At 35.9% G+C, this 266,237-nt stretch overlaps 1 protein-coding gene and 1 pseudogene across 1 annotated transcript; one reads left to right on the top strand and one right to left on the bottom strand.

Moving 5' to 3' along the window:
* Nucleotides 1-23,546: 23,546 nt before the first annotated feature.
* On the top strand, nt 23,547-131,677 carry Slc26a7 (solute carrier family 26 member 7). Its single transcript, XM_027952229.2, has 19 exons — nt 23,547-23,616; nt 23,787-24,095; nt 50,016-50,126; nt 54,958-55,130; nt 67,265-67,429; nt 82,307-82,459; nt 86,117-86,199; nt 88,295-88,442; nt 90,606-90,719; nt 98,847-98,924; nt 100,115-100,210; nt 109,215-109,321; nt 111,040-111,106; nt 113,870-114,007; nt 117,686-117,734; nt 125,383-125,483; nt 130,167-130,221; nt 130,304-130,407; nt 131,438-131,677. Exons 2-19 carry the CDS (start codon nt 23,903-23,905, stop codon nt 131,471-131,473), a joined length of 1,971 nt encoding a protein of 656 aa, XP_027808030.1. The 5' UTR covers nt 23,547-23,616; nt 23,787-23,902; the 3' UTR covers nt 131,474-131,677.
* On the bottom strand, nt 93,449-93,524 carry LOC114106442 (small nucleolar RNA U3; annotated as a pseudogene).
* Nucleotides 131,678-266,237: the final 134,560 nt, after the last annotated feature.

Below are 266,237 nucleotides of genomic sequence, written 5' to 3'. Positions count from 1 at the left end.
GCGATTGAAAGATTGCAATTGAAAGATCGCTTTTTATTGCTGGATACTTGTATTATGTTAGTATGATTTCATTCGAGGTGCTAACATCTATTGACTTAAGTTCAAACTTTCATTCTGCCCTAAAATGGGCGAAAGGCTGGATCTCAAATAAGCTAATTCCTAACACCACTTCATTACTGTTTATAAAGTTTCAATTTTTAAAATTTTTTTTTCAACAAGAAAAACTTAAGAAAGCCAGGGAAGTAGTGCTTTCTTTGAGGGGCAACATAGAACTAAGAAAAGAAGTTATACAAATGCATGGTATATTTTGCATAGACCAGTGGTTCTTGGGAGTGAGTTTTTTTTTCTAGCACCATACACAACACTTGGGAAATTGTTACAAATGCAAATTATTTGGCTCCACCCCAGAAATATTGAATCAGAAACTTTGGGAGTGTGGCCCAGCAATCTCTGTTTCAACAGCCCTCTGGGTGATTTCTTTGTGTGCTCTAGTTTGAGAACCACAGTTTAGTCTGCTTTGCTGTGTATTCAGAAAAGCAAGAAATTTAATCATAATTTTCTATTTAAACATCACTGGAAATATATTTCTCCATGTAATTATTTTTTGGTTCTTCTAGCGGAAAGCACAGTCTCTTCTTCCATGCATTTATTATCATGTTACCTTCACAGCTAGGCCTTTGTGAGTTCAGTTTAGGGCATGCTCCTTTACGCATTAGAGTTGCCTCTGGCATAACTGGGAAGCTAAATCCATTGTGTACAGCAGAGAGGCTCCCCATTCCAAAGAGCAAGGTTCAGGCCCCACTCCATTACCCAAGAATGCATTTTAAATAAAAATAAAAAATTAGAATAAAAATGAAAGGCTTAGGAGCTCATTAATAATAAGTTGTAGAAATACACTCTGTGCTTATTGAGGAAAAGCTGCTCAGTAGATTGATTTTGATTAGGGAAATATCTTAATACAACCTGTGCTGTTAAAAAAATGTTTTGTTTACCATATTAATTCCTTGACTTCAGTCACAAGTTATGTGCTATTTGGGTTCTGAAGAGAAAATTCTATCTATTTATCTATCTATGTATATACACTAATTTATTCAACAAATATTTCCTTGAAGCTCCAGTGATGTGAGAGAGGATCTTGGCTTGCTCCCTTTCTATCCTGATTTTCTTTATCTCTGAAAGTACAGTAACCTGGATTCTGATTCAGCATTCCACTCCAACTGGCCTTTCATAGGTCATCATGTGTTCCTTCCTAGCTACCTGCTCTTATATAGCTGATACTCATTGCAGGTTTGGGCACCATTGACCAGTGGCCTCCTTAAAACTGTGTGCCTAACAAAAAAACACAAAAAAGAAACTGTGTGCCTAAGTTTCATTCCTCCTCCTCCTCACTTCTCTTTTGTACCTTACTTTTAAAAACTGGCGTTCTGTGAGATTCTCTACTCATTTTCTTCTCACTGTTTCTTTAGTGAATGAATTCATCTACCCCCACCATTTTTATTCAGTATCGTTGATCATCTGAGTTGGCATCTCTTCAATATCCTCCTCTGTTTTTTACCCATGTTTCCAAGCTTCTCCTTCTAAACTATCTAAAATAGAACAGAGTCTCTTCTACTAAATTGTTATTTTTCCGCTTATTCATTTATTAGTCAATATTTATTGAGGGGCTATCTATCAGGCACCATTCTTTGTTGTAAAGATATAACAATGAAGAAGACCAAGGGGCCCAGCTCTCATAGAGTTTGCTTTGCTAATGGAGGGAGGTGAATGATAAACAATAGACAAATAATAGGGTGATAAATATTTTGAAGAGAAATAAAATAAGATTCAAGAGATAGAGAATGATGGGAATATTTTTTTATGTAGGGTGGCCTAGGTCTGATAGGGCAATATTTGATCAGAGATCTTGAGTTTCTGTAATAAAGCCAGTTGGGTAATTGAAAGGCTAAAAGGTTAGGATGATATCAGAAAGCATCAAATAACCAAAAGTGTGCTAAAGAAAAACCATGATTCTGATGTCAGGAAATTTAGTGTTGCTGGCTGCATGGTCAGTATCAAGTGTTGCCATAGGAACCACACTAAAGAAGTATGCATCTGCCTTTGCCCTATAGGGACACCCCATGTCCTGAATCATTGATAAATTAAATCAGAAAGTTAATCTCTTACTCCATGTGAACGTGAAACCACAATCCATTTGAAATGCTGCTGTCGCATCTGAAACAAAATATTTTTATTATCCAACAATTACAACCAACCTTTATTTAGAGGAAATCGAAGCAACTGGGGCATTAACTTTTTGTGAATTATCTACATTCAATTCTTTTCTCCTTGTTTGTCACCCCCATGAGTACTCTTGGGAATTTTCATTTTCACTCACGTTTGCCTCATAAGGAGAATAAAAAATGAGAAACTCGTGTCTCTTACTGTTTGTTATAAACTCTTATCACCGATGAGAAAGTAGTTTCAAATATTTAAGACTCTTATTTTAGAATCATTAATGAATTCTGTTTATGTCCCCAGTATTCATAATTCAAACGTGGCTTCTAAATCTCTATGTTTATGTATCTCCTTTGTATACATAATCCAAGACATTTTTTTCCAGCTAGTTGCTCAAAATTTCTAGCACTCTTTCAGAATGTTATTAATTGAATCCAGATGGTAACGATTCAATTGACATGGCTAAAGAACTGATACAACTTTTCTATAATCTAAGCAATAAGTAAATAAGGATATTTGCTTTTTTTGTCTTTTATATTAAAAAACTTTTAATGCACATTTTATATTCATATTAACTTATCAATATTTATTAATGTATACTTCACTCAAAATTGTAAAAGTTTTAAATGAAGGTAGTAGACTCTTTTTTTTTTCCACTTGATAAAACATCTAAAAATACCAAAGTTTTGTTGTTTGGGTTGTTTTCTGGCCTCAGTAGTAAAAAATACAAATGGCTGGAAGTCAGCACTTGCTGTTGCTGAAGAATTGTTTTGTCTCCTGGCACAGAAAGTTCTAGGGCAGCTTAGTTTGCAAATCCATTATTGTAACTTTGGGAGCCTTCTGCAGGCAACAGGTTTCCAAATTGCATGAAAGCTCTTAACCAGAAGTTCAAAGGTAACCTTGAGACTCAGAGAGTGGCCAGGCACACTGGGATTATGAGGGGACATCTGAATAGTCCTTTTCCCACTAAAGTGGTGTCCTGAGAAACCTGAGTAGTCACCTGAGGGGAAGGAAGTCCAGGGTGTCCAGTGTGCAGGGCTGGAGTAAGTGAAGGTGGTTTATCGCATGTAAACTTAGAAGCCAGTGGTAGGTGAGTGAATGAGCTGTAAATATTAAAAGAGTAAGGCTACCTAGAATATATGTAAGTGAGAAAGCAAAAGGATCTATAATCTCATAGAGTCAGACTATCGAAGGGAAATGAGAGATCTCAAAGACAAGGCTGGGAGTCTCCAGAGGACAGAAAGGGGCCAGGCAAGTCAGCATCACTGTGGACCCATGCTGAAGGTTAGCCTGGGTCATGAGTTGCAGGCATAAAGCACCAGACATGGGCTCCATGGAGCAGAAGTTTCGCAAGGGCCACCTAATGGGAAATCACAATCTTTTATTCCCTTAAGTTGGTTGATAATTCTTGGAGAGGGGAAGAAGGTGAGTGTATTGGTGAGAGGGGGACCTAGATGGTGGCCATCACTCTCCTAGTCACTTCAATGATAACAAAAGCCTGCAGTTTCTTTGTTGTAACTGAAGAAATCAGGGGCTACACGTGGCTTATTATTTTATTTTTCCATTAAGAGGACCAAAAAGTGCATTTACCACATTTTCAAAATGCTCAATTAAAATGCCTCTGTCAAGTAAGTGATTCTGGTTTGAAAAAGAAAGCACATACAAGAATATCTATATTCCACTGTAAGACTTTCATTTTATGCTTATAATTGCTCATCCAACAAATATTTATTGATACCTACCACAAGGAAGACATTATCTGAACTTAGAATGGATGAGCTATCATCTTCCCTAGACCCTGACGAGAGAAGGATTCCTTTAAGATCAGTCAGATCAAGCTCTTTTCTGCTCAAAACCTGACATCTCCCAACAACCTTTTTCTTTCTTATTTTAAATTTTAGTTGACACATGCTAATTGTACAAATGCAGGGGGTGCAATGTGATGTTGTGATATTCTCACATCTCCTTTCCTCCCCTGGATCACTCTTCCCCTGGGCTGCAGGCTACTTTCCCCACCTTCTTCAGGAAGTCCCCCATGACACCCTATTTAAAATGGTGAGTCCCACCCAACATGCACCGATGTCCCTTTGGTTTCTTCCAACCCTCATCATCTTCTATTTCAATCTATAATTTACTTAATAGTTTTATTTGCTGTTGATTATCCTCTGTTACAATATATAACTCTAAGAGGACAGGGAAGGTGTTTTTCCTTTCCTTTTATTATAAAATTTCTCAAATCTACAGAAAAGTTGGAAAACTTTTGTATCATGTGCTTCCCCCTTATTGTGTGTCACTCCATTCCTCTATTCAGTCATCAATCCATCTTCCTTTTGATGTTGAAGTAACTTTCAGCACATCAGTGCATTTCCCTTCTAATGTTTCAATAGGAATATCACTAAATAGAGTCTAATAGTTGTTTGATTTCTTTATTTTTCTTACATGTTTCCATGCACAAACTTACATAGCTCTGGTAAATGTATTTCTAACCCCTTATGAAGACGTGGAGCATTACCACTACCCTAGAAAATTTGCTCATATCCCTTTCCCATATAATTTATAGATTTCACAAGTAACAATGCATGGGACATATTTAGACTAAAAAAATTTTTGTTGTTGATCCTAAATTCAAATTTAACTGAGAATCCTATATTTTATCTGGAAACCCTTACTGTATAGTAAACTTCTACCCCACCATACCTCTGATTTTCTACCTTAGATTTTTGCCTGTTTTAGAATATCATATAAAGGGATAACACTTTTTTCCACACTTCCCAATGTTTTCAAGATTTATCTATATCACTGCACATATCACAAGTTTGTTTTTTTTTATTGCTGAGTAGTATTCCACAAGATAGCCATAATACAGTTTGTCCATTCTTTCTCCATCTTGGGTTTTTATATGTTATGAATAAGCTGTTGTGAATCAAAGCGTATTTTGAAACATATGATGGCTGTCAGTTAAGTTCTAGACAAAGTCCATATTTCTTAATATTCTTTGTAGGCACTTTGGAACTTAGCTTTTCTTACCTCTTCCCAGGTCTCATCTCTTGTCACTCTTTTCTTGAGCTTCCTTTTCTCTGTCATTTTCCCTTTTGGAACCTGAAGCTTCTGTGCTATTCAGACATTGCACCTGCCATATGCAAGTCCTCCTAACTGGAACACCATTCCTCATTCCTAACTGGAACTGCTGGTTTCTGCTCATGCTTCTCTAGATAGGGAAGTGTGGCTGGAGGCACATTTCCTAGCTTCTCTGGGCTTCTGTCTGTAACTGCTCTATGTGTTACATTGAATAATAGTTCCCTTCTAGGGGTTATTATGGAGAATAAATGGGTTAGTACATGGAAAGCATTTAACCTGGCACCACAGTAAGAGTCCAGGCAAGGCTTGTAAATGATGTATGGAGAAACTTGAACTTCTAGAAGTCTATTCAAATTGACATATACTAAAGAACAGAGAGTGATTGAGGATAACGGTAACAGGGTGGGAGATAAATTAAAGGAGAGCAAGCAAAGAGGAAAAAAAGCAGATCAGGGTTCATAGCATTAGTCTACATGCATGCACCAAACGAGAGTTGAGTCAATGGCAGTAGGAATTGAACTTGGGAGAGAGATTCAGAGATTATCTTAGAGAGACAACTGATTAAACAAAGTGTAAAGAATGTGGGGATCATAGATGTTTGTCAGCTTTGTGTTCTGGGGATCTGGAGGGATGTGAGTGCCAAGAGCAAGGTAAGGAAGTCAAGATGAGGGTCTGGATATGGAAGGAAATGATGAGATTGGTTAGAAACGTGGGAAATAAGGCTGCTAACTGGGCATTGGTGAAAAAGTCCAGCAGGCCTTTGGAAAGGAAATATAATCAAAGGCATGGATTCTGATAAGGAATGAATTATTTTGTTCCATCATCCTCTGACTATGTTTCCAAGATGGGGGGTAGGGTGGGAAAATGCAGTGCTTTTCTTACTGTAGTTTAGATAATGCTATGCTTAGATTTCTCCTACAATCCTAAATGCTCTTTTGGACTAGTCCTGAATGTGATTCTAATGGAAAAAACTTAACTCTTTTCCTCATAGGCTGTAGCCTCAGACAGTGGACATACAGGTGGAGAGAGATCCAAAGACACATGAGGAGCTTGTTTAAAAGTCAGAAGTAGCATTGTCTGCAGGGGACCACTTCATAAGGTCGGACTGGGTCTGCCATGAAAAGCCTTTCTTTTCCGTTTCTTTCTTCTTTTCTGAAGGCTTAAGACTCTGGCACTTTGAATCATGGTGTTCTGATTTGCACCTTAGAATAAATTATTTTAAATCCTAAAACTGTAAGGGAAAACCTGGAACCAGTCGGTAGCCATTAGGTTCCTGATTTCCAGTCAAGAAGCAAGTATGTATGATGCAGGGAAATTGTGTGTGTGTGTGTGTGTGTGCGCACACACACACACACTGTCTTCTTTCCATGTTTTGATTCATTTCTTCCAACATGTAGGAAATAAAGATCAGAGAAATGCCTGGCTTGACTATCAAGGGCTACCTCTACTCTAATGAAAACTTGCCAGGGGCTTTATGTCATCTTTTAGAAAATTAGGTATATGTAATCTTCATCTATTGTTGAATAACTTTGTTAGAGTAAAATGTAACATAAATGATCCCACATTTTCAAGCTGACAAGTTCTTTGAGAAATCAAGTTGCTTATTAAGAAAAAATGAAATTGATCTGAGGTTCATTTGTTTTCTCCAAATGCATTTTAAACTACGTGGTCAATAAATAAAGTATCACCTCTCTGATACAGATATATATGGAATGAAATGTTTTTCAAGGGCTATTTATTTCTAACCAAATAATCTGTACACAATAGGTCATTTGTATTTTCCTTTGTATGAGGGTCAGTGTCATGAACCCAAGTTCTGACACATTATGTTCTAAGAGAGATATTTAAAGAAACCGAGAGAATATGCTACGGAAGAGACACAAGGTATTTGACTGTTGTTTCTAAACTTCTCTTTTCATTAAAGGGGTTATTTGTTTTTAGAAAAGTACTTTTTCACTAAGCTACGTCTCTTACAATACTAAAGACATTCCCAGTTGCCCTGTACTAATGAATTTTCCAGGACACATGTTCCATAATTAGTTCTTTAAAATTTTTTTCTCTTTTCCTTTGTTGATGGTGCATTGTAGTAATGCATAGTAGTGAAATTCATTGTTACATATTTGTACGTGCACAAATTATAACAATATACTATAGTTAGTTCTTTTGAGCCTATTTTGCTAGATTTCAGGAGCATCTAAGGAAGTCAAAGTGACTTGATTTGAAAATCAGAGTTCCAGAATGCCTGAGTAGGTGACAAGGAGGGGGGTGCCTAGTGACGGAACGATGTTGCCAAACATCCTAAAGGGGCCTATTTTGTGGGGCTAGTGTTTGTTCCCAGAATATCCCCAAGGCTCTAAGTATTGTATAAAGGAATCAGGTCCCGCCTATGCCTAGAAGACTTATAATATATATCTATGAAGCTTCAATCTAAACAAAACGTTGATTTTTTCTAGGAAAAAAATCATTTAGAGAATATATTGATGACTGAAGGAAGTGATCTCTTGGGGCTCCTTTTCGTCCTGTGATTCCAAGAAAGGCTATGCATTTCTGAAAGCCAGTGATTACCAACAGATTAAGGCTTGACAGTTGTAGCCAAGAAAGCTGCTTAATGTTCATCAGGAGAACTGAAGTAGAATGGGAATATTTCCAAGCTGGTGAATACCAAGGGTTTGCAAGATGCTTCTATCAGCTTGCCTGATTATATTTAAACTGTGCTTTTTTTGGTATCCTTGTGGGACCCTGATGACAAAGAAACCTTCCAACAGTAATTTATTTTAGCCTAGTTAAGATTCATTAGTTCAATTTTTTGCAATAATCCAAAGCAGGCTGAGCCCAGAGGGGAAAAGAGAAAACAGGAAGGAAAAAAGTAGGGAAGGAGTTGGCCAGGGCAGGGGCTGTGTGAAAGGACGGTAGGCAGCCCTTCCTCAGAATATGTGGCAGAGGGGCTTGTAACTTGACCTCATCTCACTTTTCAGTAAATGTGTACTTGAAACCCGAAGGGGTGAAGCAGCTTGTTCAAAATCATACTGCATCGATTGTAAAGCACAGACTCTGAGTCCCGTGCTGAGTTTGGTGTGTTTTATCTCAAGTGGGCCTGTGCCTTCTTCCTCATGAGTTCTCAGAGCCTGAATTGTAAAGTATCTCTATTTAGCTTCATTGTTGCTACCCAAGCGGTGGTGGTGGGGACTGAGGATAACCACTGAGACACATTCCTAGCCCGTTGTTTATATTTTATTTTAAGACAGGGTCTTGTGGAGTTGCTTAGGGCCTCACTAAATTGCTGAGGTTGGCCTTGAACTTGAGATCCTCCTGCCTCAGCCTCCTGAGCCCCTGGGATTACAGGCATGTGCCACCGTGCCTGTCACAAGTGCTACTCTTCAGACACTTTACGTTAACTGCCCTGGACTCTGTCAAAGAATGGAGTGTCTGCTCCTCTGTCCTTGAGCGTTTCTCTTCTCCAACACTCTGTTTAAAATCTGTAATTCAACATTTTTAAAAAATTAGTGCATTATATTAATAGTTGGATCCATTTTGCATCTTCATAAATGAATACAACATTGTTTTCTCCATTTCAATCCCCAGTACTATCCCTCTTCCTCCTCTTCTCCCTTCTTTTGATCCCCTTCCTGTACTCAATGGGTCTTCCTTCTGTTTATTTATTTATTTTTAATTGCTGCATCATATTTACACATAATTTGGAATGCATTGTGATACAGTCACACGTGCACACAGCTTAATCTGGTCAACTCGATTCTCCACTTCTTCCCCTGTGCCTCCTTCTCTCTTACCCTTGGTCTCCTGCCTCTTCTTTGCTGATCTCCCTCCTATTTTCATGAGATCCTTTTTTTCATTCATGTTTCTCTTTAGTTTCCACATGTCTTCTCCAACACTCCTAAGGATCAAATTCTAAATTCGAGTTTTCAGGAACACCTGCTTATCTAGAATAGACCAGCTGGCAGATACAAGAGACTGGGACAATAAGAGTGGATTTATTGCTGGTTGTGGTGACTCATATTCATTTTCATACTTACCTTCTTTCCAACCAGTATTATCCTCAATTCTCCGAAAGTTCTCATGCCTGTTCTTCTCTTGCAAAGCAGGACTACTATCCCTCTGGGTGAGGAGCATTGGTTAGGGATATATTTTGAAGTCATTAACTCTATAACTTAATTGGGTTTAATCAAATCCGTTGGTTATATTACAAACTTTTCTTTTTGATTTTTGCTCACAGGGTCAAATTCATTATTTTCTAGATTGGTCCCTGCAAGGCTTCAGTAACTGGTTTGTTTGTGGTTTTTGAAACCCTTTGAGTCCTCTTAGGAAACAGAGTGGTTGCTTACCACCAATTATGAAAGTTTGCATGTATTAAAATTTTGAAATTGGCAACTGAGAAAGCCATATATTGCATGTGTTAATATTGGGTTGCACTTCTGTTACATTTTATGAAGATGTTGCAGAGAGACTTGGAAGTGAAGGGCACCTGTCTGTACCTCCTTTTCAGATTCACAAAACACCCGGTCCATTTTTTTTAAAGTCTTATGAGATAATTGAGAAATTAAATGTTGAGTATTTAATGCTCTTAAATGAAACAGTAAAATCTGAATCCTAGATCTTTAGTTTTCAGATGGAAAATGATCATGGCTGCAAATAGTCTTCCCATTCAGTGAGCTGACATGTCGTTTCCGCTAAGCTCTCATTGCGTTGCTGCATGGTTTTCTCAGATATGCTCAGCTAAGTAGTACAACCAAGGACAAGGGTGTTGTTCTTCTCCTCATCTGACTCATAAATGAGTTCTAGAGGACTGTGCAGAGCCTCCTGTTACTACGCTTACAGCTTTCCTTGCCATAGTGGCCACTGATGCCCTGCAGACAGATTTGAGCTGAACTAGCGAGCTGGTTTCCCAGGTGTGCATTATGTAGTTGGAGCTCTTTGGGGGATTAAGTGCTCTGGCTCCATTGTGAGGCCTGAGGTTTCTGCAGGGCAGGATGGCATCCGAGCTATCTACCTCTGGTCATTAAGTGCTGAGTCCCTAGAGCCTAAAATATGAGCACCCCAAAGAAAAGACTTAGAGGAGATGTAAAGAAGTATCACAGGAGATGTACTCTTGCTCATGTTTAGAATGGGCTTTAGAAGTTCCAGCATGCCCTTTCTAATAAATTATTCATGTTCATATCTTCACTCACTCCTATCAAGAGAAGAAGAGAAGATCAGAATTCCCACCAGTCTAGGGACATTGTGAAACAGTGTCAGCTGTAAAATATTTATGAAAGATTTTGGGTGAAGGGGAGTTTGGGGGAGGAAAGAACTCTGAAAGGTCTGAGAGTCACAGAAATACTGGGTAATTGAAAATCGTTGTCTGGGGATTTGAAAAATATATTTAAAAAAGAGTGGTTCTTTAAAAGGACTCATTCCTAATTTATGTTTAAAATATATATATTTCTCACAAACAAACTCAGGAAGTGCTTTAACAGTCACTGATTCATAACTCTCAAGCCATATCTGAGTTGATATATTACTATTTTTAATGCCAAGTTTACTCAATTTAACTATCTGCTGCCCACTAAGCCCTGCAGTTCTAGCTTGGGACTTCCATAATATTCTCATGTAAGAAGGCCATTAGATAGGGCCAGAGTCAAACCTCCCACAGAGGCTACTTGGGATTCTGAATTTCTCTTGACATTTCTGGAAGGGAACAAGAACTGACTTATTCATTATTTTTTTTTTAAATTTTACTTACATGCATAACTCTATAAGTTACAAAGCTCTCCTCTCTTTGAGAGACTCTCAGGAAAAATGCTGCTGGGGAAAATAAAACTATCTGGAATAGACACTGGTCCCCAATTGATATAGAAACAAAATTGACAATAGATTATTTAAATCTTAATTTAGGTTTTAGGAAAGTTTGCTTTCTTTTTTTCAAAAGAAAATCTTACATCCTTTTGACTATTTGAGAAAGAAAATAGAAACCTCTAACCTAAACAGAAGGAAAGCCGTAAGCTTCATATTCCCAGTTTTGCCCACTTCCCTTACCCCTTCTGCCAAAGTTTTCAGGGAGTAAGAGAGTTGGAAGAAGCTACCAGAAGTCAAAAATCCATCTGAATAATTTCATAATCAAAACTCCTGGACAGCAGGAGTAGGTTTCTTTCTTAGTCAGTTAGATTGCCACAGAAGGGGAGGGAAGGGCAGCAGGTACCAGGCCCTGGTGTTGGTGGAATCTGAGTAATTTTAATAAGGCAAAAGGAAATGAGTTGATCTAAAGTGATGGAGACTATTATCTACCATCAGTATTCATCACTAACACAGTTTTGCACAGATGTAGCGGAGCAAACTTTATCCAGGTGATCTTACTGTTTGTTATTGACTTCATGACCACTAGGTGACACTGTTGCTTCAAGAGTTAGTGTAGGAAGCACCACTACCCTTACAAAACTCACACAGGAAGCACTATTGTTCCTATTTGTTACAAATATATTGTTTAGTTTCAATGTGAATCTGGTTTGCCAGTCTGAAACCAAACTATTACTTATTGTCACTATTATTACAAATAGTTCTGACAACATTATCTACTATGTAAAATGTGCAGGTGCTTAGAGTAAAACAAACTGTTGCTGCTTCTACTCCTAGCACCATTCACCACTGCACTGATGTCTGATACTTATCAACAACTTGCTCTGTAACAACCCTGGTTCTTTTTACTTAGGCAAATTTTTCCATTTAATTCTTCGATTAGCCAAATTTGCTGATAATGACAAAGCCAAGAAGTGGTGAAACAAGGAGCATAACCCTGCCTACTGCTACTGTGGCTCTTTCATTGTGAGGGAGAGAACAAGACCTGGACTCTGCAATGGTGTTCCAAATCCAGTTCATGCTGCAATGATACATAAGATGTACAATTAAATTTGTGTTTCTGATAAGTGACTTTTTCAAACCCCATATGCCATGCAAAATTTTGAATTTCAGATAAGCCAGCAATGCCATTAGTTTTTATATAAGTAATTTTTATATAAGTAATCCCATAATTTCATGGGACATTCCTAAACTAAGTGGATGTGTGTGTGTTTGTGTGTGTGTTTGCGTGTGTGTATATTCTTGATTGATCTAAAATTTTAACTTAATACCTGTAAATACCAGATTAACTCTAATTTGAGACAGTTTAAGAAAATTCACATAATTTATTTTCTCTCTGACTCAGGACTTTTCCCTTCTCTATATTTTCCCTTCCACTCCTGTCTGAGGAATATATATTTGTCCTCTTAACGATGTTCCTGAAATTATACCCTTTGTAACAACTTGTTCCTTCTGGTACTGTCACGTTTGCCTCATTTTTACTCTTTTTGTCTCCACCACATCTTTTTCACATCTATGAAAGTGATTAGAAATTTCTGCCTTAAAAGCCCTCCAGCTTCCTCCGCGTCCTGTTTGGTTATACTCCTTGAAGAGTGGACTCTATTTTCCTACCATGTGTTCCCTCTTCAGCTAACTGCAGTCTGATTCCTTTACTCTTTACTATAATAGAGCTTCTTTCCCATAGGTCACTCAGCAACTTTCTAACTGCTAAATCTATACTTTTTCCAAGCCCTCATCTTTCTGTTTTTTTTTTTTTTTTCCTATTTGATGTGTTCCATCTCTAATCCCTTATTTCACTCTTGGTATTATTTCCCATGACTTAATCTTTTTGTGGGAGATTCCAAGGTTCCCAATCTTGACCTCTATTGTAATAATATTATCATCACATACCAAATCACATGAAAACATTCCTCTTTGATATGTTGGTCTCAAGGACTTTGCTCTATGACATGGCTTTACGTCTATTCTTGAATCTCTGTCTATTTATAATCCAAATGCATTATTGACCAAAGGAAGAGAATTCTACAAAAGAATTTAAGATAAACAGAGAATGAATTGTATTCACTTCTCTATCTCAGTCTCCTTATCTGATGATCATAGTAGGTCTTGCAGAAATAAGTCATATTCTTGTGATAGAATTCTTTATTCTTCTAGTCTTAGGAAAACGTTAATAACTCTCGCCTTCAACTGGTTGCTCTTTCATGGTACCTGTGAATGTGGAGGTGGGGTAGAGCAATGCTTTTCTTATCCTAATGCTCAAAGTGGGTCAATAAGTTCAGAAACTGTTTTACTGGTAAATATGGTTTAACCAGTCTCATTACATTCACTTATTTGGAGCATTATCTGCTCAAGATGTTGATTAGTATGTGGGAAAGATCATATGTCAAATCTGCCTTATTCCTAATTTCAATGACTAGTTGCAGAAGAGCAGTCCAGACCTTGAACTCTTAAGTATGTGGTCCTTGGTTTAAAAGACTCTTACAATTCCAGTCATGCTAAAACTCTTGAACTATAAATCACCCTCATTCTTAAGACTTCCTTGAAGTAAGAGGGTAATCCATAGAGAAAATATCAGAAAGCATTTTGATCATCTTGCCTAAGTGTTGAAGCAACCTATTGTAACAATGAATTCAAGTGTTAAGAATGTTTATAGGATAGAAGACCTCAGAAATATATGTATTTAATTAGATGAAATTTTTCACTTAATTACAGGTTGGTAGATAGCCCATAAAATAATTCCTTCTCTATAGACAGCTAAAATGATTGACAGGTGTAAGGAACTATGTGTCACTGAGCATGTTCATTACTTTACTCTTTGGCAGTAGTTTAAAGTTTCTAAGTGTGTAATAAAACCTTGTTTTTACTGATTGAATTGAGACTCACTGTCAATTTGTTAAAAGTGATCTATGATGAAAATATGGGAGAATATTTATGTTAAGGAAATTTCATAAGGAATTGTCTTAGATTAAAAGCCCCTAGAGCAGTCATGGTAAATCCACACTGTTTTTGTGGTCATTCCCACTAATACCCATGGCAGATGTTACTAAAAGGTCTATGCAGATTTTCCTACTGAACACGATGTACTGCTTCAGATTATTCCTCTCCATGTCATATATTTTGGTGTTTCAACACAAGAACTAATTCATCTGGATAGACACAGGATTGACATAGATAGAAACAGTTTTGGGTCATTATTCATTTTACAGACTGAATTAAATAGATAAGTTTGCAGAAAATTACAAACTAGGTAAGATTGTCCATCCCAGGAGAAAAAAATATTTCATTCAAATTGGATAATGAGGAAGAAGTGAGGCTTATAGTGTTATTTCTTTATGCTTTTAATGTATAAAGGTATATTTAAAGCTCAGTTTAAAACTCTCAAGAGACTCAAACATTATCCAAATTTTCTTAGCAACTAATGGAAGCAATTTATGGGAGCTAACAGCTAATATTTATTAGTGCCTCTCTCAAATGCCAAGCAATGTCCTTGGTACTCCACTTATCTAAATCCTCCCCTCAAAGACCTTGACAACTTGTTGTTAAGTTTTAGCTTTGCTTGCCAATGTGCTGGTGGCTTGTCTGTCTCCATAGTATAACACTTCAAATATTTCTTTTCTGCTAGGCTCCTTCTGATGTGAATACAAATAATGTTCCTGGGGTTGATTTATCTAGTATATGTATTTTTTTTTTTGCTACCAGTAATATAGTGAATATAGTTCTAAATATCATTGTTATCTGTGTGCAATGTAACTCTTGAAACTTTTAGAGTAAATTTCAGTTATGCCACTAATTAATGAGGAGAATGGAAACCCTGGTGCTATTTTCTATATGCTACTTCTTGGAGTGAAAGAAATATTTTGTATAAAAAGTCCCTTAAGACATTGAACTTCCAATAAACGAAAATGGCTTGAGAACTTCTCTACATCTTCCAATAAATGATAGATCAGTAATTATTCACTGTTTCTTTTCCCACTGCTTTGATTCCACTGTCTTGAGTTATACTTAGTCACCCAATTTGATTTCCCAAGACAAATAAGCTGGAGCACTGAGAAATTCTGGGTGGTGTTGTGTGTTGTGGGGGTCAAGACATTAGCAGAAGTTCATATTTGAATTACATGTCAGTTGTAGAATGTGAATCAGCAAGTAAAAACAACCTCAAAATAAAAATACATATTCCATGACTTTATGGTCCCAGGAAAGTCTAAGCATGAGTGCTGCAAGATTTTACTGGAAGGTCAATTAATCCATAAAACTAGGAATCATGACGCTGTGGAAGCCAGCACGTGACAGTGTTGAGTGAGACCACTCAAATGTGAGTTTATTATAGATCTGGGCTCCTGTCAGATGTTGATCCAAAAAACTCTCATGGAAGTATGGGAAAAACATCTACCAATAATATAGCATAATTAGGAATCATTATTTGACACTGGAACTCTAAAGATTTTACATCTAAAGAAATAGTCATAAATCTATATGAAGATTTATTCCAAGACTTTCCCTTAGTGTTATCTGTAATAATAAAAGAATTGAAAGCAACCAAAGTCTCTACTTCTTGGGAAATGGATATATATTCAGGTACTTCTTTATCAAGGAATTGAGTATAATCATAGTGTTCTCTAAGGGTTTTGGGTGATTTGGCAAAGGCTTTTTTGATATAGTTGGTAAAAAAAATTATGTATATAGTAATGCTTAAATAGTAGAGAAAAAAATCTCATAGAAAAAAACTAGAACATCAATAGTGATTATGAGACATATTTTTCTTTTTCTTCAATATGTTCCTATACTCTTCAAAATCTTCTATTTTATAATAGTAATATAATTACTTAATAACTAGAAATTAAGAAAATATTGACAAAAATAAATCACATCTGAATTCTTATTAAAATGTGAGCACTGCATTTGGCCTTGTTCATACTGGTATAATACAAAGCTAGGAATCTTCTAAAGTAAAAGCAATGTATAAGCAAAAACTTCTATTTTTTTGAAAATTTAAATGACATATATGAGAGCAGTTCGGTATTCTTCAGTTTTGTGAGTTTATCTTTCTATGTATATCATAGCTGTCTCTTGATAAAAATACTTTTGTTTTAGGTAAGTAAGAACCCTAAAAGTAATCACAAATTCTGGATGTTATAATAGTCTTCTACTTTGTACATAAAAATCCAAATGACCATCTCACAGAAATGCTATTTAAACGGTTTTCACATTGCTTGAGTCTTTGCAATTAGGGGTAACCTCTAGACACAAATCTCTATTCTAAATGAGAATGAGGCCAACACACAAGATACACATTAGCTCCAAATTTCCCTAACAGTAATTTCATAAGTTCATTTCCAACAATGTTGGAAAATTTGCTTTTGGGGGCTGATTCTTATAGAAACAAAGGCTGTATGAAGGATTTTAGCCATTTTTCTTCTAACTCAATGGGTATATATAGTCTAGTGTTTTGCTATTATTCTTTCTAGATGAGGACTCAGTGTCTAGGAAGAGAATCTAATGAAGTTATTAAACAACTCGAATATCCTTTAAAAATAGAAACACTATATCAAAAAAATTATATGCCTCATAATTTATACAACTTATTTCTGACTTCAGAAATCAGTTTGTTATAAAGTCTTATGATAACTTTTGGACACAATGAAAAAAAAGTTCTAAATACCTGCCTGTTCTCAAATAATTTGTTCTAAAGAATAAATTTCAATCTCAAGTATAGACTAGTAGGTATGTCTGTTTTTCTTCTTTATTAATGATTTGAATAGCAGCTATATAGGCATACTTAATAAATTTTGGGGTAATCCTATGAACTGATGGTGTTTCTTCAAAATTCGTATGTTGAGGCTGTAACCCCCAATTACAAGGTATCCGAAGAGGTTGAGTACAAAATACCGTACTCAGATTTGTATAAAAATCTCCAGAAAGAAGAATGGGAGGGGAAATATTGGGAAATGATTTTGGCCAAATTATATTGTTATATTGTATGCATATGTAAATATGTTACAACAAATCCCACCATTATGTATAAATATAACGCACCAATAAAAAATGAAGAAAAAAAGATTAGAGAATATATCACTTAACAGAATTGTATTTGGGAAAAGTTAGAATTTAACCATGTAGTGTTATTTACATTTTTAAAAGTCCAGAATACAGCTAAGTGTTTTGTTAAATATTAGTGTCAAAATATGAAAGGAAAGTTGACAAGCTGAAGCAAGTCATGGGCAAGGTGATCATAAGGGTAGACTCTTTGAAAGCCATATTATAAAAGGGATAACTGTCACATCCAGTCATTTTTGAGTAGTATGGACTATGGATATGTCTTTGTGCCTCAAACTAATAAAATCACCTGAAGCAATGTATGAAACAATGTTGTCAAGATTTTCAACATTAGCCAATGGTGGACAGAGATCGTAGAGAGATGGGAAGTAAACAAAACAAGCCTTACAATTATCTTGGCTTCTGGTAGGCAGTTTCCCAGGTCATGTAGAGCAGAACATGGAGGTGCCAGAGGACCCTGGAAGTTTGGCCGTCTTCCTAAATTGAAGAGAAGGAGCTGAGATCTGGAGAGGACAAAGCAGCCAGATTTCACAGAGAAGAAATAAGGGGAGCTGTGGGAACGGGGGAGGGGGCAAAAAGATACACTGAGTGAGAATCTCACAAATCTGCATATGCAGAATGTTTTATTAAGTAATGATCAGCACTGAGTGTGAGGATGCTACAGACACTGGGGAAATAATTAGAAGAAGTGATCCTAGAAGCTCACAGAGTTTCCATTAGCCAGAGTAGAAAATCCCATTAGCAAGATGTTAGATTTAAACTCAATCATATTAATAATCATATTAAATGTAAGTGGCCTAAATAAGGCAGAGTTTGTCATGTTGGATTAAAAAAGGAAGACCCAACCACATGAAGTTTACAAAAAAACTGCTTTAACTAAAAAGATACAAATAGGTTAAAAGTAAAAAGATGAAAAAATATATATGGTTTGACTGAAGGAGCAAAGGATGTGTATCTGCAAAAATGAGAATACACAAAAGAACAATCACAATCTTCCATTATACACATATTTCCTTTAGCATGAGGGTTAATGTTCCTAAATATAGGACTGCTAAAGCAACAGTTTCAATTGTGCATTTGTTAGGGAAGTAAATTTCCAACATTATACTGGAAAAATACCTCTTAAAATCTTCTTCAGTTGTGATGGGTTCCCAGCTGTAGTTTATTTTATTTGCTGTTTATAATTTTTGGTCAGAAATGAGAAAGGCTTTTTTTCTAATCCTCAATGAAATGCTATCTTTTTTTTTATTGCTCTCTTTTTCTTTTTAATGCCTCCTTTTCTCCCTTCTCTTTCTTACTCCCTCTTTTTTTTTTAGTCTGTGTAATCTCTGAAAATCTTATGTCCATTTTAAAATGTGCATTTGAATGTATGAGTAATTCTTTTGCTAGGCTTTTTAAAATTACTTTAATAGTGGTATTTCCCTTTGGTCCCTATTATGAGTCAAAAAGTACAGAATATAAAACAATGGAAGAAAGATTAAAAAAACATGGTAGGGCTGGGGATGTGGCTCAAGCGGGAACACACTCCCCTGGCATGCGCAGGGCGCTGGGTTCGATCCTCAGCACCACATTAAAAAAAAAAAAAAAAGATGTTGTGTCCACCGAAAACTGAAAAATAAATATTAAAAAATTCTCTCTTCTCTCTCTCTCTCTTAAAAAAAACATGATAGAGAAACAGACTGGAAAGTTCTATTTAGTCTAAAGAAAAACAAAATAAACTTCATTAATAATTAGTTCTGACAGCACAGAATTTTTTCTCAATGTATAGTACTGATTGGCCTGTCATAAGAAAAATATTAACTGTACCATTCTGGACTGAAATTGATTTGTAAGTGTGCATCTGTACTTAAATCTGATAGTGTTTGTGAAGTTAACAATACTAGTATAAAATTAATCATTTTGGTTTTTTGGTATCCCTGAACTAATCAGACCTGGAGCTGAAGAGTTTGTAATAAAACATAGAAATTAGGATAAAGACATCTGAATAGCAGATCTTGGTTCAATGATTAGGAAAAAAATGTTCTAAAAATCAGAATTTCTGAAAATTGGAAGGGACTGTTTTTCTAAGCCTGTTAATTTCAGTCATTGGAAACATTAAAACAGAGGTTGGATTCAGGGCTATGCTAACCTATAGGAAACTTTGGGTAAATTAGGAGAAGGTATCCTGTCTGGCAGACTTAATGATAAAGCTGGTCTTTCTGTATGGGTCCACCCTGGCTTAGTGAATAGAGTGGCTTTCAGTTTCCACTTACCCTGTTAGATGAGAGCATTTTGTACTGTCCTCTTATTAGGTGTGCCACAGATCAAGGTGCTGAAGTAATAGATATGAATTAAAAATTGATGCCATCCAAGGTTTATTAACCTTTATTTCCAAGTAACTTGGATATAAATCAATGCTCTAAATGTTCCAGTCTCTGCACAGGTAAAGCATTGTGCTAAAATCAGAAGAATGTTAATCTGTTTTTTTGGTGGGGGGGTACCAGGAATTGAACTCAGGGGCACTTGACCACTGAGCCACAGTCCTATTTTGTATTTTAATTACATACTGGGTCTCACTGAGTTGCTCAGTGCCTCACTTTTGCTGAGGCTGGCTTTGAACTTGCAATCCTCCTGACTCAGCCTTCTGAGCCACTAGAATTATAAGCATGTACCACTGTGCCAGGTAAGAATTTTAATCTTTATCTGTGGCTCTCAAAACCATTAAATGTCATCCAATTTATAATTTGCACAAATTTTCTCTAAAGACTCTTAACTCACTCAGGCCTGGCCTGATCCCTTACACTTCACAATTGCTCCAGGAGCTCTCACGGGCCAATTCCCCAAAACTCTGTAGCTCCAATTCAGGAGATTTTCTATCTCTCTTGTGCTTCTTCCCTCTTTCCTGCTCTTCCCATTTACTTTTCCCTCTCTCCAGATTCTATAAGATAAGGAGACAGACCCCAGTTGAAAGAACTTTCTTCAGACTGGGAAAGAACAGGGAGAAGTTAAGCCACCAAAGATAAATTCTCTCTCTACTTCCCCCGCTACTGTTTCTAATTCTTGTTCTTTCTCCACCTATTTTCCTGATAGCTTAACAGCACAGCCTGGAAATCAGACTGAGACAGACTGAGTGATTCTCGGGTATTTCAGCAGTAGAAACGTTGTATATTCATACTTACTGAGTAGATCCTAGGTTGTAGCTCCTTCTAGTAGATCCTAAGAGACAAAGCAAAGTATGTGACTAATCCCTACTCATAAGAATTTACAATCTTATGAGCCAGACTGAACAAAATCACATGAAATAGATTTAAAGGAAGAAAACCAATGAATTGTGAAAATGTCGACAGCACTACACTCTGAATAGCCTGAGATTCTATAATCAACCTGAATGTTGATTATACAGCATGGGTAGAACTCTGGGGAACCTGGGAAAGTTTCATGGAAGAAGTAAATATTGAATAAACATTTAGAAAATGTAAAAGACCATGTAACTAGGGAAATTAGTATAGAGATAGACTGAAGAGTTAAGGTAATGTGCTACAGAGTGACTCTATTTACCTGTTAGAATGAAGGGTCAAGGTCATGGGGAATGCTAGTCTTTCTCTTCTGAGTTTCCCTACCATTCATTATGTGACTTAATTATCACTTTATCCCATTCTGCCTTGAGTTAGTCATTCATTTTCCTGTTTTCTTCATTAAATGAGAGCTCATCAAATACAGAAACAGTATCTCCTCTCTGTCCTCCTCTATAGCTCTTCACACAGAGGCTAGCAAATCATGATTGGTTCCAAAAACCAAAAACCAAAACAAAACAAAAAAACTCCAAAACATGCCATGTTAAGTAGGATTGATCAGAAACTTGCCAGTGGGTAAGGGAACAGAGAAGGGTCACTTGACTTTTGCTAATGGGTTTGATTTTGAAGATAACAGAAATTAAAATGATGTTTTCAGAACTTTTCCATTGGTCCATGGGTGAAGTGGAAGACAGTAAGTCCGTCTTTTTGTGTAGGTGTTATCCTGGACATTTAGGGAGGTGTGCCCCCTACAGATGGTACATAATTTTGAAATTTAAACTGCCTCAAGTCCCAAAAACTTCTTAATAATATATTTAGCCTTTTTGAATTGTATAGGTCAGACAAATCATTTATTTCATGTGCATGAAGAAATTCCTTCATAAGATTTTCTTTATTTGGTATCGCTGATTCTAAGTAGAAATGATACCATATTCTGGAGTGAGATTTGGGCATGTTTTAAATAATGCATCTACATATGGAATTGGAGAAAGATCTGGAGCTGGAATTCTAGACTTGAACTTTAGAAAAAGATTTTTAGGAATGATTTATTCTATTTTTTTAAGGAATTTTTTAATTGAGAGACTTCAGAACTATTTTATTACACTAATTTCTCCTCTCTCCTAGTCTTGAAATGTTTTAGAACAGTCACTAACCCTGATGTGATCTAGAGTACATCTGCACAGATTCACCTTCAATTCTGGAAATACTTTTCATGTGTACTCTTTTTTTCTCTTTTTGGTATCAGGGATTGAACTCAGCGGCACTCAACTGAGCCACATCCCCAGCCCTATTTTATATTTTATTTAGAGACAGGGTCTCCCTGAGTTGCTTAGCACCTTGCTTTTGCTGAGGTTGGCTTTGAACTTGTGATCCTCCTGCCTCAGCCTCCTGAGCTGCTGGGATTACAGGCGTGCGCCATCATGCCCAGCTTCATGTGAACTCTTTGTTATAAAGACTTAACTCAAATGTTAAAGTGATTGAAATTCTATAAATAGTGAAAATAAGAACTGTCCACTGGTCATTTCCGTCAAGCTTCCAATTATTTTTCTCATTTCGTAGCACAGATTTGAATTTATGACCCAGGTATTTTTTGGAAAAAAAAATCTTCAGTGTTCATTTTGGTTATGAAAATCTTATAATTAGTACATATATAGCTCCTAAACCTCTTTTTGTATATACTGAATGGATATAAAGTTAAAGATAGCATTTGTAAAGGAAAAGCAATATTGCCTCCCTATTAAAGAGTAGATTTACATTTATCTGGTGAGTCCACTCTTTATGCCAAGAGAATAGGGTTAGAATGCTACAACTTAGTCACTAAATGAGGCTCACTATAGTCCTCAAACCCGAACTATGGAATAGTTTGAAAATCTAATGTAATATAAATAATTAGAAAAATACAAATCAAATTCTTCTGCAGATGGAAATAAAATTTCTCTCTCCTCTCTCTCTCTCTCTCTCTCTCTCTCCATTTAGAATTCATTGAATTGGGAAAAAAGTATTATTGCACAAGATACAAAGCAAGAGGTGTCATCTTTTAGAAGGCTGAGAAAGTAGCTCTTCATATTCATTTTAAAAACAATGGGGAGAGGTTCTGCAGGGATCCTTAGAAGCAGCCAACAAATCCAAGTACTTTGTTATTCTAAAAGCTTCCAGAAATCAGATTTGTATTCTCTGGACAAATGGGCATTAAAAGGCACTGCAGCAAACTATATATATGGTATTCTTTATCTTGGCTTCACAATTTTAGCTAGTATATTGGCTTTTCGGTTTAATTCCAATGACACAACTCATAAATGCAGGCTTTTTTTTTTTTCCTCCCCTGGGGGCTGAGGGAAGCCATCATAAAATAAAAATTGACAGTCTGTCTGTTGTATTATAAAGTGTAACGACCCCCACACCCAAAGTTATGTGAACACAGGGAAATACTGCACACAAAAAAAGTTAGGGACACTTCAAACAATAGTATAAACACCATGTTATTCCTCAATAAATTTCACTTACAATGCATAAGTGTGTGAATTATAGGACTTAGAGAAACTGTCAGAGGAAACTGAAGGAACAGCTTCAGAGACAGGGAAGAACTCAAGCCACAATTATTTGTTCACCGTTAACTTATTTTCTAAGCCCATGAGATGAAATTTCAGTTGTTCATGAGAACTAGCCAGTCTTTTCCCAGGCTGTGCAGTGACTAAATGTGTCTGTATGAATGAAAACCTCACCTACCAGGGAATCAAACATGCTAAGGACCTTTAGAGGGCCCTGTCACATTTCTGAATTTTGTGGAACTGGCAATCATAGGATATGTTGAAAATATGTACCTCCCACCAAAGTATGGGGTATTCTCTGAATGTAACTTGCACAACACCCTTCTGGTAGATTTATGATTTTGCGTAGCTTAAAGGGAGAAACTGGACGAGCAGGATGTTTTCTGGTTTCATTAGCATAGCCCAGCCTACTTCCAACACACGCCCAGAACTACCTCATTAACCATTGGGATTGCAGCCAAACACATAAGACTACAGTGAATATAAAGGGAATTACTGGCAAGAGAGCTGTAGACTAACTTACCACCGAACCCATTACTTTTCCAAGATCAGAAATATATTACACTAACAGGAACCACTCCTCATTCAGATAAGAATTCAAGGTTTTCATCTACAGTTTTTATCTACAGTAATTAGCTGCATCATAATAAGACAGATAGCTCAGCTGCATCTATTTAAGTGCTTTTAATCTTCCTCTCCCCTCCCTCTCTCCCTCTCCCCCCCCCTTTCCCTTTCTTTCTCCCTCCCTCTCTCTTATTTATTTTCTGGGTAGCTTTGACATTGTAAACCACAGACGAATTGGAGCCTGGCATTGAAAAGAGGTGTTCTGCAACTGTTTTTCCCCCCCTTGTCTAAAGAAGTTGACTTCTACAACAGGGGATCTGAAAAATGACAGGGGCGAAGAGGAAAAAGAAAAGCATGTTCTGGAGCAAGATGCATCCCCCCCATTATGAGGACATTAAACAGTGGTGCAGAAGGCGGCTACCTATTTTGGAATGGGCACCACATTACAATCTGAAAGAAAACCTGCTTCCAGACACTGTGTCTGGGATAATGTTGGCAGTTCAACAGGTGACACAAGGTAATGTACTGCATTTGGTTTTCCTGTTTTCTGCAGAGTGGATGTCGCTTTGCTTCTTGGAAGGTATTATGAATGAACTGGGCTGGACAATTTAGATAACAAAATGAATATTTAATGAAACTGTTATTAACTTTGGGAAGCAGTGTGGATATCTTTGTGTAAGAGTTTTCCTAATTGTCCTTTAGTTTTTGTGCTATCTTTTGCTAACAATTACGTACTGACCCAATTTTTGAATGGCATTACACAGTTATGATGTTAAATTTCATACAATGTTAGAGTAAAAGATCAGTTATTATGGGAAAGTGCACTTTTAAAACTTGATTTTGCAGATATAATTTCTTGCCTTCACTGAAACAAGCTATAAAATATATCCTGATTAGAATACAATTGTCTTTCAACCTAATTAGTAGTACACAATTACCTGTTGTTGACTTGAGAGCTGTTATAAGCAAGGAACAGAGCTGTCTGCACAAAAGGAGGCTCTTTGCCAAGATCATTATTTGCAAAGAGAATACTGTATGTCCTTAGAGCTTATGTTTTATTCTGATTTATTTTTGTATCCCATTACCTACTGCATCTATATCTCAATAAGAAATTTAAACTGGTGAGAAGTATGATTTTAACTGCCCCAAAGCAGATTCTAAATGATATTCTGGATTTAGATAGGTGTTTGTATCCATGAAAGCTAGTTAACTAGTATGCACACACACACACACGTGTGTGTGTGTGTTTTCCCTAAAGGTACATCAATCACAGTTTTTGGCTAATTCAGGTAGTAATTTTCTACCTGTAGCAAGGAAAGAAATGGCTTTCTCAGCCTTGAGAATTTGGAACAGTTTTCTTGGCATAGACTCTGTAGGTTTATATTTCCTTGCTATTCCACTACCTCCCTGGCTCTAACTGTTATTTATATTGTTAAATTATAAGCACTCTTTTAATTAAATTATTCTGTAGCTGGAACAAACTGGTTTGTGTATTTGTGTTTTTAGTATGATTAGGAACATCTGCACTGGTGGCTTTACTTTAAGATCCATAACACTATCATACTTTATGGGATTCCATTTCATTACATAGGCTTGTGTTACATTTTTAATAACCATTTTGCCAATAGCAAAGCATAGTAATCTTTTAGAAAAATGCAAAGGCAAACAACAGGATAGGGTATTTTCAGCCTTGCTTTTATTCAATTTAAAATTCAAAATGAAACACTACCACCATGGACTTTGAAAACTTAGGTGATGAACTAAAAAAGGGCTTTTTCATCAGATAGTTTCAGTATATGTTATAAACTTATCTTGCTTTAATGCAAAATGAAAGAGAATTATGTTTTTACTAATAATTTGTCTTTCATGTTTGGGAAATATCAGATTAATTAGAGCATTTTGAGATATGATTAAGTTGTCTGATGCAAATCCTAAATGCTGAGGTTTGTTTGTAAGTCTTTAGTAGTCAATTGTATGGCTTTTATTTGGGTATAGATTTTGAGGGATTTTATTTTATGAGTCATATATTTCATTGAGTATGAAGAAACACATTGGTTAGTCCCCAACAGATGAATAGCACAAAACCTACTCTGCTCTTGTGCCATGGGAAAGTACAGATCTGGCTGCTGGTTCTCTTGGAAGTTTACCAGTGAAGGGACAAGTCACACCGCTAAGAAGAATTTAAAGGTTTTTGCTGGCATACGAAAAGATTAATCCTTCTAAACGTACCTATTCTTTTAAATACAATTTTCTCTCAAATTTTTTCATGGTCATCTACAATGGACAGTTAAAAAACAAAATATCATAAAGCTATCATTTGTTTTAAGTGGCACTGTGCTGTCCTCTCATGTACATCACCACTCTCATTCTCAGTGACAACAGTCTTCTCTCCATTTTACATATGAGGGAATGTAGGTTTAGAAGAGTAAGGAATTTTCCTTGGACTTCATACCTGATAAGTGGTAGAGTCAGGATATGATTCCAAAGCTAACACTCTTAACATTTCACTTTGTATTCTACACTGCCAAAACAACCAGACTTTTTATAATATCAATGTTATTAGTAACAGGAGACTTTTTGGAAAGGTATGAATATCCTTCCCTTCAAATTACTGTTACATTCAGTTTTCATCCCTGTAGTTTTTAGACCCCAAAGGCAAAATGACAAGAAAAATAACTACAGTAGGATACAGAGAAAGGAAGGCATTTAGATATCATCATCTCCTATTTGTGTTAATATGATACTGGCAATTATTATCAGCTTCATTTCTTTAGGAAAATCAGAAGAGGTAGTTTTAGTCCCTGCATCATAATGGAAACAAAAAACAAATATCCTTTTACAGAATTTCAAAGCAGATTTTTATTGACTCAGCATAGTAGAATTATATGAAATTTTTGAATTCAGTTTTTCATTATAAATATGGAAAGTTTATGATTCCATCTAATTATTGTTTTTCATTTTGCTATCTCTAGAAATGAATTTAAAGTTAAGAAGTATAATGGAAACTAGCATTTGAGTGTTTTCTATAGGTCAATGACAAGAAGTCATTTTTGAATTACTTTATTAAAGATTTCCTAATTGTGGAATAAAGGTGCTTTTCAGTTATCAGTATACCCGACTCCTTTATAATATTTTCTGTATTTGCTGTACTCTTTCTAGACTCCTTTATTCTCTTGGTTTCAAGAGACTAATCTTTCATTTTTCCCCACTACTTGTTTGGATTTCTCTTCTAAAGTGCCTCTACAAATTTTGCTCTTTCCATTCTACTCTTTCGATTCAATACCAGTGTCTTAGAGACTCAAACCCTGACCTTCTTCTCAAAAACCACCTCAGATGATCTGCATAAAAGACTCTCACTGTTATTACCATACTAGGATCTCAATCTGAGATCCACATCTACTATGCAAACCTAGAGTGTTCTAAAAGCACATCAGTTGCAACATTTAGTATTCTAAAATAAATGGAATGATACTGCTATCCTAACCAAATTTATAATAGTTAATAATGAAATTAAAAATGATAAATGTAAGTACTGTTTTAAAAGCACTTGATATGTGTGTGTGTGTGTGTGTGTGTGTGAAAAATATATATCCATAGAAGATAAATAACTTGCCTAAAGTCACACAGCAAATGGAAAGAAGTCATATTTGGACTCAGGTCATCTGTCTTCAGAATTATGCTCATAGTTTTTGCTAGACTTTCTCTTGTAGAAAGTCCTGTGAGTCATTCTCAATTCTTCCCTCCTTTTTTGCCACCCTGGCCACTAGCATACAAGCAGACACAAAGTTCTTTCATTTCTATCCTTTAAGTATCTTTTCCACCAGTTTGCCTTGGTTCATGCCTCTGCTGCTGCCCTGATACATCCTTTGAGTCTTCATTCTCTGTTCTGTCTCCACCTGAAGACAGCATTCCATACTGCAGCCAGAATTCTTTAAGATTTGAACATACTGCTTCCCTGTTCAGAATTCTTAAATAGCCCTCTATTTCCTCTCAGATAAAAGCCCAGTTCTTCAGCATATCCTCTCAGATGCTGAACAATCTGAGCCTCTTTATATAAAGCTCTGCTCAAAGAGATCTCTCCTCTGAAAACCCCTCTCCAGCTCCTAGGAAGACTCATGTTTTCTTTCCTTCTATGCTCTTTGTACTTTTGACATATCTCTATCATAGTCTTTATTTAACACATTGTATTATATATTTTTGGTGCAACTCTTTCTAGACTGATCTGCAAATACTGTAAACCAAGACAATGCCTTCACCTTTATATTCTTATCAACTTGTATTGCCCAGCACAAAGAAGTAGGTTTTCAATAAACATTGGAAGAGCTAAGCCTTTCCTTAGCTTAATCCACTGAGTGTTCTATTGCACAGGGTGCCGCGATAGGAAGGAAGGTGAATTTAAATTAATTCTTTTTTAAAAAAATATTTATTTTTTAGCTGTAGTTGGACACAATACCTTTATTTTATTTATTTATTTTTAATGTGGTGCTGAGGATCGAACCCAGGGCCTCGCTCTTGCTAGGTGAACACTCTACCGCTGAGCCACAACCCCAGCCCTAAATTAATTCTTATGTTTTAAAAATAACTGTCCTAAGGATACCTATAGTGAAAAATATACATTAAATTATGAGTATTTGGTTTCTTCCAATTTCTCTTACTTTCTTGAAGTCATACACTTGTAGCTCTCTAGACAAATCTGGTAAAAGGTACATCTTCTTTTTTCCAAATAATGTTAATCTTTTTTCTTCAGCCAACGTTGACAAATAGGATATTTTATGTAAAAACCCAAATACTTTGCTTCTCTTGAAAAAGAGAAAGACATGGCTGTACAGGGCCCACATTCCCGTGTGGCAGAAATCTGTTGATCTCCTTAGAGGCTTCCTGCTTTAGGCAGGGCACGCACTGTACATTCTGCCACAGTCCCCACCCCTCCCTTGTCTACTGCCACTTTCTTGTTAGTGTTCCCATTACAAGTTTAACCTCAGCTAATGTGTTTATTGATATGCTTTGAACTCACTTAAATAAAACATTTATGGAGAGATTACATATGACTATATTCTTAAACTGGATCAGCAGAATCTTCAGTTCTATGAACTTGGACTAATGTATTATTTCAATATTCATAATTTCTCCATAATCCTATGAATTTTTTATTACCTGTTTTTAAAAACAGTATTCTTGGGAAGGGGTCAATAGGACTTTACCAGACTTCCAGAATTGTGATTGTCCCTCCCCAAAGTAAATAAATGCAGAAAGAAGTATGAAAGAAACCTTAGGCTCATGTGGGAGATAATAGAAATCATTTTCTTTAAAAAATATTTTAAACACTGAAGAGCCTTCATTACCATCACCAGGTAAGAACCACTCTCTATAGGTACCTTCTGCCAAAATGCTCTTTAGCTGATGTCTTGAAGGTCCTCACTACTGAATGTATTTTGAAAAATTTATAGAGAATGTCATCCACACAAGATATGTTACCAACATGGTTGGCAAGTTAACCAGCATCAGACTGGTCTTTAGACTGCTTAGTTCACATTTTAGCCAACACAACCACTTGGGAGTTACTGTGTTTCAACCTGAAAACTCAAGCACTGAGACAGGGTGGAAAATTAAAATGCATGACTTGCTGTAAAAGAACCAAATCTCCTGGGGAGGAAAATGAGAGTGTTGCCTTGCATTCCAAGGGATCACCTAGAATTTTTGTTCCAGAACCATGAAAAATTTAAGCTGCCATAGGGTTGCCTGATGTTCAAACCACAAAGTTTTGGGCCACAGACAGACGATGGATGTTCCTTATAATTATGCAGAATGTGTGGCATTACTGGCACCAAAACATATGTGTTGGAAGCTGAGCTTCATTGCACTCCTGAGGGCAGCTTAGTGACATGTGGAACAATAAGTGGAAATTCCTGAAGCATACTGCATTGAGAAGATTAAAGGCTTGTCTGGGAATTCTTCCCTGCATGCTCTCAGCCTTGGGGATACGGAATACTAATACTGGCTATGTATCTCTAATCCAACCCCCTAAATCACTGTATCTTCCTGCTAGTGACTTTTCTCTTCTCTAGGAACAAAGGCAGCTAAATATTCCTAAGTAAGTCTAATATATACTTTCCATGACCTTCATGAAAATACACAGAGGCGCTAGTGACATTTGCTGGTTTTCCCCTTTGGCTCCATTTCCCCTCACTCCATGACCCATCCCCTCCCTACAGCTCCAGCATCCATTCAGCACTTCTGATTTTCTTTTCTTTTCAATGTAGAAGCATAATGATTCAGAATTAAAGGTACATTTATTAGGATAAGGTTCCCTATAATATTTAGAGTTGTCCACATGGAAAAGCCATGACCTTCCTTTTTTAGGGTGTGGAGAACTTGAAGGTTTGTTATAATAGCAGTGAGGATGAGGTGTGTGGCCTGTGGATTAGTAGCCTTTTGTGTTGGCCCCCTAAAATCCATCTCTGTTGTCTTTAGTAGCCATGCCTCAGATTTGTTTTGGGGAATACTATGGTTTAGACTTGAGGTGTCCCCAACAAGCTCATGTGGGAGCTAATGCAAGAACACGTAGAGGTGAAATGATTGATGATGAGAGGTGTGACTTAGTGGATTAATACATTGATGGATTAACTGGGTGGTAATTGTAGACATCCAGTTGGGTGTGGTTAAAGAAAACAAGTCACTGGGGTTTATATTTTGTCACTGGAGCGTGGTGCTGTCTGTGCTTTCTGGTGGTCATGACTTGAGCTGCTTTCCTCCACATCTCTTCCGCCGTGGAATTATGCTACAGAGACCTCTGAAACTATAAGCCTCAAATAAACTTTTCCTCCTCTACATTGCTCTTGTCAGGCCTTTTGGTCACAGTGATGAAGAAGCTGACTAAAACAAAGACTAATGCCTTTTCCACTTATAGTACATGGTTTAAGTGTGGTTCTACTTCTGGCTCTAGTGATGAAGTCCATCCAGGCTGATCAGTGGACTGAATGCTTCTAAACCAGGACTCTTAACTTTGAGAGCCCTTTGGAACCATTAGGGGCTTACAAAACATTGGTACCCAGGTCCCATCTTGAATAACTAAATCAGAATTTTCTAGAGGGGTTGATCAGGCCTAGACACCTTTTTTTTCCTTCTTTTTCACAACTTGTAGTATTTCCTGATTCTAATGTGCATTGGTGTTGAGAGCTGATTCCAGACAATTATTGGTCCAGGTGAAGACTTGGAGCCTGAAGCTTGATAACTGGCACAATTCCATACCTCTGGCCAGTGACTGATTCTGTAATAAGATCTGTATTCCAGGCACAAGGATTGGGTTAATTATATGACAGACCAGTAATTTATTATTTTAAAATGGTAATGAAAATAAAAATGATCCATGTGGTCCAGTCAGTGTGGATTCCAACATGTGTATTGAAACTTTAAGGAGGAGACAGCTTTCTCCTTTGTGCTGGAGTTGATGAGATTACAGATTATGCACCTCTACGGCTTCCCAGGACCTCCAAGATATGTTGCAGCAGAGAAAAACAGTCCTGATAACAGCTAGAACACCCATGACTTGACGTGTAAGCACACATAGCTTTTTTCTTTGCTTATGCAAGTTTAAGTTGGGTTTCTGCTAATCATCTTAATAACATATAAAAGTGTTATTACTCCCTAAATATGCTGCACATCTTATGAAATTCAGTAAGATAAATATTATTGTATTTTATATTTTCATGAGGATAAGACTTTAAGGTTCAGAACATTAGGTGAATTGCCCCCAATTCTAGTCCTGCTAAGATAGATTCAAACATTGACCTGCCAAGCCTCAGTCTTTCTCTCTGGCTGCCTTCTGTTTCCCTGAATGTTTCTAGTATGGCAGACTTTACCTGGGTGGGACTGGGGTGGCTCCTTGATAAAATAAAGCTAAGGTTGAATCCAGAAGAGATCTCAGATGGTGGGAAGAACACTTAACATGGAACAGTTGCTCTTTTCCTTTAGGGTTGATCATGGCCCCCTGCCAGAGTTGGTTAGGATGAGAGAGGGAGAGGAGATGTGCATTAATACTGGTTTGAGCCTCAGTGAACAATATTTTACCATGTAACAGAGATGACATAGGATGAAATGTTTGAATAAGAATTTACTAGAGACAAGGGGACAATAAAAAGGACAGAGAATCATGGAATCTGTAATCAGTACCAGGAAATTTTAGTGCTCTGGAACCTATAACGAATGCCATGAATCTGAAACTTCAACTGGTTTGGTCCTTTTTGTCTCATTTTTGCTCTCCTCTATCCATATAGATGCCACCTCTTACCCTGACCATGTGCAGCCCAGGGCACAACTGCAGAAATTTATTGTCTCCCATTCTGAGTACAAGAGAGCAAGCTTGAGCCCTTCTCATCTTTCTAACACTGGAGATGTCTGCCCACCAGGAATGACTCTATCCCCACCCACTAGAGCTTCAATAGCAAGTTACAGCTCATCTTACACCATTTCTTTCAATGAAAAAAACACAATGGTGTTTTTTTTCTCATTTCAGTGTATATGCTTGATCATCTTTTCTTTTTTCTCTATAAATTTTGCTTTTCATTAGCTAATCCATTTCTATGGCTTCAACTGCCAATTTTCTACTGCTGAATTGCAGAAATACATTTCCAGCCTGATTTTTCTCTTTCCAGCTCTAGATGGTAATATTCAGCTAACTATTGGACACCATCATAATATCTCCCAAGGATGCATTTAAAAGTGAACACATCTTTTTCCCTCCTCAAATATGTCCTTGTCCTCCATCTTTATTAACATGAAAGTTATCCCCCTATCTACCCAGTTGTTCATGCTAGAAATCTGGAAATGATCCTTTTTGCCCTTTTCTCTTAAAAGCCATATTCTATTAATCAGGTTCTATAAATCCTTCCCTTTGAACATCTCTCAGAGACAGTCTGATGCCCATTGTCTTTGTTGCAACTTCCCAGACAGTAATAAACATAACTACTTTCGCTAAAGGCCTAAATGTGCTAAATGTGCCATACATCATGATAAGCATTCATTGTGTATTATATTAGTCTTTATAAAAACCTTAAGAGTTTTATGCTGTTATTACCCATGTTTTATAGATAAGGCAGACTGATTGATTTTTCTAGGCAATACATTTCAACATGACAGAGGGAATGTTTAAATGCAAGTTTTTCTTACTTCAAAACCCATGCCTTTATCTTAAAATTAAGACACATCAAAATTCATTGCTAATCAGTTAAGGTCATTTGTAGTCTTGTTTCTCTGTTATCTATGTAAAACTTCAATAAAAATAAATTTGAGTCAGGTAGGAAAGAAAGTTCCTATCATTACTGTTTCTAAGACTCAATCTCGTAGATCTCTTCTGGATCATGATAATTCTTTATGCTTGTGAGATCTCCATGTATAGCCATTGACAGCATGAAAACTTGGGGTAATTTACCTTACTCCTTCTAGTGATTAGAATCACTGTCTTTTGATTAATAGTTGCCTGTGAACCAAAAGAACATGTGCTGATAGGAGTTTTGTTTTCACACAATGGTGGTTCTTGAATATATGTAAATTTACCCTGGGAGACCCACTTGTAATGTTGCTTAACCCTGAGCCTGCTGATAGTGTGAACCAGACAGCTGGCTATACTGTGGTTTGCTAATAACAATGCTAAGACCACCACAAACCAGTTACCAGATGGAAATAACTTTCATCATTACCCACACAGTTTGGGTTTGATTTGGTATGTGTAATTCTTGGAAGTGCCTACCACTACCTAATTATTTTGTTTTCAAGAATATTGAAATCTGTCTTGCTAGGGTCTTTGTTCATTTCTATTGAAAAATATTTGACAGAATATACAGTCTTTTGCTATATTCTTAGAAAGAGACAGAAAAGTATAAGATAACAATCTAGCCCACAAGGGGCTTATTATTTTTCCTTTCCTCAGAAATGCGTACAAGAGAATATGATCTTGTTATTTCAACCTTGAAGATATCACTCTGGTGAGGGTATGTAAGGGTGGGAACATTTTCTTAATGAAAGTTTATAGAGTATTGGTTTCAGCCACTTTTTGCCTTGAGTAGATTGCATAACCCAAGGAACTGCCAAAGAATTGTGCTTTTATTTAGGAACATGAAGACTAATACAGTCCCATCTGTATAGCAAACATGAAATGAGTGTTTGGTGGTAAAAATTGGATAGATATAGAGAACAGAGTAGGGGTCTTAAAAAAGCTAGCAAAATTTGATTAGCTATAGGTATTGATATTATATAAAATGTCATTTTAAGAAATCAAATCCCACTCATTTCTCTTTCCCGAGAGGGGATCTCTAGGGAACTATATATACAGGTAACATTTAGGAAATGGCAACCAGTGTCCACTGTAATAGCTGTAGTAGTGGGCAAAGTTAGCTCCAGCAAAATTAGAGTGCAGAAAAACAGTGTAGAATTGATATCTAAGGTTTTTAAAGCTAAGGTTTGAATATGCTTGTGGAAAGAGAAAGAGAAACACATCAGAGCTTACTTTGAGGCAGGCCCTGGTCCTTTTATCATGCCAATAGCATGAATTAAGAAATAGTAGACGCGAGAAAAACATACACTCTTGGACATGGCCTTCTTCCACCAGGAAATGTGTCCTCTCTGGAGTGTTCAAATTTGACCCTTACCACTAGCAGCCCTTCTCTTGGGTAGGAAGGTAGAAGGTAGTGGAGAGAAAGGGGTTGGAGAACTTCTGCTCCACAGATTGTGTTGAGTTGCGACACTGTGTATGGAGAGACATAGAATCCTGACCTAGGACTGGGGGTCAGGTTCAGGAAGGCTGAACATGCGAACAGCCTGGTGAGTGAAAGTTTAGTCTCTGAATGTCAACCTGTGGGACCAAGACAAGAAAGGTAAAACTAGGGAATAAAGTGTTGAAATCTTAGGTAAAGTGTAGGAGCAAATCAGAATTAGAGTGTGGGTCCAAGATTCTTGGTAGAAAGATCTCTGAGTTACAATCTAGCAAGCCAGCAGCATTGATAGCTCTGAGTCTTCTCTAAGTTTCTACCCAGTATATGAGCAGGCCTCAAATTTTTGTGGGTGAGCCTGAGCCCATGGAAGGCAGTGACAGGATAAATCTGGTTGGTTAGAGGAAAGAAAAAAGTATCAACCAGCAGCTGTTATTGAAGGTGATGTGTTGGTGTCCCTATCCTTACATTAAAACATTAGGGTGGTCTCCTGACCTATCTGTGGATTATCCTAGGACCATTGTTGGAGTTATTTGATTTTTTTTTTTCAACTAAATGTAGAGGAACAGGTGGTTATCAAAATCTTAGTCCATTAGGGCCTCTCAATTTTGAAGAGGATGGGGAGTTTTGCTGACATTGACTTCAAATATGACCTCATTATTAAACATTTATGGACTGTAAGACGTAATGCAATCATGAGTTTTGCAGGGTATTGAAAATACTGCCTAATCTGATTACTATTTTAGCATAATTATTAGTGATATAATTAATATTTTAGCATTTGATAAGTAAACCATTAACTTTGAGATGAATTTAAATAATTTAAGTATTATTGAAGAATGTGTCTACCAATATATGGAAACTTACATTAAGTGCTAAGAATCTAATTTATAAATGTTATTTGCATCCAAACGAACTATTTTTTGAGTGCTCATAAAGTGATCAATGATAAATATAGAATTCCATGTGACAGAGAGGAAAACTGACTCTTAAGAAATTAAATTAAGAAATCAAATCCCACTCATTTCTCTTTCCCGAGAGGGGATCTCTAGGGAACTATATACACAGGTAACATTTAGGAAATGGCAACAAGTGTCCACTGTAATAGCTGTAGTAGTGGGCAAAGTTATCTCCAGCAAAATTAGAGTGCAGAAAACCAGTGTAGAACTGATATCTAAGGTTTAAAGCTAAGGTTTGAATATGCTTGTGGAAAGAGAAAGAGAAACACATCTCTTTGGTAATTGTCTGGTCTTAAAAAAAATCTATACTATAGGCCTACTGACAAAAAAAGGTATTATAGCAGTTATACTGTTAACTTTGAGTAAAAATTAAATTGTAAGATAATAATCATCAGGCAGAGATGAGAAATCTCTGATGATGGCTCCTTCTCTGTATCAACTTTTCTGCTGCCCTGGCCACTGGATTTTGCCATGACTTTGGCCTTGATTCTTTACGTTCATCATAGATACAAGTACTTCCAATGTTGTACTGGGGCTATCTTTTCACACACAAAAAATATACTTGAATGGAGGGTTTCATTTCTCTCTTACTGTGAAATAAAAGCTCTTCTTGACCAAAATCAACTACAAGTATTAATATGGCATTGAAGCCTTGAGGACACCTTCTAGAGAGGATATTGTTGACATCTATGGGCTACAAAAATGCCAGTCACCTATTTAAGTCCTTTGTATCAGCACCATGTGGGATTATGAAGTCTCTTTCTTTAGGACTTTTCCTGGAATATTCTTTTCCTTCTCTCCTTTCCTTCCTATAACCTTTATAGGGTTCTCTCCTCCTCAAATCTTAGGAGTAAACAACACCAGCACTTCTGTTATCTTACCGCAATATAGTACCCATTGATCAACATTTCCCCATCCTTCTATTCTCCTTCACCCCCATCAACCCCAGCCACTAATAACCACAATTCTACTCTCAATTTCTGAGATCAACCTCTTTACATTCCACAAATGAGTGAGATCACGCGGGTACTTGTCTTTCCTTGCTTGGCTGACTTACTTCACCTAACATAATGATCTCCAGCTCCATCCATGCTGTTGAACATGACAGGATTCCATTTTCTCTTTGGCTGAATAGCACTCCACTGCATATATATGCCATGTTTTCTTTATCTATTCATTGGTAATGGATACTTAGGTTGTTTCCACTTCTTTATATCTCCCATGGGGATAGAAAGTACTGTGTATTGGTGTACATAGTAAGTGCTTTATAAATACTTGTGGAATAGCTGTTAGAAAGACCTCAGTTTTGAACTCTGACTACATCACTTAGGCAAGTTCTTTAGTTTCTCCAAGATTTAGTATTCCAATATCTAAAATAGGGAAAATAATACGTAGCATACAGAGTTGCTTTGAGGAAAAATGAGAGAATATAAAGTACTCAAGGCAGAATCTAGTATAATTGAGGTGTGTGATAAATGCTATGATTATTGTCATCTTTTCCTTATGAGAGCACAAACCAATAAGTGCAGATTATAAAAAGAGACTCCACAAAGGCATGGATTTTTATCTGGGTTGTTAATTGATATATCACCTTTCTGATACATAGTAGGTGCTTAATTCTAAGCAGATGTTTTTCTACCTGTAGGTGTCCGTTCTGCTACTTGAAGGTAAGAAGTTGGAGATCTTCAGCTTTGCAAGAAATCTTTCAAAATAAGTTTGAGAATTTCTAGGCATCATACAAACTTTTAAGGACCACCCATTTACCAGCAATGGGTACTTCAAACTTATTTCTATTAATCACTGATATCAAGTGCTAAAAAGAGATCCTTTAACATCTGCAGGTACTCTGTGTATGAATGTACACATTTTCTCTCTCTCCTACTTCTTTCTCTCCATGCCCCCCTCATCATCCTACCCAGTTAAAAAACAGAATCAGAAACAAACTAATCCAAGAGAGAATAGAAAGAGATGGCAAATCACCTTATTAGCATTTTAGGCCCATTTTGTCATTGTATTTGGGTTGCTAGGAGTGCAAGTCAGCGCTTATGTCCAAGACTGGATAAAAGAACCTTTTAACAATTCTTTGTGTCCCATGGGTCCAATATCATTTTCATTTACTTTATCTGGGAATATTGTCTCGGATATTGCTAGATAATGGCAGTGTACAGACAGAAACATCATTATTGCTTTCTTCTGCTCTTAGACTGAATTGTGTAAGAAAGGAGTGCTGATCTGGGTGCCAGCTGTATTCCCTGGTCTGACCAGACAATTGCTGCTCAGTCTTGTTCAGAGTAAGAGATTAGCAAAGTGTACCTTCCCCCCAGTTTGGTATTTCCTCATTTTCATGTGAGCATTAGTGTTTGGTATTGCACTCTTATCCACTTGAAGCCCATGAGCTAACTAATCCTTGCTGGTAGTAGCCTGATTATCTTCAAGCAGTAATTTAACCTTTTCAGAGCAATTTGGCTTTTAAAATACAGTTTCAAAGAGAGTTAAGTCATCATCTTTTGAAAAGTGTTACCATCTCACACATATTCTTTAATGTTTACTTACATAATATTATCACTATAAGGCTAAGAGACTACTTCATTTCCCCCCTAAAATTACAATTTTTAATATTGTTATATAATACCCTTTTTCTAAAAATACTAAAGGTAAATGTGACAAGAAGAAAGTCTTGCCATTTCTATTACCGATCTTGAAAAAAATCATTCGTGAAGTTTCAAAGTCCAGTTTGAGGAAACAAATTCACTACTAACTTGCATTTGTGCATTTTATTACTGTTAGCTTGCATTCATATGACATTTTTTACTTTTCAGAGAATCAGTTAATCCTTAATATGGTGCTCTGGGCCCAATTCATAAAGCCTGGATTCTGTAACTACAGCAGAGATTAGGAGCAGGGAGCAGCGCTCATCAACATTCTCCCCCCACATCAGGCCCTCTCATAGTCAAGATGACTTCTTTCTTCTGGATTTACCAGTCGTTCTGACTGACCATTTCTCTTCCCTCCAAGAGCTGTGCTTCCTGGATTAGAAGTCATGCTAGAATTCTTATTAGGACTCACAGTTGTCTGTCCCTGTTTCCACTTGAATTAAACTTTATTGAAGCAGAAACAGTTCTTTTACCAACAATCTATTTAAGGCTCTCAGCCAAGGCCTTGAATTGCTGATGTTTTTAATGCACTCTATCTTATCATCCACTTCCTTTTATACACCACAGACTTGTGGTTTTCTTCCATGTCATATCCAGACTTGGAAAATCAAGAGGCTGCCATTGTAGTTTCTTTCTTTTCCTAGTCAGGTGGATTCAGATTCCAAAGTAAAAATGGTCAGTAAAAGCAAAGAAATGGCATTTTTTTTCATGCATATTTGAGTTTTTACCTGCATACATGTCTCTGGTTCCTGTCATCCTTGGTCGCCATGTGAAATTACACCCTTTCTCAATCATCTTTCCCTTCCCTTACTGTCTTCTCATTTGTGACATGTTTACTCCTCTCTTGAACTTTGAGTAATATCTGCATGGCCAGTTTTCCCAAGCACCCTCAGCAATCGCTCTTTCTTAGGAAATAAACTCTATACTTTCAAAAATGTTCACAAAACATTCTACTTGTTTGTCTGTCTTAGAAGCTGATTCTCTCATATTGGGTATTAGCTCCTGAAGACCCTCTCAATGGAAAGTAATCATTCTCCCACCATTCCGGTAATTCATGTAAAAAACTCGTACTTGCATATACCTGCTTAATATTGATCTTGTTCAATATTATATCCCCATTTACATCTTCGCTTTCCAAGTCCAATTTTTTTCACATGGTCATAAATGTCTGAAGATAAAATATTCTAATAGAAATTGATTAAGAACACTATTTCTTCCCAGCCCAACTTCCCTTGGGTCATGCTTCTATGCACAGTGATGCTGGAGGGGCTGGAGAGTCTTTGTGAGACCTGGTTAAGGGGAAGTTCCCACAAAATATGGGCATTAACAGAGATAAAAATAAAACTCCTCATTTGGATCTATAACAAAGACATCATCAAGGCACTGGCTAGTTAATGTTTGCAATTTAAATATCTAAGTTTCTACACAAGAAAACTTGAAATGTCCTGAAATCCTAGAAATATCAAGAGTTAATAGGGACTTTCTCAATTCGACACTTTAAACTTAATGTGATATTATTAGCTGGGTATAAACAAAACAAAATAAAACTTTATAGTGTATTTAGAGAGTGCCAAATAATGTTAATTAGCACATGTATTACATTTTGGGTGGTGAGAACACTTGATATCTACTGTCTTAGAAATTTCAAGTATATAATATGTTATTATTTACTATAATTATTATGATTCACAGTAGAGCTCTTGAATTTATTTCTCTTGTCTAACTGAAATTGTGGATCCTTTGACCAACATCTATAATTCTGCCACCTCTAGTCTCTGTTAAACTTTATGAGTTTGACATTTTTAGATTCCACATAATAGATCAGATCATGTGGTATTTATCTTTCTGTGCTTGGCTTATTTCATTTAGCACAATGTCTTCCAGGTTAATCCATGTAGTTGCCAATGACAGTATTTCCTTCTCTCTTAAGGCTGCATTGTGTTTGTGTGTGTATGTGTGCATTGTGTTTATGTGTGTATGTGTGTGTGCTACACACACCTACACATTTATAACACATTTTTTAAAAGTCTATTCATTTATCAGTGGACACTCAGGTTAATTCCATACTTTGGCTATTGTAAATAATGTTCCATGAACATGGGAGGGCATATATGCTTTTGATATACTGATTTCATTTCCTTTGGATATATACTCAGTACTTGGGTTGGTGGATTTTATGTTAGTTCTATTTCTAGGTTTTTTTTTTTTTTTTTTGTACCAGGGATTGAACCTTAGGGGTGTTTTACCTCAAGCCACATCCCCAGCCCTTTTATATATTTTATTTTGAGTCAGAGTCTCACTGGGTTGCTCAGTGCCTCTCTAAGTTCCTGAGTCTGGCTTTGAATTCACAATCCTCCTGCCTCAGCCTCCAGAGCACCTGGGATTACAGGCATGTGCCATCATGCTCTATTTCTAGTTTTTGGAGGAACTTCACAAATTTCCATAATGGCTGTGCTTGTTTACATTTTCACCAACAATGCACAAGATTGTAAGATAGTTCCCAAGGTGTGTATATGGTGATATTTTTTTGCCTACCTATTTTTCCTCCTTTTCTGGCTCCTTGGAGAATAATCATCCTCTCACTCTTAGTCCATTGATTCCTATAAGCCAAGATTCTCTGCCTTCAGGGATAGGAAGAATCCCAGGCTTAACTGGTTAGAGATTTTTACCTCTCTGATCAAAATAATAATTTGTTCTCAGGACATTAGGCATACTTTTCAACAGCTTTTTATTGATGTTTTATGTTAGAAAGTTGTACAACTTTTGTTATTTTTCTAACTTTTCTTTGAGAGATCTTGCTGCTTTTTTAAAAAAAAGTCACTTTTATTGAGATAAAATTTACACTTCATTACTTTTTTCAGCCTCTCATGGTCTCTGAGGCCATCATTTTTTTTTTTCTTTCTGCAGGTAGAGTTAGCTCCTATGTTCAGTTTGGCCTTCCTCCCTTGGGTCAGTTTGAGAATCTTTAAGTTCATGATGATTAGGGTCTACATTTTCTTGCCACCTACACAGATCTGGTTGCTAGGATCTCTCAAGCAGGGATCAATAAGAAGCTGTACAAGACACAGCAGATTCTCTCTTTCAGGGCAGGACTGAGCAAACAGTTTTTCCTGGTCATGAAAGAGTTCTATGCCCTGCACTGGTTCCTCTCCAGAGCCACAGTATTCAGGCCTCCCCAGAACTCCAGCAGGTCAATGGGCCTGCCATTCTCTGAGGAACCTCATGTTTATGATCCCATCCTTTTTCTCCTCAATGGTGAAATCCCAGTTTTCCCTCCAGCTCTTGAGGAGAGATGAGCTGATTCCTCTCTTGTTTGGTGTGTTCCATCTCTTGTTTGGTGTATTTGGCATTAAAGCATGCAGTTGAGTACCTAAGTTGTAGCATGAACTTTTACTGGAATTTCCCCTTCCTGGCCCAGCCATGTCTTTTCTAATCTGATGGGTTATCAGAACCGAGAAGAAGCTGGGCGAGAGGATGTCCTAAAATTTCAAAACTTCCACCATCTTGAATCCCAGGTAAATTTTTAACCACTTATCTTAATACATAAAATCCTTTACTATTTAATGTATGTTGTTAACCTCTCTTGGCACTGTCTCAAGTGAATCTCTTTAGTTGAGCATACCAAATGACTCTGCATTCCAGAACTAAGCAAGCTCTTGTAGAACTCTGTGCCATTGAATAGATCCTGCAATCTAAAATAGTCTCCTCACCTTCACTCCTCAAACATCCACTCCTCATTCATTTTTTTTTTTGCCCATGTATTATTCACCATTTCCTCCTCTTAGAAGTCTTCTTTGGGATTCCATCATTCATTCCCCATCTTAACATTTTGGTTATATTTAAATTTATATTATATTTATATTTTCATAAGACCATAAAAGTGAGGCAAAAACATTGTAGAAATTTTGTGTAGGACAAACTCAAGTTTTAGAAGGTTGTCATTTGGAAATGTCTCATTGTATGTGATAGAAAACACAATCTGATGTAGCACAACTAAGAAGCAAATTAATCGGTTTTATAAATGAAAAGTCCTGAGGTAAGATTGGAATGTCAGGGAGGAAATGAAATGTGTAGCTGATGGGCCATTTGGAGTGACTCAAGATTCCTATCTTCCCACTGCCAAATGTTAAGGGATTCCAGACATTTCCACCAACTCTTTTTTAATGAGAGCATATGTGAGATAAGCTGAAAAATAAAGCGAGAAAGACAAGTTTTGGAGGGAAAAGTGAGAGAAAGAAGAAGAAGAAGAGGAGGAGGAGGAGAAGGAGAAGGGGGTTGGGGGAAGGAAGAGGGAGAACATATTGTGGGACACTTTCATATTTGACTCAATAGCTATCCCTACTTTCTAATTGCTAACCTAGAACAATACCTCTAGTTCTCCTTTTCTTCCAGACCTGAAGTTGTTGATTAAAGAAGTAGCACAGTATTGCATCTTAATTTCCTTTCATTGGGTTTTATTGTTAGTATTTTCTCCAAATTCCAAGCTCTTTTTCTCTTATGGAATTACTGGTAGTTGGCCCTTTTTTCTTAGAATGAGAAGTATTTTTGTTTTAGCAACTCTAGGCTAAATACGGTACTTTTTAAAAAGTTAAACCAAAATGTGAAGAGGTAGGGTATAGTCATCCTTCTAGTGCTAACTTAGTTCCAAGACCTGCCTTAAATGCCAGCACTTACAAACCAGATTGCTGACTCTCATCATGTTTATATGACATTCTAGAGCAGCCTCTGCCACCGACTCCACTGCAGTCACTTTTATTGCATTCAGACTAAGAAATATGGACATAATTACCCTAAGTACATGTATGAAGACACAACTGGTGTGACTCTACTTTGTGTACAGAGACATGAAAAATTGTGCTCTGTATGTGTACTATGAATTGAAATGCATTCTGCTGTCATGTATAACAAATTATAATAAATAAACAAACAAACAACAACAACAAAAAGAAATACACTACCAATAAACAAGCAATCCAGATGGTTTTTGAAGAAGGTCCTTGGTAGAATTCTCACCTATTTTAATCATGGCTAAAATGTGTCTTGTACTACTTGAGAAATATTTTATGTATGATTACAAAGGTCATTTTAAAAATAAATTTAATTTAATTTAAAATGTAAAAGTTCAACAGTAAAAATGAGTGATATTGGAACTAGACTGTTAGGCCCCATAATGTGAATAATGATCTATCCTCAAGTATAGGCATTTCTACTGCCACCTCTTTCCTGTTTGTAACTTGTATAGTACTTTACACCAAATCAGATGTCCAACATTAAATTGATAGACTCAAATGGATTTGTCAGAACCTAACATAGTAGTTGCTTAATGCCAGGGACCAACTACAGACAAGATCACGTTAACGAACCTGTTCCAATTCATGTTTTGTTCATATTTAAATCACCAGTGGTCCTTTAGAAAGGTCTATAAAAATTTTCTATGTGCATGTAACATACAAACTATATAGACAGAAATATCTATGAGGAATTAATAATTTTTTTTTTTAATTTTTTATTGTTGGCTGTTCAAAACATTACATAGTTCCTGATATATCATATTTCACAATTTGATTCAAGTGGGTTATGAGCTCCCATTTTTACCCCATATACAGATTGCAGAATCACATCAGTTACACATCCATTGATTTACATATTGCCATACTAGTGTCTGTTGTATTCTGCTGCCTTTCCTATCCTCTACTATCACCCCTCCCCTCCCCTCCCCTCCCCTCTTCTCTCTCTGCCCCCTCTACTGACATTCGTTTGTCCCCCTTGTATTATTTTTCCCCTTCCCCTCACTTCCTCTTGTATGTACTTTTGTATAACTCTGAGGGTCTCCTTCCGTTTCCATGCTTTTTCCCTTCTCTCTCCCTTCCCCTCCCACCTCTCATCCCTGTTTAATGTTAATCTTCTTCTCATGCTCTTCGACCCTACTCTGTTCTTAGTTACTCTCCTTATATCAAAGAAGACATTTGGCATTTGTTTTTTAGGGATTGGCTAGCTTCACTTAGCATAATCTGCTCTAATGCCATCCATTTCCCTGCAAATTCTATGATTTTGTCATTTTTTAATGCAGAGTAATACTCCATTGTGTATAAATGCCACATTTTTTTTATCCATTCATCCATTGAAGGGCATCTAGGTTGGTTCCACAGTCTAGCTATTGTGAATTGTGCTGCTATGAACATCGATGTAGCAGTGTCCCTGTAGCATGCTCTTTTTAGGTCTTTAGGGAATAGACTGAGAAGGGGAATAGCTGGGTCAAATGGTGGCTCCATTCCCAGCTTTCCAAGAAATCTCCATACTGCCTTCCAAATTGGCTGCACCAATTTGCAGTCCCACCAGCAATGTACAAGTGTACCCTTTTCCCCACATCCTCGCCAGCACTTGTTGTTGTTTGACTTCATAATGGCTGCCAATCTAACTGGAGTGAGATGGTATCTTAGGGTGGTTTTGATTTGCATTTCTCTGACTGCTAGAGATGGTGAGCATTTTTTCATGTACTTGTTGATTGATTGTATGTCCTCCTCTGAGAAGTGTCTGTTCAGGTCCTTGGCCCATTTGTTGATTGGGTTGTTTGTTCTCTTATTGTCTAATTTTTTAAGTTCTTTGGATACTCTGGATATTAGGGCTCTATCTGAAGTGTGAGGAGTAAAGATTTGTTCCCAGGATGTAGGCTCTCTATTTACCTCTCTTATTGTATCTTTTGCTGAGAAAAAACTTTTTAGTTTGAGTAAGTCCCATTTGTTGATTCTAGTTATTAACTTTTGTGCTATGGGTGTCCTATTGAGGAATTTGGAGCCCGACCCCACAGTATGTAGATCGTAGCCAACTATTTCTTCTATCAGACGGCGTGTCTCTGATTTGATATCAAGCTCCTTGATCCATTTTGAATTCACTTTTGTGCATGGCGAGAGAAAGGGATTCAGTTTCATTTTGTTGCATATGGATTTCCAGTTTTCCCAGCACCATTTGTTGAAGATGCTATCCTTCCTCCATTGCATGCTTTTAGACCCTTTATCAAATATAAGATAGTTGTAGTTTTGTGGATTGGTTTCTGTGTCCTCTATTCTGTACCATTGGTCCACCCGCCTGTTTTGGTACCAGTACCATGCTGTTTTTGTTACTATTGCTCTGTAATATAGTTTGAAGTCTGGTATCGCTATACCGCCTGATTCACATTTCCTGCTTAGCATTGTTTTTGCTATTCTGGGTCTTTTATTTTTCCATATGAATTTCATGATTGCTTTCTCTATTTCTACAAGAAATGCCGTTGGGATTTTGATTGGCATTGCATTAAACCTATAGAGAACTTTTGGTAATATCGCCATTTTGATGATGTTAGTTCTGCCTATCCATGAACAGGGTATATTTTTCCATCTTCTAAGATCTTCTTCTATTTCTCTCTTTAGGGTTCTGTAGTTTTCATTGTATAAGTCTTTCACCTCTTTTGTTAGGTTGATTCCCAAGTATTTTATTTTTTTTGAAGATATTGTGAATGGAGTGGTTGTCCTCATTTCCATTTCAGAGGATTTGTCGCTGATATACAGGAATGCCTTTGATTTATGCGTGTTGATTTTATATCCTGCCACTTTGCTGAATTCATTTATTAGCTCTAATAGTTTCTTTGTAGAGCCTTTTGGGTCTGCTAGGTATAGAATCATATCATCTGCAAATAGTGATAATTTAAGTTCTTCTTTTCCTATTTTGATGCCTTTAATTTCTTTCGTCTGTCTAATTGCTCTGGCCAGTGTTTTGAGAACTATGTTGAACAGAAGTGGTGAGAGAGGGCATCCCTGTCTTGTTCCAGATTTTAGAGGGAATGCCTTCGATTTTTCTCCATTCAGAATGATGCTAGCCTGAGGCTTAGCATAGATTGCTTTTACAATATTGAGGTATGTTCCTGTTATCCCTAGTTTTTCTAGAGTTTTGAACATAAAGGGATGCTGTACTTTGTCGAATGCTTTTTCCACATCTATCGAGATGATCATATGGTTCTTATTTTTAAGTCTATTGATGTGGTGAATAACATTTATTGATTTCCGTATATTGAACCAGCCTTGCATCCCAGGGATGAATCCTACTTGATCATGGTGCACAATTTTTTTGATATGTTTTTGTATCCGATTCGCCAGAATTTTATTGAGGATTTTTGCATCTAGGTTCATTAGAGATATTGGTCTGTAGTTTTCTTTCTTTGAAGTGTCTTTGTCTGGTTTAGGTATCAGGGTGATGTTGGCCTCGTAGAATGAATTTGGAAGTTCTCCCTCTTTTTCTATTTCCCGAAGTAGCTTGAAAAGTATTGGTATTAGTTCCTCTTTAAAGGTTTTGTAAAACTCTGCTGTATACCCATCCGGTCCTGGGCTTTTCTTAGTTGGTAGTCTTTTGATGGTTTCTTCTATTTCCTCAATTGATATTGGTCTGTTTAGGTTGTCTATATCCTCCTGACTCAATCTGGGCAGATCATATGACTTAAGAAATTTATCTATGCCTTCACTATCTTCTAATTTATTGGAGTATAAGGATTCAAAATAATTTTGGATTATCTTCTGTATTTCTGAAGTGTCTGTTGTGATATTGCCTCTTTCATCCCGTATGTTAGTGATTTGAGTTCTCTCTCTTCTTCTCTTCGCTAGCATGGCTAAGGGTCTGTCGATTTTGTTTATTTTTTCAAAGAACCAACTTTTAGTTTTGTCAATTTTTTCAATTGTTTCTTTTGTTTCGATTTCATTAATTTCAGCTCTGATTTTAATTATTTCTTGCCTTCTACTTCTTTTGCTGTTGTTTTGCTCTTCTTTTTCTAGGATTTTGAGATGAAGTATGAGATCATTTATTTGTTGGTTTTTTCTTTTTTTAAGGATTGAACTCCAAGCAATGAATTTTCCTCTTAGAACTGCTTTCAATGTGTCCCATAGATTCCGATATGTTGTGTCTGTGTTTTCATTAATCTCTAAGAATTTTTTAATTTCCTCCTTGATGTCTTCTATAACCCATTGATCATTCAGTAACCTATTGTTCATTCTCCAAGTGATGTATTCTTTTTCCTTCCTTCTTTTATCGTTGATTTTCAGTTCCATTCCATTATGATCAGATAGGATGCATGGTATTATCTCTACTCCTTTGTATTGTCTAAGAGTTTCCCTGTGACATAATATATGATCTATTTTTGAGAAGGATCCATGTGCTGCTGAGAAAAAAGTGTAACTGCTTGATGTTGGGTGGTATATTCTATATTTGTCAATTAAGTCTAGGTTATTAATTGTGTTATTGAGTTCTATAGTTTCCTTATTCAACTTTTGTTTGGAAGATCTGTCCAGTGGTGATAGAGGTGTGTTGAAGTCTCCCATGATTATTGTATGGTGGTCTATTAGACTCTTGAACTTGAGAAGAGTTTGTTTGATGAACATAGCTGCACCATTGTTTGGGGCATATATATTTATGATTGTTATGTCTTGTTGGTGTATGGTTCCCTTGAGCAGTATGTAGTGTCCCTCTTTATCCCTTTTGATTAACTTTGGCTTAAAATCTATTTTATTTGATATGAGTATGGATACTCCTGCTTGTTTCCGAAGTCCATATGAGTGATATGATTTTTCCCAACCTTTCACCTTCAGCCTATGTATGTCTTTTCCTATCAAATGCGTCTCCTGTAGGCAGCATATTGTTGGGTCTTGTTTTGTGATCCATTCTACTAGCCTGTGTCTCTTGATTGGTGAGTTTAAGCCATTAACATTTAGGGTTATTATTGAGATATGGGTTGTTCTTCCAGCCATATTTGTTTATTTATGTTACTAAACATGGTTTGTTTTCCACTTTGATTATTTTCCCCCCTTTAGTGTCCTACCTCCCACTGTTGGTTTTCATTGTTATTTTCCATTTCCTCTTCCTGTAATGTTTTGCCAAGGATGTTTTGAAGAGATGGTTTTCTAGCTGCAAATTCTTTTAACTTTTGTTTATCGTGGAAGGTTTTAATTTCATCTTCCATCCTGAAGCTTAATTTCGCTGGAAACACAATTCTTGGTTGGAACCCATTTTCTTTCAGTGTTTGAAATATGTTATTCCAGGATCTTCTAGTTTTCAGAGTCTGTGTTGAAAGATCAGCTGTTATCCTGATTGGCTTACCCCTAAATGTGATCTGCTTCCTTTCTCTTGTAGCTTTTAAAATTCTCTCCTTATTCTGTATGTTGGGCATCTTCATTATAATGTGTCTAGGTGTGGGTCTCTTATGATTTTGCACATTCGGCGTCCTGTAGGCTTCTAGGATTTGGGGTTCTGTCTCATTCTTCAAGTCTGGGAAGTTTTCTCGTATTATTTCATTGAATAGATTGCTCATTCCTTTGGTTTGAAACTCTGTTCCTTCCTGTATCCCAATGACTCTTAAATTTGGTCTCTTGATGTTATCCCATATTTCTTGGATGTTCTGCTCATGGTTTCTTAACAGTCTTGCTGAGCTGTCTATGTTCTTTTCAAGTTGAAATACTTTATCTTCATTGTCTGATGTTCTGTCTTCTAAGTGTTCTACTCTGCTGGTAGTATTCTCAATTGAGTTTTTAAGTTGGCTTATTGCTTCCTGCATTTCTAGGATTTCTGTTTGTTTGTTTTTTATAACCTCTATTTCCCTGTATAGTTGATCTTTTGCTTCTTGGATTTGTTTATGTAATTCATTGTTGAAGTGATCTTTCATTGTCTGATTTTTTTGTCTGATGTCTTCCTTGAGACTCCAGATCATCTGAAGCATGTATATCCTGAATTCTTTATCTGACATTCCATCAGCTGCAGCTATTACCTCTTCTAACGTTGAGTTGACCTGCAATGCTTGTGGTCCTTTCTTTCCTTGTCTCTTCATACTGTTCGCGTTCCTTTCTTCTTGGTGAAACTGTTGTGCTATTGAATTTTCCCCCTATATATTTATATTGGTCTTGTATAGTTGCAAAGTCTCCCTCGCAGGCGCGGGCAGCGGCTCTGCCCCTCCTCCAATTGGGGCAATGTGCCTACCACACCGGCAGGCCGCTGGGCCTGCTCTGCCAGTCGGTAGCAGGTCCGCTGACCTTGCAGGCGCGTGCGGCGGCTCTGTCCCTCTGCGGGCCGCTAGGCTTGTTCTGTCGGTGGTCGCAGTTCTACCTACTTTGCAGGCGCAGGCAGCGGCACTGCCCCTCTGCAGGCCTCTGGGGCTGTAGTGCCAGTAGGTCGCAGGTCCGCCTACTTGGCAGGCATGGGGGGGGGCGGCTCTACCCTTCCTCAGGCCACTGGGCCTGTTCTGTCTCTCGGTTGCAGGTCTGACCTGTTCTGATGGTGGTCTCAGTTCCGACTACCTTGCAGGCGCGGGGGGGAGGGGGCGGCTCAGCCTCTCAGCAGGCGGCTGCTCCTCTTCTGCCGGTGGGTCGCAGGCCCGCCTACCTTGCAGGAGTGATTGGAAGCTCTGTCCCGCCGCGGGCCACTGGGCCTTTTCTGTCGGTGGTCACCCTTCCCCTACCTGGCAGGCGAGGGGGGTGGGGGGCGGCTCTGCCCCTCAGCAGGCCGCTGGGCCTGCTCTGTGTTTGGTCCCAGTTCCCTCTACTATGCCGGCGCAGGGGGAGGGGGCGGCTCAGCCTCTCAGCAGGCGGCTGCTCCTCTTCTGCCGGTGGGTCGCAGGCCCGCCTACCTTGCAGGAGTGATTGGAAGCTCTGTCCTGCCGCGGGCCACTGGGCCTTTTCTGTCGGTGGTCACCCTTCCCCTACCTGGCAGGCGAGGGGGGTGGGGGGCGGCTCTGCCCCTCAGTAGGCCGCTGGGCCTGCTCTGTGTTTGGTCCCAGTTCCCTCTACTATCAGGAATTAATAATTAAAAATTATTTCTTACTTGATCATCGAAGGAGCACACTTGATTTTTTTTTCCACTCTAAGAAATTATACCTGAGAGATAGACTAGGGTCCAGTTAATGGGAAATGGATAGGTTCATGAATTAGCCAAGTCACTGTACCATTAATTGAACATACATTTGAACTAATGAGTAATTTTCTCCCATTTAGGAAAAAAATGCCAGATTTTTTGGTTGAATAAATAGAACTATTAAATTATTTCATTTGGCCTCAATCGTGGATTATATCTTGATGTTATAAGATGGTCCTAATCATTCTGGTCTTCTTCACAGGGTTGGCCTTTGCTATTCTCTCATCTGTGCACCCAGTGTTTGGTTTATATGGGTCTCTGTTTCCTGCCATCATCTATGCCATATTTGGAATGGGACGACATGTTGCCACAGGTAATAATTCCTGCCTATGCTTATGCTTCTCATGTTAGTGATAAAGGAGACTCAGAGTGATTGTTCCATACTGATTACATTTCCAAAACAATTCTAACTTCACTGTTGGAAAATATCAGCAAATATTGCTTCTATATATTTCTGTGTTTTGGATAGTCAGTGCACACTGTGATTTATTGCTATCTTACTGTGTAACCAAGGTTATTGCGAAGGATTCTTTGCATTTTTAAGTTGTAAAAAGACCATGAAAAATCTGGGCACAGTGGTGCACACCTGTAATTCCAGTGGCTTGGGAGGTTGAGGCAAAAGGATTGCAAGTTAAAAACCAGCCTCAACAATTTAGTGAGGAACTTAGTGAGACCCTGTCTCAAAAAATAAGGAAAAGGGCTGAGGATGCAGTTCAGTGGTTAAGGGCCTCTGGGTTCAATCCCCAGTACCAATTAAAAAATAAAGACCATGAAAGAGGGGGAGGGTTTACAATGAGATAAGAGGAAGTAAGAACTTGAAGGAAAACACAAAGACTATAAAATTTAGTAATTCAAATACTGAAAAAATGTCTTACACATGTGTTTGATATTTGGGCTAAATGATCTTCTAGGTTTCTTCCAGGCTAGATTCTGTAATACCCTTTAATTGGTATGTATCTTGCCTTAAAACATGAGCAGTCATGATTATTCTGCTACTACAGAAGGCTGGTTTGGTGTTAAACTTGGGCATAGGTCTCCTTTTTTGTTTGCTATCTATGTGATCTGGACAAAATTTTAAAGCTAGCTCTATTTGCTTCTTCCTTAATAGTAAGATGCCCTCCTGCTGAATTTCATATAATCATACTGAGAACTAGATAATTGATGAACAGTGTCTAATTTAGTACTTGCTTCATAAAGTTTAATAAAGTTAGCTGTTATTAAAAATGACACTTTAATCTTAAATACTAATAAAGTACTTTAAAATGGAAATATATACACATTTCTATATATTTTCTGTGTGTCAGATCTTAGCCTCTAATCATTTTGCAACCATATCTTCAGGGATCACTTTGTGTTATCGATTGTAGTAGTTTCCTAATGCTGATGTAACAAATTAGCATGAGTTTAGTGGCTTAAAACAAAACAAAGTTATTGTTCAGTTCTGGAAATCAGTAATCTGAAATGAGTATCACAGGACTAAAATTGAGTCAGCAGGGCTTCATTCCTTTCTGGAAGCTCTTAGGAGGGAATGCATATTCTTGACTTGCCTGTCTTCTAGATGTTTCCTACATCTTCAAGGCAGCATTGTGGCATCTTCAAATCTCTCTCTGACTCTCATCTTTTTCCTCCATCTTCCATATTTAAAGAACCTTGTGATTACATTGGATATACATAGACAATCCAGGGTAATCCTCTTAAATTAAGATCAACTGATTATCAAACTTTAATTCATCTGTAACATGAATTATTCCTTGCCAAGGAACATAGCATGTTCACAGGTTCTAGGGATTAGCATGTAGACATATTTGGGGGACATAGTTTTGCTTACCATATTGACACATAAAATTTTTCATAAAATATTTTGTGTGTAATGTTTGGTTTTTTATATCCATAACTTTGTTATGGGGAAGGATTGACAGCAAACCATCATTTAAAGTATTGCTACCTAAACTCTTCTCTGTGAATCTGCATTGCATGGGAGTTTGTTAGAAACACAAAACCTTGGTTTCTACCTCAGACCTACTGAAATACAATCAGCATTTTCACAAAATCTCCAAGTTTTACATACACGCATATGCATAGTCAAGAGCCACATAATGAAATTTTAGTCAACAATAAATGACATAGAAGAACATGATCCCATAATAAGAACCTAGTGACACCATAGCTATCTTAGTTTGAGTAAGTACAATTATGAATGATGGTATTTGCCCGAGAGAAATTGCTTACAATGCATTTCTTATAATGAATCCCTGTTATATATATACCTGTATATAAAATATCAACATTATATATATATATATATATATATATATATATATGTATATATATAATATATACATATATATATATATATGTATGCATATGCATGCATCTTTATGTATACATAAGTTTCAAAACCATTCATATACTATTCATTAGGTACTTTATTAAGAGCATTACATGTTACTTTGTCCTATTTCTTACCTATTAAGTGGGCATTATTATCTGCATATTTCAGATTAAAAAGAAAATAAAAACAACCACAAACTCTGAAATTCAGAAAACTTCCTGGGAGGGCACAAATTAAAGTCAGAGGTGCATGGTTTACAATTTAGAGGTGGCCAAATATAAAGCCTAAGTTTTTTTCTTTTTTCATTTCTTGACAATGTGGTATTTTAGAATGAACTTTTCTTTTATATTAATGCAAAAGAAGAACACAATAATGAATTAGACATTCGTAAAGCTTATTAGTTAATTATCCTGCTTTTTCATTTCTGAATAGTTTATTTTCATTTTTGAAAGATTTTAATATGTTCTTAGAAAAAACTGACTGGCTTATAGATTCAGAATGGACCTCACAGAATTCCCTCTGTTTAACACAAGAAAAGGCAAAACAAAGTTTACCAATAGGCCATAATTACATTACGAAGTAAAAAATGTACAGTTTGATAATATGTACATGTACCTTTACATAAACCATTTTATTACCTAGGTAATCACTGAAGACATTTGTTGGTTGAGTAGTTTTGAAATTACCATTTATATAAGACCTCAACTAACAAATTATTTAATAAATTATTAACAGCTGTAGGAAACTTATGGTCTATAAGGTAAAAAATAGATATAATTTCTGTGACAAGAAATAATCAATTAACTTATTCCTTTGGCTATAAAAGGAAAAGATGGAAACATGGGTAAGAATCCAATGGAAACAGAACTAAGGAAGACAACCAATATGTGACAATTCAGATTTACTTGTCTTTAAATTGGACAATTTTTTGGTACATGAGGAAGGGCCATCTAAATGGCTTTTCTGGGAGAAGAAAAATGAACAACTTAGAGAAAACTTAGGAAGATAATATAAGAAATAAAAATAAACAATCATTTTGCTTTGTGGTCCAGGAGATTTAAAGATTTAAAGCAACATCTGATTCACTTTCAGGACAATCCTGCTGTAACACATCCTGAAAAATATATCTTATCAAGATAAGATTCTATAGTGAATGTTCCTTCCTTAATAGTCCCTATCCTGGGTGCTAGAATCTTATCTCTCATCATCAGATATATTCATTCCCGGATGCATTCTTAATTTAGTTTTTTTTTTTTTTGTTGAGGACAATAATCAAGATGATTTATTTATGATTTATTGAGGATGACTTTGCTCACTAAAAGAACTCTTCAATTTTCCGTATATGTTTATGGACCATCAACTCTAAGAGTAAAGAATAACAGACCATAAGAGAGCAATTTGATCTTAATCTTACTAAGAATTGTCTGCCTAACATTTATTAGGAGCTAACCACATGCGATTAGATGTTTGCTATTTGATATGTGCTGTATTTTATTATCCCATTTTTAGCTTCATAACAACCCCATTGGGTGAGAAATGCCATCTGTTTACAGATAAGGAGGTTGAAGGGTGACAGTTCTGGGACTTAAGGCCACCTTCATTAGAATCTATAATCACCACATTGTTCTAAATCCACAGCACATCCTGCCCTTCTTATTTAAAGCCTCTTATCCATTGAGACAAGAAGATTGTGTGTGTGTGTGTGTGTGTGTGTGTGTGTGTGTGTGTGTGTAGGGAGGTATGTTCCATTGAGACTCATATCTGTTGGAGTCCTGTTTTGCTTGCCCTGTGCTACTCCATGCTTTGTGTTCTATGGACATCTTGCCAAGTCCATTTTTTGCAGTCTCCGTTATAACCTGGAGCAAAATAAGACTGTAAGTAGTGATTTTGGGGGGGATGTTTGCACAGTGCAGCAGTGTTTGTTTGTTTTTTAACCCAAGTTTTCTGAGCCTTTCTGTGGGAATGAGCATTTCCCCATCCAAGCGGCAGCATTTCAGGCAGTCTTTACCAAGATGACAGGCATAGGAACTCTTGACAGGAAAAGGGCACTCACTGAACATGGTCCCACACATGTAGAAGGCAAGGCTGATTCTTGGTAAATATTGCCAGCCTTATCTAGCAGCAGTAGATGTATATTTAATCATTTTATGAGTCACAGGACATTGTTATACTATAGTAAAGCTACACTTGGTTATGAGATCACAGTAGGGAGAAAGATTTAAGCCTGGTCAGGAGTAACTAGAATAGATCCTTGTGAATATCGAATATCAGCCAGCATTGAAAGACAAGTAGCATCTGCATAGGAGCATTTCAGTCAAAGAGTTCATATGTAACCACTGAGTTTACTGAGGTCTTTGAACTTACCTCCTTTAACTTCTCCCCTAACCCTGAAATATAGGTATTATTAATTGCCCCAGTTAATGGATGAGCTAACTTAGACCCAGAGTAAGGCACTATAGGTCACATTATTGATAAATTGAGGTACTGGATTTAAATGCAGGCCACAATCTTAACCACTGCCCCTAGGACATTTTCCATGCCAGTATGCAGAGAGGAAGGGAAATACATGGCCCAGGAGTCATAGCAGATAGATGAGTATGTTTGCCTGTTAACGAATGTATGTATACAGAGAACGCATGTATCTACTTCTTTCATAGAGAGGGGTGAAAGGTGAAGTGGGGATACAGATATTGTTTCTCATAGATCTGTTTGGCTTTGCAATATGGCATCAACTTTAATGGTAGAATTCAACAATTTTGATTATATCTTTTTCTTGAGTTACTAATTGAAGGTTCTCTGCATCTCCTTTTAGGCACCTTTGCCTTGACATCCTTAATATCAGCCAATGCTGTGGAACGGCTAGTCCCTCAAAGCAGCCAGAACCTCACCACGCAGAGCAACTCCAGTGTACTAGGCTTATCTGACTTTGAGGTACAAAGGATTGGAGTTGCTGCAGCTGTTTCCTTCCTGGGAGGTGTGATTCAGGTAAGTAATACTGAGGCTTGAGAAGGCACAAAGGGACCCAGTAGCAAGGGAAGCTCTTGTTCATGGGCTTTTCGAGGTGGATAAAGGGCAGATGTATTTTATCTTCTATATTGTCTACTACCAAGAATAATTACTCTATAAGTGCTGGTTAAGTGAAAGAGCTAGAATCAAGAAATTGAAGTTACAGAGTAGCTGTTGCTGGCTTTTTAATAATGAGCCTTCTAAAAAATGTTTATTAAAAGTGGAATAGGCTTCCTTGGAAGGTAGCCAGACCATCCTTGTTTTCACACAGTGACCAGATTGTCCCTGGAAGGGAATGTCATGATTAAAGTTCCTATAATGGGAAGGAGATGAGATAAGACTCTGAGAATCCTTCCCAACATTTTATACTGCCTATGCTAGTTACAAATGGTACTTAGCTTGTGTTACAGGTTTGCTAGTCTAGGTCATCGGACTCAGATCTGGATTAGTTCTTGCCCCTTTCCAAATTAGGTGTGTATGTTAATGCCAAGTTCGCTACAGTCTATTTTTTTCAAAATATTTGACTATGTAATTTGCTGTTTTTAATCAGTGTTCAAAATTAGATAACTCAGACATGACTATTAAATAAGTATAGACAAGGCATTGGATATTATATAGGGAATTGTCTATTTCATAGACACTTTTGCTTACTCCCTCACTGTAAACTGAATTCTATGTACACAAACTTCCCAAATGACTGTTTTCTGGGTTGGTAGGAGCTCTTATTTTACAGTGCCATAATTACAAGGTCAAAGATTATGTAAAGGTCAAGAAGGGAGACAAATAGTTGATTATTGCTTGGAATTGGATGGAAAGAAGAAAGGAGGTGACCTAGAAGAAAGAAAAATAAAACTCTAAGAGTTACATTGCCTTCTAAATGTGTCAAAAAGACTGAAGAATTACGGATGTGAGATGAAATGAGAATAAGAATTCAGGTCTTCACAGTTATGAGAAAAACACACCATCTGAGTAGCATCTTTTTCAAAGAGATGGACCAGTTGGTATTTTCCAAGGCATAGGTCTGGTTGCCTGGGGGTTCTGTAATCTTTGTTTTTCCAAACATGGATGACGTCAAGTGTGTTCCAAGACTTCACAGGCTGGCTGGCTAAGTGTCCCTTTCCTCCTCATTTGGTCTGTGTGAGGCGGTGAAATACCTGTCATCTGTCTTCATTTTATTTATTTATTTATTTTTTTAATCTTAGAAATATATTTGAAACATTTTACAAAGTGCTATGATTTTTAAAAATATAAAAAGTCTGTAAAATTTATAAGACAAATATTTCAACAGAAAATTGTTCAAAGCACAAAAGAAAAAATGATCAAAATATACATAAAAGAATGTCAAGCTACCAGTATGTAGATATCAATAGATGAATGGATTAAAAAAAGGTCTTCATTTTAGAAATAATCAGCCATGTGAGCTGGTGATTAAACATGGATGTGCTGCATTGGATTGGATATAGGTTTCCCTTAATTTCTGTACATGCAAAATAAAAATGTTTGTACTAAGATGGCAAAGACAATATATTTTCTCCTTGTTCTGTTGCTTTCCATTCATGTTTCTCATTGAATTTATGAGTTATAATAAGTTTCAACTTTCTTTTATTCTATACATCATGGAACAAATAGTTTTAGGTGCGTATTACTATATTAAATGTCTATAAGAATACATAATCAGCAAGAAGACCAGGAATGATCTGCTTAGTCTCATTTTAACCATTTTCCTAAGTCCAAAGCAATAATCAGGTGTTTTATTATTTTCTAAGCATATTTGGGGAAGGATTTAAATGATAAAACAGAAAAGTAGAAGCCAGGATTCTAACATAAAAAGTAAATCTCATTTTCCAGACTGAAACTCCCTAGAATTATACGAGTAATACAGGATATTATTAAAGATAATAAAAATAATTTCATTTTCATGGCCTTTTACTACATGTCAAACCAGATCCAGATAGTTGCATGCTTTCTCTTATAACTTCATCAAACATCTGCTTTTCTTCCCCCGTTAGCTCTGGTCCTGGATATGTGACCTGTGTTTTAGCCAATTTTCTAACAGATGGCTGGACTTTATTTGACCTCCAAACTTATCTGTCCATTGTCATCCAGATCCTTAGAGTCTTTTAGATCTCTTGGATCCAGCTCCTTCGTCAATTTTTCTTTTCCTGCTTATTTGAAATTCACTGACTAGGAGGGAAGTGACTTTGTATCTGAGTTCTATAAACACTGGTGTTGTTTGCTTGTTTGCCTCCTGTTACACTGATTTGTGTGGTATTGTTCTTAAACATCATTTGTTCTCAGGTGTTCCCCACCCCCCAAGACCCAATAGATGAGATAATTTAGGTGAATAAAAATATATGGTTAAGGTGTCTCTAACAATCACATCTGATCTAATCCCTAGAGTGTGTAGGTTAGAAATGCTCTCAAGTAACATATAGCATACTCTCAGGACATTATGCCATACAGACATGAATTGCATTTGGTATTCCAGGAAGTCACAGAAGCAGGGTCTTGAGGGGCTTCAACATCTGGCAACACACCAAAGTGATGAACTTATCTTCTTTTACTGATAATAAGAGTTCTGTGATATATCAGTGCATTTCCTTTTTGGCCTTCTTTTCTTTTGATTCACAAGACCCTCCCCTGATTGTGCTTTCATTTATCCATTTTTCCCTCACACAACTCTGTACTTTTTCACTTTGATGATATCCTTTAATATCATTTTAATGATTTGAGTATGTCTACCTGTTTAATTTTAGCTAGCCTTGTACAGTTTTAGAAGAAAATAATGGCATTCTACTATCTTTCCTATCCCCACATCCAAATTATTTCCCCCCTATGCGTAATTTTTTTTTCTCTCACAGCCTTTAAGATTTCATCTTTATTCTCTGTCATTGTTTTTATAATGTGTCTTGGTGTGAGTCTGCTGTAATTTTGTACATTTGGTGTCCTGTAAGCCTCTTGTATTTGATTTTTATTCCATTCTTTAGGTTTGGGAAATTTTCTGCTATTATATCATTTAAAAGATGGTGTATTCCTTTGGTTTGTATATCCGCTCCTTCCTCTATTCCGATACCTCTTATGTTTGGTCTTTTCATGTTATTCCATAATTCTTGGATGCTCTGTTCATGGTTTCTTACCATCTTCTCTGCATGGTCAACTCTACCTTCAAGATTATTTATTATATATTTGTCTTCATTGTCTGAGGTTCTGTACTCCAAGTGGTCTAGTTGGTTGGTGAGGCTTTCTATTGAATTTATAATTTGGTTTATTGATTCCTTCATTTTGATTAGTTCTGCTTGGGTTTTTTTTTCATGATCTCTTTATTGAAGTAGTCTTTCACTTCCTGTATTTTTTCTTTGATTTCACTCCTTATACTATCCTTTATTTCACATATCAATTTAACTATGTACAATCTGAACTCTTTCTTAGACATTTCTTCTACTGTGTTATCAGTGGCTTCTGTTGTTGAAGTATCTTGGTTGGTTTGGGGCTCTTTATTCCCTTTTTTTTTCATGTTGTAAGTGTGTTTTCCCATCTAAAAATATGGATCTAAGGCAGCATAAATTCTACCCTCTAGACCTACAGTGTTCCTGAAGGTTTCTAGCTCTTTGCCTTTAATGGTGAGGCCAATATCAACAGCATCCAGTGAACACAATATATAGCCTTAAATCTAATAACTCTCACTAAGGCATCTACTGCTTTCTCGCATTAAACCAAAATGATGAGAAAATTTGTTAAAATGGTTTACAACTTCAAATGGTGGATTGAGAGAACAGAGGTAGTGTAATATGCAATATTCGTGAGGGAGGAAGAGAGAAGCTAGAAGTAAAAATTCACAGGAAGAATGAAAGAGGAGCTAACAGAGATTGGCTGTTGGTTAGAGAAAAGTTGGAAAGAAAATCCAAGAAAACAGACAAGAGAGAGGAAGAATATGAACAAAGAGAAAAAATTAAAGACATAAGAATACAACAAAAATGCAAAACAACATTCATGTATCGTTCTCCTCCACCCACTGATGCATAAAAACCATCCTGTTCCAAATATGGTAGAGAGATTAGCAAATCAAAAAGTAAAATAAAATAAAATAATAAATCTTCCTGGAAAGTTGAACAGTCTCTGTCAGTTTTCAACAGTTTCTCAGCCTGTCTTTGACATTTCTGGGGATCACCAAACCCAGATCAGCCCTCGAAAACCCAGTCTCTATCCCACCAATCTGAGCTTCACATACCTCAGGCTACGCTGCAGTCCCAAGATCTCAATGTTGCTCCTACTTGCAGTAAGACCACTAGGGATATACTAATGCAAAGGAGCAACCCCGAGATGCAACAGCAAGACAAGGGCCACCAGCACTCTTAGCAGGAAGATCCCAGTCTCCTCCAGGAGGGAGTCCCCAGATAGAGGTTCTTGTGGTGGTAAACCTGCTGGCATCCGGGCCCCAGGCCCTGGGTGGTGTCCCAAAATGGGTGCAGCCTCATGCACTCAAACTTGGAGTCTCCCCTGAAGCAGTCCTCTAGGCCGTGGTAGACGTAGTAGTGGCAGTGGTTGTTAGCTGCAGGCAGCAGGTCAGCAGTAGTGGCGGCTGCAGCGGTGGCTGCAACTGCAGCTGTGGGGGCAGCATCACCAGGCTGGGGATCAGCTTCAGTTGCATCCAGGGCAGTGGTGTCTTCTTTGGCAGCATAACCCAGAAAGAAGACCTCCAGGCGACCTCAGGCAGCAGCATGGAATCAGAGGCAGCAGCAATGGTGGTATTGGTGCAGGTGGCAGTTGATTGGCAGGAGACTTACGGTTCAGCGGCAGTGACTATGAAGATAGTAGGAAGTAGCAAGGTAACCGAGGTGGTGCCCAGAGAAGAGACCTCTAGTTCTCTTTCCACAGCAGCAACGTCAGCACCAAAAGTCTTTTAAGAAAAGAGTTTTTAATTTTTATGTGGTTGTGCCTTTCCCTTTTTCAGTTTTGTCAATAATTTCTAGTGCTATAGCACATGATCAGGGAGTGTTATTTGGAATATTTCCTTATTACCTAATTTTCTAATATTTTCATTATGATCAATTTTTGTGAAAGAAATTTCATGAACACCTGGGGAAAATAAGGCATAGACAGTCTTATGTTAAAGATCAAGATATAGCTAAAAGTTTTACTTTATTGATTATGATAATTTGATGCTTGAAAATCTGATCTTTTTTGCACTGAGAATGGTGCATTACTGTAAACTCCCTTCACCAGAATAATGGTTTTGTAGGTGTTTGATGACCATTTAGGTAAGATGTATATGTGGGTGTCCTAAACATAAATGCATCCAAATGTCTCTCACTCATTGTCATTCAGGTACAATAAATTATCCCCATCTCTATTCTCCCTCAACACTGTATTTACATTACTAGTATAAATAAAGGGCACTTATACAACCACAGCAATGTAATGTGATGTGTATCTGTATTGTGCATTAGATATGGGCCTTTAAAAAATAGTCGTAATGAGGTATAATTGCCATTTAATAAGTTCCACATCTAGAAATTGTATGATTTGATAAATGTTGACATATGTATAAGGCCATGGAATCATCAAGATAGTGATATTTATCATTTCTCAGCCCCATTTTTTCCTGGAACATCTGTAATCGTTTCCTGTCATTCCTATTGATTACACCCCCATTCCTTGGCAACCACGTTTACTTTCTGTCACTATAGATTAGTTTGCGTTTTCTAGAATTTTATAAAAATGAATTCACTCCCTCCTTTTTTTAAAAATTAGGTCTATTTTTTCTTCTTTCCACTCAGCATTACTTTATTGTTGTTGATCTCTGTTTTAGTCAACATTTTTGTTGCTGTGATCAAAAGACCTGATAAGAACAATGTAGAGGAGGCAAAGTTTATTTGGGCTCACAGTTTCAGTGGTCTCAGTCCATAGATGGTGAACTCTATTGTTCTGGGCCCAATAGGAAAACATGGTGGAAGGGTGTGGCAGAGAGAAGCAGCTCAGGACCTTGCACCAGGAAGCAGAGAGAGAGCTCCACTTACCAGGAATATACCCCAAAGGCTCCTCCCTTCTGCAGTCGCACCCTACCTGCCTAAGGTTACCACCCAGATAATCCACATTGGTGGATTAATCCACTGATTAGGTCATGCTTCTCATAATCTAATCCTTTCACCTCTGAATGTTCTTGCATTGTCTTACACATGAGCTTTTGGGGACACTTCATATCTAATCCATAACAATTGTCTAGGTTTTTTTTTTTTTTTTCCAGTGGTTTCACAACATAGTAGAAATTTCTGTGGTCAGAACTTGTGTAATTTCTGATTGGATTATACAGTGACTAAATGGCCTATGATGTAATTATTTTGGTTCCCATTCCTACCATCCATTTGTAAGACACATTAAATATCTCATTTGCCAAGATAGTCTTTTGGTGTAACTGATGCAATTTTGTGTTATTGGTATTACTTTAGAAGGAAAAAAAATGAATAAAAGACAAGTTTTCTAGCCAAAAGACAGTAGCGGCCAAGAGAGAGAGAGAGAGAGAGATTGCTTGCACACTCACAGCAATGAGGTGTTAACATCAAGGCAAGGTAGAGCCTTTTGAAATTCCAGTATCAATAAACATTTCTGGTGGGGAAACAAACACTTAATAAAAGTCAGTGCACTTTTAAAAACATTGTTTCTTCTCCCTGTAGCTTTTACTATTCTCTCTACAATGGGCACTTTGCCCATTTCTTTTTCCAAGAACTGAGAGAGGTCTGGAATTGTCCTCTGCCCATTTACTTCTGGAAATTTCCCCAAGCTCTACTTTTCTGAAGCAACCAAAGGACAGATTTCTGCCCTGGAGGATAAGGGATACACGGCTTCCTTTGTTTGAAAGTTGCATCAGCATTGGGTGACACAAGGTGGGGTGTTCAGTGTAAGGGTCTTGGATTATTGTACCACTGCATTTTGGAAAAACATGATCTTCTGCCTCTAGGGATGATAAAGAAACTACAGACCTAAATAGGAGATTATCCAATTATTTTTGGTTTCATACTAAACTTTTATTTTTTGTATTAAATAAGAAGATCAGATCAAGAGTACAGGAAGAAACAATGATGCTCAAACTTAACCTGCCCATCATACCTATATATGTCATACTTTATTTTTTTTCCAGAAAAATTGTCAATATCATTCTTTTGTAATGCAAGAGGAGGACAACTTCAAAAATAATAATGTTTCATTATTTCACAACCATTTTAGTCAGGAAGTCATTAATCTGTTTAATCTAAATCTTTCCACCTGGGTTTGTACCTGGCAAAACTAAGAAATAAAAAGCTTCGTAAAATTAGAATTATAACATTCTTCAAAATTCATAAAAATAAAAATGTCTCATGTTCAAAAATAATATTTATTATCCTACCATATTCCCAGCTCTGTTCTAAGCCTATTGCATGTATTCATATAGTCAGTCTTCACTGACATGTTTTCACCACTAGGCATATGAAGATATTGAAAGGTAAAGTGGATTATTTAGAATCTTATAATTAGGAATTGGCGAGTAGGAGTCAGATTCCAGTACATACTCTCAAAACTGCTATGCTGTGCAGATTTCTATACCAGTACTAAGAAAGGAAGCAAAGTAACTTAATCTGCCATCTTGTAGAGCCAGGCATTGGGCCAGCTCTTTCCCACATTTTACCTTCTTAACATTAGGGCAGGTGTGTGCCAGGTGGTGGATGGCTTCAAGGCTCCTTTTGAGTCCACTTGTGTGACTATTTCTTGTCATTCAAGTTTCAGCTTAAATATACTCATCTCGAAGGAGCTTCCGGGGATATATCCAAACTTCCATATGTCTTACATTTTAGGACTTCTCAACCTACCAGAATTTTTTTTTTTTTTTTTTTTACATATTTGCCTCCCTTTCTACATTGTGAGTCTCTATGGAACAGAGACTGTTTATAATTCTAGCAGCTGGTGCTTAATAAATGTGAGTTGAAGAAATTAGAAGGGAAAAAGGTCAATTAAATGTTAGTGGTGCACTATGTTAAATACCAAATTAAGATTTTTTTTCCCTACTTTTTCAGATTTACCACTCTCTCCCTCCATTCTTCATCTGAAGATAGGAAATGTATATGTCTATTTTTTTTAAATTATAACACAGCTCTTAATGAAAATGGAGTAATAAAATTTCTAAATTTCCAGTTGGTGGTGTATCCTGTTAGCTCCACCTTCCTCAAATGTAGCGATCTAGTCAATGAAATCTCCCCCCTCTTCTCAGTTACTTCTAATACTGATGGAAGGTAAAAATACAGCTACACTACTCCTTCAGCTGTCTGTTCTCCTGTGTCTTTCCACATCACACTTCGACCATCCCACTTTACAACCACACAGCTGTTTTCTTCAGCTGGGGCAGGAAGGCAGGCAGAAGAGTGAAGTCATGCATTTCTGGTACTTCAGAGCCTAGTAATGTCTTGAAAAGTCCAAGAACAGAAAAGATCATGGTGCCCCCTTCAATCATGTAGACAATTCAAATAAGGACAATTCTTAAGCCTAGTGAATTTTGGATATATTTTACAATAACCAAAAATAAAAAATCATGCTTGTTTCTAAAACACATCCTCGGTTTTACCAGGTGATCTTGGTTCACCTCTGCTCTCCTTTCCTGCTGTCTGGTTTCAGTGTCCTTGTCCTTTTGGCTCTAGCTATTCTTATGCTAGCCTTTTAAATGGCCATTCATTCCACTTTCTGTCATCACACCAATCCTACCAAAGCACCCCTCTGATGTGTGAGCCAGTGTGCAGCATATTTCTTGGCACAATTAGGTGTTTAATAAATGTATGGGAGAGTGATGTCACTCACTCCTGCAAAACTCCCTTTTTACTACTTTTACATCGCTCTGTATTCTGACTTCAATGTTCTTGTCTTATTTTCTATTGCTCCCTATTGGCTAGTTTTGCTCCTTCTAAACTAGCAGCTCTGTGTGCTATGGACACGTCCCATGCTGAGCTGTTTTACATGCATTCTCTCCTGTCTTTCTGGAGTGCTTTCTAATACTTTCTCTGTTGAATTTTGCCTTAAGTATCAAGGCACAGAGCTAACCCTTTCCTGCAGTGTTCCCTTCTTGCTGGGAAATCCAGTGACTCACCCCTCCCTCCCTTCCTCCCTCCCTCCCTTCCTTTGCAAAGATAATATATAAAGTTGCCATATACCCCCCTAAGTTTCCCTGTTGTTAACATCTTACTAATGCAACAATAAGCATGGATGTATAAATATTTCTTCAAGATCCTGCTTTCAATTCTTTGGGGTTCATACCCAGAAATAAAATGCTAGATGACATAGTAATTCTATTTTTAACTTTTCAAGGAATTCCCATACTCTTTTTCATAGTCGTACCATTTTTCTTTCTACCAACATTGCATGAAAATTCCAATTTGCCTATATCCTTATGCAAACTAGCTATTGTCTGTGTGTGTGTGTGTGTGTGTGTGTGTGTGTGAGTTTGATAGCAGTCCTCTTAATGAACATGAGGTGGCATCTCATTGTAGCTTTGATTTGCATTTCCCTAATTATTAGTGATGTTGAATGTTTTCTATGTAGTTCTTAGCCATTTATATATATTTTTGGAGAAAGATCTGTTCAAGTCCTTTACCCCATTTTAAAATCAATTTTTTTTTATATATTGTCACGTTTTAGGGTCAGTTTACACATTCTGGATATTAATCCCCTGTCAGATATATCAATTGAAAACATTTTTTTATTCATTCTGTGGAGTGCCTTTTTATATTGCTCATAGTGTCTTTTGATAAACAATTTTTAAAACTTTCCATGAAGTCCAGTTTGTCTATTTTTTTTTCTTTTGCTACCTGTGCCTTTGGTGTCATATCTAAGAAATAAATGCCAAATTCAAATTCCTGATGCTTCTATCCTGTATTTTCTTCTAAGAGTTTTACTGTTTAGGTTTTATGTTTAGATCCTCTCTTGGTTTTCTGTTAGCTTTTATATATGGTGTTAGGTGAAGGCCAACTTCATTTTTTTTGCATTCGTAGCTTTTCTATTTCTCTATGTGTATATGTTAATGTCAGTGCCACACTCTTTTGATTGTTATTGCTTTGTAGTAAGTTTTAAAATGAGGAATCAGGAGTCCTCTACATTTGTTCTTTTCTTTCCCCCTCTTTTTCATATCTTTATTGGTGTATTATATTTGTACAGAATGGTGGGAATCATTGTTATATATTCATACATGCACCTGATATAGCAATATAATTTGGCCAATATTATTCCCCAGTTTTTCCCCTGTCCTTAACCTCCTCCCTCCCTTTCCTCTAGCCTACTGATCTCCATTTAATTTTCCTCCACCCTACTGATCTCTCTTAACCTTTCTTTTCTTTTTTCCTCTTTAGCTTCCACATATGAGAAAAAAAATACAGTCTTTGACTTTCTGAGTTTGGATTATTTCACTTAACATAATTTTCTCGAGTCCCATTTGTTTTCCTGCAAATGACGTAATTTTATTTTTCTTTATGGTTGAATAAAACATCATTGGGTATATATACCACATTTTCTTTATCCATTTATCCTTCTGATAGACACCTAGGCTACTTTCACAGTTTGGCTATTGTGAATTGTACTGCTATAAATATGGTATGCATTTGTTCTTTTTTCCTAAGGTAGTTTTGTCTCTTCAAGGTCACTTGAGAATCCCTCCAAAGTAATTTATTTAAAATTTGTGCATGTCATAGTTTTCTAGATAGAATCATGCAGTAGCCTTTTCTGAAAATCTGATTTTTCTTACAATATGAATTCAAGACTCATCCATATCTTTGCCCTTTTTGTCATTGCTCATTAGTTTTTTAACTAATAATAGTATGGAGGAGGACTTTCTATTCCAAATTTTACAACCCATACCTTCATAGTATCATCTGATACTATTTTCTCTCAGGTTGTCTGGTCACCCAGAGCTTTTTTCTGCTCTTCCTACACAGCATTCAGTTGTTTTCTTAGTGTCATGAGCGATTTAGTCCTCTCCCCTAACTTGTGTATGCTGAGCAACAACACAACAGGGCTTTTATTAGCATTTCAGGTTCCACCCGTCATTTTTTAGACTTTACCTTCCACATTTTTTAGACTTTATCTTCCACAGTACTCATTGAATTGACAAATAGTCAATATGGTGTTATGTAAGAGCTAGATTGCATACAAACCAACATAACTTGAAGTTCACACTATATTCAATGCTATATTCCATCCACTTGCATGTATATTTGTTTTCTATGCTCTTATGTTTAAAAAAAATATATTTGAAGGTCACTTCTAAAAAACGACCTGAAATCTGCGATGCATTCAATTTATGAAGAACACATGGTGTTTATACAAGCATTTCCAAATAGTACTATGCTAGTGAACCTTGATAATGTATGTCAGAGGTTTTTGGCACTAGCCCAGAACATCAGCATTACTATAAACAGTTGAAATATATTGTATGAAATTTATTTTCTCATAAAGTGTTGCATGGTCAGAATCATGGAGTTGGCTAGCCAGAGTAGAATCATTATCATGCATATTATTGGTAAAAGGAGCTGATATGTTCGTATATTAAGGGATTCACTTAAAAATTCTTAATATTAGTATAAAATTTAAATACTGAGATCTAAGAAAATAAAATCACTTTCTCCCTTTAATGCTTTTGAAGTTTTAAGTCCAGTGGGCATCAACCAGTATCATGCATGTTCCTTTGATTTTTTTAAAAAAGTATAGATATGGTAATGCAAATTTTATTTTTCTTCCATAGCAATCCACATCCAAACTGATTTGAGCATATCACCCTCCCTCCCCACAACACACACACTTTTTAAACATGTAGGATTAGAAAAAGACAAAAAAGGAAAAAGTCAATATTCAGAAAACAATATTGTGTTGATTTTAATTTAACATCTGCCCAGTTTAAATGCACACTGTACCCAATAACATTTGGAAAGTCTTGAAACCTAGTAATGTTCTCAAGAGAACCCAACATATTGAATTAAAATTTAAGAAACCCATTACACGTCAATTCTATGTAAAATGAAAATGAAAATGTGTCAGATATTCATTCCTTTAGGTGCCTTGAGAACTTTCACCTGAACTATCCTCTGATTCTTTCTTTGTCCTCTTAGGTGGCCATGTTTGTCTTACAGCTGGGCAGTGCCACATTCCTGCTTACAGAGCCTGTGATCAGTGCAATGACAACTGGGGCTGCCACCCATGTTGTGACTTCGCAAGTCAAGTATCTTTTGGGAATAAAAATGCCATATATATCTGGACCACTTGGATTCTTTTATGTGAGTTTTCCAAATGTCTGTGTTCATATATATGGACTGTGTATTTTTTTCACGAAGAAGAATTTAGTTAATTACAGTACCGAAAATTTTCTATTTTATAGTAACTCGGGTTTAAATAGAATCTTGCCGAATATTTTAAATATGATTTATTGTGTGAAAGTACTTTAATCTGTAATATTTACCAGTTCTGGAAACAATTGAATGTGATATAATTTGGGGGCTCAATGAGAAAAAATAGCTTGGACGTTTTTACATGTGTGTGTGAAGCAGATATGCTGCCAACTTCTAATGGAAGCCATCTACTGAGTTGTGGCCCAGTTTAACACCAGTGCACTGTACCACAGTCTCTCAGGATTGTGAACCCCAGAAGGGATCAAAACAGAGGCTTGCTCAAAACTAGTGACTGTAGACCCAATAGCCAACAACCAGCTGTTCAAAGCCATCTGAACCCGAGAGAACATCTGCCCAGTTTCAAGACATTTCCATAATATAACATTCTCCTTTGCTCTTGATTTCTTTTTAAAGTTGACCTAAAATCTGTGACTCCTTGCATTCAATTGGAGCTTTATAAAAAGAAAAAATGTCCTGATGATTAACTTAATAGTGAGCAACTTTCATTTTCCTTAACTTTATACGTTCCTGTAAACTTAATGACATTAATGTTTTATAACAAGAATATTGCCGTCCTTAAACTTTTTAAATCTGTATGGTTGAATAGTAGCTTGATACATGGAAGTACAATTACTTACTGATATAATTAGTGTTATTGAGGTGTTTTTTGGTGTTACCCTATTATACATGGTTCTAGGAGGATTCTATTTATTTGTATATTCTTTCTGTGTCACTGATTATGAGGATAAGTTCCTCTTAATGGAGTTAACCGACCAAAAGGATATAATATCTTTTTTTTTGTCAAATTTCAATCTGAAAAGTTGCACAGATTATTAATTTACTCTGACTTTATTATTGTCAACTCTGGCGACTTCTATTTAAAAAAAATCTCCAGTTTTAATAAGTGAAAAAATGATGTCAACTGATTAGGTGGTTAAATAGTTAAGAATGATAGTAATTGGCAACACAGAAATGGAAACCAATTATAAAATTTTGTGACTTAGGTAATATCTGGATCAATGATTCATTCATAATAAGAAAGCTTAAAACCAAAACAAGGAAACTGGAACTGGGCCTGGAAGCAGCATAATTTCAAGCTTCAGCTCAAACAAAAACAGACCAAAGTAGCTGTAAGCTGTCAGATGACTGGCTGAGAGTTAAGACTTTCACTGGCACCATTTCTATGAGACAGAAGAAAATCAGTGAAGGTTCTCTCTTGACCTATCTGGAAAAAATGTATTTGCCTGTGCATATGCATTATAGAAAATGCCTGCAGGTTATAGCTTGGTCTCTTTAGTCATATATACAGATAGTGATCTTTCTTTTCACAAATAGTGTTAAAGAAGCAGGGTAGCCTGATATGGGAATGACGTCTTTTTTTTTTTAGCTTGTTTCTATTATGACACTGTATATGACTGTTATATGAAAATGTTTTATGTTAGTTTTTTTTTTCATTTTGTTTTCCAGTGAAGTAGACTGGAAGTTATTTTACTTTGATATTATAGGTCCAATATCATATGACTTTGGGAAATCTTTTGTGTGACTTCACACTCAAACTAAATCAAATTTAAGAATAATTTTATACTCCTGACTTTAAATTCACATTGCTATTCGTATAAGTGACTGTGTTTTGTGCTGATGAAAAAAAATGCAAAAACGTTGTTCTTTCTTTTCAGTTGCAGATCCCTGCACTGTTCAGCTCTTAGGAATGAGGCTTTGTTTTTCACCACTGTGTCAGTAGATGCTGGTTTTGCAATGTCAAAAATTGTGGTGAACTTTAGATTGAAAAAAAATTTTACATCATACATAATTTACACTGGGATATAAAATGAGCTCTGGTATAGTTACATTATCAGTAAATCAAAACTTTCTCCTGAACAGTTTAGGTGGTACCTGAAGGAGTAGTGCTGAACTCAGCATGTAGATAAAGGGCAGAGGACATCATAGAGGTCTTGATCATCAAGTCCAAGGCTCTAGAGAAGAGTAACACAGTTGGGGGAATTTTCACCTTTTTTATATATTGACTATGCATCTTGCTTCTGCAGTTTGACCACTATTATATCCCCTCTGAAAGCTATTCAGGCCAATGAGAGATTAAGAACATATAACTGATATTTCTTGGAGCAGAAGTTACTATCTAGACTTGCACAACGAGTCCATCACAAATCTTAGTAACCTCGGTAGGACAGACCTCTTTTGTCAAAAGAATTCAGGTTCTGTCAACCAAAGTGTTCATTAACTAATTCTGGTAGCAGCCATCATTCTGTCAACATAGAGAAAACATGACTTTCTACATTCTTTCTGTTGCCAGATTGGGACCTGCAGGTTGGGATTGCTTCCTTGCTACTGTGATGATTTCTACAGTGTCTTCTTTCTGGGGGATCCTTAATTCTAGGCTATTCTAGGTTCTCTGCTTTGAATATGTCAAGTTTCCATCCATTTGGTTGCTCTGGGCTGACAGATGTGCTTGTCTTGGTGGAACATTTTTAGGGAGCAATTGAAGTCAGATATAGGAAGTTGTGTAGTCTCAGTTCCACCCTCTTAGGTGCAGATTAAGTATCTAATAGCTTGAGGGATTGACATGGCATATCTCTCCCTACATTCTACCATTTGAATCTGGAGTGTCCCCCAGGGGCCCATGTGTTAAAGGCCTGGTCACCAGTCCATGGTGCTCTAGGAGGTGGTAAAACCTTTAGCAAGTGGGTCTGAGTGGGAGGTCTTCTGGTCATTGGGGCTACATCTTCAAAGGGTATCATGGGGCCCCAGTCTTTTCATATCTCTCCTATGACCCTCCTATGTCCCTAAAGAATGGATGTGTAATTAGACCTAATAGACATTTTTTTCATTTCAGCTTTTCCTGCTTCCTTTAGCCTTAGTTCTACTTTTCCCTCTGTTCTTCAAGATATTTTTTTCCCTCAATTCTTAGAAATTTGGAAACTCTCTTTTAAAAAAAAATGTTTTCTTCCTAGTGACTTTGAAGAATATTTCAATACATTCTTCTTCTGTTTTGAGTAAAAATCAACTTTTTTTTCTGAGTTAAATTTTAGCTCTGATGATTTGTGTAGGGTGTATACAATCAGACTCTAACTGATTGGTAATTTTTCTCCCTGTAAGGTGGGTACAGGAGAAAGAACTTCACAACAAGAGAAGCCCAGATTCAGATCACAGCTCAAGTCATGACCACAGCAAATGACTGAGTGTCTTTAACTTCCTTTGCCTGTTCTGTAAATTGATGATAATTACACCTGATGGTGTTCATTCTCAAAATGAAATGTCTGGAATGTTAAATGGAAGCCATTAGATTTTTACTAGCAGTGAAGGTTTGGATATAACAAATTGCAGATTTTAAATGTGTCACTTAAGCGATAAATACTAATGCTTATCCTCTACAAATGACTCTTAATTAGATAAACAAAATAAGACAACAAAAAATGAGATTATATGATCTTTGAAACTTAAATGTCAAGGTGACCTGAAAATTTATAACACTTAGAAATAGTTCTGCTCTTAATGAGGGGTGCTTATCAGAATTGAAGAAATGCTATTATTTTCATTTGCAAATATTTCCATTGATTCAGCTCAAAATTCCCTCAGCATTTATAATGTCATATAATAACACATAAACAATTCTATAATATATTTAAGAATAAGCAGAAACAATAATATTATAGGGTCACAGTGTCTTGGAATCTTTGCTCACTGTTTAAATCATTCTATTTTTATTGTCCTGAAGATTCAAATATTTGACTGACAACTTGTTTGTCCACACAAATAAGAGGGAAAAGTTTAATTCTTTAGAATTAAAGGATCTAATCAAGAGATGTAAAGTATCTGTTTATTAGAAAGGATGCTTTCCCCAAGAGGCACAATAAAAGTTACAAAAATTCCTAGCTCATATTAACACATGTGGATTTCTTTGAGATGGCGCCAGTGTCTCAGCCTGCAGCAGCCTATGATAAATTTGGCAGAACTAGCCACTGGCATGGCTTTATATGAGTATCCTTCTAAGTAATTATGCACAGTTCTGTGCATTAAAACTAAGAGCAAAAGGCAAGCTTGGCAATATATTCAACTACCCTTCTTGGAAGTTTTATTTCCCTCCTTAAAAATGGGAAGTTTCAGAACTGGGAAACAACTGCATTTCCACTCACACCCCTGCCGCATAAGCAAAGTACTTTTTGAGTTTGGACTGCAAAGACTGCAAAGCAAGAATCAAGAATGTTAATAAAGTGGAATCGAAACATCAGAAGGAAATCAGAGCCTGTGAAGCAGTTTCTTTTATAGAGAATGAGATCACAATTAAATATGTACAAATGAGATTTCTATGTGCAGAACAAATCTTCTTTGAGGATATAGGCCCCGTGGGATTTCTGAGTCAATAACACACTTTGGTGCTTTATGAAATCCCATATTTTCTTTGCAGATATTGTGATGTTTCTACTGTGACTTGCAAGGATGTGCAATCTACCTTGAAAAATGGACACAACAATTTGAAAGACAGAAAAAGAAAAGATTCATTTGAAGCTTGACTCAATCAGTGATTCAGGGGATACAAAATGGGACAGGTTTCATTTGGATGTGGAACCATTATATGGAAATTTATGGCAAAGGTTACTTTCAAATTAGAAAGGAAATATTTTTGCAACTTGACCATTTGGACTCTTTCTATCCCCCCACTCTTCCCTGAAAAAATGCATCACCACAAAACCCAATGCTCAAGTAGTTCAAATTGAACTCATTTTTCTAAACAAGGGTTGGCTGGATGCCACCTGGGCCTTGGCATGCTTGATTGTATGTTTGTGTACCCATGTTGTCTTTAGCTGTTTAATATACCATGCTTCCCCCCAGACCACATTCTGGCCTGAGACCTAATTTATCCCTTGAAGCAATAGCAAATGAATTTATTTCCAGTATAAGATATAGTTATTGAGCAGAAATTTGGATATAATGATGTAAAAACTTATAGAATGTTGTTTTTTCCCCCCTTCCTGTTAGGATTTGGTTTGTGCTGATGGAAATTCTGCTTGAGATTGATATTTTATTGAATATTTCTCTATTTGTGTTTACTAACTTGGGAGGGGGAGGTATTTTGAAAGCTTCATCTTATCAATGTCCATCCTAAAATATCTGCTGTTGTAATGATAGGTAGACCAAGTTCATAGGGGATATCAAAATCTTATGCACAGGGACAACTTGTGCAAACATCTATTTGGGAAAGATCAGAGATAGCTTTAGGGATCTAGAGGCAGGTTTGTAAAGTTCAGATTGAAATATAATCAACTTGAAAGGGATTAGGAGAAGTCATACATGGGCAATTGTGGCTCAGGTTTAAAGGCACCAAGCAGGTAGAAACTACCTTAAATATTCAACAAGATAATGGGGGAGATTTAATAAACTATACAAATAGGAAGAGATTGGCATGCATTCTAGATTAAATAATCACTAAAAAATATTCAATAAATATTCATTGACCATTCATGGTCACTGGGGATGCAGTGAGAAATAATATTCTTATGAAATTTTATTGAAATACTGAAGAGAGATACAGACTAAGGTAGGAAGAGACAAATTGGTAAGCAAGATGCTCACATAAATGATGCTGTGATTGAAAGGGGGGGGCTGTGTGATAGGGCAAAAAGGGTGGGATTGCTTAGATAAGGTGGTGAGAGAAGTTCATTTGGAGAGTGAGAGTTTGACTGAAGGCCAGAAAGGTGATAGACCCAGCAGTGAAAGGAATTTGGGTTGAGTGTTCTAGGTGGCGGGAAAAGCAGATGTAAAGGCTCTGAGAAGATACAAGCTTCATAGGTTGGATGGACAGATAGAATAATTTTAGTCTGAAAATTCTTTCTCATGGAATTTCATCAACTCTGTTATTCATCAAGTCCTGCATTCTGGCTATGAGAGCAGACTTTATTCTTGTTTTACTTAGGTAGCCAGCAGAACCAAGTGTTGATAGGGAGACTGACCAAAAACTACACTCCAGGTTCACTGTCTTAATTTTTGTGTGTCTGTAAGAAATTTATGTAAGCTCTGAGCCTTATTTCCCTCACATTAAATGGAGGTAATAATGCTCATCTTGAGAAATTAAATGAGTCATTGCATATCAGATGATCAACACAGTGCCTAGATATAGTAATTTTCCCATTGCTTCTTCCACAATCTGCCCCTCCCAACCACACTCTGTAGATAGAAATTGACTTTCACCACATATTATAATATGCAACTAGGTGGATTATGTAATAAAATTTATTCATCATAGGATGTGATAGCAGTTACAATGAGTAAAATGATTTATTTAGTGTTACTACCTTTGTCTCATTTAAAAAGATAATCTTTCTAAAACAAAAAAAATCCCAATTGTAATGAATTTAACAAAATCATGTTACATGCGTATATGAACATGCCACAGGGAATTTTGCCCTTATATATATATATAGAAAGTACCAATAAATAATGAATAAATAAATAAGGGAAAGGAAAATTAATAGAGTAGAAGCAGGAGAATAGGAAGAGTGAGGAGGGGAAGGAAAATAGGAAACAGGGATTGAAATCAAGACTATATGTATGTATGGTTTTATCAAAATGAACCCAGCTACTATGTATAATTACAATGCTATAATTAAAAAGTCCATATTTTTAGAAACGTATCTGTCATGAATTGTGCCAAATACACTTTTACACTGAAGTTTGCAGGTATGGTAGCAAGGATATATGGATGTTACCATTTTTGTTTAGAAATAAACAAAATTTTTTGGTTGATGACTGACTCAAAGCCATACATTGAGAACTAAGAGTAGTAGATTGAGGATTAGCAATCTAGTACAGTAGCATACTGACATTGTGACAGTTTTCTGATTTTACTAACACTCTGTTGTTTCTCTAGTAAAACAAAACTTATTGAGACATGTTATGGTTTAGACATGAGGGTTCCCCAAAAGCTCATGGGTAAGAAATGATAGAAAGTTTAGAGTTGAAATGACTGCATTATGAGAGTTTTAACCTAATCCATGCGTTAATCCCCTGATAGGGTCTGAAAGGGTGGGTAACAGTGGCTGGAGGAGGTGGGTCATTGAGGTTGTACCTTGGGGTTTATATTTTGTCTGTGGTGAGGAGAACTCTCTTTCTACTTCCTGATGCAATGTTTTAAGCTGCTTTACTCTACCATGCTCTTCCGACATGATGGTCTTTCTCACCTCTACCCCAGAGCAACAGAACCGGCCATCTATGGACTGAGACTTTCTGAAACTTCAAGCCCCCAAATAAACTTCTCCTCCTTTAATTATTCTTGTCAAGTCTTTGGTCACAACAGTGATAAAACTGACGAAAACATGACAGATCCTTAATAGAAAAATAACAAAGGACTAATAATTAATAATGTCAAAGGATTTGATGTTTTTATTTGGCATATAAATAATACATTTCAATAGTCTTTGTGGTTCCTTTAGAGTGAGTTCATCATTATTATTAAAGAATTATTATCAATGATGTCATTAGACTTTGAAATGTTAAAATATTTTTTTCCTTATAAAAATTTTATTGCAGCAACCAGAATGCTGGGAAAAGAGATATTTTGGTTTATGGAAATTTGGGGGTTAGTTGAGTATTGAGCAGAAAGTCCATTAAGTTTTTATTTTCTAAAAATATAAAATCTTTCTCTTTGCATTGTGTAATTTAACACAGTGGACACACTTTAGATTTTCCTTCCTCCACAGGTGTTTCTATACTGGACCTTATTTAGAACTCAGTAATAGTTATGCAATGAAGAAATATTGAATACAGGTGACCCCAGGAAGGGCTTTATTTTTTCTTAAGCAAATGTTGCCTGTGAGATTTTTCAGTGTTCAATTTGTTCAATTCTTATGAAATTTCAGTTTTTAAACATTGAACTTACTAGACTATTGAGCATTGAAATTATTTGGATCAGATAAACTATATCAAATACATGGATTACTTGAAATTTACTATAATGTTATCTTTAGTGTTTAGCTCAATGTCTTGCACAAAATAGAACCTCAATAAACGTGAAATAAATGAGTACATGATAAATACAAATTCCCCTAATATGATATAGTTGAGGTATTGATAGTTGGAAAATAAGCTCAGTCCTTTCTCTACTAGTCATTTTGCTTATTCAAAGTAAAATCTACCCTATTGATAGATTTATTTTTACTATTGCCATCTTATGCCAGAACACTCATTCATTCAACAATATTTATTGGATCTTGTTTTGAATATCCAATACTCAACATTTATAGACTTTCTTTTAGACATTGTTCTAGAAATTGAGACTTGATGGGAAAAAAAAACTTATAAAGGATTTCCAAATCAGATAAAAATACTTTATGTAAATATAATGTGTATACATATGTATGTGTCCATGTATGTGTGCAATTCCCCACTAAATGCTGCAGAAAAGTTTCACCTCTAAAGAAAATAACAATAATAAATACTAAGATAATAAAAAATAAGGGGAGGGGCATAAAAATTAATAGAAGAAAAAATAGTGGAGTAGAAAAAGCAGAATATAGGGAAAGGTTGAGATAGGAAAAGACAATGGAATGAATCTGACCTAACTTTCCTATGTATGTATATGAATATACACAGTGAATCTCACCATCATGTACATCCATCCACGAGACACTAATTTTTTTAAAAAACTATAAGCTAATAGAATGATCAGTAGAGCATAGGGAAGGGAGTAGGGGAGGGAGAGGGGAGTGAAAGGTGAAATACTGGGGACTGAATTAGAACAAATTACATTCCATGCTTTTATAATTATGTCAAAATGAATCCTATTGTTATATATAACTAAAAAGAACCAATTAAAAATCAATCAATACCTGTACTATGGGTATTTTTTAAAAATCTCAAAATGGATTTCTTTCTGAATACTAATATTTTTCCATTTTATTTCATTATAATAAATGGTCAATTTAATGAACTAGTGCGATAGTCTCAAAATGATCTGAACTCCAGATAGAGCCCTAATATCCAGAATATACAAAGAACTCAAAAAATTAAACAATAAGATAACAAATAACCCTATCAACAAATGGGCCAAGGACCTGAACAGACACTTCTCAGAGGAGGACATACAATCAATCAATAAGTACATGAAAAAATGCTCACCATCTCTAGCAGTCAGAGAAATGCAAATCAAAACCACCCTAAGATACCATCTCACTCCAGTAAGATTGGCAGCCATTATGAAGTCAAGCAACAACAAGTGCTGGCGAGGATGTGGGGAAAAGGGTACACTTGTACATTGCTGGTGGGACTGCAAATTGGTGCGGCCAATATAGAAAGCAGTATGGAGATTCCTGGGAAAGCTGGGAATGGAACCACCATTTGACCCTTCTCGGTCTATTCCCTGAGGACCTTAAAAGAGCATACTATAGGGATACTGCCACATCAATGATCATAGCAGCACAATTAAAATAGCTAAACTCTGGAATCAACCTAGATGCCCTTTAATAGATGAATGGATTAAAAAAATGTGGCATTTATACACAATGGAGTATTACGCATCACTAAAAAATGACAAAATCATGGATTTTGCAGGGAAATGGATGGCATTAGAGCAGATTATGCTAAGTGAAGCTAGCCAATCCTTAAAAAACAAATGCCAAATGTCTTCTTTGATATAAAGAGAGCAACTAAGAACAGAACAGGGAAGAAGAGCATGAGGAAAAGATTAACATTAAACAGAGACGAGTGGGGGGAGAGAAAGGGAGAGAGAAGGGAAACTGTATGGAAATGGAAGGAGACCCTCATTGTTACACAAAATTACATATAAGAGTTTGTGAGGGGAAAGGGAAAAAAAACAAGGGAGAGAATTAAACAACAGCAGATGGGGTAGAGAGGGAAGATGAGAGGGAAGGGGAGGGGGGATAGTAGGGGATAGGAAAGGTAGCAGAATACAGCAGTCATTAATATGGTATTATGTAAAAATGTGGATGTGTAACTGATGTGATTCTGCAACTTGTATTTGGGGCAAAAATGGGAGTTCATAACCCACTTGAATCAAATGTATGAAAGATGATATGTCATGAGCTTTGTAATGTTTTGAACAACCAATAAAAAAATGATCTGAACTCCTATTTTATTAAATAGATCAGTCAGGTTTGACATAATAGCTTTCTTATTTATCCAAACAGATATACACGTTACCTTTGCTTCTCAGAGATCTGGAAAGCAAATAAAGATCCTCAATAAGAAGTTTTATGTACTGGGGCTTAGTGCATAATAGCATACTTGGATGAGTGGATTTATACCAGAAATGAGAAGTTTATTGTGTGCTTAGGATGCCTCAAACTATATTAAGTGAGGGTATATAAGTGTGTGCATGTGTGTCTGTCCTGGCTCTATCTCTGTAGGCCACCCATCTCTTGTGAGCCAGTTTGCTTGTGACTTCTCTCTGTGGGTCCACATGACAGTCGTTAGAACAATACTCCTCATCAGCCTGCTTTTCTTTCGTGTTCTTCACGCTGATTGCAATGAGCCTTTGCCCACCCCCCTCACGTTCTTCTGGAGCATATCATGTAAAACATGCTTTGTTGGATGAACTATAGTTTACTCCAGTCCGACAATTAAAACTCTGTATTTTTTTTTTCATTCCTTTCATTCTGGGGTGGCCATTTTTATTACTGCAAACACATGTTCTTGAAATGCACATTACAGCAAATTTGGTATGGCTTGGGAGTTTTGCCTATTTCCCAAATTTCTTACACAGGCACTTTCATGGCATACTTTTAATACCATGGGGAAACAAAAAACATAAAGAAGAGTTCTTTAAATGCTCTGCAACATTTAAATGTTTGGCTTTTTCCTGACAAGTCATTTGAATAACTGTCTCAATTTTATCCTCAGATCATGATAAACCGTCAGAAAGCCATATATTTTGACATAATTGTTTTGACATCACCCTTAACCCCACAACCTGTGGGATATATTTCATTGAGTAGAATTTTGGATGGGCTATGAGTAACTAGGAGAAATGGATCTTGATACTTCAATTGTAGGAATGCTGCAAATAATTATCATCCACAATGTAGATCAATAGGCAAAATATTATCTGCATCTCAGATAACTTTGATATTGTAGTATCAAATTTTCTTTCTAAGTGGTGTAGAATAAAGTAGTATATTTTGAAAACAATAAGTATAACTACTTGGCCTCTGGTTCATTTCTTAATGTATGGTTATGGGACTGATGGTTTGCTGTTAATGGTATGGCTAAGACCATTACTCTGGTCCTTTTCACCCAGTAAGACTTCATTTTTAACAGAGTACATTTTCTTTGTTTGAAGTTTTAGAAAGTTAATAAGCATGTTCAATAGATAGAATTCATCTTGGATAGCCTGATGCACCCACTTTACAGAAGGTGTTCCTCTCATCCCTGGACCAGATAGGCTTAGTTCTTGAATTAGGAAACCTACTGAGCAAATTTTAAGAGATACTAATGAATGTAGTCTAGATTATTTTACCTATATTCTACATAATATTTTGACCCAATATTTTGGGTGTAGTCAACTTATATTTGAGATGTTAAGCATAAAGAACAAAGAACACCAGTAAGTTGTACTACTGTAAGAATAACTTACATATTGAAATGAAAAACTAGTTTTTTATCTTCTGAAAGGAGACTTGAGCAATCTGTGGACAAATAGAAATGAAGTTATGAGAACTGCATTCAGGATTTCCAAGAGAAAGAAGAGGGGAGAAAAGGGTGAAAATAAGCATTTAAGGCTTATTTAACACCTTTAGAATTATAGGTGATCAATCCTCATAAGAGAGAATATGCAAGATACAGACAGGCACAGACATCTTATGCAGACCCTAGAATTTCTAGAATATTACTATTATAGAAATATCCATATGTAGATATTTAAAGCATAAATTTTATGTTACAAAAGATATGATTAGTTTGTAGAGCTACCATAACAAGTATCTCCTACTGGGTGGCTTAAACAAGAGCAACAAAACATTTTTTACAGACTTAGAGGCTTGAAGTCCAAAGTAAAGCTTTTGGGAGATTGATTTCTTCTGAAACCTCTTGTTGCCTTGCAGATTGCTGCCTTTAAGTTGCATTCTCACATTTTTTCCTTTAAAAATTATTTTTGTCAGTACATTATAATTGTTCATAATGATGGGATTCATTATACCATACTCATGCATGCATATAATTTTATTACTCTTATTCCTCTCCCTTCTTCACTCCCCCTGATTGGCTTGCTGTACTCTACTGATCTCTCTTATATTATTATTTTAATTAGTGCATTATAATTACATATACAAGTGGGATTCATTGTGGTATGTTTGTACATCATATGATTTTTGTGTGTGTGCATGCACATCTGCATCCTGATCTCTTCTTATAATAATACCAGTTATATTGAATGAACACCCACCCATATGACCTCATTTTATCTTAATTACTGCTTTAAAGCTACTCTCTCCAAATACAGTCACATTATGAGCTACTGTGGGACCTCAAAATATGAACTTGACATTAATTTGGGGAAGAACTCAGTTCAGCCCATAACACTATCAACTCATACACACTTACCTGCAAGTTGTTTTTTCTACTCATCATCAGATCAGGAAGGCCTTTCCATGACAATAAAAATGAGTTTTGTCTAAAGGAATGTCTTTAGTGAATGTAGACTATTGTATATATGAAAGTGACCAAAATACTTCCCTTTTGCTCTACTGTTTAAATGAGTTTAATTTCCTCTCTCCCTGCCTCCCTCTTTCCTTCCTTTCTTTCTTTCTGCTATTTAAACACTGGTTCCATGTAATAAGTTCTTCCTTGCAATAAGGTCTTTTCACACAAGTCTAATTATGTCAATAGGCTAATTTTCTTAAAGTGGGGCTGCTGGGGCAAAAAATAGAATATTTCAAGTTTTTGATGTTTTATCAGGATCACTTAAAGAGTATACCAGTATACCAGTCATATGGGTAGTGTAGAAGATTTCTCATTTCTTCCTCCAAATTTTACCAGCATCAAGTATTATTACTTAAAAATCACTAATAATTTGATAGAAGAAAAATATGATTTTTACTGTTTGAATTTATATTTCTCAATGACTACTGTGTTTTAGCTCTTTGTTTATATGTTTATTGGTCCTTTCTTTTGTTGGTTATGTCTTCTGCCCATTTTAATGCCTACTTTTTCTGTGACTTCAATTTTTATATTTAACCCTTTTAATCTAGAATTTATTTCATGTCACTTAATTTTGTTTCAAACATGGGTTATTGGATAATCTTTTCTATAATGCAATTAATATCTTTCTGGGCTTTCATATGTTTTCTCTTTTTTCTTTCAGATTTTAATACTAGTATCATATTATCAATTACTCTGCTTTTATGTTTTATAGTATAAGCTCACAAATATTCTCCTTCAAAGTTTTCTTATTCTTATTCTTATGCATTTAATACTCTATATTAAATAGCACTGACATGATATGAATTTGAGAATTGTTGTTATTTTTCTAATTAGAAAAAATTGGTTGGGTTTCTTTATATCAAATGTTCAGGTAGAGATAGGATTGGATTTAGGTTAGTTATTTTTTTTTCCCCTTTAGTACTCAATTTAGAATTTTTAAAAATCTTGCCCCATCTTTTTTATGCTGCTAGATAAGATGCTTATATAATTATCAATAGGACCCTAAGTTGTTGAAAAAAATATATTTGACACTTAGTTGAATAAACATAAACTTTTAATTTTAGAAACAGCTTTAATTTTTTTTTCTTTTCCATGATTAATTCTTACATTTATTTCATTATCCTAACTTACCAAAATCAAGTGTCTGATGTTAGTAGATTGTATCTTCTTTCTAATAGAAAGCTCATTCTTTAATGTCAGCATGATTTCACATAGGCCTGCTTTTAAAGACAAACAATTGTATTGGTTTCTGACCGTATTTTTCGGGAAATCTTATACTCTTCTCTCCACATTCTATGCCGGAGTTATATTGCCTTTTGACAAAACATTTTGTTCAGATTCCTTCTCACTCACCTATCTCCTTCCTATCTTTAACCTGGTTAATTCCCACTTATCTTACTTGGCAAGGGTTCATCTCTAAGTTATACATTTCAGATACCCCTTCCATATCTATAGCATCATATTGTGCTAGTTAACATTTTAATTAGCAATTCCTACACTAGACCATATACTCTGTGGATACTAAGGCTGCACATAAGTTGTTCCTCATTGTAAATGTAGCACTGACATAGTGCTTGGCATAAATATGTTGCAATAGACAAATAAATAAATGCTGAGTGACTAAGAACATGGTAATATTTTACATGAAGCCAAACATCTGATGTCCATTAAATACCAGTTCTTAACTCCTTTATGTGTGACTTATGTGTGTGTTTGGTTCTGGCTTTGAGGAGAAGTGGTGGGGTCAAAGGTAAAGGGTCTATAGGCCTCTTGCTGCTCTTAATGCTGAATCTACATATAACTAATGAGTCGTAGAACTTCTACCTTTTAAGTGCTAGGGAAAAAGCCAGAAGAGTCATTCTTTCCAGTAGTGTCCTTGTGTAGGTGGGAGCAAACTCTGAGTCTGATGGAATAATCAAAAGCAATTTTGTACATGCACATGAACATGTAGCTTTGCTCTACTTCTCCTTCTACATTCTCACCTCCCAGTCATTAAGACCTTTTTATAAAACAGCATTGAATTTAATTTGGGCCAGATTTCCATACTGGTATATTGTGGGAGACCCTGGATTTTTTTTTTTTTTTTTCTCATTCCTGTAGATTTATGCATACGTCTTTGAAAACATCAAGTCTGTCCGACTGGAAGCACTGCTCTTGTCTTTGCTGAGCATCGTGGTCCTTGTTCTTGTTAAGGAGCTGAATGAACAATTTAAAAGGAAAATTAAAGTTGTTCTTCCTGTCGATTTAGTTTTGGTAAGTATGAAATCAACATTTAGCTTTCTGCTATCCAGAGCCTGTCCTTGGTTGGGGTAATCGGCAGATGCTTACTATATTGTCTACAGTAACCCATAACTACTCCTGGGTCTCATTAAAGTAGAGCTAATTTGCGTGGCTATACATTAATGTAAGAACAGGAAACATTTTGAGTCAATAATTTTAAAAAGGAGGCACACATGTTCTCAATTTATACAGCATTTCTCATATGCCTTTAATTTTTTACATAAATAAGAGAACATATAATCTAGGATCTCAAAGAGATATTTCTAAGGGTGAGACTCAAAAGATGTCTGTCATGATCCTATGTAAAGCAATAAAATATGATACCACCTCCTACCAATACAACATCTGTATGATATATAGAGAAATATTATCAACTAAAATTTTTCTGCTAATGATTATTAGTTTGTTTATACTTGTTACCGACATAATTTTGTCTTACTGAAAGGATGCTCATGATTTTCATTGGTAGGGCAGGCTCTTTAAAAAATTAGTTTGTTGTTGTTGTACCTGGCAAAGCAGTACAATATAATTTGCTCCCAAGGCTTGTGGCATGAAAATATATGTTTTGAAAATTTAAGCACCTTTAATGGGAACCTTAACTAAACAAAGTGTCAAATTGAAATATTAACACAACCACTTCTAATAAATCTACTAATTTATTCATAGCTTTATGGCATTTGTGTTATATACACACACATATCTTACAAATACTGTCTAAATAATTTCAATTATTTTTAAAATATCCTTTTATAATGTTGAATATTGTAGGTTTAGGACTATAAAAGACAAGAACATTGGAAGCTGCCTCTGTAGGGCACAATTCATTTCTACAGAACTGAGATGGAGGCCAAGTATGATGCTATACTCTTGACAGTTCAGTGAGATACACATTAATAAATGTGAGCTACATATGTGTGTGTATATTTCAAATGAGCCATAGATCTCAGAGTGCCACAATCATTAGCTTTCACAGTAATAATTCTGAAACATACCATCATTTCTCAAAGTCCTACAGATATTGAGAAATGCCTATGTTGGGAAGCTATACAATATAAGTTTCCATAAAATAAAAAATTGAAAATAACGCTGGGGGAAGGCTCTTAAGCTCATAATAAGTTGAAATTTTCTGAAAAAATAGTAAGAACTATTCTTAAAATAAAAGATATTCCATATACAGTGTGACAGTTATAAGACCCATGGCAAATTCTGAAAGGCTAATTCAATGATTTAAAATATTACTATCATACCAAAAGTACTGGTAAAAGCTCAACTATTTAAAAATCACAGATCAAAATGTTAAGTAAAACAGGAGTGGTTTTCTATCTTGACTAATGTACCCTAGTAATGACCTTGAAAACCAGGGTAGGGTGGAGAATTCTCCCACTTCTTTGAGCTGTGCTAGAATGTGGTGGCCTGAGGAGAGAGCCTCTTGGCTTGCTCCTTATCTTGCCACTCCTGCTTTATGCCAACCATGAGGGGATTCACCTGAATATGTGTGAATATTCCTGCTCTCGTGTCTAAACTCCAAACAGTTCCCCAAGACATAACAAGTGTGTCTTGGCTTTCCTTGGGCTACCCTAGTAAGATAGTCCTAGGGAAATGGACACATGGACAGAGGGCCATTTGGGCATGAAATAATATATTCCTCAGTTCCATACTGTAGATCAAAAAGAGAGGTACAGTACGAGTTGGGCACATCTTCCTGTCTCAATAGAACTCCCATTTATGGAGTAGGCTAGAGATGGAGGAGGGCAAGATTGGAATCATTAAAACACTGCCCCCCCCCCCCAGCAGGATCTCCTAATGACTGAGTGTAAGGGTGGCACTGGCCTTATACACACATATGATATTAAATAACACCGAAGAAGGACCAAAGACTCAACTGATAAAGAAATACAGTGAGGAAGTAAGACACTGTCTGAAAGGCTAATTCTATGATTTAAAATATTACTATCATATTAAAATATTTATAAAATTTAACAATATAATCTGTTAGCAGTTTTATAGATTTTTCTGTTTATTAAAATATTCAAAAGGTGGTTCTTTTCCCAGTTTTACAAGGAATCTCCATACTGCTTTCCATATTGACTGCACCATTTTGCAGTCCCACCAGCAATGTATGAGTGTGCCTTTTCCCCCACATCCTCACCAACACTTATTGTTGTTTGTATTCTTAATAGCTGCCATTCTGACTGGAGTGAGATGAAATCTTTAAAAAAAATTCTCAAGACATATGTATACCTAATTAAAATAAATAAACAAATACATTTATAAAAATATCCTCAATACGTTTGGCTTTTTAAGCCCACTTAATAATTAGAAACGTATTCAGTTAAATATCAACAGACATGTACAGATAGGGGGAAAAACATACAAAATGGTTTCATTGGGCATTAATTGTTGGATGTTCCTTATTTCATTAGTGTAACTATGTTATACTTTGTTTCTGCCCATGTGTACGGTAACTTGTACTCTAAGTATATAATTGGTTTATCTCTTTTAACGAGATAACCATTCCAAACTGATAACATAACCATGTGAAATTCTCAGTGTCTATTAAAATTATCCTAAACAGAGAGTGTGAAAATGGATGGAAAATAGTCACTTGGCATGGCTATAAAACACAGGCAGACTGGCTTGGAATGTGGGTTAAACATGATGATAGGTATAAGCAGAGAACAGGTGACCCTGCTTGGCATGTATCAGTAACAGCATGATAGGGTGTCCAAAGCTCCACAGGGGTCATTTAAAAAGCATGGATCCAATGGGCAGTGAACCAATGTTTTACTTCAAGATACAGTAAAAGTTCAAAATTCACAAATTATTTACAGAATTGTAAATCATCATTTGTTACTAACATAGATTAGAGATATTAATCCACACTTCAAACTCCTGAGAGGTTGTCTTCATGGAGGGAAAATATGCTGTTTTACAAAGCATCCCTTTGTGTCATGACAGACAGGTATTTAGGTTGGACTGATGTGTCTGTGTGCATGCACATGCATACATCACACACACACACGCATATACACACACACACACACACACACACACACACACACACTCACTCATCCCTGTATTCTCTGTGTTACTTCCCTTCCAAATTGGACACACTGGGTTGATATAAAAATTTTAGAAAAGCCATAATACTGAGATATCATCTAATTTTGAGACTACATATGTACTTTCAAAATTCAGAGTGACCTTTTGAGCTTTCTAAATATATTTTTAATTGTCCATATTTGTAGAATACAGTGTGACATTTCAACACTTGCATACAATGTGTCATGACCAGATCAGGGCAATTGGTATATCCAACATCTCAGACATTTATCATTTCTTTGTATTGGGAACATTCAAACATCTTTATCCTCCTGAGCTATAAACCAACAGAATTTAGGCCTCCTGTCCAACTTCTCCTGTTCACCTATTACCTACTAACCATCATCTTTCCAGTATCCCTGACCTTTGGACTTCCAATATTTTTCTAATTTAAAAAAATATGTGTAATTGTTGCTTTACTCTTGGTAATCATGGGACATGCAGTGTTCACTTCAAAAAATGGTTTTAAGGGTTTTAAAAGGCCAGTAATATATTTTTCTTTTTTTCCCCCCGCATGGAACCACACAGATTATTGCTGCATCTTTTGCTTGTTATTGTACCAATATGGAAAACACATATGGATTAGAAGTAGTTGGTCGTATCCCAAAAGGGTAATGTAGTCTTCTAAAAATATAATGTCTGTCTGCTTCTTGTTTGTTGATAGGGGAAGGGACTTGGGGGGTGGGTGGGTAAGCATTTCTTTTCTTTTTGTATACCTTAAGGGGCAAACTTCTAATTAATGTCCATTACAAAATGATAGAAACAAATACTACATGTGAAGGGAAACAGTCAGTACTCCTAGACTATAAGTTCATACATTACTAAGTACATTGGTACTTACATAGCATTATTTCAGGTAGAAGATTCACATAATATTTATAAAGGTATTACTCAAAAAAGTGGAAGGTATTGAATTTGCCAATTAGAGTTATGCACTGGGGTTTAGTTAACCCTATTACCCCCATCTACATATTCTTATGAATATTTTTATTTTACCTAAATCATTGATACAGGTGGAAAAGTATCTATCTGAAATACCAATCCCACAGGCCTGGGTAGACTTGAATAGTGAGGGAGGCTAGAAGAATAAAAGGGGGATTCCCACCTACCTATAGCCTTCCTCTGGACCCTAAGAGAACTTTTAACAACAGAGGAGGTGGTACACCCCAGAAGGCAGAAGGTCACTCCAAAAATAGGCTGAAAGAAGAGAAGGCATAATGGAGAAAAGGTCTTATGGATTGTTTGCTTTTAATGGGCTGAATATACAAATAAGGGACAAAGTTAGAGTTGTTGGGTCCTCTAAGTTTTTATCTTCCACCCCTCAATTTTGCTTTCTAACTATACTATAATTGAGGAACAGTAGAACAATTCTCAGTGATTAAAAAGACAATTTTAAATATCTCTCTACTTGTCTAGGTGGATAAAGGTTAAGGGTGATTAATTGAATTTATTTCAATTTTCCAAAGTTCTCTTTGCCTTTCTACCCTTGAAAATCAATTTATTCTTTCTTTTTAGGTCAGTTTGTTTATTGGGTATACTAAATTTTCATGAGATAAAAATTCTCATACTTTGGCATAGTAGTAGTTTTTTATGGTACATATATTGATTGGGACAATAATCATACAAATTAATTTGTCTTGAAGGTAAACATTAGTACATTGGGAAGTAAGACACATGTCTCCTCCGTCCCCTCTCATTTTCTTATTTTAAGTGACCTTTCTGGAACCATCTTAAATAATCATAGATTGAACAAGAAAATAGGTGAAGCTAAGATCCAATCCCAACTCAGCCATTCTCTTTATGACTTTAGATGAGTTATCTAATCTTTCTTGAAACGTTCTCTCTTCCATAAAGTGGTTATGATGGTACTTGGTTTGGGGACTTTTGGGAGAATTAAATGAATTAGCTAATAAGAAAGGACCAAAACTCTACTTACATACTAATAATTAAATCAACATGAATTCACTTCCCTTTTTCTTCTGCTTTTACCATAGGGATTTTTTGGATAAGTCTTATAAACGATGATACTTTGATTTAAGTGGTTTTCAAAGTATTATCTGAAAACATTTTCAAATACCCAAGCTGGGTATTATTTGAGAAACATTTTAAGCAATTCTTTGAAACAGAGAACAATTAAGTGTGGCCCTATATTTGGCAGAGTAGATAGAATCTTTCTACATATTTTCTTAACATATGTAAGCTATAGTGAAGTGTTTTGTGAAAGGATTGAGTTAAAAATATAATTAAGATAATTAACTCAATGGCAAATTCAAGAATTAACCCAAGAACTGTAGTTGGCAATAAACTAGTGTTTGCATATAGCTTTGTAGTATCCTTTAAGGGAGGAAATACAATCTCCAATGCCGGTCAAATAAATATTTGGAAAGGTTTGGATGAAAGAACATTCCAGAATTGCTTTTGTTTCTGATACAGGAAATTTTTGTTGAGTCAGTTTCGGTGTAACCTGAATTCCCATGGTGTAAGTGCCAGTTAGATGCATGGAACTGAGCGTGTGGTCTTCCTTACAATTTTGCTTTTTTTGCTAAATAATGTTGAAAATAAAGGACTTTTAAGGGCAAGACTGCTTGGTTTTCTCATGGGTATTTCACGTAAACTTTAGAGTCATTACTATAGTTCCATTCATGGCAAGTTGTTACAGAAATTACATGAAGGTTGGCAACTTCAATTTGCTCTTTCTTTTCACAGAATTCCTCCACCTAGAGCTCCCCCAATGAACATCCTCTCTGCAGTAATCACTGAAGCTTTCGGAGTGGCACTCGTAGGCTACGTGGCCTCACTGGCTCTGGCTCAAGGATCTGCCAAAAAATTCAAATATTCAGTCGATGACAATCAGGTGGAGTGTGTCCTCAGACCATTTTCACCCCATTGTCCTAGTGTTCTATGTACTCTCAGATCCTGAAAATGTTGAACTTAGAAAAACTATAACTTCCCTAAATGTATAACATGAATGGTAGAAAAGAAAACAACAGAAGAAAAATCTCCATCAATCACAGAAAGCTGAAATCTGGCTTTCATTGTTAAGAATATGTAATATATATATTTTTAATACTAGGGATTGAACCCAGGGGTTCTTTTTGAGACAGGGTCTCAGTAAGTTGCTGAGAACCTTGCTAAACTTGTTATCCTCCAGCTTTAACTTCCCCGGTTGCTGGAATTATAGGTATATACTTAAAAATTACAGGTGCCTGACTCAAAAATACTTTTTGTAAAGAGAGAAATACACCTTGATATTCTCTATCATTTGATTTTAGCCAAGAATCCAAACGTATTTATAACTGTGTATTAACTTTTAAAAATTATGGATTTCAAAGTCCGATACTGGTATTGTTCTTAGTAAGACAGTGAAGGATGTGAAGGTCTTTTCTAAGAATACCAAAGAATAAAGATTGGTTATATTTCTGAATATATTTCTGACAGTGAATTGCTTCAAGTTTTGTAGCCCTACAGAGCTGCACAGATCAGAAAAGAAGCTGTGGTGTAGCGGTTATGAATGCTAGACCTGTATATAAATCCCACTTCTGATATTATGTGACCTTACTCCTGTGTCCCAGTTTTTTAATCTTCAGAAAAGAAGATTTATTCATTCTATAGTTGTAAATTGATTTAACTGTGTACCAGATACTGACCTAGGTATGAGGGATACAATGGCTGACAACATAGACCTTGTCTTTCTTCCACTTTTCCCCATGGCTTCCCAGGATCCTTGGGTAGAAGCCTCATTATCATGGCTAACCATCCATATTTTCCTTGAATCCTCTAGCTAATGCTGTTCCTCTGGATATCTGACACAACTGCTTTATTTCAGTGCTTCTCTCTTAGGGAAGGCACCTTTGGTCATCTAAGCTCTTAAACTCCAGATTTCCCTTGGTCTCCACTGCTTTAATTTCCATATTTATCTTTTTTTTTTTTTTTGGTCAATATTCCCTCATTAGAACCACATCTTCTTGAAGGCAGGAATGTTTGTCTGTGTTTGCTGACAACAACAAATGCAGACAAACTGTTAGGAGGCTTTTGCAATAATCCAGGAGAGATGTGATGACTTGGACCAGGATGTAGTGATGAAGGAAATGAGAGTGTCAGGATTCCCGATGACATCCACATGCCAGCTGGTGAAAGAAATGGTGTGGAGAGTCTAGAATAACTCCAAAGCTTTTGGACTAAGCATTTCAAATTTAAGATGGGGAAATCTTAAACCCAATGGTTAGATTTTACCTTACCTGACCTAAAACTGGGAGGACCCAGTTGAGGTGGTAGAAATCTGTCACTCTAGATAGTAAGGTTGATGTACTTGTTAGTCATTAAATGGCAATACTGAACAGCAAGTTGTCTGTAGAGATCTGAAGTTCAAAGAGTGGTTGAAGCTGGAGATCTAAATTTGGGAATTGTCATTGGATAGTTTTGTTTTGGTTTTGGTAGCTAGATATAGCTGAAGAGAAATAAAGAAGTGAAATGATCTAGTATTTGCAATTGGTTAGATAGGAGAAACCACGGTGGAAATTGAGAAGGAAGGATCAGAGAGGCAGGAAGAAACCAGAAAGTATAAGGTCCTAAAAGCCAAGTGAAAGAGGCTTTAAGGAGGAAAAAGCTAGTAACTATGTCAAATGCTCAAGTTTTCGGTCAAGTAAGGTAAAATCTAACCATTGGGTTTAGCATTGTGGAGGTCATTGGTGAACTGATAGGAATAAAAGCCCCATTGTAATGACTTAAAAGAGGAGAAGCTGGCAACAGAGAGAATAAATAAATAGTGTGTCCTTATAAGGTTGTTATGGGATTGAATGAGTAAAGTGCTTAGAACAGTTTCTGGCTCATTGTAAGCACTCAATAAATGTTAGCTATTTTTATTATAATTGTTAAATCCCTCACAACTTGTGGGGGAAAAGAGAAATTGAATACTAACAGGCTTTTGCAATAATTTGTCTCTGACAATTGTACCTGTGGTCTTTAAGAATCCATTGCGATTAAGAACTTATACATTCTCCCATTTTCAATCTTGCAGGAAGTTTTGGCTCATGGCCTCAGCAATGTGATTCCTTCATTTTTCTTCTGCATACCAAGTGCTGCAGCCATGGGGAGAACGGCTGGCCTATATAGCACAGGGGCAAAGACACAGGTAAGGTGATCATTCAGCAGGGACAAAAGAACAAAAGAAGAGTAATAAGGAAACTACTGGGTCTCCACTTCCATTATGAAAGTGTGGGAGTGATAGTGTCTGTAAAGTCCTGAAAGTATTTCCACTTCTTCAAATTTTTTGGAAGTCTCTCCCTTTCCTCCCTCTCTCCCTTTCTCCCTCTTTTCTTATGAACAGCCCTTCTCCAGGCTAAGTGATTCAATAAACAAACTGGAAAATTCTGTACAAATGGAAGCTTTGTTGTTAGCAACCTTTGAAACCAAAGCTCCCTCTAGTGGTCACTCTGATTTTTTTCTATTCATCTAAAAAGTCAAGGTGACTTTTTTTTTTTAATAATTTTGTTCACTTCCTTTAAATAAAATAAAAAAATAAAATCCATTATATGCAAAACCAATCCTGACACTGGTATTCCTGTATATAGAGATGCACAGTGAATGAATGTGGCACAGAAGTATGTGAATATTTTAAGAGAATAATCAATTGCTACTTTTTTTTTTTTTTAAACTCAAAGCAGTTTGGTGTTTATCAGAGGCCTACCAAATACCAAGAATTTGCTGGGTGCTAGCAAGAGGATGATGATGATAGGGAAGATGATGTGTTGTCATTGATAATGGTATTGGTGGAAACAGTAATAGTATATGCCAGGAATTGCATGTCATGTTTTTATATAAGTGAACTCATTTTAATCCTTTAGGCAATTCTAAGAAGGAGGTATAATTTATTGTTCTCAGTTTCTAAATGAGAATGTTGAGAAAAAGAGGATTGGAGTAATTTACCCTGCTCACAGAGTTAGTGAGTAGCAGAGCTGGGATTGGAACACAGATAAATGCACTTCAAACCTTGCTGTCTTAACCACTGTTTCGTGCAAGAGAATCCATGTGTATCTTAATATAAGACATTAGTAATAGCTAATCATTAATAAAACACTTCATGTTTAAAATAGGAATTGAATGAGAATTTATAAATAACTTGTTGCTAATTCAAAGAGGTTTTGGAGGTCTGTCCTACATTAAATGTTTTCTTTGGACTGTAGAAAAACAATTTGAAAAGTATATGGTTTTTGACCTTGAAGGAAAGTGTCAAGAAAAATACACATAAATACATATTAAAACATGACATAAAACTAATAAAACATTTTTTGGAGCACAGGGGAAGCAGCAACCAATTCCAAATGCATTAATTCAGCTTACAAATAATTACCAAAATTCATGAGTTAAGAAGTATACTCCATGGGCTGGGGTTGTGGCTCAGTGGTAGAGTGCTTGCCTAACACATGAGAGGCCCTGGGTTTGATCCTCAGCACCACATAAAAAAATAAATAAATAAATAAATAAATATAAAGGTATTGTGTCCAACTACAACTAAAAAATAAATATTAAAAAAAAGTGCACTCCTCATGCAAACTTTGTTTGCTTGATATCAAGTCATTTGATTGATTTTTTTGGGGGGGAGGTGTGGAGGATGGTTACTGGTGATTGAACTCAGAGGCACTCAACCACTAAACCACATCTGCAGCCCTATTTTGCATTTTTTATTTAGAGACAGGGTCTCACTGAGTTGCTTAGTGCCTTGTTATGTTGCTGAGGCTGGCTTTGTACTCATGATCCTCCTGCCTCAGCTTCCTGAGCCACTGGGATTACAGGCATGTGCCACTGTGCCTGGCTGTTTGATGGATTTTTACATAGTGATTTCAAGTATAATTTCATTGTGTGTTGGCACTAATATTTTTGCAAACTGTACTCTCAAATATTTGTGATCTAAGTTTAGACACTTAAATTTGTAGCATATGTAAAAGTCATCCTTAACTCTGAGAACTGAATGTGAGTATATTAAGTTTCTTCTTTTCATATTCAGGATCAATAAACATAAAGAGTGGTTAAGACATGAGTTCCAGAGCCTGGGCTTGTGACCTGGCTCCACCACATATAGCTGGGTGACTTTGTACAAGTAACTTCACTTCTCTTGTTTAAATGGACTCATCTGTTGAAATAAAATTACAATATCATAAAGATTAAATGTGTTAGCATATGCTTTAATTCAATACCTAACCACCAAATAAATGCTCTTTAAAATGTTAGTGATTATCGCTGATTTTATTATTTTTATTTTTAAAGTAATGAGATATTTCTAGAACCTTTTAAAAAAACACATAATATTAAAACATCCTAGTTTGATTGGGATGCAACAAGATGGTTTTCTGGCCCTGGCTCCCCCTTCAGCTTGCTGAGGGACCTTGACCAAGGTAGCATTCTCATTTGTCACATGGACAGAAAAGGTTAAAACAGAATCCCAGAGGTGTTTCCACTTTGAATATGTGCCTTCTCTGGGGTCTCCTTAGGTATTTACCATACTTTTCTAATTACTATTTTAGTAACCAGAAAACCCTCTGATTAATCTTTGTAACTTTCAACCTCAAATGTCTAAGAGGAAGAATATTTTGAGAAAGCTTGTACTTATTTTAAAATCTGAGTTGGGCATAAATTTGATTAATAGGGCAGGGATAGAAGAATGCCCTTTCTCTTCTCTGTTCTTGAGGCCACATATTTGAATGATTAGAAAACAGAACTTTTCTAAGGAATTTTTATTTAATAGAGATCCCCCCCCACATGGTATCCATCCAACTTCAAAAGAAATGAAAAAAAAAAAAAAAAAAAAACCCTAACAAAACACCAGTTCAGGGAAACAAAGCTTACTAGTAGAATATTTTTATGATTCTCTGCTTTATTGAGATTGTCACAGATCTTTCTAGTAACATACTATAGAAATGATCCCTGAAAGTATAGTCTTGTCACCGATCTTTCTAATAATTTCCATTAAATTGCATAGGGAAAGAATATGATTTAATGTGTATACTAAATTGAGAATGCTTTCCCATGGTAGTCATTTCAGACCTTTAACATTACAACTGTTAAGTTTATGTGGGTATAACTGATAACTGACATGGTTTTAAGGAAGCTCTAGACAAGCCAAATATTAAAAGTTTAGTTCAAAATAGGCTATTTGTGGAAACATTTTTTCTTTGTGACATGATCTCACAAAACAGCCCCTTATATGTCTGTGACTCTCTTCGGAACTAGATTTATAAACAGTAAACTATCCTAGAAGACTTTGATGCCTTTCAATTTTTAGCCTAATGATAACTAGTGATAACTATGTTATATTTGTTAATTGATTTACTAACCGCTTTTATTCTGAAACATTTTCAGTTATCTTTTTAAAATGCAAATATGATCATAATGCTTCTTGCTTGGAACCCATAAAAGGCTTTGCATAAGTTTTTAAATGCAAGTCATATATTTTAGAGAAGCACTCTTCATTAGAAACAGGAGGTTTTTCAGGTAATTTAAATACCTAGCAGCCACACATTAAAAAGTAGAGGAAACTGATAAAATTAATGTTAATACTATAACTTAATTTAGCCGGTATAGTAAAAATATAATTTAACCTGGACTCTATAATAATAATCTATAATAATAATAATAATAATAATAATAATCTAGAACTTATTAACAATATTGTTATATTATTTTCCTTCTGTACTAAGACTTAGAAGCTTGGCATGTATTTTACACTTGCAGCTCATCTTAATATGGATGACCACATTTCAAATGCTCAAGAGCCACATAGAGATGTATTGGTTAGGGAATTTAGGCTCTTCAGTACAAGTAAGCAGAGGGGAAAGCTTTTTAATGTTTTATTCCTATTTAGATTAAAATGTTTGAATAGGAGTAACAAAAGATGGGGTCATTTAATATCAACTGCTGTGGTTAAAGGCCTGGATACATTTCTATTCCCCAGGTATAGAAGAAACCCTTTTTAAAGTGACCCCCTTTAGATGTGACATCCAAAGCACGTGCCTCTAAGAAAGGCCTTTAGCAGAATAAGAAAATCTTGGTGCCGCCTGGACTCATAGCACAAATGAATGCTACATTTCTCCCCCGCTTCCTTCTGATGAATGCTAACTATGGGAGGGGGCTCAGAGTCCCCTGGCTCTCTCCACTGCATGCTTCTCTTCACTTCCAACGGAAGAGATACACGAGTGCTCTTCTGGGACTTGGGGAGGCATCACGGAACCACGAGGGATGCCAGACAGCATCTGCTGCAGAGGCAGCGCAGCCACAACTGAAAACAACAGCTGGTGTGTTGTTCTGCAACACTAGGATTGCCTCTGGGTTCTAATTTGCCAAACGATATTCCCTTAGTCTTTCAAAAAATTTGGCTCATTGCTTGCATCTTCTTGAACACCTTCTTACTCTAGCCTTAGATACCCAGTGTCCTGCCTTTTCTTTCTTTCTACCGTCCATTTCCCCCCACCATCTCTTTCACCATCCTGTTATTTTCCACAAGATTGTGCATGCAGTGAGGTCTCCACCTATCTGCATTGTTTAACTACTACTGAAGAAGGAAATGTCTGGACTGTCCCCTTTCTCCAGTCAAATATATGTATAGTTAAGGATAATGCTAATGCCTGTTTTCTTTGTAAGTAACATGTAACATATATCTTACTTAAGAATGACATAAGAAGAAAATAGAGATTTTATTTCACTAACTTCTATGCAGAATTAAATATGACTGGTGATAATTTTAAAATAAAAAAATCTCTGGGCATTTAATATGACATGGAGAGTCGAACAGTATACCTGGGCACTGGTTGCCCTGTGGATAATTAAGGGTGTGAATGCATATCATTACTAATTACAGTCTAGGTCTGAAACTTATTAAGAAGGAACTACTTCGGTTTTGTTTCTTTTTGAAGATTAAAAACCAAAAAGAAAGTTAATATTATTTAGAGAAGAGCTTAAATGTAGTTGTGTTTCATTCTTTTCAAGTAGAATTATTTAGGTTGCAAGTTCTATAAAAATTTTTACTATATTGTTATGTGTATAATATAATATATATATATATTATATTATACACATAACTATATAGTTATGTGTATAATTTTATATAGTTTTTTGTATATATATTGTATATATATGTGTATAATTTTATATAGATATATATTTTATATAATTTTATATAGTTATGTGTATAATATATATATTATACACATAACAATATAGTAAAAATTCATATATATATGAATCTTAAAATACATTTGGGTTTTTACTCAACAGTAATTTTTAGCATATTGTTATATATATACAAAACATTTTATATATATTTTTATATATAATAATTTTTTGTTATATATAACAAATTTTTAGTATATTGTTATATAATACACACACACACACACACACATATATATATATATATACATATATATATATATCTTAAAATACATTTGAATTTTTACTTAACAGTGTGGCTTTGCAAATCTTAGCTTGTTTTTTAAAGCAAAAACTTGAGAGAACTGCCTCACTTTGAACACTACTGCACACAGCTGCAGGCCACTGTGTGTTTGCAAACTCTCCATTACTAAATCAAATGCTCCACTTTACAATCAGAGCCAATGTTTAATATTAGAACTATGATGCATGTCCTACTTTGACTCAAGGAGAAAAGACAAGTTATTAATATAGGAAAACAAAACACAAAAGTAAACAAATCTTTAGAAATCACTTGACACATGTATGTATTTATATTAAGATTATTATCAACATTTAAAACTCTTAAAAATAAGATTGTCACCTCATCTTCTCTTCTTTTAACTGCCATTTTATTCTTTTAAGGAGAGAGAGAGAAAAAAAAATTATCTTGCCCATTTTCTAAAGTTTCTTAATCTCAATCTCATTTTGTGCTCTGCAGTGTCCCCACCTTCCCACTGAACACACAGAGTCCAATCATCAACTCTTATTGGCAGGAGGCAGAAAAACTATCAATATATAGAGTTGTGCCAAAATGTACTTGGCTTTTAGGGATCCCAATTCAGTACATATTTATATTGCCTGTGGGCTTTTTTAACTCCCTGTGTCTATGACCTTGGAGACGTCTTGTTGCCCCTCTGACTCAGATCCTTTCAAGCAATTTGTCCAAATTAAGTTCATTCCAGCCCCTAAGAAGGAAGGTTTTGGTTTCAGGTATGCGGTAAGCATAGGAGTAAAAAGTCCTACAAAAAGGATACATGTCGTTGTTTTGTGTCTTGAAACAAACCTTAGCAGTTAGTGTTGTTTCCTTTCCACAAGAACGTAGATTTACTCAGTCACTGAGCTGCTTTCTGAATGGATCTGTGGTCTGCACTTCAACACCTAGATCTTTCTAGGCCAAAGGAATTACAGGTATCATATTTTATTGTTTAAGAAATTCTTACCACATAAAACCACCAATTACTCCTAAATGGTCAGTTTGATGTACTATTTAATCTCTTTTATGGACAATCATTTAAAGCCTAATGACTCATTTCCATGTAAGAATTATTTTTCCCCTTTATACCCACTGTGATGTGTTAGTGAGTAGTTCTATTAAATATGAGAGGACAAACTTCCTCAGCTTCTGCCAACATGGAAAGGCCTGTTCTAAGTTCTGTTTGAGAGGTTGTTTAGCTGAATAATTGACGGGGCACTTGCCCACAACCACCGTCCCTCTATGTCCCACCATATATCCCCTTTAATAGCACCAGGTTCAGGCCAGAAATGAGGCTATACTAAATCTGGGTGTGCACACATGTGTGCAAAGAGTTATGACAGATTCCTTCTTCAAATCATGTTTATAGGTACATTTAGCCATAATAAAATTCATCCTTTTTAGTTGTATAGCTCATTTAATTTAGACAAGTATGTTGTATAACCACAAATACAATCAAGATATATAATATTTTCATCACAACAAACAGTTTCTCCTATTCTTTTATAGTTAATTCTCTGCTTCCACCCATCCTTGGAATCCTATAATTTTTCTTTTTTTTCAGAATGTCTGAGATAAAGGATCTTCTAGAATTTTTATTATTTACTTAACATTAAATTTTTATTATTATAATTATTAGAACAAATTTCACCGTGGCATTACCATACATGCATGTATCTTATCATCTTTATGTCCAACTTCTTTTTCCCGCTTAATGATTTGAATTTCATCTATGTTCTTTTTATTGCTGAGGAGTACTCCATCATATAGCTATGCCACAATTTATTCAACGAAGGTGGACATTGCAGTTATTTACATATTATATGGTGTTTATGAGCAAAGTTTCTAACAAATATTTATATATAGACATCACATAGGCACATTCTTTCATTTCTCTTAGGCAGCCTTAAGTCTATGGTTATGCTTATGCATAAAGTCATAAGGAACTGTCAAACTGTTTTCAAAGTGACTGTATCATTGCACTCCCACCAGCAATGCCAGAGACCTCCAATGGTTGTATGTCGCTGCCAGCCCTTGAAATCAATTATTTTTAATTTAAGCCATTCTGATAAGTCGAAATTTCCTCAATGGCTCCATAATGATATTCCGGGCATCTCTGTGGTCTGTGAGAGTTGATTTGCTCCTATTAGCACAACAGTATGGCCAAGTGTTTATATGAAATCATGTGAAGTCAGGTTCTCCCTCCAGCAGAGCTCAGCTCCAGGGGTCAGGTGCTTTGAATTGCCTTTTGCCAGGCTCAGTGGGTTAGAACACTATACATTTCAGGATTATTCAGTCTGTTTCATTGCTCCTATAATCTCATAGAACCATTTCATATAGAGACCCTACTAACAAGAACTCCAGAGAGAAAGTGTTTCAGTGGAGATTTGTCATCAGCACAGAAGAACCCTAAGCTGCGTTTCAGTGATTATCTACACAACCCTGTATGAATAAGGAGGGGGGAGTCGGGCTAAACCACAACAGGCTAAAGGTCTTTTCCTGGAATGTCACTTTTCCTATTCCACAGCAGCAAACCACGGCTGTGATGTGCCGTAAACATTGATGGTGTCCTATTTCTTTGTGTGGAATTGCTTTTCTCTCATCACTGACTTAATTTGATTGCACCAGTTTGTCACCTGTCATGTTTAGCTTCTTCTGACTGCAAAACATAATGACAGTCTATGCAATTTAACAATGATGGACCTACATTTTGCGTCTTCTAATCAAGATGAACTAAGAATTTGTCACTCTCATCCACAAATTTGGAATAAAAAAAAAAAGTTCAAGAATTTCTTCTTTTCTTTCCTGTCTTGTGTTTTACAGGTGGCCTGTCTAATATCTTGCATTTTCGTCCTTATAGTCATCTATGCAATCGGACCTTTGCTGTACTGGCTGCCCATGGTACCGTAATGTTTTTCTCTCTCTACCGTTTACTTTTAATGACAATCATTGTGAATACATTTCTAGGAAGTCAAATCAATAATCCTAAATCTGAAAATCGTCTCACATAAGTAAAGATAAATGGAGGGGAGGGGTGCAAAGATACTACATTTGATGAGGTAAGGATAGCACCAAGGGAGAGTACCATGTCTGTTTTCTTTTTATACACACACACACACACACACACTTAGTTGTAGATGAACACGATACCGATACCTTTATTTACTTATTTATGTGGTGCTGGGGATCAAACCCAGTGCCTCACACGTGCTAGGCAAGCACTCTACCATTGAGCCACAGCCCCACTGTGACTGTCTTCTAATTCTTCAGCTCACATATAAAAATGGCACTCTGGAACTAGTTCTTTTGTGCTCATCTGGAAGGTGGAACAAGAAATACTCTGCTGTACAAAAAGTAGAGTTTGGAAGAATTTTATAAGAAATTTGTTTAAAAAAAAATTGTGCTGGGGCAAGGAAGAAGGATCTAGAATACATGGTCCCACCCTTGATACATCCTTTATACTAAGTGGCTCAGAACATTAGAACCAGTAGTTCCTCTTGCTCTTTATAAGCCTGAGGTACCAAAGTGACTCAAGTTAAGATGCTGGGCTAAAAAGAGCCAGTCTCCACCCTTTGTTGCTCTAATTCTTCTCTTGTGCAGTGAAGATAAATATTTCCATGGAATGATCTTCCAATAATCGAGTTCCCTTTTCAAGAGAGTTATAAACATCCTCTGGCAAAATCAAATAATTGAGATTCAATACAATTATAAAGAAATGAATAATATAAATAATAATATAAAAATAATATAGTTTTGCAACCAGCACATTTCAAACAAGTTACACTGTGTAATTATGAAGGGACATACTATTCATCCTTATCATTCACTGCTTTTCCTTCCTTTTTTTCTACCTTGGGATGTGGATTTGCAGAAGTTTTTGTCCTGTGATTTTCCTAGAATTGATATTATATTTCTAAAGTACAAAAATAAATTAGTTCTAAACAAAACAAGTATTACTTTAGTCTTCTAATTGGTGACGGCTTCTCCATAGTAATTTCTTTTAAAAACAAAAAAATAAAAAATACGGTGGTCCTTTTAATTTCTGACTAAAATCTTTATCTTGATTTTTACTGGCTTATTTTTGTTTGCAGTGTGTTCTTGCAAGTATTATTGTTGTGGGGCTGAAGGGAATGCTAATACAATTCCGGGACTTAAAAAAATATTGGAATGTGGATAAGATCGATTGGGTAAGTAGAAATTTTACCCTAAATTTTCTTCTTTGGTTTAAGCACATTACTAAATAAGCTTTAATAGTTTTATTTGCAGAAAACAGATTTAGGCTTTTAAGACTTGTGTACTTTATGAACTACCAGTTATTGTTTTAAAAATCTTAATAAAAGCATTAAAATAGAAATTGTTTTCATAAGAGACAGAAATGGAATTTTGTCAGATCTGTGTATAGTTTGAGAACTTTTAAAGAAATGCTAACTAGCCAAGCATGGTGTCACATGACTCTAATCCTAGAGGCTCAGGAGGCTGAGACAGGAGGATCATGAGTTCAAGGGTAGCCTCAGCAATGATGAGATGCTAAGCAATTCAGTAAGACCCTGCCTCTAAATAAAATACAATAGGGCTGGGGATGTAGCTCATTGGTTGAGTGCCCCTGAGTTCCATCCCGGGTACCAAAAAAAAAAATGCTAACTAATTTGAGTGTATTGGGGATGTCCAGTTTACATTATGAACTGATTCTGGAAACTAGGCTCATCAGGAAGGTACACACCAATAGAGATATGATGATTTATAATGTGCATGTAAAACTAGCATTAATTACTCTGAATGTATGCTATGTGGAGATAGGGTGAATGGCTTTATGGTGATCACATTCATTCTAAATACATGAATATCTTGAATGAATTACACTGACAAGAGTGTTATGTTAATAGGCTATTGCTGAGAACAGATTAAAGTATACTGAACAATGATGAAGTGTGGTTTCAATGAACAGAAATGTTTAGCATACTTACATTTTAGAGAAACCTGTCTGTATATGGGCATCCAAATCCTCTCCATATAGGAGAAGTAATTCATGAATACCCTTCTCTTTATATGGTATTGATCATATTGAAATGTCATGATCTATGTATTTCTACTCCTTCAGATTCATTGTTCTGTGAGCCTTAGGGGATTGTTTTTTCTAATACCTACTTATACCTACTTTCATAATAACGAGGTGCAGTATTACTGAGTTTCTACCAAAGTATGATGCTGAGTGCCATGAGCAATGTAGAGATGAGCTACCAGTCTTTCCCAGATGCTTATGGTTCAGGAAGCAAACACAGAAACACCTGGAAATACAAGTGAAAGCTTGGTGCAGGGGAAAAGTGGAGGCAGAAGCACTCATTTGTACTGGTTAATACGAAGGGCTCTCACAGCAGAGCTGAAATATGAATGGAGATTACAGGCCAAGAGGACAATTAACGAGGCTGAGTGAGGATCATGACTTTTTTTTTATTAGTTGTTGATGGACCTTTATTTATTTATAAGTGGTCCTGAGAATGGAACCCAGTGCCTCACATATGCTAGGCAAGCGCTCTACCACTGAGCCACAACCACAGCCCAACATTTTTTTAAATTTTAAAGGTGGTTTATATGAAATCACTCATGGGGAAAAATAAATAAGAAGATGCAAACTTATTCAACAAGCTACTGGATAACCCTGTGAGAAAGGTATTTCTAAGGAGCTTATTAATCATATTGGAAGGAAACATGTTTCCATATTGCAGGGGACAGGAGATATCAGAGAAGGCTTCTTTTCAGAAGTGATTTCTAGGTGGAGATTTGAAGAATGAGTCCATTTTATCTGGGGAAGAGAGAAAGAGACCAATCTGTGCAAAGATACAGGAATGAGCGTGAGCATGTTTGAATCTCCATATCAAGGTGTTCAGCGTGGATGGGACATGCAGTGTGAATCTGCATGTAATGAAAAATGAGGCTGTAAAGTTAAGAATGTATTGGATTGTGAAAGACCACTTTTAGATTTCATTCTGGAGACAGTGAAGTATCACAGAATGGTGAAGTAGATACAAGATTAATAAGTTTTATGTATTAAAAAGATCATTTGAGTAATTTTAGGGAAATGAATCATACTGAAAGAGAATAACACAATTAGAGCACTGCCCTAGTAATTCAGGCAAATGAGGAAGGCCTAGACCAAGGCTGAGATCATGAAGTTCAAGACAAGATAGATTTGAAAAATACTTAAAAGACTGAAATAGTTAGTCTTTACCACCAGTTCATCCTATAAAGTAGATCCGTCTAGAATGACGTCTAAGACTCTAGATAGGAACATCAATGGAAGAAGACACTATCATTCATGGAGTTATAGAAAATATAGAATTTTATTGTTTAAAAACATGTAAATTGGTTACCTTTTATCTTTAAATAATATAGGTTCTCATTTCTGAGTTATTCATTTCACCTCTTTGTTTTCTGTATGTCATCACTAAATAGTTTTCCTAAAAGGGTTCATGTGTTTTGTATTCGAAGTTATTACATTTTAAAAATATTGACCTGTTCAGGTCCTTGGCCCATTTGTTGATTGGGTTGTTTGTTCTCTTATTGTCTAATTTTTTGAGTTCTGGATATTAGGGCTCTATCTGAAGTGTGAGGAGTAAAGATTTGTTCCCAGGATGTAGGCTCTCTATTTACCTCTCTTATTGTTTCTTTTGCTGAGAAAAAACTTTTTAGTTTGAGTAAGTCCCATTTGTTGATTCTAGTATTAACTTTTGTGCTATGGGTGTCCTATTGAGGAATTTGGAGCCCGACCCCACAGTATGTAGATCGTAGCCAACTTTTTCTTCTGTCAGACGGCGCGTCTCTGATTTGATATCAAGCTCCTTGATCCATTTTGAATTCACTTTTGTGCATGGCGAGAGAAAGGGATTCAGTTTCATTTTGTTGCATATGGATTTCCAGTTTTCCCAGCACCATTTGTTGAAGATGCTATCCTTCCTCCATTGCATGCTTTTAGCCCCTTTATCAAATATAAGATAGTTGTAGTTTTGTGGATTGGTTTCTGTGTCCTCTATTCTGTACCATTGGTCCACCCGCCTGTTTTGGTACCAGTACCATGCTGTTTTTGTTACTATTGCTCTGTAGTATAGTTTGAAGTCTGGTATCGCTATACCGCCTGATTCACACTTCCTGCTTAGCATTGTTTTTGCTATTCTGGGTCGTTTATTTTTCCATATGAATTTCATGATTGCTTTCTCTATTTCTACAAGAAATGTCGTTGGGATTTTGATTGGCATTGCATTAAACCTATAGAGAACTTTTGGTAATATTGCCATTTTGATGATGTTAGTTCTGCCTATCCATGAACAGGGTATATTTTTCCATCTTCTAAGATCTTCTTCTATTTCTCTCTTTAGGGTTCTGTAGTTTTCATTGTATAAGTCTTTCACCTCTTTTGTTAGGTTGATTCCCAAGTATTTTATTTTTTTTGAAGATATTGTGAATAGAGTCGTTGTCCTCATTTCCATTTCAGAGGATTTGTCACTGATATACAGGAATGCCTTTGATTTATGCGTGTTGATTTTATATCCTGCCACTTTGCTGAATTCATTTATTAGCTCTAATAGTTTCTTTGTTGACCCTTTTGGGTCTGCTAGGTATAGAATCATGTCATCTGCAAATAGTGATAATTTAAGTTCTTCTTTTCCTATTTTGATGCCTTTAATTTCTTTCATCTGTCTAATTGCTCTGGCCAGTGTTTCGAGAACTATGTTGAACAGAAGTGGTGAGAGAGGGCATCCCTAAGATACCATCTCACTCCAGTTAGATTGGCAGCCATTATGAAGTCAAACAACAACAAGTGCTGGCGAGGATGTGGGGAAAAGGGTACACTTGTACATTGCTGGTGGGACTGCAAATTGGTGCAGCCAATTTGGAAAGCAGTATGGAGATTTCTTGGAAAGCTGGGAATGGAGCCACCATTTGACCCAGCTATTCCCCTTCTCGGTCTATTCCCTAAAGACCTAAAAAGAGCATGCTACAGGGACACTGCTACATCGATGTTCATAGCAGCACAAGCTAGCCAATCCCTAAAAAACAAATGGCAAATGTCTTCTTTGATATAAGGAGAGTAACTAAGAACAGAGTAGGGTCGAAGAGCATGAGAAGAAGATTAACATTAAACAGGGATGAGAGGTGGGAGGGAAAGGGAGAGAGAAGGGAAATTGCATGGAAATGGAAGGAGACCCTCAGAGTTATACAAAAGTACATACAAGAGGAAGTGAGGGGAAAGGGAAAAATAATACAAGGGGGACAAATGAATGTCAGTAGAGGGGGCAGAGAGAGAAGAGGGGAGGGGAGGGGAGGGAAGGGGGGATAGTAGAGGATAGGAAAGGCAGCAGAACACAACAGACACTAGTATGGCAATATGTAAATCAATGGATGTGTAACTGATGTGATTCTGCAATCTGTATATGGGGTAAAAATGGGAGTTCATAACCCACTTGAATCAAAGTGTGAAATATGATATATCAAGAAATATGTAATGTTTTGAACAGCCAACAATAAAAAATTTAAAAAAAATAAATAAATAAAAATATTGACCTTTTTCACAAATACTAAAATGTAGTTTTGGGCTGAGTTTAAAATGCTTTCTTTTAGAACTTTTTAGACTTGGCATTATCTTTAGACATTGAATAATAACATAGAGAAATAGAAGTAAACATAATAGTTGTTATTTTATGCAACTTTGTTTTTTTCTAAATTAATACACAATGAAGGTCATTCTTTCTGCTCACAAAATTTGGTGATGTTATCAGAATATTTCTGTGGTTAATGCTCCAGTATCAAATTTCTATGAGCACCACATATCCTTTTGATCTCAGAAACAAAAAGAAATCTCAAATTTCTATGAGCATTATGTATATTTTGATCTCAGAATCAATAATTATTTATAAAATTTTTCTTCTAATGTATCTTTGGAGATTTTTTTCAAATTTATTTGTTCTGTCTTCCTAAAAAATATTGTATTTGTTGATTTTGCTTTTTCTTTTTTCATGTCTCTGTATTTTCCCATGACTCCTTCCCCACCCCCTGGTGTGGTTTCTTTATTTATTGCATTTATTATAATTCTGATTATGAATTTCTAGTTGTGATTATTCTGTTTTCTACTTTTAAATATTTTTTTATATCGCCAATATTTTATTTCTACTCAACTTCTTTCCTAAATTCTTCCAGCATGTTTTTTTATCTCCTTTAACAAAGTTTTTCTCTTTGTTAAATAAAGTATTTCTTTCATATTTCATATCTTTTCAAAATTTTTTTTCCTGAGATTCTGATTACATATTCAGACCTATCCTTTGTCTTTGCTTCATGTTTTCATTTTCTCTTTTCTATGAGTAGTTACCTTGATGATTAGGAATATGCATTTTTTAAGTGAACTTAAATATTTACTAAAAAAATTACATGGGAATTGCAGGAGATAGGAATGGTTTTAGGCATATCATTTTAATACACGTCCCCAGTTAAAGCAAAATCTCAGAAATCACAGGTTCTCTTGCAACCTGACACTTGTCTCCTTTTCATACTTCAGGTTGCTTCATCTCTAAGTCTTCTTTGGTCAGGAATCTAGGTTGTGATACAAATGGCTAGGTTGTGACACTGCCAATGCAGTCATACTGTATCATGTAAAACTCCATGGGTACATTCCTTGCTTCTCTGGTGGCTCAACCTTCCCTGTAGAACTTAGAAGCTCTTGCCTCTTGAAGTTTTTATCAAGATTATCACACAGGATTCCCAGGATTCCAGTGGTTAGGCAAACATTTAAAATTGATTGAACTCTGAGAAAAATAAATGTGTTGCCTTCTAGTATCCTCATTGATTATTATCCAGATTTCACAGTATTTGACAGATTTGTATCTTATTTTGTAGTTAACGATTGTGAACATGTTTTTTTTAGATTGAAGTTGATTTTTTTCCCTTTATAGGTTGTATTTGATTTATTTTAATATAAAGGAGTAGAGTACAGAAATATTTAATATACTATCTACATATGATATCCAAATGTATACTTAGGTAATTCTGGCAGCTGTATGATAAATAGTTTATAATGCAGATAACAAAAATCGTTGTCAGATAATTGGAGTTGTCAGAACAGTCTAGGGAAGGGACAGTAAGGTGTAAACTAGGCATCATTAATAAATTGAAAAAGGGTGTGGTTATAGATATTTTTGATTAATAATTGATAAGGCTTGGGAAATGATTTGACAAGTAGATGAAAGAAGAGAGAGTAAAATGTTTCTAATTATAGTGTGTTGAAGAATATTACTATTCTAACTGAAGGATAACATTGGAGGAAGGGGAGATTTGGGTATGAAGTTAATGCATTTGCATTAATGAATTGTTGACTTTGAAGGTGTTTTATAATAATTTGTAAAATGGCTTAAGAGCTTAAAATTGGTAATATACTGCTTGGACATGATTATTGAAAAGTTAGAGTGAGAACATGTGGTATAGGCAAGGAGTGAGATTGAGAAACTTGACATGGGTATACCGGATGGATGCATGATGATTCAATGGGACATTAGATTAGCTTGATAATAGATGAATATTTCTTATCTGCTAAGGAATTCAACAGCAAAAAGCCATGGATTATTGGGGTATAATGTTGATACAACATTTGGAGCAACAAAATATTGCCTAGACTTTTGTGGATCTAAGCTATATTACTCAGTAAACATAACATATCTAGATTATTCAATAGATAGAATATGCCTACAGTATAGTGGAAGAATAATTACCAAAAATTGTCTGTGTGTGTGTGTATGTATGTGTAAAATAATTTGAAGGTTTAAAGGCTAAAAAGTCATGTAAGTAGTTATCACATGAAAAATCAGAAACATTTTTAATTTTTCACTTTTTTTTTTTACAGTTCAATATAGTTTCTATTTTGAGTTGTAGGTCAGAACCCTCTTTGAAGTAATAAAGAATCTAAATGGAGGTTTTACTCAGGGATTCAGAACAGAGTTTGAATAGCTAAACAGATCTATCAAAATTTAATGGTATGAATTTGTCACCAAAACAGATAGTAAAATAGATAGGTCAGGGAAAGGTGAGTTGACCCATTCATTGTTAAATTGTGCTTTACACTGATGGATATTCTATTAGAAGCAAGACTTTATGTGTTCTCTATTTAAGCTTAACCTGGGGGTAAGTTTGTATTTAAGGGCTGTGGATTTCACAAATGATGAAAAAAAATAAAAGGGACCCAAGAGCTAATCAATATATAATAACTGTGATAACCAACATTTGGGTCTTTAACAGGAAGTGTTATAGAAAACTGTTGAGACAAGTTCTAATAGAACTATTTACTGATCTATGTTATTAATTTCCATTTGTTATATTTAAAGTTGCAAATGTAGCCACAGGGGGAAAAAGAAGCATTTGAAGAGCTTGACTTATAATAGATGGTGTTGTGGGAGGGCAAATATGCTTTAAAAACAGAACCAGATGGCACCAAAATTTTTGGTTGCTCTGATGAGTCCTGGCCTCCAGGATTTGTGGTTTTTTAAGTGGCAGGGTCCAGCATCCTTAGTTGCCCATGCCATTTTGAATCATGGAGGCTGGCCAGGAGGAACTGGATTCTTAAACTCTTGGTGAGGTCTTGTTCTGCCACACTCAAGCAGGTTCATTTAGTGTTCAAGGTTGAGTAAGACTCAGAGTCCTCACAGGAAGTTGCAAGAATGATTAAAAACTTAGTCTTGTATATGATTGAGTACAATGTAATACATTAGAAAAAGGAAAAAAAAAACACTACACAAATAGAAGACTCATATGACTGCCAATTCATCTCAATAAAGGAAAATCATCTCAGTGTCCTAACCTAAGAGATGACAGGTTGTGAATGAGCTAAGTCCTAACTCAGCATTGCCATTTATAGGAGATGGAGCCTATGTGTGAATTGTCTTAAAATATATTTTCTCTTACTCCAGAATGCTTGTCTTTAATATCAAAAGGAATTTTACAGATAAAAATCTCTCCATTTGCTTCTAAAGGCTTAGCTTTTCAAAACAGTCTGTTTTTGAGAATCATACAAGCTCAGTGTAGATAAGTAATATAGACACAGAAAAAACATTTTCAATAAAAATTACCTTTAGAAATGTTTGTTTCAAATGTGTCTGAAAAAAAAGAACTATAACTTCCCTCTCCCAAGATCTTATGCTGTTTTCAGATTACAGAGTAGTTTTTACCTTTTTTTTTGTTTATGTATGAATAGAATTAAATTACGTTTTGAAGTAAACATTGGGACAGAGGAAATCAACTGAAAATTTTATATATAATCAGAGTGGTATAGTTGTTTGGGAGAAAAGAAAGTGAAAATTTTGTCAGTTTACTAATTGATGGATGCAGGATTTTGTATTTAGAACTATAATCTTCTGGATTTCACAAATTATTCTTCCCTTAAAGATTTTATTTTCAGCACAAAGCTTAGAAAAGCCAACTATACTACAATATCTTGTTGCAATTATAAGTTCAGGTGTGGACAATAGGTATAGTAACTTTTGAAATACCATCTAAAATAGAATTAGTTTCTTGCAACTTTTTGTAATATTCCCAAGAACTATGTTGTCCCTGGTTTTTTTTTTTTGTTGTTTGTTTGTTTTAGCTTTTACAACAAGTGGCCCTTATAGATAAAATTGTAATGATCTTAATAGTAGTTGGTCTAAAAGTAGAATTGGCAGTGTTGCTTGATTCAATCACTTAAACACTAGGCTTTGAAAGTCTTATGTGACAATAAACTATATTGGTAATTTTATAGTAATCCTTGAAAACAGAATATTTTTGAGAAAGACAAAAATCTGCAAACAATTACTTGTGATATTGTTACATTACATGAGGAAGCAATAGGAAATTATGGCATGTATCTAACAACACACACATTGATCAACTATTTACAGATCTTCAAAACAGTGATTGCTGGAGATTGAACTAAGGTTTGGCAGTGCCTGGAAATAAAAGAAGGAAACTTTCCCCACTTCTACTGCCACTGAGAGTCTGGTGGAGCCGGGATTTGCTTCTGTGTTCCTGGGCTTCTGTTTACCACTTCATAAATGATATCTACTTTCTGAGAGATTTGGTCACAGGAATATTGTAGATTAAGATTGGTGAGGGATTTAGAAATCACAAGAAAGATGAGAACACCAAAGAACCTACACCTTCTGTTTTCTATTGCTCTTTCAGGGTATATGGGTCAGTACATATGTCTTTACAATATGCTTTGCTGCCAATGTGGGACTGCTGTTTGGTGTTGTCTGTACCATAGCTATAGTGATAGGACGCTTCCCAAGGTAAGATCTTATGTAAATACTGTTTCTTCTTAATCAGCTGCAAAGTATGTGGTGTTGTTACAGAAAACTGTTGAGACAGATTCTAATAGAACTATTTACTGATCTATGTAATTAATTCCCATTTGTTTATTTCTGTATATCATTTACTACTAGAGTCTCATGTTTTACCTGTTAAAAGTGAATTAAAGATAAAGAGATAAGAATATTTTGTTGATACATTTTATATGTATAATATATAATATTAGTGAAGAAGAATATCAAAATTTTAAGCTAGTATGTAGTCAGCTTTCTATTGCTATAACAAATACTTGGGATCAAATGAACTTAAAGGGAAAAAAAGGTTTATTTTGGCTCATGGTTTCAAAGGGTTCAGTCCACGGTTGCATGGTTGCATGGCTTTGGACCTGTGTTAAGGCAGGATATCATGGTGGAGAGACTGTGGTGGAGCAAACTGCACATTTCATGATTATCAGAAAGGAAAGAGAGAGAGAGAGGAAATGAATGAAGTCCAATGCTCCTCCTCCACTTTTTTGGTACTAGAGATTGAACTCAGTGGTGCTTAACCAGTGAGACACTTCCCTAACCCATACACACACACACACACACACACACACACACACACATATATATATATATATATATATATATATATATATAGAGAGAGAGAGAGAGAGAGAGAGAGAGAGAGAGAGAGAGAGAGAAAGGCCCTTGCTGAGTGGTTCAGAACCTTGCTAAGTTGCTGAGGCTGGCTTTGAACTCATGATCCTCCTGCCTCAGCCTCCCAAGCTGCTGGGATTCCAGGTATGCACCCCCACACTTGGCCCAATATCTGCTCTGAGGACATGCTACCAATGGTCTAATTTCACCCCACTCTTAAAGTTTCTACCACCTCCCATAGTGACACAGGATATTAACCAAGCCTTGGGAGCACATTTCAGATCCAAACTGTAGAAATATATAAAATATATTAAAATAAATATACCTTAGCCATGTACTCTCTCAGAGATTTTTTTAAATTATGTGAAGGGATATAGTATCCAATGAGACACAACCATGTAGCAGCAGTAATCACTTGGAAAATTAAGTAACTATAAATTTCTGGATAATTTATTGAGGAACACACTTCCTTTTTGTATATCTACTGAACATCTATAAATTATTTCCCCTATTTTGATCAATTCCCTTTTCTGATTTCTCAGTAGCCATCTGAAAATGCTTCTCTTCACTTCTCATCCTTCTTTTGAAATGTGTATTATATTCCTAAAAATGTGTTTAGAGACTCTCGATAGACTCCATCTTTATAGAATCTGTATCTACAGTTCATTATTATCTGAATTGTCTTGCCACTGATTCCCCCTTTCCTTTATTTCCTCCACAAACAAGATTTTATCAAATACTGCATGCTTTCTCATCTTTTCTCTTTTATAATTCTTTACCAATCCACCTCTTACAGCTTGGAGATATGGGGCTCTGGGAACCCAAATGAGGTAAATTTCATTTATTAATCTCTAGTTAGATGTCTATATTGTTACTCTATTTTCAAATATCCCAGAGATACATAGATTTACCAATGTCTTGTGAAGAAAATGGGTTATAGGATCTAAACCATTTCAGACACTTTCTAATTATAAAGATAAATGACATCCCTTTCATTTCTTCATCGTTAATGTAGTGATCAGGAAATGACTTGTTATATTTTCTATCTGCCTTAACTTTAGAGCAAAGACTTTAAGTATAAAAAACATGAAAGAAATGGAATTTAAAGTGAAGACAGAAACAGATGATGTAAGTTTAGTTTCCTTTTTCCTTTGTGAAATTATTACATTTGTGGATTCAATAGTTTTGATATAGCAAATAAGGTGATACATTTTGAAAACTGAAACGTGATAATTCTACTTCTATTTATTGTGAACTTCCAATGGTACATATGTTGACCACCTCTCATGTGGCAGTGGATATACAATGAATCAATAGAACAAAAGAGAATCTCTTTGGGTTAGCATTCAGATAAAATCATACCATGGTTCATATACCTACAAGGCATAGTCAAATCATGGCCAAGATTAGTCAGACATTTAGAAACCTCTTTTCCATAAAGTAATCAAACAAAACTGTTAGTCTTCTGGATTAAATGGTAGAGGAAGAAAGGGAATAGAGAAAAGAATAAATCAAGATTGGTTCATGGTGTTGCTTTTTAAAAAACTCAGTCAATGAGGTTGCATAGTTAATAGAGGGTAATTAAGTTCAGTGGTTCTGGAAAGCTAAGAGGATTACAGTTTTGCACAGTAGACACCTTCTTAAAGAAACAAACTACATAAATTGTCTTGCTTTGCCTATGCTTAGGAGAGTCAATTGATAGTGTTTGAGTTCTAGTATTTTGCTTTAAGAGATGACAAAACAATTTAAAGTAAGGGGAAAAATGTTGACTTGCATTATTTTTGCCAATTTAAAAAAAATTGCCCTCATTTTGAATCTGTGTTCTCTTTTATTTCTTATATTCACTTGTTTCATTCAGTATCTCATGATTTCCTTCAAAATAGAGAGAACAGACCTCCCACCAGAAGGACCCATGTTAGAGTATTTCCAAGTAGCAACATCAGGAGTACTCCTGCAACACTCAGAGAAATGGCTTGTGCTTTTAATAAGCATAGAAAGACTCGCCTCACAGAGAGCTGAGTTCAGAGCCTTTGAGGGTTTCCAGACTTAACTTTTCCACTCTTTTTTTCTTTCCTTGAATTCGTTATGACAATTCAGTGTTTGTACAAAATTCCAGTCTGATTCTCTGGCCCCTGAAGTCCTCAGTGTATCAACCCTACATGTATAATCGCATTGATATCCTTAGCTTTAAGACAGAATTCAACTTTGGAATAACTATTTTTTTCAACTTAAAAGTCATTGGCTAATAAACTGGCTAATCTTTACCTTCTTTAAGGGCTAACCACATGTAGAAGAATATGAGGTTATTTTCAAAAAAAATGAAAATGCAGGAAATTTCTTCTATCCTTAAACCTTGGTTGATTTGAGTTTCATCAACCCACTGAAAACCTAATATCATATGATACTTTTCAGATGGTTCTTATAGTTAGCCTTCAGGTAATCCCTCACTTATCTTTTCATTCATACCACATGGAAATTTTAATTTTACTTAAATATTATACCACACTGGTTTCTTAACATTTTATGTCCAAACTAAGAGGGGAAGAAACTAAGTCTGAGCAAAATTTGAATATGAGTTGGTGGATGGAATAGCTAACACAAAATGAAATGATCTGTTATTCCTGTTACATTCATGTACTTTCCACACTTTATTCACTCAAAGCACCTATTCCTAATTTGGGAGATTTCTTTTGACTCAGCGAATTCAACTTCATTCACAATTTCTTTCCTGGGACAATGAATATCTCCATTTTTTAGCAAACACATATTTTTTTCATCTTATCTTAAAATAATAGACTGACACAATCTCACGTGAATTGTGGTGACTAGCTAGGACAAATCTAAGAAATTCATGTTTTATTTTTGGATTCTAAGAAGTTGACTCTTGATTAAAACTTTGGCAGTTTAAATTTTCTTGACTTATTTGTTGACAATCTCCTCATTAGCTAGAGTTAAATCAATAGTTTTTAGAAACTTTTGAGGTTATCTAGTTTAAACATGGATCTAATTTTAAAAGTGAGGAAATGTAAAGAGGTTAAATGAATTGTCCAAATGAATGTACCTAATCTTTTCTCTTTCATCTCTCTTCCTCCTGCATGCATGACCAATTTCTGCATCTTCTCTTCCATGTGAATTCTAAAGCCTGAAGTTAGTTGGTAAGGAGTTATCATGTCATAGAATTGACCATCCTGTGCATTTTTCCCAGAGTCACAGAGAGGACAGTTTCAGTTGCTCATCATTGAATGTGGCCAATTATACCTGGGCAGCTGGCCCAAACAGACACCTTTTTGTGTCAAAACGTTTCCTTCTTCAGTTCTGCATGTTTCAATGCATTGAAATGCTGCCCAAAGTAAATCTATATTCTGGACACTAACTGTCTGTCTCTTCCTTCCAATTAGGACTATCACTTATAAAGTCACACTTCAGCTAAAGAAAGTTCATGATATTTTTGAGATAAAGGACTGACAGTGACCATTTAGAAGATATTTTCATTTTTGAAAAATATGGATGGTTAAGTACATTAATTTTAATGACAGATTGAATGGAAGAGGTAATTTGGGAAGATAGGTCTTCATGGCATTCTTTGTATATTCTAGTTTTTTTGGGTCCCCAAAGCCCAGTCAGTAGGAATAAGGGCCACTTTCTGAAAAGCTGCAGACTTGTCTCATGTTATTAATGTTTCATAATAGAGAGGAAGTACATATTCTCCATAAAAAGTGTGATAGTGCATTAAATCTTCTAAACAAATTTTAATAATTAAAGTGATAGTTAAGGGATTGCTTCTACAATTGAGTGACATTTGGAGTTAAAAGATTTAGATTCATTGGGTATAGTTATTCCATTTTATTTAATTCAGAGTTCTAAACCTACTTTTTTTTTCTTCTTTAAAAGGAAAGCCTGCAGCAGGTGAAAATTATCTCAATAAACAATCCACTTGTTTTTCTGAATGTGAAGAAATTTCATATGGATCTAATAAACATAATGCAAAAGGAAAATGCCAACAACCAGCCACTTGATGATATCAGTAAGGTAGGTAGGAACAGTGACTTTATGATTTGAATGTCATACTACAGGTAACTATACCTCATGACACTAGAATACATCTCATATAAAAATAATACATTATAAAAGTGTCTGCAATCCTCTCCCCTCAGCAAAACCTAATATCATATGATACTTTCAGATGGTTCTTATTGTTAGCCTTCAGGTAATCCCTCACTTGTCTTTTCATATATTTACTGAGTGCATGTCTAATGAATATATGTATCAGATACTATAACCTCAAGAAGAATAAATAAGACAAGTCACTTAGTTCAAAGGAAGTTTTTTTTGTTTGTTTGTTTTGTTTTGTTTTTGTGGTGCTTGGGATTGAACCCAAGGCCTTGTGCATGGGAGGCAAGACACTCTACCAACTGAGCAATTTCCCCAGCCCTCAAAGAACTTTTTTTTTTACTGAGTTTCTAACAAAAATACAATTTGTTAGCTCTAACTCTTAAAGAAAGAATACAATAAATGGATTCAGAGAAGCACAAATTACTACCACTACTATGATAACATTATTATAAAATTCAGTCTTCTTTATTTCCATAAGTAATGTTCATTATTAGAGTTATTGAATCAAATGTGCATTGGTAAAAGTTAATGCAAAGGAGCTATTTGTCATCATTTGAGTCCTGCAGGCCCCTGTAATATGAAGAGCCTGGACTTTGGAGCCAAACTCCCTGGGTTTACTACTAACTAGCTGTTGAACTTTAACTGAGTTACTGAACCTTTGTACTTCAATTTCCTCATCTATAAGCGAGATGATTAAATATGCAAAGCACTTAAATAGTGCTTATCCTACTCAAAAACCCTACACTCTTAGCTACTATTATCAGGTCAGTTGATTGCACTTTTCATGAAGCTTCTCTTTTAAAAAATGTAGTTTTTAGTTGTAGTTGGACACAATACCTTTATTTACTTATTTATTTATTTTTATGTGGTTCTGAGGATTGAACCCTAACCATCGCACGTGCTAGGTGAGTGCTCTACTGCTGAGCCACAACCCCAGTCCTCATGAAGCTTCTCTTGACTACTCCAGACCACAATGATATCTTCTTTCTCTTATGTCCTTGATTATGTGTTGTCTCTCAGTCATCCAGGTACTCCACACCACACCCAATTTCCCTTATTATTAACATCTTGCATTACTGTGGCATATTTGTCATTATTGAAAAACAAATATTGATACAATTGGTTGATATAATTGACATAATAAACAAAAGTCCATGTTTTATTTACATCATCTTAGTTTACCTAATTTCCCTTTTTTATTACAGAATTCCATCCAAGGTAACACATTATATTTAGTTGTCATGCTTCCTTAGGCTCATCTTGTCTATTGCTTTTTTTAAAGACCTTGAAAGTTTTGAGTAGTATTGGCTAAATAGTTTATAGAATGCTCTTCTATTAGAATTTGTCCAGTGTTTTTCTCATAATAAGACTGGGGTTATGAGTTTGGAGGAGGAAATCTATAGCAGTAAAGGGTGATTATTTTATTGCAACCAATCAAAAGTACACAATATCAACATTATTTGTTACTGATGTTGATCTTGATCACCGAATGAGGTAATGTTTGCCTGAATTCTCCTATGTAAAGTCACTGTATTGTCAGCCTTTCTGTGCTGTATCTATGGAAGGAAGTCACTGTGTATAGATGACAGATAAGGATTGTGGTTTGGAATCTACCTCCTTAAAGGTGGAGTATCTATGTAAATTATTTGAAATTATGCACAAAAATTTCAAGTAGGCAGTTTTAAGAGGAGGGAAAGGAAGTTCACACTTGTTGAATGTGTCTTGGGGCCAATTCCTTTAATTGGGTTAACTATCATCACCAGCCACACCATGTAGATGACATTACTCGGATGCTACATAAAAGGAAAGTTGAGACTATGTTTCAGTCAGCTCTGTGTTGCTGTGACCAAAACACCTGACAAGAAAAACTTAAAAAAGGGAAAGTTAATTTGGGGCTCATGATTTCAGAGGTTCAGTTCATAGATGGCTGACTCCATTTCTTTGGGCCCAAGGTGAGGCAGCATATCATGGAGATGGACATGGTGGAGGAAAGCTCCTCCCTCAGACAGCAAGGAGGCAGGGATGTAGGAAGGGACTGTAATAATGTCCCCAGTGACCTACCTCTTCCAGCCACACTCCACCTACATACAATTATCACCCAGTCAGTCCATTCAATCTAGCATGGATTGATTAGGTAACAACTCTCATAATCCAATTCTTTCACCTGTGACTATTCTTGTATTAACACATAAGCTTTTGTGAAGACACCTCATATCTAAACCATAACAGACTGAGAAATGTGAAATAAGCTGATAGAAACTGTACTGCCGATATTTTACTCAGCAATGAAAGAGAATAAAATCATGGCATTTGCAGGTAAATGGATGGCTTTGGAGAAGATAATGCTAAGTGAAGTTAGCCAATCCACCAAAACAAATGCCAAATGTTTTCTCTGATATAAAGAGGCTGACTCATAATGGGGTAGGGAGGGGGAACATGGGAGGAATAGATGAGTTCTAGATAGGGCAGTGATGGGAGGGAAAGGGAAGGGGCAGGGGATTAGCAAGGATGGTGGGATGTGATGGACATCATTATCCAAAGTACATGTATGAAGACAAGAATTGGGTGTCAACATACTTTATATACAAACAGAGATATGAAAAATTGTAGTATATATGTGTAATAAGAATTGTAATGCATTCTGCTGTCATGTATTTTAAAAAAATAACTTAAAAAGAAGAAACTGTACTGCTGATAACTACAAAGTAATACTCAAAATATATAAGCTGTATCATTGGGTATTCAGAAGGGAAAATAAAATTTCTCTAGTCTACCTTAAAAGTAAAAAATAATTTCACAACAGCAGCAGCATAAAGCAATGTTTGGAAGCCTCATTTGGAACTGGAAAGACATAGGCTTTGAGTCTAGCCCAGCTCTTAACACCTCTGTGAATTTAATCAAGTGTCATAACTTCCCTTATCTTTGACTCTCTCATGTGGAAAATGAGATTGAGGATGAAATGATCAACATCAGGTCCTCAGTGTGCAGTAAGTACTGAAAAAATACCAGTTGCTATCATCCTCATTAATGAGAATAACAATAATACAGTGTTCAAGAAGTAGATACCATGTGGTCTCATTAGGGGCATCAGATATTGTCAGAGAAGCTTCATTGAAGGATAGAGAGCCATTCTCCTTCTTCTTTTCTGGCATCTCCATAAATTAGGAATGTTTCTCAGGCATTTTCATGGATTTAACTTTTGTGTAACACAAAATGTCTGACACGTGGCTCTCTCTCTGAGAATGCCGTGTTAATGAGGTTAATTTCTGTTGTGTATGCTACATGATAAACTCAAACAAATGTTTAATTTCTGACCCAAAATGGAAACAAACTAAGTTTTACAGCAAACATTCTAAAGAAGACAGTCTGACTTGATAACATCAATAATCCATGAACTAATATACCCTTAGAAGTCTTTTTCATCTTATAATTTCAAAGTTTATTGTATGCAGAATTCTGAAAACAAATCCTGTGAAGAATATTTTTTGGAGACTTTCTTTCACTGTAGATAAGAAATTATGTGTTATTTTTCCCCCCATGGACAGTGTCATTTTTTAATAACAATATTCTTCTTTGCATTTGTTTTCATTTCAGTGTGAACAAAACACGCTGCTGAATTCTCTATCCAATGGCAACTGCAATGGTGAGTGAGCTTTAGGTAAAAAGGAACTAAGTGTTTTGATTTTAATTTTTTATCTATTTTGGTTTTTTAAAAAATATTTTATTCTAATTTGTTATATATGACAGCAGAATGCATTAAATTTCATATTACATATGTAAAGTACAATTTTTCATATTTCTGCTTGTATAAAGAGTATATTCACACCATTCGTTTCTTCACACCATTCATGTACATTCACTATGGATGTGTGAAAGATGAGAGTGTTTTTGGTATCCTGATCCAAAAGAAAATATAGTCAAATTCTTAGTAACCTATAATTTTACAAAAACTGATTCAGAAAGTTAAAGAAATTCCTATAAATTTTTCTGTAACTATTAAATAAATTAAATCATTACTTCAAAATCTTCACACAAAGAAAATTCCTTACCTCAGGGTCTTTACCAGTGAATTCTACTAATGGGGAAATATAGTGCAAGATTTTTCATAATAGCACTCTTTATTATCCTATAAAAAACTGGAAACAAGCAAAATATTTGTTAGTAGTACAATGGATAGAAAAAATACAGAATGCTTATATAATTGATTAAATATGTATTAAGTAATTATTATATTAAAGTATATATATATTAAATATAGAATAGAATAGAACAGAAAAGAAATATGTGAATCAATTGCATCGATTCATGTCAACATGGATACAGTTTAAGTATTAGCTTCTGTGGTCTTTCCTAAATTCTCATGGCAAATTTGCAGTTTCCTGCCAGTGTTCTCAAAGAACTCTTCTAAAATATTGACATAGTGCTTACTTAATGATGGCTTTTTCAATGGTTTACTTTGCTGTTAAAGTGAAAACTTTTCAGGGAGTTCTCACCTCTGCCTCCCAGCACCTATTCCACTTTGCACAGAACAGTAGCTGATGAGAAAGTCACTTTGCTGTATCCTGTTGAAACGTTGACACCCAGTGGCCCTTTACAGTGGTCAGAAGTAGTTGATGAGAATATTCCTCTGTCATCTTCATCCTCTCCTGTCTTTTGACACTCCAAAAACATCCTTAGTCCTCTTCTTTCTTATTCAGTCACACATCCTCCCCTTAATGTTTTACTTTAAATGCCAAGGCTAGGCTTATTGCTCTTGTTCTTGATTTTCCCCTCTCAATTTAATCTAGTAAGTCCCAAGTTTTCAATTCTGTAAATATTTCAACAGAATTGATGCAACCTATTAAAATAAGTTGAAAATCATAATTTAGAGCTTATCTATGCTTCATGTATTTTCATATGTATGTATATATACAAATATATACACATTTAAGTAATCATTTACCTATTGCTTTTCTCAAAAGAATAGAGCTCTAAAAACATAATAATTATCTCAAAGTTGCCACAAGTGGCGTATTTATTTGCCAGTGTAAATTTTTATAGGCTGTCAACATCTGGGACAAAGGGACAATACGCATTTAGTCACTAAAACCTGTAACTTTTGGTTTCATTACATCTACATTTTCACTTTTGTGACTCTGATTCTGTCCTTAATTAAGTTCAGAAAGAATTAGTATAAATTTCATATTATTTTTTTTCTGCTGTGAAACAAATGATGATTCTAAAGCTTTGAAGCATTCTAGCTGGGAGTAATAAGGATCCCAGGAGGGTGGCTACAGAGAAGTTGAGTTTGATTTGGAGCATGGTAAATTGAAGTTCATGGGAAGTCATGTCGGAGACATTCAGTGGGTTTTGGAGAATACAGAAAGGATCCAAAGCTGGGGGAGGCATGAACTGAATACAGCAATGAGCAAAGTAGAAGAGAATTAATCTTCTCAGGAGAAGATTCATAGTTGAACAGATGATAGAATAATCAAAAGATATGAAACAAGCCACATATATCATAAGATAGAAATTGTGGTAATTCTTTGAATGAAAATAACAATTGCTCATCTATGGAGAAATCTTCTATTACTATGTTTAGTGGTTTGGGTCCCCACAACATTTTAGTCATCTTATGCTGATCTAAGAGGCACCCTGTTGAGGTCTCCATTAGTATTATGATTTGCCACTTTAGCCTCCAGCTCCTGTTTATCTACTAAACCCCAGTCCTCCTCCAGGTCTCAGCTCACACATCCCATTCCTTCATTCCTGCCATTGTTCACTCAGCAAATATTTCTCACATTTATTGAACATGCAGTAAATCTTGGGTGCAGTCATAGACCCTGCCTTTTCAAGGATGAAAAAAGAAGACATGTTTTTTTCCGTGTGGACCCTGAAGTCTAAACAAGGTCCTCCTCTCCTCCCACCCTCTTCTATTCCCTATGTTAGTTAGCTTTTTAGCACTGTGTCCAAAAACCTGACAAGAAAAAAACCCCAAACTTATTTTGGCTCATGGTTTCAGAGATTCCATCCATGGCTGGCCAATTCCACAGCTTTGGGACCAAGGTGAGGCAGAACATCATGGCGGGAGGGCATGGCAGAGGAAAGTTGCTGGATTTGTGTCAGCTAGGAAGCAGATAGAGCTTGAGTATAAGGAACTAGGGATAATATAATCCCCAGGAGCACACCCCAGTGACCTACTTCCTTCAGTCATGTCCTACCTGCCTATAATTACCACCCATTAATCCACTCGAATGGATTAATAGGCTGATCAAAATCATTTCACCTCTAAACAATCTTGAGTCTTCTCACACATGAGCTTTGGGGAGAAATCTTATAACCCAGTCCATAACACCACCCAAATCAACAGTTCTGGTGTATAAATTTCCTGCTGCTGTTGTAGCAAATAGTTGAGTTTAGTGGCTTAAAATAGCACAATTTATTATTTTACAGTTTGGGGCCACAGAAATCTGAAATGAATCTTAAGGACATAAAATCAAGGCTTTGGCATGGCTATATTCCTTTGAGAGGCCCTAGAGTAGACTCCATTTTATTGTTCTTTTCAACTTCTTCTGGGCATCTGCCCCACCCTGCATTTTCAAGCCAACAGTGTGGAATCTTCAAATCTCTCTGACCTCTTCTTTTGTCACAGCATATGCTCTGACTATACCTCTTGCCTCCTTATGATTGCATTAGATCCACCTGGGCAATACAGGATTATCTGAAATCCCAACATCCTTAATTTAATCAAACCTGCAAAGCTACTTTTGCCTTACAAGGTAACCTATTCACAGGTCCTGAAGATTAGTTGTGAAGATGGAGGGGGTGGGGTGGGTTGTTCTGTCAACCATATAAGGTCTCCTGGGCTTCCTTAGCACTTTCTTTAATCTTTTTCAGCTTTCAAAACACTTAGAATTACCAGTTCAACTGACTGGTTTCCCTGTTTGTGAGTCCACTGAAGGTAGAGACCATCATCTCTCTTGTTCACTGTTGAACTCACGTTTCCTAAGATGGTACTTAGAGTAAGAACTCCAGAGCATCTATACTAAGTGACTACTTGAATGAACACATGAATGAATGAATGAATGAAATGCTCAATAACATGTGCATGTTTTCCAAAGGTAGTGTTGTTGTTTGTCCTAAATGTTTCTTGTCCCCTTATTTCTTGAGAAAATTAGAGATTTTCAAGAAATCTGCTTCTCAATAGTTAATTGATATCAACAGAAAATACTTAACTTTTAAAAAATTATGAGAGACTCACAGACTGTCAAGAATCTTTTGAAGTATATGAAAGGCACTTCTAAATTATGCAACTATGAATACTTTTTAATTAAAGGAGTTAATGAATATTCCACAGGAAAGAGCTGGCTTCCACAGTCTTGAGTTAATTGCCCACCCACACCTGATGGTTAATTTCTTTCTGAAATGTTTTTTTATTTTTTTTTTGTAGATAAAGCCTATCATTTACCACATCCCACATGGGTATAGATTAGTTGTCTCTCTGCACATGCTCCAAGCTTACCTCATTTTGCTTAAGGCAGGATATTAGCTGTGCATTCACTTTACTCTTTTCTGGGATGATGTGATTTTTATTGCCCTAGTTGATTTACTTAGAAGCTTAGAACACAAGGTTATATCCATAAAATCAGCACAATTGCAGAACCTAGAGGATACTGTGTAAAAGGAAGAATTCACTTATTTTTAAGAAGATTTCAGAAATGTCCACTGTATTTTAATTTTCATTTGAGTGAATTGGTGGCTTAATCATTGAGATGTCTTTTTGCCTTTTTTATTTAGAAAAGACATCATGAATGGCTTCTTTTAAAATAGCAAAAACTTATCCACAACTATATGGCATGAGTCTTTTGTTTTGCTTTATTTTATTTTGTTTTTGTTTTGGATGGCCTGAAAAATATACACATATTTTGATCAAAAGAATTGCAGGGGTTGGGGTTGTAGTTCAGTGACAAAGCACTTGCTTAGAATGTGTGAGGCACTGGGTTTGATCCTGAGCACCACATAAAAATAAACAAATAAAATAAAGGCATTCTGTCCATCTACAGCTACAAAAGGAAAAAAGAAAAAAATGCAGAGAAGAAACTCAGATATAAAAATAAAAGACAAAGAAAGTAATGGCATGAACACACTCTGAGACAATGGAAGAGAAAATTTTATATCACTACTGATAAAGCCCAAACATTTACATGGTTCATAATCCATCACCACTTAAATTATGAAATAATTATAAGAAAAGAGAGAATGACAAGTACAATTTAGAAGTGAAATAAATGTGATAAGATAGAAAGAAAAAAACTTGTTTTAAAAAATATTTTCAATATCTTTTTATCAACAATAGCAAAACAAAAGACTCATGCCATATAGTTGTGGATAAGTATTTGCTATTTTAGATACAGTTATCAATCTCTCTTGATAAATACACAGATTTTTTTCACTGTAGTATTTTTAATGTTCAGAGTGACAAATTTTTGGTCAACTAGTAATGGTTTTCCAAAATGCTGAGTTGATAAATACTTAGGTCTTATTTGACCTTAGTGGAAAAAGTAAACTGAAAAATCCTATCTGCCCTGCTATGGAATGGGATGATAGAACTCATGCCACAGGGGTATAAGCAACAATATTTGTAGTTTCTTTTAATAAAATGTATTGACTTTAAAAAAATCAAATATGACTTATATTGTTTCAATTACAGTTTATTTTTACTAACCCTCTCTTGTAAATATTATAATTATGGTTTCTAGTAAACAAGGAATATCACATTAGAAAAATTTGTTATTCACTAATTTTTATTTTTTAGGTCTAATTATTAAAGCTATTTTCCTTTAAAGGAATTTTTGGACAAAGAATTTTAGATTGTACCTTATTTTGAAATATGTACTATTTGATGTCATTTGGTCAGAACATATTATAAAAAGTAGAAGATAGAAGGACTAATTTTGATATCAAATTGTGTCATTATTGTCAATTTAAGATCTTTTGTCACATATTTCAGTGGTCTAAGCCATTTATTTAATAAAGGCTATATATTTTTTTAACTGGTGATTTTTTTTTTATTAATGTTTAACAAGCATGCCCACCTCCAAGCATTGGTGTGCTGGAACATCTTTAACAAGCCAATTTTTGGAGTGGGGGACATGGGTGGTGCTTCACAGAAGCACTTATCTTTAACATTTGCCAACATTCCTACGATGAAAATATCTACATAATCACTAATGTCAAGCCACCAATATGTTCTCATTGAACATGGAGTAGGGAAGATGTGTACGTGATTGGCATGAGCAAAGAAACCATATAAATTTCATTTTTAAAATGAGCATCTTCAAAAAAGATCTACATCAAAAACCTACAGATACTTACCCGATGTTTAACTGAGAGGTTTTTATACCCTCAAAATTTAATGAAATGTTTCTAAATTGCATAAAAATGTACTTATAACCCGACCAACACTCCACTGTTGAGTATTCTTTTCTTAGAGCAAGTATTTTGCTTTTTTTGTGACATCTCAGTTTTTTTTTTCCTGTCTGATAATGAGCAGGCCACATTATACCCAAGAGTATCAACAGGTCCCTGCAATAACAGAGGTAAGTCCTGTGTTTATTGAGACAAATGGTGAAGGCTAACAATGCCACCACATAGTGGTCGGTGGATAAGCTAAGTTGTAGTGACTTTCAATTTTGTTTGAGGTTCTAATTTATCATTTTAGACCAACAGAAGCATAGCCTGAACCTGTAGTAACTGCTTAGCCCCTTCTTGCAGGAAAAACAGGGCAACAGAAGGCACAACTTCAATGCCTGGCCCAGAGTCTCCCCTCAGTACATGCTGGTTGAATGGGAGCAGGAGGAGTCTGAGATCTGAAGCTGTCATTAGTGTTTAATTAAAGCTGTCCATATGGTTGGGATGCTTACATCTCTGCATCATTTCCTTGAAGGCTGCTTTTCACATGAAGCCTTCCCCAATCACTCCAGTGAGACTTCTCCTTTTGTAAATTCTCATTCTTTTTCGTTTTATCATTTTTAATCATATGTCACTTCTGAACCAATCCTATCCTTGTCACTCAAGGATATTATAAGTTCCTTAAAGAAAGTAGGATCTCACTCATATTTGTTAGTACCCACTGTATTTTAAAAATGTCCTCAACATACTATATACTTTGTAGTTACTGATCAATTAATAAATACAAATACACATCCAAAGGTGAAATTTCAAAACAAATCACATACCTGAATACCACCTTTCAAATATGTTGAAATTTGCTTTGTATCATTTCTCCTTCTTCTAACAGTTACTGCCATATAAAAATTTTCATGTCTCTTTTATATTTTCTGTTCATCTGTTTTTCTCTCTAAGCAGTAGTTTTGTTTAAAACATTTTTCCCCTCGTATTTTTCTACAAATCAAGAAACAATCATATTCATATTTTTCTAGGGAAAAACCTTGAGAATTTTTACTGGCAAAATTATTCTAATTAAGAATTAATTTTTCAGAGAATTTCATGATAATTATGAATTGGAATTTATCTCATAAACGTTGGCTGTTAATGCTGGGAATACATGAAGCCTACATGGTCTTCTCTGAGAGCTATGATACGTTTAGAGGGACCCCCAAGTAGGACTTGTCACCATTTAGAAATACCATCTCACATGAGGAAGCTGTGGCCTTGAGAATGTCAATCAAAAAAGAGGTCATAAACTCCCAAGTAGCATCTTTTGTTTCTTTCCTATCTAGTACATTCAGGGGCAAATTTAGGCAGTTTTACTGTGAAAATAAAGCTTAATTTTCAGGGTCTGTCATACAGGTCCCTTTAAAATTTGTGGGACAAGCCGCAGAAATGGATCTTTGACTTAAAGTGTGAATCCCAGATTGTGTAAACCTCAAGCATCACAAAACAGGGCTGTTCCCCTGGGCACACCCATCAAGGAAACTTGTGATATCATGGAAAGCATATCCTTAGAGGCCTCTGTTCTATCCTTGTTTAGTTCTAACTTGTTAGATATCTTTTCAAAATCATTTAAACTTGCCTACCCCATTTGTCTATCTGTGAAATGATACTGGTAATTAAACTACCCTGCCTTCTTCTCTTGAGTTATGTGATAATTATCTTAAATAACATCCTAACAATAAAATATCCAAGTTCAGAAATAATTAGTAATTAACTGAAAATGTAAAAATGAAGAGGCGTTTGGAATTATTATTTTTAAACAAGAGGTCACTATTGTCTTGACACCATTCAATGAAGTCAGCAGCAAAAATGTCTGTGAATATTCCCTAACTGAAGTCTCTGTTTTCTTCCTACAGAGGAAACTTCACAGTCAAGCTCTCACGACAAGTCAGCCTTAATCCTGGATTGCAGTGGCTTAACCTTTTTTGACTATTCTGGTGTCTCCATGCTGGTTGAGGTATTTACAGTCTGTGTCTGGATTGATTCCTTCCCTTCTCTTTAGTAACAGGGCCTTTTTAAAAATTATTGGTGCATATTAATTATACAGAATGGTAGGTTTCACCGTGGCATATACATACATATAACATATTTGAGTAACAGGATTTTTCATCAGCCATTCTCTCAGCTCCGTAGTCTGATATTCCTTCCCTTGAAGGGACATAAGACCTTGTACTTCACACCACTGTAGATTTGCTTTTAGGAGATCCCATTAAGCTTTTAGGTATGTACGTGTGTGAGGATCAGAGATGGAGTATTTACTGGGTAGGTATAAAACATAGCCTTGAGATGTGGTGGGCATAGCATCTATAGCAGTTGGTGTGCAAGGTTTCCAAAAGAGTAAAAGTCCCCTACAGGATGCCGACTGCATGATCAAATGGCCTTGTTCTCTCACATGGTGGCCCAATACTATTCCTGGCCTCTCAAAAAGTGCCCCACTCAGGGGCTTTTCTCTATTCTCTTTGGCAATGATGCCTCCTCTATGCCATGATTTCCATGGCTTCTCCATGACCCACATGTGGAAAACACAAAGTCCATTGTTGAAAAGCCCCATAACTCACAAAGCTCATTTCCACAGATGGGAGAACACTTAATTTTGTGAATTCAAGGAAATTTAAGACACTTCTGGCATTTGTTTTCTCTTTCTATTTTTGAAAAATAAATACTAAATCAACAAGGAATTCGCCCCCTTCCTTGTTTCCTTCAGTTCTCCCCCTCAATATTCTAAATTGAAGATTGGGGTGGGACAACAGATTGAGGGTGGAAAAACCTCTATTCTCAGTCCTCCACTAGTGTCTGTGCACCATTGTGGCTGGTCCCCTAGCAATCTTTATCTCCTTCATATCCTTTCTATCCAATCTTCTTATCTTCATATCTCCTGAGCAGCTTAGTATTAACTCAAAGCCTTAATCAAAATAACTGTGAAAGTTTCTAGAAAATTTTCTCTGCACATCTTTTTCCTTTCTATATTCTCTCTACCATCTGCCCTCCCTGAACTCCTGTTCTATCTTCTCAATCCATGTAAGCAGCTTATTTTGCTTGGATCTCTCCAATCAACACCAAAGTGGATTTGGGAATCTGCTTTGTGGCAACAAGCTGAGCTCTGGAGGACTTGCCTCATTTGTCCTGCTGCTTTTAGGAGACTTGGTCCTAAACGACTGGAGGCCGATTGTCTAAATACAGTTGTTTATATGTTGTTGTCCAATTGTCTCCTTATTTGTGGAAGATGGGTTGGTCTCTCATTAGTTACTCATTATGGTTAAAAGTAGAAATCAGACATTAACTTTTTTTGGGGGGGAGGGTACTGGGGGTTGAACTCAGGAGCACTCAGCCACTGAGCCACATCCCCAGCCCAATTTTATGTTTTATTCTATAGACAGGGTCTCACTGAGTTGGTTAGCACCTCGTTTTTGCTTAGGCTGGCATTGAACTCATAATCTTCCTGCCTCAGCCTCCAGAGCCACTGAGATTTCAGGTGTGTGCCACCACGCCCAGCCAGACATTGATTTTTAAAGTATTTTGATTTGTAGCTTTGACATTGTTTTACATTGTGAATTTTGATGGTTTTCTTGTGAGAATGCAAACCTGAGTCTCTATTCATTTGTATTTTAAATTGATTTTGAAATGTTGAACTTTTCAAAGTCAAGGAAGTACAGAGGTAAGCCGTCTTGTCACTTTTCTAGGCAGGAGCATGTGGAGGGAAAGCACTGGCTCTGCCATACACACTGAGGTGTCAATAGTCATGTCCCCTACCTGGATCTCAGTTGATTCCTTTGTAGAAATGAGGCAGTGATTTTGGTTCTGGATTGGGAGATATATCAAGAAAATAAATAATACAAAACAATTGAAATTTAAATACTTCATGTTTTAAATCTATTGGCTACTTTTGGCAAATTACCCTTTTATACTTTTTTTCCTTCTTTTTTTTTAACATAAAATCTTTGTACAGTATACCAAATATTTTGTATTTTCTTGCAACTAAACCTGGATTGCAAACACATAGCCATTCTCCACTGGAAGGCTTTTTATGTTCCGCATTTTTTATTTACTTGTGTTTCCAAGGTCTTCAACTTTTATGCTTCAAGGTAATCTGGATGCTCCTTCGAAATGCATTTGTTTGAGTCCTAGTTCTGGTCTAGAATATTCATTTAAACAACTCTGGGTAATTCTAGGTGGCCAGGGATCATATTTTGAGAAACATGAGACTAGAATTGTTCTTTTACTTGGAAAGGCTGGTATGCATATTTTTTGATCAATTGCATTTTAAATTTGCTTCTGAAATTATTAGCTGCCCTCTCTAGACATTTAAAAACAAGACAGGATTATAAAAGAGGAGGAAGTTGTTACCTCTTCCCATTGAGTTTAGGTTGACAATTCAGAGGAATCCAAACAATCTAAGCACTGGGCATGTTGAAAAAGAACTTTTTTTTTTTTTCTTTATCATTTATGGTTTTAAAATTTTATACCACCGAATGGTGAAATAAACCAACAGATGCAATCTATTTATTTAATTGTATTTATTTATTTATTGTGGTACTGGGGACTGGACCCAGGTTATCATTCATGCTAGGCAAGCACTTGACCCATGAGCTTCATCCCCAGCCCAATTTATTTTTAAATTGGCAGAGAATAACATTTGCCCTTGGCTAGGTGTATATATATCTGTATATACAAAGCCGGTGGTTTTATATTAGTATTCCCTTTTTAAAAAATTTCTTATTACTATTTGATTCATTTCCTCATTATTTAAATAACATTATTATATACAATAGACAACTTAACATGGGTAGGATCAAATGTTTGTTTGCATTTCTAGGAACCAGTAGTAGAGGTATCCATTTCATCAAGTTATGAGATTTAGAATGGGTATATTGCATATAAAGCACTTAAGAAGCTGGGTGTGTTGGCCCATGCCTGTAATCCTAGCAACTCAGGAGGCTTATGCAGGAGGACCTCAAGTTATACTCCAGCCTGGACAACTTAGCAAAACCCTGTCTTTAAATAAAAAGTAAAAAGGACTGGGAATATAGTTCAGTGGTAGAGTGTCCCTGGGTTCAATGTCCAATGCCAAAACAAACAAAAAAATCCACCTAATAAAATGTCTGCCAGTTGATAAGTACTCAATAATGTTAGCTTTTCATTTTCTAATTCTAACAAGTCATTTCACAAAGTACAACTAATATCATTCCAACTAATATTATTTCTTAGTTCCAGCTACCCTGGAAGAGAAGCCAGAGAAAAGAGCCACAGGACCTCTTTAGCCAGAGATGTTAACACTCCCTTGGTTAACACTTCTTGGTCACTTTAGCATAAGGAACATTTCCCTGGAAGTTGTAGGTTGAAGGAAGTGGGATGACTTCTATTTACTCTTTTACTTGGGACACTAGAGAGGTCAGTGAACTGGAGATTATGTTTATCAGCATCAACAAACCACCCATAGCAATGTGTTTGTGCTCCACTGAGCTGAAGAAAAAGTCAAACACTGAGAGGTCACCTTGAATTAATTATTTTAACACAAGCAGGAGCCAATTATTCAATGTCAAAGTCTCAGTCCATATTTTATTTTCTTTTATGTTTTGTTTGATCATTTTTCCCCAAGTGATATAAATATTATTTCACAATTAGTCTTTCATAGAGAAAATTATTTGCTGCTGAAAGAATCTGAGGGACCTTTGGGATGTATTATATATACCCTTAGACTGTATTGCAAATGTAGATTTCTACACTTTTCATGAAAGATATATAACAATTATATAACCAAATTTATCCTCCTGAAACTAAAATGTCTAGATTTCCTGTCATTGAATTTCATGGTTGATTTTGTTCTGGATGAATTTAAGATCAGATATTTTCACAAATTGTGTCTTCTTGAGATGTTTTTGGAACTTCAGAGGCAAGACGATAAAGTAGGCCAAGGAAATTAGTAAGGCTTTCTCATCTTGATAGACCTTTAAACATGGAAGTCCAGTTGGGTCCAAGGTCCATGTGTGTAATCTGAGAGTGGGAAGCCTGAACCAGAAGAATTGAAAGTTCCAGGCCAGCCTCAGCAAATAAGTTAGGTCCTAAAAAGATTAGTGAGCTATCTTAAAATAAAAACAAAAAGAACTGGAGATATAGCTCAATAGTAAAACGTCCCTGGGTTCAAATTCAATGCCAAAAAAAAAAAAGAAAGTTGGAAAACCAAAATTGTGTGAATCATAGTAATATTCTCAATTTTTCATCCATGGGTAGAATTTATCCAGTCCATAGATATGCTAAATTATTGTAAAATATTAAAATATGCAGCAGGTCAGCAGGTTAATTTCACAAATGGGTTCTTGACGTACAATAAAAGTGGTTGAGAACAGTTTTATATCATTCTTACAGGAAAGGAAAGGTGATGTTTTGATTTTTATTGAATCAAGTTGAAAACGTAAGCAGCCAGACTTAATTGTAGTAAAGGTAGATGCCTCACTCATACTAACCTTAGTCTTTTAGATGCTTGCCAGTTTGTGACCGACTATGTAGCCATGTCTCCCTCTGGTGGTTGACTTCATAATTTTTCTTTTTTTTTTTTTTAAACAAGACACTCTCAATTCCTGTTTTATTCCTTCTTGCTAGCTATTCTGAATTAATTGTGGGTGTATTGTTTTAATTTTTCCAGGTTTACATGGACTGTAAGGACCAGAGTGTGGATGTATTATTAGCCAATTGCACAGGTAAGAGGGTGTCCTTGGCTAACACTGAACATGATCCTTCTATTGCTTCGTGTATCTTGGTATTTCCTTTGCTTTCTTGTAGCTTCCTTGATAAAAGCAATGAAGTACTATGGAAACTTAGACTCGGAGAAACCAATTTTTTTTGAATCAGTATCTGCTGCAATAAGTAACATCTATTCAAATAAGGTAAGTGGATAATACGAGCTTGCAAGAGTTGTAAAAAATATAGAATATAGAATTAAGGCTTTGCATTTTTCTGTGTGTGTGTTAGTTTTTTAACTCATCTAAAATCTATTAAAATCCCTCCAATCTCCACCTCAGAGTATCTGTAACAAAAAGTAATATTTCCATTCATCTTTGGGGGACAGTTATGAATAATTATTTAATAATTTGCATCTTACTACAATGTCACTACTTAGAGGATTTGGCCTTACCTGTCAATTGCAAACTGTTTGCTTTAATGCGTCTTCTGGGATCTATTGTCCTAGAAGTTTGAATCCACCTCTGACAAATATAAAAACTCTAAATATAGCTTTCCAGTTTTTCTGCTCTGATGCTTTCCTCCAAGCTCATTAGATTGCCATCTTTGGGAATATTATTTGCAGATTCTAGTGCTCCCATGATCTAAGGTATGAAAGTTACCTTCCAAATATCGGACTTTATGGCTTAGTTTTAAAACTGTTCCCAGCACTGAGACTTCCTGCACTTTTTCTGTGACTTTTGAATCATTTTGCCTTCCCTCATCCCTAGAACAGTATTTGGTGCCTAATAGAATCATCTTTATTTTATTTAGTCAGAAGAGTATGTATTTACAAAATAATAATATTTATTATGATGATTATTATCATCATCATCCCCATTATATACCTGACATATATTAAGTGCTTACCATCTTCCGGGTATATTCTAAAGGTTACAATCTATATTGTAAACTTGTCCCAACTTTAGAGGTAGATACTATTATTTAACATTTTTCAAAATGGGGAAACTGAAGGCCAAGGACATTATGCCATTTGTAAGTGGAAGAGCTGGTTTCAGAGTTAGCAGTCCGACCGTGGGTCTGGAGCTGTAAACTTCATACTCTCCTGCCTCATAGAATGTCCATTTTATTAGTGTGTCTAGATAGCTGGCTTCTCTTTCTACTGTTCTTTTACAATGGTACTGATTTAAGAGTTGAATAAGCAGTGTATGTTTATTTCTTCCTCTTCTATTTCAGAACTTCAACAAACTCGGTGACCACAGTGACGTTTGAGCCCCATTTGTTGCAGTATGGATCTTGACTCTAGGAACTTCTCTGAAAAAGCCATGTACTGGCATTTTGCACATTTAAAAAAAAAAATTTATTGTATCGATCCTGCATGTGATCTCCACTCCAATAAGTTGATGTGACTTTGTAACTGCATTACGTTGGTCAAGATTTGCCAAAAGTTTTTTTTTTCCTAATCTTTTGTTAGTAAGGAAATTCACTTAGTTATTTTATTAAAAAATCACTATGCATTTAGCTTTAGTTTATAAAGGGTAAACATGATTTTATTTCATTTTATTACAGCATTTTGTGTTGTTTTACTTCTATTTTGCTGTAAGCTTATCTTTAAAACTGAGAAATTTAGAATCCTTAGAAGTCATTTGTAAAAGTTCAGATCATCTGTAACTAATTCACAAACCAACTTGGTAAATATGCCATTTTCCTGTACCTTCTATCCCCCAAAGCCATTTAAACACCAATAGGAATAAATCTTACTCTGTACAATAGGATATGAGATTCACAGAAATAAAGGAATCAGAAACAGATGACCAAAAAATGACAAATTGAAGTCATCGATCTCTATATCCTTCAATGCACTCACTCCTGAAGTATTCAAGAATGTTTTCATATTTGGAAGAAAACTGGTATCCAAATAAAATCAAGTTCTTGACATTGGTCTGTTTTTGCTTTGAGTATTGGAAATGCTTAGAATCTTCACACAAAATGCTCCAAATTCCACATTCCCACCCTACAAGAAGCTCTGTTTTCTGTTTTAGTTTTATTTGAGCTAGGGAATGTGGAAGTACATTATATCTTTTCTTCACAAATATGATGTTTAGGTGAGAAAATGCCACCAGTAGAATTGCCATGTGCTCCTCCACTGTAAGATTAACTGTTGTAGTTTTGACTTAGTTTAGAGAGACAGTCAATAAAATATATTTATCTATTCATATCCAGATAGATAGGTAGATGAATGGGGTCTACATAGAATGTTTTTTCCTTTTGTTAGATAAGAGCTTGGATATGATTATATATAGACTTACCAAACCAACCAGAAAACTGGCAAATACTAATGGCCAGGCTGAACAGGATAAACTAATGTTTTCATGCTTGTATATATATTGTGTGCAAGCACATAATTTCACATTTTTCTCTAACAAACTGATCTATCTAGGAAGAAATCTCATTTTCAAAATAGGCATAGATATACAATTATGATTTAGTCTTAATGGTGTTTTAACTATTCTAGAAACTACCAGTGTAAGAAAAAGCCAGGTATTTCACAAGTCTGACAAGCAGGTTGAAATAAAATGAAGACTGTCATGTATGTTCTTTCATGGGCTCTGTAAGAGTCAATCCCAGCTCCTGTCAACTGGTTTGTAATGATCTCTAACAAATGTGTGGTAAATATTCAGATGATCCTTAATTTTAACATTAACTCTCAGGTAGGGTAACATAATAAAATGAAAGAATAATCAATGTTTTAATTCTCATATGTATCCAAGCCATTTTAATTTTTATTGAATGAACTATAAAGAATAATCTTGGTCCCCCAAATAGACACAATCCTTTTGTTACTAGTTTTGATTGAAATAAACAAGGGTAACTTATATTCCCATCAAACACTGTTCCAGAGAAAGGTGGAGGCAGTAATTGGAGGTAAAATGTTCTTATTGAAAGGATTTTCACTCTGCTTTATCCAATTAAATAATTCCCATGGTTTGGTAGTAATATTCACCATTTCTAACCCACTGGTCACTAGCAGATAAACATGAGTCAAGGAAAGTCAAGAAAAGAAAATACATTTGACTGCATATAAATTGATATTTCACTATGCAACTTTAGCCTATAGTTGAATTCATGCACTAGAAGCATTTTCTAATTTGTTAGAGATTATGGACCATGGATGACATTAAAATCATTATGTTAATCAATGAATAGTTGTTCCATCTTATTGTTAATGCTGACACCGTATTGTCTGAACAACTGCATTTGAATGCATTTCAATGTTTATAGTAGAAGTTTAATGGATAAAACTTTAAAGTCAGTATCTTGGGTATCAAATTCAAAGAAAAGGAAGACCAGACCATGAACTGCATGAAGTCCTTTACCCTAAGGTTTATCCCTCACACCAAGGACCTGATAGCTGATAACCTGGAGAAAGTCCCTTAAATTAAGGTCTCAGAGTCCAAAAGCTGAACATGAGTTTTAGACACATGAGAATTCTAAAGCATAAATGTCTATTTAAAAGCAGGAATTGACAACACAAGAACTGTAATATGGTCCCAATGCTAGATTGTTTCTGAATCACACTGAATTACTTTTATGGGATCATCTTATTTTTATATATGATAAACTTCTTCCATATTACTTATTATGGTACAGTAAAATTGGAAAAAATTAAAATTGACCTATAAAAGTGTTAAGGACCTAGTATAGTGACATATATAAATTAAGTATAAAATATATAACCAGGAAAAGACTGTTAACATTACATTTATGCAAATTAAATGCCCTTAAATTTTTCCATTTGTCTTTCATTTTAAAGGTTATTTGCCCCGATTATATAATTCAAGTGTTATAAGGTTTAGCTTAAACTACTTTGTAGTAATTTATTTGACAGATCTCTATTCTATAAATGCATAATGTAATGAGAAAAGAGATCTTTCTTTTTTAATGAAAACATTAATCTGTTAATACTCCACATGAATAATGCTTGACATTTAGTGGTACCAAAATATGTTGGTGTGTTGTTGAACATAGATTCGCCTTAGAAATGCACATTCTGTATTCTGTGAGATGATAATCTAATTCAATATAGAACATGCTTTTTGGCAGTGAGTTTGTTGCGAGATTTCAAATAGGGAGTTAAGTGGTGCTTTCATAATCCAAAGATTTTAGTTAAAAATCACGTAGGCTAATATGCTGCACTTATTTTTTTATATTTTCCAATGCATTTAATTATCTTTTTTTATAATTCTTTGTACTAACTCAGCATGTAACAACCAATTTACATGGAAATAAATTGAAATATGATAACTATTATGCTTAAATGGATTTGTGTCCATTATTTCACAGTATTTACTCTCCCGCAAAGCAAATAATACATATTACTTTCTTGGACTGACCACAGTGTAATATGTGTTACAAATTCCTGCAAGCACTCATTTTTCCTAGTAATTTGTTCTTATGAAATTTAAAAACTGATTTTTAGACTGCTGATAAAGATACGTTTTGCTACAAGGGTACATTTATACAATCCTCTTTTACCGGGTTTGCATTCTTTTTCTTCTAATTTTAGTTAATGTGTAAATTTTTATTTTTTTTACTTGTACTCTTTGGGTTCATTATATTCTGTTGTCTGTCTTTCCTAAGTTTCTAGGATAAGTTCAATCTTCCTCAGCATGTTAAAGATTGCTGTTCCAATGTCAAGATGATAAGGCAGTATTCAGGTGTTGGAGATACAAAAGTGAATAAAACAAGAAATTCTTTGCCTTCATGTAGCTTATGTTGTAACCAGGGAAGACAAAAATAATCAAGATAAATTTAAATACATTTATTGAAATTTAGATGATAATATGCATGAAGAAGATGAATAAATTGAGCAAAGTATGATGATGTGGGGAGTTGCATCCCTAGATAGGGTGGCAGGAAGATTACTAATGGTAGGTTCTTAGCTTAGGCTGCTAACACAAAATACCAGTCTAGGTGGCTTAAATATGCAGAAAAGTATTTCTCATAGTTCTAGAGGATGGGAAGTCCAAGATGAAAGTGCTGACCAATCTGGTCTCTGGCAAGGGCTTTCTTTGTGGCTGGTAGTTGGCACACTCTTACTTTGTTCTCAAATGGGGTGAGAGAGAACTTCTTTATCTTATAAGGACACTAGTCTTCGATGAATGGGACCCAACCTAATGACCTCATTTAAAAGTTAACCTTCTTGTAGATTCTACCTTCAAATATAGTCACATTGAGTGGGGGCATATAATTCAGTTCATCGCAGTCTGTTCCTGGCTGTCCCAAAATTCATGTCCTTATCACATGCAAAAATACATTCATCACATTCCACAATTCCAAAAGGTCTTAACTTGGTTCAACATCAACTCTGAAGTCTAACATCCAAAATATCATCTAAATCTCACATACATCATATATGGGTGAGAACACAGGCATTTTCTAGGCAAAATTGCTCTTCATCTGTGAACCTGTGAAACCAGACAAGCAATCAAGCAATGTACCGCCAAAATACAATGGCAGGGCAGGCAAAGGAAAAGTGTTCCCATTCCATAAGTTGGTACAAGAAAAGACAGGAGTGAGGGTCCCAGTGAAGTCTAAAACCTAGCAGATTCCATTAGATCCACTGAATTTTTTTAATGTTCTAAAAGAAAAATTTAATGCGTTTCCACTTATTAAAATTGGTTCTTTCTAGTTATACCTAACAATTGAATCCTTTTTGACATAATTATACAAGAATGGAATATATCTTGTTCTAATTCAGACCCCAGTATTTATCCTTTCCCTACCATCCTCACACACCCTGCTTCCTTCCCTTTATTGCTCTTTCTGCCATTTACCCAATGTCATTATTATTTTTAAATTAATTTGTGGATGTACACGATGGTAAGATTCACTGTGGTGTATTCATATATGTACATAGAAAAGTTATGTCAGATTCATTAAATCTTAAGGCTTAAAGATAATCTTCTTTGCTTGGATGTTGCCCCACCTTTTGGACCCACAGGTGTTACAGTCCTGGTTCAAGGCTCCACTGGGTGGTTTCACCTCCATGGGTCTGCAGGATGGTCCTACCCCAAAGCTTTGGTTGGAAGCTGTCTGGCCTAATAAAGCTGGGGTCATGTCCCCTCTTTCTGAAACTGATGAGGCAGTGTTTTTGGGGGGGCATGGAGAGGGTGGGGGTATTAGAGATTGAACTCAACTACTGAGCCATGTCCCCAGCCCTATTTGTATTTTATTTAGAGACAGGGTCTCATTGAGTTGCTTAGCACCTCGCTTTTGTTGAGGCTGGCTTTGAACTCGTGATCCTCCTGCCTCAGCCTCTCAAGCTGTTTGGATTACAGGCGTGCACCTCCGCACCAGGCATGAGGCAGTCTTGATGATCTCTGAGATGCTTGAAGAATAGGACACATTCACAACATATTATTTTTATGGCCCAGTTCTGTATGACTCAAGAAGTCCAAGCATCCTCCTTCATTTTGTTCTGTCTCTATACCCTTCAGTTTAAACTGGCAGTGTTGTAGCTCCTAACATTCAATCTCTATTTCTGGCTTGCAAGGCTGGTTAGCTTCATGTTTACACTCATGCTAATCTTCTTACCAAATGGTTGCTCAGTGTCAGTTCTCTTCAGAACAAGAGTTCTCATTCTATGCAACATGGATTGGCTGAGAATTTCCCAAATCTTCAAAATCTTGTTCCCTTTTGTTTAATAATTCCTTTTCAATTTCTCTCTCTCCTTTCACATTTTGCTGCAAGAGTCAGAAGGAACCAAACCACACCTTCTAGGCTTTCCTTAGAAATGTCCTCAGCTAAATATCTACATTTCATCACTTGCAATTTCCACCTTCCACAAAACACCAGCACACAGTTAGCCAAATTCTTTGACATTTTACAACAAAGATTGCCTTCCCTCCAGTTTCCAATAAAATATTCTTCATTTCTGTCTGAGATCTCCCCTGCATATTTTTCATGACTATATTCCTATCAACACTCTGCTCATGATTATTTTTTTCTCTGAAAAGAGGGAGGCTTTCTCTTTTGTTTTCCAGCCCTCTTCAGAATTGCCTTTAACATCCATATTTCTACCAACAATCCCTTCACAGAAACACAGGCTTTTTTAGCATGCATCTCAAATCCTTTTCAGCCTTCATCAGTTATCCAGTTCCAAGGCTGCTTCCACATTTTAAAATATTTGTTGTATAGTGGCATTCCCTTTCTTAGTGACAGAATCTGTCTTAGTCTCTGTAGGCTGTGATAACAAAATGCCATAGACTGGTTTGTTTTAAACAACAGAAATTTATTTTTAACAGTTCTGGAGGTTAGAAGCACACAAAGTGCTGGCCAATTTAATTTCTGGTGAAGCAGTCTCTTTCTGACTTGTTGGTGGATGTTTTCTGTCTGTCTTTATGGTAGAGAAAGAAAGAATCAGTTCTCTGTTGCCTCGTAAAAGGATGCTAATACTATGGGCTCACCCATACGGGCTCATTCATTGCTACTTATCACTTTGTCTGTCCTATCTCCAAATATAGTCTCACTAGAGGTGCAGATTTCAGTATATGAATTTTGCAGGCACACAATTCATTCCATAGATGGGAATTATAAATTTTAAATTATAAATTTAAAAACATTAAAACATTGTCCATCTTTAAGTCTAAAAAATAGACCTATTAGAATTTTATCACATCTATATGTCATGCTTTTGCATTAAAAATATGATAAATGATCATGAATTAGGTTCAAACATTTTGCCCTAGACATAGTAGGTTAGCATAGACATGACTAGCTGTATCCGGAGAGTCAGAAGAGGTTAAGCCATAAAAAAGATGAAGTTGCTAGGAAGAGGTTAATATCATGGCACTGGCCACTCTGAAGCAAGACATGTTATATTTTGGTGACAGTTCCTAATAATCAACTATCTGGTTAGCAAAGAATTGAATTAGACAGTTTTATCAAATATAATGACATTGTATTATCAAGTATAATGACATAGACATGTTTAGATTTGCTAATTATGAAGACAGCTACAGAGCAGAGTACTGCTGCTAAAGTTACACTTTTGGTTTTTGCTAACTTGTTTTTGTTTTAATTTGTTTTTTAGAAAGAAAGAAAGAAGCCTGGGCTACTACAAATTGATTAAGTTCTCTGGAATAATGTATTTCAGAGTACTTATTATTTAAAAACCTTACTCATTTTTCTATTGTTTCAGCAATAGGAAGTTCATGTTAGTCAAACTCATCTCCTTTATTTCCTAAATAATAAAAACTATTCTGTAGAGTAAGCGTAGGAAACTTTTCAGTCTTTTTTATTCCAATTTAGAGCCTTTAATGTTTTTCACACTTAAAATGGGCTCCTTAGTAGGTTCAGTAACAATTCCTACTTGACAAGAACAGTTGTTACATTTTTTTTAAAATGCTTCAATAATGAAGTAAATAAAAATAAAACTAGAATTCTACTTTCATTTTCTTTCTTGCCATAATTGCTTTTCTTAACTTCTTGGTTTTCAAGCAGTTGAAAACCTCTTTCTGGCTTTGTGTGGCTAGGAAAGAGAAGAAAGGGCTTCTTTAGGCTGTCCTGTGTCTTCCAAATCAACTTCCGTAATCACCACATTCAACAGCACTGTTTTGCTACACTTCCTTATCCCTTAGTTTATATGCTGTAGGTTTTTAAGCTTCTGTGTTCCCTATTTTTTAAAATTTGAAGTAAGGATCCATTGTTTAAACAAAGGTGCCTTTATTTAGGGTAATGAAGCCTTGGAGTGTTTAGGGAAGGGAGGAATGTGAATTTGAACTCCTGGGCAATGGCTGGACTTGGAGAGGAGAAACAAAGCCTGAGGATATGGGCAAGATTACAGAGGGCATTTTCAGGAGGAAGTTGGTTGGCATGATTGACCCTGGGCTGGTATACTTTGAAGGACATCTAAAGGTTCCTTGAGTCCAAATGTCTACTACAGCACTCCGAAGGGGCCTGAAGTTCTCATCATTAGCCATGTGTTTGAGCTGGAGTAAATATTATAATAAAGGAAACACACATTGAAACCATTGTGACACATCGTGTTGGTGTTATAAGAAATGACTTTATTCAATCCAGCTATAAGACATTGTCACCAAGGACCTGAGAAAACAAAGCACACGTGTGTTGGTGAGGAAGGATGGTAAACATGTCTACGGTACTGCTCAAGATAGGGTTAGGAGTGGCCTGTGGAGCTGGGAGCAGGTTGGGCGATGAGGGAGAATAGAGGGTGGATAGGAAGGCAGGCTGAGCCATGTGTCTTGGGCATTCCTAAAAGACCAGGTTCTCCCCTCTCTTCTCGCACCAGGCTAGGCAACAGACTTGGCAGAACAGAATACACAAAGCCAAACACAATTCTTCCCACAGAGCAACTTTTCTTGGAGCTTGGACATATGCTTTGGCTCTGAAATTAAAATTGGAGAATAGCAGTGTGACTGCCAAAATGAGATTAACATAGGACTCTTGTCTAATGTAAATCTTTTTTTTTTTCCAATTGCCCCTTTCGCACTGTTGATGAAAATATTGAAATGGTTAAGAGTCTAGCCTAACACAGCAGAAGTTTTATGAATTAAAATCAGTCAGTTGATGGTGCTCCTTTCTTCTTAAACCTTTTTGAAATGGGATGGTTATAACATCTACACAAGAATCATCATGGATGTTCGCTAAATTTGCAGATTCACACAGCCTGAATCAGATTTCTTTGGGGTAGGTTTTGGAAAATAGATATCAAAGCAATCAGGCCCTTAGTTTTGTACTATGAAGTTTTAGGATCAGAGTCACAAAGCTTTTAGTCTCATATTTTTTTTATTGGTTGTTCAAAACATTACAAAGCTCTTGACATATCATATTTTCTACATTAGATTCAAGTGGGTTATGAACTCCCATTTTTACCCCAAATACAGATTGCAGAATCACATCGGTTTACACATCCACATTTTTACATAATGCCATATTAGTAACTGTTGTATTCTGCTACCTTTCCTATCCTCTACTATCCCCCCTCCCCTCCCCTCCCATCTTCTCTCTCTACCCCATCTACTGTAATTCATTTCTCTCCTTGTTTATTTTCCCATTCCCCTCACAACCTCTTATATGTAATTTTGTATAACAATGAGGGTCTCCTTCCATTTCCATGCAATTTCCCTTTTCTCTCCCTTTCCCTCCCACCTCATGTCTCTGTTTAATGATAATGATAATGATAATCTTTTCCTCCGGCTCTTCCTCCCTGCTCTCATTATATCAAAGAAGACATTTGGCATTTGTTTTTTAGGGATTGGCTAGCTTCACTTAGCATAATCTGCTCTAGTGCCATCCATTTCCCTGCAAATTCCATGATTTTGTCATTTTTTAGTGCTGTGTAATACTCCATGGTGTATAAATGCCACATTTTTTTTATCCATTCATCTATTGAAGGGCATCTGGGTTGGTTCCACAGTCTAGCTATTGTGAATTGTGCTGCTATGAACATCGATGTGGCAGTATCCCTGTAGTACACTCTTTTAAGGTCTTCAGGGAATAGTCCGAGAAGGGCAATAGCTGGGTCAAATGGTGGTTCCATTCCCAGCTTTCCCAGGAATCTTCATACTGCTTTCCAAATTGGCCGCACCAATTTGCAGTCCCACCAGCAATGTACAAGAGTACCCTTTTCCCCACATCCTCACCAGCACTTGTTGTTGTTTGACTTCATAATGGCTGCCAATCTTACTGGAGTGAGATGGTATCTAAGGGTGGTTTTGATTTGCATTTCTCTGACTGCTAGAGATGGTGAGCATTTTTTCATGTACTTGTTGATTGATTGTATGTCCTCCTCTGAGAAGTGTCTGTTCAGGTCCTTGGCCCATTTGTTGACTGGGTTATTTGTTATCTTATTGTCTAATTTTTTGAGTTCTTTGTATACTCTGGATATTAGGGCTCTATCTGAAGTGTGAGGAGTAAAAATTTGTTCCCAGGATGTAGGCTCTCTATTTACTTCTTTTATTGTTTCTCTTGCTGAGAAAAAACTTTTTAGTTTAAGTAAGTCCCATTTGTTGATTCTTGTTATTAACTCTTGTGCTATGGGTGTCCTATTAAGGAATTTGGAGCCCGACCCCACAATATGTAGATAGTAGCCAACTTTTTCTTCTATCAGACGCAGAGTCTCTGATTTGATATCAAGCTCCTTGATCCATTTTGAGTTAACTTTTGTACATGGCGAGAGAAAGGGATTCAGTTTCATTTTGTTGCATATGGATTTCCAGTTTTCCCAACACCATTTGTTGAAGATGCTATCCTTCCTCCATTGCATGCTTTTAGCCCCTTTATCAAATATAAGATAGTTTTAACTTTGTGGATTAGTCTCTGTGTCCTCTATTCTGTACCATTGGTCCACCCACCTGTTTTGGTACCAGTACCATTCTGTTTTTGTTACTATTGCTCTGTAATATAGTTTGAAATCTGGTATCGCTATACTGCCTGATTCACACTTCCTGCTTAGAATTGCTTTTGCTATTCTGGGTCTTTTATTTTTCCATATGAATTTCATGATTGCTTTATCTATTTCTACAAGAAATGCCATTGGGATTTTGATTGGCATTGCATTAAACCTATAGAGAACTTTTGGTAATATCGCCATTTTGATGATGTTAGTTCTGCCTATCCATGAACAGGGTATATTTTTCCATCTTCTAAGATCTTCTTCTACTTCTCTCTTTAGGGTTCTGTAGTTTTCATTGTATAAATCTTTCACCTCTTTTGTTAGGTTGATTCCCAAGTATTTTATTTTATTTTTTTGAGGATATTGTGAATGGAGTGTTTTTCCTCATTTCTGTTTCAGAAGTTTTGTTGCTGATATACAGAAATGCCTTTGATTTATGCGTGTTGATTTTATATCCTGCCACTTTGCTGAATTCATTTATTAGCTCTAGTAGTTTTTTTGTAGACTCTTTTGGGTCTTCTGGGATAGAATCATGTATCCTGCAAATAGTGATGATTTAAGTTCTTCTTTTCCTATTTTTATGCCTTTAATTTCTTTCATCTGTCTAATTGCTCTGGCCAGTGTTTCAAGAACTATATTGAATAGAAGTGGTGATAGAGGGCATCCCTGTCTTGTTCCAGATTTTAGAGGGAATGCCTTCAATTTTTCTCCATTCAGAATGATGCTAGCCTGAGGCTTAGCATAGATAGCTTTTACAATGTTGAGGTAAGTTCCTGTTATCCCTAGTTTTTCTAATGTTTTGAACATAAAGGGATGCTGTACTTTGTCGAATGCTTTTTCTGCGTCTATCAAGATGATCATGTGGTTCTTATCTTTGAGTCTATTGATGTGGTGAATAGCATTTATTTCCGTATATTGAGCCATCCTTGCATCCTAGGGATGAATCCTACTTGATCATGGTGCACAACTTTTTTGATGTGTTTTTGTATCCGATTCGCGAGAATTTTATTGAGGATTTTTGCATCTAGGTTCATTAGAGATATTGGTCTATAGTTTTCTTTCTTTGAGGTGTCTTTGTCTGGTTTAGGAATCAGGGTGATGTTGGCCTCATAGAATGAATTTGGCAGAGCTCCCTCTTTTTCTATATCCTGAAATAACTTGAAAAGTATTGGTATTAATTCTTCTTTAAAGGTTTTGTAAAACTCCGCTGTATACCCATCCGGTCCTGGGCTTTTCTTGGTTGGTAGTCTTTTGATTGCTTCTTCTATTTCATCCATTGATATTGGTCTGTTCAAATTGTGTGTATCCTCCTGACTCAGTCTGGGCAAATCATATGACTTAAGAAGTTTATCGATGTCTTCACTATCTTCTATTTTATTGGAATATAGGTTTTCAAAATAATTTCTAATTGTCTTCTGTATTTCTGTAGCATGTTGTGATATTGCCTTTTTCATCCCGTATGTTAGTAATTTGAGTTCTCTCTCTTCTTCTCTTCGTTAGCATGGCTAAGGGTCTGTCAATCTTATTTATTTTTTCGAAGAACCAACTTTTAGTTTTGTCAATTTTTTCAATAGTTTCTTTTGTTTCAATTTCGTTGATTTCCGCTCTGATTTTATTTATTTCTTGCCTTCTACTACATTTGCTGTTGTTTTGCTCTTCCTTTTCTAGGGCTTTGAGATGAAGTGTGAGCTCATTTATTTGTTGGTTTTTTCTTTTTTTGAGGAATGACCTCCAGGCGATGAATTTCCCTCTTAAAACTGCTTTCATTGTGTCCCATAGATTCCGATATGTTGTGTCTGTATTTTCATTTATCTCTAAGAATTTTTTGATTTCCTCCTTTATGTCTTCTGTAACCCATTGATCATTCAGTAACATATTGTTCATTTTCCATGTGATGTAGGATTTTCCCTTCCTTCTTTTATCATTGATTTCCAGTTTCATTCCATTATGATCAGATAAAATGCATGGTATTATCTCCACCCCTTTATATTTACTGAGGGTTGCCCTATGGCATAATATATGGTCTATTTTTGAGAAGGATCCATGTGCTACTGAGAAAAAAGTATATCCACTTGATGATGGTTGATATATTCTATATATGTCAGTTAAGTCTAGGTTATTGATTGTGATATTGAGTTCTATAGTTTCTTTATTCAACTTTTGTTTGGAGGATCTGTCCAATGGTGAGAGAGGTGTGTTGAAGTCACCCATAATTATTGTGTTGTGGTCTATTTGATTCTTGAACTTGAGGAGAATTTGTTTTATGAACATCGCAGCACCTTTATTTGGTGCAAAAATATTGATAATTGTTATGTCTTGTTGGTGAATGGTTCCTTTTAACAGTATATAATGTCCTTCCTTATCCCTTTTGATTAACTTAGTCTTGAAGTTGATTTTATTCGACTTCCAGTAGGTGGAGCTGTGTCCACCGGGCCAAGCTTCTCCTCTCAATACGCGGGAACCAATCACTGTGCAGCAGCTCCTCCTCCCAGACTGGGCGGGTCTCCAATCCTGGGTGCCTAGGGCCTTCTCTTGTGTCTAGTCACTTCCCCACTTTTCCTCAAGCCAGGCCCCGCTCACTGGTGATGCTCACCACAATACTGGCTACACGGCAGGTCTGCTGCTCCCGGGAGCCCTGTTTTCATGAACGACTGGGCACAGTCTCCCTGTTTGCCATTCCCTCACACCCTAAGTTTGTAGAGCTTGGGGCTGAGAACACTCAGCGAATTTTGCTTGCCCTCAGGTAGCCACGCCCCCGGTAGCTGGTGCAAGAGACCTCAGTTGTCAGCACTGGTGGGAGCGGTAGCCAGGAGTTCCGTGCCGCGGGTCCCACGCCACTCCTGATTCCCTCTGTCCGGCTAGCGCGCTCACGGGAGAGCTGGGAGGGGCCCGTAAGGTTTCCCCGCTGTGTGGAGAGGGAAGGCTAGGGGATTACACACCTGTTGCCGCTGGTTTCAATGAAATTATCTCCTCCGCTGCATTCTGGTGACGTCAGTTCTCTGCCATGGTGGTATTCCATGCAAATGGCCACAGTTCGTTCCCTTTGCCGGATGACCAATGCAACGGGTGGGTCCTGACTGTCTCTCCCAAGCCCCGTTTCAATCCTGTGGCCACTGCCTATGAAGGCTCGGTTGGCATTAACCTCTGTAGGATCAGAAGGGCCGAACAGTTATTTCAGCGGGATGGTTTAGTGCTGAGTCACAGCAGTTTGTCTGCGAGAAGCAGGCGAATGGGAGCTTGAATTCAGCCGATCCGGGCTCGGTGTGTGTTCTGAGAGGCCCAGACTGTTCGCCCCAGATCCACGTCAGCTCAGCATTGCCTAGTGATCCTGAGCAAACAGCATTTAGACGGTTTATGACTCCCTATGCCCGCGCAGCTGAAGAGGTCAGAGACTTGATCTCTCCGTGCCCGCCGCCATGTTGGATCTCCTTAGTCTGATATTTGAAAGGAGTTCTCTACTTTTATTATTAGGGACCTATATTTAAAAAAATTATTTATTTATTTTTATTCTAATTTGTTATATATGACAGCAGAATGCATTACAATTCATATTACACATATACAGCACAATTTTTCATATCTCTGGTTGTACTCAAGGTAGAGTTACACCATTTGTGTCTTCATACATGTACTTAAGGTAATGATGCTCTTCTCTTTCCACCATCTTTTTTACCCCCATCCCCCTCTCTTTCCCTGCCACCCCTTTGCTCTATCTAGAGTTCATCTACTCCTCCTATGCTCCCCCTCCGAACTCCACTATGATTCAGCCTCCTTATATCTGAGAAAATATTTGGCATTTGTCTTTTGGGATTGGCTAACTTCACTATTCCATTTACCTGCAAATGGCATGATTTTATTCTCTTTTATTTCTGAGTAATATTCCAGTGTCTATACATACCATATATTTTTTTTTATCCATTCATCTACTGAAGGGCATCTAGATTGGTTCCACAGTTTAGCTATTGTGAATTGTGCTGTTATAAACATTAATGTGGCTGTGTCCCTATAGTATGCTGTTTTTAAATCCTTTGTGTATAGACCGAGGAGTGGGATAACTGGGTCAAATTGTGGATTCATTCCCAGTTTTGCAAGGAATCTCCATACTGCTTTCCATATTGGCTGCACCAATTTGCAGTCACACCAGCAGTGTACGAGTGTACCTTTTTCCATATATATATATATATATATATATATATATATATATATATATATATATAATATAAAATCAACACCCATAAATCAAAGGCATTTCTATATATCAGTGACAAATCCTTTTTCCACACATCCTCACCAACACTTATTGTTGTCTTCATAATAGCTGCCATTCTGACTGGAGTGAGGATATCTTAGAGTAGTTTTGATTTGCATTTCTCTGATTGCTAGAGGTGAAGAGCATTTTTTCATATATTTGTTGATTGATTGTGTATCCTCTTCTGAGAAGTGTCTGTTCAGGTCCAAATGTCCTTAGCCCTTTTGGTTTTTTTTTTTTTTTTTGGTGCTTAGCTTTTTGAGTTCTTTATACTCTAGTGATTAGTGCTCTATCTGATGTGTGAGGGGTAAAGATTTGCTCCCAGGATGTAGGCTCTCTGTTCACCTCACAGATTGTTTCTTTTGCTGATTGAGTTTGATTCCATCCCATTTATTGATTCTTGGTTTTAATTCTTGTACTATAGGAGTATTATTAAGGAAGTTGGGGCCTAATCCCACATGATGAAGATTAGAGCCTACTTTTTCTTCTATTAGATGCAGAGTTTCTGGTTTAATTCCTAGGCCCTTGATCCATTTTGAGTTAAGTTTTGTTCATGGTTAGAGATAGGGGTTTAATTTCATTTCGTTGCATATGGATTTCCAGTTTTCCCAGCACCATTTGTTGAAGATGCTATCTTTTCTCCAGTGCATGTTTCTGGCACCTTTGTCTAATATAAGATAATTGTAATTTTTTGGGTTAGTCTCTGTGTCCTCCATTCTGTACCATTGGTCTACTAGTCTATTTTGGCACCAATACCATACTGTTGTTGTTACTATTTCTCTGTAGTACAGTTTAAAGTCTGGTATAGCAATGTCACCTGCTTCACTCTTTCTGCTAAGGATTTATTTTTCCAGATGAATTTCATGATTGCTTTTTCTATTTCTATAAGGAATGCCATTGAGATTTTGATCGAAATTGCATTAAATCTGTAGAGTGCTTTTGATAGTATGGTCATTTCGATAGTATTAATTCCACCTATCCAAGAGCAAAATAGATCTTTCCATCTTCTAAGGATTTCTTTGATTTCTCTCTTTAGGGTTTTGTAGTTTTGATTGTATAGATCTTTCACCTCTTTGATTTACATTATTCTCAAGTATCTTATTTTTTTGAGGTTATTGTGTATCAGGTAGTTTTCCTTATTTCCCTTTCAGAGGATTTGTCACTGATATACAGAAATACCTTTGATTTATGGGTGTTGATTTTATATCCTGCTACTTTGCTGAATTCATTTACTAGTTCTAGAAGTTTTCTGTTGGAGTTTTTGGGTCTTCTAGGTATAGAATCATATCATCAGCAAATAGTGCTAATTTAGGCTCTTCTTTTTCTATACCTAGCTCTTTGATTTCTTTCATCTATCTAATTGCTCTGGCCAGTGATTCAAAAACTATGTTGAATAGAAGTGGTGAAAGAGGGCATCCCTGTATTATTCCAGTTTTTAGAGGGAATGCCTTCAATTTTTCTCTGTTTAGAATGATATTGGCCTGAGGCTTAGTGTAGATAGCCTTTACGATGTTGAGATATGTTCCTGTTATTCCTAGTTTTTCTAGAGTTTTGAACATAAAGGGGTGCTGTATTTTGTCAAATGCTTTTTCTACATCTATTGAGATGATCATATGATTCTTTAAGTCTATTGATGTGATGAATTACACTTACTGATTTCTGTATGTTGAACCAACTTTGCATCCCTGGGATGAATCCCACTTGATCATGGTGCAAGTCTTTTCGATATGTTTTTGTATTTGATTTGCCAGAATTTTATTGAGAATTTTTGCATCTATGTTCATTAGAGATATTGGTCTGAAGTTTTCTTTCTTTGATGTGTCTTTACCTGGTTTTGGGATCAGGGTGATATTAGCCTCATAGAATGAGTTTGGAATTACTGCTTCTTTTTTCTATTTCCTGAAATAAATTGAAGAGTATTGGTATTAGTTCTTTAAGGCTCTTGTAGAACTTGGCTGTGTAACCTTCTGGTTCTGGGCTTTTCTTTGTTGGCAAGATTTTGATGGCTTCTTCTATTTCCTCACTTGATATTGGTCTGTTTAAGTTATATATATCTTCTTACTTAATCTGGGTTAATCGTGTGGCTTAAGAAATTTGTCAATGCCTTCAATGTCTTCTATTTTACTGGATATAAGATTTCAAAATAACTTCTAATTATCCTATTTCTGTAGTGTCTGTTGTGATATTACCTTTTTCATCACATATGCTGGTAATTTGAGTTCTCTCTCTCCTTCTCTTCATTCGTGTGGCTAAGGGTCTGTCAATTTTATTTATTTTTTTCAAAGAACCAACTTTTTGTTCTGTCAATTTTTCAATTGTTTCTTTTGTTTTGATTTCATTAATTTCAGCTCTAATTTTAATTATTTCTTGCCCTCTACTGCTTTTGCTGCTGGTTTGTTCTTCTTTTTTCTAGGGCTTTGAGATGTAGTGTGAAGTCATTTATTTGTTCACTTTTTCTTCTTTTAAGGAATAAACTCCATGCAATTAATTTTCCTCTTAGTACTACTTTCATAGTGTCCCAGAAATTTCAATATGCTGTGCTATGTTCTCATTTACCTCAAAGAATTTTTTAATCTCCTCCTTGATGTCTTCTGTGACCCATTGTTCATTCAATAGCATATTGTTCACTCTCCACGTGATGGAAAAATTTTTGTCTTTGATTTCCAAATTCATTCCATCATGATTTCATAAAATGCATGGTAGTATCTCTACTTCTTTGTATTTGCTAAGAGTTGCTTTGTGGCATAGTATATGGTCTATTTTAGAGAAGGATCCATGGGCTGCTGAGAAGAAAGTGTATCTGCTTGATGCAAGTTGAAATATTCTATATATGTCAGTTAAGTCTAAGTTATTTATTGTGTTATTGAGTTCTATAGTTTCTTTATTCAACTTTTGTTTGGAAGATCTATCAGTGGTGAGAGAGGTGTGTTAAAGTCACCCAAGATTATTGTTTTGTGGTCAATTTCACTCTTGAACTTGAGAAGAGTTTATTTGATGAACATAGCTGCACCACTGTTTGGGGCATATATATTTATGATTGTTATGTCTTCTTGGTGTATGGTTCCCTTAAGCAGTATGTAATGTTGGTATTAGGGTATAGAGTTAATACATCTTTATCCTTTTGATTAACCTTGGCTTGAAGTCGACTTTATTGGATATGAGTATGGAAACCCCTGCTTTCTTCCTCACTCCATGTGAGGAGTATAATTTTTCCCAACCTTTCACCTTCAGTCTGTGTATGTCTTTCCTATGAGATGAATCTCTTGGAGGCAGCATATTGTTGGGTCATTTTTTTTAAATCCAGTCTGCTAGCTTATGTCTTTTGATTGGTGAATTTAATCCATTAACATTTAGGGTTACTATTGAGACATTGTATTTCCAGCCATATTTGTTTATTTTTGTTATTTTACTTGAATTGGTTTTCCTCTTTGATTAGTTTTTTCCTTTAGTAAACTACTTCCCTCTGCTAATTTTCCTTGCTGTTTTTTATTTCCTCTTCATGAAATATTTTTGCCAAGAATGTTTTGCAGTGTCAGTGTTCTACTTTTGTTTTTATTTTATCTTCAAATCTAAAGCTTAATTTTTCTGGATACAAAATTATTGGTTGGCACCTATTGTCTTTCAGAGCTTGATACATGTTGTTCCAGGATCTTCTACATTTCAGGTCTTTGTTGAAAAATCTGAATCTGCTGTTATCCTAATTGGTTTTCCCTTATATGTAATCTGATTCCTTTCTCTTGTGGTTTTTAAAATTCTCTCCTTATTCTGTATGTTGGGCATTTTCATTATGATGTGCGTTGGTGTGGCTCTGTTGTGATTTTGTACATTTGGCATCCTGTAGACTTCTTGAATTTGGATTTCCAATTTATTCTTCATGTTTGGAAAGTTTTCTGATACTGTTTCATTGAATAGATTGTCCATTTCTTTAGTTTGAACTCTATGCCTTTCTCTATCCCAATAACTCTTAAACTTGGTCTTTTTATGCTAGCCCATATTTCTTGAATGTTCTGCGTGTGGTTTCTTATCATTTTCGCTGTGTGGTCTATGTTTTTTGGGTTTTTTTCAGGATAATTTATTTGATTTTCATATTCTGGTGTCCTATCTTCTAAGTGGTTTACTCTGTTGGTGATGCTTTCATTTGAGTTTTTAATTTGGTTTATTATATTTTTCTTTTCAAGGATTTCTGTTTGGTTTTTTTTTAGAACCTCTATCTTCCTGTTGCAATGATCTTTTGCTTCTTGGATTTGTTTATGCAGCTCATTGTGGAAGTGATCTTTCACTGCCTGCATTTGTTCTCTTATGTCTTCTTTGAGATCCCAAACCATTTTAACTATGTATATCCTGAAATCTTTTTAGGTCTTTTTTTCTGCTGTAACTGGCAATGCTTCTAATAATGTGTTGTTTTGATTTGTTTGTGGTACTTTCTTCCCTTGTCTTTTCATGTTGCTCATGTGTCTTCCTTTCCAACTCTGTGGATCTGGTGTGTTATTATTTTTATCCTATAGATTTGTGGTGTTCATGTAAGGTTCCAAGATCTCTCCTTGTGTGGAAGGACAATGTTAACAGATCCCAATATCAACAATACGTCACCTATGAACAAATTGTTGTTATTAAGACACTTACAGTTTAGTCTCAATGTCCAGAAATTTTGGATTCAATTATTATTTAAAATATAATCAGTAGTTTTATAAAAAGATTTTCAGTTTCTGGTGGTGGACAATGAATTGGGGGTCAGGTGTAGGACAATATGTTGAGGAGAGAAGATGTGAGGGTATAGAATTAATATATCTTAGGAAATGTGAAGGAGAAATCTAGTGAAGAGGGTTAGTAGCAGGAGAATAGATAGGAGGTAATTTGGGGTAGACAATTTTGTGGGAAGACAGTAGAGTACATAAACAAACACATGTTTTTAGAAAAATACAGGATGTTAAATAGTATAATTTGGAGAGTGAAGGAAGAAGAAAGAGAAAAAGGGAAAGAAAGAAAAAGAAAAAAGAGAAGAAAAAGAAAAAAAGGGCTTATGCAATTTCTCTATATTATTCAGGTGATTCAGTCCTCAAAGTCCTATCTCATACAAAGTTCTTGGTTTTACATATGTTGTGGATGTGAGGGTCAGAGGATAGAAGGGTAGAAGAGAAAGAAGAAGAGAAAAAGAAAAAAGAAAAGAAAATACTCTTAGAGATCCATTTCTTTCTTTTCTCATCCAGTAGGTGGGTTGTCTCATCTAGTAGGTGTCTCTGCCCTCAGGATGGTGTAGGCAACCAGGGTGTAAAGACTGGACCTGGTGTGGAGCATCTGGAAGCAGGTAGTGCCACCCACCAGTCTCAGCAGGGAATTAGCACCTCATGGGTCTTTTTTTGTGACCACTTGCCTGACTTGAGCTCCCGGTATCATCTCCCTCTCTTGCCTGGAGATTTCCCAAATCCTGATCTCTCTGTTAAGTTCCAGACTTTAGTCCCCTCCCATCTCTTATTTATCAGGTCCCAAGTGTGGGACCTCTGACCCCCCAGGCTCACACTAGGTGGGCGGCGCTCTGTTTGCACTGCACTCCTGTCCAACTGAGAGCCATTCTTGTGTTGGGTGGCCACTGTGCTGAGCTAACGCCATTGGGAAGGCAGGAGGAATTGGAAATCAGGTACCTGGTCAAATGGTGATACAATCTGATAGCCACACCCACCACAAAATAGTGAGGAAGGTTTTCAAAGATGATGTCCATCTGCTTCCACCACCAGGGTATCTGGTGATGTGGAGGGAGCTGGGCAATGGCCTTGTTCTGTGGATAGGTAGTTTCCAGGTGACCTGTGTGGGAGCAGAGAGCAGTCTGGAGTTCTGCAGAGGTACTGGTAGGTGTTTCTGCTAAACCGCTTTAGAGCCGTGCGTGAGCTAGAACTGTGGGCTTTGGGTGTGGAGTTTGGAGATTTACCCAAGCCCAGAGGCTCTGATTTCTGCACGGGTGATTGCAACGCTGGTGATTTCTGTGAAAATCCACTGGCCCCTGGAGATCCAATCTGAGAACTGCCCCCACCTAATATGGTGAAAATGTTGAGCCAAGATGGCGGCAGCCTGCTTTCAGCACCGGGGTGACTGGTGAGGTTGTAGGAGCTGGGAAATGGCATGCTGTGGGTAGGTAGCAGCTGAGTGACCTGCGTGGGAGCAGAGCGAAGTCTTGGTGATCTGCAGATGTGTTGATAGGTGATTCTGCTAAGATGCTCGCAGAGCCTTGCGTGGACTGGAACTTTGGGCTTTGGGTCCTGCTCGAATACCGACATTCTACTGGAACACTGAGGCCTGGAGCCCTGCGCAGGGTCACAGTGCTGGTGATTTCTGCAGAGAGCAGCTGGATAAGGGTCCTCTAATACTCTCAGAGATGCAGTATTCCGATTAGGTGAGATCTAGATCACAGAGCGACACAGAATGCTGCTTCCCTCTGGTCTGCCATCTTGAAGAGCCCTCAAGACCATCTATGTCTTTTGATTGGTTAGTTTAGGCCATTAACATTCAGGGTTGTTATTGAGACATGGTATGCATTCCCAGCCATTTTTGTTATTTGACTTGGTTTCTCCTCATATTAGCTTTTCCTTTAGTGTAATAAGTCCCTCTGCCGATTTTCATTGTTGTTTTTCATTTCCTCTTTATAGAATATTTTGCCAAGGATGTTCTTTAGTGCAGGTTTTCTAGCTGTAAACTCTTTTAACTTTTGTTTATCATGGGAGGTTTTTATTTCATCAACAAATCTAAAGCTTAATTTTGCTGGATACAAAATTCTTGGTTGGCATCCATTTTCTTTCAAGGCATGATATATGTTGTTCCTGCATCTTCTAGCTTTCAGGGTCTGGGTTGAAAAACCTGCACATTGCCTAATTGATTGCCCCCTATATGTAATCTGATTCCTTTCTCTTGTGGCTTTTAATATTCTCTCCTTATTCTGTATTTTCATTATAATGTGCCTTGGTGTGGATCTGTTGTGATTTTGTACATTTGGTGTCCTGGAAACCCCTTGAATTTGGTTTTTCAATGCATTCTTCATGTTCAGAACATTTTCTGATATTATTTTGTTGAATAGATTGTTCATTCCTTTGGTTTGGAACTCTATGCCTTCCTCTATCCAATAACTCTTATTTTTTTTTAAGGCTATTCCATATTTTTTTAATGTTATGCTCATGGTTTCTTACCATGTTTACTATGTGGTCCATATTATTTTCAAGATTATATATTTTGTCTTCATTGTCTGAGGTCATGTCTTCCAAGTGGTCTAATCTGTTGGTGATGCTTTCAATTGAACTTTTGATTTGGTTTATTGTTTCTTTTATTTCAAGGATTTCTATTCAGTTTTTCTTTAGAACCTCTATCTCCATAATCATTTTCTTCCTGTATTTGTTTATGTAGCTCTTTGTCAAAATGATCTTTTGCTGCCTGTATTTGCTCTTATATCATCCTTTAATTCACAGAACATTTTAATCATGTACATCCTGAACTCTTTCTCTGTAATTTCATCTGCTGTGCTGGCCATGGATTCTGATAATGTGGTATCTTGATTTGTTTGGGGCACTTTTTTCCCTTGTCTTTTCATGGTGCTCGTGTGTCTTCCTTTCTAGCGCTGTGGACCCAAGGCATTACCGTTTTTACCCTATAGGCTTAGTTTGGCCCTGTAGCATTCCAATATCTCTCCTTTGAGGGGAAGGACAATGTTAACAGATCCCAATATAAACAAAATACCACCTAAAAACAAATAGTTGTTATTAAGATGTTTACAGTTTGGTAACAATGTACAGAAATAGTAAATTCAAATATTTCCTAGAATATAATCAATAGGTTTGTAAAAGGGTTTTACTGTTTTTGACGATGGACAAAGAACCAGGGGGTGAGGTGTAGAACGATGTGCTGAGGAGGTAGGAGGTGAGGATATAGAGTTATTATATCTTAGGAAGTGGGAAAGAGAAATCTAAAGAAGAATGTTAATAGCAGGTGAATAGAGAGGTAATAATTTTGGGTAGACAAAGTAAGAGGGAATACAGTAGAGTACATAAAACAAAAATACACATATATTAAGAAAAATTTAAAAATGTCAAAATAGTAAAAATTGGAGAGAAAAAAAGAAAAAAGAATATACAACACAACCGTAATATATTATTCAGTTGTCTCAGTTCTCAATATCTTAATTCATGGAAAGTACTTGGTTTCACATATGTTGGTGATGTGGGGCTAGAAGAATAAAGAGGGAGAAGGAAGAAACAAGGTTTTGGTTGGAGATCAGTATCTTTCCTGCTTCCTTTCTCCTCAGGGTTGTTTGTTCTTAGTTGGTATCTCTGCCCTCAGGATGGTGGGGGTTACCAGGGATTGAGGGTTGGTCTTGGGTGCAAGGCACCTGGAAGTGGGTTATGGTGCCCTCCAGTCCCATTGAGAGACTGCACCTCAAGGATCTCCTTTAGGGTCTGCTCCTGTGACATGGATGCAGGGTCTTATCTCCTCATCTCCCCTGTAGACCTCACAGTTCCTGCTCTCTAAATTAGTCTCTAAAGTGTATCTCCCTCACCCTCTACCTTTCTACTTCCTAGTTAGGAACCTTTCTCTCCTGGGGGTCTTGTGTGTTATACTCTGGTGGCTGTGCACCTGTCACGGAGGGCTGTTTTGTATTGGGCAGTCACTCTGTTGAGTTAGCGGCTGCTAGGTGTTGGGGGAAATTAGCAAACTATGGGTACTTGGCTATCTGATGTTCCAAACTGGTAGTTGCCCCAACTAAAGATGGTAGTGGAGGTGACCCAAGATAGAGGCAGCTGCTTTCATTGATGGGGTGTCGCGTGGGTGGGGGGAGCTGGGCAATGGCATTATGCGATGCGTTCAGAGATGAACTTTGTGGCATGCAATGTTTTGGCTGTGGGCTCTCTTTAGAGCCTGTTATGTCCCCAGGTGCAGGCAAGCTACTGTGAGTAGTGGACAACGGCCGTAGCTGCCAAGTCCCAAGATAGAGGTGACTGGGGGAGCCCCACGTTGGTAGATGGCAGTCCACATGGGAGTGGTGCCTGGAGTTCCTGCACATGGGTAGCAGCTGAGTGTCCTTCCTGAGAGTGGCATCTGGGAATTCTGTGCTGGTGGTTCCACTAAGGCACCCTGGAGACCTGCATGGGTGAGTAGTTTGTCAGAAGTCCTTTTCTAATGCTGAGGCTCAGGGTCTGCACAGCACAGCGGCTGTGATTCCAGTGCAGGATCAGCTGTGGGGGGGTCCTCTATCACTCTCAGCAAAGCAGTATTCCCACTAGTTGAGATGCAGGTCACAGAGCAAACCAGAATGCTGCCTTCCTCTGGCCCACCATCTTGGATCCCCTGGACACCTATATTTTTATCAGTTGCTATTTTGTGTTAGGAGCCATCCATGGGTTGCAACCCATGCACATGAAAGCTTCATGGATAGAGAGATCTGGTATCTGGGAATGCTCAGGGACAATGTAAATCTTTGTCCTGCTCTGTACACAGCACCCTAGATGGGTGTGACCTACCAAGATACCAATCAACTTGCTGACTGAAAGACATCAGGAGGTAAGACTCCGCCCTTGAAACCTTATCCCTGCCTTTAATGAATCCCTTTAAATAAACCATCTGAGACATTTTGCCTTTGTCTATTTCCAGAACATATGTGGACTAGATCAATCAGGGGCTTTGCTTTCTGTAAATATATTTCTGAGTATTTGTGCTTTGTTATTTACTAATTTTTTGAGATTGTAAGTCTCAGGGTGGCTTGACGTATTCTGGGCGGGAAGAAGAATCCCTAATGAGACACTGGTTGTCGTCCCCTGCCCCCAGATAACTTTGGTTTGTGCACCAGTTACAACCTAACTGGTAATAGTGTAATACAGTATGTCCAAAGTGCTATTCTTAGATAAAAAGAACGGGACGCATAGTGATGTCACATTGTGAAGGATCGTGACAAATTTATCATAGTTTTTGCTAAAAATAAGTCTGTTCAGGCCAGAAAGGACCTGAAACATGTTATCTCTATTTATATAATCTTTCTGGTGTGAATTGCAATAGTTTTCCTAAGACTTTAGTTTGTATTTAATATTTTTCATCATGGGAAATTCAAATATCCTCCTTGTTTCACAAATTTATACTGTTCCCAACAGATATTGATGCAGTCATATAAGATAATGATCCCCTCCTTCAGGTTTCTTCTCACACATATCCATTAGAAGCACATCGTAAAAAAGAGATATTTCCCTTCTAGCCTAAGGCTACATGTGTAATTATTTTCTTTCAATACCTTCATTGAAATTCCCTGTGTAATGCTACCACAGTGAATTATAGTTAAACCTTTTATTCTGCGCATATGGAGGTGGAATAAAGAGATGGTGCCAGCAATATTACTCAGCTACTTTCAGTTTGGGGATTGAGGCTGGTGTAAACTATAATAACTAGAGAGAAAATGATATTCAATTATGAATCACTGCCAGATGTGTGAATGTATCGTCAGGTTTCATTTTCTGGAACATGCTTACTGTAGTATTTTCCTTATCATCTACTTTTTAAGTGATTCTCTTTCTATGGATAATGGATTCAATTGCATTAAATGACCAGAGAAGTCACAAATTGATAAAATATGTATTTGGGTGCCATCTCACAGTCCAAAACAAAAGAAATTAGAAATTATTCTAAAGTGAATATTATGTAACAGTGTTCTGCAGCTCATGTCTCAGAGGAGCTGTGAGGGCATCTTCTTGTGTGTCTTCTCATATCACACTCGCCCTGGGGCAAACCATCCAGGTTAATGATATTGTGAAGGAGAGACAGAAAAAAAGTAAAATGAGACATAATTATTAGGAAAATTACTTGCAGCATGAATAGAAATGGAGAGGTATCTGATGTTCATGGTCATTAGATTATGGGTCCTGACTTTTGTGGTATATACGGACACCAGATTGCTTGGTGTCCAATGAAGATCATCATTTCTGCAGATTGGTAACTGAAAATACCTAGTATCTAGCCTTCAGTTGTCTGTCCATGTTTTCCCTTCTCTGTGCTCCATGACTCTACCATTCCTATTTTCTAGTATTCTAAGCCTCAATCACATACTTAATCTCCCTCCCTCTCAAACCTGTTTCCAAAGGTCTTTAACAAATCAACTGGCCTATATCTTCATGGAACATTTTCTATTTCAAATTTCTGCTGAAATTCCTACTGGCAACTTGGGTTGTTTGAGTATGATTGGTTACATTTTTCCTTCTAATCATGGTAAAATTTGCTACGTTAAGCTCCCCCTGACCTTGTGAAGTGGCACCCCCTTTTCTCCACAGAAAAGCCCTCTTCACCATGGCTGATTTTAAGACTGTCAGCAAAAGAGTCCAGTGTAGATAAACTTCCTATTTTCATGTCACTCTGTTTACTTGGCCACTGGCCGGGAAGATACCAGCACTCCAGGTGCTTGACACCCCCTTACTAGTTTTTCACAAACGTATCCAGTATAGTACTTTGAAGTAATGTGCAAACAAGGCCTCTGGCCTTGAGCTGGGGCTTCACAGAGATGTCTACATTTTTAAGATAAGTTACAAATGGGCCCATGGTAACAGCTGGCAGGGGGAGGAAAGAAAGGGGAGAAGAAGCTCTCCCCTTCTCAGGTGTTGTCCTTGAAGAGTTAACTTGTCCAGAACAGTGAGAGGAAAAAACTGCTTTTATGTGAACTTCTGAGCCCCTCCCCTTACATGCTGGGTATAAAACTCTGAAACTCCCTGAACTTGGGGTTCAGGGGATTGATTGATTATAGCAAAGGCTGTACCCTCTGAACCTGGCTGCAGCCAAATAAAACTGTTTCCTGCTATCTTAAGTGCCTTGCCTCAACTGTCCCTACAACACTTGTTTATCAGTTTAGTTCCTTCCCTTCTTTTCCTCTTTTCCCTTTCCCTCCCCTCCCCTTTTTTACCTACCTTCCCCTCTTCTTCCTTCCCCTTTCCTTTCTTTCCCTTCCTTCACTGAGCTGGTCATTAAACCCAGGTCCTTGTATGTACTAGGAAACAGTTCAGCCCATCCTTTTTTTAAAAATCAAATTCTTTCACCTTGATTTTTCAGGCACTTCTGTATCAGCTATTTCCAGTGTCTTCAATCTCTTTTACTAGACTAAATGTAACCCTAGTCTATTTAAAAAAGTTATCTTACACCTCTTTCATTTTGTTATGGTTCCTTTTTCTGCCTATTGTCTTTGAACAGCTTCAGCCTCTCCTGAATAATTCCCATTTCAATTATTGATGTAGTTGATAATATTGGCCATTTCCATTTAGTCTTCTCTGGCTTTTGAAATCTGATCTTTTTCCTCTATCACACTTGTTAAAGTGTCCTGGATAAAATGACCATTCCCTTCTAAATTTCCAAAAGTAGTGGATACTCTTCAGTCTTCTTATGGAGTCTCTCTCTTTCATAAAAATCATATTCTCTAGGCTTCTGGAAAGCATTCATAGGTTCAAAACCTATTTTGAGCATCTATTATGTGCCAGGTATCATGCTGGTTGAAATGGATACAAGAATGGCTAATTTCTTGCATTAAGGAATTTAGGGACTTAAAACAGATAGGCAAAACAGGGAAAAAGAGAATTAGAATACCACATGCTAAATATTCAGTTTAAGATGCCATTCTGATGCCACCCAAGCTATCCTCTTCCATCACCTTTGCTCTGGTTACTATTCAGAGATAACATGGATAACTCCACCCAAAATTTGGTTTGAGACTCATGATGCCACACAGGCACAATGAAATGATTTGTTACTTAAGAAATTTAGCTTTCTGAGAAGAGCAGAAGAGGACTCCCAAGCGTTTTAGAAATTGCTTCAGGGAACAAGGAAAGGAATTTCATGCTAAGTGCAATAAGCCAATCACTCTTAGGTTAGGCAGTGTGGCTGAGGCGAGAGTTCCTGAAGTGGTTTGAATTTCCAACACCAAAGGTGGAAGCCCTTGGACTATCTTAGAGCTTTCCCAGATGGGGGGCAGAGAAAAAGTGTGAGGTGCATAAAAGCCATCATCAGTAGTCAATTATAAAAAGAAAGAGTCACTTTCTTTACATAACTTGTCCAATTTAGGTCAGACACACATCTGTGTTCTGCTAACATCCCATTCTTTCAAAATTATTTTTCCTTTTAGTTTTACATGACAGTAAAACGTATTTTGACATATCATACACATATGTAGTGTAATGCCCATTCTTGTGGTTGTACAAGATGTGGAGTTACAATGGTCATGTATTCATATATGAACATAGGAAAGTTATATTCGATTCATTCTTCTGCCTTTCCCATCTCTCTTGCTCTCTACAATTCTACTCTGTCCAATTCAGTGAAGCTCCATTCCTCCCTCTCTCACCCAAGCCCCTATTGTAAATCAGCATCTGCATATCAAAAAGAACATTCAGCCTTTGGTTTTTTTGGAATTGGCTTATTTCACTTAGCATGACAGTCTCTAGTTCCATCCATTTGCCAACAAATGCCATAATTTTATTCTTCTTTGTGGCTGAGTAATACTCCATTGTGTATGTGCCACATTTTCTTTATTCATTCATCTGTTGAAAGGCATCTAGTTATGGTTCCATAACTTAGCTATTGTGAATTGATGGGTCATGACACTATAGTATGCTGATTTTAAGTCCTTTGGGGGATGTGCTAAGGAGTGGGATAACTGGGTCAAATGGTGGTTCCATTCCAGGTTTTCTGAGGAATCTCCATACTACTTTCCAGAATGGTTGCACCAATTTGCTGTCCCACCAGTAATGTATATCTTTTTCCCCACATCCTCTTCAACATTTATTGTTACGTGTATTCTTGATGATTTCCATTGGAATTGGAGTGGGATGAAATCTCAGTGTAGTTTTAATTTGCTTTTCTTTAATTGCTATTAATGTTGAACTTTTTTAATATATTTATTGACCATTCATATTTCTTCTTCTGTGAAGTGCTTATTCAGTTCCTTTGTCTGTTTATTGATTGGGTTGTTTGTTTGTTTTTCTTATTGTTTGTTTGTTTTAGTTTTCAGTGTTAAGTTTTTTGAATTCTTTATATATTCTGGAGATCAGTGATCTGAGATGCAGGTAGCCAAGATTTTCTCCCATTCTTTAGGCTCTCTCTTCATGTTCTTGATTGTTTTCTTTCCTGTGAAGAAAATTTTCAGTTTGATAAAGTCCCAGTTAATGATTCTTGATTTTACTTCTTGCACTTTAGGTGTCCTGTTGAGAAAATTGGTTCCTAAGCCAGCGTGATGGAGAGTTGGGCCTAATTTTTCTTCTTGTAGGCGGAGGTCTCTGGTCTAATGCCTAGGTCCTTGATCCACTTTGAGTTTATTTATGTTCAGAGTGAGAGATAGGGGTTCAAATTCATTCTACTACCTACAGATTTCCAGTTTTCTCAGCACCATTTGTTGATGAGGCAATCTTTTTTTGGGAGATTTTTAAAAATTTGTTTTAATTAGTTATGCATGACAGTAGAATGTACTTTGACACAGTATACATATATGGAGTATAATTTCTCATTTTTCCGGTTGTACATGAAATAGAATCACACTGGTCATGTAGTCATATATGTACATAGGGAATAATGTTTGATTTATTCTACTATCCTTCCTTTCCCTGCTCATCCTCCCCTCCCTTCACAGCCCTCTACCTAATCTAATGCAACTCGATTCTTCTCTGCCTGCCCCACCTTATTGTGAATTAGCATCTGCATATCAGAGGAAACATTCAGACTTTGGTTTTTTGGGATTGGTTTATTTGCTTAGCATGAAATTTTCCAGCTCCATCCATTTACTAGCAAATGCCACATTTAATTCTTCAAGGATGAGTAACATTCCATTTTGTAAATATACCATATTTTTCTTTATCCATTCATCTGTGAAAGGACACCTAGGTTGGTCAACAGGTTAGCAATTTTGAGGTGAGCTGCTATAAACATTAATGTGGCTGCATCACTAAAGTATGAAGAAGCTATCTTTTCTTCAATGTATGTTTTTTTTGTGCCTTTGTCTAGTATGAGATAACTGTATTTATGTGGGTTTGTCTCTGTGTCCTCTATTCTGTACCATTGGTCTACATGTCTATTTTGGTGCCAATACCCTGATACTTTTGTTACTATGGCTCTTAGTGTAATTTAAGGTCTGGTATTGTGATGACTCCTGCTTCATTTTTCTTGCTGAGGGTTGCTTTGGCTATTCTGGGCCTCTTATTTTTGCAAATGAATTTCATGACTATTTTTTCTGTTTCTATGAAGAACATCATCGGAACCTTAATAGAAATTGCATTGAATCTGCATATTGCTTTTTGTAGTATGGCCATTTTGACAATATTAATTCTGCCTATCCAAGAACATGGGAGATCTTTCCATCTTCTAAGATCTTCAATTTCTGTCTTTAGTGTTCTGTAGTTTTCTTCTAAAATCACAGTGAGCGTATTTCACCATCTTTGTTCATTTTGATGATTCTAAAGGCAACTACTATGTCATGATCATTGTTGTGTTTGTGGCTCATTAAATATTGATCATTATGTTTTATTGAAACAATGAATGAAAATATCATTTAATAATAATGTTAAAATAATATGAAATCACTAAAAACTTGGGAATCAACTAAAGAAAAGAAATTGACTTTTATTTTTTTTGGGGGGGGGGGGGTGCGGGATATGGGTCTTATTATGTTGTCCAGGCTGATCTTAAACTCTTGGGTTCAAGTGATTCTCCTGCCTCAGAATCCCAGGGGGCTAGGACTACAGGCACATCTTCCACAACTGGCTGAGATTAGCATTTGCAAGAGACTCAGGAAGTAGCCTGGTTGGGACAGAGTGAAAGAGATCAGTGACTTGAGGGAAAGCTAAAGAGGCAGATAGAATTTTTGTTATAAAAAAGCTGCTATCCTTTTTGAGCAACACAACTACACTGTGCTTTCCTAAGCTTGAGTCCTAGAGAACTGGTCTCTATTTTGATATGGAGAAAGCAGGCATTTCTGAGATGCCGTCTGAGGAGGAATGAGGAGCATTGATTCTCTAAATATCTTGACAATTTGTGACAGTTCTCAAAATCTTTACTGATAAAAAACTCTCTTCTGGTGAAAGCACTAATTGCACATCTTCAGTGAAAATGTTATCATATGATCAAAGAAAACCAAGCAATCAACTCACCATTACAATTTATCATGTATTATTGCCTACCAAGAACTCTGACTTGAGTAAATAGAACTTATAGAAAAGTGGATTTGGATCAATAGAAAGACCATCTCCATATCGGTCAATTATGCTGTGTTTAATTTTCCATTTGTTTTTAACAAACTACTCTATAACTCAGTGATTTATTATTTCTCATGATTCTGAGATTGGCTGGGTTCTGTGGGTCTCCCCTGGTCTCACTTTGCTGCCGATTTCAAGGAGAGAGTTAGTTGAGAGTAGGCTTATGTCTGAGAGCCCAGATGCTGAAGCTGCCTTTCCACATGGTCTCTCACCTGGGCCTCTTCACAAGCCGAGTGAATGACGCAGAAGCTGCGGGGTCTCTTGAGGCCTACATTCAACAGCTCAAGTAATGTTACTCCTACCACTTGTCTTCCACTACAAGTTTCAAGAGTGTAGAGAAGATGACTCCATCTCTGACTGGGAAAGGGGGGACCAAAGTCACTTGGCAAAGGCATGTATATAATGTTGCAGCCATCACATAATCTATCAGAAGCCACCTTTGGGCACTCCTCAGTATGCATAATATGCTCCTTTCTATCTCAGAACTTCAACAGGCTTTGAGTGAAGGATCTCATGGTTAGAACCTGTGTGGGCCTAGGAGATGCTCCTTTGGGGCAGCTTCTTTTGATAATGAGACATGCAAGCTAGAAACATGAGTGATCTTGCAGTTATGCAATCGGTGCACATTGGTGAGAAAGGGACAGACAAACCTTAATGGACACTCTTTTGAAAAATAAATGAATAAATAAGACTGGAGCACAGAGTATACCCAGCCTGCAGATCTTGGTTTCAAGCCAAGTTTCATTCAATAGAAGGAAACAGGATTCCTTGGAGAAATGGATGATGCTAGAACTGGAGCAATTTAACTGTTAAAAAAAAATAATTAGAAAAAAAAACAACAACTGAGAGACAAATACCTGCATTTTGTCTTCAAAATATTTGGTCATTATGCCTTAAAACTGACAAGGTCATCAACCCCCATCCCCTAAACAAAACAAAACAAAACACACAAAAATAGAACAACATCAACCGCCACAACAACAAACTCCCAAACTAAGATACTGTCATAGACCGGAACAGACTGAGAAGACATGACAGTGACTCAATATACTATGGTATCTTCCAGGGTATCCTCAAGCAGGAGAAAGATATTAGGAAAAGTGTAGCGAAGTCTGAGTAAACTGGAGTTTAGCTGATTGTAAGGTACGGTGTTGGTTCCATAGTTGTTACAAAACTTCGTGGGTATGTACAAAGTTAATAGGGGAAAACCAGATGACGAGTATAGGAGAATTCTCTGTATTGTTTTTGCAATTTTGGGGCAAAATATTAAACTACTATGAAACAAAGAGAATTAAATAACAAAGGAGTAAGAATGGGTGGTGCACAGTGGTCTTTGTGTGTGTGTGTGTGTGTGTGTGTGTGTGTGTGTGTGGCATTTCTCAAAAGCAGAAGCACAAATATCCCTGGTTTCCCCTCCCCGGGGGGCAACGGATGTTCCTTAATTGGGTCTGGTTTTGCAACATGGGAATGATTCTTGAATCCATTGTCCTTGGATCTTTTTTCTTATAATAATTAACACATAATAGTTTTACAAATTATGGGCCTACCAGGATGTTTCCGTACATGCATATATCATGCATTGGTCCTATTCCCTGGGGCCATTTTGTTCTGCCCTCCAGGATGTCTTCACTTTTTGATCAGAGATGTCTGGTGTTGTGGCTGAGTCTTAGCTGCTTCTTTTTCATAGAAAGTTGAAGACCCAGAGGCCTTTTTTTTTTCTTATTTCCATTCCTTTTGGGTACAAAGAGACAGTGCTATATCAGTATCCAGATTGTTGTGAAACTTACTGGGTTAATGCCAGGCCCCCAAAATGACATAATTCTTTTCAGGATGTTCTCTATGTTGGGCATATATAATCACTGGAGGAAAAACCACACACAACCAATTCTTGGAAGCTTCTTTTAATCTACCACTTCAAGTCTTTCCTAGATCTTAAGTTTTGTAACTGCATACTTAAACAGTTATCCTGAGATCATTTCTTACATTGAGAATCTTCTACATGCATCATGGATATATGCATAAATTATATTTTCCACATAATGAATTTCTAGATCTTCTGCATTTCTTTTAAAATTTGCCTTCGAGTTGAGCAATTCTTTCTTCAATTTATCTTTCTTGTCCCTCAATTTATCAGATGTAGTCAACAAATAAAACAACCCAATGGTACTTTCAACACTGCCTGACCCTCTCCTTAGTCTGATTCACAAATTCATTTTCTAAATTGTGAGCTGCTGCAGGTGATGCTTTTTCTACTGTTCTGCCTCTGTACATCTCAGCTGCCTTATACTTATCTCTAATATCACTTCCTTATGGCTCCTCTAGCCTCTGCCTATGCCAAGAACAGAGCCAAGGGCACAGTCTTCATTTACCACAGCTCCCTACACTGTTGGGAATCGCCCCAGCTCCAAAGACTAACTTCCCCATCCCCCAAGAAGAGCCGTCCAATGGTAAGCCCTGCTGGCTCACATGATCCTGCCGTCCAATGGTGAGGAATCTTCGTTGATACCGGTATTCTCTGCCCTCCTGTGGGGGCTCCTTATTTCCCTCCTCTCTTTCTCCCACATGGCCCCATTTCAGCAGGAAGCAGCCAGAATGAGTCGACACCCACTCTCATTTAATAACAAAGAGGGGGGAGTGTTGGGAATCACCCCGGCTCCAAAGACTAACTTCCCCATCCCCCAAGAAGAGCCATCAAATGGTGAGCCCTGCTGGCTCACATGATCCTTACCCACCAATCAGACTAGCCCTGCTGGCTCACCTGATCCTTACCCTCCAATCAAAAAGCACCCCATGCCAACTGTCAGACCACCCCCATCTCTATAAATATGCAGAGCTGTTCTTCAATAAACGGGCATTTTCTCAGATGGCAAGCCTTTCCTACATTCATACCCATTTGTGTATCACTTGTCTTCTGCTGTGTAACAAACCACCTCAAACTTAGTATCTTGGGACAGTGTGACCTATTATCTTTCAAAATTCTGTAGGTTAGTGGAGTGGGTCTTTGTGATTTCATGAGGCTCATTTGCATAGCTATATACAGTTGAGGGATTGGCTGGAGAGGCTCAGCTGGAATGGCTAAGATTGCTTGACATTTCTCTGCATGTGGCTTTTATTCCAGGTGTTTTCATCACAAGAGAGCAAGGGGGGAGCTGATAAGCATCTTGAAGCCCAGTCTCTAGCACTCCGATAAGGCAAGCCTGCCACATTCTCCTGGATATAGTAAGTAACATGTTAACTCAGTTGCTTAAGTTGCACTCCTCTGGGTGAGAAGAATGGCAAGGTTGCATTTTAAAGGCATATGCATATTAGGATGGGTGAAGATTGGGACTATTTACCAGTCTACTCTAAACTCAAGTTTAGAAGGAAACATTCTTTTAGTTAGGAATAGGTTTAGTTGGAAGTAAGAAACCCTCCCCTGACCCTCCCCCAGAAAAAATGTGGTTTTGTGGCAGCTCATCCCCCAAGGTTGCATGGCTTGCTCCCTCATTTCAGTTAGGTTTTTTCTGTCACCTGCCAGGAAGACTTCACCCACAACCCTGTAACCAAAATGGTTCTCTCTAACCATTTTCTTCATGTTTTATTTCAGAAAGTTTAAGCTATGTGATATTATCAACAAAATTCATGACTGTCTACATACTCATCCACCCCTTAACCCATCCATCAATCCATCCATCCATAATTTGTCTATCTCACTTTTTTTCCTTTATCATTTGTCTTCCGTACCCAAAAGTAAGTTCTAGGAAAGCAGTCTGCTTTTCTCAATACATTATTATAGCCCTTAGAACAGCAATTGGTGGCACATACAGTTTATCTTTTATGTTTGTTGAAAGGGTGATTAACGTACACGTAGATTCAGAAATCCCAGGCATCCAGCTGAACTCAAACATATACCTCTTATTTCAGCCCATCTCAGCCACCAAAATCAGTTCAGGGTAGAAAAAAAATAGGAACAATGACAAAATTGGAAGAGGGAAGTGTGAGGAGATGGTGTTGGAACCTATTTTTTTCCCTATACCTTGAAAAAATTCAACAGGGGGCAAATAAATATTGAAAGTGACAAACAATTGAAATATAATGGAGTTGATGCATTTTATAGGAGATATAGGAGATATATCAAATTATTTCCAAGTGAAATATAATAAATTATATATTTTTTGATTATATACAAAATGCCTGCACTCTTTTAAGTACTTTACAAGTTAAATATGTTTGAAGCCATAAGGTGAAAAGTCAAACTCAGAATTCATCTTCAACACACTAAGACATCCATGAATCTGAACATGCTTATCTGAACTTTTCAGGAAAAAAATATTTTCTTCCTTATATTTATCTCTATAGATATCTATTTATTCTGTTGTTAAAATAGCTAAATTTATAAACAAGTTTACTAAAGCAAATTCAAGCCTGTGCTTTCCCCCCCTCCATATAATTGGTTTACCAAGAGATCATGTATTTTAAGTCATGGATTTGCAAAGCTAGAAGTCCTGGGTTTCTAAAACCTGACAAATTCAGAGGCAAAAATCTTGGACTATCAACAGAATCAAATGTGTATTAGGAATCTCTCCTTCTGCTTGCTTTTCCTATGGTAATGAAATCTAAAGGAAATTGGGGAAAAAGTCAGAGGTAAAATAATATTGTGGTGCTTCAAAAATTTTATGAGAAATTGTAATTTATTTATTTATCCTTTTCTTTTCCCTCCCTTCCTTCCTTCCTTCCTTCCTTCCTTCCTTCCTGGTATTGGGAATTAAATTCAGGGATGCTTAACCCCTGAACCACATTCCCACCAACCCTCCCTCCCTTTCTTTCTTTCTTTTTTTTTTTTGGAATACCAGGGATTGAACTCAAGGGTACTAAACCACTGAGCCATGTCCTCAGCCTTTTTCTTTTTTTTTTAATTTAGAGACAGAGTCTCACTGAGTTGCTTAGTGCCTCACCGATCCTCCTGGCTCAGCTTCCCTAGCTGCTGGGATTGCAGGCATGTGGCACTGCACCGGGCAAAAACTTGTACTTTCCTCCTGGTAATGGAAATATGCTTGGTTTCCCATCATGGGAACTGATATTCCACCAGATAAGTATCAAAAACTCAATATGCTAGTGGTCTGTTCTTTTAAATTTTTCCAGCATCCCAAAGGCTGATGACTAGAAGATGGTACCATAAGGTCACGAGTCAAGGCCATGAATCAAAGTCACAAAGAAGTGAGGCCATGGGAAATAATCACTAGTGAGCCCATCATACATGGTTTTACACTTGGCAAAGGAAACTCTGTTGGTTTTTTCTTTCATTTTTAACCATATATCATCATAGTTGAAAATTAGAAGCTCCAGTAAAATAGAATAGTGATTTCTTTTATTTATTTCTTTTAATCATTTATTTTATTCTGACTCCCTTTATCACTCGCATGGCTCTAACATGTCCTGAGGTGTTAGAAAGGGGTAAGATCATTATTCCCCAGGTTTGCATAGGGCAAAAGTTGTCTATGTAGTAGGAAGACTTTTGCCTTTTTCTTTCTTGACCTACTTGCCTGCCAGTTGCTGGAGAGTTAGCAAAGCTGACAGGAGATCTGGACATCTAAAGCAGAAATCCTCAGAAGCACCAATGCAACACAAATGATTATGCCTTGGCCAAGACTGTGAGGGATTCTTGAAAAAATTCTCCCCCCAAAATCCCAAAAGTCTATCTCAAACTAATATTAAGAATCTGAGCTGGGCATGGTGACTCACTCCTGTAATCCCGGTGGCTCAGGAGGCTAAGGCAGGAGGATGATGTATTCAAAGCCAGCCTGAGCAACAGTGGGATTCTAAGCAACCCAGTGAGACCTTGTCTCTGAATAAAATATAAAATAGGGATGGGGGGGGGTGGCTCACTGATGATCGAGAGACCCTGAGTTCAATCCCCCATACCAAAAAAAAAAAATTGGATTAATTCAATAAGATACCCCTTATTTGGTATTGAAAGCAATAATCTTTATTATAATTATCTGGCAAAACACAGAAGTCCTGACCTAATAAGTGGGGTTCAGGAACCCCCCCAAATGTCAGCCTCTCTCCAACCAATGGGAGGCCTGTTACTCTCCCCAACTATTATGAATGATTTTAGTTTCTGGAATCTTGAGAGTTTCTTCCAAATGAACAAAAGATAGTCAAGCGCTGAGCCTCAGTGGCATTTAGTCAGCCCTTTAATGTGATTCTAATGGTTTGTATGTGTGTGAGAATTAACAGTAAATTCATTATGAAAACCCATTTACCACAGGGTTGACACCAGCAAAAGCCGGAGGCAGCTCAGGGAATTCTGGGACACAACATCTGTTCCAGTGAACATAACTCAGACGTTCCAGCTCCGTGCTCGCTCATTGGTGCTTAATGGCTTCTTTGCACAGTTCCTTTTTTTCCCGAGGACATACACATTCAGACACAGAAAACCATAAAGGCCAAATGTCTTCTTTAATCCTTCCAGGCTTGCTAGCTAAAAGGAAACTGTCAAGCACCATAGCAATTGCCTCTGTGAAAAGAAAACAACAACAATAGTAATGATAACAGGAAAGAAAAGAAAAAAAAAAGGAGCTAATTTGCTGATTTAATTCAGTTAAGAGTCTATTTGACTCTATTTTCCTGCCTTTGTGTCAAGTTTTCCTGTATATTTCAAATCCTATGTACCATTCGAGCACACCTACTTTGTTATGATTTACTGTTAATAACTTTACTGAAGTGTAAATGCCCTCACATACTAATTGGGTGTGCTTCCTGTGACATATGCAGACTGATTTAGAAACTAACATATGCTGTTATTACTCATAATAGATCAGCTTTGTTTGAAATATTTGTGCCCCAAATTACCATTTGGCATGTCTTCAAATTCTAATCCACCTTCTGCCCTGAGACGAAATTCAAGGATTTGTTTTCTATTTTGTACATTTTGGAGAGGCTGCTTTCACTGCTACAATAAGGAGTGTTCAGTGTTTACATTATAATGACTATTTATGGGGTTTTTAATATGTTGCTTGTTGCAAATTGCATCCGACGGAAACTTGGCAAAGTGGCACAGAGATGTGGGACCACATTCAACTATGTTTAACGTCATATCAGGCGGTTGATCTTTTGAAAATCGATGGTGTTAAATGATGTTTAGCATAATCTTACATATTCTTTTTATCTTTTGCTTTGTAGATATTAAAAATAGTGCTGGGTCTTACGGTAACTTTGCAGAGGAAAAAATGTCTTTTCTGGTTGCTCACAACTTAGTAAGGTATGAGATAACGAGAGTACCTAAAATTAACTACTAGTGTTTGAACTGCTAATTGTTTCTGTAATTTTGTGTTATCTGTTAGTACGTCCTCCTATGGATGAGTAAAAAGTAGAAGCAGAAACTGACCTGGGAAACATTTATGTAGATGTGAAAGATTTACAGAGTAAAATCAAATGTTTGGTTGTGTCACAAGTACTTTATATTATTCTATTCTATATTGAAAAATTGCACTAAATTATAAAGGCTAATTAGATAGATACCTCTGGATTGGTAGTAAGGAAAGAAATTAGTTACTTCATTTCAAAACTTTAATTTGGAAAGAGATGGATGGACCATTCCAGATTTTGAAGATGGCTAAGATACATTGAACTGGAATTAGAATCAGAGTTTGTGAATAACAATAGATGCAGTTGTGTTTATCTTCAGAGCAAGACTTTTGTTTATTGAAAATAACATTGTCAAAGGAAGTTGTCACCACAGGACCTGAACATGGCTGCACATTCTTGCCTATGTATAAATTGCAAGGTATGTGTGTCTTCTGATGCTGGGCCATCTTCCTAGGTAGTCACATGTGTGCCTATATGGGTCGTCATGATCCTGAGTGACTACCATGTAACTGCTTCTTGTACAATAGCTGCTGGGCCCTTCACTCTGGGTTTGGCACTGCAGTACAACCAACGTCCACCTGGGCCACAGTGTCTCTTGTGAGACATGGAAAGCTGGGATCTAGAACAACTAGGCTGAAGTTCTAGCAAATTGCTGTATTGTCAGTATATTTGGCATGCACAGAATGGTTGCAGTTTATTCTTACCTTCTTTGATGAGGTTGGAGTTCCTTAACATAAACATTTTGAAAGATTGTCCACAATTTTATTTTGATTTTAATCATTTAAAAATTATATATTAACAAACAAAGTATAATGAACAGTAAGATGTATTTTATGCAGTAGCATAAAATACAACATTGCTCTTATTTTTAAAAAGTATTATGTGACTTTTAACTAGAAAAAAATTAAAATTAATTCCATTTCTTGATGCCTATTAGATAGTTTTTTCTTGTTTATTGTCTCAATAGTCTTGTGAGTCAGTATTATGCTGTTTTATACACAGGGAAAATTATGATCAACTGGTTCAATAATTTGCTCATGTCAGGTGGATTTTGAATCCAGGTCTGTCTGACTCCAGATTCGGTACTCTCAATGTCTAAATTGATCTGCTTTAGACCCATGCCTGCTTTAAAATATTTTAAGATTAGCTATATTCCTGACATAAATGTTACATATTAAAACATTTATTCTTCAAATTGCAGTCTACCACCTCTGGGTATGGGTCTTCTACTCTTTTTGTTCTACCACCACATGATTGTGAAATTATAAGTCACCCATTTGGGAAAAAAATCCAAATTTGGTCATAATTTGAGCCTAGTTTAAATGTCATGGGATCTGGGCTGTTTCTAATAAATAAAGTAAGATGTTTCGAATACACTTGATTGCTAACACCAGTAAATAACTAGATAGCTCCAAAAAATGGCTAAAATTATTTTAAATGAACTCATTCATGGTGTATCTAATGGGCTTCATTTTTCATATACAATAGGATCTAGTATTGCCAGATTCTTGATGATCTAGATAAATAAGTAAAATTTAGGCTAAAAGAAGGACCAGATGGTTTGAGGTGGGGGGAGTAGAATAGTTTTGGTTGTGTGTATTTGATATCTTAGGATTAGAAATTTTCTCTTCTTCTTTTTTTTTTTTGGTTTTAATACCAATCTACTTAAATCACATAAAACAATAACTGAAGTAAAACCAACTAACCAGCTGATTTTATGAAGTTAGCCTGATTAAATTTATAAAACTTTATTTACCATCAAATCTTCTAAATACATGGAACTAATACATAGTTGAACATCTATTGGGATTCTGTAATATTAAGCTTAAACTTAACAAGATATTTTTGTTTTCTAAAATATGCTGTGGAGACATGAAGACCGATGGAACAAGATAGAAGACACAGAGATATACTCACATATAAATACAGTTATCTCATATAAGCTGAGGGTGCCGTAAACATATATTGGAGAAAAGATAGGCCCTTCAACAAGTGGTGCTGGGAAAACTGGAAATTCATAGGTAGCAGAATAAAATTGAACCCCTATCTCTCACCTGGCACAAAACTCAACTCAACGTTGATCAAGGATCTAAGCATTAGACTAGAGATCCTCCACCTACTAGAAGACAAAGTAGGCCAAAAACTCCATCATGTCTGCTTAGGAACTGAATTCCTCAACAAGACTCCTAAAGCACAAGAAGTAAAATCAAGAGTCAATAAATGGGATGGTATCCAACTAAAAAGTTTCTTCAAAGCAACAAAGGAAACAATCAAGAACGCGAAGAGAGAGCCTACAGAATGGAAGATAATCTTGGTCAAATGCACCTCAGATAGAACAATAATTTCCAGAATATATAAAGAACTCAACAAACTTAAGAAAACAAAAACCAAACGAACAACATTAACAACAAAAAAACCCCAAATAATCCAGTCAATAAATGGGCAAATGAATTGAATAGGTACTTCACAGAAGAAGAAATACAAATGCTCAACAAATATATGAAAAAATGTTAAACATCTCTAGCAATTATAGAAATTCAAATTAAAACCACACTGAGATTTTATCTCTAGTCAGAATGGAAATTATCAAGAATACAGGTAACAATAAATGTTGCAGAGGATGTGGGGAAAAAAGTACACTCATACATCGCTGGTTGGGCTGCTAATTGGTGCAACCACTCTGGAAAGCAATATGGATATTCCTCAGAAAACTTGTAATGGATCCAGAGAATTTGGAGTGGAACCATATACCACATATCCTTGATATATGCCCAAAGCACTTAAAATCAACATACTACAGTGATGCAGCCACATCAATGTATATAGTAGCTCAATTCACAAAAGCTAAGCTATGGAGCCAACCTAGGTGCCCTTCAACAGATGAATGAATAAAGAAAATGTGGTATATATGGAATATTACTCAGCCTTGAAGAAGAATGAAATTATGACATTTGCTTGTAAATGGGTGGAAATGGAGAGTATCATGCTAAGTGAAATAAGCCAATCCCCAAAAAACAAAGGCCAAACCTTCTCTTTGACATGTGAATGCTAACACAAAATAAGGGAGCAGGGAGGGAAGAAAAGAACTTTACTGGATTATACAAAGGAGAAGGAAGGGAAGGTAGGAGGGATGGGAATAGGAAAGACAGTAGAATAAATTGAACATAACTTTCCTATGTTTGTATATGAATACATGGTCAGTGAAAATCCACATCATGTTTAATCACATGACTGGTTAGAACAAGTTATACTCCATATATGTATATCAAAATATCCATCATGCATATCTAAAAAGAGTTTTAAAATAAAAAAGCATGCTAAAAGTTAATAAAAAAAGAAAGAAAGATACTGTGGAGTATAGCAGAGGCAGACTCTTTTGAACCAATAAGGATACTCCCCAATTTTCCTCAGACAATTTCTAACTTCTGTATTAAAATTTGGAAAGTTCAATATCACCATATTTGTTAGAGGCAGGAATGGACTTTGGAGAAGCTAAACTAAGTTTGAACCTAGCTTTGGCTAGAGATCTTTGGCTTCAGAGTCTTTGGCTGTCAGAGTCCTATATTATCATATAGGACTCTGAAATCTTAGTGGGAATGGCAAGCTCTCAACCTGGGTATGTGAAAGGCCATAGAGCAGAGAGGGAGTAGGTGATAGTAGTGACTGAGCTAAACTCTGAACCCCTCCAGGAGATTAGTATTCCCAAAGTCCTATATCACCATATTTATTAGAGGCAAGAATGGACTTTGGAGTAAGCTAACCTAAGTTTGAACCTAGCTTTGGCCAGAGATCTTTGGCTGAATCGTTCAGAGTCTCATTTTCCTCATTCATAGACTGGAGACAACAATGCTTACATCATAGAATTTTTGTGAAGAATAAATTGCCTACTAAAGTAAAAAATCATAGTGTAAAGACAGACTTGGCAGGCTTTCACAACTGGTGACTCTCATCAATATTATTCCCATTGACATCATCCAAGAAGTTACAGCTTTATAGGTGAAGCCAGCAGTAGTTTCCACGTGGTGGTGAAACCTTCAGTCAGGTAAACTGCAGCATCAGTGCTCATAAATCCCATTAAAACAAAAGTTGGTTCTTTGAGAATGTCGTGGAATATTGGGGCAGTTGTCAGTGTTGTGATAGGAATTAATATGAACCAGGTAGATTAGACCAGTTCCAGACAAATGGCCTGGTTTGGGGATAGACTATCATCTTCCTCAGGGACTCCAAGTTATAATCATGTACTCTGTGTTGCCCAAACGAATTTTGAAATCAGATATGGCCTCTTACAGAAACCTGGAATAAATTGTTCTAAATTCCTATCATCAGTTGAACTCTGAGACCTTAGTGGGAATGGCAAGCTCTAAACCTGGATATGTGAAAGACCATAGAGCAGAGAGGGAGTAGGTAATAGTTGTGACTGAGCTAAACTCTGAACCCCTCCAGGAGATTAGCATTCCCAAAGCATTTGGGAGAGGATATGACACATTCATATACAAACCTGCTATTTATAAGCTTCCAGAAGCTAGGGATGATGCCTGGCTTATTGTCTGAAACCAATGCCCTACCTCAAATATCTACCACAGTGACTACCTTGAAAAAGTCATGTGACAAATTGGTTCAATGCTTGAACAAATAAAGTCATGAACAAATGGGAATCCTTGTCTTCAAATACCCTGAGTAACTTTAAGTAGTTTCCCTATCATAGGGTCTGGTGAATATCCAGAATATCAGAAAGCTGGATAACAACACAGTTTTAGAAATTAGAAGGAAATTTCATCTTAGTTCAAAAGGCAGATAAAACTCTTAGTTGACACATTTAATTATTAGATCTAATAAAACAGAGGGTCTACAATGATTGCTGAGATTTGAAGCTGAGGAGTGTGTTCACTTGAAATCCTTTTGGCTGATCCTACAAAGCCTTATGTTCCCCATGGTGCAGAAGCAATAACTGGTGTTTGCATGTGTGTGAGACAGCATTTGTAGTACATGCAGATTGGATCAGCAGAAGTTAATAAGCAAAAACTCACCTACCATCTTGCTATTTTTTTCAAATTTGTTAGATTTTTAAACTGTTACAATGAATATTTTTGCTCTCTGTCACTTCCTTGGTTGCTTCTAGGAGAGCTTCTATAGGAATCTAACATTTTCTCCCATGGGGAAAAAAACATAAACTTTCTAAGTTAATTTAAAATATCTGCTTTATTGTTGACCACCTTTGGCACATCATGTAGCAAATCTCAGGCTAAAACATCTCATGTGGAGCATGAGTACAATGCAAAAGTCCTCTTGAAGGGGAAAAAAATGGTGAAGAAACATCCCAAGGCATAACATGCAAAAACACTTTTCACTAATCAAAGAATCATTGCGGGCTTGGCTGACCATCCTGTAATAAATGACCTTCATTGTTGTTCAGGAACTACAGGCTCTGTGAATACAGCACATTCCACATTGTCTAAAACTCAGAATTGAGGACTGAGGCTGTTTTCAGTCCAGCAAGGGAATGAAGGATGACTTTTCACTTAATTCCCATGCCCTGGAAGATGCCCCTAGCGAAATTGTTGACCTTTCTCTGTTTACATTAATAGAACAGAAACCCTAACCTGATTAATAAGGATGCAAAAAGAATTAGCTGAAGCTTGTGATTAATTCAGCTGCACCAACTTACTTTGCATACAGTCTCTAAACCAGAGAAATTTAGAAAGCCTGATCTATATACTTCCTTTAATCCAAGAAGACCAATTTTCTAAAATATGTGTTTACTTGAATTTTTTTCCAAAGGGCTGGAAAATCCACCCATAATCCTAGTTAATACCAGTTTTGTATTGAAGATGAAGAATATTAAATAAACTATATCACTATGAAACCACTGTTTCCTATTGTTTCTTTTAAAGGTTCAGTTTAAAAAATCGTCCATCTATGGTTCTGGAACATAAGGAAGCTCATTCATGAAGCAGGTCATCATTAGCTCTGTTTTGTGACCTGCTATTACTCTGAAATGCAGTGACCATTTAGATTAAGTATTTTGGAGGCCACATTTTACCAAATAATTGGCAATCAATATTATTTATGTAGGATGAAAATTATAAGAGTAAATTATTTTGTTTCAAAATAAATGAATTCCCACAACATCTAAGCTTAAGAAAATATCTATACAAGGTGGGCCTAACCCAAAAGTTCATGGCTTTCCCTAATATAAACCCACAGGGGATCAGAGTCCTCAGACTTTGGAAAAAGTGCCATCATGGCCTAAAATAACTAAAACCGTCTTCTTAAATGTCAACTTCTAAGAACAATGTAGCAAGGCAAGAGTATTATTGGAGTCTGAATTTTTGTGAGAACTGTCTTCAAAAAGTAAGCATGCTGTTAGAAAGTTATTTCCAATACAATAAAGGGATTAATATTTTTTATGCCCTACTTTGTTACATTACCTTGTTTTCAAATAATGCTTCCATCAAAAAATTTCCAAGCTGGGTGTTGTGGAGCATGCCTGTAATCCCAGTGGCTGGGGATGCTGAGGCAGGAGGATTGCAAGTTCAAAGCCAGCCTTAGCAAAAGCCAGGTTCTAAGAAACTCAGTGAGATCCTGTCTCTAAATGTAATACAAAACAGTGCTGGGGATGTGGCTCAGTGGTCAAGTGCCCCTGTGGTCAAGTGGTCAAGTTCAATCCCTGGTACCAAAAAAAAAAAAAAAAGAAAGAAAGAAAGAAAGAAAAACAACAACACAAAAATCCAAACATTCAAATTTAATCCATATTATTAAATTGAACAATAGAATGATCTAGTGAAATTCTAGCTAACCACCCATTCATTCATGTATTTATAAGAATTGATCAATAAGTTAACTAAAGGAAAGAAAGACATTCTCAAAGAATTCACAAGTTTCTGCTAAGAAAGGCTCTCACTGGTCAATGTTTTGGGGTAAGATTATTGTCTGAATCTTGGGTTTATAAGCCCTGGAGTTCACTTGTCAGTGTTCTCTGAGATGATTTTACTCTAGAGGACAAACCAATTAGATCAATATATAAGCCAAAATTCTAATATATTAGTTAATAGGCATTGAGAAACCCAAAAGGCAAGACCTGAATCTTCATCTTTTGGATAGTACATTCTCCCTTAAAAGAGCAAAACCTATTTGTGATGTTGCACTATATTCAAAATAATCTGAACAAACAAAACCAATATTGTTAAAGACCATTTTATCCTTTGCCTTACACCATCAAATTCTGTACAGAGACCTAGAGTCATTTCTCCCAGAATCAGGTCTCATTCCCTTGGGTAATATTAGGAGACCACTCTCTAATTTATTGCTGTCACTGTCATTTCTATAGGTTATGTTACTGTATTATAAAGCAAAAACTATCAAAGCAGTATTACTCTTGCCTAAAATCAGAAATATAGACCAATAGAACAAACTAAAAATTCCAGAAACAAACCTACACACTTATGGTCAAATAATTTTTTACAAGGTTTCCAAGGCTACAAAATGGGAAAAAGACGATCTGTTCAACAAGTGGTGCTGAGAAAGCTAGACATCTACATGCATAATAATGAAATTGAGCCCTATGTTACACATGTACAAAAATTAGCTCAAAATGAAATAAATACCTAAATGTAAAACTTTCAACTATGAAATTCCCAGAAGAAAACAGGGAAAAAACTCATGACATTGGTCTAGGCAATAATATGACATCAAAAGCATAAACATTTAGAAAAAAGTAGTTAAATTAGATGAAATTAAAAACTCTTGTACCTCAAAGGAATCATCAACAGAATGAAAATGCAATTTATATAATGGGAGAAAATATTTACAAGCCATATATCTGATGAGGTTAATATTCAGAATATACAAAGAACTCCCATAACTTAATAATGAACAATCTGATTGAAAATTTCACTTTTGAGTATACCTCCAAAAGGACTGGAAACAAAATCTCAAACATATATTGTCACACCTATTATCCTTGTAGCATTATTCACAAGAACACCAAGAGGTGGAAATAACTTACATGGTCATCAACAGATAAATGGATACAGAAAATGTGCCCTATGTTTACTATAAAATAAATTTCAGCCTTTAAGAAGAAGGAAATGCTATTATTTGCTGCAATATGGCTGACCCTTTAGAATGTTAAGCTAAGTGAAATAAGACAGTCACAAAAAGAAAACCACTACATCTAATTAAACTTTTAGAAAGTTAGAATTGTGGTTACTAAAGGGTAGGAGAAAGGACAGATGAGTAGTTGTTCAATGGGTATAGATTTTCAGTTTTGCAAGATGAAAAAGTTCTATAGATCTGTTATACAATGTACATATGTGACCAGTTCTGTACTGCACACTTCAAAATTGAAGGGAAATTTTATGTTATACGTTTTTGACCACAAGAAAAACAAACAAAAGAAAACCCCAATAGTACCCTGAAGCTACTTAATCTAGCCTCTTTTCAAATTAGAACTGTTTGAAAGATTAGTGAATATTTATGCCACTTTTAACAGGATTCCTTCCCAATTACTTCTCTGGCATTGTTTGAGACAATATCACCCATTATCATACTGTTAAATCTGATGGGAAGTCTTTAAATTTTACTTAGTGGATTTCTCTGCAACATTTGGCATGTGCCCTCCATCACTGACCAGAATCCCCTCTAAGTCTGCTTTTAAATCTAGTCTTTCTTGACTCTCTGTAACAGTCAGCATTCAACTACAGACTCAGCAAGAGATTTACATACTGTGTGTTTATCTGTATTTACATGCACACACACACACACACACATTCACAGAAGCCTGGGCTTATCAACTCTCATGTCTTATGTTGGAACCCAAAGTCAGGCTGTCAGGAAGGGAAGACCATAGCAAACTCAAACCCCAAGAGCAAGAGGTGGAACTCTCCTGGGATGAACTGTAACCTGTTTATTCATATTTCCTCTGACTTATGGTGATGAACATGCCCTTCAGAAGCCTGGGCACTTCTCCATGAAGCTCAACACATGTACACATCTGGCCCAAGAGTCAGGAAAACTGAAGGCAAATTCTGGTGGTGGTGGTTGAGCGGGGACGGATGTTGTAGGAGCCTAGGTTAGCCAAACGGATGCATCGCAAAATCAGGCCCACTGAGACACAGTCACTGGGTCTATTGGAGATCTTTGTTTTGTTCTCTTCCTTTCTCATCTTGCACAATTCTTCTGACCTCCTCAGCCCCTCATGTCTTCAACTCCCATCCCTGTGTGGGTGTCCCCAGCCCTACATACTCTGTTCAACTCACTTCTCTTCTGAACCAAAGGCCAGACACAAAACTGTCTGTGGGACATCACCCTGATATTTCACATGACCCTTTCCTCATCCCAAAATGAGATCATTTTTTTCCTTTTTGAATGGTTTTCATTCTGTGTAATGGTACGGTTATTTACCTAGCACGGGAACCAGAAATCTTGTTATTATGTATAATTTTCCCTCTCAAGCACCTATGATCAGTGAACACTAATTCATATTTGTTCTATTTCTCCCACATTACCACTGCTTTCATCTGGTCCAAGCCGTTATTATCTCATGCACAGATCATGACACCACGTCCTAATAGCCCACCCTCACCTCTCCTCCTTTACCCCATTATCCTTTGTGGATTCCAAGTATGTAAATATTTTTCTATTACTCCTCTGCTTAAAACTTCTCTATTTCTCTTAGCCTACAGTATGAAATCCTAACTTCTTTGTTTGCCACATAGGATTCTCCATGAATGGCCCCGGCCTACCTCTATGACTGCGTTTATCCGTTATTTTATTGTAGCTATTACATTTGTTCCCATCTACAAGACTCAAACTTGGACTGTTATTATTAGTACTTCCTGGAAATTTCTATCCTGGAGCTGGAAGGAAAAATCTTTTTCTTCAATATTGGTTAAAACCGAATTTCTTTGTGGGCCACAGGCAAATAAGTTAGGATGTGGTTCTCTAACTCCTCTTGGTATGTTCTCTCCTGGGTACAGTGAAGAAGAAAGCCATACGATGCAACACAAAGGAGACATTAGAGAAAGACAGATAAGAGAAACAGGTCTTAATAAAACTCTGTCCTTGGATCCTGTGTTCATCACCCTTTTGTTATTGTAATAAAAACTTGAGATAATCAACTTGTAAAGCAAAAAGAGTTTATTTTGGCTCACAGAGGTTTCAATAAGTGATCAGTCCACCTCATTGCTTTGGGATAGGGAACTAATTATTGGTAGGATCACTTGGCGGAGCAAAACTGTTCACCTCATGATCAGGAAGTGAAAGAGAGGAAGGAGAGGCCAGGACTCCGCATTCCTAATGACCTAAGACCTCTCATTAAGCTCCATCTCTTAAAGATACCACCACTTACCAATAGCACCATCTTAGGGAATAAGCAAGAGACATTTAAGATACAAACTATAGCCAATTGCATTACTCAAAAGGCTCTGCTTCATTGTAGATTAGTATTTAAAACAACAGATTTTCTTTGCATGCGTCAGCTCATCTGAGCTGTATTTCTGTCTCTTACAACCAAAACAATAGGGACTCTGTCTTCACACATCCAATGTCCCACTCACTGTATGACCATGTCATCCTACATTTTGTACAGTCCTCTTCATGTTTTTTTTTTTATGGATGACCTAGAGAATTGTCTTCTTTGTGCAGTGCTGAGGATTGAGTCCAGGGCCTCCAGTATGCTATGTAAGTGCTTTCCCATTGAGCCACATCTGCAGTCCAGGAGAATTATCTTTAATGAAACTATGCAAGTGTCACTTTAACCAAGTTCTTTTTGGATATTCAGGTTAAACTGATCATTATACTTTTGGGGCCACACTATGCCTATAGAATTTGCCACTTTGTATGTATATATGTATGTGTGTATGTATTTGGTAAGGTTTTTGAGAAAAGGGGCCCTACCTTATTCATTTTGTGTATATCACCAATAACAATGTCTGACAAAGGAAAATTATTAATATTGGATTTTCAATTAATCTTACAATTAATGCTTACTATTTTTTGAGAGGGATTATGTTTGTGAACAAAGGGAAATCATCTTCTTTTTTTAGAATACTCCCTGGAACTTTGATTATTATCATTATATTTATACCTGATGTGAACAAAGATAGGAATAAATATCATTGTTTCTATTTTATAGAAGGCATAAGAAAGATAATCTATAGCATTTTTCCCCAAAAATATGAGTTAACAAAAGATATGGGAATAAAACTGAGAGGAAGTCTCCTTTAGGACTCCTTTAAGGTGTGTGAATTGAGAATGTCAACATGGAGCTCTGTAGGAACTGAGCCACATCTTGAGCAAAGTTTTTTGAGTAAATGCCCTTGTGATTATAAATATCAAATTTGGTACGTGTCATTATCTAAAAGTTAAGCTTCATATTCCTTTTTTATTTCAAATAGTAAGAATGATAAATTCATATACTTATACATACATAATTGCTCAAAAAAAGATCTGTATCTTCTCCAATTTAAATCAGTTTCTTGATGTAGAACTCTAAGTCAATATGCATAAATTACACCTGGCAATCACTGCATTTCACTTCCAAATTCTGTTTTGGTGCACACCTGGAATCCCAATGACTCATGAGGCTGAGGCAGGAGGATCACAAGTTTGAGATTAGCCTCAGCAACTTAGAGAGGCCCTAGGCACCTTAGTAAGACTCTGTCCTAAAAAAAAAAATCTATTGTCTTGTTCATTGAAATTGATCCAAATAAATAGTTTTTTTTCTTTAACACTATTTGTTATACTTGAGATCCATTTACTTTCCAACTGATTAATATGTATGAGTGTGTGTGTGTGTGTGTGTGTGTGTTTGTGTGTGTGTGTGTATGTGTCTCCACCTAGATAGGGATCAAATAATTGTAAACAGTGTTAATTTAATTCTAACAGCAACTTTTTTATTTTTTGCATTTTAAAGTGTGCCTGAAGATATTTTTGGTAATACAATACAGGGATGAATTTGTTAGAATTATAATAGAATTTTTTCTTCATTGACTACAGAAAAGCTCTGAATTAAACCAGTGCTTGTTTTTAATCTGTAGTCAACCATCAACACATCTCTTCCTTCTTCTTTTTTTTTTTTTTTGAGGTTTTCAGCCAAGACAAGGATCTATGTCCATCTGATTTTAATCCTGTAGGCGAAGATGACCATCTGAGTCAATGAACTCTGATTCTTTCTGACATGAAAAGTGAAAATCTTAGGAAAAATCCTTCATAAAAAATAATGTTGAAGGTAGAATCTCTTCTGAGTTTTCTGTTTTTAAGGTGCAATTTTTTTAAGAAAAGCATTAACAGAGAAAAAGTATAACATTTATACTTTTAAACTGAGTGGCCATAGCTCGGGGAAGTTGGCTTTTTTCTCTCTTCTTTTTATTCCCCTCCTTTTAAAATTTAGTGATGTATGTGAAATTCCAGAAAGTTAAGATTTAGGTGAGCACAACTTCTTCCTGCCTTTGGTCGAACACTTTCCCTCTCAGGAAATTCCAGAGGGGTAGATAGCGAATCCTGAGTCGAGTTTACCAGTCCTCTAGGAGAAACCACGACCAGATCTCTTTCTGTGTTTAATTTTTTCCAGCAAAGATAAAACCACACGAGGAAGAACTATTAGTAATAATTTGGTATTAGTGGTGGTCATGGAACACTGAAGAAGAAGAAAACAAAAAAAAGCACCCAAAATACTATGTTTGAGAGTCATGAAAATTGGATATGCTGTATAGGGGAAAAGAGGGTTCCAAACATCTATAAACAGAAATAGGAAGCCTTGTTTTTGTACTAACCATTTCAAAACTGTTGCTTAATGCACTAATTCATCCTGAGAGATGATTAGAGATTTGCACATTGCAGGTAGTCGTTGAGCAGGTAGTCATTGATTTGTCAAATGGTGTCTGACTGATGGTAGTAATTGTGTTCATTTTATGTGAAAAAATATTTTACTTGAATCTTGATCTCAGAGCAAAATAAATGAATCAGCAACATAATATTAATTTTTTGTTATAATTATTACTATCTACTGAGTATCTTCAATTTGTTTACCATTGTAATAGACACCATAATACATTGTAATAGGCACATAATGTTTCTCTGTGATAACATTCCAAAAGGCTCAATTAATTTCTTAGGAACCAAATGAATTCACTATTTGATCATCAAAGATCTTCTATTAATATTCTAAAAATCTGATAAAAGAATGTTGCTTTTCTGGGCTGGGGATGTGGCTCAAGCAGTAGCGCGCTCGCCTGGCATGCATGCGGCCCGGGTTCGATCTTCAGCCCCACATACAAAGAAAGATGTTATGTCCACCGAAAAACTAAAAAATAAATATTAAAATTCTCTCTCTCTCTCTCTCTTAAAAAAAAAGAATGTTGCTTTATTTTAATTATGTCCAACTTGTTTACAAAATAGATGCGTTTTATTTATTTATTTATTTAGGTAACAGGGATTGAACCCAGGGACACTTGACCACTGAGCCATATCCCCAGCCTTTATTTCTTTATTTTCAGACAGGGTCTCTCTAAGTTGCTTAGGGCCTGGCCAAATTGCTGAGGCTGGCTTTGAACTTGTGATCCTCCTGCCTGAGCCTCACTGGTCACTGGGATTACAGGCATGCACCACTGTACCCAGCTTAAAATAGACACATTTTAAATGGGATGCACACATTAGAAACGTTAAAAAATTTTCCCCAAGACACTTCACCAGTTATAAAGAAATGGTTTCAGTTTTCAAGTCTGAGAAGTCAATTAGGAATGGTAGGAAACATTTTTTTATATTTTAATCCTTCCTATAAAGATTACATAAATCCACAAAGTTTTGCTTTCCTGAACATATAACTGGCTATCTTCAACTGGAAAAATCTTGATTGTTACGATATTATAATGATGAATAAGATGTATTCTATCATGAGGGTCTTTAAATACTTCATACACTGAAAAAACTGGACAGGTCTCAAGGAAGAAGAGCAAGTCAGTGTCTATAGATTGCAAGTCCAGGTGGTTCAAGTGAGGCACAGAATAACCAGAATATTAGCAACCAACCATTTTTCGAAAGACAATTTAAAACAGAAAATGACTAAAAATATGCTTGAAGTAAACAGTTCATTGGTTTGAGGAAGCTTTTGTTTTGTCTATCTAATCAAATGTACTTGAACCTTAATTAAGAGAAAACCTGAGAGGGATAGCATGTGGACCACAGATAACGTTACTGCCTCATAAGATGGAACCATCGGAGCAGCCAGGACGTTTACTGAAATGAAGCACTTTGTTTCAGAGCAGCCTCCATTGATGTTCTGTTCCAGCACTTTTATTCCTACTGTACATGATGATGGATGAAGGTGCAGTTATCGCGTCTGATGGATGTGGCCTGATGAAATGGCGCAATGCTCTGTGCTTTCTTATTGAATAATTGAGCTTTCATTTTTCCCCCAGAGAACATCTGTATACTGCATTTTCAACTAATTTACTATCTTTAAAATTTCTATCCACTTGGCAGCACAATCACGATTATGATCAAATGAGAATTTTGTGAGATTGATTGTGTAAGGAGTTTTGGAATTTGGTCAGCACTTGTTTATTACAATGGTGCTATGGAGTGGTTTGTAAAAGTACATAGAGGTCTATTATGGAGTAAATTTCATCCCCACCAAATCCATGTGCTGTAGGCATAACTCCTTGTAACTAGTTGGAGACAAAGCCTTTAAGATGCTAATTAAGGTGATGTGAGTTCATAAGGACAGCTGTCTTCATAAGTAAGAGAGAGAGAGAGAGACCTCCAGGAGTATGCATGCACAGAGAAAAGTCTAAGAACACAGAAAGAAGGCAGACATTTGCAATCCAGAAGAGAGTCTTCACCATAAATTATACCCCTAGCATCTTGAACTTGTTTTGCAGCCTTCAGAACTATGAGAAAATAAATTTCTATTGTTTAAGCTACCCAGTATGTATTACTCTGTAAGTCAGTCTTGATAGACTAATAGAAGATCTTTATATCAAATTCAGAGTCTTGTAACCTAGAGCTTCAACTCTCTTAGTTTCCTTAAGTAACTAAGTTATAGACCTATCACAAGGATGTGTATCTAAATACTTCTTGAGCTCTATTTTCTGAAGGTGCCATCTTTGAGTTAGCAAGTTCCATGCTTGATACCTACTTTGAAATGTATCTTTCATTGCAATAAAATACACATGAAACTTTGCAGTGTGATCATTTCTAAGTGTACAATCCCTTCAATTGTCCCACTGTTGTGCAACAGTTATCACCATGCATGCCAGACCTCCCCAGAACTAATCATCTCCCTTAACTGAAACTCTATATCCATTAAATAATGACACTCTGCTCCCAGTCCTTCTAACTCCTGGCCAATACCCTTCTACTTTCTATTTTTTGGGGGGCTATGGGTACCAGGAATTGAACTCAGGGGCACTGGACCACTGAGGAACATCCCCAGTCCTATTTTGCATTTTATTTAGAGACAGGGTTTCACTGAGTTGCTTAGCACCTTTATTTTTTTTAATTTTAAAATTTGTTCACATTAGTCATACCTGAGAGTAGAATGCATTTTGACACATTGTACACTAATGGAGCACAACTTTTCATTCCTCCGGCTGTACATGGTGCAGTCATGCCAGTAGTGTAATCATACGTGTATATAGGGTAATAATGTCTGTCTGGGGGGGGGCGGCTGGGGTTGTGGCTCAGCAGTAGAGTGCTTGCCTAGCACTTGCAAGGCCCTGGATTCGATCCTCAGCACCACATAAAACTGAATACATAAAATAAAGGTATTGTGTCCAACTACAACTAAAATTTTTTTTGAAAAAATAATGTCTGTCTCATTCTACCATTCTTCTCATCCCCACAGCCCCCTCCCCTCACTCATCCCTGTACAATCCAAAGTTCCTTCATTCTTCCGTATCCCCACCCCCAAATATGAATCAGCATCCACTTATCAGAAAAAACACTGGGCCTTTGGTTTTTTGAGGGATTGGCTTATATCACTTAGCATTATAGTATCCAGTTCCATCCATTTACCTGTAAATGTCATAATTTCATTCTTCTTTAAGGCTCAGTAATACTCCATCGTGTACATGTACCACATTTTCTTTATCCATTTATCTGTTGAAGTACACCTAGGTTGACTCCATAGTTTAGCTATTGTGAATTGAGCTGCTATAAACATTGATGTGGCTGCATCATTGTAGTATACTGATTTAAAGCCCTTTCGGTATAAACAGAGGAGTGGAATAATTGAGTCAAATGGTGGTTCCATTCCAAGTTTTCTGAAGAATCTCCATACTACTTTCCAGAGTGGTTGCACCAATTTGTTCTCCCACCAGCAATGCATGAGTGAACCTTTTTCCCTACATCATCACCAACACTTATTATTGCTTGTATTCTTTATAATTGCCATTCTGACTGAAGTAAGATGGAATCTCAGTGTAGTTTTGATTTGCATTTCTCTAATTGCTAGAGATGATGAGCATTTTTTCATATGTTTATTCATGACTTGTATTTCTTCTTCTGTGAAGTGTCTATTCAGCTTCTTAGCTAATTTATTGATTGGGCTATTTTTTTTTTGGTGTTAAGTTTTTTTAGTTCTTTACATATCCTGGAGATTAGTGCTCTATCTGAAGTGCATATAAAGATTTTCTCCCATTCTGTAGGCTCTCTCTTCATGTTCTTGATTGTTTCCTTTGCTGCAAAGAAGCTTTTTAGTTTGCATCCGTCCCATTTATTGATTCTTGATTTTACTTCTTGCGCTTTAAGAGTCGTGTTAAGGGAGTGAGATCCTAAGACAACATAATGAATATTTGCGCCTATTTTTTCTTCTATTAGGTGCAGGGTCTCTGTCATGGTGCCTAAGTCTTTGATCCACTTTGAGTTGATTTCTGTGCAGGGTGAGAGATCGGATTTCCAGTTTTCCCAGCACCATATGTTGAATAGGCTATCTTTTCTCAATGTTTTTGGCACCTTTGTCTAGTATGAGATAACCATATTTATGTGAATTTGTCTCTGGGTCTTTTATTCTGTATCATTGGTCTACATGTCTACTTTTGTGCCAGTACCATGCTGTTTTTGTTACTATTGCTCTGTAGTATAGATTAAGGTCTGGTTTGTGATGCCTCCTGCTTTACTTTTTTTGCTAAGAATTGCTTTAGACATTCTGGGTCTCTTATTTTTCCAAATGAATTTCACGATTGCCTTTTCTAGTTATATGAAGAATGTCATTGAGATTTTAATAGGAATTGCATTATATCCATATTACACTTTGATATTATAGCCATTTTGATAATATTAATTCTGCCCATCCAAAATTATGGGAGATCTTTCCATCTTCTAAAGTCTTCTTCAATTTCTTTCTTTAGTGTTCTACAATTTTCTTCATTGTAGAGGTGTTTCACCTCTTTTGTTATATTGATTCCTAAGGATTTTTTTAAGGCTATTGTGAATGGGGTAGTTTTCTAATTTCTCTTGCAGTAGATTCATCACTGACGTATAGAAATACATTTGATTCGTGGGTATTGATTTTATACCCTGCTACTTTGCTGAATTTATTTATCAGTTCTAGAGGTTTTCTGGTGGAATTTGTTGGATCTTCTAATATAGAATCATGCTGTTGGCAAATAGTGATAGTTTGAGTTCTTCTTTTCCTATTTGTATCCCTTTAATTTCTTTCATCTATTTCTCTGGCTAGAGTCTCAAGGACTATGTTGAATAGAAGTGGTGAAAGAGGGCATCTCTGTCTTGTTCCAGTTTTTAGAGGAGATGCTTTCAATTTTTCTCCATTTAGAATGATGTTGGTCTTGGGTTTAGCATATAGCTTTTGCAATGTTGAGGCGTGTTCCTACTATCCCTAGTTTTTCTAGTGTTTCAAACATGAAGGGGTGCTGTATTAAGATGATCATATGATTCTTGTCTTTAAGTGTATTGATGTGATAAATTACATTTATTGGTTGATTTCCTTATGTTGAACCAACATTTTATCCCTGGGATGAACCCTACTTGATTATGATGCACTATCTTTTTGATATGTTTTTGTATGCATTTTTCCAGAATTTTATTAAGAATTTTTGTGTCTATGTTCATCAGGGATATTGGTCTGAAGTTTTCTTTCTTTGAAGTGTCTTTATTTGGTTTTGTTATCAGGGTGATACTAGCCTCATAGAATGAGTTTGGAAGGGGTTCCCTCCTTTTCTATTTTATGGAATGATTTGAGGGGTATTGGTGTTAATTCTCCTTTGAAGGTCTTGCAGAACTTGGCTGAGAATCCATCTGGTCCTGAGATTTTCTTGGTTGGTAGGCTTTTGTGCATTTTCTATTTTATTACTTGAATTTGATCTGTTAAAATTGTGTTATGTCCTCCTGATTCAGTTTGGGCAGATCATATGTCTCTAGAAATTTGTTGATGTCTTTGAGATTTTCTATTTCACTGGAGTATAAATTTTCAAAGTAGTCTCTAATTATCTTGTGTATTTCAGTATTCTCCATTGTGATATTTTCTTTTTCATCACAAATTTTAGAAATTTGAGTTTTCCCTTTTTCTTCATTAGTGTAGCTAAGGGTTTATCACTTTTATTTATTTATTTTTTAAAGAACCAACTTTTTGTTCTGTCAATTTTTTCTTTTGTTTCAATTTCATATATTTTGGCTCTGATTTTAATTATTTCCTGTTTTCGGTATGGATTTGTTCTTTTCTAGGGTTTTGAGATCTAATGTTAGGTCATTTATTTTTTGACTTTTTATTCTTTTAATGTATGAGCTCAGTGGAATGAGCTTTCCTCTTAGCACTGTCTTCATGGTGTCTCAGAGATTTTTAATATATTGTATCAAAGAGTTCTCATTTACCTCTAAGTATTTTTTTATTTCCTCAGTGATTTCTTCTGTTATCCATTCATCATTCAATAGCATGCTATTTAGTCTTCAGGTGTTGGAATACCTTCTATTTTTATTTTATTGTTGATTTCTAGTTTTATTTCATTATGTTCTGATAGAATGCAGGGAGATACTTTTTTTTTGTATTTGCTGAGAGTTGCTTTGTGGCATAACATATGGTCTATTTAGAGAAGGATTCACGTGCTGCTAAGAAGAAAGTGTATTCGCTTTATGACGGATGAAATACTCTATATATGTCCTTCAAATCTAAATCATTGATTGTATTATTTAGCTCTATGTCGGGAGCTGCCACATAGAAATGATCATGTACCCTTAGCCGTGAGCAATAGAAGTGTAGAACTGGCTTCCACTGTGTGGGAAAGCAGGTGGACCTCACCTTCGCTTGGCAGGGGAATGAAGCTCTGGGAGTGGGTGTCACCCAATTGGACTGGGCTATACCCCCCTGAAACCCAATCCCTTGCCTCATTTGGGTGCAACTTTCTTGAGTGTCTTTCCCTCAATAAATAGGGTCTCAGGCATACTCTCCGTCTCTCTCTTCCCAACGGACCCTTCAGGTTGAGAGCAGCTCCTGATTCCTGCAAGCAAAAGGTATTTCTGTGTGTTGCATGCTTCTTTCACCATTTTCTTAGTTATTGAGGTAGCCAGCTCTTGTGAACCCAGCTTAGGCCACCAGCCTAGCTACTTGGCGATAGTTCTATAGTTTCTTTGTTTAGTTTTTGTTTGGAAGATCTATTCAGTGGTGAGCGAGTTGTATTAAAGCCACACAGTATTATTGTGTTGTGGTCTATTTGATTATTTAAATTGAGAAGGGTTTGTTTGATGTATGTAGATGATCCAAAGCTTGGGTCATATATGTTTATATTTGTTATGTTTTGTGAATGTATGATTTCCTTTCTTTGTCCCCTTCTGACTAGCTTTGGTTTGAAGTCTACTTTGTCTGATATGAGGATGGAAAACCCTGCTTGTTTACGCAGTCCATGTGAGTGATATGTTTTTTCCCAACCTTTCACCTTCAGTCTGTGGATGTCTTTTCCTAGGAGGTGAATCTATTGAATACAGAATATTGTTGGGTATTTTTTAATGTAATCTGCCAGTCTATATCTTTTGATTGATAAGTTTAGGCCATTAACATTCAGGGTTATTATTGAGATATGATTTGTATTCCTAGTCATTTTGGTTTATTTTTGGTTTTTAACCTGACTTAGTTCCTCCTTTAATTGGCTTTTGTGTGTGTGTGTGTGTGTGTGTGTAGCCTCCCTTTGCTGGTTTTCATCTTTTAGTTTTCATTTCCTCCTCATGGAATATTTTGCTGAGAATGTTCTGTAGCACATGCTTTCTAGTTTTTGAATTCTTTTAACTTTTGTTATCATGGAAGATTTTTATTTCATTTTCCAATCTGAAGCTTAATTTTGCTGGATATAAAATTCGTGGTTGGCATCTATTTTCTTTCAGAACTTGATATATCTTATGCCATTACCTCCTGGCATTGAAGATCAGGTTCGGAAATCATCTGAAATCCAAATTGGTTCCCCCCTATATATAGTTTGATTTTTTTTAATCTCACAGCCTTTAAAATTCTATCCTCATTTTGTATGTTAGTCATTCTCATTATAATGTATTTGGTGTGGGTCTACTGTGATTTTGTACATTTGGGGTCATGTAAGCCTCTTGTAGTTAATTTTCCATTTCATTCTTTATATTTGGGAAATTTTCTGATACTATGTCATTGAAGAGGATGTGCATTCCTTTGGTTTGTATCTCTATGCCTTCACCTATTCTGATAAATCTTAAATTTGATCTTTTCATACTACCCATATTTCTTGGAAGTTCTGTTCATGGTTTTTTACCATCTTCTCTGTGTGATTGACTTTATTTTCAAGGGTCTATATTTTGTCTTCATTGCCTGAGGTTCTATTTTCTAAGTGGTCTAGTCTGTTGGTGATACTTTCTATTTGAATTTTGAATTTGGTTTATTGTTTCCTTCATTTCAAGGATTTCTTCTTGATTCAATTTTATAATCTCTGCCTCTTTGTTGAAGTAATCGTTCACTTCCCGTATTTTCTCTCCAATACCATCCTTTATTTCAAAGATGCGTCTATGTACCTTCTAAACTCCTTCTCTGACATTTCTTCTATTGTAATGTCTATGGATTCAATTAGTGGAATATCTTGGTTTTTATGAATTGCTTCATTACCTTGTATTTTCATGTTGTTTGTGTGTCTTCCCACCTAGCAGTAGGGATTTGAGGCAGTACAGTGTCTACTCTGTAGTCTTATAGTATCCTTGAAGTACCTCATTTTTAAGGAGGAGACCAATATTAACAGCACCCGATGCAAAAATATACAATGTTAAACCAAATAACTCCTGTCAAGGTGTCTTCAGTTTTGTCGCAATAAACAGAAATGATATGTTCAATTATTGTCTAGTAAGTTTGCTAAAAGGATTTACTATTTCTAATGATACATGATGAGGAAACAGAAGTAGTGTAATATGCGATGTTTATGAGTAATATGTAATGTGATGTTTATAATGTAATATGTAATATGATGTTTATGAGGGAGAAGGAGAAAAGATAGAGGTAAAAATTTATAGTAAGAGTGAGGGAGAAATCAATAGAGGTTGGCTGTTAGTATGAGAGAAATGAGAAAGAGAATTCAGAAAGACAGATAAGTGTGAAAAAATAAAAACATAAGAATACACAATAAAACTGTAATATATTATTCAGACATTCCATTTCTCAATAAATTGATGCAGAAAATATCTGAATTCAAAGATGGTAGAGATATACGGGGGGCAGGGGGGAGGACAGTCTCAATGGAAAATTGACTAATGGCTTCCCCTGGCTTTCAAAAAGTTTCTCAGATTCCCTTCTTCCCCATAGGTGGGGTTGTCTGAAGTTTTATGGTACCTTTAGTCTGATGGGTGCTGGACAGATTGGGTGGGTGAGTAAATAGCAAGACACCCTCACATACTCTTTCAGTCTTTCCACCCATTGCAGCCAGCCCCTCCCAAATCCTCTCATTTCAGGACTCACTGAGCTGGACAGAACCTGTTTTTTTCCAGTTACTCCAACCTGAGCTCCCCCTGGGGAACTGCCCCTAGTTTCTGGCTTTCCACAGGCTTGCCAGACCCAGACTGGCCCATGCAAACCCAGCTACAATCAAATGAACTTGGGCTTTGGCTTCCACAGGCTCTGCCTTGCTGCAGTCCAAAGATCTCAATGCCATTGTAACTTGCAGGGAGACCACCAGGGATGTGTTCACAGAAAGGAGTAACCCTGCAAAGAGGCAGCCAGATGGCGGCCACTAGCACACTCAGCAGAAAGACTTTAGGTACAACCAGACCTGCAGGTACTCCAACAATATATCTCCAGGCCCTGACCAGTGTTCCCAGACTGAGGCAACCACATCCTGAGATGACAGTGGTGGTGGCAGCAAACCTGCAGGTCCTGACCAGTGTCATGGTCAGGTCAAGATGGTGATGGCTGCATTTAACCAAACCTACAGGTACTGTGACAATGGACTTCCAGGCAGCAGCAGGCAATGGCAAGTGTGTGATCCCCTGGTGGTCTGCAGGCAGTCTGAAGGATAAGGGCTGGCAATTGGAGAGTGGATGTCAGGTGGGGGCAATGGGTAAGTGATGGGCAGGCAAGAGGTGGGAAAATGAACAAATGTCTATGGATAGGTGGTGGTCAGTGAGTGATCTACACTCAAAAGTTGGGTGATATGCTGGCAGGTGGGAAATTGAGGGGAATCAATGGGGGATAACAGCAGGGCATTGGTGGATAACTGTTGCTTTGCAGATAAACAGTATTTCTTCTGCTTGAATCCTCTGCTTGAGTCAGAAAGTGACAAGGAACCTAGTCCCTCACTTTTGCTGAGGTTGGCTTTGAACTCACAATCCTCCTGCCTTAGCCTCCCAAGCTGTGGGATTATAGGCATGCACCACCACAGCTGCCTAATACCTTTCAACTTTCTGACTATGAATTTGACCACTCTGGGTGCCTCATATAAATGGAACCATGTGGTCGTTATCACATTTTGTGACTGATTTATTTTACTTAGAACCATGACTTCAGGGTTCACTGATGTATGCATCAGAATTTTCTTCCTTTTAAGGAGTGAATGTATGTACATACAATGTTTATCTATTATTCATTAGACACTTGTATTGCTTCTATTATGAATAATGCTGCTGTGAACACAGGTGCACAAATAAGCGTTCAAGTCCCTGTATTCAATTCTTTTGGAAACTGAATTACTGAACTAAATGATAATTCTATTTTTAAATTTTCAAAGAAATGCCATACTGGTTTTGACAGTGGCTAAACCATTTATATTCCTACCAAAAGAGCACAAGGTTTCTATTTTTTCCTCATTCTTCACCACATTTTGGGGTTTTCTTAGGGGGGTCCATTTTTTTTCTCTTACAATAGTCATTTAAATAGGTATAAAATGGTATCTCATTGTGGTTTTGATTTGCATTTCCCAAACTATTAACTTTGTGTCCTAGAGGTTCACTGAATTTATGGATTGATTTAGACTTTTGAGGGAAAGAATCTTCAGGGAGTTTTTAGACAGAAGAAAAAAAATGTCAGTCTTCAAATAGATCATTTAATTCCTTTTCCAGTTTTTAAATTCTTTTTATTGTGTAATTGTTCTGACATTGGTCACTAGTACGTTGTTGAAGAGAGGTGACTAAAGAGGGCATCTTTGTCTCATTCATAATCTTAAAGATAATGTGTTCAGCTTCTTGCCATTGAGTGTGGGTAGATGAGGACTTTGATACATAACTTTTATTATGATGAAGTAGTTTTCCTTTATTTCTGCTTCATTGAGTGTTATTATTTCAAAATTTATAAAATTTTGTTAAATGTTTTTTCTGCATCAATTGCCATCATCATGCATTTTGTCCATGAAGTGTGTTACATCAACTGATTCTTGAAGGTGGAACCACCCATGCATTCTGAGAATAAATCTTCTCTACTGGATCACTGTCTATAGCCCTTTTAATATTCTGATGAACCTTTGGCTAGTATTTTTTCTTTTCTTTTTTTTGGAGAATTTTGTGTCAATCTTTATAAGGAACTCTGTTCTGTAATTTTGCTTTCTTGTGGTCTCTTCGTCTGGCTTTGATATCAGGGATTGCTTATCTCAAAAAATGAGATGGAAAGGGATCCCTCCTCTTCAAGTTTTTGGAAGAGTTTGAGAAAGATTGTTGTTAATTCTTAAAATGTTTGATACCATTCACCAGTGAAGCTACCTGGTTCTAGGCTTTTCACTGTTGGATATTTTTGATTCCTTATCCAATTGACTTACTAGTTACAATTCTGTTTGGATTTTCTACTTCTTCATGATTCAGTCTTAGCAGGTTGAATGTTTCTAGGAGTTTGTTCATTTCATTTAGATCATACAAATTGTTGGCATGCAAATGTTTATGGTACTGTTTTATATTTTTTCATATTTCTACAAAACTAGTAATAATGTCCCTGCTTTCATTTATGATTCAGTTATTTGAGTATTCTATTTTTTCCTTAATCCACCTGGAAACTTATCAATTTTATTGATATTTTTGAAGAGCTAACTCTGGGTTTGATTGATTTTTCTTTATTATTTTCCTATAAAATCTAATAAACTTTCCCATTTATCTCTGTTCCAATATTATTTACCTCCTTCTGCTAGTTTTGGGTTTAATTTCTTCTTATTTTTTAGTTCCTGCTTATTCACTTTTAAAACAAAAACTTCCCTTAAGTTTGCCTATTTTCATTGTCAGTGGTAGCTCCAGTAGGAATATTGAATATTCATGATTTTATGGGCAAGAAACACTGAGAATATTAAAACTGAAAGGAACTAATTTGAAAATTACTTAAAATTTGTTCATTTTACAGAGTTTTAAATTTGATCATGAAAATCTTAATTGTTTTCTTTTGTTATGGCCTTATGGGTAATAATGAGCAAAGAAGAAAAGGGAGTCTCTTAATTTCTGGTATGAAATTTTTTTGCTATATCACTATTTGCTTTTTAATTTGATCCTTCTCATGCATGATAGGAAAGGATTATAAAAAAACAAAAAAGAATAAAATTTTACACCATAAGACCTGGGCTTAGGGGCAGGAGTTGTGGATCAGTGGTAGAGCGCTTGTCTAGCATGTGTGAGGTGCTGGGTTCCGTCCTCAGCACCACATAAAAATAAACAAACAAATAAATAAATAAAATAAAGATATTGTGTCCAACTACAACTAAAAAATATTTTTAAAAAAGACCTGGGCTTCATTCCATTCTGCCACTACATGAATTTAGCTTTTGGTCAACCCCAGAAAACTCTCTGAACCTCACTTTGCTCAGCAGGAAACTGGAGATAATGACAATATTTCTCTGGCTGGGTGAATTTGAGTGTCAAATAAAAAATATGTTATGGTTTCTATATTAGGGGTCCCCCAAAATCTCTTGCATGAGATAAGGCAAGAAAGTTTACAAGTGAAATGATTGTGTTCTGAGAGTTTTAATCTAATCAGTGCATTAATCCCCCAATAGTGGTTAATTAGATGGTAACTGTAGGCATGTAGGTTGTGGCTAGAGGAGGCAGGTCACGAAGTTGGGAGGAGCTGCCTTTGGGGTATTTATTTTGTTCTTGGTGAGCAGAGTTTTCTCTCTCTCTTTCTCCTTCTTTCCATGCCCTGAGCCACTTCCCTCCACCATCCTCTTCTACCATGATATTCTGCCTCATCTCAGACCCAGAGCAACAGAGCTGAGACTTCTAAAACCATAAACCCCAAAATAAAGTTTTCCTCCTATTTTTATCAGGTCTTTTGGTCAAAGAAGTAAAAAAGCTGACTTAAACAAAAAGCAATTGGTAAACTTTAAATATTTTCTTTTTTTCTTTGAGGGGGAGGGGGGGATTGAACTCGGGGGCACTTGACCTCTGGGTTACATCCCCAGCCATATTATGTATTTTATTTAGAGACAGGGTCTCACTGAATTGCTTAGTGCTTTTGCTGAGGCTGGCTTTGAACTCGCGATCTCCTGCCTCAGCCTCCTGAGCTGCTGGGATTACAGGCATGTGTCTCCATGCCCAGCCAAATGTTTTCTTTTCCAGCTATTACATTTCTCAGGTTATTATTCCTAACCAGGGGTTAAATTCTGAATATTCACAACTGGTACTGTGTAATTACCACCAGGTTTTTAACCTTATGGTTGCTTTAAATAGAGGTCTGGGATTGGAGTCTCAGGGTAAAGTCTGGGTCAACAATGCAAGGGAGGCACTAAAAGGCAGAGGCTACTGACCAGCTACTAGAGCCAATTTCACTGCTAAACAACTAGTAAACTAATACCAGTGACACTGGTTAAATATCAGTTCCTTTTTGTGCATCATGCCCAATTCAAGAGTCACATACAATATTATAAGTGCTTGTTTTAAATATAATTACCTATGGGAAGAAAGAAATAAATCTTAATATGCAAAATATATGTCATTACATAAAAGAGTATATATAACTTTAATTTTTGGATCTAGCAAATTTCATTTATCATGAAAGTCTGGTCATGTTAAATAAAGATAATAAATGATATTTTAAAATTGCTTACTAAAATAAACATCAAATTTCAAGTTAGAGGCATATTATTTACTTTGAAAACTGATGTGATTATATAATATTTTCTTTTCTAGCAGCCAACTATCTACCCTTAAAGTTCATATTGTTTTAATCAATATGCCTTACAATTGTCTTGATTTCATTTGTAATATGACTTCCGCCAATGTTTTTTTCTTGATAATGTGCATTGTTTTTATGAATTCAAAAATTTATAATATTATTCTAAATGTAAGATGGTTATACATTTCATAGTTGCTTTGTTGAGATATAATTCAGATGCTGCATGATTTGCCTTTTTATAAGTGTACAATTTGAAATGTCTTTATTACATTACCAGAGTTATATGGCCATCAGCACTATTTAATTTTGGGACATTTTATCACTCTCATACCCATTAGCAGTCATTCCCTTGTGCCTGGAATCACTAACCTACTGTCTGTCTCCATGAATTTGCCTACTCGAGTCATTATATATAGGTGGAACAATATGGTATTGTCTTTTGTAATTGGTTTCTTTCACTTATCTTAATGTTTTCAAGATTCGTTTATGTTGGAGCATGTATCAGTACATCATTTTTTATTGCCAAATAATATTCTCTTATATGGCCATACTTTATTTTATATACCTCTTATCAGTTAATAGGTCCCTGGGTTATTTCCATTTTTCTGCTATTTTGAATAATGCTACCGCAAACATATGTATTTCAATTTTTTTGCTAATATATATCTTTATTTCTTTGGAGTATATGAATGGCTAGAGTGAAGAAACTGGGTTTTCAGAAAGAAATTTTTTTTCAAATTCGCCCAACATTTTACATGGTTAAAATAAATATTAATTATGTTCAGAGTACATACATGTGTATTTTTACTCTTGTATATAGATTATATGAGTGTATATTTATATAAGAAATGTCTAGCTTTTATTAAAGTATGAAAATATCACATGAAAAAATATTGAAATAAATATTTAGATATTCCATGAGCCCAAAACAATATTATCTATATCATATCATATCTGGATACTGAAGCATTAACTCAAACATTTATTGATTTTACCCTGATGTTTCAAGTGAGGATTTCATGTGCCCACTAGCTCTAGTCGGATCTCTAAAGGGATATTAGGGTGGGGTCAACAAATGAATTCTGAGTGTAAATAATTTAGGATGTGCCTAGAAACGATTATATTTTGAATACATGATGTATAGTTTTATTCTTCTGTATATTTTAGCCTCATTCTGAATTTCTTATGCTGCTATGAAACTTTGTATAAATTAGGAAACCAGCAGTTGGTATTCTGTTTTAAAGAAATAATCATCAAAGACATTCTGTTGAATTAGCTATTAAAGCACTTAATTCTAATTCTTATTATGTCTGATGAGTAAAGAGACAATAAAGATAAAAAATAATTTCATGCCTGTAGTAAACTTTATTTCAAGGATAAATTGCTATCCATATCAGTCATAATATCTCTATACTTTATGTTTTTGAGAATATCAGAATATCCTATGTTCATAAATTACATAAATTATATCAGAATGTTCATAAATTATGTAAGTCATAAATTACTCCTCAAAATGCAGTTCTAATAGTACTCTTTGAGATTAAAACAATCTTTTACTGCATTTTAGAGCAACATAAAAAAATACTAGCCTCTGTAAAAACATTTCTTAGTTATACCTACTATATGACTTCTAAATCATTCTTGAAATTCCCATATAAAAATCTGGCCTCTTTAAATGTGGATTATTTCTGTTGCTGTTCCTCTTGAGAAAATCATGACCCAAATAAAACAAAGACAAAAATGAAAACACATACACACACAAAACCCCCGAAACCTTCAAATAGTCATCTAACTTTTCTTTCCATGAGCTGCTATGTAGTTTAATCAAATACCACTATTGGGTGGTTAGTGTGTCTCTGTTCATCCATGCTTGAGTGGGTGTTATTTCTGAAGAAGTTTAAGCATATTTCCAAGTCTCCTTAGTTTGTAGTTGATCTTCAATTAGAGCTTACAGGCACAGCCCACAGTGAGCATGGAGTGTCAAATAGCAGGATGGTGCTTCTGGTCCACCTGTAACTCCTGATGTATAAGGGGTAAACTTTACCAGTGTAAACAGAAAGTACCTATAGAAGTTTAAGAAAGCCAGTGCAATGTGGGATAGTCTTTGGAAGACAAGTAAATAGAATTTTTTGGCAAAATTTGCCACGTAACTTTTCTTCCTAACTTCCCAACAACATAACTAAGAGAGATTTGGCCATACTCTGCTCTTCGTAAGCTATTGGTCAGGCAACGTCTCACAATGAGCATTGGAGTTCTAGTGATGTAGAAATGGGTAGGACAGAGAGCTGGAGATGTTAAATCTTACTGTAGAAGGCAGTCCTTGTAAGTTCTGAATTGTAATTTCAGATAGATACTGAAGCACATCTCTAGCTTCTAAATTTATTCTGATACAGTGAAAAATGGGATGGGGGAGGAGGTTTGGCATAGAGTTGGCTATGAAGTATTCAGTGACTAGTATAGAATTTGATTAAAGAGGAGACCTAGGCAAACTCAGAATAGGTAAATTCTCTCAGCTACTCTGACCTGAGAGGTTTGTCATTGCCAGAATAAGATGGGACTAGGATTCTGAGATTAAATCCAGAGCCACTCTGTGGTTAGCTCTTCATATATTTTTAAAGCAGCGCAGTGCAAGTTTTGGCTCGACCCCCATAGTAAAATACAAGCTATTAAAGTTCATGGGGGCCTTGGCTTTCTTAGGGATGATAACATTACTTCACTATTACGATTCTATATCATGAGAGAGATTTGACCCCTTCCATTTCTATACATACAATGCAATGCTAAAATTCCCATGTTCTTAGAAATTGCCTATTCAGGTGATTGCAAAGAAGAGGGCATGATCTTTCTTCTCTGACCATTATTATCTAAAGATTAAGAAGTGAGGTTACAGGAGATCTTGCACTTAGCTGAAAGAAAACATGATATTAGTGCTTCATGGTGTGAAATGTAACTTAGACAAAGCATATGGGACTGTGCTGGCACATAATAAGCATTTAGTAAATGTTAGTGATCATATTTGTGTGTTTCTATTTTTGATTACTATTTAAGAAACAATATAAGTTTACTGAATGAGGTGAATTCATTCTCAACAAGTGTCAACAAATAAGGTTGTCTTCATAAATTTCTCATCTAAGTGTCTACTTCAGTCATTTTCAAGTATTATTTCAATTGTTCTCTCTAAACTGATGATTGTCCTTGACATTAGTTTCCTTCAAGGGCTGGCCAGTGAGCAGAATCCCTTACAGACCACTGCAGAGTTACACTTATTCCTTTCCTGGTTGAGTTACACTTTCTCCCAGCAAGACCCCTGGGACTGGGATTCATGTTCATTGCCTTGGAGTTGCAGTTCGGCTATGCATGTTTCTCTTTACGATCCTCAATTTAACTTTAAATCTCCATATTACATTGGTGGTGAAAAATTCTTTTTAGGGGTTTCTAGAATATGGTAAGATTACGGGCTGTGCATTCTCCAGCAAGCAACATTTCACTCATCCATGCTAGGCTTTCCTTTCTTCCAGGATTGACTATTTTAATTTGTTCCTGGTGGCATTCCAGATTGTTTGCTAAACTGGCTACAGATGGTTTTGAATGCTGCTGCTGCCAGCGTTGTTACTAGGACTTGATCTACGGATCATATTTCCCCCATCTTACAATCTCTATCTTGGCTGCCTGTAAGACAGCATATGGCTTTTAAAATCCTTTTAATGACCTATAAAGCTCTCAATGGCCCCGATTCTGTTTACCTTTCTGACCTTTTAACTTTTTTACACTCCGGCACAGACTCTTTAGTCATCCAATATGATGCTGTCTCGCGCTGCATAGCTGATATGAGTGGACTGAGTTCCTAACTTATATTGAGTTATAGTGGCGGCCGTGCAATGCAGCCTGTCCCAGCCACCAGAAACCAGGATGATTTGAAAAGTGCAGAGAGAGCAGAGATCCTGTAACTAATCATTTTAGATATAATTACAGACTAAGCAATTTTCTTTTGATTCTGATTTTACTTTTTTGAGATGTTTTAATTATTTCTTAAGTACTTTTTTTCTTTTTAATGTTCTGTTCAAAGAAGTCAAAGAGATTGCATACTAAGAGGTGAGGTTTAGAGCAATCATTGAAAGAAAGTGTGAAAAGGAGACACTTCTGTGTGTCATGACCTTAGCTGCCTAGAGATGGAAAACAAGGTAGCATACCTGAGGACACACCAACTGTAAATCTACATACTACAGCAAGGAGTCTTTGTCATCATTTGACTTAGTATTTGGTGTCAATAAGTTATTGTCTGGTCAACAGAGGATTAAAAAGACAAAACTACCCTCTCTCCCATCTCAATTACCTCAACTAACAGACTTATTTGTGTTTTCCTGCACTGCTATCTGTCTTTTCATAATTCTCATATATATTTAGCCACAAACTAATTTTTTTTTTTTTTTTTGCAGGGAGTGAGAGAGCAGGTAGGATAGATGATTCTTTTTTATCCAAGTTTGGGAAGCATTGAGAAATAAGATCTAGGAAAGAGAGAGCTGGGATCAAATACAAAGCTTAGCAAACAAATCCAACTAAAGAAGATGGATATAGATCGGCAAGCAAATAAACTGGAGAGTATTCTTGCTCTCTCTAAACCTGGACTGTGGGACAGCCCACACTAGGGAGCATGTAGTCTTCAGAGCAGTGGTAACTTACTTAGAGTCTCTGCTCACATTGGACAGGAGCCAAGAAAGAAGAGCATAAACCTCTCACCTCTATGATTTTGGCTTTTTAAAAAAATTGGTATATGGCTGGGGCTGTAGCTTAGAGGTAGAGTGTTTGCTTAGCGTGTATGAGGCCCTGGGTTTGATCCTCAGCACCGCATAAAAATAAATAAATAAAATAAAGGTATTGTGTTCATCTACAATTAAAAATTATAAAAAAATTGGTACGAAATAATTTTGTATCTGGGAATTGTGTGTTAGATTATTTGGATCACTACCTCTTGCTGAAAACAGTAAAACAGAGTGAAATCTGTGTGTGCATACATGTATTCATGATAATACCACATCAAATACTATATATTTTGGGAAAGTCAAAACTTTAGGGAAATAAGCAGAACAAATAGAATACTAGAACACTAAAGCTCTTTGTATTTTGTTGAGAATGCATTAAAGTGACATACTTTGGGGCTTCTTTGGGCAAGGAAAGCAGAAGTAAAAATTCAAGCTCTGTCTTCCTTTCTTTTTTTTTTTTAATTAAAAAAAATCTCTATAGTTTCTAAGAGATTCTCTCCAATATTCAGCTAGGACCTAAGAGGGCCTCATCCTGAGATTAGGGCAAGCTATAACTGAAGCTATCTTGGTTTTTCTCCCCTAAGGTAGAAAACTATCCCTTAAGACACAGTGAAGTAGGAGGACATAAAGAAAAGGGAAATCATTTCTAAACATTTAGGGCAGAGATCAACATTTTCCTTTACTTATTTTCCCACGTTTGAGGTTATCTGCAACCAGTTGTGCCATCAGACACCACTGGTGGAGGGAAAATTCATCTTTGGCCTTAGGGAATGCATAGGTCAAAAATATATATACATACACATATATATTTGTATATATATGTATATACAATACACACAAATATATATACACACATATATATTTGTATATGTGTGTGTATTCTATATATATATATATACATATGTTATTCAATAATACTTAACTCTGTTATTATATATATATTATGTATGTATTATATATATATAATACATACATATATATATCATCATTCTGCCCAAAATAAGCAGGCATGAAGGAACCAAGGCAATTTAGGAAATTAGAGAAAAAGCAGAGATAATAAACAGCAGAAACAGATTTCAGATATGAGAATTCTCTAATCTAAAGATCCTAAAACAACAATGACTTCTATGTTAAAAGAAAAAGATTTATTAATAGCAGTCACTCAAGGATAATTCGAAAGTTGCTTAAGAAGAATGAAAGTGATCCCAGATGGAGGTTGAGAGATGGAAAAGGAATTAGGAGGGGTAAAATGCAATTATGTGAGAAATGTAAAGATATATTAATGATATAAAACAGTTACATAGTCTAATGGAGTTAAGTATTATTGAATCAAAATACTTGGAAAAATATAAAATGTGTATCAAGAGGAAGAATAAAGTAGAGTTAAAATATTCTCAGGCCCTTTTGTAATCTGGGAAGAGGGTAAATGTTTGATTAATTTTATTAACTATACACATTTGAAGTTTTGAATGACCACTATAAGAATGGAGCCAGAATAGAATAAAAATGCTAAAAATGTTTATCATACAAAAGTAAGCATTAAAGAAGAGAAACAGATCAATAAGCAACAGAACAAATAGATGATAGATTTGAACTCCAAATTATTAGTATTCATAGAAATGAAAATAGGTGAAGTTTGAATGAAAAGATAAAAATTTTCTGAGTGAATATTTTAAAAACTCAGTTATTCTATTTAAAAGAGAAACATCTAAACCTAAGGATATTAAAAAGTTGAAAATGGGAAATGGGAAATATTTATTTAGTAAAACCTTAGCACTTGGGATGCCTTAGAGCTATATTAACTATAAACAAATTAAATTTTAGACAAAAATATTGAAAGAGATGAAGCGGATCCCGTCATTTGGATGAAAGAATGAAATTCATCAATAAAATATACCAACTTAAAATTTGTATGCTTTTAATAAAGTTTAAAAGTTTCAAGATATATAAACAAAAACTGTCCATATGTTGAGCCATAAAAGCTCAAAAATTTTGAAGAATTGACAACATCGTGTTATCTGATTAAAAGGCAAAAAAATCAATATAAAAAAGAAAACTAAAAAATGATCAAGTATTTGGAAAATAAATCTCCCATGAGAAAAAAAGAAAAAGAAATCAAAATGGTGATAACATAGTTTGGACTGAACAATACCAGAATATTATATATAGAATATACACAATATACACAATGGAATTGTACTTTTACTTATGGCGCAAATTATAGCCTTAACATGTACACCAGAAAATAAGAAAGGTTTAAAGAAAATAGCAACATAAGCCTCTTTCTCAGAAGTTTGGAAAGGAGAAACAAAAGAAACCCAAACAAAGCAGAAAAATAGGATGTAGTAAAGATCAATAATAGTTATATATAAAAATATATAAGGATGAAAATGAACAAAACCAAGAGTTGTTCTTTGAAAAAATTAATACAAATGATAAGTAACTGGAAATTATAAAATCCACATCAGTCAAGGTCCAATCAGGAGGAAAAAAACACACAATCACACTATTAATTAAAAAATGTATTATGAAATATTATTAGGTAGTAGCAAGGGATTGTTAGGTAATAGCAGATTCTTAAGGAGGTAAAGTAACTGCTGCATTGAAACTCTATATTCCAGTAAAGGAATGGCAGATGTAGGGTAATCTTGAACTAGAGAAGTTCCCAAGAAAGGAAGAAGACTGCAGGAAGGTCCCCAGGAAGGAGGAAGAGATCAACCCTCATGAAGAGGGTGTGGCTGTGGCACCCTGCATGGCACTCTGCTGAGGTGCCCTCAGGCCAGGGCTGATAAAGTAAAAGTCACCTGCTAGTTGTCCCTGAAATTCACCAGAAACTGCCTGCCCAGTGCTTTGAAACTCCTAGGAGCCACTCACTAAGGTACTGCAGAAACCAGACAAGGATGGTGTCATTGTTGTTTTTCTGATGCTGCCAGCAGCTATAAGCCACAGAAGCAAGAAGAAACATCTGGAGCCAAGAAGAAAAGCCCCTTCTGGCGGTTTCCTTCCAGTTCCCTTTCTTAATAAAGCCTAGCAGTGCTAACTGGCAAAGAAGACATATGTGCAAGGTCCAGCTCTAGAACTACAAAACCAGGGCAAGGAATGGTAAGACTGCCCCAGGAGGAATACTATATGATATAAGTAAAGAAATTGCAGCTGTCAGCAGCATCTTTCAAATATATTGTAATTTTAAAGAAGCAAATCACAGAAGAATGCTTATACTATGATTGCATTTTATAGAAAGTTGAAAAACTATGCTGTTAAATTTATATAATAGAAATATACTTGCCATGATGTCATTATCATATTTCAGGGTGTAGGGGAAGGCACCATGAACAGTAAGAGACACATAGTGTGTTTCAGATGGGGCCTGGTAGGCTGCATAAGGTGGGGGCTACGTAATTCTCTTTCCTGATCTGGGACATTGGGTATGAGGTGTGCAAGGCAACTTGCTAAATTATACATACATGTTCAATGATAATGCAGTGTCCTGTTGTTTGTCAAACCAGTGTCCTGTTGTTTGTCAGGAATATCTTTCTCCTTTCTCAATTTTCAACCATTTTGATGGTTGTGTGTTACATCCTGTCTAGAGAGCTCAGGGGATTCCCCAAGGCATTGACATGAGCCGAATGTCGAAGGAAGAGTAGTTTCTGGGGAAAACGCTATTTCCTTATTCTGAAATATTCATTTTGAATGGACAAATATTTGTTCATGCAAGAGCCTATGAAGTTTAAATCTCTTGTTTTACGTGTGAATAGAATGGAACTCATAAAAGTAAATGATTAGTCCAAGGTCACATGAAGTCTCCTGGATTTATGTTCTTAACTATTTCTATTATTCTATGATATTTTACTTATTACTTATCTTCAAAGAATCCAACCTAGCTTGAACTGTAGTTTGAATGGAGAAAACATACTGATCTTATGTATGTGTAGTTCCATAGGTAATTTGCATTCTTAAAAGTCCTAGTTGAACAGGCTCAGAGGTGCATATTTTCTTTTTCAGACTTTAAAAATCAAACAACAAGAAACTTGCATAAAGAAATTGTCAAGCTTAACTATAACTCTTTTAGATGAGGGCCTTGTTTTCCATTCACGTCATCCTTGCTTCTTCAGGGACTAACAAGATAAGGGTTATGAGTAGGAGCTTCCTTACTTCATATCTACAAAAAGCAGGCAGGGAATGTGCGAGAGCTACTGACCACATTTCTATGTGGCCTTTCTTTTTTGTTAACCTGGGTATTGGTTCCACTTTTGAGATATGTAGTTCTGTTTGAATGGATATCTTTCTTCTTCAACCATTTCCCTGAACCACGTTTGATTTACATGGTTCTCATTTGGCTGGAGATTTTATATTTCTCACTCAGTAAGAGAGTTGGAAGCTGTATGTTCAAATGGGGTCTTTTGCTTAAAGGCGTCAAAAAGAAAAAAAAAATCTACAGCCAATTTGAATTACATAGTAATTATTTTCTTATGAAAATTAGAACTTTTGGAATTAAGCTGCACTTCAAGTGCAGCTGCATCCTGGAAATTAGATACTCACTCTTATTAGGGTTCTGTCTCATGGTTATGCTTGTCTCTACTTGATTGAATTCTGCAGGCACATTGTCTTCATGTGCTTCCCACTGCTCAGACATATTCCCTTGATGTCCCTGTTACTCCAATAAAATTTTGGAAAATGCTCTGATTGGCTATCTTAAGATCACATGACCATATAAGAATGGTTAGCCATAGGCTATGTTCTCTACTTCTCTGTGTATTGGAAGGTACCATGGTTTGAATGAAAGCCCATTAGGAATAGAAAGAATACAAGAAGTTATTCTCCAAAAGGAAGACAGAGTATCATAAAGCAAAGGAGAATTTCAAGGAATACTTTGAGGCCCAAGATCATACCTTCCATGGGTCATTATGGGGTCAAGATTACTACACTGGAAAACATTTGTAGAGCATCCCATATATCATGTATTCTTTACATGAACACACACACACACACACACATACACACACAAAAATAATAATGTGAAAAAAATTTGGAGGAAGATTTCTTAGAAAACCTATATACTCTCTGACTTGTGAGATGTTTTAATATTTCATGCAAAATTTTGAAAAAAAATAAAAAACTCTTTAGATGCTCTTAAGAATTTCTTAGAAAAATTTAAATTGGTAAAACATTTCTGAAAACATTTTTGCATGTGTAACCAACAGACTTTAAAGACTTTATGATATTCGACCTAGCCATATTTTTTTTGTTTGTTTCTAAGTATTTATCTGAAGAAAATAATCAGAGATGAAAATGAACATTATATATGAAAATGTTAGTCATATGAACATTAAAGTTAATAAAAATTAGAACCAGATTAAATGTCTTACAATAGGAGAGTGGTTAAAAAGTAATGGCAAGCCCAAATAATAGAATATTATATATACAACCATTATAACTTTAAATACATAAAAAATACTTACATAAAAAAAGACAAAACAAAATCAAACTTTATACACATTATCAATCATATTTTATGTTTATAAAAATTTGTACTTCTATAGAGTTATATAAAAACATCAACAGCTCTTTTCTAGGGAGTGAGATTACATTAATATTTGTGTTGTTCTAAATTGATGCTCTACCTTTATAAGATTTTTAGGAAAAATCTTTATCTTCTGAAAGTATTTCTAGTTAATCATAAGGATACTATTAGATATCATCAATAGCTATGCTACAGTGATGACATCACTAACTACTTCCCAAAGAGCTCAATGCCAAGGAGAGCAGCCGAGAGCAGCCAAGAACAGCTCATTTATCTCTGAGTACAAGTGTCCCTTGGTGTGTTTGAGGATTGGTTTCAGGACTTTCTAGGATATACTCACATCTGTAGATGTTCAATTTCCTTACATCCTTTCATAATATGACACATATAATTTATGTGCATCCTCCTTTAAGTCATCTCTAGATTACTTATAATACCTAATACAATGTAAATGCTTTGTAAATAGTTAGACTATATTGTGTAGGCAATAAGGAAGTGGAAAAAATAGTCTGTACATGTTCAGATGTAATTTGTTTTCTTCTGAATATTTTTCATCCACAGTAGGCTTAATTCACAGATCGGAACCCACAGATATGGAGGTCAATTTTACTTAAGTGTGTTTGAAAATAAGCAGAAAGAAAGCCATTTTGCTTCCTGGAATGAGATAGAAGAATCAAAGAGATTCTTCTTTTTATTAACCTCTGAATGGTGCTGGAGGGTATAAGCTTCCTGAGGGAAGGTTGGTATTTGCAGTACCTCCAGTGCCTCCTAATGCAAGTCCCACTAGATAGTCATCCAATGCATCATTTCCTCATCCACATGAATAACTCATTTAACTGTAGTAGATACTTATGAAAATACCTCCCCACTCATCTCCTCTGTGTACACAGTGTTTAAAGACTGGCACATGTGAAGAGAGGCATGTCAGTGTCATTCATGGAGAAGAGAAGGAGTACTCTGAGGTCTATGGCTTCTGCAGATGATTCCCACCCTTCCTGATGGGATATGCTATGAGATGATTGTCATGCAAATGGCATGGGGATGATAACTGAATAATGCTAACATCAAACAAAGGCAGCAGCTGGATTTTCTGACAAACCAGAAACATTATGCCAGGTGCAGGCGGCGTAGTCATGTTGGTATTTGTAAGCTCTTACACTTGGCAGTAAATATTGGGAGGGGACCATGTCAGCAGTCTTAGGGGTGGCTGAACCGTAGTTATTTGATTTATGGTGTTCCAAATCAGAACAGAAACTCCTTCCTTGCCTCAAGTACACACGGGGATTCTTGGCAATATGCATGGACTGAATGGAGCTTACCTAAACCTGCTTTCCATTGACTTTTACCCTTGTACTTGCTTCTACTAAGAAACTGAAAATGACTAAAGGCAGCAAATAAAACCTGGGGCCAGGACAGAGCTCTGCAGTTGTTTGGCAAAGGTTAGGCACACTGAGTGAATAGCAAACGGGAAACAAGCTAGGAATCCACAGATCAAAATGATTTAAATGCATTCGTTACAGCAAGTACCCAAATGCCTCCTAGTAGAGCAATTACCATGCAGGGGTACGTGTTATAGTGATATTTTGTGTACATGACAGATAAGAGAAATGTCACCAAACCCTTCTTGGACTAATGCCCAATATGCATTCTCTGAATTTAACAGATTCTCAGTGGGCATGGCAGGGTTGAGATGTCTCAGCCATCGTGTGCCAGGGAAGCATTACCTAGAGGTTTGGAACAAAACTGAGAGCAGGATCATTTGAAATCAACAGGGTACAAGGAAAGCAGAGCAGCATCACTCCCAGCAGCCCACTACTCATTGCATGACCCACATTTAAACAGCAGCATCCTGCTGAAGTCAGGCTGTAAAGGGACGCCTGCAGGAATCCTGAGCAGGATGGGGGAGGTGGGAAAGAGATGAGTGAGTGCATAGTATCTGGAGTCAACAAAATTTATGTTCTCCTAAGGCAGCTGGTCATGGGGCAAAGTAAAGGAGGAAAAAGCAAAGGTAGAGTGTTCCCTTCACACAAAATGAGTCATGGGGGCAGAGCAAGCATCGTGCCTCACCTGCAGGAATGCTGATTCCTGAAAATATCTTATATACCCTGGGGGCTTTGTGGCCTTTGCCTCACAGGTGATGCCAATGCAGTGACAGCCAAGCTGGCAGAAAGAGGAAAAGAGAGCCACAGATCATGTTCACTGGTGTTTATGAGTTGTCCTTGCCTTGCTTTGAATTGCTAGGTCATGTCCTTTGAGAGATCCCCATCTTTGAAAATCTCAGTGGTTCCTTTATAGCAATGACTCTGAAACTTACGTGTACCTCATAATATCTGAACAACTTATTAAAATAGAGATTTCTGGGCTCCGTTCCTGAAGTTTCTGATTATATAGGACTGGGGTGGGGCTTTGGCATTTGCATTTCTGTCAAAATCATAGGTGATATAAAGGCTTCTGTTTCACAAACCATTGCTTCATGGTACTGGGACCCAGAGTATGTTTATAGGTGAATTCGTCTCAATGGAGATTTGTTTTCTATTTATTTTTATTTGTTTATTTTTGTTTCAGCCTCTTAAACTATCAATTTCTTGAAAAGGCTAAGAGGAAAAAAATAAGTAGAAAATAAACATATTAGTGTTTAAAAATTCCTCAGAGTATGACAATTGGCAGCTTTACCTGTCATATATTTTATTCTTCTGTCTCATTTGTCCACAGGGAATATGGACTTAGATATTCTGCTCTTCTCCCCCTTCTATTGTAACAGTCTCCCTTTCCTTCCAATTCAAATGGCAGGACCAGGTTATAGAAGCCTTTGCTTGTTATGTCAAGCCCCCAACAGTCCCTGTAGCACTGTAGGCTGCTGTGCCACCAGGGCAGAAAGGCAAATTCAAAGCGAATGACTGGCAAAGATTATACATTTCTCCTGAGACTCTGATGCCTTTTTTGCACAACCAGCTTAATTAAGAATCCTTGGCAATATATTAACCACAAGCTTATGGATCTCAATATGCCAATCAAACATAATGAGATAAATGCAAATGTCAAAGCACAGACTCTTTGCCTAGGAATATCAAAGGCTTAAAGCTGTATCCTCAGTCAGTTGTCAGAAAGCAATGGGAATAGCTGGGCCTGGGGAGGGCAGGGTTTGCCCATTGCAATTTAAAAATCTCTGGCACGACCTCCAGGACTGAGCTATCCCATATCCTGGTGAGATTACAGAGCATGCAAATAAGGCGAAAAATCTTTGATCTATAACCTCACATTGAGATAATAACAATAATAATAGTAATGATGAAAAATATAGTCTAAGACACTGACCTACTTCTGGAGAACAGATAGAAATCAGAGCCAAAATCAAAATCTGTATCCTAAATCTGTCAATATAAGTCAGACGACCAGTCAAGTGACATTGCTTTGAATATCTAGTGAAGTACGAAGGGTAACATCTTTTGGTTTTATAAAAAATTATATTAGAAAAGACAGCAATAGGTTTGATTCTATCGAGTATCTCCTTAATGACTTGGGTAAAAAATGGTTTGAGTAGAGAACTGTCGTCTCTTCAGTGTATCAGGGCCAGATTCAAAGAACTTATAATGGTTGAACAACTTGTGAGTTGAAGCTGGCTAACAGATGGTTGTTAACTTGAACGTGTGTTCTGGTGGCTGAAGGGCTTGGCCTTGCAAGACTTGGTGTTATTCCTCATTTTTATTCAAGGCTTGAATGAAAGTATAGTTATCAAATTTGAGTGACACAAGTTTGGAAGACATAGCTAATTCCTTCTGTGAATAAATCAAAAGCCAAACATATTTTCTTTTCAATTTGACAGTAAGGTGACTTTAATAAACCATATTTTAACATAGATATATGGAAGGTCCCTCCACCAAGATGAAAAACAAATGACCCCAAACCAAATCCCACCCATCGGAAACCCATGAAAATCATATATGAGGATAAGTCTTGGTTATAATATGAAATATTAATGTAGTTTAGTTTCTAAGGAAGTTAAGATAATCTTTGTTGCTTTTGATGGGTTCTTATAATCTGCGTAAGAAAAGTGATAATGTTGCTGTAAATTAGTCAAAACATATCCATAGCATCACCATCAGTTCTGGACAATACTCTACTGAGTAGAGAGAAAAGTCACCAGGCGGGGGTAGGGAGACGTTACACAGGTGGTGTGGTTGAGTGACCGGGAAGGTTTTAGCCCTTACACAAACTAAAGGAAGAACATGAGTTCTGATTTAAAATATTTGAAGGATGGTCATGGGGCAGAGAAACTACTGTTTTGTTTGGGTTTTGTACACAGAGCCCTGGAGAATATAATTAAGAGTATAAGTTAGGGATACTTTAGATTTTAGATGATAGGTTAGCAAAAGAAATTATTATTATTATTATTATTATTATTATAAATACTTATCAAGGGCTAGGGTTGTGGCTTAGCGGTAGAGCACTTGCCTCACACATGTGAGATCTTGGGTCTGATCCTCAGCACCACATAAAAATAAAAAACTGAAATAAAGATATTGTGTCCAACTACAACTAAAAATAAATATTTAAAAAAATACTTACCAATATATTGCGTATATGCATATCGTGTATATGTATATATAGGCAAATGAGACTATAAAACTTGTTAAAAATTATAATTTGTGTTTTCCTTCCCCACTCCAATCCTTGCTCCTGGAGGCAAACTTTAGGGAGTATTTTCAATCATTCTTTTTGTATTTCCTTCTGTTTTCTGAATGTAGATTTGATTTGATAGAACATGGACATTTGGTGTTCCCTTTCCCTTCTCCCATTCTACCACTTTAAGTAACTATTTATAGTTAAATACATATGCAAGATGTACTTTCTGGAAATAGATTATGATTAGGTCACATAAAGTATTATGATTATATTTTCTGTATTACACAGTGTTTTGTCTTCCCTAGAATTTATAATTGCCCTATTTTTGCTTTTCTTTCCCCCTAGGAACTTTTTGTTTGTTCACCCCTGAACTCTCCATAAGAGCTACAAGCCTTTAATCAGTACAATAAAACAACATTGGTCAATCTCTCAGCACCACTTTTTCTTAGCACAATTTTGTGTGAAGTCCTCAGCTTGCTGGTTCCCATCCTGATATAGCTGTGGTCCTTGCAATATGTCTGCCTCTTTCTTGAAACTAATAGTATTTTCTTTCTCTTTTCCTGTTTTGATGGGGCACTTTCACCAGTAGCTTCCTCAAAAAAGGATATATGAGAAATAAAAAAAAAAAAGAAGATTGAAATCTGACTTTCTGTGTTACCAGCTTTCCATTACTGTGTCAAAATTCCTGAGATAATCAACTTCATGTTTTTAGAAGTTTCAGTCCACGATTGCTTGACTCAGTTACCTTTATGGTGGAGAGAATGTGGTAGAACAAAGCTGTTTACCCCAATTGAAGCCAGAAAGCAAAGAAAGAGAAGCTGGATCAGAGTCCCAATTATACCCTTCAGAGCATGGCCCCAGTGACCTTGCTTTCTCTCACTCTGTCCCCTCACCCCCCAGAAACACCAGAGGCTGGTGACCAATCCGTTAACACAGGAGCCTTTGGGGGACATTCAAGATCTGAGTTACAGCAGCATCTATTCTTCCTTAAACTTGAGACTCCTTAGAATTCTTGATTGGAAATTACACTCCTAGTTTTGAAGGCGTTGATCACACTATTGTTCCCTCACTTCCAGGGTTGTGTTAAGAAGCCTAATCCTTTGCATGTGCTTCATTTGTTTGTTTGTTTTCCTTCTGGGAAGCTTTTATTAACTTCTTTCTTCTCTTGTTAGCCTGAAATTTCATAATGATTCGTACTGGTGTGGAACTTCTTTATTCATTTTGCAAAGCATTTTGGAAACGCTTGGCTTTTAGTTCTGAGAAAGTTTCTCATGTTCTTTATTATGATCTCCTGATCTTCTGATTTTCTCATATTGCCTTTCATATTCTCCATCTCTTTGTATGTGGTTCTATATTCTGCAAAGCTGTGCAATCTTCTGTCAATAATTCTATGAAAATTTTAAATTTCCATTACTGTATTTTCAATTCCCAAGAGCTCTTCCTTGTTCTCTGAAAGTAATTTTCTGACAGCATCCTGTTTTTAATTTTATGAAAATAGTATTTTATCTCTCTAAATAATTACTATTGATATTTTGTGCATTATATGTCCTCATTCAGTTTCTTTCTCTGCCCTCTCTATACATTGATTTGGACTCAGTCTTTCATGTCAGAGGTTTTCATATCTATATATAGGCTACAAATCCTTTCCTATTCTACAACAAGTACATAATATTGGATCCCTTGGGAAATAGCCTTTGTGCAGCAAGTATACTGGGAAGTCCCTTGATTCAATACCCAAATGGGAGAGTGAGAGGGTGAATGGGAATATGGTTTCAATCAGCCCTAAGGAAATCATGTGTGTTAGTCTATTTTGTGCAGCTTTTATTTAATACCCTTGTTTTCAGGAGATGCTTCCCTTGGCATTTCCACCATGCATTGGGTCTTGAGTCTGGGTGTTTGCAATCTCGTGGTTCAACATCTTTATAAAGTAAACCAACACCCTTTTGCCTGGATGGAAAAGAGTTTTCTGGATTTGGGGGAGGTAATCTGGTTGTCTGCCTCTTCTTATACTTTTTTTTTTTTCATTAAGTTCTCCCATTTTCAGTCCCACCTGGTGCCTTCCGGTATACTTGCACCTTTCTGTGGTTTGTCATCTCCCTGATAGGCTTATGTGTTAGGTTTTTCTATTCTGTCAAATCACCTTTTAAAATGTGCTTGATATTCTTGGGAGATTTTTAAGATATCTTTACTTGTTTTACTTGAACTTTGGCGTTCAAGAGAAGAGATAAATGGGTTTTTGACTTTCCATGTTTGACTTTAAGTTCTAGTAATTACTTTCTGAAAGGAAGAACGTTCTGTCTCAAGGAGTGATGAATTCTCCATCTCTGGAGGTGTTCAAGCAGAGAGCAGACAATCACTCAAAAAGAATATTGACAGTATTCCCATCTCAAATTAGAATTAGGAGCTAGTTCCAATCCTGAGCCTCCATGATTCCCTCTGGTAGGAGAAAAGGCTTTGCGTCCATGAGAAGAATGCTACATGAAAGTCAAAGAAGAGGAGTTCTGTGAACAACTTCCTCATTTGATAGATAGGCTTAATACTCGAGGCCCTTTTTGAATTGGCTTTTATCTACCACTCTGGATCTATCTCCATTCCCTCCCAGTACACTCTGAGATTCAGTTATGCGGAATTTCCAGCAGTTTTTTTTATGTGTAATATGGTATTTCATGCCTTTATGACCCTCTGCATGCTTCTCACACCTAAAGTGTTCTTCTCTTCTATTTTGTTAAGACCTTTATTCATTCTTCAAAAATTTAGCCTTCGAATCTTCTACACACCACCTTTCCTCAATGTGTGCCCTCAGACTTATTTATTTGCTTCTCTGCAGTAATTTCTCCACTAGACTGTAAGTACCTTGAACCTAGGGAACATGTCATCCAATTTTGTGCCCAGCACAGTGCTTACAAGGTAGGAATAAATTAAGCATAAATGAATGCATGAGTGTGATGAGTTTGGAACATTCAAACAACTTAACCCGTGACATGTTCAGTGACATGTCAGCTGATCAGTGACAAAGTTGGAAACCTAAGAAGGGCTTTAACTTTCCATTAAAATATTCTTTTGACCACACAAGCTTAATTATCCTTTTTCCCCCATTTTTATGTTTGGGATGGCCAGTCTCTCTGTTCCCCTTTTCCCTCTTTTAACTTCATTCAACATTTTTTTAGTATTGTCCTTTTGATAAGTTTGAAAAATACTCAGTCCATTTCTTTGGTCCTAATCCATTTGCCTGTTAACAGATCTCTAGTCTTTCTATATACCACTTATATAGAAACCTCAGGATTGTGTCATATTGATGTAATTCAGGGCTTTCGTTTCTATTGTTTACTTCCCATTTTCTTTATTCACTCCTTTTCTTGAGCCTCTGCTGCTTTCAAAGTCAGCCCAACACTGACTTTTGTTTCTGTCCTTACAGGGATGATCACAAGAACCCTGAAATGTGTGACAGGGCAGTTTTCCTTGCTTTGTGTTAAACATTATCATTTTCATTATCAAATAAGAATTTCTTCGAAACTCTTTGCTGTGTGGAATTTTCAAATATTACTGATTTCTTGCCCTTCTTCCCAGGAATCAAACAGAAGTCCTATAAGAAGTGGCCTAGTAGTAACCTCTAGTGACAGAAACTCAATTGCCCCTTTAGAGAACCCAGGGTTTCTGATTTTACAAAACTGTGATTTTTTTTTTCTCTTAGGATGGGTTATTTCCAGAGAAACTTTTCAATTCCTTATACAAATAAACTAAAGCTGGGTCTCTGCTTCCAATTGGCTAGAAATATCAACCATGTCTGGATCCTAGCAGTGAACCTAATGTAGGCTCATGTAAGATCCTATCTGTATAAAAAGGGAAAACGAATCTCATATGCTGGTTGAGTATATGTATTTATAAGGAAGCAAGCAAGCCAAAGTGATCAGGGGCCTTAGAATAATCAAACACTGATGATCTCTGGGTTATTCATGCTTTGGAACTCAAACTTAGATCCACTTCCCCACCCACACCCCCTAAGAGCATTGTAATGAGTAGGCCGAATGTTCTCTTCATTGCTGTTTCATTTTAGACAATGCAATGCTAAGAGCTAATGCTTATGTGGCTTTTGCCTTGTGCCACTCAGTACTCTAAGAGCTTTACATGCATTAACACATTTAATCCTCATAATAGAACCGTATGAGGGAAGAGAGAGGTTTATCCCCATTTTATAAATGATGAAACTGGGTCACAGAGAAATTAAATAACTTCCCCAAGATCACACAGGTAGTAAGTGAGAGGGAGCCAGGATTTGATTTGGATACTGATTCAACTCTAGGCTCCAGGCTCCCAAGTGATGTAAAGCTTTGGCCTTTCTTATTTATGTAAAACAACACCCTTCAAAAAACTTTACATAACCAAGTTCATACCAGAGAAGGGGTCATAAGATAGTCAGAGAAGGGGTCCTAAGATAATCAGACATGCAACAAATAAGCATTATATTCTAGTCTTTCTGCAAAAATGTTTTGCCAATATCATTCAATGAACAAAACAACTCTATTGCATTTTTTTACGCTTACTGATGGACACACTAAGATACGGAGAAAATCAGTAACTTGTCCTGTTTTACAAAGCTGGTGAAACTAGGATTTTAGGCACATGGAAATCCAAGTCTAAGATCAGAACCCCTCTCAATTCCACGTAACCTAAGGGAGACCCTGGGCTTTATTTGACTTAACATTTGCAGTTCACAAAAGTTGCAAATGACCCACATTCTAGGGCAGGTAATGTAATTAATAATCATGGAATCATTAACACTGGCTGCTGCACAGGCTGCAGGCCAGCACACTATTCAGTACTGTAATTTATGGCCATTTTGTGGCTCACTATTTATACTCATATATAATTTAATTTTAAAAATTATATGCTACACAGGCATCCAAAGATTTAAAAATTCATGAAGGTCTGGGGCAAGTCCTCTTGAACATTAAAAAACTAAATTGCATTTTACTCTATGCTGCCTGTCCTCACAGGATATATATATATATATATATATATATATATATATATATATATATATTCTCACAGGATACACAGAAATACACACACACACACACACACACACACCCCTATCTACCTCAGTAAATAGCATATTGTTCCTCCTTTCAGGTTGCATTGCTCAGATGCTGGAATGTGGAAGGCTAGAATCCTTATAATAATAATAATAATAACAATTATTATTATTATTATTACTATTTATTTTTTTGAGTAATTCTGGATATTCATTGAAGAATATCAACTTATTTATAAAAGGAATCAATTACTAGTATTAGTATCATAAAGCATTATGGTATATTGCAGGTGTCATCACAATCATAAAGGTACATTTGTTCTTAAGGAAGAGAATAAATATATTTTAAACACTTTGAGAGTTCATGATTAGACTCTGGGATGAAATCACATGATTCCACAAGATGTCACTATTTCCCTTTCAGTGAACATGGTTTGCTATCAAATTGTTTTCTGAGATATTTTAAATAAACAGAAATGAAGTAAATCATTTTCTTTTGTATGGGAGAGTCAGCCAGCCTAACATACCGTCGGCAAAGAGACACAGTTTGATATTCAACCCAGCCCTGCATGTCAGCTTCGATGCTGGCATGCTACCACTACCACCTTCTTAGCGCAGAGTCTGATGTGTATAGAGTATATATATTTTTTAAAAGAGGAATTGGAATACGGTTCAACGATCTGGTTAGCGCTAAAGAAAAATGTGAATAAAAGTAATTTTTCTGTTAAAGAGGGAAGGTTTCAATTAGAGTCAATAAAGTCTCACAACCATCTTATTACTTCCTCCTTCATTCTTGGAGTCATCGAATCTTCCCAACTTTATCAACACATATATAGAAGATTAAGTTCTAAAACCATCAGAAAATGGATTAAGGGAATATACAGTGCCCCCTGCTTTCAACAATCAGATCATAAACAGAGGGCTCAATTCGATTTCACATAGAATAAATATAAGGGCCAGTTTTATCTCAAACTACTTTCATTCTCATGTCATGGTCCATTTTCCTGTCTGTCTTAGCTCAGACAGATATAACAAGATACCACATGCTACTAGGTGGTATAAACAACAGAAATTTCTGATAGTGCTGGAAGTTAGGAAGTTCCTGATCAGGGTGCTGAGAGATTTGATGCTGACAGATTTGATGTCTGGTGAGGGCCCTCTCTCTGGTTCATGGATGACATCTTCTCATTGTATCCTCATGTGATGAGGGAAGGGATGAATGGGAATACAGAGATAAAGAAAGTGAGATACAGAGACAGAGAATCATGTCTTCCTTCTAGAAATGTCATAATCCCATGAGGCCTTCACCCTAAAGGCTCAAACCTTTCAAAATGCCGTCACACTAGGAGTCAGTTTCAACATATGAACCTGGGGAGACACCATATATTCCAGTCAATAGTTGGTCCACAGTATTGTCTAAAATAGCATAGGCACGAGTACTTGAGAACAAATAAAGAGCATGGTGCTAAGGTACAGAATAGAGTGTTTATAGAATAGCTTTACATGTTTCAGAAGCCAATATTTACATTATTTTTCTTAGCAAATATTTGTTGAACATTACTTTATTTCTATTGTTTGGATAGGTAGTGAAGACATAAAAACATAAAATGTAAGATGCCAGTCCTCAAGGAGCTTCCAGTCAAATGAGAGCGAAAGACAAAGTATCATAATACATACTTTGGACAAAGGCAGATGAATTAGCCAGATGTAAGCATCGGAGGCTAAAAGACCAGGAGACCCACAAAGGGTCTGCAGCTTGTGCTCAGGAAACCCCAGTTGCCCAGTGGATCAGCAGTTTAACTCAGCATAATTCACCTAACATTAGACCATGAAACCATGCAGTTAGGATATGTTTTAAATATATAAAAAGAATATAAGTCATGTGCATATAAATTTTCATAATCTAAGAAATTTATTTCAAAGTGATGTTTTATTCAAGCTGACATGAGAATAAGTTTCTTTTTAAGGGTTTACTAATAAACTCTTGGTTCAAATCTCTACATTGTTTGAAATTACATGACTTTTTCCTTTACCCTAAGTAATCTTTTTGTTTCTAGAACATAACTCTAAATGTTTCATAGAAAAAGAGATCGTGGGGAGAGACTATGCCCAGGCTTTTTTTTTTTTTCCTTTACTGGTTATCTCAATAAACACTCATTCATCCTCGCTAGATAACTGCATAGATTGGTTAGCATTTTAACTGGAAGAAGTGGCCATTTTTTTCTTTCCAGAATATTAAGTGTTTTAATTGTTAGTCAAGAAGAGGACAGGTTTTATTTTAATTCAACATTGTTAATATATACAGATTAGTGTTTTCACTTGCTCAATTTTCAAGCTTCAGTAGTTTTAAAAACTGAGAGCAACTATCAGAAGCCTCATTTATTAAAAGCAATAAATGAGGAGGAGGAATCAAAAGGAAACCAGATATCTAACTATTGACATATTGGTAATATAAGTTATAAGAGTAATGACATAGAATGGAGTAACATGCTATTAAAAATGATTTTGCAGTAGACTACTTAATGGTAAACAAATATATTCATGTGAACTTTAAGTGAAAAAGCAAATTATAACACTGGGTATGATATGATTCAATCATTTTAAACCACATACCATCTTGTTCATCTCTATTCCTTTAACTTTGTAAAGGTAATTTATTATCTATTTGTAATATGAAAAGAAAAATAGTAGAATTGTGTGTGTGTGTGTGTGTGTGTGTGTGTGTGTTTTCCTTTTAAGAAATAACTGCTCTTTGGTCTGATTTAGTTTTCATTATGATTTTATTTCAAAAAGAGGTGCTTTATTCTAGAGCCTTTGTACTTAGATACCTAGTGAGTATCTTTAAAAGTATGTATTAATTGTTTTAATTTTAATATAATGATGATAATTGTTAATTATGTCCCTGAGGGATAGAGAAATGATTGAAGCCTGAAGTCACAGAATCCTTAAGCCCTGGAATTTTCAGAGAACGTATGGAGAAACTGCATTACAGATAAATGCACAGGTTATTCTTCATGTTAGTGTTTGCTGTCCAACCTTCAACCCAGGGAAAACACTGACTGTTTGCACTTCTCAAAAGCTTCTGGTACTCGTTAAATCTTAAGTTGTCTCTTGCTAGTCTTCCTTTCTCCAAGCTTCATCCTCTTAAAGAACGCCACACTACCCAGGACAGGGACTTTTACATCATGGCCCAGCCTGTCTCCCAGGGGTGGAGCAGCTCTTACACCACACTTGAGTGTACCTTCTCAGCGATGGCAGCCACCTGGCTTCTCTGACTAGTTTTTTTTAATCTCACCTGTCATGGCTATGGAATGATAGCAGAGCACAAAGGCAGGCAAAATTTGTGGACATAGTTGATACGAGCAATACAGCAATACAGCCTCCATGTGAAGAACACACATGCTCACCCACCACTAGGGTGAAGCACTATTGATGTGAATCAGAAAATGTCCTCGATTACTCCTTGTTTTGTTTCCTGGCTCTCACTAATCAAATTTAAGAGGAAAACCATCGTTGTCTTTGAATGAAGTTTAAGATGTCATTCATTTGAGCAGAACCCAAACTACCTTCTCCAGTTTAGCAAACCTCTCCTCAGGTCTCTGGTGACAGGACCAGCTACCTTGTCATGAGCTGCGATTGTAGAAAGGACCATTCATATCTTGAGTTGGCCCTGCTCCACATTCTCCCTGTTGAGTGTCTCCTGGAACCAAAGCCTGCTGCTCACTAATACCACAATGGCTGGTTTTAAAACCACAACAACCATGACTTCCATAATGAGAAAATAATTTACAAAGGCTCCCAGTGTGATTTCAGGCTTCTGAATCTACAGCTAATCCTTCATCATGTGTGAATGCTGTAGAAATTACCTTTAGGAAGTATGTTCACATTTCCTTTCTGCCATTTTTCTTGCTTTGTGGATTTATATGTATAATTTTTTTTCTTCATTCATGGATTTTTGCTCCATTTTCTTATGTTTTTAAATAATAGAACAGCTAGGTGCCTTTTAGAATCAGCACTATTTCACATTGAATAGTTCAGGTTTGTATAACATCTATTCCTCTGGCAAAGATTTTCTAAATTGTTCTCCATTTTTTGGGAATGTTAGTCAAACAGGAATCCAACTATGTGGAACTTTTTATCAGTTTCTGGAATGTGAGAGAGTGTCCTAACCTCTTGCCAAGATGTCCCCTTAGTCTGAAGATTTTCCCCATGCTGCTCAGTTGGCCTGATTCCTACTTTAGGTTTGATTCCTTTGTGAAAGGCTTCTGCTCCTTCCACCTCAAATCTCTCTCCACGTACACAGCACAGATTTGGAAACTTGCAGAAAAAGTTTCATTAGCTCTGGGTCAGTTTGGCTGATCCTGTTTAGAAACTGGGTCTCTCTTTCCACTGGCTGAGGGGACAGAGGCGACTCCCCAAGGGTGGAGACAGGGGTGGGGGAGCAGGGCAAGAAAATTCTCCAGAATTCTTCCTCCTTCACCCTGTATCACCTGCAAGAAAAAGGTGACCTTGGAAGAGACCTAATTAGAAAAATTAATTTCTAGTCTGATTATCTTAGAATGACATGATAAATGTTTACCAACTGGCAGTTACTGCTGTTTCAAAACACCTTTTTCCTTACTTCTGCCCATTCTTGATTTTTTTTCTCCAGAGTTCTCATCATCAAACCATTAATTCCTCTTCCTGAAACACCATTTTCTTTCTCATTTCCCAAGCCAATGGCTTAAAATAGTCCTTTTTTATCTTTTTCCTTTACAATCATGCCATCCTGTAGTTTTTATATTCCATAAGTCGCCTTTTTCCTTAGCCGGCTTGCTCTGAAGCTCTTTGTTGCTCTTGGTTGCAAGTCCTGGCTTCGAGCTCTCCAGACTTGTGAGGTGGTCCATTCTGCAGCAGCATCCTCCAGTGGTCTGTTGCTGTCCTTGCAGGCTGCACTAATTCTTGGATCTTATGTCTTCCTTTCTCTGAGTTTAACCATTTATTTTCCTGTAGTGCATCCTGAAGTATCTCCCTAAGAAAGAATACATGGCAAGTACATTTTCAAAGACAGTACTTCTCTACATTATTTTTAGTTCTATTTTCTATTGATTAAGGATCTGGCTGGGCATGAAATTTTAGGCTGAATTTGCTTCCTCTCCAAATTTGACAATGTTCTTTATATACTTCCAGCATTGAAACTCCCTATTCAAATGCTATACATTATATGGTCCATTCCTTTGTAGGAGATGTTTATTTTCTCCAGAGCTTTTAGTTACTGTTCCTCACCTGTGAAACTTCAAAAAGATGTGTGTCGGTGAGATCTTGTTTTCATCTCTTGCACTGAACATTTGATAAACCCTTTCAACTGGTACAATAATGCACCTTCAGTCTGGGACATGTCCCTGTACACAGGTGCACTTATGAAGAATTATATTTAATGGTTCCAGAGTTCTGATGCACATTCTTTAGGCATTTGAAAAATCTTTCTCTGTTCTTCAGTTGTCTGATCTAAAAATTGGGAAACTAGTGTAACCTACGTCATAGAAGTCTCCTGGATTAAATAAGAGAGGATGTGTCAAGCTTTTAGAGTAATGACTATCATCCGTTTTTATTTTAGATTTGAGTATGAACAAAATGGGTTGTGTCTTGTATGGAAGTTATTATAGTTCACCAAAGAAAGACTGAGCATGACAAATCAAAGAGAAATATAATATATAATAAGGGATTTGGCTAAAGGAAATGAGGAGATGGCTGCCGTTTTAAATTTTCTGGGCTTTATTAAGAGGCACAATGGGTGAGTTGACCAATATTCACCAAGTGGTGGAAAGCTAAACTTCCAAATCCTGGCTGGCTCTTTTATCAAATGGTTTCAGAGATACTAGAAAGAAAGTGAGAGGTTCCCTGCAGTTCTGTTTGTCTGAAGCCATATTTACCCATCTGCTTCTTATACTTTGCCTTTCATAACACAGTAGCTGGACAGAAACATTTCCAGGTAGTCTCATGAAACTTTTCTACATGTTCCTTTTGATGCTTGGTAAAAAGGAACCCTCCTGGTGCATAAGGATTTTGCACATCTTTTAGCCCATGCTTGAGAAAAGAACATAAAATCCATCACTCAGAGACATCATTTGGATTTGTGACTCTCTCTGGAGGCCAGTGTGCCTATAAAACAATGAATGGATTACATCCATTCAAACTTGGAGTTTTTCATTTATGACAGATGTAATATTGATAATATCCTTCATTTAATAAGTCATCCAAGTATAATCCAATGCAAGTTTCTAGTATAAATTACCAGCTATATTCATCTTGCTTGACTGTTTTATAACACCAAAGAGGAGCGAGCACAACTGCATAAAAATTCCATGCTGAAATCTGGAAGGAGTGCTGTCTCTGCAGCAGGACAGGTTACTCCCCCTTTGAGAAGTGGTACACGTCTGAACCCTGCCAGAAAGTCAGCTCATGCAACCCAGCTCTGTCTGGCTGGAAGTGATTTGTGGCCAGACAGGTTACAGTGGGCAAAGGAAAGAATTCCTTGAAAAGCACTATCAAGTGTGTCCTCTCTCCTTTATCGCTGTTTAGCTCTTTCCCACTGTCTTCCCCTGTAATGGATTTCTGCCTGTTCCAAGTCACTGTGACTTAGAACATAGACAGCCATGTCTGTTCTCTTTAGAGCACATAGATGACTGTGAACCAACAGGCGACCTGAGAAAGGGAGGGAGCCCAGCAGCAAGGGAATAAAGACTAAACAAAGGGAATATTCTGACTGAAGTGTCAAATGTACATATACTGTTTATATACAGCTAATACCGTTTATTTACAGCTATGATAATATGATATAGTAGTAAGTGGGAAAAAATCCAGGTGAAATGCTGGATTTGACTCATCGTATTTATTTCTTCACCTCTTCCCAACTATCACAGACTGGCTTCAGGTTACTAGTGAATCTGCACCTTCTAAAGTCATCCTAAGGTCATAATAATCAAATCTATTTTTTTCCACATTTCTACTGACCTTTCTTTTGCATTTCACCTGGGTAATCAAATCCATCTTCCTTAAATGTCTTCCTCCTTGGTTTCTAAGATACTGTGTATTTTTAAAACTGCCATATTTAAATCTTCTATTTTTCCAAATTCTCTTTTTCTGTCCTGTTGCATCTTTTTTTTTTCCCATGGAAGACTTTATTATGGTTATGAGTACTGAAGACCTTGTTTTGTCCATATTCTTTTCTCACTATATGATCACAACTCGAGAGCTGACTCATGCCATTTTCAAAAGCACCCACAACCACCTCTGTATGAATGATTTTAAAAATCCATATGCACAGCCTCCTTTGGAAGTATGTGACTCTTTCCTCCTTCAGGCCCCATATGTAGTTAGTCACCAAGTCACATTGATTACTCCTCCAGAATATCTTCAGGAAGTCAGAGTAATGGGAGGCGGCAGTAATGTGGAGAGGAAGAGCCTGGGAGTCATCAGAGCCTTGATCTTTCCTCCAGCCCTGGCCCTTCCTAGTTGTGGGACGTAAGATGAGATTACCACCTTCACTCTCTTATTGGACCTCTTGAAAACTATTGTGAGGACTTAATTTGATAGTATCTATAAATCACTTATCATACTTCTTAGCCCAAAACATAAGCCCTATATCTGTTTCTTCTGGTTATGTGATATGATATGAAAGTTTCCCCGGGTGATATGCTATATTCAGAATACATTTAAAATAGAATTTATGATTTTCCCTAGAACTGGCATCCTCACTCAATTCTCTGCTGTAGATAGTGATATCACCTCCCTCCTTTTCCTCACCTGAAATCTCAGTGCATGTGGCTTTTCCTCCATATGGATTGCTTTTAATAGCCATCTCCTTTCCAGCAGGGCCACTTGCCAAGCCCACTTCAACATCACCCTGAACTATTCCATTTTTCATTTTCCCATTTTCCCACAAGGGTGCCAGTTTTATCTTCCAGCTACCCACCCAGTTTTCACTCTGAACCTCGACTTAATTATCGAGAGACCAAAATGCTTTATAAAATGATCTCTGTGTGTCATTTCATCTCTGGAGTTTCACAGTTCTTATTTATTTTATGATTCCACATTAGTATATTTTGCCAAAAATCCTAATGTCCATCTGTTGCCCTCACAAGATACTGCACACTAATTTTTCCAGCATTAAAGATGGGTTCTTCTTTGACCCCCACCTCACTGGGCACCCTCCAGCTTCTGCACTTCCTGTTGCCCAGTCCTGCCAGTGTCCTGTCACCTGCTTCCCTCCATTATCCGTACACCTGTTCAGGTTGTTAAATCGACTCCTTTCTCTTCTCATTGTGCATTGTTCAGTAATCAGACCAGGGAAACTTTACATAAGGATGATGTATGACAAAGGGAGATTAAAAAAATAAAATAGCATGGAACAGTTCTTTCCTATGGTGTCTGAGGCTTTCCTTCTAATACTTTCTTTCGAAATACTTTCCTCATGAAGGACCAGGTATGTACTGGAAGCCCCTCTGTTTACATCCTTCAGCTACTGAACACCATGGAGAAACCTGATTGACTTGCATTGGTTTGTGAATCAAACATTGCCATTAGAGGAAAATTGAGTCCTTTCTGAATGACTAGGACTGGTCAGTGTGTTCTCCAGTTGATGGTGGGCCATGGGTTTTGTGGCCTCAACCAAACAATACAAAATGTGTTACTAGAATTAGAAAAACATATTGCACGAACCAAATAAACTGATATTCATTATACCCTCTAAAGGCTCAGTTAACATAGTACATTCCCCTAAAATATGAGCATGTACTTAAATATATTCATTCATTCAATGATTGCTGTAAGATTTTGTCTGCCTGAAGCTAAAAGTCCAGCTATTGGGACCTGTGGCAGGCGCATCTATCTAATAAATCTACACACTCCTCTTCCATAAAACAGACTATTTGCTAAGATGCTGTTGCTCAGCAGATTATATTTTATGCCCTGCTTCTAAGTAGGGCCATGAGATTAGTGCTTATAAATAGAACTGAACAGAAGGGTACTACTTCCAAGTCAAAATGGTAAAGAAGTAGAAATACCTTCTAAGTTTTTGCTTTTTCTTTCCGTCAACTGTAAGCAAAAGACCAAGAGGTCCCTAGGTGTGGAGTCACAATCTGGAAGATTCTTTGTCCTGAGTCATCATGTGCAAGCTTGTGTGCCAAACATTTTTATTGATCTATTAGGAAAAGAAAAAAACTTATCCTCTTATTATATTAAACCACTAAAATTTCAGGATTAATTTTGTTGTAACAGCTAGTGTTGCCCTAATGAAACATGAAACACTGAGCAGACATCACTCAGAGGGAAAAAAAACAAAAACAAAAAAGTGATTTTATTAAATTGATCATTGCATTGACCCTTTCTTTTCTGCCTAACAGCAACTTTCTCAGGGCAGTGACATTTTCTTTCTTCAATGTTGTATCCCAAATGCTAGAAGAACCATTGGTACATAAGTGCTCAATAAGTATTTGTTGATTAACCATGTATTAGTTTCCTGTTGGCACATAAAAAAAAATTAGTACAAACACATGAGCTTAAGTCATGCACATATTTACTTCCTAGTTTCTGTTGGTCAGAGTGCTGATCATGGGCACTCTAGCCAGATCCTCTGCTTAGGATCCTGCAAGCCTGCAATCAAAATATCATCACCTGGGGTTTAGTTTCCAGTTCCAAAACTCATCTGGTTGTGGGAATAATTAATTCTTGCAGCAACAAAATTTCTTTATTAACGTACTTCTTCAAGGCCAAGGGGAGAGTTTCTGATCCCTAGACTCTCTTTCAAAGGACTCAAACGTCTAGGTTATGTCTGGTCAGTCATGCCTGGTATAACTGGTAATGGCGGTTACAAAGTGTCCTTTTGTAGTCAACCGGTTATGGACCTTCATTATGTCTGAAAAGTCCATTCACTCATCTTGAAATCTAACCTGATTTAATCTGTAACTATCTTATATTTTCCATATTCGGTTAGTAAGAAGCAAGTTCCAGGTCCTGCCTACACTCAAGGGAGGTTACTATACAAGGATGTTACTCATTGTGTGTTATCTAGACATCCGCCTTCCACAAAGGACAAAGATTATGAAATTATGCTTGTACTTGAAAATGTAGGTGGAGAACATTACTTTAAAATAGAGTTGGCGACTACTTGGAAGTTTGGTATGATAAAAATTTAGTATTTCTAAAGATTTAAGTTTGGAAAGTGGTTTTAAGAAATTAGTAAAATTCTGAACAAGTGAAAAGTGAATTTTAAACTTTCTTTTATTTTTAATAGACCTGGAGTAAATTATCCTATGACATACATGTACATTCATAGAAACATATGTTCATGTCACTTTAGGAACATTCTAATAAGATAAAGTTTTTATTAAAATAAAGTTGACAATCCATACTAAGGGACAGTTTCCACTACTATTGAAAGAAGTGATGAAAAGAATAATGAGAACCAAGTATTTTCAGAGGTGGGCATTAATAGGGCAGAGGTAGTGAACACTGCATTGTATCTTTTGTGTTGTTAAAACTGGAGAACCTGAGATAACATCTTGGAGTAGTTTTGATTTGCATTCTCTAATTGCTAGAGATGTTGAATATTTTTTCATATATTTTTTGATTGATTATGTATTTTCTTATGAAAAGTGTCTGTTCAGTTCCTTGGCCCATTTATTGATTGGGTTATTTGGTTTTTTTTGGTGTTAAGATTTTTGAGTTTTTTATATATCCTAGAGATTAGTGCTCTACCTGGTGTATGTGTGGTAAAAATTTGTTCCCAAATTGTAGGCTCTCTATTCACCTCACTGATTGTTTCTTTTGCTGAGAAGAAGCTTTTCAGTGTGAATCCAGCCCATTTATTGATTCTTGATTTTAATTCTTGTGCTATAGGAATCTTATTAAGGAAGTTGGGGCCTAATCCGACATTAGATTTGGGCCTACTTTTTCTTCTATTAGACGCAGGGTCTCTGGTTTAATTCCTAAGTCCTTGATCTACTTTGAGTTGAGTTTTGTGCATGGTGAGAGGGGTTTAATTTCAATTTGTTGCATATGGATTTCCAGTTTTCCCAGCACCATTTGTTGAATAGGCTATCTTTTCTCTTTTTAAAAAAGTGATTTAAATTTTTTAAATACACAACAACAGAATGCATTACAATTCTTATTACCCATATATACCACAATTTTTCATATCTCCGTTTGTCTATAAAGTATGTTGACATCCAATTCATGTCTTCATACATGTACTTTGGATAATGATGTCCATCACATTCCACCATCCTTGCACGTTTGTCTAATATAAGATAATTGTAATTACGTGGGTTAGTGTCTTTGTGTTCTATTCTATACCATTGGTCTAAAATTATGTTTTGGTGCCACTATCATGCTGTTTTTGTTATTATTGCTTTTTTATCTCACTCCAGTCAGAATGGCAGCTATTAAGAATACAAACAACAATAAATGTTGACGAGGATGTAGAAAATATGCACTGCTGGTGGGACTGCAAATTGGTACAGCCAATATGGAAAGCAGTATGGAATATCCTTGGAAAACTGAGAATGGACCTAGCTATCCTACTCCTTGGTCTATACCCAAAGGACTTAAAAATAGAATCCTACAGGGACACAGACATATCAATGTTTATAGCAGCACAATTCACAATAGCTAAACAGTGGAACCAACCTAGATGCCCTTCAGTAGATAAATGGATAAAGAAAATGTGGCATATATACACAATGGAATATTATTCAACATTCAAAGATAATAAAATGGCATTTGCAGTAAATGGATGGAGTTGGAAAATATAATGCTAAGTGAAGTTAGCCAAACCCCAAAAACCAAATACCAAATGTTTTCTCTGATTTAAGGATGCTGATTCATAATGTGGTTGGGCAGGGAGCATGGGAGGAGTAGATGAACTCTAGATAGGGCAAAGGGGAGGGAAGGGAAAGGAGGGGGCATGGGGGTAGGAAAGACAATGGAATGAGATGGACATAATTATTCTAAGTACATTATGAAGACACAAATGGTGTGAGTCTGTGTTGTGTACAAATAGAGATGAAAAATTGTGCTTTATATGTGTAATATGAATTGTAATGCATTCTGCTGTCATATATAGCAAATTAAAAAAAAACAACAACAACTGAAGAACCTGACATTTAAAAGAATTCTCCTCTTTGTGATGATTCTCTTCTTTACTCTGGAAAGGCCTGTCTTTGAAAAACTCTTAATTTCATTGAGACATACAGAAAAATACCTGTATTTTTTTCTTGAGACAGGGGTAAATTAGAAACGTAATGCATATGCACACACTGGAGATGAAGGTGGTAAATATTCTCATTTGTGATTTGATTTTGATTATCCTTTGCTATCATCATTGTTTCTTCATTTGCTTTTTGGGGATATATATGTTTGTGAATTTTTCTATGTAAGTGCTTGCTCAACAAATCTAAAGCTTTGCTACCTAATCGAACGCCTCAACTCCATTGAAGTTTTTCAATGCTTTGCATTTAATACTTCAGGAAATACTATACATGGGTAGTTCTTATTTTGGAATTGTCTTGAAAGGAGCCTAGAGTAAGACCAGTGCCATGGGTAAGAGGCGGAATTCTCCCTGAAAAGAATGCACAATCCTCATCAGTCCAGCCGGAGAGAGGTATGAATGGCAGAAACTAGATGGAAAGTTAATCAAGAAATTGAGGGTTCTTGGGGAGAGGTAGGAGGCAGGAAAAGCCATCTTGTTTCTCCGCACAAGGAGTTGGGGTCTAGACTATAGAAGAGGTATACTTAGGAAGTTCTTGTCTCTTTGCCTGGATTCTATGAAATAAAGGCTAATTTTCACTATAGTGAGGCAGGTCAAAATATAAAGACAAAATGGTGTCAGGAGATGCCTGACATGTTTTTTTTGGAGCATAGATTCTAAAAGCAGCCACGATCTCAAGGTTTGTTTGTTTGTTATTGTTTCTTTTAGTAAACTTATAGATATTACAAAATCCAGTCCTGCTTTAGAGAATTGACAAGCAGGCTTGCCATTCTGTTTGGGGGTGAAGTTAGAGAAGAAACCACCCTCCACCATGAGAGATGAAACGAAGATCAACTCAGAATTGGGACAACATGATCCAGTTCAGGTGCTGATTATTTTTCCAAGTGACAGGTGGAGACCAGAATAGAGTTTGAGAGCATATAACAAATGGTCTCAGGATTCCCAGAGTCACTTCAGGGAAGGAACCTAACACAGAACTAGCATCCCTAAGTCAAACAGGATGAGTGCCTGGACCAAAATAAATTAGTCCAAATAAAAAAGGAAGTGCTACTTTATTTCAAAGTCACAGTCTCATGAGACCTGGAGCATACACGTTAAAATAGTTTTTCACTTTTCAACTTTTCTTGTCCTTTATCCAGTTCCTGACAAACAAATGTGTTAAATTTTCCACCTGTAGGTAGAAAAATTTATAGTTTTATCTTTCTAGTGAAGGCTTTGCTTCCACTTGAGAAAAAGCCTATAATGCAAGAGCAAGCTCAGTGATGTTAGAACATGTAAAGAACATAATTTAAAATCAAAATACATTATTTTTATAAGTTCTCAACCTATGTTAATATATATGTATAAATAAGTAGATGGAAGAAATGTGTTACTGTTTTGTTTCATGGTAGGGTGACTATAGTTAACAACAATGTATATCCCCAAAGAGCTAGTGTAAATTTACATTACATTGAAATAATTTTTTAAAATATTTATTTTAAAAGTAATCTAAATAGGTATGTTAGTCTGCTTTTTATCACTGTGACAAAAATACCTCACAAGAGGAACTTAAAAGAAAGAAAAGTTTATTTTGGCTCATGCTTTCAGAGGTCTCCGTCCATGAAAGGCCAATTCCATACCTCTGGGCCCAAGAAAAGGCAGAGCATCATGACCAAAGGGCATGACAGAAGAGTGCTACTCCTCTCCTAGTGACTAGGAAGCTTTCAGGAAATGCCCTCAGGGACTCACCTCCTCCAGTAACACCCCACCTGTCCTACAGTTACCACCCAGTTGATCCATTCAAAATAGGATGGACTGATTAGGTTATAACTCGAATCATCTAATCATTGCTCTGCTGAATATTCCTGCACTTATAGAGGAGCTTTGGAGGACTTCTTACATCCAAACCACAAAAGCAGGCAAAACCTTTTGGATTTTTTCCACCCTCTCCTCCCACTCCTAAAAGATAATCTGTTGTAAGTTGAGCATCCCTAGCTGAAAATCCAAAATGCTCTAAAGTCTAAAACATTTTGAGACTGACAGGACACTACAAGTGGACAATTCTGCCCTGAAGTCATGTAACAGGTTGTAGTCAAACTATAGGCACACTAAACTATTGTATAAAATTACCCTCAGGCTACGTGTATAGTGGAGATGAAACATAAATTAGTTTTGAACTTAAACCTGGGTCCCATCCTCAAGATATCATACTATGATTCAGCAGATATTCCAAAATCTGAAAACATCCAAAATCTGAAACACTTCTCTTCCCAAGAATTTTGGATAAAGGACACTCAACATGTATCTAACGCTAGGAACTGACATAACAATTTGTGACTCTTAGAAAAAAAAGTCAAAAGGAACCTAGTAAAGACTATTATGCACTTAAGAAATATCTGTGAGACCCACCAATTTGCAAAGTGGAGAAGAGAAAATGCTTGAATGCAGGGATGTAATCTAAATTATCTGGCTGGTCATAGAAATTGCAGAAAGGATTGTCTCATGAGATATGAGGTGGAGAATTTGATTTCCAAGCTCTGTGCCAGCACTGAAGATTCTCTGACTTTGGCCATCTCATCCCCATCCATGCATATTGCTTTACTCTGGAATAAGTGTTTTTGTTTGTTTTAACCCTTAATATGATTGCCATCCTTGCTAGGCACCCTTTATCTCGTGTGCATGTTTTCCCTTTTGACTGATCTAACACAAATACATGTATGTATATTTTGCCCGCATATCACTAACAGTAAAATAATTAATTAATTCCAAACTGCAGCCCTCTTTATCTAACTTAACACTAAATGCTGGCAACACCCCCATTTTGGGGGGATACTGACTGAGTTGTTGTAGCAATGTTGAACATGCAGAAGGACATGACAGCCCTACAATACATTTAATCTTTGAGGATACTGGTAACAATGAAGCACTCAGTTTTCTGTTTACTTATTTTTCACATTTTATGGTTTACAAAATATTTCTCTTTCTTTTCTTAATCTAATCACAGAAGGAAAACAACTATTACTAATAACCTCATTTATAGGCTAATGACAAAACAGAACTGGCTAAAGAGGAAGCAGAGATTTGAATCCAAATCTTTTGGCTCTGAGATTTATTTGCCTTTAGCCAGATCATGTTTTTTTATGGAAAATAGGATTTAGCGTTCATAATTTATTATTCTTCCACCTCACTGTAAACTCTTGGAATCTGAATTATTAGCAAATGCAAGGGAAAATTATGGTGCAATTAAAATATAGCAGAACATTATTTAGTTTGCTTAGTTTAGTACTATTTTCTGTACCTGTAAGTAAAGGGAAAATGCTGAATAGTGGTCTTTTCTGATCAAAATCTTCTCTGTTTCCTTCTCTGAATCAATTCATCATGCTTGCAGCATCGTGATGGTTTTCAGCTGAGCTTTTACTTGTAAAGGTGGAAGCTTCTCAAGACAATTTCTTTTTGTGATCGATAAAGCACTTCCCCTCCTCCTCAGCAGGCCCCACAGTGGTCCAAACTGTCTCTTCAAGCCAGGGAGTCCTCTATAGTTTCTATAAAAAGGTCAGATACCTTCTGGCAGAGACAAAAATGTATATTTATATTTTACCCTTTTATTGAGCTAAATTTGAGAGACTAGACTATAAGCTTCTTTCAAAATATTGATTAACATGAATGTTTCCAATTTTAAATATAAGTTGACTCAGTCATTTTGCTTCAAGTCTACAAAAGAAATCCTCTTGGTTTCTTGCCCTTACACGTTGGTTGGCTGTTATGGTAAATATTTTGGCAACAAATAGACACTACGATCATCCGATCATCCATATCTTGCCAGAACAGCTTTTCAACAAAAGAAAAATGCAAATAAAATAGTCATGCGAAGTTTTGTAGTTACAATTTTTCTTGATTCTGCTATGTATTTTTTTCTGAAGCTGTAAAATTATATAACACTTTATAATTTTTCCTAATGGATATAAAATTGGTAGTAAGTTTCTTTTTCTTTATATTTTTGTAGTAGTCAGAATTAAGAGCTTATTTATTCATTTAGGTAACTAGTCTAAAAATTGACTTCATATTGAAGACTGGCCTAAAATTACCAAGTTTGCAGTAGTGGTCATAGTGTGTTGAGAGAAATTAATGAGACTAGGTAAAGTATACATATATAAACTTTCCATATGTGATGGTATACGAATTAATAGTAGAATTTTAAATGCTTATGAGTAAAATAAGAGTGGATTTAAATAGGAAAAGTAATATAACTGTTTCTTTAGGAGTCACTACAACATCCAAACCCAGTCAAATATGAATCACTTGTAACACATTTAGCACAGTTACAGGCTCTGTGAGGAACATCTTAACATTTGGTTGAAAGAAAAATAATATTAAACAATGTTGAAAAAAATACAATATACAAGTGCTAAACAGTGTTCTATAATTGTTTTAGGTATTCCAAGAGATAAAGATTGATGAAAGCTCTGTTAGAGGGGTGGTGTTCCAGCTGAGCCTTAAAGCAAAGGTCATGTTTGAATTGATAGAGGTGAGAAAGGAAGACATTCCAGATGAGAAGGGCAACATGAGTGAAATCCTGGGGGTGAATGTAAGTAGAGTGTCCATTTCCACTTTGTGAAAATATAACAATGAATGCTTTCACCTAAGAGGCTTAGAAGTGGCTCTAGAAAATGTCTAATGTCCATCTCCTTTCTGATTTTTGAAGGCCTTGTTCTTGTTGACTCATTAGAACATTACTAGAAGTAACACTTATTACACAATAATGTATGTAAACATGATGATATCTCAGTAATCCCCTTATATCCTTATTTCATTTGTCTGATCTGTATTTATTAGACTCAGTATCAGAATATATTAATATATAGTATCATTAGATGTAGTTCTCCAAATCCATTACTTAAATAATAGTGTACATGCAATATGATGAAGAAACCCTGATCTTTTTGGATTCAGATTGATGACATCATTCAGCCAGATTTGGAGATAAGGCTGAAGGATTAAGAGTTGTGCAAAGCAGTATTATGAATGATGATCTTCCTTTTCTACACTTTAAAACATTTCTCTGGATTTTGAAACATTTTTTTTTTGCTGTTGTTTAAACAAATAAAGGACAACCAAAAACACATATTAATGCTGAATATGTGAGTATGACAAGAGACATTTTGTCCTCACACAAGTAATGTTATAGGCATTCAGAGTATTTTAGTTAGGTTTTTCACTGCTATGACCAAAAGACACGACAAGAACAATTAAAGGAGTAAAAGTTTATTTTGGACCTCATAGTTTCAGAGGTCTCAGTCCATAGACAGCTGGCTTTACTCCTTTGAGCCTGAGGTGAGGCAAAATATCATGGCAGAAGTGTGTGTTGGAGAGAAGCAGCTAGGTATGTGGTGCCAGGAAGCAGAGACAGACTCCACTCTCCAGGGACAAAATATAAACCCAAAGGCGTACCCCAGGTACCCACCTCCTCCAGCCACACCCCACTTGCCTTCAGTGGCCTATCAGGAGATTAATGTACTGATTGAATTAAGACTCTTATAACCTAATCCTTTCACCTCTAAACCTCTTACATTGTCTCACACATGAGATGCTGGGGACACATCATATCTAAACCATAACATTCTCTTTTTTATAAACAAGGTAAAACTAAGGAAGTAGGAATAACCAAATAAAAATAATTTATCAGGATATTTAGAAGGATCTGCTAGAAAAATTCCTATAGAAAAGTACAATAGGTAAGAAAAAATTTTGGTGGTTCACAAAGCAACCTTTTGATTTCAATAGTTATACATTGAACATATGATTAAATAAGAAAATTGTGTGTGTGTGTGTGTATGTAACTATCAGCAAAGGATATAGAAGGAATAGTCAAAGTCAACAAAAATCACTATTTAATGTAGTGGTGTGTAAGTTGGTTCCCCGACCACATTGGTATCACCTGGGAGCTTTTTAGAAATGCAGCCTACTGAATCAGAAGCCTTAGAATGAGGCCCAGAAATCTGAACTCTAATCTCAACATGACTCTAATGTGCTAAAATTTGAGAACCAGTAATTTGATGAACATAGATGGTTATAATAAGCCAAAATAGCTGGGCATGGTGGCAGGCTCCTGTAATCTCAGTGACTCAAGAGATTGAGGCAGGAGGATAGGAGGTTCAAAGCCAATCTCAGCAATTTAGGGAGGCCCTGTCTCAAAATAAAAACCAGAAAAGATGGGGATGTGACTCAGTGGTTAAACACTCCTCTGTTCAATCTCTGTTACCAAAAAAAAAGGCAAAATAATAATATAAATATATATGTATATTCAAATTTAATCTAAAAGTAAATTTGGGTATACTTGTAATATACCAAAAAGAGTTGTATCATGAAGGTTGTACTTGAATCACTGAAGTTTAAAAATAGTCCTTTCCTGTGTGGGATTGTAAGAACTGCGGTTTGGCAAAAAATCTATAGTGGAGAACAAATGAGAAAATGAAGAAAACAGAGAAGGGAGGGAGACATGAGGGTTAATACAAACAAGCATTTGCCAGTAGGACCATTTAGCAGACCCGTTATCAAAAAAAGTAAATTATAAGTTGAGACTATCTTGTTTAATGTTAAATATCTGAATAATACTGTTAGAGAGAACAGGAGAGAAAATCCTTGACTTTATGGCCCAAGCACAGAAGCACTTCCCAGATGGCCTGAATTAATAGGCATTTTGTTTGTTAAAACACCAAATGTCTAAAAGCAAATTGGAGTCATTTCGGTCAGAACACCCTGCCTTAATTTTCCTTCTATTTGGCAGTAATCCAGTTTGGATATTCTTTGTGCCACTATCTATACTCAAGGAATTTGTGCAGATCTCAAGGGATCATATTGTCCCTCACAGAAAATGCCAAAGATGGTCCATTTCAGACTCCAGCAAAATGCAATGTGAAATTTGGAGGTTTTTTTTTTAAGACTTAAATACTTAAATAATCTAATACCTTAATAATTATTTTACCATGGAAGTACCTATTGGTAAATTTAATAAATTAAAATACTTAAAAGAATAATTTCTAAATTAGCACATGTTAGTATTTATCAAGCATTTATAAAAATAAGCTTAGTTTGGGTTTTTTTCATTAATAAATAATAGACCTGGTTTTAGTGATGCATTTTAACTTAAGTAATTAAATCTAGCATCCACTTTACATTTCACTGGCTAGTCACATCGCTCCATGACTATAAACTAATTTTTTTTGTTGGATCTTTATAATTCCAGTTAAAATTCTTCATGTTATATTCTTCATGCTACAAGTGAGATATATATATATATATATATATATATATATATATATATATATATATATATATATATATATATATAATGTTTGCTACTCAATTATGAACATATATATATTAGAATAAGCCAAAATAGCTGGGCATGGTGGCATGCTCCTGTAATCCAAGTGACTCAAGAGGTTGAGGTAGGAGGATAGTAGGTTCAAAGCCAATCTCAGCAACTTAGGGAGGCCCTGTCTCAAAATAAAAACCAGAAAGGATGGGGATGTGACTCAGTGGTTAAGCACTTCTCTGCTGTTCAATCTCTGTTACAAAAAAAAGCAAAATAATAATATAAATATATATGTATGTATTATGTGTGTGTGTATATATATATATATATATATATATATATATATATTCGTAATTGAGTAGTAAGCATAAGCAATCTATCCCTTAGAAAAAGCCAAAAGTTTGGAGAGAGATCTGTTGATGTCACAAGTAGGTCCTGATAAAAGCTGAAAATGCAGGAGGACCACTGAAAAGCTTATGCATCCCACACCTGGAATCTATTATCAGGAAACATTAAGCACAAGGAAGCTGCAGTCCATCACTGGAGGGGGCACTGGTAAGATTGACTCAACTCCCTACAAGAACTGTCTTAGATAAAAAAAAGATGTATTGCTTTGTGGGTGGAAATAACATTAATCTGTCTCTACTGTTCCTTTATATATACTGCCTGATGTTCATTTATAATTATTTTCTTTCTTGTTTTTACTTCCCTGAAATGTATGTATATTTTTTTTTTCAGGAAAACAAGAAGAAAATTTTATATATATCTTTATAATTCTCTCTATATAGGTATAATTTTGTTTATAATTTTCACATATATATTAGATATTTTGGGCATCTGAGACATCTCTATTTCCATTTCTACAGGAGATATATCCATCAGTCTTTACAGTAACTATGAGTAACATATTCAAGAAACTAGTGAAAAAGGTGGACAATGTACATAACAAGAGTAATTTCAGTAGGAAGTTAGAAAACATGAAAGAGTAAATTGAAAAAGTATCTCTATATAGAAAATAAGTAAATTATAAGTTGGGACTATCTTGTCTAATGTTAAATATCTGAATATTTTATGTTATGTGTTATGAGTGAAAAATGCTTAGTATGGGAAATATGATAGCAAGAGCAATGTAGATGAGATTATATCCCATAAATCCATGATAAATTGAAAATATTATAGGTTGAAAATGCATTCAATATACCTGACCAAGCAATACAGTATACTGTGGAATACTTGTTATTATTCTTATGACCATGTGGCTATCTGGTGTCTGCAGTTGCCCAGCATTGTAGGAGAATATTATACAGCACAGCAAACTATCAAAATTTCTAATTTGAAGTGTGGCTTCTAATGAATGCTATAGATTTTGCACAATCATAAATTCCAAAATTGTAAGATGAGCTATTATAAGCTGGGGACATCAGTGATTCCTTTGACAAAGTACATATCGGCAACTGAGACAGAAGAGGAAAAACAATCAATGAACTAAATCAATTGAAAGGATGCAACTTGAAATACAGAGAGAGAGAGAGAGAGAACAGAGTATCTAGAACTATGAGACATTATCAAACTCTACAAAATACCTGGGAATGGAATCCCAAAATAAGAAAAATGAGTAATAAAGACTCATAACACCCAGAGATACTGGTTAAGAATTCCCCAAGTTAATTGAAGTCAACAAAGAACAGTTTCAAAAAATTTAACAAAACCCTAAGTAGGCTAAATACACTTAGGTATATCATAATAAAAATGAAGTAAATAAAATCCTTGAAGCAACTAGAGAAAAAATAAACATAAAGACGCGAACAAAGCTAATAATAAGAGATTTCTCATTAGACAGTAAGAAATCCAAAAATAATAAAGTAATATCTTGATTAAGTAAAGAATCAAAATAAAACTATTTGTCAACAGAGAGTTTCATACCCTACAAATCTTTTTAAGTCCAAACAAATAACTTTCCCTATTAAAAACAAAAACAAGGAGAATTTGTTGCCAGCATACCTGTACCACCATAAATGTTTAAAGTTTTATGGGTGGAAAGAATAGGAGCTCAGTTGAAAAATCAGTGGACCTAAAGAGACGAATATATATGCAAGAAATGGTAAAAACGTGTGCTAAGAGACTCTTCTACTTCTAACCTTTCAAAAAGTTAATCGATGTCCTATAATAAAAACAATGACAAAATGTTGTGAGGTTAGTAATGTATGTGAAATACATAACTGTAGCACGAATGGTAGGAAGGAAGAAATAGAAGGACATGGTTGTGAGGTTCTAGTAGTCTGTGAGAAGTAGTATGCTATTATTTGAAGTTATGATACATTAAAATGCAGATTGTAAAATGCAGAGCAACAATTAAATGAAACAAAGATATTAATGATTGTATAACGGAGATAAAGTGGAATTATTAAAATAATTCAACAGATGTCAGGAAAAGATGAAAAAAAAACAAACAAACAAAGAATAGCTGGGATACTAGACAAGAAATACCAAGAATACAGACTTAAGTCCAACCATGTCAATGAGTACATTTAATTCAAAGATAGAGATGGTCAAATTGAATTAAAAAAACAAAAACATATGCAACTTTTAAGAAAATTACTTTAAATATAAAGAAATAGACTAAAAGAATGGAAAATAGATCCTACATGTTAAGGGGAAAAAAAAGTAGAATTGATAGGGACATTTTAAAATGGAGTAGGGAAGCCATTGTCAATCAGACCTCAGACATGCTCACAAATGAAGCTTTAAACTGGGCTGCAGACATGTCCTCACCCATGAGAGCTGAGCTTTGGACTAGGCCAAATCCCCACTTGCCTTAAACATTGTTAGCATCTGCTGACCATTGTTACAATGAACCCCTTCCCTTAGCACTCAGAGACTGAGACTGCACCAATCCCTTGCTTACAAAACAGATTCGTTTTTGACAACACTGATTATAGTTCTTCAGTGATGCATTCTCCAACCCTCTTGCAGTTTAAAATCACACTACAACTGCCATTTTGTAAAACCTTGGAGCACATTTTAAAGACTATTTGGATTTGTGTTTTACCAAATTGCAATGGTAACTAGCCACCAAAGAAATGTATTTTTTTTTGTCATTCTCAACTCAATTCATGAATTTTGTTGATAGTCAATACATGAAAAACTCTTCAATAGAAAAAGGATATCAACAGAGATTTAGAAAATGGTGAAAAAAGGTCAATTTATCAAGAACACATAGAAATCCTAACAATCCTAATGGTAGGACTGGAATAATATAATGATGGGACTTCATATACACAAAGCAAATCCTGATGAACTGCAAGGAGAAACAGACAAATTCACAATTAAAGTTAATAGTTGTTCAATTTCTTTTCTCAATAATAGATGGAATAAATAGGCAAACATTTTTTTTTAAAGTACAGTTAATAGCATACTTTTATTAGTGGTGAAAAACTGTTCCCACCGCCTCTAGTCAAGCTGGGGGAGGTTATGGCCACTTCATTAAGTGAAAATAAAGTATACCAATTGTAAAGAATATTGTGAGCTCTTTCCCACACAGGTGGCATGATTATTAATAGGTAAAGTCCTAAATATATATATTTATCAAAGCCTACTAAACTAAGAAGTAATGCCATCACAGTCATAAAATACTAAGTCAATATGTAAAAAAAAAAAATCAATTGAGCTTCTATATACTAGTGATTAACAATTATTATAAATTGGAATGTAAAAGCTATCCTACAATAGCATCAAAACATATGCAAAACATGTACACTAAAAATTATTTTAAAATTCTGAGAGAAATCAAAGAACTAAAGTAATAATTCTATATAGTATTTTTTTGATTAAAAGACAATCTTGTTAAAGCATTATTCTTCCCCAAATTGAGCTACAGATCCAGTGCTATCTCATTCAAACTCAAATCAGGATTATTTCACAGGAATTGATAAGTTTATTCTAAAGTTTGGAAACATCAAAGATTTAGAATAGCAATATTAGCTTGAAAAAGAAGAAAATACTGGGGGACTTACGGTAACTGAATTAGCAGTTGCTTATTTAGTAGTTAGTTTTACTTAGCATAAGGCCACGTTACTGAAAACAACATGGTACTGGTATAAGAACCACCCATAGATCAACGGCACAGAATTAGAGTACAAAAAGAACTCATATATTAATTGACTTTAGATAAGCTAACTCAATGGAGAAACAAGTCTACTAAACAAATGCTATCGATACAATTTGATATCTATATGAAAAAAAAGCAAAACACACCTTGGCAATTAAAAAATAACTTACATTATGAATCATGGACCTAAACATAATAACAAAAACTATAAAACTTCCTGAAGAAAATATTAGAGAGCTCTCTGTCACTCTGAGCTAACCAATGATTTCTTAGAATCAGATACCATGTTCCATTCATCTTGGAAAAAACCAAAACCAGCAGAGGGACTGGTATATAGTGATATGTACATAAACACACCCAGTAAATAAACATTCTTTCAAAGAGTTTAGCAAGTTGATATGAGTAAAAGTACTACCCATTAATTATACTGGGCTTTTGGCCAGCACCTCCATGAACTGTTCAATGTTGAAAATATGGACCCGTCTTTGATTCTGGGAACTTTAGCATTTCCACATTCATTTGAGAATCAGGACAACCTCTAATAAAATACAGTTTTGTTTGAAAGACATCATTTCTACATTTTCTTGAACCCAACAGCCTCCAAGACTATTTTGAAGTCATCCTTGACTTTGTGGCAAACGACACAGGTCATTTCATCAATGTGGACATGGGCTCATGTGAGACAGCCATCAGTGTGTGCCAAGCCTTCTGAAGAAGTTATGTGATGTACAGATCTTGCCCTTGCTCCTGCTTTCATTTCTCTTTTTCCCCTTTTCATTTAGCTGCTTCTTCCTTGCTTTTATTACCTCCCCATTCCAAGGACAAGAATAAAGACAAGGTGTGAAATATGAGAGGGAATATAAAAAAGAAGGAAGAATAATTAAATGCAAGAAAATAAAACATGTAGATAGACAGAGTTCTAGAAACAGAATGATAAATCCTTCAAGGAAGAGTGAAATCCAAATAAAATTGTTAAAAGCTCCATCTGTGAACATTTAAGCTAGCCAGAGGGTGGGGAGAAGTCGGAAGTGTTTGGGTTTTTAGAGTCTTCCTATCCATGCAATAATGTACAAAATAAATTAAAAATTTTTATTAGATATTGTTAAATGTTATTTAAAGTTATTTCCTATGAGGTTTTTTTTTCTTTCCAGACAACTTTATAGGTAATAAAATTTCAATATAAAAATCTAGAAAAGACTTTACATGTTACAAAGATTTTCATGGAACCTCAGCCATCTTCAGTTCTCCCTATTGAGGATGTTGCACATTTTTGGAATTGATTCAGAGAACAGTTATACACCATCTGTGTGCCATTTACAGTAGGGGAAAAAAGTATCTTTAAACTATTTATATTCTTGAGATTTTTTTTTTATTCGCATAGGACAAAGTAGAATCAGTTCTGGTTTCAGGAAGCAACTTGGCCTTACTCAACTTATCCTCAAAGAATGAATAACAGATAAAAGCCTTGCTGAAGAAGAAATCACAATAAAAACAGAAGTTTGCTATAAGAAGTTAATGCATGAAATTGCAGGTTATCTAGTTGAATTGTATGAACATAATCAATATGATAGAGTGATCAATTACCTACTGGTGATCAACAGAAACCAATTAATAGCAACCATATGACATGAAATATTTGTTTTCAAATGGTTTTAATGATTTGAAGATATAACATTCATTCAATAATCATGGTCTATTGAACTAAAATAAATTAAAAATAATCTGATCTATTACACAAAATAGTTCAAGGTTGGAATATAGTCTCAACTCTGAATTATAATAGTTTTCAACATTTTATAATTATATTTTATTTCTATGGTTATATTTTAGCATAAGAGGAAATGCTTCTTCTAATTAAAAAAGATTTTGTAAGAAGACCTTTTAAATGAAACACAAGCCGTGATAACTATATTTGGATACAGATTCACTCTTTATTCAAAAAATATTTATGAAAATAATTTGATATATCCATATAATTTTTTATGATTATAAAATAAAAATATAATAGCTATTCGACTAGTTGTTTCTATTAGTTTTATTTATAGGAAATTCCTATAAAATTTTAAAATTTCCTTTTTTGCTTGGTAGCTCTCGAGTAACTTGAATTTAATGGAAGACTTTTACTTCATGTCTGGGCACAGAATTCTTTTACTAGCATTTATTCGTTCTATTTCTATCATCACTGATTATTCAAACACACATACACAGTGCCATTCACATACATTGAATCCCAGAGTCTCCTCCTTAGTCAGGATTCTTTAACACAAACACTGGCTCTGTGACTTTCCACCAGAGTCAAATATACAATCTAAACCTCAGAAGAAGCTCCAGCTTACCTCACTCGTACCTGGCACAGGTAAAAAGACACAGATCCTAATTTTAGAGGTGGATCTCCATGCGCTACCAACCAAGAGCTATAGTCTCCATATGAAACGATATCTATGTGTTTTTCTCTCCTTGATTCTATTTTCAGTTTTGGAGTAGTTGTGTATAATATGCCTGGTCTGTTATGACAGGCTTTGAGGGAGGTGTTTATAAAGGAGAAACCACAAGGAGAACCAAGCCAAAGAAGAAATTGTCTTGAATAAGGTAGGTTTATCTTATTTGGGAAAATATGTCCTGCTCTGTCATATACAGCCCAACCTAATTTCTAAATAGGCAAGTATTCCTTAAATGAACGGGCAATATATTGCAATAGTGTTGAATATGTGACAATGGCCCACACATTTCCTTTATACTTACTTGTTGAGGACCTAGTTAGTAAGTTTGATTGGGTTAAACACTCAGGCGGTCATGAGTCTGAATATTATTCCACCTTGAACACACATCTTACTCATTTCTTTTGTGTATCATCTCACTAATCCTGGAATGACTTCTTCAGGCACCTCATTGGCTATGCAGAGTGATGCTGGAGCACCTGAGACTGATCCTAAGTCTGTGAATGACATGTCTAGATAAGGACTACATGCTCATTTCTCTCATATCAATGAACCCAGCTTTACCAGTTGTGCTGAGGTGGTAAGGAGAGGCAACATTTAGAACAGAGTCTGAAATCTTGTTATTTGGATATCTTAGTAAAGAGCTGAGATGAAGCAAGGGTTAGGCAAAAGGAAGATTTAAAAAGTAAAAGGAAGGGAAAGAGGCATTGTAGAGCATCCCTTAGATATCTTACATGTACTGAAAGAGATTTTTCTTAATGATGTTCTCAAGATATTAAATTTTCCCAGAGTAGGAAGAAATTCTTGTCCCAATTTTTCTCTCCTCATCAAACAAAATCCTATACTTTGCATTGCTCTTTTCTTGAAATTAGAAATTATTTACCTATTCTTGTTGAAGTATTTTTGATGATCAAAATCCAGTGCTGATATGATACCTTCAAATAGAGTTTTCCTTATCTTCTTTTGAATACCATTTATGCTATTTGTTTACAATTGGTATTAATTGTCCAGTTGTCTTATATTCCTGTTGCTTATGTTCATGGTATATATATATATATATATATATATATATATATATATATATATATATATATATTCTGGCTTAGAAATCATCTTATTTATCTGTGGCAACAGTAAGATTCCAATAAATTTTGATGACTGGATTGATGAATACATGAAGAAATAAATGGTTTAATGAACTTTAATGCACACATTGGTGTGAATGAATTTAAGTCAAAAGATAAAAGGTACTTGATCATCCTGTGTTTTATCTTGGAGATTGTATTTTGAGAGGATAGATAAAAACAAGCCATTGGGCATCTAAAAATCAAAGAGGATAAATTTAAGCATAAAACATACACACAAAAAAAGAAAAATTTAAGGAAACATTTTAAGAAACATGTAAGACAACAGAATTTTATCTTCTTATTTCAGTATTTAACAGAGTACCTAGCAAATATAATTTATGAATATTGGTTGATTAACTATAGCTAATGTGTATCAAATTCTCACTATAATTCTAAATTGGTGACAAGTACTTTATATACAGTCTCTAATTTAAACCCTATACCAGTAATATGAGGTTTTATTATTGTCTTAATTTTATAGTTGAGGAAAACTAGGCTCAGAAAGTCCTCAAAATTATGCTGAGGTACGCAGTAAGAGAACAAATGTCAAATCCAGAGGTCTAATCTATGCTGGGAACATAAACTTGAAGATTTTATAATATAACTTTCAGTTTAACTTTATTTAAGTAAGAGAAAATCAAATTGTATGAAATGATTCTTGGATATTACAAAGTCATATTTTCTTATCCTAGCCTGAGGTGGGTAATAGATGATGAACGTATGTTTAAATATTTTAAAGAAATTGGGGGTCATTCATTAGGATAGAAACCCAATTTTGTATAATTATAGTATAATTATAGCCATGCTAATTTATATAACTCCTTTATCTGGAGAGGATGAGGATTCAGAGTACTTTGAAAGCTTACTTTTTATATGACTTCTGGGAGCCTCTAATATCAAATACAAATATAATGTCCACTCTCCATAGCAGTTCTTAAAGTATTGTCTGGAGACTCATGAGGTGTCTGAGATTATTTCTCTGCATCAAAAATAAAAATACAATGTGAGGGTGCCAGTATAATTCAATGGGGATAATAATAGAGATTTTTTTTAGTAAAAGATGCCAGGAAAGTTGAATATTCACACACAAAATAATGAGATTAAACTATATTGCTTGTCACACACAAAAATTAATTAAAATGGATTAAATACCTAAATGTAAGAGCTAAAATGATAAACTTCTTTAAATAAAACCCAGGTATAAATCCTTATGAGCTGAGATTAAGCAAGTTTCTTAGGTATGACACCACATGCACAATCAAACAAGAATAGATAAACTAGACATCATTAAAATTAAAAGCCTTCATGTTTCAAATTTCACTATGAAGAAAATGAAAAGATAACACAAAGCATGGGAAAAAATGTTGCAGACATTGTATCTATAAGAACTTGTATCTAAAATATATACAGAACAATTAAAACAATAATAGCATGTGAACAGATGGGTAAGGAATTTGATTACACAGTTCTGCAAAAATGATATACAAATGTCCAGTAAGTTCATGAAAAGATGCTCATCCACCATCATGGAAATGCAAATCAAAACCCCAATGAGAGGAGTGCCTAGAAGAGTGAGTATAATTTAAAAAAAAAAGGTGATAATAACAACATGTATTGTCAAGTTATAGAGAAATTAGTCCATTCATAGATTGTTAGTTAAAACATAAAATGATATAACCACTATGGAAAATAGTCTGGTAGTTCCTGAAATAGTTAAACATACAGTTACCATATGACACAGCAATTCCATTCTTAGGTATATACCCAAGAGAAATGAAAAGACATATCTATATAAAACTTGCATAAGAATATTTATATTAACACTATTCATAACTGCCAAACTGGAAATATCCCAGATGATCTTCAAGAGATGAACAATAGATAGGTAAAATGTGGTATTGCTATGCAGTAGAATATTAGTCACAGAAATGAGTGCCAGAACATGGATGAACCTTAAAAACATTGTGTAAAGTGAAAGAAGCTAGTCAGACTACATTTTGCATCATTCCTTTTAAAATGAAATGTCCATAATAGATAAACCTATGGATATAGGAAGTAGATTATTAGCTACCTTGGTCTGGAAGGGATGGGGGAATGGGGTTTGATAAGGGGATGTGAATTCTCCTTGGAGTTATGAAAATTATCTGAGATTGATTGTGGGGCTGTATATACTAGTTTATGAATATTCTAAAGGACATTAAATTATACATTTTCATCAGGGAAATTGTATGATATGTGAATTACATGTCAATAAAACTGTTAAAATGCTTTATATATCTCAAAATAGAACAGAGTATTTTTTAATGTTCTCCTCATGAAGATATCATAAAAATTTAAGGTGATGAACATGTTATTACTCTGAGTTGATTATTAGCAATATATACATGAATCAAAATGTTATACTGTACTGCATATATACACATATTATATACCAATCAAACAATTTTTAATTATTAGTATTTAATATGACTTTCCATTTTCACTCTTCCATAAATGTAGATGCTATAGTACATGTGATTATATCTTTGTAATTATGGTTAATGGTTATCACTTTTTATGGTTTTTAGGATTTTCTAAAATAATAATTTTCTAAAGTAGTAATTAGTTTTGGACAATAGTTATTTTTCATGAAAATGTATTATCTGTATTAACATTAGATGGTTTATTATAACAGCCATGGATGAAGAGAAATTTATATCAACAAAGAATTACAAAATCTATATGATCTTTTGTATATTGCTATGTACTGAGTGTGGATAAAATGTGAAAGGTATTTGGCCAAATACTCTGTTGGTGTCAATGAGATTGGGCAAAGAACAACCAATAGAGTGTGTATAAACTGAAAAACTATTAGAGATCACAATGGGTTGGGAGATGTGTACAGTTTGATATCTAGAATGGAGAAACCTCATTGAGCTAGTAATTGGGATATTAAGGCGATGTCTCAAAAAGCCACATCTTAGCAATAGAACTAAACTAATTCCACAATCAATACTATTCTAACCCCATTCTAATAAGCTGAAAAACAAGCCTCAAAAGTATTAATATGGTTTGCAAATTTAAAAATAATTCTAAAATACAACTCAATATTCCTTTAAAATACACAACAGAATTCAAACAACAATGTGATATTACTATAGCCACCATCTAATCAAAAATTAATATATAAAAAGAGAGTAGAAATCCCACAGTTAGAAGATAAGTCAGTCAGCAGAAATGTTTTCAGAAAAGGTATAAATGGAAGGTCAACCGTCTTTTTCTATAAATGGCCAGAAATACTTTAGACTTTGAAGACCATTGATAATCTTTATCATATGTTTTTCTTTGTTTTGTTGTGTTGTAAAAATGCATGTGAGTGTGTTTATCAACACTTCAAAAACATACAAACTACTCTTTGCTCAGACAATACAGCTTCTGAGCCATTATATAGAGCAACATAGAATGAGCAGAAAAGGAATTTAAAGTTGGTTTAGATATGTTGAAGAATTTAAAAGAAAATATGAACACAATTAGAAGAAAAAGTAAATCCTATTATAAAAGCAGCAAATGGAATTTCTTAAGATGAAAAGTACAGTGTCTGAAGCAAAAAGGCACCAGATGAGTTCAACCATATGTTAGATACCGCAGAAAATAATGCTCGATGACAATGGATGGTGGCAATGGAACCTATCAAAATTGATGTGCAGATATTTTTAAAAATATATGAAAATAAAATGCAAACAGAGATGCAATGACTTTTGGACATTAACAAGATCTTTAGCACATGTATAACTGAAATCATTGATGGAGAGGAATATAAGGCATATAATAAGTTTGAACAAATAAGAAAATTTCTTCTTCAATTCAAGGAAATTCAATGCTTCCTTATATTTTATTTAAGATCAAGAAACTCAATGAAACTCAAACTGGGTATGTATAAGTAAAACCACATCCAGGCGCATCATAGCCTGACTACTGAAAGCCACTGATGAAAAGAAAGTCTTCAGAAGAAAATTATATATTACATATAAAGGAACAAAGAAATTCAAATGACACCCCACTACCTAACAACACAAGCCAAGAGACCATAGAATGATATTCTTCAGTAGTTTGGAGGAAAAAACAAGTTGAGCAGGAATTCTATATCTGGCACAAATATATAGAGTTCTACATATTTCAAAGCTAAAAGTAAAATTAGACTTTTTTAGATTAACAAAAGCTGATAAATTTGTCACTGTGAGACTTGTACTAAAAATTATGTTCAAGAAAATTCTTTAAGCTGAAGAGAAAATTTTTTCAGATAGAAACTTATATCTGCATGAGGGAAGCAAAAGTGTCTCAAATGGTAGGAATGTAGGAACTGTATTACTTTTCATCTTAAAGTTTGATTAAAATTTATTTACCTGATTAAAGCAAAAAAGGTAAAAATGTGTAATAGGGTGTATTACACACATGAGTGCAAAATTATTGACAAGAATCACACAAAGAGCAGGAAGGCAGAAATTGAAGTATTATTGTTGTAATGTTTGTACATTATACATGAATCCATGCATGCCCAAAATTTTTTTTCAGAAAAGAATATGTACACATAAATATCAAAAAGGATGTTATTTTTGAGAAGTATTCTGTATAAAGATTTACTTCTCCTGCCATAAAAAGGTCCTGTTAAAAAAACCTGGACCATACACCACTCACCATTTGCTAGAAAACAAATTAAGTTTGATCTGAAATGTATGAAAACCCAAGTGTATTATTCTTCTTGTGATGGATAACACTAAGCACATATACTGTGTTTGACTGAAACACACCTGGGGAAAAATTGCTGCTAAATCTGTACATTTGACAAACAGTAATATATTATTTGAATCCTGAAAAGGATTCGCCTAACAAAAATGGGGAAATCTATCAGTGTGATGAATCCCAGGAAGGTGTCATCAACAAGTAAGAAGAGTAGTTGCAAAAAAATTATTCTGGGAAAGAATTCTAGTTTTTTTGTTTGTTTGTTTTTGTTTTACAACAGAATCCCAAAATGCATGGAAGAATCTTTCTTGGAGTGTGCATGTGTGTATTGGGTGGGGGCAGGGGTAATAGAAAGTTCTTGCACATATTTACCTTTGACTTTCTGGGTGGATTTGGGAAGTTATTGCAAGCTAACAGGGGATTTCACAGTATATGTATTTCACAGGAAGAGTTCTAAATTTTTGTCTTGCTTGGTGGTAAATGCATTGAAACCTTTAATCCGAGGACTACGACAATGGATGAGAAACTGTATCTGCTGTCTTAATGCCCACACAAATAAGATATTCCTTAAAATTCATGGAAACAATATATTTATTTAATATGTGTCTGATGTTTAAATAAATAATGCTGCTAAGTTGTCTATTTAATGCAGATTTAAGGTTTATTATAATAGCATTCAAGTAAGTACTAATGTGTAGAGATAACTGAAATGGTAGGCCAGAAAATTAAAAGTTTTAAGACTGAATGGCCCTCTATGGGAATAATTTTACCAGAAAAGGGGTTAATAGCTTGAAGAAGGGAAAGTCAACATTAATAAATAAATGGCAAGTGATTCCACAGTTGCTTCTTTGCCAAAGTATCCTGCTTATTTATAAACCTTATACAATCATTTGTATTTTAAGCAGATAGTCAAGAAATCAAAAGCTTTGGGAAGCTGGTATAGACAATTTTTAAAACTGCTTTTAATATAAACTTAGTAGAACATATATCCTAGTATGAGGAAAAAAGAGTTCTTTGATTCATATATTGTTCAATTGTTCAACAATCTACTACCTTAGTCATTGAATATTCTCCAGAGAATATAAAAATGCCAATTCCCATTTGGGTGGGGAGAGAGGGACAATAAGCAAACAAACCTGTATTTAGTTTTTACCCCAAAGTGGTAGCAGATTGAATAACCAAATAAAGAGATATGGACGGAGAAAGGGTAGGGTGAGCTATTTTAGAGTGGTCAGGGAAGGCTTCTTTTTAAGGTTATATTTGGGTATAAACTTGTGTAAAGTGATAGAGTGATATTCATTTATCTACAGAAGCATATATATATATATATATATATATATATATATATATATATATATATATATATATATAGCTATGAATAGTTTTCCAGGCAGAGGAATAGCAATTTCAAAGGTCCTAAGATAGAAATGTACTTGGCATATTCAAGGAGCAGCAAGAAAGACAACATACCAATGTAGTGGGGCAGAAAGCACGATCAGAGTGGTAAGAGATAAGGCCAAAGAAATGGGCAGGGACCACAACAGGTAGGCACTTGAAAGCAATGTTAAAACTTGGGAATTTATTCTGAGAAACCGATGATATGGGAAATCCTTGAGCTGAAAGTGATAATGTGAACTTTATTCTGAAAGGGACCAATTCAGATAGTTATGTAGAAATCAAAAGTAGCAGAGTAAGCAATAAGGGCAATTGCAAATTGCTATGATATTCAGGAAAAAAAAAATCAGTGACTTATGTTAGGGGTTAATGGTGGTAATATTGGTGAAAATAATCTTTGCTACCCTCCCTCCAAAAAAGAAATCAATTACCCAAAGATCAAAGGTTGCAGGAAGCAAAATCTGACTTACATGAGTGATACTCATATGCCCAAAACAATATGTCTTGTGACATTTCTTTCCTTATTCTTCCAAACTTCTGTCTCCTCCAAAGGATTTAAGAACCATCAGAGAGGAAAAAAACACCATTATATAATGTTAAAGCATCCAAAAATAACCACAAAAGACCCACTTGGGAAGACATTGCTGTTGTATCATTAGTCCTGTGCTTTAGAAGAATTAACTTAGAGGAGACTCAAGTGAGTCTGATCATGAATTTTAACATAGCTTAGATTTTGGAAAACAAGTTTTAAATAATTCAATTAAATCGTGTCTTTAAAATACATAGACCTCCTCTGATAACACCTTTTATTTCCATAACTAAATAAAAACTACCTTTTAAAGCAACTTCAGGCTGAGGTACTTCAATATAATGTATTTGAACATTATATCATGATCATTAAAATATGGCCTTCTATAATGATGAAGAATCCGTTTTAACTCACTGTAGTTACACTTCCATAGCAATGGTATAAAGCTTATAAAACATAATGAAAACTTTGAATAACAGAAAGTACCTAATGTTAAACTAAAACCAAATATTTGAGAATCTTTATTTTATAAACTTACATTCAAAGTTACAATGGAAAATCAAGAACAAGAGCTTGGATTAAAGGCATTTCTTGCTCCCTAGATAAACTAAAAAAGAAGAATGGCTGTTTCCATTGAATCTTCTTTTCTTGAGAAGGTGTACAGACGGTAGCTAGGATTTGAGTTGGACTTGAGACTATGACAGCATGCGTGAGCCTCAGCCAGGGACAGCCCTTTTAAAACCTCAGGCAAAGAAAAATTACAGGCTACTGTTTTCCTAAGGCAAAGAAAAATTATAGGCTGGTGTGACTCTGGGTCCCACTAATGGATTCTCTACGGGGTCTTAGCAATGTGTGTATGGGAAGGCGGAGCATAGACTGGTTTCCCACAGTAATTTGATGCCACAAGCAATTCTCTTCTAATGGAGTTATAATAGACTCTTTACTTCAAACAAACATTGATGTTAGTGGACGTTAATTTTCATGGTGTTTTCCCCTTTGAAAGGAGGGATTTTGTTCAGGACAATAAGACACTGTTTCAATTTATGAGATGAAAGTTTTCAGAGAGAAGAAAAAAGAGGAGTCTATGCTTTTATGCTTTATCTGGGATTCGTCTCAACTCTTTTCTGCTTTGTCCTCTGGCCATATCTATATTCACGATTTACTGCAGTTGCAATTGATAGCTTTGCCAAATGGTTGTGCACTGTGGTCTTTACAATGTTTGCAATAAGTACATTGATGGTCAATCCGATACAGTCAATAAAAGCTTTCTTAAGAGCAAGCAAGACAAAAAGTGCCATGTCAATTAGATTTTGTGGTCATCTGATTGATTGTTTTGTTTTGCTTTTGTATTTAATTCTTCAAGATTACTAGAAAATGTTCAAATCCAATGCTTCATATTGGATTGGACATTGTTTTGGAATTGAGGAATCTATAGGTGTCACAAGAGACAAATATTGGTAACTGTTTTTTGAAATTTAGGGTTCCTTGACTTTTTTTTAATCCAGATTTATGATAGTGGTGGTTAATTTCATACCCTGATTTAAAGCTTAATTTCTATTCACTAATTTGGTACCTGTTTCTAACCCAGAAAAAAAGTTTCTGTGATGAATAGTATTTAGATTTCCAAGTGTCATTCTTCATCAATTTCTACTCATACCCATAGGTACCAAGAAGTCCTTTCACATTTTTAGCAGAGATAGGCAACACATTTGAAGCCTTGTTATTATTATGCATGAAATATGTGCCATGCAGAATATTTACTATAAAAATTATCTAGTAAATCTCCTGACATTCCAGATCTCTTCAGAAATATACTAAATAAAGCACAAATCAACCTGTACTTTGTAGCAGCTTAAAAACCTTCAGTGGCTTTCCACTGCCAATATGGTAAGATCCAACCTCCTTGACATGGTATTTGAAGCCTTCTGATCTGGCCCTTCCCAGGCAAAACATTTTACAATTTACTCACATTCTTTGCTATTTCTTATCTTTTGTGATTTTACTAATTCTGTGGCCCCTGCCAATAATTCATTTCCCTTCTCTTCTTTCTAGAGTTGCCTCTTATCCACAGGAATGATCTTTTCATAGAAGCATCCAATGACCCAGGTTATAGTATAACACTCTCTTTTCCCATTAAGGCATTTTTCTGTCATTCTAATAGCCACATTAAATTATCATTTACTCTATCTTTTTTTTCCTCTCCGTCCTCCAAGACACTGTGATCTTCTTAAAAGCAGGCGACGTTAAACTTTAATTCCTTGTCAATAGCTGTGCCGAGCTAAAGAATGAGCAAAGGCTAAATACGCATTTACCAAGTGAATGAAAGAATGGACCAACAGGGATCAAAGGGATGAAGATGGTTAATATCAGACACTGCCAGCTTTAGTGTGTTTATTTTATTGGTCTTCATCTTGCCTCCCTCAAACACCTTGAAACAAACACATCTTGAAGGATGCATTGTGCATTCCATTATAACTCAGATGGGAAGGAATTTGATATGCTGCAACAACTAAGGCACAAGAAAGCCCTGAGAGAAAGCACATTCGTGCTGGAGTAGAGTTGTAATGATACCAGAGGAAGAGTCCTAGCTTGTGATTTGTTGCCTGAAAGTTTTCAGTGTGAGCACAATTAGTGCACTCTTAGAACGGCTCCAAATGAGGAAGGATTTAATTACATCAAGGAGCTCTACCTCCAGTGCTAGAGAGATAGACATAAATTTGTGTTTCTATTTAATTTACTTGAAAGAGTTTTGATTTTAGCCACAAATTTGAATTTAAATGAATATAACTGGAAGCTATAGTTAAAGTCCATTATTTCTGAGAATCCAATGATTAGAGATAAAAATGTTTACATTTGTTTAATTCAAAGGAATAGCCTGGTTCCCATACTAAACAGCCAAGCCTACTTTTTCTCTAGTTTCACGCAGCAGCCTGAGAGGGGTTTTTACAGAATATTACAATCCTTTTTGTTTTAACCTGGAGTGAGTAAAAGTTCTAGATGCTGTGAAATTAAGAATTATATCATTTGATTTAACTCTTGGAAATTTATGTATCTTTATTGTTTTGTAAAAAATGTGATTTTAATTCTGAAAAGAACTTAAAAATATGTATTTGACATTTTGTTCAGTAAATTTTAAGCTATTTTATTGAAAGCTGGGGTGTCACTCAGTGGTACAGAACTTACCTAGCATGTGTGAGACCCTGGGTTTGATCCCAGAGCATGCGCCCAAATGCATGCACGCGCGTGTGCACACACACACACACAGATGAAATTCATTTAACATACTATTAATCATTTCAAGTGTGCAATTAAGTGGTGTTTATTTGTGTTTGTGCAAACTTATGCATCCAATAACCCTGTCTAATTTCAGAGCAATTTCATCACCTGCCCCCAAAGAAACCCAATATCCATTAAGCTGTTATAATCCATTTCCATTTCTTCCCAGACCTTAGCAAGCAATAATTTATTTTCTGTCTCAGTGAATTTGCCTTTCATGGATATTATATGTTAGTTGCTGTGTCCAAATACCTGAGATAAATCAACTTATAAAGAGAAATAATTTATCATGATTTCAGACCATGGGTAATTGGCCCCATGGCTTTGGGTCGGTGGAGAGGCAGGACATTATGGTGGGGAGCACAAGGGAGAGGAAATCTGCTCATATCACTGTAGCTAGAAAGCAAGGAGAGAGAGAGGAAGAGGCTGGCTCCCAGTGTCACCTCAAGGGCACACTCCTGGTGATCTAAATTCCTTCCATTTGGCCCTACCTCCTAAAAGAGTCAAGCAGCTCCTGAGAGCTCTGTCAGCTGGGGATCAAGCCTTTACCACATAAGTCTTTGGAGAACACTTATAATCCAAACCATAACAGACAGTTCATATGCAATATGAGGTCCTTTGTGACTTCTTTGACTTAGCATAATGTTTTCAAGGTTAAATTTTATGGTACTTCCTTTTTATGTTCAAATAATTTCACTGTATGAATATCCCACATTTTATTGATCCATTTCTCTTCCTGGCACATTTCACTTCTTGGTTGTTTTGAATAATTCTGTTAGGAACATACATCTGCAAGTTTTTATGGACTTTTAAAAAAAATTCTCTTTGGGATATACCTAGAAGTGTACTTTCTGGGTTGCATGGCAACTCTTTAACTTTCTGAGGAATGGCCAGATGTTCTCCATAGTGTCTACAGCATTTTTAGAGTCCTCCTAGCAATGTTTTAGGTTTCAAATTTCTTCATGTATTTGTCAAAACTTGTTTTCTGATTTCTAAAAAATATTCTAGCCATACTAATAATTGTGAAGTAGTATCTCATTGTGGTTTTTATTTGTATTTGCCTAATTTTCGTGACTAATATTGTTGAGCCAGATTTTCGTGAGCTTACTGGCCATTTTATATTTTTGTAAAAGAAATGTCAATTCGACTTCTTTGCCCATTTTTAGACTTTTTTAAATCTTTCTCTTGTTGGGTTGTTAGAGTTTTACAAATCTGTTCTGGATACTTGTCCTCTGTTAGATATAATGTTTACAAATGATCGTTCCATTGTTTGGGTTGTCTTTTCAATTTCTATAGTAATCTTTGGTGAAAAAATGTTTTCGGTTTTGATGAAGCTCAAGTTGTCTATATTTTCTTTTGGTTCATATGCTTCACAATCATACTTAAGAGACCACTGTCTACTCCAAGTGCACGAGTATTTGCATCATGCTCTAAGAGTGCTATAGTTTTAGCTCTTAAATTTAGGTTGTTGATCCATTTGGGATTAATTTTTGTGTATTGTGTGAAGTAGTGTCCCAAATTCTTGCTTTTGTATGTGAACACCAAGTTGTCCCTGCATCTTTTTTTGAAGAGTCTATACCTTTCCTCATTGAGTGCTCTTGACAATCATGTCAAAAAATCACTGAATCATCAGTAAATGTATGGATTTATTCATAGACACTCAATTCTATTTCATTGATCTCTCTTTATTTCATCATTACACTGTTTCTATTACTATAACCTTGTGCTAAGTATTGAAGTTTCAATACTTAGAATTGAAAATTCAAAGTGTGAGTCCTCTTTTGTTCTGCTTTCTCAAGATTGGATCACACAGAGTTCATTATGTTGCATATAATTATGGGATAGCATGTCCATTTCAGGAAAAAAAAAAGCATCTGGGATTTTGATAGGGATTGTATTAAATTTGTAGATTAGTTTAAGGAGTATTGGTATCTTAATATTAAGTTTCCAAATCCATGAACATGGAATATGTTTTTATTACTCAGGTCTTTAACTCTTTTCAGCAACCTATTATAGTTTTGAGTGCACAAATCTTTTGTTCCTTTGATTTAGTTTATTCCTAAGTATTTTATTCTTTTTGATGATATTGTACATGAAATTGTTTCCTTATTTCATCTTCCATATTGTCCATTGCAAGTAAAAGAAATACACTATATATTATATATACATACATATAACATATAATATGTGATACATATCATAGATGTACAATAATTGTTTTGGTTTTTAAAATTTCAGGGACACTATTGATAAATATATATATATATATATATATATATATATATATATATATATATATATATAGTATATAATGATCAAATTAGTGCAGTTACCATTTCCATCTCCTTAAATATTTTTAAAAACATTTTAACTAGTTGCACATGTTAATGAGGTATAGTGTGATAATGTATTATTCCTGTAATATGTAGTCGAATTCAGCTTGCTACTATTTTGTTTGGAACATGGGCCTTTATATTCATAAGAATGCTGTCTGTAGCTTTATTTCTTTTCTTCTTTTCCCACTTCTTTCTCTTCTCTTTTTTTTTGTGGGGGAGGTAAAAATACACTTTTATTATCAGTGTAATACTGGCCTTCATAAAATAACTAAGTATTCTCTCCTCCACTTTTTGAAAATTTAATAAGAATTGGTGTGAATTCTTATTTAATCATTTTATAGAATCCACTAGTGAGGCTATTTGCTATTTTCATTGTTCAGAAAGTTTTTTTGAATTTTAATTTTATTTTTTTATACAAATGGATCATAACTTTTCATTTCTCTGGTTGTTCATGATATCCATTTGTGCAATCATACCCATACATAAGGGTAATAATGTCCATATCCTTCTACCATCTTGCCCTCTACACCTTCCCGCTCCCTCCCCTCCCTTTCCTCTTTTTTCTCTGCTAAATACAAAGTTCCTCCCTCCTTCCCTTGCCCTGGCTATTATGGATTAGCATCCACTTATCAGAGAAATCATTTGTCCTTTGGTTTTGGGGATTGGCTTATTTTGCTTAGCATGATATTCTCCAATTCTGACCATTTACCCATAAATGCCATAGTTTCTTTCTTCTTTAAGGCTGAGTAGCATTCCATTGTGTATATATACCACAGTTTCTTTATCCATTCATCTATTGAAGAGCATCTAGGCTGCTTCCAAAGTTTAGCTAGTGTGAATTGAGCTGCTATAAACATTGAGGTGGCTTCAATGTAGCATGCTGCTTTCAAGTTTTTTGGGTATTTGATTACCAATTCAATCTCATTATCTGTTATAATAAGTCTATTGAGAATTTTTATTCTTCTTGAATTGGTTTTGGTAAACTTTGTATCTCCAAGAATTTTTCCATTTCATTTGGGTTATCTAATTATTGACATATCATTATCCATTGTATATTTTCAGAAATCTTTTTATCTCAGTAAATATGTCTATTGTAAAGTCCTCATTTGTTATTTCTGATTTTAGTAATTTGATTTTTTTTCTTTTTTGTTTTTAGTTTACCAAGTTGGCCAACTTTGTTATTCTTTTCCAAGAACATAATTTGTTGATTTTCTCCATCTTTTTTTCTAATCTCTATTTTGCTTATCCTTACACTAATGTTTATTATTTCCTTCTTTCTGCTTGCTTTGTGTTTAGTTTGTTCTTTTTTAGGGTGGAAAATTAGATTATTGACTTGAGAGCTTTCTTTTCTCTTAATGAAGGTAATTAAACTATAACTTTTCCTCTGAGCACAGCTTTTACATCATTTCCTAATTCCAGCATTTTCTGTTACTGTTTACATACATGTCAGAATATTTTATAATTTCTCCTATCATTTATTTCACCTATTGTTATTATGAAGAATATTGTTTAATTTTCATGTAGCTGTAAACTACATGAAAAACAATAAAAAACACTCTGTGTTTACAACTTCATTTCCTTCTGTTATTGATTTCTAATTTCATTCCATTGTTGATAGAGAACATATTTTTCTATGTGACTTTAATCTTCTAAATTTATTGAGACATTTGCTGTGGCTTAACCCTTGTGGTCTATCTTGGAGAATGTCCCATGCAATCTTGAAAAGAATGAGTTTTGTGGTAAAGGGCTCCATATTGCCTTTTAGGGCTAGTTGGTTTATAGTGTTTTTCAAGTCTTGTAGTCTATTCTTTCAGATCTTATTTCTAGTTTTCTATCCATTTTTGGAAGTTTTGGACTGAAGTCTACAACTATCATTATAGAACTTTCTATCCTCCTTTTTAGTTATCCATATTTTCCAGTTAGTATTTGCTTCATGTATTTTGGAGCTTGATATTTAGGTGGCTACACATTTGTAATCTTATCTCTCCTCTGTATTATAATTCTCTTGTTCTTTTAATAGATAGTCATATTTTTTATTTCATATATACACACATATATACACATATGTGTATATATGTGTGTATATGTTTTATTAGTGAAAGTCCTGTAGATTTCCATTAATATTTAATTTATAATGATCTAGTTTGAATTAGTATAACTAATTTGTAATGTGTGCAAAATTTTTTCTCTAATTTAGTTTCATTCCTCTTATTTATATTTTTATTTTCACAAATTACATCTTCACAAATATTGCCCCATCTACATAGGCTTGTAATTATTGTTTTATGAATTTATTGTTAAATCAGATAGTAAGAAGACATCAATATGACCCTTATATTAACCTATATCTTTAATTTACCATTGTCTTCCCTTTTTTGTGCATTCATGTGAGTCTGTCTACTCTGCTTTTATTTTATCTGTAAAGTTTCCATGAAGCATTTCTTGCAGAGCAGATCTAGTAGCAACAAACTCAGAGTTTGCTTATCTGAGAATTTATTAATTCCTCCTCTATTTTAAAAAATATTTTTGTCAAAGAGAATTTCTGGTAGCCACATGTCTTCTTCTTTTTTTTTTTTTCTTTCAGCACTTTGAAGAATACATCATTCTACTATTTTCTTGCTTCCATGCTTTTTGATGAGAAATCAGCTATCATCATATGGATGATCCTTTTTAAGTGATAATTACTGTACTCCTACTCTTTTCAAAATTCTTTCTTTGTCTGAGTCTTTCAGCAATTTAATTGTGATGTCTCAGTGTAGATCGTTTTTAGTTCATCAAATTTCTTGAATGTTTCAATTAAGATTTTCCATCAAATTCAGGAAGTTTGGTGCCATTATTTCTTCAAATATTCTGTCTCTCTTCATCTCTCCTTTGTGCATTTGTTAGTACACTTGATGATATCTCACAGAGCCACACAGATTCTTTTCTCCATTCTTTTTCCTTTTTCTTCCTCAGACTAAATAATCTCAATTTACCTAACTATTGCTCACTGTTTACTTTCTTCTTCCTGTTCAAACCTGTGGTTTTTGTCTCTCTAGTGAAGTTTTCATTTCAGTAATTTTTAACTCCATAATTTTTATTTGATTCCTTTTAATAATTTCTGTTTATTGACATTTTCTTTATGGTTCTTTTAGATCTTTGAACATGGTCTTCTTTAAGCCCTTGAACATATTTAAAATATATGATTTAAAGTCATTATCCAGGAGTCCAGTGTCTGAGTTCTCTCAGAGACAGTTTTTATGATATTCTTCCCAGCACATTTTGGCCATATATTCTCATTTATTTGCAGGCCTCACACTATAGTTTTAAAATTGAATAATTGGACATTTTGAGTAGTATTATAAAGCTACCTCTAGAAAAAGGATTCTTCTCTGCTCTGCTCCATTTGTTTTTGGTGCTGTTGTAATTGTCATTGTGTCATTGTGTGTTTTGTGAATCTGTATGGCATATGGGAGAGAGGAAGGTTGAAGTTTCTCTTTGTTATGTCAGTTATAAGCTAATCATTGGACAGAGATTATTTTAAGGAACTGGACGCAAATTTTAACTTCCACATCCTCCAGTCTTTGCAGATGGGTTGTATGTATTGGAGTACAGTTCCAATACTCAGCTGGACTGTTTACAACTTTGCTTTAGACTTCACTTTCTGTTTGAGCCGAGCTTCAATATCAATTATAAGCAAGATCATAGGGCTGTTTCATAGTTTCTCCTGAGCACACAAACAGTTTTTGCTATGCATGTGGATTCGTAATTTCTCAGTAATATATTAGAGCTTTTGCAACCCCTTTCTTAAAAGTATCTCATTTCCCAGCATTTCCTACCCCATTTTAGTTAATCCATTGCTTGACCCAAGTGTGAAATTCACTGCAATATACTAGAGCAATTAATATATTCTCTGGCCTCTTGTTTGTTTTTTGTTTGTTTGTTTGTTTGTTTTTGTTTTGATAAATGCCCTTGTCATCATTGGAAAAGTGCTGAGTTAGGTGAGTCAAAAGAAGGTCCTGTGAGCTGATCCTCTATTGAAAGACACAAAATAGGTCAAAACCATCAATAATTCTTTGTAAATGCAATCCATTCTCTTCCCCCTCGTACTAGCTTCTGTACTAGAAATGGGGGCTCTTTCCTGAGGGCCACCACTGAGCTGTAAAGAGGGGGATGACAACCATGGCAAGTTACAATGCCACAAATACTATTGTTCTGACCAACATCCATCTGGGTTTGTATGAAATTGAATCTTTGTTGTTGGAAAATTTTGTTTAGATTCCAGAGTTCTGAAAAAGTTGGTTTTGGTAGTTTGGGCCAGGTTTATCAGTTCTTTTATCAAGAAGTGGATATTTAGAGCTCCTTACTCCACCATTTTGACTGACATCTGTCTTTGACAACTTTTTATGGCACTTATAGCTTGTTCATCTCATCATTAAGCATGCCTTAAAATCTCAAAAAGATCTTTGTCCTCTTGAGGTAACAATGCTTGCCCCCCATCAACTCTTATAGTATTTTTTTAGAGAAGGACTTGAAAATAGTGAACCAGATATTTTATTTCAATTTCTTTTTTCATTCCACAAATAAAAACAAAACAAACTAGGAAATGAATAGTAAAATTTGACCATGACAAAAATGGATATATTCTTTAATTCTAAATGATCTTATTTGAAAATGCAATAAAAATGTAGAATAACTAGGTAAAGTGTACCATTTCTCAGTCTCTTCCTTTCAAATAATAACTTTAAAATAATGGATAAAAATAATAACTTTTTGTTAATTCATAACATTCTGATACAGAAACCCTGTGCCACATCTTTTTGAATGTGACTTGCAGAACCAAAATCAAAGACTATAGTCTGAATAGAAACAAGATAGAAGTATATGTAAGGAAATACTAGGAAAGGAAGCAGGCTCTGATGCAGGTGGTAGTTGTTAAAAGCAGTTTAGGAAACTCACTTTGCCAGGCCTCTGCTTCAATCCTTAACGCTCAGGGTTTTTCTTCTCTCGACAGTCATGTGATCTGCTATTAATCAGTAAGATTCTAACAAGAATGAAATCCAGAGTTCAGCCTGGCCTGGCTGAGACTATTGGTAGCAGTTTCCTAGGATCTTTTAGATCCCAAATAACATCTTTACCTGAATTAGATATAATAGTATTTTCCAAGATAACTTTTTTCATTTTAATAAGTTAGTATTTTTATCTGCATGGGCTAAAGGGCCTTTTGAGTTGTTTGAGAATTTTTTTAAATCTATTTATATAGAGAGAAGGATAGAGAGAAGAAGTTTATGTAACAAATTCACACATAAACTTTTGAAATGTCTCTTATTCTTCAATCAGGGAACTCCCATGTTTCGGTCACCACTTATATTCTGCCTCATATTCTCAGGGCAGCCACAGGAGCAAGCAGTTCTATTGCTGCAGCCAGGGCCAATTTGTGCAGGTGTATCCTGACAACACTTGGCCCCAGGCCTTCAGCAAAGGCCTCTGCAGACACAGCTGCTGGGGTGGGGCAACTCTCTACACCCAAGTGCAACCTGGAAGGATTCCAAAGGACAGACCCTTGGCTGATGAGAGACAGGAGCTACAGGTACATGTTTCCTCCATTTTTACTCTATAAAGAAAGTCCTAACTGCATTGTAAGTCCTTCAGAATGTCTTGTGGAATTTAACACCCAGCTGCACCACAGCAGAGCCAATTCAGGGTATTATCTTTCTGTTAGTTTTCCCCTTTTCCTGCTTCACTCATTTCTGCTTTCCAGATCACAGTTTCTAATAAATGACTTCCTCTTATGACTTTGTTCCTGGTTCTAACTTCTGGGAAAGCCTGTCTAAGGCATACTTAATTTAAAAAGATCCCATAAATAATATAGTGAAGAATTATGTTGATGTAAATTAGGAGGTTTGAATAAACAATACGTGAACATTTAAATATTTGTTTAGCTCTGTTTGTATAAGTAAATGTATTTTTGAACACACACACAATCATTTTATATCTTTATTATATCCGATCAAAGAATTATATTTTAGGAATGTGGTATTGCAACTCAAATATTGGACATGGTCAGGTCCAGTGCTTTTGATTTGACAGTGGAAATAAGTTTCTCTAGGCAAACTAGAATATGGGCTGAGGATTCAATAAACTGAGGTCTTTAGCCTAAAGAAGGGATGGAACGAGTCCTGTGTCTGGTGTTTCCTTTAAGTCTTTCCTGGTGGGAAAATGAAGTGTCTCTGGTTTTAAAATTCGGGTACAAGCTATCACAAAACAATTGTGAACAAAATTCCATCAGCTGAAAGCTTTGCTTAATGTGTCAAGTAGGAATACGATGCAGGCTCATTCTGATAGGCACTATCACATTTTGTTCACACGGCGCCACATGTTCACACTGACTTATCTAAAATCCATGCACTTTAACGCTTTGGCCGGCTCTCCCTGGAGATCACACATGCTTCATTCATAGACTGAATGCTCCATATGCGTCTTATAGGAGTCCAATGCAAGAACTAGCTAAACTGTCTCCCGTACACTGAAAGCTCTGTCACTCCATATCATCATTGGTCCTACTTTGGCTAAGCTTAGACACTTTGTTTTTTGCTGCTGGTGGAGGATCCTGAGAAAGCTATTGAGTGACAGCAGTGGTATCAGCAGATACCACTTGGCATCCTTTATTTGTCCAAATCGTGCTCCAGTCTGAATTTTAAATGTTGATTTCCTGTGTTTTTTTCCCTTGGTTTAATGCTCTCTGAATAACAAATAGTAGAGTTAGAGTAGAAGGCTTATATGTCCCTATTAATATAACAAGAATTGGTAAAAATATGAAGGCAAAGTAAATGATTGTCCTCATGGTCCATTATCTCATGAACTGGAAAAGTTTCCAAATATTTTTCTCAGAACAAAATGGGTAACTGAACTTTCATCATTATCTGTTTAGTAATGGATTTAAAATCAGAAAACTTAGTGTTTAGTGATAACAGCACTTGGCTTATTGCATACCTGTGATAAATTACATAATCTTTTCCCCTTATTTTTACTACCAATATAGATTACGATGCATGTGTGACTACTTTATAGAACTGTTGAGGGGAGTGAATTCGAAAATGAAGGCAAAAAATGTGTTGCAAACTATATAATCTATGCAAAGAGAGTGAGTTAGTATTAACAATAATTTCTCTTCACTTTTGATAAAAATATATGCAATATCAGTTCATTCATATGTTTATTTGAATTTGATGGATTTAAAACTATATTTCCATAGAAGATGCCCTAGGATTTCTGAAGCAAATAGGTAGAAATTAGTTTGCTAAAAAATGATGGAAACAACCAGAAAGAACAGTATGAAGTTCTGAAGATAAATTTGTCTACTTTTTAATAAAGCTGAGATTTGATTTTGATGAGAATAATTTGGCTTCTGTCTCCCAATCTGTAAGAATAACTGGCAGTCTTCCAAGTGGGCTGACAATCAGTGGTGCTACCTCAGGGCAGTGTGCCTGTACTAGGGGGGCAGGTTGCATTGAGCCATTCATGTCCTACCCTCGGGGACTGGGGAGATGAAGGGAAGCAGCCATGGTTTTCCATCTCATTCTTCTGTGGAAGAAAGGTAATTTTCTTGCATTAAAAAACATGCAAGGATTACACGTAATGAATACTTCTGCAAATGATGATTTTTGTCCACTATATTCATGGAGGATGGTGGAGATGCTGATTTTAAGTTAATGGGAAAAAGAGAAATTTCCTTGGCCTATTGTACTCCAGTGATATGCATTTACTCTCTCTTCTCTGAACCCACAAAGCACTTTACATGTCTCTTGTGATAGTCATCATATTCTGATGTTGTTGTTTTACTTAGCTTTTCCATCCCTCTCACATCAGTTAAATTTCAAGAATTCTGAAGACAAAAACAACATTCTACTCATGTTCCTCTGCATACAGGCAATTGCCGCATGGTCCTCGTAGGAATTGATGACTAACGAAAAAGGAAAGTAATGAATGAAAAATATAGACAATATGATTGGTGCACATTATTCTGATATAAGAATACCTTACCTGGTAATAAGGTAATGAGGCTATGTATAGTGGTGACTTTAGTAAAAATTGGAAAATGGATTTCTGCTTTGTATGCAGACCATCCCGCTAATTGTTTTTTTTAATGTGTCTTTCTATATTTTCATGATAAAAATATTAACTCAGACTTGATTCTAAACTTGAAAAGATCCAGATATAAAGCCACGTGTGAATAAGGAAACTCCTAGAAGACTTCTTATTTCTTAAATTTAAAAAAAAATTAAAGAAATAAAATATGAACTTTTCATATCAAAATAAATGATCTGGAATTTCTGAAATATAAAGGATTGACATGCCTTAAGACTTTTCTTACCAGGAGAGGACACTACTCCAATAATGCAATTTTTTTTAAATGGATTTCTCTACAGAGGAGAGAACTGCGGTTTAGGTAAAGGGAAAAAGAAAAAGTCTAATAGCAAAAATGTGGTATTTCCACTTGAGGAAGACAATCTGTAGTGAAACCATTAGTCTACAGATGAATTTCTTTGAGAAAGCTATTTTGCAGAAATGGAGAGGCCTCATACTGTGCTCAGCACAATGGTCCTACCAGTTAGGGAGTCTGTGGATGAATGTGAAGTACACAATGGCCTGCTGTGTAATTAAAGAGGGATGTTAGAAAGATTGAGAAACCCCATACTGTGTCCACAAAGAACACAAATACTTTTAGGGAGATGTGATGGAGTTATACAACTAGTCACCAGGTTTTCAAAATAAATTAAAGGGTACCTGTTAATCTTTAGAGGTAGATGACACATATTTTTCTTTTCAAACAAAAAATGCTGATCCATTATTGATTGTTGCTTATCTGTTTTTGATACTACCTTGTTTTCTTTTTCTTTTCAAAAGACTTATAAGTTTGGGAAGAGCATTTTTTTTTTTTTTTTTTTTTTTAGGGAAAACTATGGCTATGGTTTTGCAGAATAAAACATTTTTAAACTTATTCATTCTAAAGTATATTATTAAATTTTAAAAACCCTTGGGCAAAATATGTGGCAAATGAAATTTTTGAGGTACTAACCCATGCTGTGGCCACCTTACATGTGTTCTTTTACTGAGTTTCCTTTTCTTCCTAGTCTCTGCTACAAGCCAGTGGAATTCATTTTATGAACTTCTTGTAGCCTCTAAATAGAAGAAGGAAAAGAGAAAAAAAAAGGAGAAGAAGGCATATTGTACATTGGGGTTTCTAGTGGGGTGAAAATGATGATATTTCTTTTCACCATCTCATCTGACAAGTTTTAAATAATCATATTGCCATCCTCTAAGGAATTTCCTCATCCTGAGCTTCTGATTCAGAAGCTCTGAGTGGTATCTAGGAATTCTATTTCCTCCCCCCAACCCAATACCATTTGATTCTGATACACAACCAAATTTGAGAACCAATTCTTAAGAGCTTGCAATTTTGTGAGCATTCAGCATATTTTTGCCAGTCAGGATTAACTAACCTCTTGCATTATTAGTGTATAGAAAATGCTGTTACTCAAATTCACATTTTTTTTTTTTTTTAATGTAGAGGAGTAGATACATATGCACTGGAATGCTCTCATTTTAATAGTGAACTAGAACTACTAAGGGATCATTCTCTGAACAACAAACCTACACAAAGTAGCCTAGACTTGGAAGAGTCAGAGCACCATGAGTACCAATGGCAATGAAGGAAATCATGGGTGAAGGCAAGAAGATGGTAAAAACAAAACAACAACAGCAAACAAATAAGCAAAAAACACCAGACTCAAGATCCTGGGCAGAATTGGAATGGCAGGGCAGAAGATCTCAACTGCAGCAGAGATAACCTATGGAAGACCAGGATGAAAGCAAAGGAAGAGGTCAAGGGTAGTTTTTATAATGGACTTGAGCAATTAATGATGCCTTTTACTGGCCCATGAGTATAGAGGAGTATTGTGTTTTTTATTCCTTAAAAGACAGAGGACCAACAGTCTCTTTTGATTTCACCTTTTGTTGGAAATCTTGGTACCTATGCTCGGCACAGACTAGCTATTCAATAAGTGTTATTGGATGAAACAACATAATAAAGGATAATTTTCAATGATTAGTAACCCAACTATTCTTCCTTCATTTCATAATATTTTCTACTTCAAAATTAAATCAATGACTTGTCTCAAGTTTCCCTAAAAGATTGAAGTTGACTTCTAGGACTGGTAGAATTCAACAGCTCAATTTTGCTTGTGCATTTAAATCAACTAGAAATTTTTTAAACAAATATTAATGCCTGTAACCAACTTCCAGATCTTCTAAATTGATTGGATGGAACCCAGAATTCAGGATATTTAGAAATCAAACCAACCAAACAACAACAGGTTGTTGTGAATCTAATATGCAGAGAATTAGATGTTCTTAAAACTTATCAAGGTTTTTGCTTTGAGGCTTCAAATTACTCTAATTCAAGATAGAACATTTCAAGAATTCTTTTAGTTCTGATTTCTAGGTATGTTGGTGATAGATAAGTATTTTAATCAGTGTTTGTGTCACTATGACCAAAAGACCTGATAAGAACAGTATAGAGCAGGAGAAAAGTGTTTTTTTGGTTCAGAATCTCAGAGGTTCAATACATGGTCACTGACTTCATAACTCTGGGACTGAGGTGAGGTAGAAATCATGGTGGAAAGGGGTGGAGGAGGAAAAAGATTTAGAACATGACAACCAGGAAGTAAGACAGAGAACTCACATGGGACAAAATATAGACCCCAAAGTCACATCCCCAGTAATGGAATTCCTCCAGCCACCCCCTCTCTCCCTACCATTACCACCCAGTTAATTCACATCAGTAGACTAATCCACTCATTGGATTATACC

Source organism: Marmota flaviventris, chromosome 15, assembly GCF_047511675.1.
Source record: "Marmota flaviventris isolate mMarFla1 chromosome 15, mMarFla1.hap1, whole genome shotgun sequence".
NCBI classification, from domain to species: Eukaryota; Metazoa; Chordata; class Mammalia; order Rodentia; family Sciuridae; genus Marmota; species Marmota flaviventris.
This window is presented reverse-complemented; position numbering and strand designations above follow the sequence as displayed.

Coding starts and splice junctions, on each gene's coding strand:
- Slc26a7 (XM_027952229.2), top strand. CDS start 23,903: ATGACAGGGGCGAAGAGGAAAAAGAAAAGCATGTTCTGGAGCAAGATG. Junction 82,460..86,116: donor TTCCTGTCGATTTAGTTTTG/GTAAGTATGAAA, acceptor GGAACCACACAG/ATTATTGCTGCATCTTTTGC. Junction 114,008..117,685: donor CACTTGATGATATCAGTAAG/GTAGGTAGGAAC, acceptor TTTTCATTTCAG/TGTGAACAAAACACGCTGCT.